Raw genomic sequence first — 268615 nt, forward strand, 5'->3', positions numbered from 1 at the left:
TTAGGGCTGCATTTCTATCCTTATCTGCAGCAGAGTGGCTTGACCTTTAAACACCTCTGTTTAGGTGCATACAAAGACTTCTGTGGATTCAATGATCATTTTTTATTTCATACAGCTTAATTCTCTGTCTCTTGGGTTTTTTTAGAAACCAACGGTAATTTACTTTGAAAGCTATTCAGCAGGTTCTGTGATTATTTTTTTTTCTACTTTTTGGGGAACAAGAACGGACAGCTGTCTTTCCTCATGAACCTTTCTGGCATTTGCAGAAGTTTTGATGATATTAAGCTTCTCATGCTGAACATATGTTACAGTAACCAGAACATTTTAGTGCAAAGGAAAGTAAAAAAACACTTAACACAATTTCCTAAGTTTTCATCCATCTCATTTATTCATCCAGTAATTTTCTGCTTAAGAATTCTCAGCCTAAGAATGGCAAAAATGGCAAAACCCAGGAGGTTCTAATCTTGAGATGCTGTACGTTGCTGTAGTTCACCTGTCTCCCTCACCTGAATGAAATGGACAGGCCTTATCACCCCAAAACTCTGAAGCAGAGATGACTCCTTTATTTCAGTCGAGCAGAAATGATCTAACAGTATAAACTGAAACAGTTCCTGAATGTCAAATTTCTTTCTCAATAAAGCTTCCCAGATAAACTTCCTTGGATAATGTCCAGTACCAGACCTGACCTGAATAAGAGAGCGAAAAAGCCGTGGTTTATAGCTGGAAAAAGTGTCTAGCTGGCACTGACTTCTAAGGAAGTCTGATTTTTTTACTAAGACCCATACAGCAACAGAGCTGGGTGCTTATGGGGATTGTAATGAAGTGGTGGTCCTGTGCTGAGACACCCAATTAAACTCAGTCTTAAATCCTTCTGAGAGCTTGTTTTTTGGAGGACTCACTCCAGTAAATCACCCCTAATCTGTCAGATTAGGTTGTTGAAACCCATTGACCAAAACCACAGTGGTATATTTTCTGCCTGAATAAATATCCAAAATGACAGACATGGGCCTGAAAACGCTTGAGTTCAGTTATCTTTGCCAGTTATATTCCAGGTTTTGCACCCTGGTAAACGTGTTATGAAAACATGTCCATAAAGTTATTTTTCAGAGTTGTTAGAAAGAATAACCACCTTCTTTTGCTAGAATTTTAAAAGAACACACATAAACTAAGGGTGTTTTGGCTTTTCCCTTCCACGTATTGAAAAAAAAGAAACCACAGGAGCTGACTGGCTATAAATATGCCATTGCATAAGCACATTAATATGATACAGTCACAGTATTTTGTTTGCTATTCCCAAGAGGCAAATTACACAAGGACAGGCTTCTAAAACTTTAGTGGCAGTAGTTGTGAAGATAAGAAACACAAATGTCAAAACAGAAATAATATAGCACACATTGTTAGATTTTTCAGTCACATTCTATTCATTTGCATTATGAAAATGTCTAACACCATAAATATCCCCAAATCAACCAAGCAACTCCAAATTTATATCGCTGTAAATGACAGCACAATTTGACCTCCAGATACTGTATTTTTTACTGAAGGCAAAAGAATAAGTATTTGTTATGAGCTGTCTGCTGCTGTTTTTATAATAAGACACAGTTTGGCATTGCTGTGAGATGAAACTACAAACTTTTCAAAGCTCAGTGCACGGCTGTGTAAGGGAACAGGAGTTTTTAAATGTTCTTTCTAGAATATGCGAAATCTGAACAATTCTGTTACAACTATCTGCTGGCTCTACAAGAATAATACCTTAAGGCAATAAGGAAAACTGAACTTTATTACAAATTTCATAAAAGAAATTAATAGTAAGCTTGGAGGAAAAAAGAGGGGCTTAAGGCACAATATGGCACTGCATTACACTTTAGACCTACAAAGATAGGAACCTGTAAAAGGTTTTGACTTCATTAACTACTGCACAGTTCAATGCAAAGTCAAATGCAGCTAAATGTCTTTGGAAGTATGATCATATTTTGTTCTTCAAAGAGCATTTTATGAAACGGATCTAAGCTTATACTTTTGTTACTGCATCCTCTTTTTTGAAATATGTGAGAAGTGGGGAGGCATGGGGGGGGAATAAAAAATGCGGCTCAAAATATTGATTACTGAATGACCTGAGATACCTTAATTGAATAGCTCAAAAGAGATTTGAAATGGGATATATTACCTTTAATGCCTTACACAACATGGAGCCTAATCCTTAGGCAAAGCAGCTGCCATTGATAATGGTTAGAAATAATCCATTACTTAATCCCCAGCTGTGAAATGAATCGGTATTTCTAGTTGAGTTATTAAGGGGTGTATCTGAACCTCACAAGGAAACTTCCATCACCAAAAGCATTCTTGCTTGTGTCAAACTAGTCCTTTGCCCAAAGGGCTTTTTGTGAAGAACGGGGATTGGCCTACACAGGTGGACAAACTTCAACTGCTGGTTTTGCCATATTCATAGTAGGCAAATAGTCCTCTTTCTCTGGAGCTGTTGATTTGGACACAAATATCCTTCATTATTTCATTAAAATCCTGTAAGCAAATCTCATTTGATACATTAACCTTTCTACTGTAGAAAACTACTCCTTATGAGAAGCTCTACCCTTCTTAGACAACATCTTTCCATTCTTCATCGGCATGTAGATTTGACTTAGAAATTGTAATGCTAATTTAGTTCTTCATAATTATGACTATTAGGTTTTAAATAATTCATCCTCCCTCTTTACTGGATTATATACTTCAAAAAGTAAGCTTTGCTAAAATTACATGCTCTTGGACCTGGTAGCTTACAGAATTTGCTCATAATGCATATGAGACTACGGTCTAGTTTCTTAAGAATCATTTAAGAATATTTCTGTAAAATGCACTGCTATGATTCAGACCCTTGAGGGAGCAATAGGCATAATTGGTTCCAGTTTCTGCTTTTCACTTGCATAATTTAACTGACTCATTTGTCCCTCAAGAAAAATGAAGGTGCTCTTCGAGCTGGACTGGTGTGTGGCTTGGCACTGGAAGCAACTGCTAGAAAACTAAGGCAGATCTGGGATACAAATGAGAACAACATGAAGGGACAGTAGCAGCTTGCACACAGCACAAAATGAGGATTGTAAGGTAGCTCAACACATCAGACTTTGATAGACTATCCTATGCCGTAACACCACTGGACTCGATAACCATCCCCAATCCATCTGTGAAGCATAGGTCCAAGATTACACTCAGAACCTCGCTTGTCTGCCTTTTCTTCTGACATCCCCTAAGTGTACTCCTTCAGGGACTAAAACAGCATGCTTTCATAACATTTCCAGGAATGCCTCATATTAGCAATTCACAGGCTCTCCATAAGTAGTTTGTGAAACACCAAGTGAAAAGAAGTGTGAGGATGGCAAAGCACCCAGACGTGTTAGTGTCACAGATTCCACTCTGCCAAATCACACTGGTAGCAGAGTACCATGGCGTCTCCTCTCTCGCACCTCAACTGATGGGCATCACCGGGCAGTCTTTCTGTCACCATTCCCAATATTTAGCTTCTCATACATTGGATCAAAAAAAGAACAAGAGCTGGTCATATGTATTATTGCTTTGGAGACTGCTGTTGCGGAGCAATAGAAACGCAGCCCAGCTCAACACACAGATTATAATTAGATTTTACAAGCATGTGGCCATTCCCAATAGGTACTCAGCAGACGACAGAGAAACGTCATATAATTTTGTTCCCTAAAGAATGGAGTCTAGATCCTCAGCTTGAGATAAAGCTGCAGATCCATTCCGGGATGTCTGCAACAGATGAGAGGGTCTCCTTTATTACCGGTACTCCACATTTGATTATTGTTAACCCTACATGGAAATCACTGCAATGAGAATGCAAAATGTATACACAGGGACAGCTAATAGCCATGCTAATTAGTATTATATATGAGCATTTAAATTAACTAGTCATCTGTGATGTGTTCTCACAAGCTCACCGTGCTCAAAATTTGCCTCATTTACTGTTTCATCCTTGTCTCGGGGCATGATGGTACTGATTATTTTGGGTTACTTCAAGTGCCTCATTCTGGATCTGCAGATCTCACACTCTCACACATCTTCAGTGCAAAGAGGGCAGCTTCTGTTTCTGCGCACAGCCATTAAATAGGTTGTCATTTGCATCTCTTTTAAAGCCTACTTCCAGTGAAAGTCTGGGAACAGTCATTATAAAAACGCAGACTGCATTTCTCTTAAATCAATTAAAATAGCAAATGTCATTATAGATTTTCTCAGGTAACTAGAATTTACGCATCAGATGGCCTCACAAGAGGCCCTTAATTTTTTTATTACTTTTTTGCAATTAACTCCTTGCATGCTCAAAGAATCCATATTTATACAGAGACCCACTTATCTTCAAACAAATACTTCCCTTTGATCTGAGCTTCTGTCATTCCTACCTTCATGGATAAAAAAACCATGATAGATCTTAGTACATAGCTCACAAGAGCTTTAGAAATCTAGCACTCAAAATGAAAAATTCAGAGAAATTCGTTTGTAGCATTCACGTGAGTGGAGCAGTGGTGTTCATAACATGGGCTGATCGTTTGCCCATGTGCAGGGGATCCTATTTGAACACCTCTGGAAGTGTCCACTTCTCTCCAGCAAAGCTCTCCCCTGGCCAGCTGGCTGCTGACCTTGTGGAATGTACTAGCTCAGCAGAGCAGGGGCTGATCTGCTCTAATTCCCTCTCTCTGGAGCTTTTCTTTCCCACCAGAGGGCATATACTGTAAGCACACAACGGCCTTCAGAGGAATTTAAAATATATATTGTGTACTAGATAAATGAACTGACTTGAACGCCAAGATTTTGTACTCAGTTCTATTCAAAGGGGCTATTAATTCATCCTGTTGCTCACTGGGTAAATTATTCCGCTTGCTACAAAAGCAGTTGGTTTAGCATACTTTTGTTTGACTTCGTAGAGCTCTGGATGTGCAGCGCTTTTGAATAAGGCCATTCATTTATTTAGCTACTGAGCTAGCTGGTGGTACTGTACTGGTATTCACCCTCATCACCGAATACCATGGAAATAGTTACTCGCCAGGTTCTAGGCTTTTAAAATCTCATGCCTAAAATTTTAATGTAAGTAGAAATCATTAAAGCTGTTACAAAAATATGTGGCTACAGTGGTAATTGAGGTGAATTCTGTGGAACTAGGTGTGGGTAGGAGGGTGGCTGTGAGGAGGGAAGGAAGCGGCAAAGCAGACTGCCAGGGTGGTGGGGGATCTCCTGAGGATAACCAAGGTCCATAAAATGGGTGGGATATGGCATGTTTTGAAATGTTCATGATCATGTAATTGTAGCTGCACAAGCAGGGAAGAGAAAGGGTAGGAAGAGGAAGGAAGCAGAGAAAAAGAAACAAGGAAAAAAATGGAAAAAACCCTCAAAACTGTTTCCTCAGTCCACACGGGAGACACTCCCCGGGATCAGCACTTCAACGGCCTCTCGGGCCCCGGGGTTGGACCCGCCATCACCCAGAGCAGCTCTGGGAGGCCCCTGCGGACAGGCGGGCCCAGGGGCTCCTCCTCGGCCTCAGCCTGGCCGCCGGGGCCAGCCGGCCGCCTCCGCGCAGCCTCGCCCTTCGCTGCCAGGGGCCTGCGGTGGCGGCGGGAGGAAGAGAAGGCGCGGAGGGGGGACGGGCGGCGGGGACACCCGTGTGGGGCCGGGCCGTGCCGCGGGGCGGCCGAACTGCATTTCCCGGCGTGCCCCTGGCGGCCTCGGGGCGGTGCGCGGGCAGGGGAAGGGCGCCGCTGCGGAGGCATAACATGGGCGCCTGAAGCCGGGCCGAAGGTAGGGGTGGGTGTTGGCTGGGCTGGGGGTGTCGCGGGCCGCGCTCGGCCTGCGGGGCCTGGCTGGTCCGAGGTGCTGGGCGGGTTGGGCCCGGCCCGGCCCGGCCCTGCCGGAGGGGGAGGGCCGGGGGATCGGGGCGGGGTCGGGCCGGGCCGGGCGCGGCAGGGGCCGAGCACCCCGCCCCGCTGCCGCCGGGGGCTGGGTTCGTATGGCCCGGCGCCGCTCAGTCCCTCTCCCGTGCAGTCGGCTGCAGGCGCCGCGACGAGGGAGGCTGAGGTGAGCCCGCCCCGCCGGACGCGGCCCGGCGGCCGATCAGCAGGCGGCGGGCGGTGAGGGGTCGGGACGGGGACATGGCGGAGACCGGCTCCGTGCACGCCACCAGGTTCGAGGCGGCCGTGAAGGTGATCCAGAGCCTGCCCAAAAATGGTAAGTGCGGCCGGGGGATGGCCGGGGGCATCGGCGCGGGGCCTGGCCGCCCGCCTGGCACCTGCGAGGCGGGCAGGGCCCGGGCGGAGGCGAGGCCCCGCTCCTGCCGGCGGCCGCTTCCTCCGGAGCAAGCGGTCCCGGGGCAGGGGCGGCGGCGCGGCCCTCCGGGTGGCTCGGGGCAGGGCAGTGGGGCCGCCCTCCCTCAGCCCGCGACGGCTGGAGAAACCGCTTGGAAACCTTGGTCTTGGTGCTGCCGTCCGCCTCGCCTGAGAGACGCCGGCTCGGGGGCTTCCTCGGGCAGGCGCCGGGAGGGGAGGCCGGTCAGCCGCCCGCGGCGCGGGAAGGGCCTCTGCCTCCCTGCAACCCTGAAGTTGGTTTGACGGCTTCGGAGCTGTTGCCATGAGTTCCCTCTGCTGAAAAAGTTAACAGAACGGAAAAGCAAAAAAATCAGAATGCATTTTTTCGATAAGAGTAACAGGAAAAAAAAAAAGTTGGTTATTACGTACATCGTTAATTCTGGTGTAAGTAAAACTGGGTTTGTGGAGGTACTAAGATAAAGGTCAGTGTAAACTTCTCCTAATGATGAGAATCGAACCTCAAAGTATTTGATTTAATGGATTGGTTATGAATCTTCCCTACCAGCTGTTACAGTTTTGTATTCACATTTCTTACCCTACAAAAGTGTGTTCCACAAAGGAAGAAGAGAAAACAAGAACAGGAAAAACAGTGAAACTTATTGAAAGTGCTGTCAAATATCCAAAGTAAACAAAAACACTGGGTTACTGGGTTTGTTGTGGGTTTTTCTTTGTTTTTTTTTTTAATTCTGGAGTCTTTCAATAAATTACTGTTTGTAACAGTAAAGTGACTTGCAAGATACGTTGTTTACTGGGAACTAAACCTGTCCCTTTAAACTGAGTGAAAGGACATTTGGTTTATGTGACTTATTATTCTTTTTTTTTTTTTTAATTCTAATTGTGGAATCTGACCTTAGAAGTAGTAAAGGTTATAGTCCCTTAAACTCAGTCTGAAACTTGCTGTTTGTAAAGTAAATATTGTCAGTGGTGCTGGTTCATGGTAGATGAAGTAAAGATGTTCTCTGTTGACTTAAATTGTACTACTGTCAATCAGGCTGTAACAAAATGCAGGCTATTTTCTCACAGAAATACTAAGTTTATGTTAATATTCTTGATTACAATTTAATTGTATTCTAAAATGCTTTCACTAGGTTCATTCCAGCCAACGAATGAAATGATGCTCAAGTTCTATAGCTTTTATAAGCAAGCAACCCAAGGACCCTGTAACGTTCCACGACCTGGATTTTGGGATCCGATTGGTAGATATAAATGGTACCTTTGCATGATCTGTTGTTTTGTTTTGGGTTTTTTTTTATGCTTGGAGTGGAGATGTTTAGAAGAGTGGCTCTTGGAGAAAGAGTTTAGTGAGTTTATTTCTCTCTCAAAAAAAGAACATTCACAACCTTTGATGTTTTAATTTGTTTTCTGTCTTGTGTTCCAACTTTCTAGCTCAGATAACTTATAACTTCTCAGAGTTGCAGGTGAAAACAAGCCCTCAGGTTCTGCAGGTGGGCAGGTTTTTCTTGGGCAAGCACCACCATGGTACCTCTGCAGTGTTTATCCCATGTTGTAGAATGAAATTGTAGGTGCTCTGCAGAATGAGTGATGTGGATGAGTGTCTGGAACTCTTCCTTCTCAAGTTTTCATGTATGATGTGAGCCTGAAGTAAACAAGTGCTCATCGACAGCCATTGATACAGCTTCAAGCTTTTGGGGAGAGGTCTGGTTTATGTATCTTTCTGGTTTGTCTGCTCAGTGGCAGGACTTCCCACTGTCTGTATTTTCATTGTGTTGGGAAGACTTCTGATTCACCAGATTGCCAAGATCTATTTGAAAAGCCATGTGAATGCTTTGTTTATTATATTTTAATAATGATTTGTCCTGAAGAACAAGTATTATTGGTGTCTTTATAGTCATGGTTGTCTTGGGATCTGTGAAATGATTCCTTTCACCACCACCACCACCCCTTCTCCAGTCTCCCCAAGTCAGGGTGAAGGGGGTGTCTTTGCAGAGGACTAGGGCAGTAAACTTTTACCCACCTGGTTGGTTGTAGCTCCCACCAGCCTTGGGGTTTTGCTGTAAGTGGGACAAACACTCTGGCAAGGGGAAGGGACAGTGTCAAATCAAATGCAAGACTGAGTAAGGAAATGTTTTATTCCAGTCTGTGTTCTGACAGATTCCTTGTGCAGTACTAATAAATTTGATTGAGTTTTTCTTTTTTTTAGGTCATAAGTAGCTGCTGTGGTAACTGGGGGCAATGATTAAACTATTTGCCTACTAGACTGATGTGTCTTTCCCCAGTTGCTGAACTCAAAAAGGACAGATTTTTCTTGTAGCCTGTTCTAACTTGCTGGCGATTGTTTGTAAGTGCTAGTTGAAGTGTCTGTGCCTGCTCTTTTTCTGCAGCAGAGGGTCTTAAAAAAATCAACCTAATCAAAAGTGAAATGAGTGTGTCTCATATCTGGTCTTGTTAACAACTTACCAGGTACAAGATCGTAGCTGGTCAGTGGGGAACTCTTCAGTCCCCAGGCTGTTTAGTTTGTTGCTTCTTTGTTGATGTACCACTATGTTGTTATCCTAGCAAATTATATATTTGTATTTAAAAAAAAAAATTGCAAAGTGTTATTGCGTTTTATTTGCATCAGAGAAACTGTGGGCATTACATAACTGACCTACTTAAGGCCAGGCTGAAAAAATCCAGTAGGCCCTGAAGAGACTGAAGATGTATGCGACTTTCTTTCCTAGGGATGCTTGGAGTGCCTTGGGAGACATGTCCAAAGAAGAAGCCATGATAGCCTATGTTGAAGAAATGAAAAAGGTAAGTTTACTAATGAGTGGAAGGGATCTTCTAGAACAAATGTTTCAGAAATAAATTAGGGAACATGAGGAGATTCTTGTTGACTACTACAGCCAAAGCTCCAAATGAGGTATTCCCTATGTGAACTGTTACATTTCAGTACGATACTGTTTGGCCTGTGGGGAGAAGAAAATTATGTAGTTCCTTCCAAAGCTATAGAATTTGGGTTGTTCTCAGAGAAACATGAGAGCTCTAGCTGATATGAAGCTTAAATGACAGAGCTAAAAAACCTGAAGTATTGAAATCATGGTGAAGGGAGCACTGGGAAAAGCAGTGGAACTTAAAGTACAATGAAAGAAAAGCTGATTTACTGCAAACTGCCTCAGTTCTCAGAGTTGAGAGAGGGAAGTGATCCTTATCTTGGAAAGGAAAAAAAGAACCCTCCAGAGGGACTTCAGGAGCAAGTCTCTCTCATGGCTGGAGACATGAATATAATCAAATATGTAAACTTAATCGTCTTTGGTTTTTCAAGAAGAACTCAGCAACCTGAATTTTCTGTACTTGTCATGAAAATATTCCTTGTATATTATAGTTGCAGTCAAACAGCTAGAAGTGAGTAATTTGGTCTGTCTTTTTTGGAATAGATGTGTAACTTGTAGACAGTCATAGTTACTATATTAAGCAGGAATTGCAGCATTAACTAAAGTAAACATTCAGAATTAAAGTTTCTTGTCTTTTTATTAACAAACCCTTTTCACTGCAGTCTTTTCACTGAAGGTCTTCTAGGTGGCCTTTCCAGTTTAAAGATTATTTACTGTCAATCTGGATAAAAGTATAACTGTAATCTATTACTATAATGAGGTTAGCATCAAGGAGATAAAATGCAAGTTCTACTCCGAATATACCCGCTTTTTCTCCTAGGCCACTACCTTCACATTGAACTCTTAACATGTTTAATGATTGATGCAACAAAAACTTACTAGGCAAGGAGCTGGATTCTGACTACTGTTCTTTTTCCTATCTGTAATTTTGGTAATTTAGTTCCTGCTGGTATTACTGTAGCTGCTTTAAAATGAAAAATAAACAACTCCAGAAAACACAGAAGGCCAAATATTATTCATTTGGTCAAAAATCCCACTAAATTTTAATAATTCCTTTTGAATGCATGCAGCAAGATTTAGTGCTTCATTTCAGATCTTGGATTCGAAATGTGTTAATACTTCAGTAGAGAACCTAGCTTTTTTTAATGCAGTAATTGGTTTGGTCAGGACAGTAAAACTAAGTGAAACTGCAATGTTTGTTCTAAAAAAAACCCTAGTAGGCTTCCTGCGAGGAAGTCTACTTACTTGACCCTAATGAAGCACAAATATTCCGCCTCTGTACAGATTATATGTAGGGATTGGAGAGCAAATGACTTCTTGCCTCACTTTGAAACTGGGGAATCTGTTTACCTTGCTTTGGTGCTGTTTCAGCTCTCACACTTGAAATACTAGCTTCAGCTTTTCCAACCCGATTGGTTCTACTTGAAATGTCAATGGAAGTGCATTTCAAATGGATCCACTGGGTTGTTCTATCAGCACATACTGCACTAATCCTTGTGGTGTTATTGTGGGCATTCTGCTGTTGCTGCATAGGTATCCCTGTCTAAGGGGGTAAAAGCACTTGTATACTGATAACGGAACTGTGTTTAAGGATGTCCAAGATTGCCATATTCCCCTCCTGCCCCTGGGGCTTGTCCCTAGCATTTGTGCTAGGGACACATTGTGTATACATGCAACAGATAACCCTGTCAAAAGGTACTTTTATTGTAAACTTGTTCGGTGTGGTTTTTCGCTTCATGTGGTAGCCTTGAAAATTGCAGCTGTTGAGGAATGTGTCTGGGTGAGGTTTTGAGGTGCTGGTGGGAGATGACAAAACATGTCTTGGTCTTAGCTAAGATGAATCTGAACTGAGCTCAGGTGCATTTTGTTTAAGGTTAATTTATCTTCCAAGTAGCACTTCTGAAATTTTACATTGCAATACTGTTTAAGCTAATTTATTTATACTTCAGATATATTGTTTTGTTATATATTAGAAATGAGTGATATCTTAGCATAAAGAAGTGTTGACACTATATGCTGTTCTAATTTAAAACAAGAGTCTTAATATATGAATTGTCTGACATCCAAAGAAAACGGTAATTCAGGATACACAATAACTTATTTTGCACTTTCAAATTTTAAGATTGCATATTCTGCCTAGTGGCTATATAAGTAATTGATTTTGTTTGTGGAAGTATTTGCTTTCTTCTTGCTCACCTAAAAGCTAGCAGTTACAAAACTCTTACTTTAACAGAAACTGTGCGGTAAGATTCTAAGAATTGCTCCAAGTTTCAGAGAGTATTTTGCGGTCTGTTTAGAATAGATGAAGAGCAGTTACGTGCAGACATCATAGAAATGCATGTATGAAACAATTTACAGTGCAGACTATAGAAGTAAATACATCGCAAATACAAGTGTTATTCTAGAATAGGTTTCTTGTTTCTATCAATGCTACTGAAGTTAAAAACGAAAAAAAAAAAAAATCACAAAACTGTCCTGTCTCTGGTTCATATCCAGCTCTGTATCTGAGCACAGCATTCCTCTCTTAACGGACATGGAATGAATTATATACACTGAATAGATCAGAGAAGTGGCAATGAAACTGCAGTTTGACAGCATCATTGTCCCTTGGTATCCTTGATTGGCTTGCAAGCGTTGACTTGTTACCCCCTAGCCTGCCTGGAGCTCCTGCTTTGTGAAGTAATGCTGTAGCTTTTGCTTGTACTGCTTAGTGATGTGCTTGGTGCTTTTGTGCAGCATGGTCTGTGGCAACTTGTACCTTCATCTGTTGCTTTCTTGGTGCTCTTCTGGAGGAGGAGGTGTGCTGTAGCTGTTAGTTTGCTTCTAACCAAGTCTTTTCCTATAGCTATTGACTGTTTTAAAAAATAATTTAAAAAGTAGAGGATGAAAGAAGAACAAAGCTATTGGCAAAAAGCTTGGTTGAAAGGACTTAAACTAGAATGGGACAATAATATCGTATGCTTTTAAAATAATAATCAATTATTGAATTTCTTCTGTTTAATCTGTTTTAGATTTAAGATTTTACATTCCTATCAGATGATCAAAGGTATTGATTTTGTAATTTAAAATGAAGAAATGTTTGTCAAAGGAAGAGCTCCAAATGACTTCAAGAGCAGAACTTGGTTCTAGTTTGCTTTTCTTTTAAGTATGTCTTTGTACTGTCCCAGTTTTGCTGTATTCTGTCCATTTTGTTGTTTGAGCTTAGATGGACCCGGTAGGGCACTTTTGATCTGTTCCTTACATTTCATTGAAGATGGAAGGGTTTGACAAATACGAAGAATCCTCTAAGAAAAAAGTCTTTCAGTTTCCTCTTCTCTGTGGGAAGACTTGTCTATAAAATAAATTGCACTAGATAGCAGCAGCCTGTTGAACTTTGAGTTGGTTGAGTTTGAAATTGCTGAAATAATGGATACCAAGGTCATCTAATAACATGCTGGGGCTGTCCTTTAGTGTTGGCAAATGCATTAGCTCTCCCATCTTCACCTACAAAAAGTTAATACAACTAGTTAAGATTCTTGTTTGGTAAATTAGTTTTATGTTGTTTTCCTTTAACTAAAAAAAGTTTAAAAAAAAATCAGAATAATGTGTTAAGTGACTTAGTGAAATGTTACTGAGTTTTACAATGACCAGCAGTTTCTAAAATCAGTTGAAATGAATGAGTCATTGAAATGCTGTTTCATAAGATGCTTCATATTTTGGACTTGTGCAGATTCTTGAGAGTATGCCAATGACGGACAAAGTTGAAGAGTTACTACAAGTAATAGGCCCGTTCTATGAAATAGTAGAAGATAAAAAGAACAGAGGATCTGACCTAACCTCAGGTTCGGACAAATAACTTCCTTTATACTACTAATAATCACAACTCCAGATTTTTTTGGGCTTGTTTTCTGTAAATGATTTTAAAGCTAAACTTTGCATCTTTCTGTTCATTCTCTTTACGCTATGGCAGTTCGAATGGAGAAAGTCTCTAAGTACTTGGAAGGTAGGAATAATAAATTATGTGTAAGTCCATCTTTTCCATTGTTTTGGTGCTGTAGTAACTTCCTGCTAACACTTGTGACTTCTGGGCTTGCCACCTCATTAGGCTGGATTTTGTTTTATTGTGCTTTTGAGGTACAAAACAAAGTTAAACCCAGGAAGCTGCATGTTTAGTCCTTGTCTACAGGCTTTTTGAGCTGCTGAAGGAACCCTCTTCCCGAAAAAAGGAGAGTATTTAAAAGAAACAAACAACCCTCCGAACCAAATCTCCTTTCTGCCTTTCCATTAATAAAGGGAAAAACTAATGTGTACTTATACATCCTAATGTAGCTGTGGACTATCGCACTGCATGCAGAGTTGGTAATCCAGCTCTGTCATCTGATCTACAATTAAAAAAAAATCCACAATTAAAACCCATGCTTTTTTAATCATGGTTTCTCTAATATATACAGAATATAAGGTGGGTTTGTGAATCTTTCAAGTTAAGTTTTCTGAGGCTCAGGTTCTTGAAGGGAATATCTATTTAAACATTTTAAGTCTCTGACAAGTGGCAAACCTAGTGGTGTCATAGCTGCATAAAAATCTGTGTGGTGATTTTTGTTTAGCAATACTATTGTGAGAATGTTTTGATAATAACAGTTATGTTACAGGTGATGTGTTCATTAGGTTGTAATAAAGGCTTACAGTTGTTTAAATCTGGCTTAAAGTTACAGTTAAAAATTGAAATGCAACAGGGCAAAACTTGAAATAGTTTTTAAAAAACAAACCATTGCACAAATTAATTGGTTTAATGTGTTTAAGAAGTAGGAATCAGCTGGTTAAGTTGCCTTTTTTTGTGTGGCGCTTTTTCCCCTACCTTAAAGGAACATAGTTTTGATTTTGGTATCAAGTCTCAGAGCAACAAAGTTGGTTTTTTTTTTTTTTTTTTTTTTTTTTTTTTTTTTTTGAGGAAGGGTAATGGTAGACGTTTTTAAATGGCCATTTTGAAAGCTGTGTGACTTTTTTCTCAACTAAAATTCTGTATGCTTCATGTCTGGGATTTAATGAGCTTGTCTGACAGCTGGATTGACGAGCAAGATTGTTAGAGTATCAGTAGATTCAGGTCAGTGATCTGTGTAATAAAGATTTACTTGGACTTGGTGTCTATTGGCACAGTGCCAAAAGGCACTTCTTAAAAAAGTGACTTATCTAGGCAAACAGAGAATCATGGAAGTTAAACCATACCTGTTTCAATAACAAATCTAGCATACTTGTTTTTTAAAGAGGCAGCTTAAACATAAGGCAGTGTAAGTAAAACACAATAGCAAATTTCAGCTTTATCTTGTTGTGTCAGTGTTGCAATAAATCTGGTGATATGTCATCATTCGTATGGTTTAAAGCTCCAACATCTAATTATGCCACGATGAATTAAGACAATTTTGACAGTGTCAGTTGTATGTTATAACTTTACAATTGCATTTAAGACTTTGAAACCCTTTCTTCAGCACTCTTACTACTTGCCTGATTAAAAGTGAAGCTGAAAATGATTGTTTACAGTACAGGTCTCAAAATATTTCACAGAAATATGGAGGCATAGTACCTTCAGTCTTCCAGATACGTGCTAAAGAATAGAACCAATCTGCCCAAGTCTGTGTTTGAGATAGTGTAGACACTGGTGACAGTACTGTTAAAAATTGATACCTGGTTATGTTTGGATTGTGTTAGTTCCTCCAGTCCTTTTTCTTCCTCTGCCCCCAAGCCCCTGCTCTCTGTAGTTTCTGTCGTGGAAGGTGTTTTTTCATGGGCAGGCAATTGGTATGTTCCAGAAACTGGGGCCCTTCTCTTGAGGCTCTTACTTCATACTGTACTCCCCCCCATCTTCTGGCCCATTCTGTTTTGAGTTTGCCTTCCATTCTTCTTCCATCAGATTTTAATCTGTATGAAGATAATTATCTAATTGTTTAAGAACTGCATGCCGCTTCCTCAAAATCAACAGTGTTCTTGAATTAGTCTGGAAGTTTAGCGTGCATCAGCTATAGTTGGTGTATCATCTCTAGCAGATTGGCCTCAACAGAAAAGTGTAGCCTTTTAAAATTGAATTTCTACTCCTTGTGGTTTCATTGAAAATGTTAAATACAAACCATTGAAATACTGTCTTCCTGAATCAATAGAGCTTGTGGCTCTCCTTAATGAAGAACACTGAAGGCTGACATGCCAGCATTAAAATGGCTTTTAACATCTACTAGACAACTAGGACAAACTTGCCGGATCCATGGGTTACAAATATCCAGACTTGGATGCATTGGTAAAGAAAGGAAAATAGAGAATTCCCTCCAATAGGCTGAGCAAATCTGAGGGGTATTTCAAAAGCATGTAACCTGGGAGTGTTTTGAAAGCTCATCCTGCAGCTGTGTGACAAGCTTAGGTTCTCTGGAAAGTTCCGTCAGCAGTCTCTTTCTGACAGTATGAAGTAGTTCTTTACAGAGAAAATTATTGACAAATTATTGTCAGGTACTTAAAATACTAGACATCAAAGAAGAGAGTGGGCTCTTAGTCATCGTAGCGCTGCAGAAGAGAATAGGTAACTTGCAGTATTACAGAAGGACCATTTTGTTTGCAGCTGCTGGAAGGGTAGGGGAAGACTGTCAGGTAAGGGGGGGGCTGCTTTAGAAGAGCAACCTTTTAACTTTTTGCACTTGCTAATAAATGCACAAGAAATCTGATGTCCAAGTCAATGCTAAAAAGACAAAGAAGCTTCAACATACTATTGCTCAGTGAATTTGAAATTTTCAGAATGGGCATTCCAGCTTTCTTCTTCTTATACCTGAAGAAGCCAAAGGTGGGCTAGAATTGGCACCCTACTGATCTGACACTGGGTGAAAAATATCAAGTGTTTCGGAGCCAACTCATCCTTCTGAATGTTTCCTTGAGAATGTTTGTGGATGTTTTCTTTTTTCTGAATGTGAGTAAATCCAAAGAGGGGCAAGAAAATCCTTACCTGACAGACCTGCACTAAGTTATCTCAACAACTAAGCAAAATACCTGGAAATTGTTTGCAAGTTCTTCAGTAGAATTTTCCTGTGTACTCTTTCTGCTTTGTGACAAGGCATTTGATCTGTTTTAAAATCCTACTAAATAAAGATGACCCTTCACCTTTATGCCGAATGATAGTACTCTTTGTAAGCCTTTGTGAAGACTAAATGTTGCCTCCAGTAATGACAAGTTATGCACTGCAGAGGCTGTGGAAAGTTTCAGCATTATGATACTCCTAAACTTAGTCATCTTAATGAGTGTTTCTCTCCTGAAAACTTTGCTGCCAGCTGTATTGCAGTTGCACCAGATGAAGCCCTGTTGAAGCAAAGTGTCTTGTGCTACTGCACATGCTGGCTTTGGGTGGTGCTGGTGGCAGCATGGCATGTTTGCACTAGGAGCCCATACAGGGCACTGCTTTGGTAGCAGCTTGTGTGAATGGCACAAGTTGGCCTGGCTCACAGGCAGACACATCTATTTAACAATTTGCTCAGTGTCTTCCTGCATTGAGTATGGGAACTAAGTTTAAAAGATGATACTCACAGGTCTGTGTGCTTTTAGAACAAGCAAATACATGTAACCACTTCTATTTCAAAGGCAGTAGTTAGTACAGGACATAGGTAAGCTTGGAGGAGAGGATTGTACTTGAAAAAAGTGAGTCTGTTCTTAGTTATTACTTTCCAGGTAGAAACACTTATTCTAATTCTTAAAATGCAATATATTTTCCAACTGTGCTTCTGTAGATTGCATATGATTAGTTTGTCTTTTCAAATATTTTTATTTTCTCAAAGAGCTTCTCGTGTTATTTTCAACATCTTTGCTTTGTAATGGAGCGTTTGGTGGCATGCTCTTCCTGCTTGTGTGTGGGCCTCTTCTGTGAAACATCCTCAGTTTGCTTCATAAGCTCACTTTTTTTCTGTTTGACTTCAGATATACTTGCTAAACTGATTTCCTTCCTTCTCCTTCCTCTCTTCCTCACTATGAGTTTTAAGGAACTCAATGGCTGTGAATCTTCTTAATGCTTTGTAATAAGGGGAAAAAGAGCTAAAATCCTTGCTACCCTGAAATTGCTGTGCTTTAGTAGGATATGTTGAATGGGTGGCAGCACCACAGCTAAGAGGTGCATTAAGGCAGGGCAAGCATGGGGCAGGAGGAGCTGGTGGGTGGGTGAGAGAGGTTTTTAAAATTCTGTCCTTTAAACTTTTTCTCTTCTTCTAATTTCCAATGGTAGGTTAACAGCTATGATCAAGGTTACTGATTATATTCAGAGAGGCTAGTGTGAAACTTAGTGTACAAATATTTTTGTTAATATCTCAGTAGTTTAATAGTTTACCTTCAGAAGCATCTAGAACATTGTTTGCTGTAGAATGGGATTATTATAGGATTAAGGGCTGGGCCAGCAAGTGCAGAAGTCAGTGGAGAGCCTCAATGAGGTGTGGATCAGTGTCTCAACAAGCTGTGGCTTGTCCTGTTGCAATATATAGCTGCTTCAGGCTTTCCAGTTCAAATCTGAGCCTACTTTGATTCTACTTCAAACTGATGGTTTTATGCCAGTGCTGCCTAACGATGTTGGAAATTAGGGCAGAGCATCAGTATAGCTCAAGCCTGAGGGTATCAACAGCTCCTCACTCATACAGAGTAGTAGAGAAAATATCACCACAGGGTGAGCAGCAGAGTATCCAAATGTGAAAATGTAAGAATAAAAATTGTTTCTTTCAAAGTGGAGGGAGCTAAGAGAAGCTTTCTTCCATGAAAAGAAAAGCCTGTCTGTATTCGGTTTCATGCTGGATTGAATCAACAGTAACAGTTTTTGTGCGTAATTGGTCATTGGACCTGTATTTTTTTTTCCTCCAGCCAGGCAACAGTTCCCTGCAAAAGGGAAAATAAGTTGTCAAAAGCTCTTTAGGTTTTGAGAATCTAGCGGATGTACCCACTTGCGATAAATTGTTGGGAATCCTTGGGAAGACAAACGCCATTGCTCCGAATGTCCCCCCTTCCCCTTCTTCCCCCAGCTTTATATGCTGAGCATGGCACCATACAGTATGGGATATCCCTTTGGTCAGTTGGGGTCAGCTGTCCCAGCCATGTCCTCTCCCAGCTTCTTGTGCACCCCCGGCCTACTCGCTGGTGGGGTGGTGTGAGAAGCAGAAAAGGCCTTGTCTCTGTGTAAGCACTGTTCAGCAATAACTAAAACATCCCTGTGTTATCAACACTGTTTCCAGCACAAATCCAAAACAGAGCCCCACACTGGCTACTATGAAGAAAATTAACTCTATCCCAGCCAAAATCAGCATGATATCTTACATTTTAGAGGTGTCACTTGTAGTTAAGATCTTGTGATGAAAAAACTGAAATATGGATTTCTTGCAGCTCTGCTATACAAAGAAGTAGTAGACAGAGGTGTATGGGAGGCTGAGGAAGAACAGGTGTAGGTAGTTGTATCTTGATTGCTCTCAGAAAAGTGCCCAGTGAGTATGGGCAGGTGTGTCATGCATGACTTTGTTACAGCAAAAATAATTACTTTAATCGTAGCCTCTAAGATGTATAGAAAAGCCATCTGTGAGGCTGTGTTTAATATGGGCATTGTAAAAGGCTGTTCAACTGGTAGGCTTGTAATAGGTGGCAGGAGAATATAATCTTAATGTTATTTCCTGTTTATTTTTTTTCTTGTACAGGGCAAAACAATTTTTGAATCAGGCTATGTTATTATAGACCAGAATTTCTGGACTATAGGTGACTCAGCGATATGGTTTTCTATTGCTTTCAAGCGTAATTCAGTTTTCTTTATGGGGTTCTGAGTTCACTGTGTTCATATCTTGCATTTTCTGGGACAAAACTCAAGAGTGTAATGCTCCTCTCTACTTGCTATGCAAAATAAAAGTTCCAAATGTTGACTCTATCTCTTCTACACACACGAGTGCTTAGCAAGTCCTGCTCATTCTCCCAGAGGGAAGTAGGACCAGACATGGGGACATCCTGGATCCTGGAATGATCTTACTATTCTTGCAAGTTGCTGTAAATATCTAACAGCAGCTATTGTTTGTGTTCCTTCTCACACATGATCATTGGCTAAGATGTTGACAGTAAGCTGGCAAAGCCTGGATCCATTGGTCTCTCTGCACATGCACCATGTAACTGAGCTGCCCGTGCTTGGTGGCCCTGTACTCTGGATGTCCGGTGGCCTTTGTGGAACTTGGTGCCAGTGCTGGGAATGCCTGTGGTGAAGCTGCTGTCTGGGCTGCCCTCTGTCAGGAAATCCCAGGCAGGTTGTCTCTACTGGCAGAAGGCCCAGGGGTGGCAGGGAATAGGGAAATGTATCTAAGTCAGTGCAAAAACTTGGTGACCTTATTTATATGGAAAGTATCCTGACAAATCAAGGGAACAGGTACTGGTGATATGGATGGAGATGAGAAACTCTGTAGATATTGGGAAGTATAAAGGTCCAGGATGGCTGGTCAGTAATCCTAAATACCATACTTACAAGTTAATATAAATGTCTAAGAAGCTGCTATGGTCTCTGTATGTTCTTATCCACAAACTATTGTTTTGATGCTTATAAATGGTGAAGACCAGACATGGATATTGTTGATTACATTGTTTTTTGAAATACAGTGGCATCTCTTGGAGTGTAACAGCTTGAAAAGCACAAGAGCAGAGAGAGGAATGCTGACAAAACAAGGCTGTAGTCTTTCGGAGTATATTAAAAGAAAAATAAAAAGGAGGAGAAGCTTCCTTTTCTCTGTTATAGTAAAGTTTGGGAAGACTAAACAACAAAAAAGGAAAACTCTATAGAGGAAGATCTGGCTGCTATGATCTGTGTGCTTAGGGAATACATTTTTCAGAGAGCTTACACATAATGCACTTAAAAGTGATGAAACAGTGGTAGTTAAAGTAAGGAATTTTATATTTTTCTGTCTCTATTTTTGACAGACCTTTCTAACATCTCTTTTTATTTGTGATGGCAGCTCATTTGAGTATTGTAGAACAGATGTTACAGAGCAGGCTGGGCCCCTGGAAATTTTCTTCGTAGTGTGCTACATTAAAAAGAATGAAAGGAAATGAGGATATAGAAACTCTTGTTCTTCTAGTTGAAGAACTTATTGCTCCCAGATGCTTGCATGTACCCCTCCTTTCTCACTGCAATCGCTCCTTCTAGTGAACTCCTTGCAGTATAGGGATACATCAGTTTCCAAAAGGAGGTGGACATTTGTGTAACTAAGTGCATTGGAAATGGCAGAATGTGGTTACATAGACTTTGAATTGAAGCAGGGAGCCTACTTGGATCAGGAACAAGCCATCACAACCTGATGTTTCATGCAAGAAAAGAATTCTAGTTACCTGATTATCAAAACAATTTTGTACAGCATATAGGTCTCTCTGAGACTTAAAAATTTTGACACAGCTTGAGCCTAAAACATAGGAGTGCAAAGAGATCCCTATATAAGGTGATAGAAGTGTAGGTCATGGAAATAATCCTTTAGTGGCTAAGGTTTTGCTGCTATTAAGCAGATAGTAAAGTTATGGTATTTTACAAAAGCGTATAACTTTTATTCAATGGTGAGGGCATACACAGCTAGTTATATGTTTTATGATGTGTTTCATCTGCTCTTGTAGACTGTTTCCTGATCACTGGTATTTGCAAAGAATGAAAGAGGCTGTGGGACTTGTGTGAGGAAACTGTGGTTGTTGTGTGGAGCTAAGCATTAGTACAGCTCCAGCAGTGCGTGTTAATTTTATGTAAGAATTATGTGCCTGTTCAGAAAACCAAAAATACAAGGCATTTGAGAAAAACCTGCTAGGCTAGGTTTTCTTTGTAAAATGAGCCTCGAGCTGGGGCAGATCCACAGAGGCATTTCATAGAATCATAGAATGGTTTGGGTTGGAAGGGACCTTAAAGATCATCTGGTTCCAACCCTCCTGCCATGGGCAGGGACACCTTCCACTAGACCAGGTTGCTCAAAGCCCCATCCAACCTAGCCTTGAACACTTCCAGGGGTGGGGCATCCACAGCTTCTCTGGGCAACCTGTTCCAGTGCCTCACCACCCTCATAGTGAAGAATTTCTTCCTTAGATCTAATCTAAATCTGCCCTCTTTCAGTAAGCCACTACCCCTTGTCCTATCACTACCTGCCCTTGTAAAAAGTCCCTCTCCTTTTTTTGTAGGCCCCCTTCAGGTACTGGAAGGCTGCTAGAAGGTCTCCCTGGAGCCTTCTCTTCTCCAGGCTGAACAACCCCAACTCTCTCAGCCTGTCTTTGTAGGAGAGGTGTTCCAGCCCGCTCATTATCTTTGTGGCCCTCCTCTTGACTCGCTCCAAGAGGTCCATGTCCTTCTTATGTTGGGGTCCCCAGAGCTGAATGCAGTACTCCAGATGGGGTCTCATGAGAGCAGAGTAGGGGGGGAGAATCACCTCCCTTGACCTGCTGCAGCCTGGGATATGGTTGACTTTCTGGGCTGCAAGCGCACATTGCCGGGTTGTGTTGATCTTCTCATCAACCAACACCCCCAAGTCCTTCTCCTCAGGGCTGCTCTCAATCCATTCTCTGCCCAGCCTGTATTTGTGCTTGGGATTGCCCTGACCCATGTGCAGGACCTTGCACTTGGCCTTGTTGATCCTCATGAGGTTTGCACAGGCCCACCTCTCCAGTCTGTCAAGGTCCCTCTGAATGGCATCCCTTCCTTCCATTGTGTCGACCACACCACACGGCTTGGTATTGTCAGCAAACTTGCTCAGGGTGCACTCAATCCCACTGTCCATGTTGCTGATGAAGATGTCAAACAGCGCTAGTCCCAATACTGACCGCTGAGGAATGCCACTAGTTTCTAGTCTCCACTTGGACATCGAGCTGTTGACTGCAACTCTTTGAGTGCAACCATCCAGCCAATTCCTTATCCACTGAGTGGTCCCTCTGTTAAATCCACATCTCCCCAATTTAGAGACAAGGATGTCATGTGGGACAGCATCAAATGCTTTGCACAAGTCCAGGTAGATGACATCAGTTGCTCTTCCCTTATCTACCAACACTGTAACCCCATTGTAGAAGCCCACCAGATTTGTCAGGCACAATTTGCCCTTAGTGAAGCCATGTTGGCTGTTACCAATCACCTCCTTATTTTCCATGTGCCTTAGCATAGTTTCCAGGAGGATCTGCTCCATGATCTTGCTGGGCACAGAGGTGAGACTGACTGGCCTGTAGTTCCTGGGGTATTCCTTTTTTTCCCTTTTAAAAAGAAGTGGGAGTTATATTTCCCCTTTTCCAGTCAGTGGGAACTTCACTGGACTGCCATGACTTCTCAAATATGACGGATGGTGGCTTAGCAACTTCATCTGCCAGTTTCCTCAGGACCTGTGGAGGCATCTCATCAGGTCCCATGGACTTGTGCACCTTCAGGTTCCTTAGATGGTCTTGAACCTGATCTTTTCCTACAGTGGGTGGTTCTTCGTTCTCCCGGTCCCTGCCTTTGCCTTCTGTGACTTCAGTGACGTGGCTAGAGCACTTGCTGGTGAAGACTGAGGCAAAAAAGTCATTGAGTACCTCAGCCTTCACCATATCCTGGGCAACGAGGTCTCCTGTTTCCTTCCAGAGAGGGCCCACATTTGACCTAGTCTTCCTTTTATTTAAGCTCCTAACTCCCATCTGGGTAACAAAAATTGCCTTGAAATATGTGGGAAGTTAGAAATCAAATACATATTTTTGAGAAACTTGGCCCTGTTATATAGGTCATTGAGAAGAATTGTAGTGCTGCCTTTAAAGAAACGTATTTAGAATTGCTCTTAGGAAATCTCTTAATAGAGCTGACAGAAGAAAATAAACATCTAGTGAAAGCTTGTAGAGAGGCTGTGTGGCTGTTCTTCACATCCTTTCCCTCTTGCCATTTTCTTTTGTTAAATTCTTCTTCCTTCTGTTTGCATGTTGTTACTGTTACACAGATCTTACTATATAGCATTAAAAAAAACCCAAACAAACCAGGCTTATACAGTAGAATACAGGCTTGGGGAGCAGTGGCTGGAGAGCTGCCTGGTGGAAAAGGACCTGGGGGTGCTGGTCGACAGCCACCTGAACACGAGCCAGCAGTGTGCTCAGGTGGCCAAGAAGGCCAATGGCATCTTGGCTTGTATCAGGAATAGTGTGGCCAGCAGGACCAGGGAAGTGATCATGCCCCTGTACTTGGCACTGGTGAGGCCACACCTCAAGTACTGTGTTCAGTTTTGGGCCCCTCACTACAAGAAGGACATCGAGGTGCTGGAGTGTGTCCAGAGGAGGGCAACGAAGCTGGTGAAGGGTCTAGAGCACAAGTCTTATGAGGAGCGGCTGAGGGAGCTGGGGTTGTTTAGTCTGGAGAAGAGGAGGCTGAGGGGAGACCTTATTGCTCTCTACAACTACCTGAAAGGAGGTTGTAGCGAGGTGGGGATCGGCCTCTTCTCCCAAGTAACAAGCGATAGGACGAGAGGAAACGGCCTCAAGCTGCGCCAGGGGAAGTTTAGGTTGAATATTAGGAAAAACTTCTTCACTGAAAGGGTAGTCAGGCATTGGAACAGACTACCCCGAGAAGTGGTTGAGTCTCCATCCCTGGAGGTATTTAAAAGACGGGTAGATGTGGTGCTTAAGGACATGGTTTAGTGATGGACTTAGCAGTGATAGGTTAACGGTTGGACTTGATGATCTTAAGGGTCTTTTCCAACCTTAACAATTCTATGATTCTATGATAATATAACTCCTTGTACAGCTACAGAGCACTACAGCTTTGATTTAGAAAAACTGTCACAAATCTCACAGTTTGGAGTGGTAGGCAGTGAGATTAAAATAATAAACCAAGAGAGATTCTATAGTATCTAAGCGAGGATAACAAAAGAAGCTGCTAACATTTTGCATGCAGTTGAAGTGGATAAACAGAAAGAATGAAGGGGTGGGTGGATGGGTGGGATTAGCATAAAGCAAATAAGGTTTTAAAAGCTTGCTTGACTCTTACTGATATTAAAAGATACATTCCTCAGCAAGTAGCCATTAACCTACCAACAGGGACTGCAGAAGTCACTACTAGTTGGGGCTCTGGTTAGCCTAACCCTATCACCCCCAGTATTAGTCATCGTTGCTGGTTTCTTAGCAGGTACTCAGAGTAACAAGGATGGCAGCAACCTGTGGTTTTACCATGTAGTAAAAGTGATTGGGCATGGACCTGATGAACATAGCAGCGTAAGGGTTCTGAGGAAAAGTACACAATTAAGTGTGGTCTTTCAAGTGGCCAAAACTCTGTACAGTGCTGTGTTCTTCGGAGTCTGCATCAAAGTGATGCCTCTTTATGGTCTTTAGGAACACTGTTGCTGAGAATTACTTTGTGGAAGAAACGCGACCCTGATGGATTTCAGTTATTCAGGTGTCCCATGGCATGGTACCATAAATCTGTTACTGTTGATACTTTCTCTCAGTTCCACCTCTTTAAATATATGTGATGTATCACTTAGAAGTTTCCCCAAATGAATAATCTCCTTACTGAAATTAAGAGAGAACATGCTTGAATATTCAAAGACCTTCCCTTCAAAAAGAAAAAAATTAAATCTTAAGAAAAAAGCTTATGGTATAGCTGGAGCTTTTTACAATATCTTTGGTAGGATGAGGAGGTTTACAGTTTTAATTCACCTTACTTCGCAGCTGGTGAAGTTAGTTAGGAGCTAAACGTTCCTCCTAGTCTTGTCTTTCCTGTTTACTCCCACGACTGGGTAGGACACATGGATGATTGTGCCCCCACCCTCTTTGTTTCAAAGGGAAGGGTGATGCCTGCCTTACCATGCCAAGGGAGCTGTGTTTGTGCTTAATGCTCATGGTGTGAGGACTTAACCTGCTACCTTATCCTCCTCACACTGCTGCTTCTTAGAAAAACATCTCGAGAACTGGGTTTCACAATAAATAAAACATGCTTATGAGAAATAAACTGGCAATATGTTGGGATTTTTCTTTTGTGAAACAAATTTCCTTGCAAATAAGAAGTGTTCTTCAGTGAGGAGAAAATAAGTATATGATTGCTTATATTCTTGTAGTCTACAGGACAGACAATAGCTTTTCCAGTTCTCTTTTTACAATAAAGAAACATTTTCTTTAATGTTCAGGTAACAATTGGATTAAATCAATCCAAAACAGTGATGCAACGTGCTCACAGAAACCTTGCCTTGCGGTAAAACTAAGGTGAACAGGATATTTAGCATATTCATTATTTCTAAATAAAAAGTTAAGTTATTTTGCCCCCCTTTTTTTTAAAGCACTATGGATAAGCTTTGAAACTAGAAGAATGTGGGAAGGCTCTTCATTGCAAGATTAAAGCAGAAAACCCTTAGCTCTAAATTACCATGCAGCAAAGAAAGTAGCAGAGCTGGTTTGGCAACTCCAGTATAATTGGATATTATTTTGCTGTTAATGTTAAGCCTAAACGTAAGAATTAATCTTTCAAGGTTCTGACAAGGGAACGTAGAAATTATGCAAATGGAATGCTGTGGTGATAATTAAAACAGACAGAATTCAGCCTTGGAGTCAACATGTAAACTGTGCAAGTGTCTCACAGAAACTGTCCCCTCTTTGTACCTTAATCACTCTGTCCTAACATAGGAGGCTTAAATGATCATAAAGATGTATTTAACCATATCTTTTTTACAGGAGGTGGTAGAATTGACCCTTAAATTCTCCGTATTTTTTGAGAATGTCTACCTTGCAATTCTTTGTACAGTCAGAGTAAATTGTTTGTGATACTTGGAGTGATCAAAGATGTGGAAAACAAGGATTTAGCAGTTACTTTGTCTATTTCAAGATTTGTTTTTTAAATATTTATGTAATTAGACATGCAAACAAATGCTCAGTGTATTTATTTCATCATCTTTTTCATGGCAGTCAGAGAATTCATTTCCATATGCCCTTTGCTAGATAAAGATCTGTATAAACTTGGGTCTTCTTACCACATTTTGCATCTGCTTAAATTGCTGCAGGAGAAGATGCACGGGATATTGTATTTACCCTCTTCAGAATCCTGTTGCTCACATAATTGAATAGAATGTTTCAAAATTTGCCTTTGAATTGAGAGCACTTTTGAGGCATTTCAGCCCAAAAGGGAATTTCTATAAAAACGCTGACTTACAGGTTTAAAAGAACATGGCCACATCTGTCCTAGATAAAACGTTACTGTAGGTATACCGTAAATACGGGTAATAGACTTGGTCTGAGACTCAGTAGTGAAAATGGCCTGCTGTCTCTTTCCAGTAGGCTTCCTCAGAATTGTTGAGAGTCTCTTCACCAGTAGTCAGCCACTCTCTGGTGAGCCACAAAAGAGAAGCATTAAACCGATTAAGGAAGAGCTTACAGAAATAAAGCTGGCATTATTTGGTACATCTTCTAATATGGAAATACTTTTGTAGAACTAAGACTAATAGTTGGGGGGGGGGGTGTATGCTGGTTTCTTTTAAAATGCATCTTTTTTTTCCCTCTCTGAATTTTTTCTTAGACCTTAGTAATGTCATGAATTCCACTCCAAATATAAAGGCTGTGAATGGAAAAGCTGAAAGTAGTGATAGCGGAGCAGAATCAGAAGAAGAAGGGCTTCGTGAAGAGGAGGAAAAAGAACTGCAGCTAAATGGAAAGGGTATGTTTTCTGCACTTGGACCATTGTCCCTTCCAAAGTTATTCTTAACTACCTAAGCAGCAGAAAATCCCAAGAGATCACGAATGCTGTACTTCTTCAGGAGAATTAGATGCAAATATATGTGGATGCATGGGTGAAGAATGGCAGTGTCTCAACCTGGGTTATAAGACTTAGAACTAGTACAAATTTGTGAGCTATGCCATACAATTTTTGACTCGGCTAGGAGGTTCTGTTGGTAGGCTAGCTAAAAGTCTATACCCTGTATTGTTTTGGTTTTTGTTGCCAGTGCTGTTTGTAAGAGCTGTGAATGGCTACATGGACTGTAACAGTAGAATTGAAAATCACTTTTTTTTCTTCAGAGAAAATAAAACAGAACTTTCAGTGATATCCGTTTATGGGGACCATAAAGAGTTTTGAGAAATATCAGGATCAAGTGAAAACCAAATGAAATTACATATTTAGAATTCTATACGCTTTCGCCTCCAAGGACATGAGGATAATTCTTTAATTTATCAGACACACCTACTTTTGATTTGCTTAGTTATGTTTTAAATATCATCTGCTCTTAATGCAAATTAAATTTTATATTTACACTTTTTACAAAAACAGAACAATCCTTGCGAATGTGAATCTAGGAGCATTTCTATATTTTGTTCTGCAGATACATTATGCTTACAGTCCATTAGAAAGTTAGCTACTTGAAGAAATATGTTTTGAGCTGTTAGGTGCATAGCTTTCTCTTTGCAAGGTTTTCTTGTTCTTTTACAGACTATAAGAATGTGAAACCAGAATCAGCAGCTGCTAGGGATTTGGAAAGTATTGTTACTAACGGCTGTTACAAGGACAACTTTGTCCCAGATATGCAGAATGGCATCCAGACTAAATCTGCCCTGAATGGCTTGAACCCAGAGGAAGAAATAAAGAAAACGGAGCCAAGCCTAGAAGTAGCTAATAACAGTGCTCACCAAGGTATTGTTCTTGCAAGACCATATTTTGATTTGCACATATTTTTCTTGGAAAATATTTCTTTTCTTGAAAGCTTAATCCTGGGATTCAGAGACTAGCAATGCTGTCTTTCAGTTGTAGAAACCTGAAGAAAGAATACTCCAAAAAAAAAATCAAATTTAATACCAGTTTAAAGTAAGGCTTTTTTTTTAGGATCTCTTACAGAGAGAGAGATTAATTCAGAGACAGAGAGGCCCAAACCCACAGAAATCCAATTGTTTTCTTTTAAAATCATTATACTACCTATGCAAATACTATTTGCCTTTGAAAGCCAATTCGTAGTGAAATGAAAATCACTAATATCTTATTTGTCTTTCTCAAAGGCTGAACATATTACAAATGCTAGTTTGTTGAAAGTGATGTCTAAATATATAATTTTAAAACTAACAGATAACTTTAGGCAAAACTGCTTTACACTGAGCTTAGGAAGGAGAGTGGAATGAATAAGGTAAAATTAAAATTATCAACTTACAATGCAGAAATGCCAGCATGAGGTATAGTTTTCCCATTAGGAAAAGTTTTATATAATTCCTATATTAATATAACCTCTTTATTCAGAATCTAACTTTAGGATGACAATGGTAGATAAAAGGGGCATGAGTTGAAGCTCACCTAGACATTTTAACTCATTGCTCTACCCTTTGCCAGGGTTGGCTTGCATTTACAAAGCATGCGTGCCTCTCTCCTTCCCATACAGGTGTAAATGAAGAGAGTACTGAGGAGGTCTCAGCAACTCAGCACTTAACCAGTGATTCAGACAGTGAAGTTTATTGTGACTCTATGGAGCAACTTGGACTAGAAGAGGTAGGGGTTTAGTATTCCTAGGTGTATTTTGAAACTGGTATGCTTATTTTTAAATAGGTTCCTATCTGTCAGGTGAACCGGGACATGCAGAGGTGAATGAAGTAACTCATGCATACCTTTCTCCTAATTGGACTATCAGTTTTTTGTTCTTTTTATTGTCAGTCTTTTACAACTTGGTTACTACTGATCTAAAAGCCTTGAAATTTTTTCCTCCAGAGAATTTATGTGAGGGGAAGGTATCAAAAACAACAGTACAAAGAAACAACTGTCAAAAACAACGGTACAAAGAAACAAGTGTCAAAACCAACGGTACAAAGAAACTAAGGGCTGTGTCCACAAATGAATTTAAGGTCTCCTACCATATGTAGGGACCAGAATCCAGCTATCTCGAAGAAGCAGGGAGTGTCTTTGTAACAATGAGCTTTTTGCGTGCTCTTTTTCTGGCCTGATGAATCCTGCATTTGTTTCTTAGAATAAATAAAGAGTAAGCCTTAGCAGGGGGCCTGTAGGCCAGTGCCTGAAAGTGGCCTAGGTCTAAAGAAGTGTGAGATGACAATGATTTCTGGCTTCTCTTATACTCTCTTCAGCCATAATGTACATCTCTGACTTTGATATAAAAGGTGGGCACCAAGTGTGCTGGCTTAGTTTTGATGCTCCTGTTGATTGTATTAACTGTAGTCTTACTTGACTTATTGGCTTGGACCTCCTTCAGAGGTCCAGTTTAAGTGTGGACTTCGTAGATTGTACTCAAACACCTAGTTTCCTGATTCTGGGGAGGAATATATGAATGATGCATGGGATCAGAAAGACCAGTAAGCACTCTAATACTGCATCATTCTCTTGTCTAGCAGTTTCCTGAGGATCTAGAGAATTCCTTTTAGCAAATCAAAATTTTACCTAGTAATGAAGCACATTGGGAAAGATGATTAGGTAGAAGTGCTGCAAGCTCTCGTTATCTACATAATTTCCCAATCACCTTGTGTATTGTTCAAGCTTGTTTGAGATTCTTTAATTGGAGTGGGTGGATAATTTGTCAGAATTTCCCAACCTGCATGAGAAGAGTTCTAGTTTTGAACAAATTAACAAATGTTCAGGTATATGTAAATAAATATGCAAGTAGAACTACAGATGGATCAATTCAAACTAGAAGAGGTTCATTTAAAGAATTAAATACAGCTTTTTATTGTATTATTATTACTCTGTCCTTACTCTGATCTTCCTACAGTACCACTGATTTTGAGTGAGAAGTTGATAGAATACCATGCCTTCCTTTTGTTTGGTGAGAGGCACAGGGTGCAGCCAAGCTGTCTTGAACAGGTTGATGATAAACAACATGATCTCTTTGCCGTGAGTGTAAACACTGCCTACTCAAGCTTGCTAATAGCATGTGACTTTTGACAGTGTGGCTCACGAAACCAAGTTAGGATACCACTTCACTGTCTAGGAAGCAAAGCCAATTTTACAAGGGAAAAATGAACGTTTTCAGATCTTAATGTTCTATTTTAGTGATTACTGAGTATTACCGTATGTTAGAAATGTCGGAAGTAATTCCAAGTGGTATCACTGTTTTGAGAATATTTGCCTCAAATGCCTTTTCAATCTGAAAAGGACGTTTAGAGAACAGCAAGCACATTCTACAGGAAAACAACTGCTCCTGTTAAAAGAAAAGTCTTAATTCTGGGCAAATTATTTTCTTAAAGTGAAAGTAGAGATGATGCTTCTTCCTTTTTACTGGTTAACTGTCGCATTTTACAGAATTTAATTACTTGCTAATGTTAATTTGTAGCCCTTGGAGATCATCACATCAGCTAAAGGATCTTTAAAGCATTCATCCCATTTCTTGGATGTAGATCACAGTCTTCTGTTAGAAAATACGGATTTTCCAAGGCACGCTTGCATGACTTATGGGAATCTCCAACCTGGAAATACTGTAGAGGGAGAAGCTCAAGAACAAGGCGAAGTCAAGTGTGGAGGAGAAGACGGCAAAGCCAGTAATGGGGGCCCTCACAAGGAGAAGAAAGGTGGAGAAAAAGCAGATTTCTATAGTGTCAGAAGAGGGAGAGGTACTGTGCGTGCTGCTTTTGTTTTCCCCACTCTCCTGACTGCCATAAATTACTGGTGCCTGAGAAGCACTTGTCAACATTGTCCAGTAAGATAGTCACACTACATAGTGCTTCTGTCCTTCACAGTAAAAACAGATAACAAAATCCTAATTACAGTGGGTAGCAATCAGTTTTGTCTTCGGAGTATTTATTTCATTCATAATAAGTATTACAAAAGGATTTTCTTGTGCTATGGAGATCTTGTATAAGCATATTGGCTTCTTCTGTTTTGGCTTACCTTAAACTCCAGCTGCTGTTTATGGCACCTGCCTTCTTAGAAATGTAATCTTCAAAACCTGTCTATGCCTGAGAAGAGTTTCTTTACAAGTTACATATTTATTTTTAAATGCATATGCATTTATACCTCTATGGTGTCTTATATGAAATCATGGAACATCTTGGAAAAGTATCAGTGATGCATTCTTTTCTGTATAATTGGAGTGTTAGCCACACCTTTGGGTGATTCTGATACTATCTATTATGATTCTTAAAACTTAATGATTCTTAAATTGAACATCTGGACTATTATGTGATTATGTTGGGCCTCTGCTCTTTTCAGTTCTGTAATACTTCTAATACTGTCACCTAGGAGAAGCACCATATTCCAGTGGTATGATCTGTAAAGTCAAGGATAAAGTTTATTTTTCTTGTACTAAAAAAAAAAAAAAGCCAGAAAGTATTTTATTTATCTATATCATGCCTTTTTGTATGGCAGCTATATGTGACCAGATGCAAAAATAAAAAAGAAAATCCAAATATAACATTTATCTTGAAAACTATTATGAAGAACATATTATAGTTTAACCACCTCCCGTTCTCTCTTTTGTTTTACTTACGTTTGCTACTTGCAGGCGGAAACATGATAGGCTAGCTGTATATAGTTTAAAGGAGTATTGTAGGTTTCAAACAATTATCTTTTCTCATCACTATTCCAGTGTTCTTTGTTTCCTGGTTGGAGACTCTGCCAAACTTAAAACGCATCTACCCTTGATAGTAAGACAGATCTTACTTTCTTTTCGCTAGGGCAGAATTTACTGCTGAACTTGACTGGATGTGAATTGATAATTTTTTGCTAAATGTTTATGCAGTTCTAAGACCTTGGATGATACTGTCACAGTGAGGCTGTAGGGAAGCATCTCAAACGATGTTGCAGTAACCTCTCAGTGCTTTTGAACTGTCATAATATAGCTTATGATTAGGATTGCCACACTCGGTTTGGGAGGGAGAAAACTGAACTGTTAAAATCAAGTATTTTCAATAGAGTTGGTAGCCCATTCTGTGTTTTATGTATCTATTTTTTCTCCCTCAACCTAGGGCATAGACTTCAGCCTCTAGGAGATGGTTCACAAGGTGGACAGATGGGTAGTGGAGGGGACGGAGAGCGCTGGGGATCAGATAGAGGACCCAGGGGTAGCCTCAATGAACAGATTGCAGTAGTGCTGATGCGGTTGCAAGAAGACATGCAGAATGTCCTTCAGAGGTTGCATATGCTGGAGGCGGTTACAGCATCACAGGTATTATTCACTGAAGTTATTTGATTACTTTCTATTACAGTTCCTTGGATATTTTTGTGCTTTTTCAGATTAAAATTTCAGATAATATTTTCTTAAACTGTAAAGACATTTCAGTTATATTCTGTAGCTTATTCCAACTTAAAATTTCTTATTGGTACCTCCTCTCAGGAAAACAATTCAGGACTCTTGTACATGTGAGCAAAAACATGCATTTTGACCTAGAAATTAACCATATATTATTTTACTGATTTCTGATCAGACTAATCTTAGCCATAGTTATTGATACACGTTACACAGTCGCTATATGGAGATTCCATAGTTAATATTAGTAATACATGATCCCAGATAATTTCTTCATCAGTAGATCTCAAAGCATTTTCAAGTGAGAAGTGGTAAACGTTTGCAGGCAGAACGTCTGATTCCATTTTTCAGTTAGCAGAAGACTGATTCTTCGTAGTGTTCTTTCCCCATGAAGTAATACAGCTTTCTTGGAATTTCATATCATGTATACAAGATAGGCAAAAGAAGTCTTAAGCAAATGTAGATATTTATTGATGTAGTGTTTCTCTTTCTTTCTGTTTCAATGGAAATACTGTATATTTGGGAGAATAGAATATGCTGTGAGTATAGTTGAACCAGCAACCTAAAAATGTTTGGTTTTGTTTGACTTGCTGGTGTATTTTGATCTACCTGAGAATGAGTGTGCTGTACAAGCAGTATCTTATGGGATGCACACACACCAAATCTAAGGCAGCCAGGGAAAAAGATTTATTAAAACCATGATTTCGCGCTGTCACAGCTGTTCAAGAATCTGATGTTTCGATACAGATTGATTTTCTTTTTTTGCTTGAGCAATATATGAAGAAATAGTAAAAGATTCTTCCCCAGCAGTTCATGCTGTTCTTGCTACCCTTACCTAAAGAGAAACAGAAGCTTCTGTTTCACACTTGCATAAATTAAGAAAGACCTAGAAAACTGACTGCTTTGTTTTTGTGGAAGCACCACAATAGTGTATGGGAATTGTCTGGAAAAGTTTCTGGTACTTCTCGTTTTCTGGATTGCCTGGAAGATTTGGAACAGAGCATGCTCTTTCCTTTATGCTGTTAGACATGCCTGTAGCTATAGCTCAGGGCAGAGTAAAACAGTGCTTTTTACCTTTGTAAAAACTACTGTTGAAACATATAATCATGCAAATTAAGCTGCTGGGATTCCTACTCTGGGTTGCGACTGCTGGGACTGGACCAGAGTTGAGGAAGTTGCGATGACAAGCTGGGCAGGGGGGCCCTGAAAAACTGTAAAGAGTTCCAGTAAGTGACACTGATTCATCTTTTAACACACAGAGATGTGATAAAAATGCTATAAAGAGTAATGGAAACATGGGAGGTAAGTTGGAAACTAAGTGGTGAAAGGGGGGTTGCATGGGGGTGGATCTGTTCCTTAAACTGTCATATATACGGATTGCAAAGCCTTCACAAGATGAAAGACTTCATATTCTTATTTTGTGAAGCAGAAGTATTTTAATTGCGGTTTCCTTTTTAATACTTACCAGCCTTTCTTTGTATTTAAAGGCAAAATCTGCAACACTACAGTCAAATTATCAGCCCGCCTCCTCTATCAAGGTAAAATACTGGTTTTTCTATTTGTAAAAAGCAGTGTGAATGGTGAAAAGAAGACAAGATTAATATTTTATATCTAGCTCTTGGTATGTGCTTTTTGTATTGTCTCTCCCTTGACTAGGAGATAAAAAATAATCTGTGTCTGAAGAAGTTATTTGATAGGTTAATCTTTTTTCCTGGCCTTAGTAGTATTTTCTACTTTGATACTGTAGCATTTGAAGTGATTGAGAAGTATACATGTGGTATGCATATGTGCACACAGATTGCTGACTAGAATTTTTTTCTGTTTTCCTTAGAAACCATCATGGTGGCCCTTTGAAATTTCTCCTGGTATTTTAGCTTTTGCTATTTTATGGCCATTTATTGCCCAGTGGTTGGTACATGTGTATCTTCAAAGAAAGCGAAGGTAAAGATGTGCATTCAATAGGGCATATATACTGCATTTCATCTCTTTAAACCAATACGTAGTATATCGTGTTATTTAGACAGGACATAAAATACTGCCTTCATGCAAAAGAAGAATGCAAGGGTATGCTCTCAATAAGGCTTTGATAGTGTATCTGAAACATCAGGTCAGTATCAAAATGGGGAGCTTGATAATAATTGCTTTGGTAAATCCTGTTTCCTTGAGTTCTCTGTTTCAAGGCATGTCTTGCTTAATGTTCCGTTGTATGTATTAGTGACTCATAGCTCTGAAGATATCAGGCTAAACAGATTGTACAGTAGAGTCCTTGGTATGGTTATGATAGGAAGGTGCATGTTTCAGTCCCAAGAACTCAAGCCAAATGCACAAGAAATTCTGGAAGCTAGTAGGAGTGCTTTCCATTAGCTGGGAATTCTAGGAAGAAACATGTATAGTTTTCTTTGCCTTGAAAGTTTCTCAGCATAAGAAAGTATTGGTTAATTCGACTTTATATGTGGTGTGCTGTATATGTGGCAATTTAGGTTAAATCCATGAAGTGTGATGCAGGATAAATAATTTCAGTGAGCATACACTAGTGGGTGAGGCTGGATAGCTTGGAGGCATCTCCATGACATTCTTTGACCCTCTCACTCCCAATATCCTCTTGAGCCATTTTCACTGCTTCTAGACTCCCTAGTCCTGTTGTGCCATGAGAAAATTTTTTCCTATCAAATCCTTTGCAGAGTCCCATCTGTCACCTATTTCTTATTTAACATTTACTAGCACCTTACTACGATATTTTTGTAACATCTGCTTTGACTTCCTTCAGCTGGACAGCTGTACTCTCATCTTACCTTTTCTCAACTCTCTAAGCATTAGAAGATCAAGTGAATGTTCTTGAGTTGCTATGTACTTACTTCAGCCTCACACCCGACTTTGGTAGTTTAGTATGCTCTTAAGTTTTTTCCTCTCTGTCAGTCTGCAGAGAGTGTGTAGATCTTACTAGAAGTAGCTTAAATTGTTCTACCTTTTTAATGTTTGATAGTTTCCATGGTATAGGTTTCTCTCACATGGTAAATCACAGAAACACAGAATGGTTGAGGTTGGAAGGCACCTTTGGAGGTCATCTGGTCCAACGCCGCTGCTCAAGCAGGGCCACCTAGAGTCGGTTGCCCAGGACCGTGTCCAGATGGCTTTTGAGTATCTCCAAGGAGGGAGACTCCACCACCTCCCTGGGCAACCTGTGCCAGCATTCAGCTCTCCTCATAGGAGAGATGCTCCAGTCCCTTAATCATCTTCATGGCCCTTTGTTGGACTCCCTCCAGTATGTCCATCTCTCTCTTGTACCCAGAACTGGACACGGCACTCCAGGTGTGGCCTTTCCAGTGCTGAATAGAGGAGAAGGATCATCTCCCTTGACCTGCAGGGAGGAGGGGTAATGGACCCTGCAATACCATTGGCTGCCTTTGCTGCAAGGGCACGTTGCTGGCTCATGTTCAACTTGGTGTCCACCAGGACCCCCAGGTCCTTTTCTGCCAAGCTGCTTCCCAGCTGGGCAGGCCCCAGCATGTCCTGCTGGCTAGAGTTCTTCCTCCCCACATGCTGGATTTGGCGTTCCCCCTTGTACTTCACGAGGTTCCTGTCAGCCCATTTTTCCACCCTGTTGAGGTCCCTCTGGATGGCAGGACCGACCTCTGGCGTATCAGCCACTCCTCCCAGTTTTGTGTCATCAGCAAACTTGCTGAGGGTGCACTCTGCCCCATCATCCAGATCATTAATAAAGACGTTAAACGGGACTGGACCCAGTACCAACCCCTGGCATACGCCGCTGATTACTGGCCTCCAACCAGACTTCAGTCACTGACCACCAGCCTCCGGGCCCAGCCCATGGTGTGGTAAACAATACAAGGCCCACGAAGGCTACAGGGCGGCCAGGGAGTTACCCCGTCTCTGAGCTGTCGGCAGCAGCAGCACTCATGTTACTTGCACTGTCTGATGAAACCAGAGGTTTCACTACCAAGGCTTTTAGGCAGTGGCACACGTTTTCCTTATTTTCTGCACGGGTACATGGAGATTTCCATTTCATCAGCAAGGACAAAGTTTTTTAAAATCAATACCATTTTTTTAGTATCTTATGTGAAGCTCCTATGAGCTTTAGTGTTGTTTAGCTAGTAGCTCTTGAATGGCCACGTTCTCTCTTTCTGAACAGAATGCTGGTCTTGTAAACCTTTTTTGGTCGTCTGTTCTGACCTCTGTAGCACCCTCAAATCAATTCACAGGTTCAGTCACAAATGGGTTTTTAGGAAAGCACCCTTTCCAGCAGTTTTTCTAATATATTGTGCTAGTGATTCAGAGCTTAAATGAATAAACGAATGGTACATTATTTTTAGTTTGGATTTGTCTAGCTTCAGCTTTCATCCATTGGATTTTCCTAGATCTTTATCTACTTGACAAAGAGCCCGCGATGTGTTTTCCATGGGCATTTTATTGCTATCACCAGGTCATCTCTTAATCTCTTCCTTAAACAAAACAGATGGAGCAACTGGAATCTCATTTTAAAATTGTTTTCCGGTCTTGGGATGATTCTGGTGGCTCTTTCCCGAATGCTCCACAGTTTACCAACATTCTTTTTGAGTTCTGGACACCAGGATTTGTACCACAGTCTACTAACGGTAATACCAGCATCTCTGTGAGCCACAGAGATAGCATAGCCCCAGACAGTCCTTGTTTTGTTTACGCATTCATGGATTGTATTAAGAAGAGATGAACTTCAAGAACAGGAACAACTAAAGAAATGCCTGTGTTCTTCAGCTTTCCTCTTTGTTTCTGAAGAAATCTACCCATAGCCAGAATTTAAGGACTATCTGCTTCTGCATCACCTTTTCCTCCAGAGTTCCATCTCCTTTAGCGATGGGTGGGAAGCTGATGAAGTACACTCAGAGAGAAAAGGGGATTGCGAAACAAAAGTCCTTCTCTGTTGTCCCATTGCCAGTTTCAGCTTGCACTCTAAGGTTAAGGTGTGTAAGCTTTTAGGCAACAGCTGTACACAGTGCATATACTGACCGTATGTACTTCTGGTTTTAAAATACATAAACTGTCCTGGAGCAGAAGCCAGGTCTGTGCTACCACATGAGGTTTTCTCATCGTGAAGCTGTGGAGCCATGACTCCTGAACTCCTGCGCAGTGGAGCAAATTCCATGGAACCGGTGGAGAGAAGGCCTTCTGTAGCCAACAGCTTTGTGTTTGGCTCACTTCCCGGGGAAGGGGCAGCTCAGCTCACTCTTGGCACCCTCCTGTACGGCGTTCTGGCTGCTTTAGCTCTTCCTCTGAGCCTCTTAACCTGTCCCCTTCCTTTGTAGGGAACTTAACGCTGAGAATCTGGGTGCTCATGTTGGAGAAAGCTTGAAAACCTGAATCCTAAGGGCTCTCAAACCAGATCACAGATAGAAATACATTTTTAATAATAACTGAGAGTTATTTAGATTCAGCTCACAATTTTAGAACGTTCTGATTGCATGTTTTCTGGAGTCACTGGAAAACCAGCTCACAAGTGTTGCTCTGCTGTGAGCCAGCAAACCACCGACTGATGTGGTCAGGGACCGTTCTGAGGGATTTCACCTGCAGGCCAGAATTGTTAGTGATGTTTTGTACTCCTCGGTGTAGGTTGTGCCAGTTCTGTAAAACTTGCAGATCGTTTTGTAACTTAAGAGGGTGAATGTACAGGTATCTTGAAGCGGTGTTGTATTTTAACGGATTGGAAATCATTCACATGTAACCTTAATTGATTTGTTTGTTTAGATAAATGAAAAATCATCTCAGAAGTGAAGGTACATTAAACTAATTTATTTGGTTCCTCTTCTAGAAAACTGAACTGAGAATTCATGACTTTGCTTAAAGACTGCTAGGAGAAGATGGCCCTGGGAAGCGAAGGAATTCAGAATTCTCATAGAATCTCAGAATCTGGGATTATGTTCCTTCTGTTATAGTAGTATTTTGTACTACCTTTGAGCTAAACATTTAAGGACTAACACTGTTGAAACTTGAATGATTCACAGCTCCTAGGTTACAAATAAATTTCATAATTCCAGCCTCAAAACCATATGAACATTAATTGTTTTGGAATGTGCTTGTGGATGGGCCTTCAGTAATTACTGGTCTTGCTGATGTCAGATGATGAAGAGAACATCATCTTTGTAAAAGAATAAGTGAAAAATACGTAAAACTGTCACTTTAATATAGAAATAATTTTACAGTCGCAACATCCCTGCCTGTTTTTCCACAGGGTTACATGTTATCAGATGTAAGCACCAATAAAGTATGAATTCAATACATTGTAAGCTGTTGGAAAAATACAATATAGCTCTGAGGAATTCAACTGGTTATTTTTGCTGCTAAACAAGTGTGGGGCAAATTTCCATGCAAATTGCTCAGAAATGAGGTTTAATCCTTCACTTATCCTTTAAGATTGTAAAGGAGATTTGGGAATTGATATATGTCTTGAAAGTTAGAGCCATTAATGACAGAGGGACTGTCAAACAGAAGTAAGTTTGGAAACAGCGTGTGGTACAAGGGATCCATCTAAAGAGGCTGCACCTTGTATGTTTAACTTTGATAATTGTATTCTTGTTGACAACAGCTTGTTTTACCTGAAATGCATAGTTTAGGCACAAGGTGTTTTAAAGTGAGATGAAAGCTAGCTCTGTAAGTATATCTCGTAAGATTTTAAAAAGCTCAGTGCACTGTAAGTTTTCTGTTGTCAGTTTATGTCAAATTAAAATAAGATTTAATCTAGCCCTAATCTATTGTGGACTTTTCCCAAGTCACGTTACGAAAAATATCAGTTCTGGTATTTCTTTCTCTCTTTTATTCTTCTACTTCCTTTCAAAACAAAACTTTTCAGCTAATTTTGGTGCTGATTCTCCCCCCCCCCCAAGTATTTATTAACGAATATATCGATAAGAGTTACAACCTTGTGAAGTTTGCTTGATTAAAGCATGCTTTACACTTAATTTTAAAATAAATTAATATATAAGTTGTCTAAATCTCTGGAAAAGGGAAATGCACTAAAATTAAGTTTGACAGAAAACTAAGACGTTGATTTGCTATAAAGAATTCCATCATAACATAACCCGTGTTTAAGATCTAAATCTTCAGAAATTTCACCCTATTATTGATGTGCTTTCATTCTCCACCTGGACTACATACTACAAATAGTTTTTGAGGAAAGTTATTTTTTGTCCTTCCTGAAAATCTTTTATAGTTCATTTTTCATACAAGCTATACTGTATAAAGATGTAATCACAGAATGTAATGTTTGTTTTACCAGAGCAATTTTAATCTTGTTTTTAGTTAAGTGTGGTTTTTTAAGAGTTACTTTTCCCCTCTTCTGATTTTTCTTATTGTAAAGCTGAATTAAAAAATAAAATAATGAGAACCTCTTTGAAGACTGCTGTAACGATCAGATGGTTTCACGTGCCAGAGATGAGTTTTGCCGTGAGAGGTACTGAAAACTCAGGTTTGAACAAAGCTTGTGCTGGAAGGGAAGCTCTGCTGGGACCTGAAGCCATTGTGCCTGTAGCTTAAAGTTCCTCGAGTGATCGACTTCTTATCATTAAAGGATAGAAATGATCATGCAGGAAGGATACTCTAGCCTGAAGGTCACTTTAAAAAAGAAAACCTCCTGCAGCAGCATGTCTTCTGCCAAGAGGAGGCACCCTGCCGTGCCTCCCCCCAGCCCATAACCCCGTCACAGGTCAGCGTCTAGCTCTCAGAGGTGGTACAGACATTCTCAAAGGTACTTAACTGCTAACTTCCCGCTGGAATAAATGTAGGCGTGCGCCATCCTTGTTATTTATTCATGTTTCAATAAACCAATCCCTTAATATTTTGTATTTTATCTTGAACTTTCTGAATGTCGATAAACGCTGTACGCTGGATGCTTTGGCTACCTTATGAAGAAGCAGTCTCATTCTTAAAGTTTCATTCAGCACATCATCACTGTTATAACCATTTACTTGTAACTCATCACTGGGCCTCAGCTGCTAGGGATATCTCAAACTCACTGTAACTTGAAGAGATTCCTAGTTAGCTGGTATTTCAGCTTAAGCAGAAATGATTTATTTGTTTATAATTTGCCCTGGTACAAGGAGACATGGCTTTAACTTGGAGAAAGGGGCATAAGCAGATGATTGGAGGTCAGAACTGGGATATGTTGTTCTAGCTGGTGCTCTCCTCAGGAGGGTTGGCAGTCAAAAACAGTCCTGCATAGCACTGGCAACATCTAGACCCAGCTCAAAATTGCACTTTTGAAGTAAATATCCAGCTAGCTTCCTGCAGCAAAATCCAACTTCATCTAAAAAAGCATAGGTTTGCTCTGGGTGAAACCAGATGGAAGCCATTCCACCTACGCCCAGGGACTCAGCTGAGGGAACCAGCACCGCACCAGGCATGTGTGTGGGCAAGCTGTTTCTTTCCTGCTCCGGGCCTGTGGAGCCACCGTCGGCCTTGACTCCTTTTAGTTACCACAGAGGAGCAGACTCCCAGCAGGAGTTACAGATGGTCTAAGGACTCTGCTCTCCTGCTACTAAACACACAAACGTAGCTTGTAATGAAGACTGCAGGAGGGCGTTAGCAAGTTATGAACTGAAGGGCATACACACCTGTATTAGGAGTTTCCCTACTTACAATCACTGTCTTTGCTGGGGCCAGGGGGAAAACAGTCAGGGTTTCTGTGTGTAAAAATCTGCCTCCCACACCCCAGCAGGGTCAAAAGTATAAGATAGTTTAAAGATTAAAAAAAAGCAGAAGCAAGCAACAGCAAGGCTACAGTATTTTATTTTATATATTTACACAAAAGTGTGCAAAGTAAATATTTTGAGAACATAGTAGAGAGGAAAAGAACACATTTTACTGTAAAAGTAACCCGTAGGTAAACCTGATCATGCTGAAACTGGACCTACTAGCTCAAGAACACGCAGCAGCATTTTAGTATCTTGGCCTCCAAACGTTGCTCAGCGTATAGGTGAGCCTAACAGCAAGTTAGTGGCAGTAATAGTTGTCCAAGACTGCTATTTCTGTGTAAGAAAGTGTGACAGTTACTAATCTCTACAGTTTTTAGCACACTTGTGTCCAGCTAATAGCAGATAAACTGTCTCCCAAGATAACCTAGAAGCTACAGAGTTTGTAGGTGAGGCACATAAAGAAAGTTTAGGCCTTCAAGAAACACCATGTAACAGCTAAAGTACTTGCCAAGTGGTATTCCACAGCTTCTAAGGACCAGAAACTTTTGCCAGCTTACACAAGTATTTGTAGTTGGTTACTCATGAGAAGAAACTTTAATCTCTTTCAGCTGCTACATCATAGCTTTTATACTTTTCCCTGGAGTATTTCAAGGCAAGCAATAAGTGGGGCAAAAACAGTGGTATTAAGGAATTCCATATTGAAGAATAAAGCTAGGATTCACCTTTTTAACAAACAAACAAAACCTCCATGCCACTACAAAAAAACCAAAATAAAACACAAACCACAAAAACCCCACGACAAACAAAACCACACCACAAACCCCAGCAATCTACTTGTTAAATTGAACTCCATGTTTGCTATGATCAGGATAAATGCAAGATACTGAAGAGAACGGGGTATTGCAAGGCTTCAGGGCTAACTGTGCAGGATTTAACAGTTCGGGGCAGCAGTGTAGTGGTAAGTGTTTAAGTTAGACATTCGATTTGTCAGTTGGCCTATTTATTGTTCTACAGAATTTATGGTTTTGTATTGCATTATAAAACTATGGTAGAAGAATCATAATTTTCTTTTAGAATAAGGTGTTTATAAGACGGTTTGAGGTTTTTATTAGAAAATAGTAAGTTAACAAGATTCTTTATGCCTAATGTTTTGGTGTACTATCACCACCAGGTCTGTGTACGCTAGCATTAGATTACCTAAAAGACTTTTTAGCAGTTCTGTAGTCCATTGTGATGGGTTAAGAAAAAGTTCAGGTAGAAGCTTACTTGACCCTTGCAGCTGATTAAGAACTATTTCAAGGGGTTAGAGGTTATCTTCAGAATGTCATACCACTGTAACTAGTTTTTTCTCCCTTGAAGGAAATGTATCATCCTGCAAAATGGGAACAGGTTGTAACCATTTGTGAAGTACTGAAGACAAAGAGCTGTTGTGGTGTTCAGTTTACATCATTTCCTAACACATTTTTAGAGTATTTTCCTCAGTATGAAACTGAGGTTCATTCTTGTAAGACTAGTTTTCTTAAACCAGATTACTAGAAATGGAAGAAAAATTGCATAAAATACCAGTGATTACTTAAATGAAGGTATTCCTCCTCCCCCAGTTTATATATTCTAACTATACACAGGAAAAATGCTGAAGAACTTCCCATCATATTCAGAGAATGTTGTCTACGGATACTGCTTCAGTAATGTATTACATCTGATTGCTTGCACCTTTTTCATGTAACATTAATTTCAGTAAGATTCAACAATTTACAAGTTTTCTGAAACGCAAGTCCTTCACAAAGGGACTGAGAGTCACTGTATGTTTTGCAACCTGCCAAGATTCTGTTCCACTGTTTGAGCTATCACACCTAGGGCTGGGATTTGTCATTCTGAGCTGTTACGAATTAGCTCTCTTTTGGTCCTAGGAAACTTCCTTTTCCTCCACCATTCCCCTTCCTTCCCCAGCCACCTGAGGGGACAGCAGGAAGCCTAGCAGATACTGTTTGCTCAGAATTCCATCAATAAATCTTGTTTTCCAGGAAGCAGGGCAATGAAGGGACAACTTGCTCCGCCTGCAAGAAGGGTCAGTTCATGAGACTCAAAAGCCACTTGGCAAAAATCACTAGCAAAATTCCTGGCTTCTGGCACACGGCCCCTGGCTGGCACCACCATCTAACACAATTGATCTTAATCTAGCAAGTACAAACCTGAAAAATAAAATCTTCAGTAAGTCAGCTGAGAAAGATACCTATGCAAGAAAAATACTGAAGATAATTTAAACAGAATTACCTGTAAACAAACCTCCAAAATGTAGCAGATGCAAGTTTTGTGTTGCATTTGAAAATAGATTTAAATATATTTCCCCCTAATTAGGATTTATAACACTGAATATACACTTGTAACTTAAGTTTAGTAAAATCTGAGATCTGTTTGTGAGTTTACAGAACAGCAGCCTGTTAATTTGCAATGCATTATAGTCTTTAATGTATAGCAGCTTCAGTATGAATAATACTTCACTTGTTAGCTAACACTCAGGTGATTTTTTGTTTTCTATCATCTGACATGAGTAAGGACAAACACATATACTCAGCGTTTTCTATTTAAAACAAGTAATTGCTAAAATCTATGCCGTTCAGTCCATCGTCCTACAGCGTAAGTGGTTACAAGGCAACAATTTAAACAGACTTGCCCCAAGTATCCTTTCCCTACCCCTTTGTCTAGGAAAGGATAATAACCAGTGGAACTACTGTCATTCTCGCACACCACACCTAGCCGAGTTAACTTTGAACAACACTGTCTTTCAACCCTTCTTGGGATAAGATAAACAGAAGTAAGACGTTTCAGTGCTGCATTAAGATTTCAATTTTCCACCTTGAATAAAAAAATACCAGTTTTGCACAGTGGATAGATATTCAAACTGGTCAGAAAGGACTACTGCTAAACAAGACTGCCACCACACTGAACCACCAATAGGTAATTATAATTAGATATAAGTAGCATGCATTTATGTCCTTTCCCTAGCATGCTTAGCTGGGAAATAACTTCACACCTCCTAACAGGAGTTACTTATTGCTATTAAAAAAGCCCCATCATTGCCAAGTGTTATTAGCTCCAAGAAATACAACACTCTGGCCTCTTAGTAAGGTGCACTAAGTGAGAAAAAGTAGCATGGAAGCACTTGATACCAGCTAAGTTTTGTACAGTAGTTTCACTTTAGAATAAAGGATACAATAATAAAAACGGGCTGATAACTTAAAACACACTCTAAATTTGGCAAGGAATCTTAGTTAAGACCAAACTAGTGTTAGAGGACAACCTGTAAGTGTGCAAAAACATGGATAAAAGTTCACTTATCTTGATGTTATAAGCTAAATCCAGACACAGTGAGGTGCTGAGCATTATTCCTAGCTTCAAAGTAAGAGGTATCAGTTTCATCATCTGGCTGAGGTATAAACGGCATAGGTTGATTCTGGAGATTATCCCAGTCCACACCATGAAAGAGGGGGTGATGTTTCAATTCTGAAACAGAAGTTCATATATGCATGAGAACCTTCCTTTTGTCCAAGCCCCATAGTCACTTTGTTCCCTTGATGCATAGCTCTCAGTAGATTTGCTCTGTTTTGCTGTTTTAGAAATTCACAAAAGTGCAAACTGCAATTGGGTTTTGATTACCCCCAACCTCAGTGGGATCAAACTATTGTCATGCCACCTAACCATCTTCCCCTAGCTGGAGAACCTATTCTACACAGCGCACATACTGGATCAGAGGTGCCCTAGGGGCATTTCTCATGATAGGGCACCACAGAAATTTTAAGCATCACTTCAAAGTCTGTTTCTAATTTTGCCAAAGTTCTGTGCTGAGTAGACACACGGGAGTCACTCCCACCCTTCTCCACTCCCAGCCACCTGCCTTTTGCTAGCTCATGGAGCGCTCCTCCTCTGCTTTGTGCAGTCCCCTTTGGCCTACCACCAGGCACCAAAGTCTGAACACCCTTATGGTGAAGTTACCACTGATCACCGGATTCCTCTTTCCCAGCCTGGCAGTGGGATAACTAACCAAGCCACAAGACTTTGACTCAAGGAGAACTCCCCTGCCCTGTCCGTTCTGACCAAAAAGCGACTCCTGGCACACAGGATCGGATGTGTTTTTTTGCATTTCCTGGAAACACCACTCCCTGATGAAAGTGATTTTGCTACTTTGACTCAGTCCAAGAAAGCACCTTTTCAGCCAAGTGGGATACAAACCCATGTTTTTACTACTTGCACCACAAAAATCAAAAGCAAATAGAAAAAATAGGACAGGTTAAAAAAAAAAAAATCAAACCACATTTAGAAGGAGGTGGAAGTTCAATCAAGACAAACACTCACTACAAATTTTAATTCTAAGCACATACCACAGGCTTTTAGCTGATAGACTGCAAGACATTAACACTTATTATTTCTACATTTCCTGATCAAATAATATAAACACAATACTAAACTTTATTTTAGACAAAAGGCAATAAATCAGAGGGTTAGTCTTCTAACTCCTTCTAATGGCTTCAGCAGGACACTGCACAGATCCACTGTTATCTCAGAAGTGTGTGTAGTTCTGCTCTTAAAGTTCTCACACACTGAAAGCTGTCTTCAGCCAAAACGGTGAGCAGACTTCATTGTCTTTTGCAAAGAAGTATTATGTATGCCATAGCCAGCGGCTCCTGCCCACGTCTTTGAAGAAGGGGGGAAAAGAAGAAAACCCAAACTTCAGATACCAGTGTTCTCTGCCAAATACTGCTCTAAAGCTTTCTTATCTGGAAAGACCGAACCCACAGAAGCACAGCACTAGGACATGACATAACTGGGATTTCTCACTAAGTTAGGCTTTACACTGGAAAAAACAGAGAGAGGAAGAGTACGTGTATTGGTGAGGGGGGAGAAGATAACAGTGATGGAATGAAAAAAAACTTAATGGTTGTCCTGAAAGCTACTCATCCAGCTTCACTTCAGAGGCCTATAAATTGGATAAAGAGATCAGATACAGTTAAAAGGTCCTGACAAAGAATGAATTTCCAGAACTTCAGATGACATAACGGTTTCTTCCAATCTAGTTTAAATTTCTATGCATGACAGGTAACTAGATTTCACCCTATTATCCAGGAATAAAGACAATAACATGTTTAACTAAAACACCTTCAAATTAAGACATTAGGGGCTTTTTAGGAGATACTAAAGAGCCACAAAATGCCCTGATGACATCATGATCTTAATTTATAACTGTGTGCCTGCTCCAGTTTGAATTGGCTTGGTTTCAGCTTCTAGCCTTTAGTCTCTTTATGGCTAAACATTTCCATAATAATTTCCTTCTCTAGTGATTTCTTGGGCAGTTTTCTCATAAGATTTCTTCCTCTTTTCCCAAAATATTTCACTCTAAGATTTCTTCATGTTACCAATTTTTTTTTTTTAATAAAATATAGTTGCTGTTACAACAGCACATATTTAGTCATCCTACAAAGGAAAAAAATTATATAGACTCTGTATAATATATACTGTGTAACTCTGTGTTCCCCTATACATTCAGTAAAGACAGGCTGATTCCTAAGAAAAAGCTCCTTTGAATTAACTTTTGTAGGAGGCTTCTCTCCCAAACTATAGGCTTTTAATGAAGGTTCATAAAATCTATTAGGTCAAAAACCCCAAATACCTGTTATTGAGTTAGATAAGAGTGAACTTTGGTACATCAGATGTCAAACATTAAACATCCATAGCAAAACAGCATTAAAGCAAAACAAAAGTTCAATAAAAAAAACCACACACCCCCCCCCAAAAATTCCCTTATTCAAAAGGGCATAATCCCACAAGTAATACAAAAAATACCACAACTTGTTAAGTGTTCTGGCACTATACATGGAACCTAAAAAGGCATTAAAGTTTATTAGTCTACGTTGCAGGAGGACATCACCACTCTGAACTTTTTAGTTAGTTGCAAAGAACACAAGAGAATTTTAATACTAACCCTTCAGTCCAGCTCTCTTAGTACTGTCAATTGTTAGAAGAATATCTATTGCATTTTGGGCATTATCAGACAGCTTTTCTTCACCCTCAGGCCAGGGAATATCTACAGACAGAGATGCAGATGAGTCGGTAACTCAAACCATAAAGCAAATGTTGGATATACATGCCTTCCCCAATTACTGAAACGGATTACCTCTTTTCAAAATATTTTGGAAGACTTGTGTTGGTGTTTCATCATTGAAAGGTGGAATTCCAGTTAGAAACTCAAACAGACAAACTCCAAGGGCCCACCAGTCTACAGCAGAACCTGATAAGAGAAATCCAGGTCATTACACTAACACAAAGGTTTAATGATATTTGCAAAGATTTGAAGATTAGCCATGGCAGAAATTGAAGAGTGTTTAAATCCTGCAAAATTTCTTGGAAATTAATTCAAACCATTGAACTTAATTTTCATTTGTCTAAATGTATGTCAAAATATTGAAGACGGCTTGCAGAATGAACCAGCACACAAGAAGCTGGAATTACTTTCCATTACACTAAAGTTGATGAGGGCAGTGAGTAGTTACTAGGTCTCTCTCCTTTATTACTAAATAATTTTGGTTTGCCATGTTCCAGGGTTTTTTTGCCAAACCCATTTTATTAACCTACTTAAAAACAAGCAGGCAAAGCAATCCCAGGCAGCACTGCATGCATTCTAAGCTTTCTGCATCTTTAAGCCATGCCCACTCCATTGTATAAAGAATAGATGCCACACTTGCTGCAAGAAAATCTTTGAAAGAGAATAAATGTAGTTTTTCTTGTCTTTTTTTGGCATATAAAAAAATTAAGACACCTCCAAGTTAAGAAAACAAATATTTTGAGCCATTTCAAAAGGACTACTGACTAAGTTTAGAAATGCTGAAAACTGAAATGTATAACTAGTAATCTAATGCACTTTTAGCAACTTTTAACAGCAGTAAGAGTGCCCCACCAAGCTAAGCATATCAAAGCAGTGAGATCACATCCACCGTTGTTAGAGGTACTTGGATGTTCAGATAAAATATTCCCAGCTTCAGTCAAAGTCTAGTAAGATCACAACTCTGAACAATGTAGTAACACATGTTTCGGCAGCAATTTTTCCCACCCAAAGTTTAACTAAAGATGAGATTAACTCCTACCATATCCCTGCTAAATCGCATCTATCAACATGTGAAGCAAGAAACAGAAATATCAGGTCTTGAGCATCTGAGCCTTCTTCACCCGTGCACAGAGTAATTCAGACAGATCACAGAGTGAAAGGAAGCAATGAGAAAAAGTTTCTCTGGTTTATTTCCCGTTACACAATGTCTTTAAGAATGCTGACTTTACTCTTGAAGTACAGGCTGAAGTGTGATTTCTGATAGGCTAGTCACAGTGATACTGATGTTTCCCGAATCGTTTGTGGAAGTATCACACATTCTCATGTGGGGTGCATGTTGGACATATCTTTCTACATAGAAACATTGTTCACCCAAACAATTTTCTTGGAAATTGTGATCTAGTTATACTTTGACTGTTCACAGTTATGGCTGAACACTCCATTTCTGCACAGTATATAGCAAACTCACCAGAGATCAGAGTCCCTGCGTATGAAAAGACAACGAAGCAAGAACATTACAATTATTGCAAAAAACCTAACAAATACAAACATCAACTATCAAGTGTGATTCTCTGAAGGCATAGGAATGCAGATCTTTTTCTTAAAGTAGTCACTCAACGATAAAGAAAGATGGCAATGTTAAATCTAATTTAGAAACAGAAAATAGTTTTGTAATGTGATTATAGCTCAGGATTACAACTATATTTACAAGCAAGTTAACTCCGCCAGAAATATTTAGCAAGGGAAAGTTGAGTTCTGAAGCCAGAAACCCCTGGCTTCACTGAAGGTAATGGGAGATTTGCAATTTCCTGACATAACACTCAGACTTTTTGCACGTTATCACTGGAGTCCTGAAAACACTCAATAATTGCATGGAAGTCGCCTCACAACCAAGTTTCACATTGTCTAAGTAGCATTGATTACATTTCCAAACTATTATCCAGTTTTAATGCCTGCCAAATAACCAGGATTTCTAAATAGAACGGCAAAACAACAGCTACCTGTGTTTAGTAGTTTTAGTCGTTACAGTTAAATTGTTAAATCTCTTCATGCAGTTAGTTAATGTATATTGGCTGCATACAGCAAAATTTTGCTGTTCCACAGATTAGTAATCACTATTGCTCAATGAAGAACTCATATCTCAGATAATTTTCCTAAGACTATTAGCTCTACAAAATAAAAGTATACTTTTGCGATGAAAATAAAATGTAACTGTAAGTACAACAAATGTATCAGGGATACATTGCATTTATTTTTTGTTAATGGTTCTTGCAAGTTAGCAGGAAAATATTTCAGAATTTTCGTTGATCTCCATGGAGCTCAGGATTTGAGCCAAAGAAAGTTATGCACTACAAAGTTGTGCTATTTGATTTTCCTGTGGTACTTTGCAAAAAAAAAAAAAAAAAAAAATTGATGGCTACTACTGTCCACTTATATGGAAGATCCTGCCAGAAATCTTAAGTGTTGAATGAGATCACACAACTCAATAACTGATTTGAATGTAACTTTATAAACTTGTCTGGATGCACACAACACTAATATCCAGAAACATGGAACACTTTCTATATTCTATTGGAGGTTATTGGAGGTTAATATTCTATATTAACCCTTTCATACTAAATTTCACCAAGTTCCCTCTCCCTAACCTGAAGAATCTTTAAGGACACTCAGAACAACAAATGTGTGATTCCTAAGCCACATATAAGTCTCAGGCTGCCTAAGTACAGCTTCCAAAACATTAGATTAGCAGGAGGCAAGACCACACTGGACAGTCAAAACCTCCAGTCATGAGAAACAAATAACTGGAAGGAGCAGCTGAAGCAAACACAGACATCCATGTTGGCAAAAGCTAAGCACTAGTTATTTTTAAAGAAGTCACTATCCTATTCCTTGAAGGCTTTAGAGCTCTAGAGCTCTTTTAGAAATGTAAATATGTCACCTTTCAAGTATTTCCAGTACTTCCATTTCAAGTATTATTGTTTGTCTTACCATGAGGCTTTGTCAAAAGCAGCTCAGGTGCCAGGTAGTCTGGGGTCCCTAGGATGCGTTCACCTTCTACTGGGGCAGCTCCTCTTCTTACGCTCTTTGGAGTCCTATATGGTGTGCCAGCATCTCCCTGATGAGGTGTCTTAAAAGATGCAACACAGATTTCAGATGTCAAACAAAACCAGCTGAGAAACTCCCATCTCCAGGTTTAGTAACGGGTGTAACAGTTGATACTTAAGTTCAAGGCAAGAACATGTCACAAAATGTACATTCCCTGAAAAAGTATGTGTGAAATGTGCTTCTATTTCTTAACTTCTTATGCTTCAAGATGGTTGAGGCAAATTGATGCCTACTCTTTAAGAAAATCTTACCTAAGTTCTTCCTCCACTGTCAAATCCATAAGTGATGTCTCAAAAAAACCCAATCTTTCAAAATCTTTCAAACATGAAACTTCTGAAAGTAATTTGGGACATTATTTGAAGATAAAACATGCAGGCTTGCAGAGAGATGAATAAATTCTCACAGCCAGTAGGCTGACTGCAGTGAAAGATTTCCTGTTATGACCTGGAAATACTACTAAATTATTTTGCAGAGACTCTCATTCTTTATTTTTTAATATACCCTTAATTCCCATATATCTAGTATAATTTTGTTTCCAACTTCATCTTCAGTGCAGCAGAGGTCAATCCATTATCACTATTGCCATAAAGGCTACAGAATCCGCTATTAAACAGAAAACAGGTAATCAGCTCACAATGATGTGATTTTAAAAAGAATCACAAAAGTATATAAAAAAAGGTATCCTCCTGTGCAAATCTAAGTTACAAAAACATATAATGCCATCAGTCATTTACTTCTCAGGAGATGCAGTGCATACTACTCTGACTCCATTTCGGCTGAATGGAAGCTAAGTTTTATAGTCAATTAAAATTTTATGCAGCTGAAACAGAAGCTAGCAATTCAAAAACATGAGAAAAAAAGGCTTCCCCAAAAATAACGTTTTGAATGTCCCCTTTTGGTACACCAAATCATTCAACACGCTGCCAGTTCTGTCAGAAAGCGTTAAATCCTACAACTATAACCTACGTAACTAGATGAACATCTTGGAAAGCTATGCCAAAATGAAAGAGGAAACACTGACTGAAAGGTATACTTTTGCTTTTCCCACATTGGGGCTCTAAATTTACTTTAGGACAAGATTTTTTTTTGCTTACTATCAGAAGGATTAAAAAGGTCAAAGCAAAAACTTCATAACCTGCAAGCAACTATTACTGTTTACATCCATCTTTGTAATAGGCTTGTAATTGGTACTTGACAGTACACATTACACAATGACTTTTACCAGGATAAAAAGAAAAAAAGAAAAAAGAAAATACCAAGCACAATAGCAGTTATAGCAAGCATTTGCAGACCATCTTGGGAGGGATGCAGGATTAAAAAAAAAAAAAAAAAAAGAAAAGAAAAATCAAAGACTACCTATTACATCAGGAAACCTATAATTACTCAAAGGAAGTACCACACTGCACTAAAAGTAGGATGAGACAAAACAGCACAGGCTTTCTTTACCAGTTCACTGTAAGAGCAAAGGATTTCTCAGAGACGTGGACAGACAATGCACATTGAACGAGAGGCAAACCAGCAGACACATAGTTATTGCCAAGCTCTTACAGAAATTCTAATTTTGGTCACACAAGTGCAGTAAGTGAAAGCCTGTCACCAAAGGTCACTTTGACAGACTACCTCAAACTACTTCAATTTTCCGTAAATTAACAACTGAAGTAATTTCAGATCTCTAATGTCTAATGCATGCACAGATTCTACGTGTCTCCTTACGTACCTGATAGACCCTATATGGTCTTCCTTTCTGTAATGGAGTAATAGCTGTTGGGTAAGAGCCACTACAAGCAGGTGAAAGATCCATTATATCTAAGGAAGCCATGCTACATGGCTCAGATACATTGGATATGTTAATTGGACTATTATAGCTTCGAAAAACAACAGCATTTTTTTTGAAGAGATTCAGTGCTTCCATCATCTTTTCTGAAGGAGAAGATACTGTGTCAAGGTAAGTTTCTTTCATGTGTTTTTGGTCATTATCCTTTTCATGATGTAATGGCTTGCAGTCCTGGACAATATGTGCTTCCTCTCCATTTTGCAAAGCATCTCGGGACTCTGGTGATGTTATTAGCATGCCTTCTGTTTTTGGTTCCTCAAAGGAGAGGTCTTTAACACTTTTGTCCAAATCTAAAAGCTGCTTTTCTAAATGGCTTTCTGTAACAGACATTTCAGGAAATGATAAATCAGAATCTGCACTGAGGATTCCTAAAGGTTTTTCATTGTCAGTGCCTAAAAAACTTGAGTTCATGTACTCCTTTTTATCATCCTTTTCATAGTCTGCATCCAGATAACACATAAGATTTTTGGCTATAATTGGAGTAAATGATTTTTCTACAGTTTGCTGGTTACCAATAAAATGCTTAACTTCCGTGCTTTTGCAGGTGTCATGTAGGCATCCATCATCACAAAGCATTAAGGACTGAATTTCTGTTGTCAAACCTGTCCTTTTTTTTGCTGGAAATTCTGAGATCTGACAGCCACGTTTATATTCTGCATTACTTTTTTTAACATAGTTAAATTCCTGACAAGGACTAGTGTCCACTAATTCAAAGCTTCTTTTTACACCTGGCTTTTCAAAAATTTCTTCCTCTTTGATAGGCTTGACAGGCTCATTCTGCCTTGAAGGTGACTGTTGTTGATTGGAAGTTTCTGCTGTTTCATTAATCATATCCCTCTTATTTACGAAGAGTTTTTCTTCCCAAATCTTATTTTCAGAAAGACATTTTCTGACTATGCCTTTCACATCCAGTGTGGTCACAGGAGTATCTGTTATATCAGAATGTTCAGTTCCCAACTTCTGCTTACTCCCAGAATCATTGCTGCTGATGGGAGAAATGGCAGACTCCAGTTCTTTTTTCTTTAAAACTTTAATACCTCTGCTATTCAGTAATTGTACATTTGAAAGAGCTGACCCACTGTTACTTGTTTTGCCTGTTGCAGAACATAGGTCATCTTCACTTTGCTGCAAATGAGCACATTAAATTTTGAGTATCAAGAAAAACAGGATTAAAGCATTATAGAAATGTGTCCTTTAAAATAACCTTATTTCCACTTCCATGAAGAACTGCAAATTGGCAAGCATTATTTATTCTTTAAAACCACTGGTAGTGACAAATGTGACATAATACATTAAAAAAATCAAAACTAAATTAGGCATAATTTGATAATTTGACTTTTTTTTAAGACCATAAAATAAGCTTGCTAGAATACAGTAGAAAATGCAGTATTTTTAAATGCCTGAGGATGAAGAAATATAGTAGTTAAAGTTGTATTTGTAATTTTATGTTAAAGTTAAGCCACGGAAGTTCTCGGTTTCCAAGAAACCCCAGATCAAAGAACCCCATCATACTACCCTGTGGCATATTATACTTCAAAGATGACGAAATGAAAGTCTGATATTACTACTATTTTGGTATCACAATACTAAAAACAAGGCCTTGGGAAATGGACAGTTAAAACAAAGAATTATAAATTGTTTTAAACATAAGTTTTTGTGTGTGATCTAAATAGGAATCACGGCAAGGGAGTAAATAGCATGGCAGCATTTTCGTTTAGGTCTGTATTTGTACAGAATGTCATTAACAGTTTAAAATAGGAGGAAGTATTTTGTATCAGCTATAATTACTGGTGTTAGGTTAGTTGATACAAAACCCTTCAGTAATACAAACATTAAACTTTACAGTTTTTAATAGCTAGTAGAAGTTTGAAATGTATTTTGTTTATTATTTTTCCCAAGTTCTGCCTTGTACAGAAATTCTTTTGTCTGCATGCTGAGCTAATAAAGCTATAGGCATAAGGTCAGCTTCCAAAGAGCCAGTGCCCTCAGCATTGCCCACTTTATGAGGAATAGGGCTAAACCAGTGCCACCCAGTAGAAGCCTTCTCTTTCACTTCTTTGCTGCAGGTTCAACGGCATTTGCTTTTCCTGTTATGTTGCACAGGACTACTTTTTTTTGAAGAAAAAATAATGCTAGTTTGATCCAAAACTCCTATTCATCAAGGATTACAATCCCAGCTCCTTCTCCTGTAGGAAGGCTTCTCTACATGTGGAAATAACTGGGGGAAGTAAGTAGAAGAGATCTGCAACAGTGCATATACAAGTACAAACTAATTTTCATTTATAGTGGGAAGATGAAACAGTCCTGACCTCTACATCTTTCTCCCACCTGGAGCTGCTGGAGCATTCTGATTCCATACTGGAAAGGTATGTGTGTGACTGACTACTGGCACTGGAGGTACCAAACCTTTTTCTTGATTGAAGAAGAGTAGGAGTTAAGCTTCTCACTGGCATCACAGGAGTTAATTGAGAAGTATCAAGATCTTAAGAGGGAAAAAAAAATTCAAATGTTGATAGAAACAAGCAACATATATTAGACAGCTTCACACTATGTCAAGCTTTCACACCAAAGGAAGTTATGGAAATCTATGCGTGACATCATAATTTCTCTTGTCATCTTTCCTGCATAGTCAATTCACTTATTTTTTTTTGAAGTAGGGACTTGCCAAGAATTTAAAAGCCACATGAACATTAACACTATAATAGCCTTCTTTCTTATTTCAGGTTAGAAATCAGAAGGTAAGACAATTTAAATGAAAGCACACATTGCTATATTAAATAGTTTTCAATGAAAGCATGCCAAGAATTGACGCTATTTCTGTAAAATCTTAAAGGGTCATTTGAATTCAGTGGTTGTGCATTTGAAAAAAGTCAAAAGATGACATAAGTAGTGTAGGTGAAAACATGTCAGACCTTAAGTACTGGGGGAATGGTAGACAGCAAGTCACTGATAGAAGCACACCTTTTATCAAGTGGGCCCAAGCTACTCTCATGAAATTAAAAGACCACAACCTTACAGCCAAGTATTACTTAGTACAAGGCTTTGTATACTCACATGTTTTGAATAATTTAGTTGAAAGAGGGGTATTTTCCTTTTGGACTATAGGTAAGGGAGAAACCACTCCATGCAGACTGTCAGATGATTGACTTGAATTGCACCCTGGCATTTTCATTCCAACAGGAGTATACTATCAAGCAGGAAGAAGCATAGTTAAAAGTTAATGGAGCCTGAACAAAACATCCAGGATTGAGAGTGTAACCTCACACATTCTTTATCACGTTTGCATTGGAGCTTAGCCATGCCCATTCACCAAATTTTTTGAAGCACAACTGATAGTCAGCAATTTGAAATATAGTCCAAGGTAATCACTTCAGAACTTCAAGGTACTGCAAACATATAAATCATTCTACCAGCTGGCAGAAGAGGTGCAAGAATAGCCTTATCACTCCTATTATTACATTTAAGATAGAATCATAGAATTATTTAGGTTGAAAAAGACCTTTAAGATCATCAAGTCCAACTGTTAACCTGGCACTGCCAGGTCCACCACTAAATAGTCAGTAAACCAGAAGAATGAAGTACTTCAAAGAGTGAAAACTACTTACAAAACCCAGAGAACTGATGAGAGACAACAATTGTCCTGGAGTACGTGAGTAGTCTTGTTTTGGCTTTGCCATTGATGGTGTAGTAAGAATATCTATCATATTTATCTCTACAAACAGACAAAAAAAAAATACAAAGCAGATCAGGTTTTCCTTCTGCTATTAAATAAGAAAAGTTACAGGCATTTACTTAAGTTTTGTCAAGAGGGAAAATTTAGTCACATACTGAACAAATATACAAAAGAAGCCACCAAACCCAAGGGAAAACATACCCATACATTCTTATTCAACACAAGCTGTTTCTTCCTGTACATCCATCACAAAATTACAGTTTACAAATACAGAAACTGTAAAAGTCCAGAGTCTTTCCCAACATACTATCTTGTAAGCGTTACATTTTCTAACTTGATACCAGCTTTGGTTTTTAGGTAGCAATTCCAGCCTACGGCCTGTGGGCTAAGATGGTAAATTTGATTCAAAGCCTGCTTTCTCTCCCAAAGATATCTCAAAAAAAAAAAACCGAACCAGACAAGTTTTTCATAGGTAAAAATTTAACCTTAGATGCCATTTTTTGCTCACTAGAGGTAAGTAGGCTTATGGCTTACATATCGCATTCAGCTAGACACAATAATCTGTCCCATTAGAACTTATCAATTAAAGCATTATATTATAGAAAACACAGCATACTCAGGATTTTCCTCTATACTCTTAAAACCATGAATCAGAAACTCCATAGACAACTCTGAATTTCTACATCCCTTTAACTATATAAAAAGGATGTACCTGCCAGCAGCTGTCTCAAAAAAACAAACTGGTGCTTTGCAGCATTATTTTGGCTGATAACAGCTAAGGGGCTGGAGGCACAAACTAGTTCAGGAACTGGCTATTCACCTTAAGACCTGCAGCCTATTGCCAGTGCCATAGAGCCATTTAACTATTCAGCTATATTTTCTGCTACCTGAAAACAGTGTGTTCATATGCTAAAGCACTGATCTATAATCTTCTGTTAGGGACTCACCACCTCCCTGTCCTTCACGTTAATGTCTGGAAGGTCCCAGTTCAGGTTGGAAATTAATATATACAAGGACAGAGAAACATGACTAAAGGACAGAAATAGCCAGAGAAACACCAAGAAAAAGCCAGAATTATTCATTCACCCATTGAATTCTCTTAGTGACTTCATAGAATACTTTGAAATCCATACCCCTCAAGAGAAATGGCTCTAGATCATACTTCATACACCTCTGTCCCAAAGAATAAATACCTTAGCTTCTGAAGTGCAATGCATAGAGCAGATCCTTTACTAGCATATACCTTATCAGTACTTACCTACTAGAAATCAGATATTAGGTGCAACATTTGGGCTTATTTAATTGAAAGCCCCCCTCTATGGGGATGGAAAGCATTCAAGAATATGGGAATGTGACACAAAAATACATTCTAATACAACCAAAAGGATACAGGCAACTCTTACCTCTGTTCAAAGTAACTCTGGAAAGCCCAAAGTCTGTCAACTTTATATGGCCTTGGTTAGAAATGAGCATGTTGTCTGGCTTCAGATCCCTGAAGAAATGGATATAGTTGAAGTCAGCAAAAAGATAACTGACCAATATTAAGAAAGTTAACTGACCAGAAATACTCAATACAAAATACGTTGATTATAGCTGTTTCTCAGTAACATCTCTCAGCCAGCAGAAGATTCCAATTGGAAGAATACACCAAAACAATTAAACATATCTAGCACTAAATATTGTACAAATGTCTCAGACCTTCTAAAACCACCACGCATATCAGAAAAGTTGCACGTTTTGTATTTCAGCAGGTTTAATAAGTGTTCTTCATGAGTACTACCATCACAACATTTACTAATGTGTAGCTCCTACACATGACAGTACACATGACAAGCAAAGCTCTAGTAAGAGTTTCCACGTGTGTTCTCTGTAGTACTACTGAATGCAGCAAAGACCTCTCGCTACAGGGGGAGCATTAGAGCAGCCAATGTCCCTTTGTCCTAGTTATATGCTTGCAGTATCCAGAGGGTTCCTGAACGAAGAGTCATTTAAAAGCCACAGGGAGAGGGGACCTAGAAGGCAGCATAGCTGCTAATACACCACTGTACTGGGGGAAGAGCAGGCAGGCAGGGGAAAGCAGTGTATATTTGTCTGCTTAACATATATAGACAGATTTTATTTTAGGTGTTGTTTCATGACATTGCTGCAGTGTACACGTGCAAAAAGAGCTTCCAGAAGCTCTAGCAAATGAGGTAGCTGTTACTATGAAATGGTGATTGGTTATGTGTTCAAGTGAAAAAGTAATAACCCAAACTACCAAATACTTATTTGTAAGAAAAAAAAACAACGTATGTTTTACCTGTGGATTATCCCATGCCTGTGAAGATAGTCAAGAGCCAATGCTGCTTCAGATATATACTTAATAGCCATTTCTTCATCAAAATATCCATAAATATGGAGAAGAGATTTGACATCTCCACCAATAAGGTACTCCATCACCTGCCATTCAAGTGTTTTAAATTGAACATTTTAAAAACACATTTCAAATTTGCAAGTAAAATATAAAATAGCTTTCACCCCTAGGAAAATATAATTTCAAAGAGCGGAAGCTGATAGAAGCTTCCTTGTGCGAACTTAATTTACCACACAATACTTTTCACTCGGATAAAATAATTAAAGCTTCAGATGACAGAGGACATGAAACATTTTCTTTTAATAGACCATTTACTTATTTTATATTATTTGCCTAGCCTACTTTCTGTAGTCAGCTCTCAAGTAACTACTATAGTCAGTTTTTTAATTAACTTCTGAAAGATTTTTATATTATAGAAAATAAATTTCAAAGCACTTATGTGGAACTCAAGGCCTGAAGGCAAAGACCACTGATATTTTCATTTGTATAGAACAGGCATCTAAATGATTTTATTTCTCAAGTGTTTATAGACAACATTAAATTCAGACCTGAGCCCTGTGAAATAAGTGCAAATTTCCAGAAATGTATACAGTGAGAGCAACTGTGCATATAAGACATGAAAAAGTGTTTAAAAAATACACACATTAAAAAAAAATTTACGTAAACCCACACATTATTATGGCCCATGTCCTATTCAAGATAAAAGAAAAGTCAGAGAGGTTTTAGAAACTCATTCTTCAATGACAAGAATGAATTGATGGGGTTTTGGTCAAGAAATCTCACCAGTACTTAGATTCCAATATACAATACTATTCCATATATATGACTCTAGCATCTCCTTTACAAATCGTTCCCCCCTGAACTCCTCTACTCCATTCAGCATTTAACAGAGATTCCAGGAAAAGAAGCCTTCATTTACACTCAAAATGTACTGTAGGAGTGCACAGCAACCTCACCTCAGAATTTAATCAAGCTGTTCACTGTGTGTGCTTACAGCAAACTAGGCAAATTACACTAGACCCTTTGTAGACAGGGGACTTAATCCATACTGCCTTTATGTGGAGGCAGTACATAAAACCATATTCAAGTCCTACTGAACTCCACAGTGCTCCATATAGACTAGCACTTTGCTTTGCCACTCAGTTATCCTCTTGTCATCTAGCCCAACTACTGTAATGAATTTTGAGTACAGGCAACAAGTAAAACAGATTTCCTCTAAGTGAGCCACAGGGTATCTTTTGGTCACTTGGATTCTGCTTGAACAGAATGGTTTCTTGCTTTGTTTTCCCCAAGATTTCTACATATTCCTAAGACAGACTAGCTATTAGAAAAGACTTCTGTAAAAAAGAAAAAAAAGAACACAGGTGGAAAGATCTCAAAGGTATGAGGGGAAGATAAATATTTCACTTGTTCAACCACTCTGAGAAAGAAGAAAGTAAAAGTGATTAAGGAATACCCACTCACTACCATAAAAATACATTTTCAGACATGAATATAGTTCTGCACTCCATTTTCAACACTATCATAAAACACCACAGTCATTTATTTACTCACTAAATAGATGTTATTAGCTGACTGAAGCGAGTAGTATAAGTGCACAATGAAAGGACTTTTACTGAGAGCCAATGCATCCCTCTCTGCCTGGACCTGGTGAACCATGTTTTTGTTGATCATGTCTGCTTTTTTCATCACCTGAAAAACAAAACAAAATCAAGTAGATAAACATTCTTTTCTTTGCTCAACCCACAGTTCTTTAGTCAATTCATTTATTGAGAAGTTGTGGATGCCCCATCCCTGGAAGTGTTCAAGGCCAGGCTGGATGGGGCTTTGAGCAACCTGGTCTAGTGGAAGGTGTCCCTGCCCATGGCAGGGGAGGTTGCAACTAGATGATCTTTAAGGTCCCTTCCAACCCAAACCATTCTATGATCTCTATACTTTAAGCTTGCATATATATATGTGTATATACACACACATATATAAAACAGAGCTATAACTTCATATACACAGGTTATTAGAGAACCTTTTTCATTGCTCTCCTTCTAATTCAGTCCTGAATGGAAATCACACTACCAATATTTACTGCAATTGTACACACTGGCAAATGAGTGTTTAGGCTGTATGTGAAGTTACACTGCCCTGAGTTAATCCTCTTATCCACAGTACACAACTCAGAACCAGGAAAAAAAGCATTCAATGTTTAGATACATGCTTGCTGACCAAGTCTTTCCATTGCTTCAGAGGCCGAGATATGTGGCCTGAGGATTGGAAATAGAGTGCAGCAGTAAGCCATCCCATCTTGGTGTCCTCAAGAGCAAGACTGCAACTATTCCAGCCCCTAATTCTTAACTTTGCAGAGAAAGCAAGTGAATTTTTTGCTTCATTTAAAATTTATAATCAAGTCACCCAACAAATATTTGTTTCCTTGGGATGAAGCCTCAAAGGCATGCAACTCACATTGAAGAAATAACAAGCTTAATTGTGAATTAAGCTCCAGTTCATTCATGTATTGACTTACTCCACCATATGTTGATGCCCACTCAATATTAATCTTGAACAGAAGATGAATAATAGCACAGCTGATAGGTATTTAGGCAAGCATTGCATATGCATTGAAAGCTTGCCCACCTTCAACGTCTTTGGTCTGGATATGTATGGTGATATTAAAGCAAGTTTAATTTATCCACTCTCTATGCAACACAACTCTAAGAAGTTGAGTCTACAGCTACTGGCACCATTCAATAGCAGAATTTGATAATATATAAAAATAGCAAGATATAAGAAGTGTAATTTGATACCTTTTATGTAAGTGTTGACCTTAACTGTAAAAGTATTTAGCATATGTTAAACTCAGTAGCTTGAATAATCCATAAATCTCACTGCAATAGGGATAAAGGATTTACATGAAAGCTTTTTGGTCACAATACTTTCCATAAACTTGTGTAAGATACTACAGTAACACAACTGAACCACTCTATATGCAGCACCTAAACTGTAGAAAACTATTTTCCACAGCTACAATCACTATTATCAAAGTTGATACAAAAAAAAAAAAATTCAAGGCATACACAAAATACATAGAACTACACTTTTAATTAGTGTTGACCATAAGTGTACAAATATTTAGCACGTTAAACGTTGTAGCTGTGAACAATCCATAAACTCCACTGCAATAGTGATAAAGGATTTACACAAAAGCTTTCACCTCAAAATGCTTATAAGTCATTAAGTAGACATATGTAGCTCTGAAGAGCAATGTCTATTTTGAATGACTTTTTACATTTTTTTTTTTTTACATTTCCTTTTCTTTGCGTGCTATGCAGCTGGTTATAATCCTTTTAATTGCAAAGTCAAGCTTGCACAAACCATCAGTAAAGTTTTTCCTACTGACAAGCCTACTTTTTAGTCCTTTGCGTACCAACATAGAAAATGCAAGGTTTTTTTTAAATGTGTACTCAGCAAAAACCCTTTTTATAATTTGCTCTCATTATACATCTTGGAGGCAGACTTTTCATTCACGAACAAATGTGAGAGCGCCCTCCCCAGGGGCACGACAGCTGAACGCATTCAGTTATAACAAATATTTACAAGCAAGAAGCAAATAGCACACTGACGCTTTGGAAGGCTTTTGGCGTAGCTCCCTCGACATTTAAGGCACTTTTAAAAGCAGTTGTTATCAGATGCCTCCCAGCCAAAGCCTCCAGGCGAAGAGGAAGGCGAGGAGAAAGCTGAGCACAGCCGTGCGGACAGCACATCTCCAGGCACCAGGCTCCTGCCACAAGAGCGGCAGCTCCCCGAAAGCCCCGGTGCCCGGAGGCTGGGGGACTCGGCCCACGGGCCTGCCGGGGCAGCCCTCCGCGGGGCGCCTCCCTGTCCCCTCGGGACGTCTCTTTCCCACGCGGGGTTAAAGGAAAGCGGAGGGCGGCAGCGGGCAGCGAGGGGGGCCCCGAGGGCCGCAGGGGGCGGGGAGGCGCCCCGCGCGGCCCCTCACCTTCACGGCGTAGAGCCTGCCCGCCTTGCGGCCCAGGTACACCTTCCCGAAGGCGCCGCGGCTGATGGGCTTCACGATGGTGAACTCCTCGATGGAGGGGGGCCGGGGAACCTCGACGCGCCTCGGGCCGGCAGTCGTGGCGGCTGCGGCAGCCCCCTCCTCCTCCTCCGACCGCGCCTCGGCCGCCGGCTCCACCGTCCCCATCGCGCGCCCAGACCCTGCCGCCCCGCGCCGATTCAAAGCGGCGCCCGCCCCGCCCCGCGGCGTCACCGGCCAACGGGCGGGCGCGGGGCCGGAGGGCCGTGCTCTCGCGAGAGCCCTCGCGCGGCGACCGTTGGGGCGGCGGGGGCGGCGCCGGCCTCCCCTGCGGCGGGCCGCCGACTCCCTCACGCCTCCGGGCGACGCCGGGGCGCTTCGTGTGCCTGCCCCGGAGCGCGCCCGCCGCTGTTAGAGGCGCCGTGGCTGCGGGGTGGCGGCGGCTGCTGTGATCTCTGCCCTCCGGCCTCGCCCGTGCGGTGCTGCTGCGGGTGGTATCTGGCGAGCGGTGTGCTCTGTCTTGCTCACAGCCAGGAGGAGTTAAATGTTGGTTATTGACACAGGCAAGTGGAATGAAGTTGGTTGCAATGGTACCTTCAAGGTTTGTGAGTGTTGCTCTGGTGCAAGTATTTCTGATAAGCTCTTGTCACTATCTCTGGCTAGAGCATATTGCCTCATTACAGCCTTCCCAGCTTAATCAGAAGGACCCCTTAAAAATTCCCTCATTCTCTTTATTGTATATAGCAATTAAAAAAAGAACCCACCACATTCATTCTGTGGTAGTTTGTTTGTTTGTTTTGTTTAGAACATTAATTATGACAAACTGGCAAAGCTGTTGATTTGACTAATAACTACTTCATTTGTCATCTAGGTTTCTAATTTAGCAGTAGGTTGTTACCTGCTCTGAGCAGGTAGACTGTCCTCTCATTTCCGTGGGATGCTTGAAGGTATAGGAATTCAACAGAACTCAGTGTGAGACATGAAGGAACTGGAAGGTAATATTTATTTAGAAAGAAACAACTGATTTTGGTCCCACAAAATAATTTTCTCATATGCTTCACTCACATTTTCTCACACTTGCATATTCGCAAGCTCCAAGAGTTGTGCGTCCAAATGGTGTAGCTGGGGTGGCTTGTGTGCAAGCGTGTGCCACCTATCCAGTCCTTGCTATCACTGTTGAGCCCGTACCGTCTCTTAGCATCCTCTGGATTGGTGACGACAAACTTCTTTCTGGGCAGGTCTTTTATGATCAGGAGTTGGAATAATGTCATCTGTTGCTTCCCTCCAACTCTTGATTACTTCAGCCTCCATTAATCTTAGGCAGGGTTGCTCCCTGTTTTCTTTGTTTCCTTATTTCTGGTATCTCCATGGCTACATTCTGCCTTCCTGTTGTGACAGCAGGGGCAGGGGTGGCGTTTACAGCGTGCTCTGACCTTGTCGCCATCCTCCTGTTCCCAGAGCACAGGCGTTCTGGGAAATCACCTGCGATAGCGCCTTATCAGAGTGCAGGCCTTCTGCTCTCCGTTTACACAGCACAGTCCTCACTGTTTACCCGTTTTACTGCTCTCAGCTATGCTCTTGGTCGCTCTTTTAACCCTTGCCTTACTGCTTTTATTATGTTGCTTTCACATATGCATTGCTGTTCATAATTCATTCATGCCACTCTTCATTGTTCCGTTGCAGTCTCTTCATCAGCACCGAGCGAGCTCTGTAGGGCTCAGCGCAGAACTATGCACTCAGCTGACGCCGCAGATCGGTCTCTTCAGGCCCTCGTTGTGCTGTAAGATACATCGCTTACGATCTGATACTGCGCAGGGAGCCCTTGCTTGTACTTGTGAGGGAGTGCTGCTATCCCACAGATCCCGGCAATAGGTGCAATTTAATGAGCAAATGTAGAAACATGTTTTCAATTAGCTTTCTATAATGGTATTAAATACAATTTATCATTGGCTGTATTTCTCATTTAACTCTGCAGCATTAGTTCAGCTGTGTCTTGTCGGCAGCGATTTCAGCAGAGAAGCCCAGCTGAGAGCAGGAGGGATCGCTCCCTTTGGTGACATCACACGCTGACATCAGGTTATGCCAGTTGCGAAGCTTTGCCGTCATCCGGCGTGTATTCCACCGCAGCCGGAGCTCATCCAAGAGAGGACCTCCCTTCCCCGGAGGCAGCGCTAGCCGTTGTGCAGCTCTGTAGGAAACTGCTTCGTGGGTGGATCCAGGCAAACGTTCATCACCTTTTGGGGTGTTTTTTTGTCGTTGGGCGAGGTTTCTGCCAAGTCGGCTACCTGAGCCTCGTGATTGTGCTCGGGAGAGCGCGAGCGGAAAGCAAGAGACGCGCAGGAAGGCGAGGGAGGCAGCGCCGTCGCTGCACTGATCCGAATCGGTGTAATTTGGTGTGGGATGGCGCTTCCCGTGAGGAAAGGAAGAACAGTGAAGAACAGTGGTCAGGTGGAAGAAACAAAATGCTAATAAGACCCCAAAATAATTGGAGAGCACATGGAAAAACAGCACAAGGCATGGAAAAAGGATGACTGTCAAAGGCCAAATTCTGCCCTACGTAGGTGCACGTGCCTGTAGAGTCTTCATTTAATTACATTTTAACTGAATGTGAATAACAGTATTTAGGTTATTGATACATAATGTAATTTATAAAAGTTTCTTTTTACACGCGGTATGCTCTGACTCCCTGCAAGATATTTTCAGTACTTCAGGAAGGCGTCCCGAGTGGCGGTTGTAAGGGCTGTGACCTCCGTGACGCGTACCCTTGCGAATTTGTTCCGTGTGCGGTGGCTACGCCGCCCGCCGGCGATCCTCCCGCGGATGCACCGCACCGCGCCCCGGCCCCGCCGCTCCGCCGCCCCGGGTGACAGCGGGCGCCCCGCGGGGCCCTCCCGGCCTGGGGGATGGTTCGCCCCTCGCCCCCCCGCCCCCGTAAGCGGTGGTGTCAGCCTGCACGCGGCGGAGCCGGGAAACGCGGGAAACGGGGGTTGCTAAGCGACCTGCGTGCCAGGCGGCGGCTGCGCGGGGGGGGGGGGGCGGAAACAGGGAGAGGCGACCCGGAAGCTCTACCATCTCCAGCCGCTTCCGGGACCGCTTCGGGGCTGGTCACTGCCGGCCGTAGGGGGCGGCCATTTTCCCGAGGAGCGGAGCCGCGGGGCCCTCCTGCTGGCGGCGGCGGCTGCCGCGGCGACTGAGCGGCCGAGGCCGACAGGCGGGCACGGTTTCTGCGTCTGGGCTGGGAGGCGGAAGAGGCGCCTGTGGTGGCCGCCGCCGCCCCCGCCGGGAGGATGTTTTCCTTCTCAACCGTGCAGCCTCAGGTGAGGGGGCTCGCGGGGCGCCCCGGCCCCTTGCGGTGCGCCCGCCTTGGGGCCCGCTCTCCGCCGGGCTGCGGTCCGGGGCTCGTTTCGCGTCCGGGTAGAGGCAGCGGGAGCGGGGGTTGCGGGCCTCGGCGGGAGGACCCGAGCTCCCGGCTGCCACGTTTCTGGGGCGCTGGAGAGCGTCGGCCGGGCCCGAGCGAAGGAGTGTTATTACAGCTAAAGTTAAACTGTGCTGTTAATTGTCACGGGTTGTTGTGAAAACCAGAAAGAAAAGACTTAGGAATTAGAAGAGTTAGTGGAGGAAAAGTCCCTCAATTACTTGTTACATAGCACAGCCTGGATGCAATCGGGAAGGCATCTTTTATTAGATAGTGAGTTGGGAGGGACTAGCAGGTTTTATGGACTTTGATCTGAACCAGTGGTTTTACTTTTGTTTTGTGTTAGGGGAATTAGTATGTGCTAGTCTTATGCCACAGTGGGATTTGATTCTTCTTTCCACATGTGGAGAATGTGTTAATTGCTTTTGTTAGTGTAGTGAAAGGACAGAACTTGTAATGATATTTTTAGGAACGTGTCATTCCACCTCTTCATAGTGGGAAATACAGGAGGAAAGCTTGATTAATGGTTTGGATGCTGGCTTTGACCTCTGGAGGCTTTATGGTTTTACTGCAAACTCCCAGAGCTTAATTATAACTTTGGACAATTAATTCTGAGGCAGTTTTCATGTCTCTCAGCATTGTCTCTTGGTCTTCCATCTAGTCACCATAGAGATGGAAGTTCTTGCGGAAGGGCATTCATAGGTAGAGGCTTAATCAGGTATTGCAGTCAGGTATCGCCCCAGCAGCCAGAGTTGCACCCCAACTCTCTTCCCTAGTGACGTGCAATGAGACTGAGGCGTTTAGGAAGCATTGGAATTATTTGTACCGTATATTCACAATAGAGACAGTCATGTGCTAGAGGAGGAGCCCTGATATGCGGTGCACCTGGGCTTCTGTACCGATTCATGAGGTGGTGTCACTGAGTTGACCGAGTGCTGCTGAACTGCAGAATTGACTGTGATATATGCTTTGTATAGGTTAGTTTGGTCCTTAGGCATGTTGTTAAAGTGGGATCCCAAGGAAGAAAACATAAATGAAACTTTTGGGAATAACTTGTATAATGCAGGAAAAAGTATAGATATTTCAAGTTATAGAAGTATTACTTTATAGATGAAAATAGGTGTTCTTTGGAGAATAATACAGGAGTCAGTAGTACTTAAGAACAGTGATTTCTGAATTAGTAAGGTGTTGATAAATCCTCATGATTCAATGCTATTCAAAAGCAGCCACTGAGCTTTCTGTTCAAGTTGGTTCAAGGGGAAGCAGCTTGATGAGATCTGTTGCTTGGATATCTGTCTAGGGATAATCTAGAATTTACTATATTACAATATTTCATGCTAAAGTCTGAAATTAAGGCCTACCACTACATAGATGGAATACCTCATTTACCATTCTTTTTCTGTTCATTTTGTTTAAAGAGCATTACTTCTCTTCTGTAACTGTGTTGTGAAGTCTTATCAGAATGGTGTTAGTTTTGTCTTGGCGACACCAGGACAGGCTCAGGATTATTTTAAGTGAACATTTCTTCCAAAGCAGAGAAAGTTCCTGAATGACAGCAACTATAAACATGTTTTAAACATTTCAAGAGGTGCCGTCAGCTTGCAGACTTTTCAGTGTAGAACTCATTTGCTATTGTTTTTCCTCTCTTTTTTTCTCCCTGTATTGATTGTGTTTCCTTTTTTGTGTCTTTCATTGCTATGTGGGGGGAAAAAACACCTACTTGGAATGTAAGTTAATTGACTGTGATGGGGGTGTGTTGACTACAAGGGAAAAACATTCAGTTCCACAAAGTTACCTAGTTTATTTGCATGAAATGATTGTTAAGTTTGTAATATTTGTCAGAAGACAGCAACAATCCTTATTGTTACGTCATCAGGTTGCAACAGCACATATCTAATACAGCAAACAAGTGATACGTAAAAAAAAAAAAGAAAAAATATTCTGAAGGAAGTATTAAGTGTAGTAGCAATTTTGTTTCCCTGCTCTTTCAGCTGAGAACAATCTATACGAAGTTGTCTATTTTTTTTTTTGTAACTAAACATTGTCTTAAGTGCAAATTGAGGGCAGTCTTTGCATCTTCTAAGTGTTGATGATCTGTACCTGCTTCTGTATTTGCAAATGTAGCGATTATTTTCTTTAAACCATGCTTATGTTTGAAAACCAGGAAGTGTAGCCTCTTTTTTTTTTCCCCTCTTCCAAACTTTGTGACCTTCTAATGTCATGCATGCTTAAACTTTCTTTTTTCTTTAAATAGAGGTATCAGCTTCAACACCACAGTGTTAGCTAAGTTCATGTGGTTTATTATGAAGTCCTCAGGCAAAAGGCAGTGTACAAGATATGCAATTATAAGTCAGGGTTTGGAATGGAGATATATTTAAATAGTTTAAACAAGCTTAAATCATTATCTGATTTTTTTTTTTTCCCCCCAGGCTACTGTTCCTCTGAGTCACCTTATCAATGCCTTTCATTCACCAAAAAGCTCCACTACTACTGCCAGTGCAGCATCCGTACAGCCTGTCCAGAGGGACACCTCCCCAGAGCATGATCCTCAGAAGAGTGAGGTACTAAAAACCCTTGGAAAGAGCGGTGGTTTGCTTTTAACTGAATTAAATCAAAATAATATCAGTTTAAGTAAATTTAATATTTGACTCACTTTATAAAACAATGTAACGTGACTAAACGAAACAGAATGTTAACACATAGAATGTAACCTTTTGACAGAACTTCAGTCACTCAGTGATTTGGCAGTAAGGATTCTGCAAAGATACAGTATTTCATTAATAAGAACAAAAGCTAGTGCTTGTTTCAGTAGTAATTTGCAAACGAGGAGGTGATTTGTTTTCACTTTCAACTTAATGTTTCTTGCTCTAAAGTAACAATAACTTTTCTGTTGATAAACCCCTTATTGCCTTGTCACTCTCTGAGTTCAAGCAAAGTTTGTTTCTTTATTGCTTGTGAGAAAACAGACTGTAACTTAAAATATGTTGAGGGATTTTGAGAGATTAGGTAGCATACTAGCATGTGCTCTTATTTATTAAAATATTTTTCATTATCATTAGGTATTTTTTTGTTCTTCACATTGAAAATCAAAATACAGAAAGTGCAAAGTATTATCAGATTTTGCCACTTCTCTTTCAACTCATTTCTTACAAGTTTTATAACTAAGAAAACATTAAAACATGTTTAAACCATGTGTAAAAGTCCAATGATGTTTAAAAATGTATTCGTACTTATTTTGAGTATAAGTGAACCAGGAGCAAGCTACCCTAGCCTTTAAAACAGAATACTTTGTTTACTTAAGAAACCTGTTTTAAACTATAAACTTTGAATATGGTGGTATTCTGAATGCATCTAGGAATCTGTTCTAAAAATGCTTTTTCTGACATTTTATTCAAGTGTTTTTCATGTATGTCTTTTTATTGGAAATCTAGTTTCACCTTGAAAGTAGATCAACATAAAGCTTACATAAAAACAAAAATATAATCCATAATGTTCTAACAATCAAAAATTAAATATCTGCGCAAATACATTTAGAATAGAATATTTACTTCTCAGTTCAGAAAATGTTACTGCAGAAGCAATATTGAGAGGCTAATAGATATTTTAAAGGGTCCAAACCAATACGTATTTTTAAAACATACTCTCCCGTAAAAAGATTTTTTCCTGTCTGAAATACCTTGATCAAAGTAATTTTAATCTTGTTACTTCTTTTGTACCTTACCTCCTTGTTTTTTTCATAGTTTCTTCGCTTTGTAGGAAATCCCAGATCCTAGTACTTACCCTTTTCACCATAGAAACTTTTGCCTTTCATTGTGTGTCTATCCAGCTTGTGGCTTTTTAAGATTTTAACTCTGGGTATTGTTTCTAAATATCCAATCTGCGCTATCTGCAAAAAGGATAGCCAAAAAAAAAAAAAGACACTGGGGGGATTTTTCTGTTTGCTCACTTGGATGAAAAATAATGGGTGGCTATTGCTGTACATCTTTCCCCCCCGCAGGCTCCATTTGCTCTATCATAAAGAGTAGAAAGAGTTGGAAAACTGCATTTTTTTCTGTGCCTGCTTCAATCTGGGAGCAGGAAGGTGTTAAAAAGACTGAATTGGGAAGAAAATATACTTCTCATAAATGTCCTGTGACAATGAAAATATCAATGTGTGCAAATGGAAAAGTTATTCCGCATTGACAGTAGCAAACGTTCTTTCTTTATTCATGTTCTTTCATTCATTTATCTTCATTTAGAATTTCTTTATTTCAGTCTGAACTGTGAAAGAGAGATGCTGTATAGAGCCAAAAAGTTAACTCAATTGTTTTTTGTTTTTTTTTTTTTCCCCCGTAAGGTAATCTTAAGTTTTGAACATTTATTTCTATTTTGCAGTCTGTACTTAATTTAAGAGACCTGGGATTGTCTGATTTGAAAGCTAACCAGGTCAGAGAATTGGTGAACAGGTTGCTTCCTGGCTACTGTGCAGAAAACAAAGTATCTTCGCAGTGGCATACATCGTACATCTCTGCTGAGTCCTTCTTTGAAAATAAGCATGGTATGTTTCAGAGTAAAGTGCGTATGAGAATTGATAAAGAGTTAAAGGTGAACACAGTTATTCTTTAGTTTAATCTCTTGTGCTGTAGATAACTCATAGTTTAAAAAAATCTTTAATAAAAAGAGTATTGATGTATTTTTTATTGTATACAGGTTGTCTCTAGAGTGGTGCTTTTGAATCTTGGGAATTTTAGAAAATTCGACCCAGATTTGGAATTGTTTCTTCAGATTCAGATTTGAAGTTAGCTGTTATTAAACTTGTCTGAACTCAGCTGTAGTACAAGTGCATTGTCTCTTAACGATGAACCTGAGCTATGAATTTTTTCAGCAGTTTGTTTCACCAAATAGAAGAAATTAGATTTTGCTGATCTACTAATGTAATGAACAGTCATGAACATCTCCAGTTTACATTAAGTTATTCCTTTTTTGCTTGAAGCAACATTACACGAGGACATTAATGAGAAAGGAATTCAGGGTAAGCAACTGTTAACAGTCCATGTAGAGTATTTCATTGCTGAAATAAACCAAGAGTGGTTCCTTACAGATAAAGATGGTTTGTTGGAATTAGTCTAAATTACAGGAAGCAAGGCCATTGTAGATGCTCAGGAATGTGTTAGAAAAAGAAGCGTATAGCTCACATTTGAGATACTACCTATATAGTATTGCAGTTGGGAGAAAGAATGTAAGAATATCTCAGGGCTACTATTAGAGAAAAAGTATTAAATTGCATTGTGATGTGAGATACAAAAAAAATGTGAAGAAAAAAGTTGCAAATGCTTCAGAGCTTTGATAGGTTAACATGGAAGCTCACCAGACTGGTGGTTTCACTCACAGTTGAAAAGGCAAGGTTATAGGTGGAAAACTGCCACAGGCAAGGGAGATGCTAAATCTTCAAGAACGTTCTTCTAGTGTAGGTGACACTGCATGCTATGGATGACTGTTACTATTGATATGTGTATGGTATGCATATACTTGTGCATAAAGCGAGGAGAGTATTTTTTTTTTAAACTAACGTGTTCATAATTATGTTGTATTAGGTTAGCCAATATGCAGTATTGTAGAAGACTGTGGAATATACAGCATTGTAGTATTAATAGCTAATCTTTTTTTCTTCTTCCTGTAGTTCCTCAGTATTTCAGTTGTCAGCTTGTAAGCTGTTATTATAATCATATAACTTAAAAAAAATTATCAGGAACTTTCAGGGTTCTTTTTTGCTGTCCTAGACGTATCTAACTGATGTAATAGCTTTCTCAGAATATGCAAAATAAGCACCACCACCCCACCCCACCCCTTTTGTGATTACATTAGCTTCTGAATTACTATGGAAGAGAGCATATGTAGGCTTGCCCTCGATTTTTTTCCCTTCCTTCCCCAGGTCTCTGATGTTTCTTAAATAATTCTTACCTGCTAAATGAGGATGAGTTCTTTGAGCTTTTGGTAACTAAACAACAGATAAATGACAGTCCTCTTGTTGTGCACTCTATAGCGTCCTTGAAATAGTATCTGCTAATAACTTTTTCACTATGATGCTTATTTATTTATTTGTTTGTTCTTGTTTCTGTATTGCATAAGGACTGTACAATTAAGTAGACTCGGTATAGTTTAAAATGTTTTCACGTGTTATACATACTCTGTTTTAAAATGCCCATGTGCAATCTGTTCTTTAAAGCCTTGGAAACGGAATGACTGGTTGAATGCTGGTCCTTCAGCTTCATGAAAGACTTTGGATTCCTGTCCAGTCTAGATAACTTTATTCAGCTCTGTACAGATATGCAGAGTTTTCAATCCCAGATACAGCTTCAAATTCAAGATTCTGGGTACCAATGTTTTTCGGAAGTTCTAATTAGAAAAAATTCTGGTATATTGCAAAGTGCCTGACATAGGTTAACGCAAAGAAGTTAACTATCTGTGTACTGGTATTGGTTAATTTGTTTAATTACAGATGCCTGAAGGACCATAGTAAAATAGAATTAATACTTAAGAAAGAAAAAACAACCTATGCAAGAAGTAATGTTTACTTGCCGTTTAATATAGGGTGTATTGACACTTTGCTGTATCTTTTTACAGGTTTTGTGGATGTTTTCAGTGCTTTACGTTCATCTTGTTTGTACAGACAGCATCCTAATCCCCTCCAAAATTTCTGTTCAGATGTTCGGTGTTGGCCAGGTATAAAACAATAAACTACACTGTTTTTAAGCTCTATAGTATCTTTCTAGTCTGGGAAAGTATTTTTACTTTTGTCTTAGAGGTGTCATGCGGGAAATACCCCTAAACTTCCAGGAGGAACTTTACATTGATATTAACACTTTAAATCACAAACTTATTTTTGCATTTGAGTAGTATGTTTCCAGAATTAAGTTAGTAAACATGGTATAACTATAGAATCTTGTTCCAAGTTGTCAGTATTTGTGGATTGTGTTCTTAAAAGATGATAGATGATCTGACTACTTCTGAATGAATAAATATGTTGACTCTGGTATTCATCCAGATGAACTTTCTAAGGTGCTTGGTGACTGATTTAAACTGCTCCTGGATGTATGATGGGTAACAGGGCTGCATTAGCAAGAACACAGTCAGGAGCTCAGGGAGTTCAGGTTTTGTTCTCTATTCAGTTCTTCTGATGCTGCATCTGGATATTGTGTCTGTTTTTGTGTCCCATGGTTGAGAGAGAGGTGCTGACAAAATGGAGATAGCCCAGTGATGGGCCACAAGGAAGGGTGCAGATTTTCAAGCATTTAATATATGGGGGAAATGGAGGGATCTGAGATTTTAAAGTTAGCAGAAGAGAAAGCAAGGAGTGATCTAATTGCTATTGGAAGTATATTTGTTACCCTCCTCTCGTACACCTCAAAGAAGAGGCAACAATTACAAAGAAAAGCAAAGGAAATTCCTGTTGGAAAATTTTCACAATGAGAATGGCTAAGTTCTGAAACAGATTGTCTGGAGAGGTTGTGTTGTCTTAATCCTTAGAGATTTTCAAAACTGAGCTGGACGAGGTCCAGAGCTACATGATCTGATGTTGAAGTTAGACCTTTTTTGAGCGGGGGTTTGACTAGACCACCTCCAGAAGTTCCTTTCGTCTGGTGCTATTCTATGAAAACGGAAGGCTTAGTTAAAACTATATAATTGACTGGTGTTGGTGATTATTTTAAAACATGGTAGTGGAAGAAGAGAAATATTCTTGGCTTTTGTGATTTATGGGATAAAATCTCCATTGCAAGGTTTCTGATGTGATAGAAGATGACATATAGTGCTATAAACTCACAGTGTTTAAATGGTCTAATTTCTTTTGTCAGTTTCTAAGTTAACAGCACACCTAAGCCATTCCAGATCTCTTCAGGGCACCTTATCAGCTCAGCTTTTAGGCAAAGCTTATCTTAGAGCAGGAACCTTCATTCCCATACTTCTGGATTAGCTTCTGAAAGTTTCATGTTTGTCAGCCTGCCTGGATTTAATTTGGCTGTATGTCTCCTGTTCCCTGAGACAGTGATAGCGTTGGCCAATTGTCTATAATTCACAACATGAACTCCTGATTATTTTAACAAAAAATTTTATAGGAAAAATATATTGTGAAACAGTAAGCAGTTTGCCTGCAAGTTTAGATTACAAACACGGTTCATGATCGCCTAACTATCCATTTACAGTACTAAAATTTATTGGTTTATTTATCCAGTTTATTACTATTAGATCGAGAAATGTCTTTCATACTGTTTTCTGTTTTTTACATTTTTGGTCAGGCATCTTAAACAGATTGCTGTTTGCAATTCTCTTCACTTTCTACTGTGGATATTTTGGGAAGATTATCTTCAGTTCAATCTTTTTGAAAAAGACTTCAATAAAGTCTTTTGCATATAATAGTTCCTGAAATCTTGTAGGCCTTTTTTTCTTTTTTTTTGTAGTGGTAGTAATGGATAGTTTTTAACTTTTTTATTTATTATTACTATTTTAAGTTTACATACAATCACGGACCTTTAAGACTTTGAGATCAAGAGCAAGACGTCTGCAGTCAACATCTGAACAATTCACAGAAACAAAAAATTCACTTTCTTCAGTTTTGAAGGTAAATATGAGTAGCATTATGAAGTTGTTTTGGGCTTGTTCAGACCATCTCTGTCTCTTGAGTGGACCTTCACAATTTACCAAGGGTGGTGTGTTTCACCAGTGTGAAAAAATGTCTTAATTCTAAAACTTGAGCTAATGACATACTGTTTTTCTTACTGATACAGGGATTTGCTTCATATATCATCAATATAAAGATTGTTTGGATGTTTTAGGATAGTAGTTTCAGACTTTTAAACTCTAGACATGAAAGTCTTCGTATTCTGTTTTTGTGGCTTTGTTAAAAATAGCTTGGAGTCGAAGTATTTGTTTAAACAGAAATACAGCTAGTTTAACATGCAAGAATGTATATTTTTTAAGCAGTTCAGCATGTGATTGATGCTTTAAGAATAGACTTAATTGTGGCTAGTATATTTTTAAGATACAAAAATTTTAAACCAAGTGTTTTTATGGGTTACAAACTCACTTACATACTTTTAATTCGGCAGATAACTATCCAGGCTTGGGGTACCCAAGCCCTTAACAAGACCAGGTTAACCTGGGTACTCTTTGCTTCTAATTGGTTGTACAGAAGTCAGGCTAATTAAAGCATTTGATCTTATGGTGTGTGTAAATTAGCTTTGAACTCTGCCCTTCTTCTAGGCATATGTGGTTTATTTCATGTGGGGGCTAGGTATACCATGGATGAAGATAAACCAGAGCTAGCTCTATGCAGTGCTGCTCTAAAATTTGGTAGGGCATATGCGATGTATTTGATCAAGCTCTATCAAAACTATACTTACAAAGATATTTCAGATTTGAAAATAATTTAAGTTGATTTTCTGAAGCAAAAAGCTTAAGCTAATAACTCCCACTGAATCCAGTGTACAGAGCTAGCTGTTTACAAATCTGGCTTGGGCTGCCTTTACTGTTTGGAACTGGGGTCCAGGAGGGCTCTGAACCTGGCCTGTCTTGCAAAAATCAGGGTGCCCCTGCTTGGAGCCATTGTCATTCCACACTCAAGCTGTGTCATCTAACTAACCCCATAGCACCTGAATTATATGCTTTTATTATTTTATTTTTTTCCCCGTCACCCATGCTAGCCAGGTAGTAAGTTAACTGTGTACCAAAACTTACTGTATACTAATGCTGCTGTGGAAAATATTTTAGGGCTTTATCCTGAGAAAGCGAAGGATTGATGTTGAAAACTTAGATACGCTAATGAAAACAAAAAACATCCCAGAGGCACACCAGGATGCTTTTAAAACTGGTTTTGCAGAAGGCTTTTTGAAAGCACAGGTATTCCTGCAAAAAACACTTGGTAAGTTGTTTTAGTTCATGTATCTTGTGTTTGCATTCAGAAAGTAGTTTATTTCAGCCCATTTTAAAACTTTCTTTTTTGTCTTTTACAGATTCCTTAAGAAGATCACGTTTGCTTTCTTTCTTTCTCTTTGTTCTTTGTTTTTACCTTGCTATATATTCGTCATTTTTACCTGGGAAAGGCTCCTTTTCTGATGCTGGTTAGTTAACTTTTTTTTTTTCCCCACCGTTTCACGTGCATTTCTTCCAGCAAGTTTAGCACAATTTAAATGTGTTTTGACATTATGATTGTTTTAGGATAACATTTCAATGTAATAATGAAAGAGAAGAGTTATTTACTGCTTTTGGCTACAGCCTTTCAGACAGTAGTGTGACAAAATGTTTATGGAGACAAAAAAATTGTCTGTTAGTATAATTATTTTAATTCTTTTGGTGAAACAGTTACATGGAACCAAGCAGAGAAGAAGTCAGACTGTTCACCAATTACGTATTTGTCTTTGAATTTAGATGATGTGTTATCTAGGTCAGCAGTAGGCAGAATGGTTTGATTTTTATTTGTAATCACAGCCTAGTTTATAGCAACTAGGTACTTGCATGGCCAAATTATCGTCTTGAGGAATCTGTTGGAAGTAGTGGAATGATCAAAGCCTGAGCTAATGTACATGGAGAATTTCAGCTTCATGCTAAGTTGTCACCTGGGTCTCAAGAAAGTTAGGGTATGTGCAGAAACACTGAGGAAGAACTTCTAGCTTTGTGTACCTGCTTTTGGATGCAGGGCTTTCTGTACTACAAATGACTAAAAAAGCACTTAAATTACTTAATTAACTGCAAATATTTTAATTTTTTTTTTTTAAATCTTATTCTTGCTGGACACTTGTAAATGGAAACATGCCCTTTTAAAAGGACAGGTATAAAGTTAGTGGCTTAATGGTATGCATTCAAGTGCAAAGTTCAGTCTTGGAATGAAATGACTTCATGTGTAAATTTGTTGTTCATCATCTGCTGTTTGCGATTAGTACGCTTTCGAACATCGAGTATCTTTGATGCAGCAGTTGATCCAATCCAGTTGAAAAATGTCACCTTCGAACATGTAAAAGGGGTAAGTTCAAAAGCAAAGTGTGTGTGAGTTCTTGCTTGACTAATCATTGTGAGCCTGAAGAATGTCTTACTCTTTTCAAGAAATGTCTTTGTATGTATATGGCCTTATATATATTGACCACTCCAAGATCAGGGAGGGTTTTAACCACCCTTGTTCTATGTTATGTCTTTGTGGCATTTAATACTTTATAAAAGGTGTATTCTCGACTTGTGGAATCACATTTTTAAAGGCTAGAATAGCAAAAGGCAGGCTATCCTTTAGCAAAAGGCTAGAAGAGCAAAAGGCATGCCAGAAGTATCCATGTTAATCTATTTTTTGCAGAAGTTGACCAATACAAGAAGATGGTAATACCATTTGATCATTTCTCTCTTTAGTACCCTCTCTTTCAAATATCTGATATTAGAACAGGAGATACAGAGATTCCCAGAAAGAAGTGGGCATGCAACTGCTGATGGGATAGTTTTATTTTTTCTGTTCAACTGTTCTTTGGCTGCCAGTGGCAAAATGAGGACCTCCCCCTCTCCTTCCCCTTGGACAAATAGATAGCCTAATTAGTTAAAAGGAGATTAATTCTAATATCTTGATGTAGAATTTTTGATTCTGTATTTATCTTGTTGGTCAGATGTGGTCTTGAACTGTTTGGTTATTCCTTTAGTATTATTAACTTTAGTGTTTACTGATTATTCCTGTGAACTGTTCTGGGAAATACATTAAATTAAACTCATGGACACTTGATGTCCACACGAATTGTGCGGTAATTGTGTAATAATTGTGACAAATAAAATTAGGCTTGTCTAAGTCTCTAATACAAAACTCACTTACTAAAAAGATGCAGTATTTTATAAATGCTTAGTTATATTTTGTGGCATGTTTTAAATGTGTAGGTTGAAGAAGCTAAACAGGAATTGCAAGAAGTTGTGGAATTCCTGAAAAACCCACATAAATTTACTGTACTAGGAGGTAAACTTCCAAAAGGTAAGAAGTATTGCTCAGCAGAAGTGAAAATCATAAGTAGCCATGGCTATCTTTGTAGCTTTGTTCTATACTGAGTGACTAATTTACAGCCTAGCTTCTGAATATTTTTTCCTTTAGTTAGGGAATCAAAAAAATATATAACCAAAATGGGCCTAAATGCTACTGTTGTATTTAGTTTGTATTTGGGAAAAATAGTGAAATAATGTTAGACATAGGTAGTGGATTTCCTTGTTTGTTTAAAATATTTGAGGAACAAATGAATCTTCCAAGAGAGCTGCGAAAGCTTCTTTATTAAAGGATACCCTTAAATGAGGTACTTGGGGATGGGGGAGTGGAGGTTAAGGTAGTTATGTTGCATGCTTCCTGTCTTACCTTCAGTTCCCCATATGTAAAAATTGGTCGTTACCACCTACCCCCGCAGAGAATTTGTGGTATCTGAGATACTTGGATAGAAGAAGCAAAGATGCTTGGATACATCTTACGTTTGGTAGAAATTCAATAATAACATTGGGGTAATAAGCTATGACAGTGCAAAGCAGCGGACTGTAGATTCCAGGCAAAAAGCCTTTCAAAAATCAAACCTATGTTTATCATTGTTAGCAGCCTTCTTTACAGGGTTAAGAATCAATATTTCTTTGAAGTACCAAGTAAAGTTTTTAGAGATGATGTACTGAACTACAAAAATTCTTCTACTTTGTCACTGAACATAACAAAGTATTAAAAAAATATTTACTGATGAAGTTATGCATAATTGGTGTTAATGGATTTTTGAGTGGAACTTTATGTAGCCTGGAGGTTTTTAGGTCTGTATTTTTTCCCCTCCTTTAACTGTCTCTATAAGGATATCTCTTTTTAGAAGTTAATAGCTTCCTGCCACCAAAATTTTTAATTCTGTTGTACCTTTTCTCATCTGAGAAAGATACATAACATAAGTTTAGTCTTAAAAACTTACCCAAGATAATGCAAAAATGTCCAAAAAAGAACCTGTGTTATGCAAATGAATATATTGGGGTTAGACAAAACTTATGGTGCTGCCTTTACTATATTAAACTAATATACAGTAGTCCTTTATCTTGAAAGGCAGGGTTTTCATGTAACTGAATTCTTAAAAGTCCTTTATGTCTTCTGTATGGCTTTCAGCACCTTTAGTGCTTTCTAACTGCTTTAGACAGTTCAGAAAGAAATGTTTTCATTTAAACAGACGATTAAGCTCGATAGTGTTAGGCCAAGTGAATCTGAAATATGTAAACCTGATAGTCTGTTTCCTGCTAGTGCTTCACACTGTTTCAAGTGAATTATTTGGAACAATTTGATTTAAAAAAGTTCCACTTTCAGAAACAGCTAGGAGAATGTTAGTTTGAAGAAGACACTATTAGGGATTCAGCTGCTAAACTCAGCAGTAACTCTCTAGAATACTTCAGGCTTCTGGTTTTATTTTATAGTCTTACAAGTCTTTGTTGTTTCCGTATGGATCAGAGTGTATCTAGATCTGTTACAGGAAGCTTCTTCATGCTGCAAGTAATGAGCAGTATTGGAAATGGGATGTTAATACTTTTTGAAGCCAAGTGTAAATTACTTCTAATGCATGGAAGAAACAGTACCTGTATAATAAGACTGTGGCTTTGGTGGTTTTGTTGTTGTTTGGTTTTTTTTGTTTGTCTTTTTAGGTATTCTGTTAGTTGGACCACCTGGTACTGGTAAAACTCTTCTCGCACGGGCTGTAGCTGGTGAAGCTGATGTTCCATTTTATTATGCATCTGGATCTGAGTTTGATGAGATGTTTGTTGGTGTAGGAGCTAGTCGCATCCGAAGCCTATTCAGTAAGTTAAATATTTGTGTTTTTGAAATCTTTTAACATGTGAGGTTAAGTATTCAGTGTTGTTTAGAAGGTTTGATTAAGTACAGTTCTGGTTACTGGAAAGTAGTAGTGTATGACTTTAATTGTGTAGGTAAATTCAGAATTCTGTTGAGCATCAGTTAACTGTAGAATCTTGTTAGTTGTCAGACGAAATTGTAACATCAGTTATAATTTTTGCTACAGCACTCCCAGAGAGAATAGAAGTAATTTAATTAGAATGTAATGTCCTATAAACTAAATGGAGTACTTCAAATTGTAATTTACTTACTGTCGTACATAAATTATTGTAAATTTGAATTAAAGTGTAAACTTAAGATAAAAAATAGTGTTAACCTTCTCAATTACTTCCCACATATTTTTATATTGTCTTTTTTTTTCTCTAAATGAGAGCTTTATGGGATCACAGTGTAGCACTAAGCTGAGATTTCCTTTCTCATGCCCATCAACAGGCCCAGAATAAAGGGCACTATAATGAAACATTTGCAATTAATATTTAGATTGATAACTTTCATAGAAGAGGCTTTCTATTTTAGGTATGCAAATAAATATTATCGGGGAGGGGGGAATCCAACTTCTCTCTTAAATGGAAGATTGATAGTGTCAGGCATATACAATGTAGAAAGCAGTTTGCATTTGCAGAAGAAACGTGACTTGCTTCACATGGAAGGGATGCAAAATGTAACATGTGTTGTACCTTAAAATGTGCATTTCTTTCTGTTGACTACAGAAGTTTAGGTGACTGACTTATACATTGATATCAATGTTACAGGTATGTCTAGCTGGCTGAGATGAGTTGCATCCTGGTATACATGTACTAGTTGGTAGTCTTAAAGTTTATTATTGCGTTTTTATTTTGTTTTTAATACCTGTAAACTTGAAGGTGAGGTCTTCACTGTTAAATAACAAACAAATTCTATTAAAATAAGTTAGCGTTTAGACCCATCATATTTCTTATTATTTTTGTTTAATAGGTCAATGTTCTCTATGCAAGCCTATGAAATAAACTGTTGTTGGGAGTTGATACAAAATACGACAAATTTCTTAATCTATTTTGCTAGTAATTTCTTGTAGCGTAATAAGAATAAGCTAACGTGGAGATGATGAACCTTGCTTCTCTTTGTATTGATTCATTTCAAAAATATATTTAATTTTTTTAGGCTAAAATCAAGACAGTTCTGGTGATATCTAATAGAATACTTTATAATCCAAGAATAATAGAAATAGTAGAATCCTAAATTACATGATACGCTGACTGTTCTTTTGTGTGGTTGAAGTGTCCTTCTGCTATTTCTCTTTTGTCAGGGGAAGCAAAAGCAAATGCACCATGTGTTATATTTATTGATGAGTTGGACTCTGTTGGTGGGAAGAGAATTGAATCTCCAATGCATCCCTATTCAAGACAGACCATTAATCAACTTCTTGCTGAAATGGATGGGTAAATATATGGATTCTGAGGGCACAGAAGGTGCCTGACTGACTGGTATTTTGAATATTTGGATGAATTTTTCCTCATTCACAGCTTTGATGTTTCTTGTAATTTTTTTTGTAATGCTTTTAAGGATATAAATTTAAGATACTCTTACGACCATTTTCAAGTACTGCCAACAGTAGCATCAATGGCTTTACTGTAAAGAATATAGAAGCTTCTGAGTTGTAGTAGCACAATAGCTGCAATTATTTTAAATAATTTATCATTTTTTTAGGCTGGCTGTATATCTAAAAGAAGTTCAACTCTAAGATCAGGGCATGATTTTAACCAGTTGCTGGGTTAAACGTGGTCATTCTTGGATCACATGCTGTGCTTTGACAGCGTGTTTTTGACTGGCCAGTTGAGATCATCCAACATAAGAAAGAAGTAGTTATTGACAAAAAAAGGTGTAAATTCTGTCCCCAAAAAAACCTCAACACTCTCACCCTTTTTTTTCCATGCAGGTTTAAACCTAATGAAGGTGTTGTTATTATTGGTGCAACAAACTTCCCTGAAGCGTTAGACAAGTGAGTATAATGTATTGATCATTTCTACAGAGCATGTATTAAAAAAACAAACAAAAAACCCCCACAAAAACAACAACAAAGTTGCTTGTGATAATCTTCAAGTATTACAGTGTTATAGCTGGGGTTTTTCCCTCTTAAAAAGGATGTGTATTGACCAGTTTTTGGCATTTAAAAGGTTGTTGAATTAAATACGGAGACATAAGTAACATGCTTCTAAGTATCTAAAATTTCTGGAAGTTTTTCTATTTAAATTGACTAGCTGTGATCGTTCGCAATGCAAAATTTTCAAATGCAAAAAAAACATTTAAAATGGGTTGGTAATAAACATCTTTCATCTGCCTTTTTTACAGATAAGAAAAACGTATTCTTTGCATTTGCACATCAGTCCTAGTCTATGTAAATGTCTTTAGAAATACCAGATGAATTTTTGTTCCTTATATATGTTAGTAACAGTTTCCTGCAGCATTTTTAAGTCAATGTGTTAAATTGTCTTTTTCCCTTAGTGCTTTAATACGTCCTGGTCGCTTTGATATGCAAGTTACTGTTCCCAAGCCTGATGTAAGAGGTCGTACAGAAATTCTGAAGTGGTACCTCAATAAAATAAAGTATGATCCATGTAAGTAAACAGTTTACTGTAATAGCTTTTTATGTAACAGTTTTTATACTGGATCAGCCCACTCATGAATTAGTCCTTTTATTCCATCAGCAATTGTGGCTTTACCATCTGTCTCAGTAAAGAACACAAAAATTGTCTAGTATGTGGTGTTATGACAGTTAGTGTTGAGACAGTGTTTCTTTCTAGTCCCAAACAGTTCATAGTGTCTTAAGAATTGGGCTTCATTTCTTCTAAAGCTGAAAATTTTTTGTTTAACGCATTATTTTGAATAGAACATGATTCTTGCTTATAATTCAACCATTTCTTGATAGTTCTTCATGATACAGGCTTTTTCAGGAGCAGCATGGACCCTAATGACAAGTTTGTTTGTTTTTCCCCACAGCTGTTGATCCAGAAATAATTGCACGAGGCACAGTAGGATTTTCTGGAGCAGAGCTTGAGAATCTTGTAAATCAAGCTGCATTAAAGGCAGCTGTTGATGGAAAAGATATGGTAACCATGAAAGAGCTAGAATTCTCCAAGGACAAAATTCTAATGGGTAGGATTTTGTACAAAAGACATACATGTATGTTACAGTACACAGGGGTTTTCTTGCATGATTAAGACTTTTACAGAGAAAGAGAGAAATTTTTATGCTGTTGGGTTTTTTTGTTGTTTGGTGTTTTGTTTTTTAAACAAATAAATCTTCTGTTAGTTTATTCTGAATAGAACCATTTGAGACCAGAGAATAGTATGTAAAATCTAGTATGGAATACATTCTTTAAGACTTAATACTTTTTTTTTTTTTTTTTTTTATCAAAAATGCTGCATATTGTACTTGAGCGTAGAGGAAGACACCGCATTGATTTCTTATCCTTCCCCTACTTATTCCTAAAGGAAAGGAGAGAATAAAGGACCAGAAACCTGGAACTTCTGTTTAACTAACTTGTTGTGTGATAACACAAAACTTAAACATCTGAGACGTACGCACTAAAAATCTGGTCTGTTCATACTGGAGAGAAGAAATGTAATTTTCTCAGATACTCAAACTGTATTTTAAATCTGTTCCTTTAAAAGAAACTTGTCTGTAGATTATATTGCGGTCCATTTTAGACATTAAAATTCTACTCATAAACATTTTCTATTTAATGAGTGTTAGTTAATTTTGCTTGCATGCTGTTCCTCAGCTACTTTGTGCTCTGAGTATATGTAATGTGTGGATTGTGGTGGTCAGCTGTACAAAAAGGTTTATTTAATGTTCCTCTGTTTAAGGACCTGAACGTAGAAGTGTAGAAATTGATGAGAAAAACAAAACCATCACCGCTTACCATGAATCCGGACATGCTATCATTGCATATTATACCAAGGATGCAATGCCGATCAACAAGGCTACAATCATGACACGAGGAACAACGCTTGGACATGTGAGTATTGCTAGAATTTTATGTTGGTTTAGTGTTGTTGAGGAATTTGCCAACAATGCTATTTTTTGTAATTATGTTAATGCATATTGTAATATGTTGAAATACTCAGTTATGAGCAATCTCTCGGAGAACTCACTGGTCATCTTTTCTGTGTGATAGAAAGCTCTCTTCCTTCATTTTGAAATAAAATAGCATGTGCTAGTATAATAGTTCACATATATAAGGGAAGAAATGTAAGTAGGTTTGATTCTGCTGCAATTAAAATGACACCCAACACTGAAACTTTGAAGATTGTCTAAAGGACTGGAAAGTAGAAGCACTGCTGAGCTGTACTTTTAACACAAACATCCTTTATCAAGCTGTTCGTTGTCCTGTGTGACTTTTTCTAAACCTAATGGGTTACCTACCTTGTTTCTAGCATAGATATCCCAAAGTTTTTCTATTCTGCCTTTAGCTGCCAAGCATTTGAACAGAAAAATATTTGTGTGTTTCTGTTGAGCTTTATCCAAGTTAATGCGTTCAGTTAAAGAAAATCATTGGCCCCCAGGCAAGTTGATTTGTGCTCAGTAGAAGTCTAGGGAATAAGGAGAAATGGAGAGAACAGATTGTTCTGTTTCTTCTGGTGGTAGGTTTAAGTTGCTTAATTTTATGTGGTGCTCATGGCCTGTAAGACGCTATCTCAGCTGGTAGACTAAGGACCTCCAAGCAAACCTGATGAGTGCGTAGACTAGGAGGAGGCCCAGAGCATTCCAATTGTTGCATAAAAGCCTTTATATCTGCTTTGGATACAAATAAGAATATTTTTCGGATTCTTTCAGTATTTCTTCCATTTATTGTTACCTGACCACAGTTCTGTATCTTACAGGTATCTTTGCTCCCAGAAAATGACAGATGGAGTGAAACTAGATCCCAGTTGCTTGCACAGATGGATGTCTGTATGGGAGGAAGAGTAGCAGAAGAGCTCATATTTGGAAGTGATCACATCACAACAGGTCAGCTGATTTGGTAGTTAGCAGAATTTTTGATCAAAGCTTGTGGAGTGGCATGTTTAACTTGGTTTCAATAATGTAATTTACATCTGTTTGCTATCTAGGTGCTTCCAGTGATTTTGACAATGCTACTAAAATTGCAAAACTGATGGTGACTAGATTTGGAATGAGTGAGAAGGTAGTATCTTTAATCCTTACATATTCATATGGTACAAAGAAGTGTTCTGTAACTAAATGCCTATTTGGCTGTCAGCGATCACAGAGACTAAGTAGTTCTGGCAAAAAAGAAAGTAAGCCTTATTACTGGCCCTACTATAGAGAACTCAACTAGAAAACCTGTATATTTGACAGTTTAAAAATCAACTTGCAAGATCTTCACCTCAGAAATTACCTTGAAAGTTACTAATGTCTGCAGAAAATGTTTATAATAAAACCAAACATTTTGGAATTTAGGATAATCTTGGGTTTGGGGGGGGAGGGGATGACAACACTGAGTTTTCTAGACTTCTAAAGAAACCTCTTTAGTCATCTTTATTACCCCTCAAGTGTTAGTAATCTGGGGATTTTGTTTTTTAAATAAGAAAATGCTTAATCAGGATCTGTACTGTGACTTGTTGAAATAAAACTCTGCAGTGACTACATAACTGATGAACAGGCTTCTTGTTTTGCTTCTGTTGCAAGCACTTCAGCAAGCATTTGATATTGATTTTATTTGTTTGCACATAGAAGCAATAGCGATGAAGCTCTTAGTGTATATGTGTATTACTGCAACAGTGGCAAGATAAAGATTGTTGTTGTTGTTGTTTAGCTTGGTGTTATGACCTATACTGATACGGGGAAAGTTAGCCCTGAAACTCAGTCTGCAATTGAACAGGAAGTAAGAACGCTTCTACGGGTAAGATTCTCTCTCCCTCCGCACCGAGTCCAAACGGTTGGACTCGATGATCCTAAGGGTCTTTTCCAACCTTAACGATTCTATGATTCTATGATAACTTTATTTTGAGATGAGTTGAGCATCAGCTTGATTATTCAGTTTGTTAATGTATACTGGTGAAAACACACAGGTGGATGGAAGTACTCCCAAGTGTTTAATGTAGCTGCAACTTTGAATCTCTGCATATCAAAACTTTTTGGTGATTGTCATGCACAAGTAGTGAGAAACAAGTTGGTGGTGTGAGGTTCTTTAATACACGCTTTAACACTTCCTCTTACATTTGGTCAGGATTTGTATTTTGCCTGTTCAATTCACAGGAAAAAAGTATGACTAGAAATTGTTGCAGAACAGATGTGCGTGTTTTGTGTTACTCCCACGTTTCATAACTTGCAGCTGAATCAGTTTGCATAGAATCGCAGGAACGGCCATCTAGGATCAGAGAGTTGCCTCTTCCAGTACCCTGTTCCTCGCAGTGATCAGTGTCAGATGCTTAGGGAAACTTGTAACATTCGATAATCGCAGAACTTCCAGATCACTGTTCTGGTAATCTGAACTAGTTTGGTACAGGCAGGAGAATTATTTATATCATAACATTGAAACAATCAACGCTTTTGCTGTAGCTGTTTTTGAACTGACTTGGTTATGGAAGAACTATCTATGTAGAACTAAAAGTTAAAGTTGAAGCTGGTAATGCTGGCAATGTGCACCTACTTGCAGCAACTGGTAACTTGTTGGGTAGCTTTCAGCTTTCTAAAAGTACATAATACTTGGAGAGTTTTATAAGCTTTTAAAAACTTCAGTGTTTGAGGAACATTCCTTGAATGCTGTAGCACTGCTCATAGTGTAAAATCAAATATATTTAATTTAATCAGCAACTTTTCAAATCTAGTAAGTCTTTTGTAAGTCATATGTAAAAATACTAAGGTTTGTCTCAGGATTTTATATTTAGTCGAACTTCTGCAAAATGCAAAGGTAGCATAGTTTGGTGGTGGGTTTTTTTATTAATTATGCCAGCTAGATTTTAAATCTTCGTGAGAGGAGCTGTGCTAGCTATGAAATGTAAGGCACAACTTTAATGTTAGTTTCAAGCTGTATTTACCTGGAAACAATTTTTAAAGTGGAATCTTGCTGTTGTTTTTGTTCTAAAGTCTTAAAATCTCCTTCCACCTTTTTTTTAATTTTAGGACTCATATGAGCGAGCAAAGAACATCCTGAAGACTCATGCAAAAGAACACAAGAATTTAGCCGAAGCTTTATTGAAATATGAGACTTTGGATGCCAAAGAAATCCAAATTGTTCTAGAGGGAAAAAAACTAGAAGTAAGATGATAACTTCTGTGATACAGCAACTGATAATTTGAAGAATGTACATCTAGCAATGCAGTAGTCTTACGCAGCATAGCCTTTTTTTCCCTTCCTGATGTGTGTATGGCATTAGTGACACTTTAATAATATTCTGTCTCTCGTGAGCGTCTGTTAGTCATCTGTTATTTGTGTCTCATCAGAGTAAGACACACAAAATAAAGCAAGTTCCTCATCCTCTGCTCCCTATACTCTTCCCGCGAGAAGTTATTCAGAAGGATAAATCTCAGGGTTGAATTCAGCGTTTTGGTTTAGTCAAACGTGCTGAAGCTGAGAAGAAAAACATGCAGATATGCTGGTGTGTTTTGGCGTAGCTTCCTGGGTCATGCTGCTACATGTGCGTTTGAAGTGATACCCCACAATATGTGCTATGGAATGTTTTACGGATAGCGACAGATTGATTTGTAAAACAGTAGTATGTAGTCTAGCTAATGCTCGTACTCTGTTTGAGGCTAGAGATCGGTTTTAAAGAAGACTTCTTTAGCAATGCAACAAAACATCTCTAAGAACGAAGCAGCTACACAGCGCATCTCTATTAAAGGGAGTTGTGGGAGCTCCATGTTAGACAAAAGCGTTAGTGACTGTGTTTTCAGTGCTCTTGGGGTTAAAATACACACATGTATGGCTGGGAGAGAAATTTTAATGCAAAATCAACAGGCTAAACATGTCTAAGCCTCTTTGGACCATGTTTTGGGCAGAACCATGGCAGGGATAAGAGAAATACCTGTGACCTCTGATGTGCTGCTGACGAGATTCTTGGATTTTTTTATTACTGCAGTAGATGGATAACAGTGCTTTGATGACAGTGCTTTTACACTGCTGAGATTCTACAGAACAGGTTTCTGCTAATACTATGTATGGGCGTTTGATAATCCAACAGGTAATTTCTTCAAAGAGGGCAATATTGCTCACTAAAGAGTAGTTCAGAAAATGTTTGAAGCATGTGTTGTTTCAAATAACATTCCCAGTTCTGTTCTACAGTAGAAGTAGGGAAATAAAACCTGTTCTTTCAACCCTTACAGAAACCTCTGGAAATTCTAAGATAAGAAGAAAAAGTTTTTTGAAAACAAAAGCAGTTTCCAATCAAGTGGAAGCGAATGCTAGCAATTATATGCCAGTATTCTTCTGATCTCATGGAACTGTTTTTTAGGAATAACACATCTTGATCATAATCGTTCTGCACAATTAATTGTAGACTCTTGGGACTATAAACTTCTGTTGCAGAGAGGGCCTTTATTAGCATATTAATGTTGAAGGTTACCATACTTGGACATTAAAATAGTTGGGCTGGTGCCAATAAATGTGAATGGAAGTTGGTAGCTACACTTAAAACTAGAAGTAACATAGTATTTTAGAATTTTCTGAGTGTAATGCTTGATTATAACCTAGTTTTTTAGTAAGAGCACATGCATTTTTTTCTTTCAAAACCAGGATAACTTTCTATTTGCCTATTTTTGTCAGCTTACTATAATGACATCCCAGTGCACTGTGGGAGAACTTCCAAATGTTATAAAACAGTATACCAAATGTCTAGGCTGACTAGTTACAGTTGTACATGTATTTTAGAAATATGCCAACAGAAACAGAAATATACTGCATATTCGGCATCTGTTTTTGGAACAATAAAGGTTAATTTTAATTATGCATATTGGTTTTCTTTTTGTTCACTGTAAATTGTTATAAAATGTAATACCAAGTTCCCTACTATGTAAATTGAGGTGTATAAAACATTTGAACTTGTGAATAAATTTAAGAACAATGGAAAAATTGCACTCTCTCTAATTAGGTTTCTAGGGAATGTTCTCCCTAGAAATTCAGACCTTTTTTCAATTGCTGCTTCAGTAGTGGGACTTGGATGGGAACTTTTCCAGCTAAATAACGTGAATCTGCACTTAGAAACAAAAGCAAAAAACTTTTCCCTTTTGAAGTCACTAAAATCTGTGTTGAATGATCTGGTTTGGGGGGTAAGTCCTTGAGGTCTAACTTACTTTTCTCTTTCAAAAGCTTGCTATGTGCAACGAAGTGAGCACAGTCTCAAAAAAGAAAAAAGTCATCTCTCTTTGGGTCATGAAAGAAGATTGTTAGAGATTAGCCATCACGTGTAAAAGGTATCTTTGGTTTTTGGCCGGCTTAACAGCAGAGGTGTTATTGAAGAGTTTACTGTCATACTTCCATGGTTGTGTGCATGCGGTATCTGTGGGGTCTAAAGAAACTTGTCTGTTCAGGCACTGGGTTTGACCTCTGGTGTTCTTGGGTGCATCTAGGAGCTGAAATTCATCCTCACGTAATCACTGGACAGAGGTAGGAGACCACAAAGGCAGCTTCCAAACATCAGTCAGATGGTGAGAATAACCCGGGTTCCCTTGAAGTGCACGGCCTCGTGTTGTTGAAGACAGCAGAGCTAGGTGCTTTGATGGGCTGTTTGCTTTTTAAATAGCCCTAAACGGGTCACGAGCCTGGTGGCACATAAAATAAGAACTTCAAACTTGGGCATGATTCTGAATTTTCTGCATTCCCAAGGCTGACTTACGCCAGAGTTCTGCCATCAGACTCAATACAAAGAAAATGCAAACTTTAGTGAAAGATGCGGCCTGCTCTTTCTGGCTGCTTCCTACTGTGCCATGACCTGACTCGGCTGCAATGTCACAACACTTTTCTAAACCGTGATCCCTTCAACTGGCTGTGCAAATAGAGCAGTCAAGCCATTGGTAGCTGTCTGCTCTCTTGATCTGCTCAGAAACCCTTCCTCGAAGCAAGCAGAGATATTTTTGCTTCTAAAACATGGCCAAAGAAGAGGGCGAGAGGTGAGAGCGCTCACTTGAAGTAGGCCACTTCCCTCAGAAGTAGATTTCCATTCTCTTTTTCCAAGGGCATGACTCCTGTTCCTTCTGTCTAGTATTTACTAAGATGCCTTCCTCTGGTGTTGGCCAGCGCGAGTGCGTCACCCGCTCCTTTGGCAGCTTCATCAGTGCAGAAACGGCTGTATCGTTTGCCGTAATAAAAGCACTAATACAGACATTGAAACGTTTAATGGGAGAAGTGAGGACTGGTGCATGGGGTTGGAGGTTTTGTTCTGGTTTTTGGTTTTGTTTTGTTTTTCCTAAGTCTAGCCGTGTGGTTAGTGCCCTGTCCTGGGAATTCAGTGCTGCTGGCTATAATACTGAGATTCAGTGATGTACCATACGGGCTGTAGTAGCACTGGGTTTTGGCTTCCACCTCAGGAGCAGACTTCTAAGATTGATACTAGTTTTCAGTCTTTGACTACTATTTCAAGAACCGCTTCTCCTTTTATGAACAAAACTAGCTCTTCAACTCTGGAGCGTTGCAAGACCTGTAACTTTTTTAATAAACATTGACCCGTTATTACAGAGCTACTTTCACAGCGGAATATTCAGCTGCCTTAGTGATGAAACAACACACATGAATTTGGTTTGAGTGTCTTTCCAGGTAGGAAGGTTCCACAGAAAAACGTGAATGCAAAGGAAACGTAGCATTATTTGGAGACAGAAATTTGCAGGAAAGTTCTGGATACCTTTCAGAAAGAATTTCATGTAAGAACTGTCAGCCTGTTGTAGGTAGAGGGGTGGGTGGTAGGGCGATTGGTGGTGTGGTGTGGTTTGGTTCGCTTTAATCTCCACAAGCAGAAAAGCCTATTGCTCTAGGACCTAGGGATAAAAGTAGGCATGGAAAGACACATCAGCTGAAGTGCACTTCTGTTTTTACACACATTAAGTACTCCTCCAAAAAACAGCTTCGTGCTTGATTTCATTTTGCTTTTACAAAGGGATATGTGACGTGTCTTAATGATGACTGTAGCTGTTACTCTTCAGAGCACCTCTCTAAAGGTTTTACTTTCATCCATCACTGTAGGACCTGAGCAATGAACAACGTAGTAGTCATATATCCATAGCAAAGTTTCAGGCAAACCCCATGCGGCTGCTGGCACGTGCCCCACCCCAGCACCTCCCCCCCCCAGTTTGAGAGGGCGTGCACAGAATCAAAATTTTTTGAGAAGTTTTGGGGTTTGATTTTTAATTTCCTTTTTTGTGGTAACTTGGTTAACAATGGCTTTTGGACAGAAAGTTGCCAGTGTTCTTTGATAAATGCTTTTGTTGCATTCCAGATTCAGCCAACATTGAGTAACTGGTCGCACAATTTCTTCCTGGCTGTCAGTGATTTATCCTGAGCTTTGTTATCTAGCTTTCATAGTGACTCTTAACTGGAAATTAATTTAATGCCTGTAGACTATGATTCACTGCTCTGAAAATTAGTATCAGTACTTTGTCCTGGAAGTGAATTAGTAATTTCTGAGTGACTTGTCTTCCAGTCTGTTGTCCCCATAAACAGAGACATCATGAAGGAAATGGAAGGATTCTGCCCCGTCTGCTGGCTCTCATGCAACTGGTCAGAAGCCCCACGGAACAGAGGCAGACCCCGGCTTCGTCACACACTGCAGCTCTCAGAAGAAACACTCCACAGCTGCAGGCAGATTTGGACCAAATGGTTTAATAACTCCTAGACCAATTTTTCCAAAATTACAAATACCAGTTACCACCACTCATTTGATTTCCAACAGGTAGCTCATTAAATTGGCAACAAATTATGTACTGTCTTTTCACCCAGTGTCTTGTCCCTGCAGGTTAAAAGACCGCCTCATATGTTCTTAGTTCTTATTCAGTGAAAGCTCCTCTGCTCCATGGGCGCATCACAGGATGGGTTGTCACTGATGAACACAACAGAATTTATGAGTTTACAGTTTTAGGACTAACGGCTTAAACCTGAGTTGCTTTTTCACTTTGTCCTGAATGAGGGCATGATTCTCTCTAGTGAATCCTTGCCCTGTCATGCCACGGCACAGCGTCTTCCATGGTGGTTACCCAGGAGGTCCGCCCAAGTTCAATCGCCTACAGCATATCCCTTCGCAGACTGCAGCCACCAGAAGCTACGCACAATCTTCTAAAAGCTACATGATGTTTAATCTTAGCGAGAAAACGGGACACCAAGAAAAGGAGGATTTGAATAGGAAATGTGAGTCCGTTTGTCTTCCCTAACGGCTTCTCGTGCTGCATTAGGAGCCTAAGCAGACTTCGTCTCCTGAAGGCTTATGAACCACTGCAGTCCGAGGCAGTTCTGACCTCTTGTAACCTTGCTGTAAAACCTCCAGCTCTGAGCCTCTGGGGGGAAAATTGTCTTCAGGCTCAGCGTTGGGCTAAGTTACAGCATCAAGGTAAACAGGCAGGAAATGCAAACCAGTGGGAGTTATTCTTCCCTCCCATCTACATTGCCTGCCAAACCTGTAACATAGTCCATTAAGCTGATGGCGTGTTCAGTGTTTATGATAATTTTAATACATTCAGTAAAAAAGTCACAAAAAAAACATTTAACAACATTAAAGTGTTAGTCAAGCACACACAAAATGAGAAATGCAAATACATTCTGTGCACTTTCATTTCTCCTATTTTTCCTGCCTGGCTTTTCTGAAGCCTTTGCTTCCCTGTTGTGTTTATTTTTCTCATTTTCATGAAATGTCCTTCATTTTCTTTGTGTCTTTTATTCCCTGAAAGTCACTGCATTTTAATCTGCATATAATAAATATATAATACATTACATTTAACTTAGTCACGGACAATCTTTATCATTTCTAAAGCAAGTCTCTAGCTTTTTAGGTTTGGTATTGTGGGGTGATCTGCCAAAGTTTCCAAAAAAGGTTAAAAACACCGGAATAAAAACAAGACCATGAAGAGCTCCAAACAAAATAACAAGGAACATGATCTTGAAAAATGTCCTAAAGATGTAGGCTTTTGCTGCAGCCAGGACAACTACTCCTAATATAGTAGAAACTGCACCTTGTAATACTGGGTAACCCAGCAGGGACAGAGCTTCGATTGTCCTTTCATTGGCTGATGACTCTCCACTCGTAACAAAGGCATAGGAAATATGAGCAGAAAAATCTACTGAAAACCCTATACAAATGACCAGGTTGATCATGGATATGGAATCTAGGTTGACGTTCCAAAACGTCATGAAACCAGCAACACCGACTATAACAGAAGCTATAGCAAAAGTCACCCACAAGCAACACAACGGGTTGGGAATAAGCAAAAGGGAGACAATGAGCATTGCCCCGGCAGCAACAACAACGTTCTGAATGGTGTTCTGCACTATTACCAGGTACTGATCGTAGTAGATGAACGCTGGGTGGTACACCATTAATGGAATACTGCACTGCTTGGCTGTCTCTCTTAACTGATTGAGAAGATTCTTCTCATCAACCGCTGAGATCACGTTCACCGTCTGGATGAAGAAACGTGAAGCTTCTATTTCATCCTGAGTCTTGTTAACGTCCCACTTAAAACTGGGAACAATGTTGAACAGTATAGGTAAGTTACTAATGAAAGTAGTCTTATCGTTTATATTTATGGAACCCCTTTTGGCAAGTTCTGAGTATGCTCTCAGCCATGACTCCGAGAGGTTCTTATCTACATAGGAAATGCTCTCTAAATTCTGTGTGCAGTTCTCAATGCCAAGACGAACAGTCTCATTCCAGTAATCTACACTTTTAGTAATGACAACCATGACCCTAGGTCCATAGGCTGAGAAGTATTTGTCATCGTCATCATAGTATGGAATAACGTAAGAGCCGTCACTCGCCAGATTTCGAAGATCAATGCCTTCCCTGATCTGAGTACATCCATAAATACTGCCACCCAAATATGTTCCGTACAGCAACACCACAAGTAGCTTGATCCATTTATTTGTAAAAAAAGGACCATAATATTTTTTAAAGAATATGCTCATTGGATGTTCACCTTCTGGCTGAGATGACTCCCTAGAGCAGGTGCCTATACAGCAAGCATTGTACAAGCAGGACTTCTGAGCCTGATCTCCTCCCACACGCATACAAGTTAGCCAGTGTCGGTTTCCTTGCTCCCTTTTATGATTTAATGCAATAATTGCCCCAAAGAAGGTCATGGTATATATATAGCAGAAGACGAAAGCAGTGCCTGCGTAGAGGCAAAATGATCTCACGGACGGAAAAGCAGTCCAGGTGCCAATGAAGAAGGCCAAAACATCTGTGAGAGTGGTGATGGTCACAGAAAGTGCTGCTTCTCCATAGGTCTCGGCCAACCGAGATTTAACATCGGATTTCTCTTTTTTTCTTGAACTTTGTTCCCAGGAAGCGATCATGATGAACATGTCATCAACACCAACTCCTGCGGGAGGAGAAAAAGTTAATGCTGCATTGCAAATGGCAGCTTCCACTAACACCCAACAAAAGTACGAAATGAATCGTCTTGAAGTCTGCATAAAATTTTGAAAAAGAAAGTTAGGCGTTTAACATTGCTTTAGTGCTGATGGAAGTTAAACAGATACAGGAAAACAGATCCTTTGTGTGTAGCTGAATTTATTACATTTCAGAAACTCCTGGTAACCTGATGGGCTGTTGATCCCTCACCCTACTCTGCTGAAGGACTGAGCCCACCTAGTCCACCTGTGACAAGTGTGTTGTATCTGCTGTCCAGGTGTCCAGTGATTACATAGATTTAAATACATTGCTGCTTCTGATGCTCAAGCTCAACTACCCTTATCACTAGAAGCGTCCCCCACTATCTCTGGAATCTCTTTCTTTGTCACTGCAGCAAATTAGACCAATGATTTCTTGCTCTGTGTTCAGCAGACAGGGAGAGCAGTTGCTACCACATGGGAGAACAGTGATCCCAGTTTTCCAGTAGCTCGCTTTTTTATGCTCTTTGTTCTCCACTTACCTTCTCTCCCGTTTATCTTTGAGCATTTATTCACGATTTATTATTCATTTATCTTCACATTTATACTGATATGCCTGCATATATTACCCACCAGAGTCCTGAGAATCCCTGCCAGGAAGACTGAGTCCTGGGCTAGAGTTTTTGCTAAGACACAAGAGTAAGCGAGCCGAAGTTCAAAAAGGAAGAGCCAATGTGCTCCTCTCAGCTCTGCTAACTCTTGAGATTTTAAATCACAGGCCTTTCAGTATCTTGCCAGTATTACTGTATCAAGGTCTCTTCTATTTGCTGCAAATTAATCACACAAAAAAAGGAAGCAAGACCACATGAACAGAGGAGCAAGCAAAAATTATATAGCTAAGCATAAAAGAATAGATGAAATCACTACCTGCTGCATGAACAATCAATTGCCAGTAAACATGCAAAGATGAATTATTTGTAAAACTGGGTAGATGTCTTGATCAAAGGCGTTCATGGAAAGCACTCGTACAGTGTTAGTCAATGTTTCAATCAAGAAAACAGAAAATACATTTAAATTCCCAGTGACGTCTGGGAAAAGTTCCAAGCACTTCAAGGGAGTACGATCAATTCACAGCAAGTTTGATAAACTGGAGAAATAAACTGGAGAAATACTAATTTAATTGCTTTCAGAATTATAGCAAGTCAATGAACAAAGCACTCCAGAAATAAATAAATGAAAAAGGACTGCACAAACAGAAAATGGAGACTAACTGGTTAAGTGGCAGAAAAAGATCTGGGTGGAGGGAAGAAGGCCAGGAAATGGAAGGCTGGATGACAAACAGATAAGGGAGCATGATGTGCAGAAGATGGTTAGAAGCTATTAGCACGAAAGATATAGGGATAGGTGCGGGTCCAACAACACAGGTAGTGGCAGGTGGCTGAAAGTACTTTCACCTTTGGCTGTCTTCTCTGAACCTCTCCCAGAAACTGCATTCTGCAGAGCAGGTACAACTGAACGTAACAGCTGACAGAGTTAGATAAACCAAACCTGGAGTTGCCCTACTATGTCTGGCTTTAACAACACAGCAAATCAGAAGCTGCTCTAAGTGAAGTTCAGCTATCCCTACTGAGCAAGATCATGTCCAGAAAAAAAGGTGGGCCGGACAGGCCCTGTATCATCTCTTTGATACTAATCTGTTTGCATGCTTGAATATTCAACACTATGGAAGACAGCATGATAACAGTCCTCTAATGAATAAAGGACTGTCGAAAAATAATAATAAAATCAACTATCTTCCATGTATGTGGAAGAACAAGGAACAATCAACTTAAAAATATCAGGGAAGCCTCAAAAGTTCTTGAGATAATTAACTACTACAAACACTTTCCTGTTTAATTCTCAGGAAGTTCTTAAAACGTTTGCCAGGAGTGGTTCAGTTAGCTCCTGCCTTGCAGCAGGGAGGGCGACCTCATGAGGCTCCCTCCAGGCCCCACTTTCTACGATTTTGATGGGAGGGTTTTCTTGAAAAAACCGCTTCTAGCATGCTGGGATTAAGTAGCAATCTCAGTGCTCAGCCCTCCCACTCATGCCTATTCCTTTTAACTATGAAAGAAAGTTTGACAACGTTACCTGAACAGACTGTAAAACAACCAAGCACGTAAACCCACAAACCAAAAAAAGAAAACACGCAGAACTGTTATTCTAGAAAAGACTCATGATTTTTAACCAGGCCTATGACTTTTGCATGCTTGGGACTGACTCTTGGATCTCAGATAAGCCAGAAACCAGGAACAAGATAAGCAGCAAGTCAAAAGGTAATACTGGATGGCGGCGAGCCAGACCGCTTCCAGAAAGCAGGCAGGCTTCAAAAGCAATTAATCTTATGGTACTAGTAATTTGTTTGCTTTAATGCAAGGAAAACAAAGGTCTGCATGTTATTTATAGAGATCTAAAGAGACTAGCTTAACCTCTTCTCCAGCTATACAAAAGGGTCTTTGTGAAATTAAGCAAATGCATGAGCATGAGCAAATGCAAACGATAGGCAAATGCAAACACAAAATGCATTTGAATTATGCAGGAAAAGAAGAAACTACACATATCCTAAGGAGAATTTGCATTAGACATCTAGTATGAAGCAGAGCCGCTATCAACCCTCAGAGCCTCTATCAACCCAGGAGTTCCATGTGCTTTCCTCAGCATGAGACCAAGACCAAAAAAAAATCACACGAATTTATCATATAGAAGACCAGATAAGGATTTTAAAAGCAGTAATTTATTTGCAGCAACATTATCTAATGGTATTTGGAAAGTTCAGCACTGGCTGTCAAGCAGTCTGTGCAACTGTGATGCAATGATACTAACTTCCTCATGTTTTTGGGGGGAGCTGGTTGCACGAATGGTGCATCACTTCAGTTGTATAGCTAAATGAGACTGTTTACTACATAGTCATTATACTGCAGAGGAAATTTCACATCTTAACAAAATGAGATGGATTTCTTATTTGAAATTACAGACAGTCCTGCTCATTGCTTAAGCCCTATTCAAGCGCAATTTTATCTGACCGAAGACTACACTCTGAAAATGGGATACAAAAACTTACAGTAACTTACTTCCCATATTCACCTCGTAATACAGGTACTGGATTAAGTCAGTGCTAGTGTAGCATGAGCTGCACACTGGACACGTGTTCCACGGTGCTGCTGTTGAGCTACCCTGAGGCTGACTAACAGTAGAGAAGTAGGGAGCTCTCACTGTACTCCAAAAAGAGGTCGTCGAGAGGTGGATGGTTTGGGGAAGATCTCTGCACCTGCTTAAATTGCTGACAAATTCAGCAGTCCCATAGAACAGTACTAACAGCAAACTGTTTTGGGATAGACAAACTTATCCAGAGCTAATGAGACATGTAAATGCTTATAGTACACCTATAGAAAACAGCAGGGGATGATACAGAGGAATACAGTGACAGAACCCTGTTGAGCCCACCTCAAGGATTAGCACTAGGTTAAGTAAATGCTTAATCAGCATGGCTAAATTATCAGGGATGCTTGAACAATGCCAGAAGTGCTAACCTTACCACCCTCTCATTTATAGTTTTCATGCCATAGCAGTGGAACGACAGCAGGTATCATTTTTTGGGAAAAGCTGCCCTTCTGCCAGAGCCCAGCTCCAGTCCCAGGGTGGGTCCGCTGAGCTGAGCAGCTCACGCGCCTGTGGGAGCTCAAGAGTGTCTCCTCCCCTCGCTGCAGGACGGAACTGCGCGTGATCTGCTGCTCGTATCATTAAAGAGCAACACCGTCAGGTTGTTTTAACTCCACTTTAGTCTTCATATCTGAATCCGACTCGCTTTTTCTACTTACCTAGAATAAGAAATGGTGCATTTGCTACAGTGACCACAAACGGTACTCCACAGAAGAGCATCAATCCAAAGCTGCTTAACACAGCTAAACCGGAAGAAACCACTCCACAGCATGCAAGCCAGACATTATTTCTTACACAGCTCTGTCTGAAAATATTTTAAGGAATATCTTAGTTACATGTCAAATATTTCACAAAGATGTTCGGCATGACAAGTAAATATTCTGCTCAGGTACCGACAGTATCCTGTCTGTGAAGAGAACTCTTGATGAAAGCTGCTATGTGCAGGAGAGCTCCCAGGTGTCAGCATTGGACAAGATTAATTTATATAGGAGGTGCTAAATACATTATCACTGCTGGCCAGTTATGTACATAAGCATAAAGATGTGTACTGATCTTTGCATCAATAACAAGAGAGCTGGCAAAATGAAGATACGTAAGCTCTACCAATGAGAGGCTAGGTGTAGGGTGACCCAAAAAATTATGAATTTTTAGAAGCCCTTTCCTTTTACACGGGTTTTTGGTGTAGCATGTTGGTGTAGTATGGAAGCACCTCCCAGGCAGTAAGTGCTGTGTACAGAAGCTTTCCCAGCAGACAGACTGGCTAGCAGCCATTTGCCAAGACGCCCCCGAGGGCTGGCTCAAGGATTCCCCATGAAACACTCCCAGTGGGAGACTTCGCACGTGATGCTATTGACAGCACCACACCCAGGGGGTAGAGAGTTGCTTCTTGCCTGATTAGCAATATTTTCCAGGCTGTAGACCACTTCTGAACATTAAGAGAACCGCTCGCTTCCAAGGCAAGAAGCGTGTGTTGGTGGAACCATCCTTGCTCTGTCTGCGCTGGCAAATGACTGGACATGAGACAGCTGATATCTAGAAACTGTATAGCCTAATGGGCATGATGCTTGATGCAAGCGCTAAACCAACAAGCCCACCCTCAGAGTAGAACTTTATTTCTCAAGCACAGCACAAAAACACTGACATACGGTTGTCAAATGTACAATGGTTCACCTTCCACCAGCACAAAGAAAGGGCAGGCTAAGTTCTTTGTGGACAGCAGGTAAGGCTCAGACTCCACTAGCAAGCAGAATACCTAAAGCCGTACCCCGTCTTGCAGTAACCTATGAAGCTAGTGCTCAGTCATCTGTACCTTACCTGAGCAGGTGGCAGAAAAAAGGTGCACACAGATCTTTACATGGCATACTTCCACCTCCCTCCCCTGCTTCCTTCCCTTTTTTAACTAATCTTTACAAAGAATTAGTTTTCTTGTGGGCAGGATGAGGATAGAAGCTATGAATGAAACAATAAACTAGTAGAATAACCTTAGCAATAGCACCGCTTATTCCTTCCCTCCCCCCAAATGACAACTTTTCTGTTTGACTTTTACACATCTTTTTGGTGAATGTCTCCACTGGGTATGCCAAGTTGAGCTGGTAGGTTTTATTCAACAGAAGTGCTTGGGCAGAATTCTGCTGCTGCCAAGCTGGCGAGATCACGGTTCTCGCCCCCTTCCCGCATGGGGTAAAGTAGAACCCTTTCAGAATTAAAAGCGTTTACTTTGCAACAGTGTTTTTCAGCACCAAAGCTGCAGCACCTCAGACCTCTTAACAAGATAAAGAGTAGGGGGTTGTTTCATTTGTTTACATAGTGCCAAACCCATGAGCTACAAAAAGGACTCTGAGGCGGGGATTACAGAAATGACTAACGGCTTCAAAGAACAGACGAATGGATACTGGCATTCAAGCTGTGCATGTCTGAACTGAACACTTGTTCAGGTATTCGTCTGATGATACTTACCATGAACCGCATTTAACCAGGTGGGAAATACACACAAGAAGGAGAGAATCAGCAAAGAAATACACGTCGCCCATTACTACATGAAGCCTGCAGCTTCAAGAATGACTTCACTTTACAAGAGCAGAAACCAATTTAGGCAAGGTAAAGAAGAGTGGAGGTCACTCCTCATCGACCCATAGCTTAGAAGACATTTTACCTTAGACAAGAGACGATTGAAAAGGTTATTGTCAAGAAATACGTTATGGAGAAGAGTGGGATCACGCTCTTGGTATTTCCTTCAAACTCCTGTTGTCTGGACAGCGAGGTAAAGTAAGTCACCTGCCGTTAAAACAAGGAAAGAAAAGATGAAGCACTTCTACACTTTTTCGTGGTCTTTATACACACGCACAGGCAACGCTAAACATCACGTTGCCACTAACGCATCTCCGTGGCCCTCGCTTGCACCAAGCAGAGGGCAAGGACGGTGCACTGCAGGAGCAATGGAGCGGGCGACACCGGAGGCGCTGCTCGGGGCGCTGCAGCCAGGCCTACCGGCAGGCCCTCCGCCTCCACCACCTCCCTTCTGCCGACGGGGCAGCCCGGGCACTTCGGCTCTCGGCGGCCCCCCGCACGGCTGCGCCCACCGCTGCGTTACCTGAATGGAGGTGAAGATCAACGCCGGGAAGTCCCGCAGGAAGCCTTCCAGCCACCGCCGGCTCTCGGCCGCCGCGGGGCCGTCCTCCCGCAGGTAATACACCAGCTTCAGGGCCCGCGCCGCCTCCACCCGCCCGCCGGCGCCCGTCTGCACGCCGCCCAGCGCGGCCCCCAGGAAGATGCCGCCGCTGACGGGGAAGGTGAGGTTCTCCAGGGCGGCCGCCGCCGGGTCGCCCAGCCAGGGCAGCAGCGGGTTGGGGCTGGCGCAGGCGCCGCCGATGCGGGCGCAGACCTCCCGGTAGCCGCGGGCGCGCACCGCCTCGTCCAGCCGCAGCACGTCGTGCCGCGCCGCCGGGGCCAGGACCGAGTGCTCCCCCGCCGCCACGGCGATGAGGGCGGCGTAGGCGCCCTCGGTGGGCAGCCGCGAGGCGGAGAAGCGCTCCGTGTCGTTGGTGGGGAAGTGCTGCCGCACGAAGTCGCGCTCGGCCTTGGCGGGCCCCGACGTCGGCGTGAACTGCCTCTCGATGTCGTTCGCCTGCCGCTGCGGGAGGAAGAGAAAGCCGGCGCCCAGCCCGCCCGACAGCAGCAGCGGCACCAGCACGAAGGGCCAGGGGCAGGCGGCCACGGCGCTCCCCAGCCCTTCGAAGAGCCGCCTGAGCGGCCGCTCCACGCAGTCGGTGTTGCGGCAGGAGCAGCCCTCGGCGGAGCGCCGCGGCTCCGCCATGGGCGCGGCGGGGGCACGGGCTGCCGGCGGCAGCTCCCCCGCCGGGCGGCGCGGCCTCTGGCTGCGCGGGAGCTCAGCCGCCTTCCCCCGCGGCCGCGCCGGGAGTGAGCGCTCCTCAGCGGCGCGGCCAGGGCCGTCCCGACGGGGCAGGCGGCCGCGCCTCCCCGCCGTGACTCACCGGTGCTGCCGCCGCGCCCCAGCCCCGCCTCCCCTCCCGGCTGCGGCCCCGGGGGGCCCGTCCCGCCGGGGCCTCGGTGCCGTTACGGCGGGCGTCCTGCCGAGCGCTGCCGGCGCGGCGGGGATGCCCTCTCTTAGCCTGCGGCCGTGGTGTTTCCAGCCACTCTCCCATCCACCACCTCCGACCCGTGCACCTCGGTTCCTGCCCCGGTCAGCTGCCGTGGCTGTCTCTGAAGGTATGCCAAAAGCCAGGATCTGGAAGACGATCTGCAGCAAAGCAAAACAAAGTGCCCTTTTGCACAGGAGAGCGTGAGGCATGGGCGCTTTCCTCTCTCCGCTACTGTCAGTGCCATGTTGTTTGACAGCTGTTGGAGCCACTTGCTCGCGCTGATGGGGAGTCCTGCCAGCCAGGTGCCTTCACTGCATCCTTTCCTCTTGCTCAGGCACTTGCCTGGCCCCTCGTCTGCCATACCACTGTAATCCTGCAAAAAGAAAGTAACTTTCTGAGGGTGTAATGAGCTGAACAAACTCACTGAGGAGTCAGGTGAGTGTCAGGCCCGTGGCGAGGGGAAAAGTGAGGTACAGCAGGAGGGAAGAGTACAGCTGGTAGCAAGACTGTGTCACACATGGCTGCCTGATGAAAGCTCGCACGTAGTGGAGAGCTGGGATGACAAGTAATTCTGGAGTTTGGGTTTGCGATCTTGTGTCTTGACTCCCTGTAGTAATCAGGATTAGTGTGATCCTTGGGTACATGGACAGAGGACGAGCCTAGGGAACAGACTTCCACGGTATACAATGGAACCAGTTAGACTGGTGCTACAATATTAAATCCAGATGTAGCTTCCATGTTGTAAGAAAGAAGCTGCAAAATTAAAAAGCGAGGGATAAGGTGTAGCGGTCCTGAGCAGGAGACCATTGCCTACCGAGGAGGTAAGAGATCACACACATCAGTGAGCCTGTGCTGTGCTGCATGCCCAGCGTGGCCCTCGGGCTCTGCTGTGCTGCACCAAGCCCTTGCCCGCAGGATAACCTCAGCCACCCCATGGTAAGAGGAGCCTGCAGGCAAGTTCCCACTTGGTACCAGCGATTAGGCAACCTAGACTTCTTTTTCTTTACTGTTTTCCCCAAATCTGCTGCAATTGTTACTTCATCACTAAGGATTATTTTTCTGCCTGGGAGCAAAACATAGGAAGTGGTGATGTACATCTTGCTGTGTTTGCTCTCTTGGTAAACAGGTTTACAAAACAGGGGAGTGAGAGCTGAAGAAGTAAAAGACTTGGAAACGAGGTTTAGTGATTGCAGTGGGCGAGCCACAAAAACCTCAGTGGTGTGGTACGCTAGAGCTTTCCGCAGTAACAATGATAGAAAGCATCTTTCCAATTCCAAAAAAATACCCTGCAGCCTGGTATTCTTGACACTGGTAAGTGACAGAGATTTGAGTGCCCTCTGGCTGAGGAGAACATTAAGCTCAGATCTGACACTTCTGGAGAGGTGTCTAGCCAATTAGCAAAATCGTCACAGACAGGCACTTCTTCTTCTTGCTCTTCTTTGAAAGAAGCAACTCTCTTCTCTCCTGCTAGTACTTGCAAAGAAAAGCTGTAGTTATTTCTTCTCTGTCATCCTAAGGAGACAGGCTTGCCACCTGTGAGCATAAAACAGCCAGCCAGACTCTGAGCAGCGCTACAGATCTCCCACTGTGCCCAGCATTTAGCGCAGGTTGGATCCTGGTGAGTCCCTTTTCTGTGCACAGGTGTTCTGAGGAGGGTACGTCAGGTCTGAATTTCTCTCTGTGAGAAAGGCACTCAGAAGCTATTTCATGTAGCTCCTAACTTGTCGAAATCTAAGTTTTTTAATGAATCTGACTCCAAACGGATAGTTTCTCACACATTCTGTTCTCAATTTCCTTGAATGGATTTACACCATGTTAGAGTAAGAGCTCTTCACATAGGAGGAATCTGCCCTCAGAAAAAAGGGGTAAGCTGTTTGATGACATGTAGACATTTGATGAATTCTTGTCAAAGAGTTACCCAGCTGGATAAGATAGCCTCTCTTATGTGGAATTAACTCCAGAGAAAAACAGAGCTGTGTCTGTGAATAAACTACAGAGATACACTTATCCTCATAGCCAGACACTAAGAAGACTTCTAGGATAACCTGGCAGTGGACCAGGTTGTGGATGATCCACTGACATTGCAGCAGACATGAGGAGAAGGTGTCCAGCTAAATGCTTTCACTGTAAAAAACAGCCGTAAAGGGTTATTGAATTTTTTAGGCTCATCAAGACAGAAGATAAAAATTGAGCACATCATGTCTCTAGGAATTTATGTGTTCCCAGCTGGCAGCCGGTCACAAGTGGTGTTCCCCAGGGCTCAGTATTGGGGCCAGTTCTGTTCAGTATCTTTATCAATGATCTGGATGAGGGGATCGAGTGCACCCTCAGTAAGTTTGCAGATGACACCAAGTTGAGCGGGAGTGTTGATCTGCTGGAGGGTAGGAAGGCCCTACAGAGGGATCTGGCCAGGCTGGATTGATGGGCCGGGGCCAATTGTATGAGGTTCAACAAGGCTCAGTGCCGGGTCCTGCACTTGGCTCACAACAACCCCATGTAACGCTACAGGCTTGGGGAGGAGTGGCTGGAGAGCTGCCTGGTGGAAAAGGACCTGGGGGTGTTGGCTGACAGCTGCCTGAACATGAGCCAGCAGTGTGCTCAGGTGGCCAAGAAGGCCAATGGCATCCTGGCTTGTATCAGGAATAGTGTGGCCAGCAGGACTAGGGAAGTGATCGTCCCCTTGTACTCAGCACTGTTGAGGCCACACCTCAAATACTGTGTTCAGTTTTGGGCCCCTCACTACAAGAAGGACATCGAGGTGTTGGAGCGTGTCCAGAGGAGGGCAACGAAGCTGGTGAAGGGTCTAGAGCACAAGTCTTATGAGGAACGGCTGAGGGAGCTGGGGTTGTTTAGTTTGGAGAAGAGGAGGCTGAGGGGAGACCTTATTGCTCTCTACAACTACCTGAAAGGAGGTTGTGGCGAGGTGGGGGACAGTCTCTTCTCCCAAGTAACAAGCAATAGGATGAGAGGAAACGGCCTCAAGTTGCACCAGGGGAGGCTGAGATTGGATATTAGGAAAAATTTCTTCACTGAAAGAGTTGTCAAGCATTGGAACAGGCTGCCTAGGGCAGTGGTCGAGTCCCCACCCCTGGAGGTATTTAAAAGAGGGGTAGATGTGGTGCTTAGGGACGTGGTTTAGTGGTGGACTTGGCAGTGCTAGGTTAACAGTTGGACTTGATGTTAAAGCTCTTTTCCAACCTAAAAGATTCTATAATTCTATGATTCTATGATTTGCTGAAGTTTCCTTCTGGCTCCTCAGGAGCTGGAGACAAGCTCTGGTAGTGATCAGGAGGTAGGAAATGGGCTGGTGACAGGAGCCACCCAATCATGGTACCCAGTACATTGGGCACAGGTAGGTGCCTTCAGGTTAATCTTTCTGGAGTCTCACTTATGGCATAGGAAGATGGCTCCACTAACTCTCAATTCAGAATAGTCTTCAAGCAGGAGGTACGTGCCAGTCTTCTCTCCAAGAATCTGGATTCTTGTCCTTGTTCCCTGGCCTATTAATGCATTTTATATTAACTTCTAATAGGTTAAAATCTGAAATATTCATTGAGGCAGGGCCAGAAACTGGACTACAGGACTCCCAGCAAGTCATGCTTTTTCTGTATTTGTGGATGAAGGCACAAACTCCCTCCTGAGAGTTACGTTGTGTTTACTGGATCTAAGACTACTCAAGATGAAGAGGAAACTGAGCACACATCTCCCTTTCAACGGACAAGTGTTTTCTGCTAGCCTAGTAGATAAAAAAACAGGTGTTACTGCCACCTTTTGCTGCCAGGCTTTGTAAAGAAAGTAACTGTTGTTCTCTTCCTTTCATAATACAGTTGGTGGTTGTTGGGTGTGTGCTGTGATTAACAGAGGCATTGCGTCTTCAAGGAGACTTCACATAGTTTATGTTTCCCACTGGCTTAGAAAGGATTTGGAGGCCAGATGCCAAGTCATGATGGTTCTCTGTGTATGTGCACAGAACCATGGGACTTGGATCCGGGTGTTTTAAAAGATTAAAGACAGAAAATGAGAGAACTCAAACTTCGTGGTTAGAACACTGTCTTTGAAGTCTGATGTTTAAACTGATTTATGATGCATGTTGGCTGTAATCTTTTTCTCAATAGTGAAAACAATCAAATCTTAGTTTTGTGTGAATTTGCGTAGCTGAAAAAAGCAAGTTGAAAGCACCTCATGAGGACCACGATAAAATGCAGATGTGATTTCATCATCTGGATGCAAGGCACTGCCAATGTCTTTGCTGTGAAATGCCCAGGGACTTTTCAAAGTGAGGTTCCAGTGAATTACAGTTTGGGAATATTGTCACATACATAAATATTCACAACGCCACATTTCTTTGTGTTTCCCAATGCTAATGAAACGGTGACAAGCAAAGCAGACATATACCTGACATGCCAAGAAGAGAGCTGAGAGGGACAGCTGGTGCTATTCCTGCCTCTCGACAAGATCTGTGGGGACCTAGAAATACAGTCAATTCATTTCTAATATCTTCAGTGGCCTCATCTCTAGATGATGTCAGAATGTGCTTAACACGGGTACACCATCCACTTCAGGCCCACATAAACCAGTCAAGAGCAGCTGTAAGAAACCAACTGATAAACAAACAAACAAAGAAGCACAGCGTATTCAGGTGACCGAGTTGCCTCCCCGTTGCACAGAACCCACAGTCACACCATTTCCCAGGAGGGCAGGAGACCTGGGTTCAACCCCATCCTCAAACCGAGGTGCCAGAACCTTCTCTCTTCCACAGCAGGGCCCACCGACCAGCACTGGGGCATTTGTACCCTGCAAGAAGCAAGGAGAAAGAAGGAGAATTCAGCCCAGATCTCCCTCAGGTACAGCCCAGGAAGGCTTGCAGATGCTGACAAGGCTTTGGTCATGGCTTGAATGTCACAATGGCTCCAGGGCTGAACCAGCTCCTAGCTGGAGATAGCAGGGCAGGGAGAGCAAATGCAGTTTCTAGCATGTGGGACGTTCTGCACAGTGCTTTGAAATTAGGAAACAACATATGCTCGGCTGGTGGGACTCCCCACTTCACAACCTTTTTTCTTTGAAAGCTCTTTCTCAGTTTGCCTCCTCAGCCTCCATTTCCCTCTACTTAGAACAGGATCCATCTCCTGCTCTAGCTGTGCTTGCCTGTCTTTTTTGCTCACAAATTCAATGTAGAATAATTATTTATTGTGACAGGTAGGCTGTCCTCAGTAATGCAAAGACAAACATGTCCTGGTCTGTCTGTGTATTCCTCTGTCTTCCAAACATTTACTGAGACGGGAAGTGATTCAAACAATTTTGTAGAATCACAGAGTAATTTGGGTTGGAAAGGCCCTCTGACACTCATCTCATCCAGGCCCTGCTCAGAGAAGGGCTGGTGTGGGTGGTAGGCCAGGTTGCTCAGGGCTTTGTCCAGCTGAGTTTGGAGTACCTCTAAGGACGGGGACTCAAGAGCCTCTGGGCAACCTGTTACAGTGTTTGACTTCCTTCATCGTGTTTTTTTCCCCCTCAGAATTGGCAAGGTTTTGGTAGCGGGGCTGCAGGTGTGGCTTCTGTGAGTAGAGGCCAGGGATTGCCCTGAGTCGGTCACAGCCGGTTCCAGCGGGCTCAAAAACAGACCCACCGCAGGGCACGGCTGAGCCCACCCTCAGGGGGAGTCTTGGCACCTCTGTGAAAACGTCTTAAAGTAAGAGTGGTAAACACTGAGCAAAAGGAGAAGCAAGGCAGAGCAGGAGGAGAAGGAGGAAGAGACCAGGCTGGAGCAGGAAGGAGGAAAGAGAGAAGACCATGACTGGGCAGGGGCTGGACCCAAGTCACTGCTTGAGCAGGAGCTGAGAGGTGCAACCCAAAAGGGGCTGCTGCTGGTGAAGGAACCACCATGCGCCTACTGGCCTCAGTCTCCTGCGCCGCCCGCTGCCTCACCACAGGCGCTGAGCAGAGTGTGTGGTGAGGCGACTGAAGAGCAAAAAGGGTGGAGGAAAAGACATGTCTGGAAGGAAGCAGGGGTGTTGTTTTTCCTAAGGATTGGTTGCTTGGTTTCCGTCTTCTTTGATGCCATAACCTGTAATATATTGTTAATTGGCAAATAAATCACATTCATGGAAATTTCCTGAATGAGTAAACAGTTTTTGCCCATGACAATGTCTTACTGGAATTTCTCTTGATACAACGTGAGACTGTTGGTCCTTGCCCTTTTGAGGACAAGGATATTTTTACTTTCAAATTCTCAGACAGAGCTGGGATGGCTTATTTCTGCCCCTCTCTTTGGAACGCCAGGACAGAGGGCCATTTCTGTATCCAGGCTGCCCATGAAAAGTGCTTTGCCAATTGTTGAGATGCACTAGACCCTGGAATAAAAAAAGTGACATCAAGAAGTCTTTTATCCCATTCCTTCCACCATAAGGCAGCATCAGGTATGCCTGTGCCATTTCTGAAGGAAATTTGACTAACCTCTTCTTTACAGTGCCCACCATAGTACCTGACAATGACAGGGAAGTTCTGTCCTGTCCTGTCCTATCCTATCCTATCCTATCCTATCCTATCCTATCCTATCCTATCCTATCCTATCCTATCCTATCCTATCCTATCCTATCCTATCCTACCTTATCCTGTTCTGTTCTGTTCTGTCCTGTCCTATCCTATCCTATCCTATCCTATCCTATCCTATCCTATCCTATCCTATTCTTTCCCTCCATCTGGATGAGGCAGGAGTGCTTTGTGGGCTGCCTAGCTACTGCCTGTTTGCATGCATGCCTGGCTGAAACAATAGGACTTCCCTACCTCTGCTAGGCAGTGACAGTCCATGGCCCCGAGGTTACATGACTGCAGATGATGTGGGAAACGCAGCACTTCAAAACCCCTGTATCCAAAGCAAGCAGTCTAGTTGTCAAGCTACGGGCTATCAGTTGGGAGGTGTGGCCCTCTGTGCCCTCACTAGCTAGTGGGCAAGAAAGAATTGCATTTCATGGGCCCTTCAGGAAGTTGCCTACAAAGGAACGATGGGCATGGCCTGGTGATGAGGGCAACCAGCTAGGAGGTGAATTCCTGGTTTCCTCCAGGGTGGCTTATCAGTTTAGAATATACAATTCCAAAGAAAACCCAGAAGTTATTCTGGCACCAGAACCTGGGACTAACAGATGCTTATTCATGTTGAAGTTCTGCTCTTCCTTGCTTTGGGAGCGCACAGTGACTCTGTGAATTTGCCATCCGCTGAGCGCTGGCACGATGAGTGGCTGCTGCTCCTCTGCTTGATGATAAGACTGGTATTTGCTGTGAATATGGTAACCTTAGGCATTATGTAGGAGGGGGCAACATCAACGGAGAGGCAGCCGTGTTGTGCAAAAAGCTGTCGCTGCCTTACATGATGTCTCCGATCTGTCAATAAGTGTTAGGCATGTTCTGAGGCCATCTTGGTGTGAGGCTCTTCAGGAGTTTCTATGTTCATTTGAGTTTTCTATTTTTAGCAAGAATGAAGTTGCGTGTTTTAACTGGCTGGGTGATATGCTGTTTCTATTGTACATTATAGCGATGGACAGAATTTCAACTTATCAATGTAGGATACCAGACAGTCAAGGTGAGCTGCCAGATTTTATTACTCTAGCTCCAGGAATATTTCTTTTCAAGCTGACATAAAGAAAAAATTCCTATCTCCACTGTGATTTCAGAATCATGGGGTTATCTGTGAGGACTGCTCTAAATTATACTTTTATAACCCTGGCGTGCTATGAGTACAATGTAATGTGAGGCTGCTGAAGAACCTGATGAATTTTTGTACTTTCACTTCCTTATAAGCGTTGCATAACATTTCACTTTCCTTAATGCATATAAATTATTTCACAACTTACTTCTATGAAAACAGTAAAAAGTTTGCCTCTTTAGTCAGTGTCTTATAGACTTAATAAGGAGTATGTTATCTTTGTAGGCTGCTTTTTTATTACATATATGTTTATAAGCTGCTTCTTAAAATGGTCAGTCAGGTCTTGAAGATCTTCAGGAACTGTAAATGCATGTCATTTATGGAGAAAAACTGCAGAGTGAAACTACAGTGCCTTTCTCTTACCCTTGCTTTGATCAGCCAATGTCCGCCTGGGCTTTGTTTGTAGTTTTTTTAGTTTTTTGAAACACTAACTTATTATTTTGAATATTTATGTATCAGAGAATACTGATCTGAGCACAAACTAAACTTTGATTCAGCAGAGCTGAGATACACAACAAAGATATCGAAGGGGCTACCGTGAGCATTTATTCTGTTATCCATATAAGGGATGGCCTTTCATAACCCTCCACATTTTATTTTCGGGAAGGTAATTTTACACTTCCCTGAGATGGAAGGTTTCTGCCCACCACACAACCAACGTAATCATTGCCCTTCTGCACCAGTGTTTCTGTGCCAACAGGATGTTAGAGAATTTATCTCCTTATGTCAATCCAGGGTCTCCTGCCGTTTATTGACTATGGGTGTGCCGATTAGAGTAGTATCTTCTGTTGCTGTTGCACACACAGAAGTCTGCTTGCATGGCTTTATCTGTGCCTATGCCTACATATTTTTATCAACGTGCGGATTTAAACTTTTTTGGGGAGCCAGGATATTTGCAGAAATCTCAGTACCCGGTTAACCTGCTTTATATACAATATACCAGAAACCCATAGAGAATTTCACCTTCTTGAATTCCTGTAACTTGGAGAGCACTTGTAAGTCCTCCTGAATTGAACCCCTGTTTGAACTTATCCTCTGGAGCATTTATTTTCAAACTTAGGTTAAGGAAGATCCCTAAGCAGTATTGGATTTCAAACCCAAAGTCTTCCTGGGTCTCTTGTGCCCACTGCTCCTTTTTAGCCTCAATAAATATGTGTAAATTTATTCTCTTGGAAATATTGTGGTGCAGCTCTGTCTCCCGTCACAGCATCTCATAGTAACTGGCTGTTGGCTACAAGGTGTAGGTGGTGTGTTTGGCATAAGCACAGGATTTTCAGCTCAGCTCAGAACATCAGCAGATAGAACGACCACATCAAGTACAAAGCCACTTTACAAATCTCAGTGTTTGATCTGTTTGTTTTTATCTCCCTTTCCCCTGTATTTTCTGCCTCCCGTCTCCTAAAACGCTTCTGGTAATTAAGTAGCAACAGAGAACTTGTGTGCTTCAAATCAAGGATTTCTGTCTGATGTTCTATGTGCTTTCTTTTCTCTTTAAGAGAGGAAGTACATTTTCTAGGTATTTTTCAGTATCAGTTTTGTTTTGTGGTACACCGAGAATGGAGAGGTTTTGTATGGTTCCTGTTTATAAAATAACTGTCTCACAGGAGCACTCTGAGTGTGAAACAGTTGATATTTTAACATTAGCTAAAGTTCCTGTTGTAAGGCAAACTTCCTGTTCCACTCTTTACCTGACATGCAGTGATAGTGAGAAAGGAGAGCTGAAGATAAGCTAACGTCAAGAAGCAACCATAAATGTCCTGCCATCACCTACTATGGGAAGTCACATGGACAACTAAATAAGAACTGACTAGGTGATTTGTACTCTGCCTGAAGCATACGTCCCAGAGACAGCAAGGCCAGGAACTTCACCAAAGCGCCTCCAGTTTGAAACCTTAGCCCTTGCGCAGATTTTGAGTGAGAGGCACAGCCACAAGGAAAGAGTCGGTGTGGGCCCTGAGCGCATCCCGCCCAGGGGTTTGGCTGCCACAGAATGCGCTGGCAGAGCTGACGCCGACCCCATTCCTCGGGGAGGAGGGGAGAGGCTCCCAGAGGGGCTGTGTGGAGGCTGTGGCCAGGGTCCACCCCCAGACTGTGGAAACTGCCTGCGCCTGGCCATGGCTCCTGACCTGGGTCTGGACCGCGCCTGTGGGCCGATGGCCTGGCCTTGGCCCGTCCCCATCCCCACGGCCATGCCTGCTGCCAGGGGCTGGGGCTGCCCCCACTGCCCCCTGGGCTGCCCTGCTCCCTGGCTGGGGCAGCGGGACAGGCCCCAGCCGCCTGCAGGGAAGGCTATTGCCATGTCACTTCTCTGGAGAAAATAAACTTGACAAAGGCCTTTACTTCTCCTCTGATGGCCAGATGAAAACTGTCAAAAAACATTTTCTATGCAACAGAAATTCCATTTCCAATCAGCTCAATTCCTGAGCATTTATTCGAGTTTTCATACTGAAGTTTTCTGGACTTGGCCATGTCACTTTGGTTTGCCCCTCCTGAGAGAAAGGAGAAGCTCTTGCCTCTGGAGAAGCATTAGCAGTGTTTGTGATGTACCAGGGTTGAAAAAAATGAAAAGCCAGAGACAAATATTATGGCCACAGTATCTTGGCTGGCTGTACTGGGTCTGGCTGTGATGGAGTTAACTTTTCTCATAGTAGCCCATATAGCGCTGTGCTTTGCGTTTGTGGCTAGAATGGTGTTGATAACTCACCAGTGTTTTGGCTATTGCTTAGCAGTGCTCACACAGCATCAAGGCTGTCTCTCCAACCCTCCCTCCAGAGGCCAGTAGGCTCGGGGTAGGCAAGAGGCTGGGAGGGGACATAGGTGGGACAGCTGACCCAAAATGACCAAAGGGATGTTCCGTACCATATGACATCATGCTTAGCAATAAAAGCTAAGAGAAAGGAGAAGGGAGGGGACATTCATTATTAAGAGATTTGTCTTCTGAAGCAACCACTACACGTACTGAGGCCCTGCTTCCCAGGAAGTGGCTGGACATTGCTTGCTGGTGGGAAATAGGGAATAGATCTTCTTTGCTATGCTTTGCTTCTGTGTGTGATGTTTGGTTTTTTTCCATTAAACTGCCTTTATCTCAACCCATGAGATTTTTTTCATCTTATTTTCTCCCCATCCTGCTGAGGAGGGGGAGTGAGAGAGTGGCTTGATGGGCATCTGGAAGCCAGCCAAGGTTAACCCACTGTACTCACTTTTACGAAAAGGAAAACCTTGGAAATGGAACCCAGAACATGAAGAGGCAGTCAAAACCCTAATACAGGAATTAAAAACATATCAGTCACTGGGGCCCGTACACCCCTGCAACCCTGTTATAGCAGAATGGTGTTTTGCAGAACATGGTACTTACTGCAATCTATTACAGACCAGACCAAGCAGGCCAAAAAGACCTTTAATGTTTAGTTCGACCACATTTAAAGAGACAGAACAGAGATATTCTGAATGGGAAAAGGGACTTTTATCTTTAGTCCGAGCAGTTAATAATTTGAGCCACTAAGGAGTAACTCGTCCAGAAAAACCCTGCTGAGACTTGTATTGTTTTCCCTTTCCAGGAATGATACCGGGAATAATACCAGCACACCTCCCCTAGAGACTGTGTCAACCATCGAAGGATTGCTTATCCTTCTCGCAGGAGTAATCATTGCCAGCATGAACTAAATTCGGTTCATAAGTCAACAAGCTTGACCCACAGCGTGGACACCCTCACTTATTTACGCTAATCAATGTTGTTACTATAGTACATTGTGCACCATACATGTTTCTCAGTTGTGGGTGTCATCTACTGTAACAGCAATTATAAGGGAAGGCGATGAGGGCACCTTGCCCACTGAAATTCGAAAGGTAATTTGGGATAATGCCACTTAATTTGAAAAGGATTTCCAATCTTGGTAGTATTTAGTTAATTTCACTTACAACCCCACCAACAGAAAAGCCACAGCTTTTGTTTTGACAATATGCAATGCTTCAGTATCCACCATATACTCAGTCATTGCGCTGGGATTAAATCACAGTGGAACTGTCCTCTATCCGTTAGAACATAGACTATGGGCCCAACAAAACGGGGGCAAATGGCAAACTGTCGATGTTGATGCATGTGTTGTACGAGAACAACAGGGATTTATTTGTGAAAGTAATACCATTAAGGCCCAAGACGTTTGTCTTGACACTGAACAAAATGTTTGTCATTTTGAAATACATCCTGATGAAACCTCTGAAACTGTCATGGACGAGTGGTTAGGTCGCTTAAAAAATCACTGTCAAAGGTATTTGCAAATAGTGATTTTAATAGAAACCTATAAAAGTGTGATTGATCAGAGTTCGACGGCCGGGTTCACTCTATTACTTATTAAATGAATGGAGTATATATATATATAAAGAGAAAGAAAGAGGGAATTGAGTTAGAAGAAAATACAAGGAGGAAAAGGAGAGCCTTCTCATTGAGTCTCGAGACTCAGAATGGACCCCCTTGCTTTTTAAACTCCTTCTCAGAGAGGAGCCTAGGTGCGGCTGGATCCAATCCTAGTCTCAGACTTGGTCAATGGTTTATGTCTAAGGATTATATATGTGTAGCAGCAGTTTAAGGTTTGTTCACAGTTAAGAGAGAATCACGGGAATTTAGCAATAACTAATCATTGGTTAATTTAGATCTACAAGGTGATTAAATAGGGTTTACTACAATATTTGTATCGATACTTACACACACAATAGGCCTAGTAATTTGTCGTGACTTTAGTGAAATACTCACAATATACGTATATAAAGGTACCTAGTAAAAATTCCCCTTGAGTTCAGTGAAATGTATCAAATGATTAACTCAACGGGCGAAGGTTGAGTCTCAAGGGGTGAAAGGCACTGGAGATCAGCCCAGGTCCCTGCTGTCAGGCGTCTGTATGCAAACTTCAGAGCTCGCAGCTGTGCGAGGCGTCCCACTCAGAGGCAGATTCTGGTGCAGCCCGCTGCAGTCCAGGAGAGCTCAAAGGGTCTCACTTGGTACTGCTGTTTGTAGGGTCACGAGATGATTGACTTTAGGCATCAGCAAATTTCCATTCTACTTTCACAGCCCATGTTGGAAATGACTAAAGTTCTCAAAAATTCCAGTGAGACTGGTAGAGATCATCCCGAGTCACAGCCCAGATAAGATAGGCCCCAAGGCTATCAGGAGGTACACTGATACAGACGAAAAATATGTTCCAAGGTTGTCAGGTCAGGGCTGCCTCTCTGGTACAGACAGTGCTCCTCCCACCTTAGCAATGTAAGAGTTTCTGGTACGGTCAAGGGACGCTTAACTGCCAACTCATTACACAAAGGCCAAGTTTTGATGGGAGTTACTGAGGTTGTAAAGCAGCTTTGCTTCCCGTGCTCTGCCCGGTGCACAAGAGAAAAAGGGCGGGGGGGAATGCACCACCACAGAAACTGTACTTACATATGTTGGAAATGGGTGTGTTTGTATGAGAACCCTGTGTGATTCTGTATTTACAGACAGCACTACTGCAGAGACACATAGTCACTCAAATATCTGCATTTGTAATTTTACCAAAGTTATGGGATGCGACTTTAACTATTCGGCTCCTGTCACAACCCACCAATTGCTACAATCTCACTCTACATTGTATCAAGATTTATTGCCTACCCCTATTGGAATGAATCTTACATTGATAAGAAAGCTATTACAGAGTGGTGATCTCTACCAACTGCTGAAACAAGTTCAAGAAAATGGACAAAGAACCCCAATTACCATTCATCATGACACAAAAGAAATATACCACGTTCTGGAAAGAGTAAAAAAGGATGGAGAACTTCATTGGTGGGATACCTTATTCGGACAGTCACCGGCAGCAACAGGAACTTTGAATTGAATGCTTCATCTGGTTGTGATTTTATTAGCTCTGGCATTATTATGCTTATTACTTATGATCCTTCTGTATGTAAAGGTTTGGTACATAATGAAGCAAATACGCTGTGTTCATCATGTGAAATCACCCGATAATATACAAAATGAAATTAATAGTAATATTTTATACCAGAAATGTTTGCTTACCGTGGATCTGCAAGAGTGCCAGCATGGTATATAACTAACATTAATTATGACACTTAAATTAGACAGCTTATCAAATAATTTGACTCTTACCACTGATCTGCAACATGCCACATATTTGTCACATAAAGGCAAGAGGTAACTGTACTACCACTCTGTGAGCTGATAAAATGGATTGACTGTGGTCACAGGGTGCAGTGTGACGGATGCGCTCAACCCCTTAGCCAAACTAGCGGTGGTTTGGTACAGGCTCCAAAGGAGGTAAAGGCCTGAGCTGTAGCCGGGCCAAGAAGGCCTGTAGTTTCGACCTGTTCTCCGAAAACTCACAAAGGAGCAGAGTGACACAGTAAACATCAATACATATGAGTTTGGAACACCGGCCATGCGATTAACGCATAAATAAAAGGTGTCTTTTCCAAGACTCATCTATCAAGGAACAAAGAAAGTTGTGGGTACAAGGAGTCTCATGCCTACTTTTCCATCGCATGTGATTTGACTATGAGCCAACCACTTTATCCTATAAATATGACAGCCTAAGTGAGCCTTCTTTGAGCTCTCCCTGCTGGGCAGTGTGGCTGCATGGCGGTGATCTCCCCTTGAACTGGGACGCCTCTCAAGGTTGCTCCTCGAGGCAGAGAGACCTTTTACCAACGGCAGATCTTTGGATGAGCCAGATTTGAGCTCCCCCTGAATCGCAGCTAGACTGCTGTCAGGTGACCCTCCCCTTGAGCAGGGATGCCTCTCAAGATTTGAGATTCCTCACCTGAGACTCAGAGATCCTTCCTTGCCTGAGGCAGAGAGATCCCTTACTCCTCGATGTTGAGATCCCTTATTCCTCAGCATTGAGAAATTTCTTGCCACAACAGATCCTTGGTAAGTGACTAATAGCTTGTTCAACTTTGTAATTTTTGCTAACTCAGTTTTCCTTTGTATGCTTCTTCCATGCAGCAATTAATAAGGTGAACCTTGCCATCAAGCTTTGAACCTTAGTAAACCACTGTCAAGCTTTGTTAAATTCCATCGAATTTACTGAACTCTGCCAAATTATTATTTTACCTCAATGAAACATATTGCTGCTTCTCACTTTTGAGTGAGGTGCATTCCACTCATCCATGACAGAAGTGTCTGTCTGGTGATGCAATATGGTTTTTTTTTCTGTTGTTAGTGATGGACACATAAATATTTAAAGTGAACATGCTTAGATAGAATCGTAGAATCATAGAATCATAGAATCGTTAAGGTTGGAAAAGACCCTTAAGATCATCGAGTCCAACCGTTAACCTATCACTGCCAAGCCCACCACTAAACCATGTCCTCGAGTACCACGTCTACCCGTCTTTTAAATACCTCCAGGGATGGGAACCCAACCACTTCCCTGGGCAGCCTGTTCCAATGCCTGACTACCCTTTCAGTGAAGAAGTTTTTCCTAATATCCAACCTAAACTTCCCCTGGCGCAGCTTGAGGCCGTTTCCTCTCGTCCTATCGTTTGTTACTCAGGAAAAGAGACTGACCCCCACCTCACTACAGCCTCCTTTCAGGTAGTTGTGGAGAGCAATAAGGTCTCCCCTCAGCCTCCTCTTCTCCAGACTAAACAACCCCAGCTCCTCAGCCGCTCCTTGTAAGACTTGTGCTCTAGACCCTTCACCAACTTCGTTGCCCTTCTTAGGACACACTCTAGTACCTCAATGTCCTTGTAGTGAGGGGCCTGTCTCTATTTATGTGTAGATTTAAACTCTACTAGAACCAGAATATATCAAGAACTTGTTTTACATATATCATAACAGAACCATGAAAAGCATTTCAAACTCTTGGATCTTCAAACATGGGGCTGCAGATGCCCATGTCATCTTTTATCATTTTGGATTGAATTCCTAACAAAATATAAACAGGCAATGAAATTAGGCAAGAAATTCTCATTAGGTGTAAGGAAAAACTTTTCCATCATCAGTGTGGCCACACACTTGAACATGTTGCCCAGAGTGGCTGAGTGATCTCCATTCTTGAAGTTATTCAAAAGTCAACATGACAGGCCCTGAACATCCTATTTAGCTAGCCCTTCTTTGATTGCTGGAGTTGGACAAGATAATGAGACATCCCTTCCAGTCTAAGTTATTCTGTGATTCTGTGATACTTCTGGCTTATTCCACAGCCGTACATGAAAAATCAAGCAGTTTGCTACCCTGTTACCCTGTCTTTTTTCCACTTAGGCAGCATAGAAGTATTTATGGGAGACGGGCTTTAATTTAAAAACATGTCTGTTTTGTTCCTTATGACCCAGTATTACTGTATGCTCCTTTCTTCAAATTTTAAGCAGGGTTAAGTGGCATCCACTCACTTGAATTGATCAGCACACCTGCTGGGTATACCTTTGTGCAAGCATGAATGGAGTCCTAGCTTCATAAGTAAGTTCTGGTAGAACAGGCTGCCTAAGGAGTGGCTGAACTCTGACAGACCTGTTTTTGCTTACATGAATGAGTATTTCTGCCTACTCTCTCACTGCAGATACTAGAGTTTCTGTTCCTCTTACAAACACAAGTAAACCTTGGATAATGTGAATTAGAACTGTTCCTGTAATTCTGACACTTCTATATTCATTTCAGATTCAGGTGTGTGTCTCTGTTTCATTGTGTACTTGGCCTCTCCCAAAGTCTAGGTACCTACAGTGCTTCAAAAGAATGGAATCTATCTATCCCACTGCTAGTCTTTGCAAAAGTAGCCAGAAGGAGAGGGGGTAGGTAATTTTCCGTATCAGTCCAGAACCTAGTGCACTTATCTCACGAGCGTGCGATTACAATTACGATCCCTTCACAAACAGCCAGAATTCATCCAGACACCTCCCAGGAGTGTGTCCCCTCTATCAGATGAGAGGATTGCTTCCTTGTGAGTGGGCACCCTCCATGCCCGCTGTTAAACATGGGAAATGCTGCAAAAAGAACAAAACATACATGGGGTCAGAAGGATGCAGGAAGAAGCTCAACTTTTGACCACTTGGATAAGGTACTTTGATATCTGCACAGATAGCTGAAACAGAATCTCTGGGTTCTGATCCTTAGTCCCAGAACTGCCCATCCTTTTATGTTAAACTATCTTTGGGTAAAAACCAAAGTTGTCTTGGGTCTAAGCATTGAAAACAAGAACACTCCTTTTCTAATTGTGTGCTGCTTTACCATGCTTTCTGGAGAATAGCCTAAGCTCTGAGATGAGAGCACCCCAATAGGAGAGGTAGCATGGAATCCCCTCATGTTCAAGAAGAAGAGAAAAATGAGCCTGCATTGCCTGCTATTGAGCATGTGCTTGAACTGCTAAGTTAATGTGTAAAGGGAAGGCAACCCCACCAGGTAATGTCACCATGCTTTAAAAAGGTAACGGGTTTAACCACTAGAGGTGGTGACACTGACCTAGTTGGTGTGGATTTGGTCACTGGTGGTTGTGAGTACATTTTTTGCCCTGTTGCTGTACTTGAAGGGAATTTAGATGGGACTTAGATATCAGCTGCTCAAACTTGAACTCTGGTGGTCATGCTTAGAAATGCAAAAGGGAAGGATCTTTCTCAGTAAAAAGAGAGGTCTCTTGTCTTAGTAGATTTTGAAACTAATAATCATCACTTATTTCATAAGAATTTTGATGGTACGTGACTACCTCTGACCTGAAACGCTGTTCACAAATCCAGGTCATGCTTTTTATACCAATCACTTATTGTTAATAAAAACAAGGTTGATCTCCTTGTTAATAAAACCAAACACAACCAATGACCTTCCCTCCACCCCGGTTCAGTGTGCTCTTTTTGAAAGTGGGTATAAGTGGTAAAGCTGAACAGTATACCAAAGAACAATTCACTAACATGGTATCTATGGAGTTGCTGGCTTTATCTATTGAGTAAGGACAGTCACACCAGTAACTGCCTTTCATTAATAGCTCAAGTTCTATTTAAAAATATAGCTTTCCTGGCCTTCTCTTCCTCTCTGGGGAACTGTCTTACTTCATTCTGGAATTAAACACCTCTTGGATCAGAAAGAAAGCTTTTTCAGCTAGGCGCTGGTTCAGCCCTGGAGCCATCATGACATTCAAGCCATGACCAAAGCCTTGTCAGCATCTGCAAGCCTTCCTGGGCTGTGCCTGAGGGAGATCTGGGCTGAATTCTCCTTCTTTCTCCTTGCTTCTTGCAGGGTACGAATGCCCCAGTGCTGGTTGGTTGTGGAAGAGAGAAGGAAGGTTTTGGCACCTTGGTTTGAGGGTGTAACCTCATTTTGGAAGGCAGAAATGTCCTTGGGCAATGATACTGACAGGGCATTCTATAGACACAATGAAATCATATCTGTGAATTCATTACATTTCTTCCTTCTTTCACTCTCTGAACAATTGTCTGCTGTTTTCCAACTTTCATACTTGCTGAAGGTGGAGTATTTCTACTAACTGTGTAACCAGTGTAATCATTGCCGTTCTGAGCCTTTATTCCTGTGACAACAGGGTGTTAAGAGAAGCAGGCTCATTCTCATCATGTCAGTCCAGGCTCTCCTGGCATTTGTCTTTATTAATTGTGGGTGACCCTGTCTATCAGAGCGGTGTATTATTTTAATGCTGATTCACACATAAATGCATGAAGTCTGCTTGCTTGGATCTATTTGTGCATCTATGTTTTTATCAACATGTGGATTTAAACTTTTCTGAAGAGCCAAAATGTTTGCAGAAATGTCAGTAGCCAGGTAACCTGCTTACATACAATATACCATAAACCTGTGGAGAATTTCAGCTTCTTGAATTCCTGTCAGCTTGGGAGCACATTCCCTAGACTGCTGACATGTCCGGCAGAGACTGCACGTCTTTGGGAAAAGACCTCTTTGGTCCCTGAGTGGTGACAGCCATGTTAGATATTACTTCTCATAAATGAACCAGAGTGCATCCTGATGCCACCTTGGTCTTCCCCTCGTACCTTCATCTTTCTTCACCCTTTTCTTTTTCCCCACTGGTCACCTACTCGAATATTGTTCAGGGAAATCACTCCTGTTCAGTTAGCAGTCGTCTCAGATTACTAATTGTAAGACACAAATGTAATCCTAGCCTTCTTCCTTTCCATTTCCCTCTCTTGGATAGGAATTATCCTCTAACTGAAAGAGTCCTTTTCCATCCTTTCCAAGGCCATTCGTCAAGTGCCCATTGCTTCCATGTGAAGAGGGAGTGCAGTGAGCACCTGCATTGGTCAAATGTCCAACTCTCTGCAACACTCCACTGCCTTTGTTGACCAGACCTCCATAGATTGTAAAGGGTGCTTAGATGCTCATCTCTGGTGTAAGTAGGTGCTTATACTGTCACCATCTAGAGTAGGTGGGCAAGAGTAGTGGTCAAGGGCTCAATGTCCAGATGGAGATCAGTGATGAGTGGTGTCAGTCAGAGTTCCGTACTGGGACCAGTACTGTTTAATATCTTCATCAACGACACAGACAGTGGGATTGAGTGCACCCTCAGCAGATTTTCAGATGATGCCAAGCTGAGTGGTGCGGTTGACATGCCTGAGGGACCTGGACAAGCTCAAGAAGTGGGCCCATGTGAACCTCATGAGGATCAACAAGGCCAAGTGCAAGGTCCTGCACCTGGATCAGGGCAACCCCAAGTATTGATAAAGGCTAGGGGATGAAGGGATTGAGAGCAGCCCTGCCAAGAAGGACTTGGGGGTACTGGTGGATGAAAAATGACATGAGCCGGCAATGTGCGCTTGCAGCCCAGAAAGACAACTGTATCCTGGGCTGCATCAAAAGAAGCACGGCCAGCAGGTCGAGGGAGGTGATTCTGCCCCTCTACTCTGCTCTGGTGAGACCCCACCTGGAGCACTGCGTCCAGCTCTGGAGTCCTCAGCACAGGAAAGACATGGACCTGTGGGAGCAGGTCCAGAGGAGGGTCACAAAAATGATCAGAGGGATGGAACACCTGTGCTATGAAGAAAGGCTGAGAGAGTTGGGGTTGTTTAGCCTGGAGAAGAGAAGGCTCCAGGGAGACCTTATTGTGGCCTTTCAACACTTAAAGGGGGCTTATAAGAAGGATGGGGACAGACTTTTTGATAGGGCCTGTAGTGATAGGACAAGGGGTAATGGTTTTAAACTAAAAGAGGGTAAATTCAGACTATCTAGTCTGAGGAAGAAATTTTTTATGATGTGGGTGGTGAGCCACTGGAACAGGTTGCCCAGAGTGGTGGTAGATGCCCCATCCCTGGAAACATTCAAGGTCAGGTTGGATGGGGCTCTGAGCAACCTGATTTAGTTGAAGATGTCCCTGCTCATTGCAGGGGGGTTGGACTAGATGACCTTTAAAGGTCTCTTCCAACCCAAACCATTCTGTGGTGATTCTATTTCAAATCCCTTTGAGGTGTCATGCATTATTGTGAATGGGCTGAGTTAAAAAAAATCAATAAACAAAAAACCAACAAACCAACCCATTCTTCCTTATTGAGGAGGACTGTATATTGATGTGGAACAGAACCTCAGCAGGCAAGCAGACCAAAGGAGTGATTAGTTCTGGCATAGCAGTACATTATTGTTCCTCTCCCAAAGTCTCCTTGAACATCTGTAATTACCTGTCTTCCTTTCTCAGCTTTGTGATTGCCCTTCTCAGAGAGTTCTTGTCATGCAAGAAACACAAGGTGGGGAGTGCCCTGCTGAAGGAAAAGCAAAGTTATCCTTTCTTAGGGGGATATTGGGTCAAGTATGCATCATATTCTTTATGCTTTCATTTGGAGCAACATCATGATATCTGTCTCTGAATGGGATCTTTTCTGTCATTTTGAAGGTTCAAAGGGGTGTTTTGATTCTCCTTCGTTTTTTCTTGGTGTTTTTTTAGGTCATGCAGGAAAACATGCAGGTGAAAAAGATTAGATTATGATTCCTTCTAGATTAATTTTCCATGACACAAGGTGTAAAGGAATGCCATTTCATTTGACACTTTGAACCTTTTCTATAGCTTTCAGAAGAAATCATACATTGTTTGAACTTTGTTCAATACTTCAGTTTAATGAGCAAAATTATCAACTCTCTTTTCGGGAAGCCATTTTATTTTATGTGACTTCAGTATTAAGTCTGTAATTATGGTCATGGGCAATTGTAAGTTTATGACATTTTGCACTTTAAAACTAGCTGTATCAACACTGAATATTATGAAGGTTTTGGAAGGGTACGCCCCATACAATTTGTAAATCAAAGTATAGTATAACTTTATTTTACCTTCAAAGAGAAACTTCTTTATGTAGGGCAGACCCAGGTCTTCAAGGCAGCATAACGTGATGTCTTTGTGTTTTATGAATGCAGCAGAGAGAGTTCTTGTCCTCAGTCCAGCCTCTGTCACATCCATAACATGGCCTTGGCCCAGAAAAAGGCCTACCGTAGACTGGGAGAGAAAATTGCCAGTGAATTTTTGACACTGTGGGAAGCCATAGGCTCTTTTCTTTTATATAGTATACTATATAGAAAAACATTGGTATCAGCTGAAGTCTGAGCCATAAGAGGATTCATGTTTACAAGCAACACCAAAAGTTGAACTTGTGGAACTGCTGCATCTTTTGCCTGAGACGCCTTGACTATCCACTTCAGGGTGACCGCTGAGCTACACATACGAACGGGGAGGCACCTAGATCTTCCCCTTTAGTATATATCTATGAAGGCTGCATGCAGCCTTTTGCTTTCCCAACTTTCTTCCACCCAAAAGTCCTTATGCTCTGTGGCAGACCCCCATGCCGTGTTGGTGCATTGTACATGTATGTGGCCGTGTTCTGGGTCTGGTTGGGATGGAGTTAATTTTCTTCATAGCAGACCGTATGGTGCTGTGGTATAGATTTGTGACCAACAGGGGTTGGTTACTGCTGAGCAGTGCTTGCACAGAATCAAGTCTTCCTGTTTCTCACTCTGCCCCTCACAGTGGTCTGGGGGTGGGCAAGAGGCTGGGAGGGGACACAGCTGGGACAGCTGACCTGAATTGACCAAAGACATATTTCATACCACACTCAGCAATAAAACTGGGGAGAGTTTCTCCAAAGTAGCAGTTGCTCAGGGACTGGCTGGGCATCAGTCTGCTTGTAGGAGGTAGCAAGTGATTGCCTTTGTATCACTTGGGTTTTTTTCTTTCCTTTTCCTTCACTTATTAAACTGTCTTTAACTTGCTGTTTCCAATTCTCTCCCCCATCCCACTGGGTGGAGAGTGAGCACGTTACTGAGTGGGGTCTTAGCTGATGGCTGGGGTCAATCTGCCACAGACTGACACATTTACCCAGTTATAAAGAAAAATGACTGTCTAGTTTTGCCATGGCAGCAAGAATTGATCTCTGCAATTTCAGATTATGAGGGGCAGAGCTGCGCTGCTTCTGCTCTGCTGCCCACTCTGGAAATCTCGCACAGAGATTTTTCTTCATTGTGGTTCACTTCTGAAAAGTGTTGAGTTTCTTCTGTGAGGTACAGAGATGTCTGTCACATTGTCATAATATCAGAAGGGAATTTGAAAGATCAGCAGTCTGTTGCTCTCCACAGGGTAGGATGAACTATGTCTATAGTATTTCTGAAGAAATCAGAAGTTACTACTACTAGCCTTTTCTAAAAAACTTCAGCGAGGAAGATGGGCACTTCTCTTTTGGGTTTTATCCTGGGTGAACTGGGAATTTTTGGAGGAATTGCTCCCTAACTGTACCTGATCAGCATCCTCTGTCCATTTGCATACAGCTTCTTTGTGTATGGGGCAGAAAAACAGAACCATGCCTTGCACTTAGGGGAGCGCTGCAGGAAGAAACAGGTGACTCAGAGGCACTATCAGTCATCTTAGCCTGGTGTGGAGTCAGTAAGGGGATAATTTGCTTTTCTAGAACCATGGTATATTCCAGGCCTCCTTTTCTAATGTTTTTTGCTTGTTTGTTTGTTTGTTGTTGTTGTTCTTTTTTCTGCTAGCACAGTAGAAATTTCCAGATACTTGCAGCACTGTCTAAATTCTGTTGGTAGACCCCCACTGATTCTACTGGGAGAAGGGAAGGGTAAATCAAAACCTTTGGGACCTGTGTCATTTTAACCTTGCTCGCTGAAGAGAACTGTGGATTTATAAGGAAGACTATAGCCAGAAAGAGGGATAAACTGTCATTTGGTGGGTAGGTCCACTTTAGGACTTGGGTGGTGGACATTCACCTAGCTGATAAGTTTACAGCCTTTAGCAGTGAATCCAGAAGCTAAAGGTAGGCGGCTATAGTCCTGCAGTGGGATGAGGAGACAGGAGCCTCAGATGGCTGAACAACAACAAATGCAGAGATGAAGGAGTGGGAAGAAGTCCTACCTACCAGTAAACAAGAGGAAACGACAGCTCTGGGTGGCACTGATTATCCATGTTTTGCAGGCTGCAAATGGGTACTTCTGTGTACCTGGAGTTAAAAAGAAGCAACCAGCAACAAGGTGAAGAGGTGCCAACATCTTCAATAACATCGTATCGGTACAGCCGCTATCCAGGAAGGGTAGAGCGTGGGTATGAGTCCATTTAGCTGGGTGGCTGCATAAGGAGAATGAAGAGGATGTCAAGAGGGCAAGCACAAAGGAGTTTGGCTTTGCAGCCTAGAGGCTAGGGTGTTCATTTGGGAGGTGGAAATGATTGATTCTGGTTCCCAATCAAGACTAAGGGTTTTATCTGAAGCAGTTACTGACTCCAATAAATAATTCAGGGCAGAAGGTCCAAACCTGCCTAGTGATTCCCTGGTGCCTAGAGGAGCACTGTAGGACAGATGACTTGGAACCTCATCATGGAGAACAATTTTTTAGCTCTGGCTAATGGCTGAAAATGGGTGTCACCATCTCCAGTGTCAACCAGAACAAAGCTAAATGTCATCAGTACTGTGTTTTGAAATGGCCTACTCATGTTGGTTGAGATAGGTGTGCTCTGGGCCTGCTAATCAGATTCAATTAATAAGGGGACACAGCGTGTAGTGTGTCTGCCTAGAATCTTATAGGCTTGTCTAGAACGCGTTGCTTGCTCTTTCAGCCCATAGCACTTTTGGGTGTGAAGAGGATGGCAACAACAAGAGTTCAGGGATTTTTGTGCTGAAGATAGAAGCATCTTGTCAGTTCACCTCTGAATTAGATGACTGCTGAGTGAGCAAGTTTTTATTTTTTTTGAATCAAGTTGTATTTTAAGTGACTAACATTCACTTAAATCCTGGTGTAGCTGTTTTAATGTCTTGGTAGACTCAGAAATATTTTGGGACTATTTGTCTTTTGACAAGGCTTTTTATGCTTATATATTGTGGTTGAGTCTCCATCCCTGGAGATATTTAAAGAACGGATAGATATGGTGCTCGAAGACATGGTATAGATGGACTTGGCAGTGATACGTTAACGGTTGGACTCGATGACCTTAAGGGTCTTTTCCAACCTTGATGATTCTATGATTCTATGATTCTATATTTAAATGCTCCTGCTCGGTAGAAGAATGCAGCTGTGGAATCAAACATGAAACTTAGGTTTTAAGTTTATAGAGACTTTGTGCTTAGTTTTCACAAATGGTGCTTCCAGCTACTTCGTGGCAAGGATATCTCCAATTTTTTGTTTTGCTAGCTGCAAGTAGTTAGATAAGTCAGTAGTTAGATAAGACAGAGATTTTACTCTTGTCATGGTGTAAAACCTGATTTCATCAAGAATTTACTACTTCAGGGAAGTAGTTTTGAACTTTAGTCAGGGCCACTGGCGAATCACATGACTCATTTGCTTTTTTTCCTTTAAAAGGCGTTAACATTGTCACCACATTTTAGCATGTGTATTTGAATAAGAAACCTCACAGAATCCTATATAAACAACTTCCACAGACTCAGCCTATTAGTACACCCTACTGGGATGATATAAGGTAAGAATTACATAGCTCACTGGACGACTCTATAGATGCCAAAGACGTATGTTATGTTAAAATCAGAAGGTCCTTATTTTTCTATTATATGCTATTTAAGTGCTAACTTAGGAACAATGCTTAAAAGTACCTTTGTGATAAGAGTATCTATGTTGGGCTTTGCAGCTTCAGGTTAGCAATGAAATTAAAATATGAAATAGAAAAAACATAGAAATCATAGACAATTTTGAAAGAACTAAAAGAAAACAATTTTTATAGCATTTTAGAATTTGTATTATTGGTAAAATAGAATTTACTCCTAGAAAGCCAGATTCTGGTCTCCTTATTTTTGCCAGGTGGCCTTTTGACTTTCTCTGTCTTATTTAATGGAACCAAGAAGTAAATTTTTCAGAGTGTGAATCTGAGCAGTCGTTTTTAATTTCATGTTTCAAAGCAAACCTCCAAGAAATGGTAACTATGAATGATGTGTGGGGCTGCAAAAAAGTCTCATCTCTGCTTCACTGCCATCAGTCAATAACTTAGAAGGGCTTTTTGGGACCTACTGTGGCATCACTGAGATGAGAATCTGTCAGTCACCACTACCAAGAATTTCCAAAAATCCCTTTCAACATGAATCTTCTCCTCTTTACGGGTTGAAGCAAGTCCAGGAGGACTGAAGGGTTCTGAGGTGGGCATCCTGGTGAGTTCTAATTAATTGAATTGAACTGATTTTTATCTCACAAGTTCCCTTCCCAGAATTAAAGAAAAAAATCAGCTTTAAATTCTATACTGAGGTATTTAATTTCATCCCAAACAATTTTTTTCTTTGCCATGTAATTTGTTGGAAAAAATCCACATTTTATTTTGAGTTGCTTCACAACAAAAAGCTTTCCCTGTGAAGCTGCAAATGAGCTGAAAGGCCAGTTATTCCTATGGCTGTAGTGGGGCTACCTGGAGACTGTGCATTGTCAGGAAGACAGAGATCTTGTAGCTGTTGGTGGCTTTGAGCATGGTCTATGGGGGTTAATCTCTGACGACAGAGGAAGCTGATTTACATAAAAGCTACGCAGCCTTGGAATCCAGCAAAGCAGAGCTCTGAATAAGGTTTTTCTTTCCAGGCACTTTTCAGGGTGTGGAAGATGCACCTTTTGTTCCTTCAGCTACTTGATCGTCTGCTGCCTGTTTAGGTGGTCTGATTTTAACTAGGAATTTGCAGAGTCTGTTTGGGAGATCTGCTTGTGAATAGGATAGAGATGATAGAGCTGAAAGTGTGCCTTGGTCAATGCACAGTTCACTTCTGTACGCAAGAAGTGAAGCAGAATTGATCTGGGGAGACGCTCAAGAGCAAATCAACTGGTGGAAGTAACAGAGGTTAAACAGTAAAAAGGAAGTGTCTGTGAATAAAGTAGTCTGGGGAATTAGTCAAGGATTTCCCTCTAAAAGTAGAGGCAACAAAGAAAATACCACGCAGCTCTGAGGAGTGTCATTTCTCATCACAAGCAACAACAGGTCATTCAAGATTAATCAAGCTTTGTACAAATATGCATGTTTGTGGGAGGGTCACTTTTTAGCCTAATATTTAGTTAAAGATTAAATAATTGTTTGAGCTGGCTGACACTTATACCTGTATTGTGCAGCCCAGGAGATGGAGATCGAGACGGCAGATGAAATTGCTATTGTGGGAATAGGATGCAACTTTCCCGGAGGTAAGTTCTGGGTAAAAGCAAAGCAGGCTGCAGATGAACATTGAAAAGCACGGTCATTTATTAATGTTGAAATGGAGGAAAACAACACGTTCCTCCCTTACGTCTGTAGAATTCATTGCTTTGCTGCTTGCAGGAGCTTTTTAAAAGGTCATGCTGTGGAGGAAACTAGTAGGCTCAAATTTGTCCGCTGACAGACAGACCTGCAGTGCTGGCTGTGGGCAGGGCATTGAGCTGCACACACGAAACTCATGTGAATGAACCGGACGGGTCTGGGATGGTTTGAGCTTTCTGCACATGCACTGGCCGGATGATCGTGCATTGTTGCAGGACTCTGCAACCATAGGGACAGGACAGATCAAGGGCCTGTCAATATCACCAGCTCTGCCTGTAATAGGTTGGGTCTTACTAAAAGAAAGCTTCCTGCTTTATTACAGTATAATAATCCAGGGAGTGGAATACAGTTCTGTCCTTGCAAGTCGATGTTCAGCCCTAAAAGTGACCATGCTAGGCTCTCCCTTTCCTTGTTTTCTTTCTTGCCCTCACTACATTTCAGTTCCTGGCTTCACTTTGTCCAAGATTCAACAGGTGTATGTGGTACAGCGATAACTATGTGGCCCTTAGCTAACTGTGAGCAAACATGAATGGTTCTGAATCTAGTAAAGTGCTGGTAAATACGTAGCCCTTCTAGTGTTAGGGACTGTCGTGGTTTAACCCCAGCCGGCAACTAAGCACCACGCAGCCGCTCGCTCACTCCCCCCTTAGTGGGATGGGGAAGAGAATCAGAAGGGTAAAAGGGAGAAAACTCGTGGGTTGAGATAAGAACAGTTTAATAATTGAAGTAAAATAAATTAGAACAGTTAAATAGGCAAAGCAAAAACCGTGCACGCAAACAAAGCAAAAGAAGGAATTCATTCCCTACTTCCCATCGGCGGGCAGGTGTTCAGCCATCCCCAGGGAAGCAGGGCTCCATCACGCGTAACGGTTACTTGGGAAGACAAACGCCACCACGCCGAATGTCCCCCCTTCCTTCTTCTTCCCCCAGCTTATATACTGAGCATGACGTCATACGGTATGGCATAGCGCTTGGGCCAGTCTGGGTCAGCACCCCCCGGGCTGTGCCCGCTCCCAGCTTCTTGTGCACCCGGCAGAGCAGGGGAAGCTGAAAAGTCCTTGACCAGTTCGAGCGCCACTTAGCACCTATTTAGCAACAGCTTAGCACTACCTAGCAAGAGCCAAAGCATCAGTGTATCATCGACATTGTTCTCTTCCTAAACCCAAAACACAGTACCGGCTACCAAGCCGAAAATTAACTCTATCCCAGCTGAAACCAGGACAGGGGCAAAGGATAATGCCTCTGGCATTTTCCTGATATTTGTAAACTCAGTCTGTCTTCAAAGAGCAAATGTCCAGAGATGACCTTTTGCTGCCAGTGGAGCTGCCTGAGGAGTGGTGCTGTACAGATACAGAAAGACCTCATCGTATCCATGTGGTCATTAAGGACATGATGCATGTATATAGAAGATGCAGTGACATGGTAGGGAAATGGGGACAGCAGAAAGTTAAGGATTTTGTGGGGTTCCCTCACTTTTAGGCACGCAGTGAAGCGATCAGTCATGCCTTTCCATTTTCCTCTCACCAAAGAATGATCATTTCTTTCTCTGGTGATTCTAGTTGAGGAACCTAGATTTATACATGGGAGTTCCTTGTAACTGAGTGTGCATTTCTGAGCCTGCATGGGGAGGGGGAGTGCATAATTTAATATACTTTAAAACCTTTGTCCAACAGGTGATGGAATTGACAATTTCTGGAAAGTCCTGGAGGAAGGCAAAAACTGCACAGTAGAAATTCCCCCCGAGAGATTTAATGCCAAAGAGTGGTATGATCCAGATGATAACAAGCCAGGAAAAATATGTACAACGCGAGCTGCTCTTCTCGATGAGTGAGTCTGTTACTATGTGGTGCCACCGATTTTTTTTGTACTTAGAATAACGCGTCCAGCCTTTCAGAAGGTGGAAGGCACAGGGATAGCTTATAAATGGGACCTAGGAACTGGCTTTCTTTTACTTCACACGATGAACATACAGTTCTCAAAGCGCAGGAATGCCTGGTGCGTGACATCGATAAGCAAATTTAGTTGCAGGCTGTATTAAGCACGATTGTACGTGGCTGGCAACACATATGACCTTTGATCACATAATCGAACACATATGTACCCCACCATGTGCTGAGATGTCACCTGTCATGTGACAGGGTTGTCTGCATTTTGGGTATACAGAAGTACGCATGCATTATGCATGAGGGGTTATATACCGGATCTGAGGTGGGCTCCTGCCTGCCAAATAATTCATACTGTCTATAGTACTACGGACTGTGGAGGAACGTGGCAGAGTATGGACTCCAAGCTGTAAGAACTGCCTGGTAAGTCTCCTCCAATTTCACCCTGAAGGTTAGCCAGCTTTGCTGGACCTCAGGACCTAACCCTGTGCTTGTGGCGACAAGTAGCCCTAATTCACGTGCAGGTGTGACAGTTTAGAGACAAAGTAAGGAAGTCTAGTTTTGCTAGATGATAGTCAAGAAGGGGATCTTATGCTTAATTTGAGTGCTATGCTTGCTTGTAAGTCTGAACTATTGATAATTTCATAATAATCTTGCTTTTCTCTGGGCTCATACTGTCATGTCTTAAAAAAATAAACTTTTTCTTTATTCTGAGTCACTCCTCCGTAACACTGAGGGATTATGTATGTATAAGTACCAGGTAAAGATACTAGTGTAAAGAGAAATCCTGGAGGAGCAATATTTGTTTAAAACTTGTTGGCTAAGACCACAATACAGCAGAGGGAGTTTCGTTCTGCAGATTTGCATAATCTGAGGAGTGCTGGTGGTACTAGTGGGATAACCATGTGAATAAAAATTTCTAGGAGTGGGCTTGTAACTCTGAAATGCAGAACTGTTGATAAAAATACATAGTTTGTGGTGGGACACAAAACACCCTTGGTCTATAAACATTTTCTTCTGAATTTCATAAATGGGAACTGTGACCACTCACTGCTTTGCTTTTCATGAAATTGCAAAAAATGTGCACTTTCAGTCTAGAAGTAAATGCCTATTGTATATATATTGTACCATTTTCTGGTCTGGGTATTTTAGATTTAATTCGTTTGACAACCACCTGTTTGGGATTAATGATCTGGAAGCTGAACGCATGGATCCACAACAGAAGTTACTGATAGAATGCACCTACAAAGCCCTGGAGGATGCAGGAGTCCCTGTAGAAGCTGTCAGTGGCACCAAAACAGGTGTTTTTGTTGGTAAGATGAAAATTTCATGGTCAAAAATGTCTGTTTGAACCTCACAAAGATTGGAGCACTTCTTCATAAACTTTACACACATATCTAGCACTGGAGAACTTAAGGCTACTGTGCTACACTGCTGGTTATTTTTGCTAAGGATTGCTAGGCTAGTCTAGAAGTTCATTATATAATTCACGTATCTATTTTGGGTGCTCGTCTTAGTGTCTTCAGGCACTGAAGCTGAAGCAGAAAACAGTTAAACTGCCTCCCCAACCCAGCCCTTCCCAGGAATGATACTCTCAAGACAGGTCTACACTGTTTTCCAGTATAACATTGGTTAAGGTGTTGCAGGAGATAAGATACTTTTAAACCAGCAGAAACCCTCATGTAGATATTAGTATGCTACCAAGGTGCACTTGTCCAACTGCTTATTTTGTCAAGGAGCTAGAATAACAGCACATTTTTGCTGGTGTAATCTGTGTCTCTTAAGAGGAGTTCTCTGGGATAGTTAGGCTGATGTAACTATAGGGGTAAACTCTTTAGATTAACTTTTAGTCTGAAACATGCTCTTCCTTCACAGGGGAGACTATTCCTTGCTCTCTGAATAGATGTACTGCATTTTCCACACATGCCTGTGGACTTGAGGATCTGCTGTATTTCAAGCATACGTGTTCTCAGAAAGAGGACACAACTCTCACAGGCCTTGTTCTTTTCTATTTCTGTCTTACTGAATCACAGTGAGCAAACCAAAGATAAATAAAAAGCATTGGATGTAGCTTATGCTGTGACCTTTAACTTGGTACATCTGAGGAACTGAAGCTAATATCTTGTACATTTATATTCCAACTATCCTCCTTATAACTTCTTAATATATATTCCCATAACTGAACCAAAACAGCCACTCTCAAACTGAGATACAAGAGTCTAACAGACCTTAACTGCATGACCTAACAGTCTACACAGACCTTAACTGCATGATACAATGAGCTAAGCCATCAGGAAAGGCCTGTCATTTACTGTGCAGGTAGAAATTTCAAGTGTTAGGTATGTTTGTGTAAGTTGGGTCCAGAGGAAATTGCTGGGAGTTTTGCCTTTGACTTGCATTGAGACAAAGTTTCACCACAGGAGCACTGATGCCATGTAGTTTACTATTAAAACAGAAAACCAAAACACGCTATCGAGTTTAGAGCTGTACATCCCTTTTGTTTGCTTGGGTTAACATGACACATATTTGATATTTTTACAGGTCTTATGAATCGAGACTATGAAGTCATAACAAGCAAAGCAGTGAGGGAAATAAATCATTATGATGGTACCGGAACTGCAATGAGCATTGCTGCTAACAGGGTCTCATTCACATTTAATCTGACTGGACCATCACTGGCTATTGACACTGCATGCTCATCTTTTCTTTTTGCTCTGCACTACGCCTTGCGAGCAATTAAGTCAGGTAATGGGACTGAAGAGATGCTGGACAAAGAAATTAGGATTGCTACTGTTTCTGTCTATCATCTCAGACATCTCAACCTGAGTATGTTTCTATTTTACTCCAGGAGACTGTGAGGCAGCAATCTGTGGTGGAGTGAACTGCATAATAGATCCCCGCACCTTTGTATCTCTCAGTAAAGCAAAAATGATCTCACCAGAGGGAATAAGCAAACCCTTCTCCAAAAAGGCAGATGGCTACGGAAGGGGAGAAGGCTGTGGTGTTGTTTTCCTCAAACCACTGAAAAAAGTAAGATTGCTTGTGAAGCAGCCTGAAATAAGACTGCTTGCTTACCTGAATTTTGTGTCTTCAGCTCTAATAATTACTTTTCCAGAAAAGATTTTCCAATTCAAGCTCAAGATTAATAAAGCATTTATTAAGCATTAAGCATTTATGCACTTCCCTTAGCATAGGAAAGGGATCGTGCATTTAAATGTTAGTATTATACTCTGTTCTTGATTTTGTTATTTTGGTTTTTTTCCTTATACAGAGAAAGCGTGAGATTATTAAAGATAATTTTACCCTTTTATGAAACAGGCAAAGGAAGACTACAGCAAAATCTGGGGTGTTATAAATATCAGTGGAGTAAATCAGAACGGTAGGTCCATAACTCCAATCACAAGACCATCTCGAATAGAGCAAGAGAAGTTACTGCGCAGCATTTATGAAACTCATGTGGATCCCTCAGTTTTGCAGTACATTGAAGCACACGGTACAGGAACTGCTGCTGGAGACCCTACTGAAGCTGAAAGCCTAGGTAGTGTCATTTGTAAAAACAGGTCTTCACAAGTTTCCATTCTGAAAATGGGTTCAGTGAAAGGAAATATTGGCCACACTGAATCAGCTGCTGGAGCAGCAGGGTTAATCAAAGTGCTTCTGATGATGCATCATGGAAAGATTGTTCCATCCTTGCATTACTCAAAGGAGATGAGCAGCATTGATACAGAGAAATTAAACCTTGCAATTCCCACAGCTGTAGAGCCCTGGGAAGAATCCAGTGAGTATGGAAGAGTAGCTGGAATCAACTGCTTTGGATTTGGAGGAACCAATGCTCACATTGTAGTCAGGCAGGTTAAGCAGCTAGAGCCTTTTCCTGCCTTTAAGAGGCCCCTTGAATTAGTTCTGGTCTCAGCAGCATCAAGTAAGTCCCTTCAGATGACAATGGCCGATACAGCTGACCAGCTGAGCATAAGAAACTCCATAACTCTCCCAAGCCTGGCCTATACATCTGCTTGCAGAAGAAGCCATGCCAACTACAGGTACCGAAAAGCATTTGTCACAAATTCTCTCCAACACTTGCAGCAAGAGGTTATGTCGGCAGCGAGCACTGAACTTGCCATGTCAAAGGTGGAACCACAGCTGGTGTTTGTGTTCTGTGGCAATGGCGTAACGCTGAAGGAGTTCAGTGGGGCGCTGCTGAGCTCAGAGCCAGTGTTCAGAGACAAGTGTAAGGAAATAGAAGCACTTTTTCAGAAACATGCTCCCATCAGCCTCCTGCCAGCAAGAGGTCATAGCCCAAAGGATTTGTTGAATCCAGAGCTTTCCCAGCCCTTGCTTTTTACCCTGCAGGTTGCCTTGGCTTCCCTTCTGAAATACTGGGGCATTAAGCCAGTCGCTGCTGTTGGCCACTCAATAGGGGAAGTTGCTGCGGCACATTTTGCTGGGTACCTTTCCCTGGCAGATGCAGTCAAAGTGATTTATCACCGGAGCAGGCTGCAGGCAAAGACTGCCAGTGGCAGAATGTTGGTGGTTGGGAATATCCCTGTTCAAGAGATTGCTGAATGTCTGCATCGCTACTCGGGAAAGGTGTGCATTGCAGCTTTTAACAGCCCAGTTTCCTGCACCTTGTCTGGGAATTCAGACTCTGTGGATGCTGTCCAGAGAGATTTAGCTCAAGCTTTCAGCCAGAGAAACATCTTTCTTCATGTTTTAAATGTCCCAGCTGCGTACCACAGCCCCAGCATGGATATGATACTTGGGGAGTTGGAAGAGAACATACAGTCTTTAGAAAAACAGAAGGGGGAAATTGAAGTTATTTCAACGCTGACTGGGGCAGCTGCTTCTGAAGAGGACTTTGCTCAGGGCAAATTCTGGGCCCGGCATACTCGTGAGCCTGTTGCTTTTGCTCAAGCCATCAAAACTGCAGCTAGAGACAGGGAAAACGTGATGTTTGTTGAAATAAGTCCTCACCGAGCATTGCAGCGAAACATAAAGGAAACTCTAGGAAAAGGCACAACGGTGTTCTCTTCTTTGCAAACTGATGCAGAGTATCAGACACTCTTCACCCTGCTAGGAAATCTGTTTGAACTGGGTTATAATCCCAACTGGCAGCACTTTTATAATGGGTATCAAAGTGTTCCAGTGGCCATTCCGCGGTATCAATTTGATCGCAAAAAACTCATGGGCCATCTGGATATCCATCAACAAGCAAACCAAAGAGGTGTCAGCTCCAGTCATCCTTTGATTTATGGCATGAACAATGACAACATGGAGTTTGGCTGCCTGCTGTCTCAGGACATGACGTCGTACTTATATGAGCACAAGAATAATGGTGTGGCTTTAGTCCCTGGTGCTTTTTATGTGGAGCTTGGTCTGGCCTCTGTGATGAGCAGCTCAAGACCTAAAGTGCCTCTGAGTGCTTGCCAGATGAGTATCACTTTTTCTGCGCCGTGTGTTCTCACACAGAGTTCCCAAGTTTTGAGTATCAAGCTGAGTCCACAAAAAGCAGTGATAGCCTTTGAGATACTCTCTTCCTCCAACGCAGTTTATGCTGCAGGCCAAGTTACAAAGGGGTATGAAGCTGTGGTGGAAGAAAGCACCATCTCCTTCCAAGACATCTATCAAAGATGCAGGTCAGTGGTTAGCAGAGAGGAGGTTTATGAAGCACTGTCTCAGGCTGGCTTTCAGTATGGCTCCATATTCAGGCAGCTCAGTGATGTGCATTATTGCCAGGAACTAAAGGAAGCTATAACAAGCATAAAGGTGAACAAGGAAACCATCAGAGAGATGTACAACTACTGTATCCATCCAGTGCTGCTCGACTGTTTTCTGCAGATGACCGCTGTCCTGACCTCAAGAACGTTCCAGTCCAGAGCAGGCTTTCCTTCAGGAATAGGCAGCCTGGTGGTGCTCCGACCGCTGGAGGAAGAAATGATGATATATATGAGAACAAGCAAATCCATTGGGAACTGCCTAGAGGTCTGTGGATGCTTTATGGACAAACGTGGCTCTGTTTTGGCTGAACTCAAGCGTGTTGCCATCACTTTCATGAAGCAAGCATCTTCCAGAGACAATGAGTTCATGTTTGAAAACAAGTGGAAAGAAGCCTCTCCTTCACAGATGATTGGACATCTGGGGACTATGCCCAGAGTCCTAGTGTTTGCTGACAAATTTGGGATAGCTGAGCAGCTCAAAAAATATTTGCATCCCGATTCCAGATCTGTTATGTATGAAGACTGGGAAGCCCTCTCGGAAGGCCATGCACAGAATAAAATGAGAGCAGAAGTTAAGGATTATGATGAAATTCTGTTCCTGTGGGGAATTCAAAAGTTAAACGAAGATTTCCCAAACAAAGTGGTAGACCAATTGGCAAAGTGTTGTGAAGCCTATCGCCAAGTTATTGTGGCATTAAGAGAGAAAACGTCCCGCTGTTCAATCAGAGTTATCACCTACAGAGCAACAGAAAGAAATGTAGACCACGTTAACTGTGGGTTTGCATTTTATGGCATGACCAGAACTTGTGTTGTTGAAGTTCCAGAAATCACATTTCAGATGATTGACCTCAGCTCTTCCAGTTCCCTGGACATCTCAGTGCTAGCAGATGTTCTTATCAAATACAAAGGTACGGACTATCCAGAAGTTTGCATCAGCCAAGGAAGAACCTATGTGGCTGAAATCAGACGCACACCTTTTGTAGATGCAGATTACAGCCAACCCGTAAGATCCCTCCAGAAGTCAGAAACATTCACTTTGTACACTTCTGATCCATACACAGCAAAAGACTTGTCTGCTGAATTATCCACCAGCACTGCTACTCAGCTTGACAAACAGAGCATTGAAATTCAAGTGGATAAAATATGTCTCCACTCAGAAGATTATTTTCCCATTAGTGTTTCTAGTTATAACTTTGGTAATACATTGTATTGGAATTCACAAGCAGTAGACAAACATGGACTTTTAGCTCTTGATTTCAGTGGCACAGTAACAGCAACAGGCATTGATGTGAAGAAAGTTAAAGTGGGAGATCATGTCGTTTCATGTTACCCAGCCGCTGCATCATCCAGAGTTCAGATTCCAGGAGCAGTTTCTTTCAATGTAAGGAAATTCCCATGCTTTCAGAATGTCCCTTGTGTGTCATACTTTATCATTGCATGGGAAATCTTCAATCAGAGGTTACCCAAGGGGAAACATGGCAGAACATTGGGTATTATTTCTACAGAGCCATCATCAGTTTTGTGCCATGTTCTTTCTGCGGCAGCAGCAGAGATGGGTTGGAAAACAGTACTTGCAAGGCCCACTCCTGATAAGTTCCAGTATATAAACTTCTGTAATGCCCTGGTTGTTCTTCCTCCAGTAAACATGCTGTCTCGGGAGGATCTGGACCACATGTACTTTCTTAAAGATGTGGTGATAGTGTGTGGCAATCGACAGTCTGAATGTATCCAGAATGTCAGTGGAATTGATCATGAAAATATCAGTTTTCATATCCTTACACTTGCCAGCATTTTCCAGAAAGCATCTCTAAAGGAATTGCAAAAGACAGTGCATGCATGGATCAGTTCCATGGACATGAAACGGTTTAGAAGCCTGTCAGGTTCTGTTTTTCAGCAGACTGAGAACTTTGAAAGAATGAGCTCTGTGATGTCCTATTTTACCTGCAAATCTGTCCCACTTGCTGTACTGAGAAGGCAGAAGGACACCACCATGCTTTCAGATATACCATTGTATGAATCCCAGAAGAAGTTGTTTAAGCAGAATGCTGTTTACATAGTAGTTGGGGGGCTCACTGGGCTTGGCTTTGAAACGGTGAAATTCATAGCCGAGAATGGAGGAGGGTGTATTGCAATACTCTCCAGGAAAATTCCAAGCAATGAGAAGCAAGAAGAGATTAAGGCTTTGCAGCAGCAGTATGAAGGGAGTAAAGTAGTGTTTGTGCAGTGTGATGTCACTTCGACCAGTGATGTTGAGAAAGCTTTCCAGTCCATTGCGAAAATCTTTGCAGGGAGTCCAGTCAAAGGTGTATTTCAAAGTGCTGTTGTTTTACATGATGGCCGTCTTGAAGTTCTGAACTTGTCTGACTTTCAGAAAGTGCTGAGCCCAAAAGTAGCAGGGACCCTAAATCTTCATTGGGCTACCAGAGGCCAGGAGCTTGACTACTTTGTGTGCTACTCCTCTATTACCTCCTTTCTGGGAAATTCCACCCAGGCAAACTATGCAGCTGCAAACTCTTTCTTGGATGTCTTCTGCATCTACAGAAGGAACTGTGGGCTTTCAGGCCAATCCATTAACTGGGGTGCTTTGAACCTTGGCATACTGTTCAATCAAAACCATATTCAAAGCATTCTGGGATCCAAGGGCATAGACATTCTGCAAGTGCATGAAATTCATGAGTATCTCAGGAAGAGCTTACTTATGAATAACCCGCAGCAAGCCGTTGCCAAATTAAATTTTCAAATTTTATTTAATCATGTTTTTTCTCGGATTCTGTCGCTGAAAAGTCGCTTCAAATCACTTATGTCAGAAGAATTCAGGAATAAGCTTGAAACCTCTGAGGAAACTCAAATACAAGCCCAGGATACTGCCTTAATCAAATCTGAAGACTATATCACCTCACTGGTGAGTGACCTCATCGGATTGAGCCCAGATGAACTAACCATGAATACATCACTTTCATCATTGGGCATAGACTCTATGTTAGCTATGACAATTCAGAACCGTGCCTTTCATGAGAGAAAGGTGGACATACCTCTTCTGAAACTGCTTGATCCTCACACAACTCTGTCAAATTTGGTAGTAGTTTTAGAAGAAACAAGCAATGGAAATGGAATAGTTGAGAAAGCAGATGCTGCAGCTGAAAGTGCAGAAAATGGGAGCTGGCTATAGGAGTCTTCTCACTCAGGAACTGTGTAACTTTGAAGATACCCAGACTCTTTGTAGTATCTCAGAATATGTCATTGCAGACAGGATAGAACATCTGGTGATGCTGAATGTACTCTTCTGTGTCGACCCAGAAAAACCCACACCAGGTTCTTCTACCACTGCAGTAGCTGTATTAATTTCGGTCAATTGTTTGACTTGTTACTTTCAATATTTTGTACCTTCATTTTTCAATTTTTTAAACTGGAAATAGGTAGGTTAATATATACACATTTTCATTTGGTAAATTTGTGTGTTCAATCCACGTTGCATTTTTTAAACTGTATTAAAGTCTTGATGAAACTGGTATGTTTTAATTTTGAAAAGATGAATGTACATGTAAAGCAGCATAGGATTATCACCATATTTGTCATTATTATAATACATTCTTAATGTATTATTCTTTTTTGAATATTATCAAATGTGTATATATACAGGCATCTTTTTGAAAGACTTCTAGATGTTGTGAATTTCAAAGGTTTCTTCTCAAAAAATTAAACTTAATTTTTTCTATGTCTGCAAAAATATTAAAATTTATCAGTTGCAAAGCATACAGTAAAGCAACTGTTTTTCTTTATTAATTAACCATCTTTTATGAAAGCCCAAATAAACAAGAATAGTAAAAAAGTTTAAAAAGCAAAACTTAAAGTGTATTTTGTCTTATTTTAATTTTTTGTCCCTCATCTGCTCTCCAAGTTTAAATTTTCCTAGTCCTAACACCTGCCCTTATTTTACTCTAGTGAGACCTACCCCACACTTTTGAAAGCAGAGCCCACGGAGGGACAAATTTAATGATACTTATGTAGTAATAATCCAATTCTGGAAATTCCAGCATACTTTAAAATGTATTATGATTAAAAAATCAGAGCATTGTATTCAGTTTCAAATCTGACTATAATAAATCATTTTCATATTTTTAAGACAACATTTTCTATTGCAAACTTAAAAGCAAATCCTATGCTTCGAAGTCAAACCCAGAACACAATTTGCATGCATGCAGTCATTACCTGTGACTTTATGTAAATACCTGAAATTCATTAAGAGATGATGGTCTTATCTACCACTTCAAACACAGACCCCCTTCAGTTAGGTTCTTCAGCTCAGACCAAATCATTCTAGATTAGTCTAGGGTAAGAACAGTACTTTGTATTACACAGAGAAGGTTATAAATGCCTTTGATCAAGAAGGAATCAGCATTTTAGATTCATCTTTTCCTACAGGACATGCTAATATTGTTTAATCCTATATTGTAAGATAAATTTACTGTTAAAACTTCTCATCAAATTAGATATAAAAGAGAGACTTCCAAACCTTCTCACCAATTTATACAAAAATAACATCTTCCCAGAGACTCACCATTAACGTCACTGGGATATATATCCAGGAGGAATGAAACAGAGCAAGAATAGTACACTAGGTGAACTGTGAAATATTTGCTCTTTATTAGTGAAACTCTTATTCTTCCTTACCCTTCCTTTCTTTGTAAGAGAGGTATTCCTTTCTTCGTAGTAGGAACACCACTTGTTACTGATCTCCATTTGGACATTGAGCCATTGACTCTTCTAATGTGTCCGTTCAGCCAATTCTTTATCCATCCAATAGTCCATCCATCAAACCCATTTCTCTCCAATTTAGTCACAAGGATGTTGTGTGGGACTGTGTCAAAGGCCTTGCAGAAGTCAAGACAAATTACATCAGTTGCTCTTCCCTTATCTACCAACACAGTCACTCCATCATAGTAGGCCACCAGCTTATTCAAGCATGATTTGCCCTTCATGAAGCCATGTTGGCTATCTCTAATCACCTCCCTGTCATCCAGATGCCTTGACATAGCTTCCAGGAGGATCTCTTCCATGATCTTACCAGGCACGGACTGGTCAGTAGTTCCCAGGGTCCTCTTTTTCACCTGTTTTAAAATGCATGTGATGTTTCCATTTTTCCAGTCACTGAGGACTTTGCCTGACTGCCATGAATTTTCAAATATGATGGAAAGTGGCTTAGTGACTACATCTGCCCGTTCCCTCAGGACCCTGGGATGCATCTGATCAGGTCCCATGGACTTGTGTATGTTCAAGTTCCTCAGATGGTCACAAACCTGATATTCTCCTATGATGGGTGGGACATCGTTTCCCCAGTCCCTGCCTTGAGATTCAGGGACTTGAGATGTGGGAAAAGCAATTGCCAGGGAAAGCTGAGGCAAAAAAAGTTGTTGAGTACCTCAGCCTTCTCCATGTCAGTTGTCACTAGATCCCGTCTCCTGTATCAGGGGTGGTACAATTTCTTTTGTCTTCCTTTTCTGACTAACATACCTGTAGAAGCCCTTATTATTCTTCACATCCCTTGCCAAATTTATCTCCAATTGTGCCTTAGCTTTCCTGATCCCATCCCTGCACTCCTGGGCTGTATCCTTATATTCTGCCCAAGATGCATGTCCCTGCTTCCACTGCCTATGCATTTCCCTCTTGTATTTCAGTTTGACCAGAAGGTCCTTACTCAGCCATACTGGTCTCCTGCCTTCCTCACCTGATTTCTTGCACATTGGAATCAATAGTTCTTGAGCTCTAAGAAAAATGTCTTTGAATAGCTGCCAGCTTTCTGCTGCTGCTTTATCCCTGAGGGTAGTTTCCCAGGGGGGCTCCATCCACCAGTTCCTTAAACAACTGAAAGTTCACTTTCCTAAGGTTTAGGGACTTGCCTATATCTTTTGCCTGGCCTATATTACTCAAGATTGTTAATTCCACCAGAGCATGATCACTGCAGCCCAGGCTACCACCAATCTTGACCTCTGCGCTGTTGAGCAACAGATGCAGTAACTCATCTCCTCTGGTTGGGCTTTCTATTACCTGGATTAGGAAGTCCAAGAATCTCCTAGACTGCTTGCAGCTAGCTGTTTCACTTTTCCAGTAGATGCCAGGCTGGTTGAAGTCCCCTAGACAGATCAGGGCCTGTGAGCGCAATGCTTCGTATAGGCTTCCTTTGTGAGCTTGGTCTCTAATTTTCACCCATAAGCTCTTGACCTGTGCATTGCTGTTTTTCAAAGACAGCTCTGTGCAATCAGTCTTTTTGTTTTTTTAACATAGAGGGCAACCCCACCACCACCCTTTTCTTCCTTGCCTGTCCCTCCTGAACAGTTTATAACCATCAATCACAGTGCTCCAATCATGTCATTCATCCCATCAAGTTTCAGTGATAGCGATCAAATTGTAGCTTTCCAGCTGCGTAGTGGCTTCCAGCTTCTCCTGTTTGTTACCCATGTTGCATGCATTGGTACAGAGACACTTCAGTTGGACTATCTCACCTTTTTGGCAGAACCTTTTTGGAGGGCTGGGGGACATTCCTCAATACTCTGGTAGGTGCGCTCATCCACCCTGTCGCTTGTGAGTACAGAAGTGTCATGGCTTTGGATCCCATCCCCCAAGTTCGTTAGTTTAAAGCACAATTCATTAAGTCAGCCCATCTGCTAGCAAAGATTCTCCTTCCTCTTCTAGACAGGTGGCTCGCATCTCTTCCCAATAATCTGTATTCGTCAAAGAACATCCTGTGATCACAGAAGCGAAAGCCCTGGCTACAACACGAGCCACAAAGCCAGGTGTTGATCTGCATGATGGGTCAACTTCTGTGTGCACCTCTCTTTCGACTGGCAATATTGAAGAGAAGATCACTTGGACCCCTGTCCCCTTCACTTGTGCCCCCAGGGCTCTGAAGTCCTGCTTGATCTTGCCCAGGCTATGTTTTTCCCTGTCATTGGTGCCCACGTGGAAAAGAAGTAGGGGATAGTAGTCTGTGCTTTTACCAGTTGTGGCAATCTCTCTGTGACATCCCGGATCCTGGCTCCTGGTAAGCAGCAAACTTCCCTTGACTGTGTGTGTATCAGTCCAGCAGATGGGTGCCTTGGTGCCTCTCAGCAGAGTCACCCACTACTTGCACTTGCTGCTTCCTTTTGCAGCTTTTAGTGTGCACAACTGGTGCAGTTTCTCCCTGTGAGTCTTGCTCATTGGCTTCATCCACTGCCAAGGCTTCGTATCTGTTGCTGGTTGGTACCTATGAGGAAATGGAGGGAAGTGATACGCTGTTGCCGTCAGTTACCAGATACCATGGCACCTCCTTGTCCACTGTGCCGTTTGCTGTTGATGCTCTTTGTCTGGTAGTCCTTGGAGGTCAGTGCCACAGGGCCCTAATATTTCTTCTTGCAACACCTCAAATAATTATTATCTCTTTCTTGTTCCGCCTCCCTAACGCAGCATAACCTGCTGCCTTCCTCCTGCAGCTCCTCCACCTGCTGCCCGAGTGACTTCCCCAGAGCACATCTTGTACAGGCGGAGCTTGCACCCTCCTCCAAGCAGGAGCGCGGGGTACAGACTTGACAGCCCTCCACCTGGACAACAGCTTTCCTGATATGGTGGCCATCTCCACTTGATCCAGGCTAGCCTGGCTATGTAGACGGTTCTCATCTGCTGCAGACCACCATGCTTCCGACGATCTCAAAGCACTGCCTAATAGGCCCTTCTTCCCTGGAGACCTCAAGCTGCGGGGCAGGTTTGCACAGCCACCCGCAGCCTAAGCCTGTGGGTGAGCAGCGCAGGCAGCAGCTCAGTGGGCAGAGCACAGCGCCCTTCCCAGCGTCCTGCTGGCTGGCGCTCCCGCCAGCCCGTTCCATGCGGCTTCCCGCAGTTTGACTAGCCGGCGCTGCCCAGCTCTCGCCCGCTCCTCGCGAGGCCTGTCACCCGCCGGCCGGTCCCTCCGCACACGCAGCCCAGGGGTGCCCAGCAGCCCCCTCAGACGCCCCTCAGGGGCCTCACAAGCCTCGCACTCCTCTCAGCAGGTGGGAACTGTCGCTGCCGCCACCACCAGCCTCGATTTCTTGCGGTTTGAACTAACATAATTAGATAGACATAAAACTCACGACTGCTCTCCTAAAAAGCTATATCCTGTTTGCAGTGTCTGTGGACAGTATCAATCTGGACAGGATAAACCAGTTCTGAACTCAGAAGACTGGCCTAAAGCCAGCTGGAATCAGCATATAAATGCGCCTTACTCAGCAGAAACTGAGTCCCTGCAGGATCTCTGGGCCTGGCGCTGCTGCTGATGTGGATGGACAATGTAGTCAGGATTTAAGCCTGGAACAAGGCTTAAGCCAGGCTTTAAGTGAAAACATTTCCTGCTCATATTGTATTGAGATGAAAGATAGCAAATACTTGCTGGCATTCAGGTTCCATGCTCAGAAAGTGTGATTAAGTGTTTACACCGCTCTTCATCTCTTTGTGTCCCCCGTGCAAGCATAAAAGGGATTTCATATATTCAATTTTGGTTATGAAATAAACCAATTACAGACAAACTACTTAAATCCCTAGCAGAGATGAGAATAGCTGACACACCTCACAGAGCAGACAGGCTGCTTTTTTCAGCTGCAATATAAGTTTTGACAATTTTGACAACAGCATGTGACTCTGGATGAAAGAGGCTGACCTGTTCCTGTATCATTTTCAAGGACGGATTTAGCAGAGGGTGACATCCTCAATGCAAAGTTAATCACCCCCCAAAAAAGAAAACCTATCCCAGAAAAAACATGAAATAAATTTGAAAAGCTGTACTGTAGAAAGTCTTTGAGGCCAGTAATCTCCCATCACATCATTTGCAGCGCACACCAGTTGTGTATTTCCCAGACATGGACTCCCCCAATTTGTTATGACAGACTGCAGTCTGGCAGACTAAATGTGGAAGAGACTGTGGATTTCAACATGCAGCCCGCTGTTGCAGGTATCCCCAAACAAGCTGTTTCAGGAAAATGAAGCCAGTATGGCTCAGAGACTGTTCAAACAGATGCATCATCTGGAACAGGTACCTTTAACCAAGGACTGTTGCCAATTCCCTGCGAGCCGAGCTTCCTGATGTAGGACAAAGTACAATGGAAGATAGATGCTGATCTGAGCATACGTAAATCAACCTGATAAAGATGTCTAAGTTGTGTTCATCATGCGTGACTGGCACGCCAAGCTCTGCAGCTGGGACATGAGTTTCATATACAGAGTGGCCTCAGGGGCTGCAGTAGTGAAAGGAACCATGCCTCACTCAAGGCAGTACAAATGTCAGAAGAGCAGACATCTCGGAGCCATGTGAGGCAGAAAGAGTCAATTTTCTGGTAAAGAAACGGTGTTGCTCATGTCAAGTCTACATGTATCAGCCCTCAGTGAAAGAGTACCTTGTCCGTGCTTGTGGCACAGATGGCAACTGATGAAACCACTTGAGCCACAGCACTGGTTTAGAAAGGCACCCTTACATTTCTCATACTGAAGTAAAGGAAGATTTCATCAGGTGGTGGGTTTCTTTTCAATACTCAGAATATGAAGAAGAGGGTCCTGTGCAGAACTGTAATTTCTTGTCATTGATGGAATTTATTACCAAACCATTAGGAAATCCAAAGAAGGCAATGTTTCATATTGACATAACGTACCTTTACTTCTGTATGTGATCTGAGGAGAAAATAGCTGGTTATTCTGCTTTTTAAGTAATTAAGCCAATAGGTGGTGGAACTGACAATTTCTGGAAGCAGACAAAATTCATATGGTGGAAATACTATTGGAAAGATTTAATATCAAAATATTATGATCCAGGTAATAACCACACAGGGAAAAAATGTGCACAATATGTGAGCTGTCTTACTGATAAGTCAGTCTGTTACTGTGATCTAAAACCTTTTAGCATGGAGACTCTAATCCTGTTCCTGTGAAGAAAATAACATTGTTCTTTAAAGATTAAAGGTGAGTGTTTGTGTGCACACCTATACATGTACATGCATTACGCTAGGTACTATACATATATGAAATCTTTTCTGTTTTTTAACTTGTTCCTAATAATTTCAGTGAATAAGGACTTGAGTGGTCTTAAATGTTATTTAGAGAAAATACCTTTTTACAGTTTGCTGCCTGAAGCTGCATTACAGCAAACAGAAGCCCTTTATTAAACAGAGTAGACCTGCTGAAGCTAACAGATTTTTACTCACAGCTAACAGTGTGAGTAAAAACTCGTGGGGAGGGCTCTTAAGGTTTCACAAGAGCTGGCCTGTGACTAGCAACAAGGTATTTTTTTTCATCAGCAGAATAGTGAATATAATAGCCCAGGTCTTCAAACACAAGGTTATGTTTTTCAGAAAGGGATTTCTGACTTAATGGCGTTAGCTGGTGTTTTGACTAGAAATGAATATGCAGCAATTCCCAGCACACTCTCTGGTGGGAAGAAGATACTGTAGAAGTCAGGTATTTTTCACACATGCATCAGCAAGACATTTGGGATTTGTGACACGGGCACCGAACATACAGATCCACATTTTTTTTTTGTCATAAAGTCAATAGTCTCAGAGTGAGAGACAGAGGTTTTTTACAACTTGAGACATGTATCCCCTCAGATACATAGAAGTAATTAAAATCTAGGGAAACACTAGAGTTGTTGAACACTAGAGTTAAAACCACCATGGTACGAACAGCTTCGATAATTCTCATTGACCTTTCTGAATGACTATTATGGCTGTATTTTATAGATTGTATGTTATAAATACTAGTGTGGTAAATCAGAACAGATGGTCCATACTCTGGTTGCAAACCCAGCTCAGCTTCAAACAAGAAAACTCCTTCTGCTCTATTTATCAAGTTGACCATTCATCAGTTGAGCAGTCTTCACAAGTGCTTACTCTGAAGATTGACTTGGTTAAAAATCAACTGGGGTCAATTAAATTTGCTTCTAAGGATGTATACATCACATCAGTGAAGAGATTGTTCAATATTTGCATTCCTTAAATATCCATGTGGCAGAGTTACGAAGAAGCGAAACCTCCTATTTTCAGCATCTCTATGCAAATAAGAAGCTGGCGAGTTGGGACAATAGGGGGTTGAGCAAGCTAGGTTTAGGAGAAAAAAGGTCTCAAATGGCTTATGCAAATATAGGCTGCTTCTCCCTGTAGAGGAGTACTGGAATTATTTCTCCTTTCTGCACTTGAAAATAATACCTCAAATTGACAATAGAAAACAGCTGAGCAGCTGAATGCAAGAAATCAACTGCTCTCTCCAGACTTGCCAAGTTACTTGCCCATAGAAATGCCAAGTTTACTAGTGCTTTTCAGAAATAATTGGTTTTAGCATTCAGCAGAAGAAATGTCTGTCTTCATCTTTTAAATGTCCCAGTTGTGTTCCACAGCTTGAATCCAGTACTAGAAACCACGGAAAAGAAAATACTGAATTTAAACCAACAGAAGTGGATTCAACACCACCTGGGATGGCTGCTTCTGCAGAGGAGGTAACAGAGAAACGCATGAAAAACTTGAGGTTTTGTTATTTTTCAGCAACCAACAGCACACAAATAGGAGAAAAAACAAGAGTTTGTAGAAACATGTCCTCAAAGAGAGATTAAGTGATATGTAAGAGACACTCGACCAAAAAGGAGGATTACTTGCACACGGACATTGAATATCACAAGTCTGTTTGACCTTGGATGTGGATCCTGACTGGCAGCCTGCCTGTGCATCATTTGCTTTTTACCTGAATCTTTTATGAGAGTGTCCCAGTGGCCACAGTACCTGTTAGATCACAAAGAACTTGTGGCCTGTCTGGACATTTCTGCTGCTGAGAAGTACTGACTCTTGAACTGTCAAAGGCTCTTTCATCGCTAGCTCTGGACTTCAAAGGCAGAGGCTGCAGCAGCAAAAATAGAAAAGCTAAATAAAAAATTGGCGTTTTGCTCAAATTCCATTACTACATTTGTCAAACAAAGAGAAAGAACAGATGCAGGACATTTGAGCACTAAAATAAAATTTGTTGAACAGTTAGGGTTGCTTTTATGGGACAGAGTGGAAACCTGAAAATAGTGGCTACTTCTAGTCAGAGCATGCTGCCTTCCAGTTTTCATGGAAGTATTCCTTTTTTTTTTGGAGGGGGGAGTGCCTTCAAGTGTCAGACAGGCTTTCTGGATGGCTGCTTCTGATGCATGGAGAGTGTTTGTGTAGCAGGAAGGTGGGGAGGGGTGGGAGAGGGAAAGGGACTTGGGACACATTGGTGAGCTCAGGGGCAAGTGTTGTGAATGGGTGATTTAGATCGCTTAAAGAATCGCTGACAAAAATATTAGCAAAAGTGGTTTTAATATGATGTTGCAAAAGTGCAACTTAACAAAGTTCGATGGCAAGGTTCACTCTATTAGTTACTGCACGGAAGAATCATTCAAAGGAAAACTGACTTACACTCGAGTTAAAATGATTCACAGAGAGACCATGAACACAAAAGGATTTGTGTCTAATGGAAGAAATACAAAGAGTAAGAAAGACCCTCCTGTTGTGTCACGAGGTTCAGAGTAGACCCACTTGCTTTCTAAACTCCTGATAGAGCTTAGGTGAGACTAGGTCCAGTCTTAGTCTCAGACTTGGTCAACGGTTTATGTCTAAGGGATAGTACATGCAAAGTTTATATAATGTTTCATTAGCATCAATTCAGCATGCAATCGAAGTTACCAAGACAAAATCAAAGTTACCACACTACAGGGTTATGCGCGGTATCGGTCGCTTACCAAAGATGTGTCATCGGTAAAAGGTCTCTCTGCCTCGAGGAGCAACCTTGAGAGGCGTCCCAGCTCAAGGGGAGATCACCGCCATTCAGCCACACTGCCCAGCAGGGAGAGCTCAAAGAAGGCTCACTTAGGCTGTCATATTTATAGGATAAAGTGGTTGGCTCATAGTCAAATCACATGCGATGGAAAGGTAGGCATGAGACTCCTTGTACCCACAACTTTCTTTGTTCCTTGATAAATGAGTCTTGGAAAAGCCACCTGCTATTCATGTGTCAATCTCATGATTGGTGTTCCAAGCTCATATGCATGGATGCTCACTGTGTCACTCTGCTCCTTTGTGGGTTTTCAGAGAACAGATTGAAACTAGAGGAGTTCTTGGCCTGGCTACAGCCCAGGCCTTTACCTCCTTTGGAGCCTGCACCAAATCACTGCCAGTCTGGTCAAGGGGTCGAGCGCATCCATCACAGCAAGTCAGTAAAAACGAGGTTAAGCTTGAGCGCATGCTAGCATGGACAAATCCCACAGGCAGCACCCTGGTCCTTGCGCCTTCCCAGGCTGCCAGCAGTTGCACGCCAAAGCTGAGCCTGTGGGTGTAGGAACACACGGAATGGTGGGAAGGTCAGTCAGTGAGGGCTGAAGGGTAAATTGAGACCAAATTAACATCACAGTGTATACCAAACCTGCTTAAGTGGTGGACACCAATCTGGATCTTACCCATGAGTAAGCTTTGCCTGGGCCTCATGGGTTCATTTGACTAAGAACATGGTGGCTGCCTCTGAACCAGGTTTCCAGATTCCCTTCATGTCAATGGAGAGATAAGAACTTCTAGGACAACTACCCACAAATGAAGTCAGAGCACACAAATAGGCAGAGGGCTTGAAACTAAAAGTCTCGTTTCTTTCCACTGAATATAAAAGGAGCATAATGTGATGTGCACACCTTTCCTTCCACCTGTGAGGATTCCCTCATTCCTCTGGGAGATCCCGTAGGTTTCTGCTGTTCTCCTGGACACCAGCTTCCCTGTGTTGCTGAAACAGGCAGCAGTGACGGTGAGATGACCCACCTGAGTGGCCTGGCAGTGCTGGGGCTGGTGAACTACTTTCTGCTGAGCTGCCCTCAGTAAAACTGCCCAGAAACCTCAAGGAAAATTACTCTGGCAGCCCTGGAATTCACATATTCCCTGTGGCACCAAAAGATTTTAATTCCTGCATGGTTCTGGACTGTCTTGCAAGGAAAGGCAAATTCTTAAAACCTGATTTGCATCTGAAGCCTTAGTATGTTGATTATCTGTCTAAAACGTATTTGGCTAACTTTCCTTTGAAAAGGACAAAAACCACAGAATGAAATGTTCAAAATGCAATAAAAGAGTAGGTCTTTGAGAGAGGGGAGAGAGACAGATGAATAGACCAGTTTGTATTGTGTGCCATGTTAAGCAAAGCTAAAGCCATCTCCGACTTCCAGCCCACTTGCCTGGAAAGATCCGTGGGCGAATGTCTCAGCTGCGCAACCATGACTCCCTGTCTTCCTTCTGCTCTTCGTGTTACTTTCACTCTTGCTTTTCATTCCCATGACACTTCTCTGTCCCTTCCCTTCCCTTCCCTTCCCTTCCCTTCCCTTCCCTTCCCTTCCCTTCCCTTCCCTTCCCTTCCCTTCCCTTCCCTTCCCTTCCCTTCCCTTCCCTTCCCTTCCCTTCCCTTCCCTTCCCTTCCCTTCCCTTCCCTTCCCTTCCCTTCCCTTCCCTTCCCTTCCCTTCCCTTCCCTTTCTTTTGATTTGTTAACAGCAAAAAGGTTGTCATCCATGATAAAACAATCAAAAGCTATGAAAGAAAAGGATTTTCTCAGTCGGCAAGGCATGTAGCTGCGGCAACGCTATGCTCTGTGGCCGAGCACTATGTAGAAGTGTACAGGGGGGTTCCTGGAGCCAGGGAAACCCGAGCAAGAGGAGAGAGCCCTGCCAGGAGCTGGCAGCTCTCATGAGAGAGGCTGACGCTGCTTGGGCATTGCCAGGAGCAACTGTGGGATATTTAAATGGCCCCAGGGAGCACTAGTGACCAGGAGTGCTGCGACCAGGTCGTGCGACCGGGGACCAAGAGGGCGCAGCGGTTTTTGTGCAAACAGGGATTGAGAGGGCGCACCAAAAGGAGAGGGCACAGCAGTTTGCGCAGCACTTCGTGCAGAAGGACGCGTGAGAAGGGCCACGCACCCTGCTTGTAGGGCCACAGCCCAGGGAAATGCTCTAGGTCTCTGCCATAATGGTAGACACCCATGAGCAAGGTCTGCAAGGAGAAATTGTACCAGCAGCACACAGTGGATACCGCAAAAAGAAACAAGGAGTGCTTGTAGTGGGTGACTGTTAAGGTGCGCTGAGGTGCCCATCTGCTGGCCTGACAGAGCGACGAGAGGTATGCTGCCTTCGGGAGCTAAGTACCAAGATGTTGCCAAGAGGGTGCCACAACTTGTCAAGAGCACAGACTATTATGCATTGCTACTCTTTCATGTAGGCATGAATAATGCTGCAAGCCGGAACCTGGGCAGAATCAAGGAATAATAAAGCCTTGGGGGTGCAAGCAAAAAGTATTGGTGCCCAAGTTATCTTTTCTCCCATTTTACCAGTTGGAGGAAAGGGTGCAGCCAGAAATAGACATATAATGCAAATCAACTTCTGGCTTCATGGCTGGTGCCATCGTGAGGGCTTTGGTTTTTAAGACAATGGGACATTCTTCGATGACTATAGCCTGTTAGGGAGGGATGGGATCCACCTGTCAAGAAGAGGCAAGGGAATCTTTGGCATCAGGCTGGGCAACTTGGTGAGGCGGGCTTTAAACTAAAGGACTCAGGGGGTGGGATCCACAGTGGTAATGCTCACACCGTTGCAACTAACTGGGGAATAAGTCAGGCCAACCAGAGCAGCAATAAATGTTCCTTAGCTGCCTCCCAAGATGAGAACCACAAGACCAACCACCTCAAGTGTATGTATACCAGTGCATGCAGCCTGGGGAACAAACAGGAGGAACTGGAGCTTCACACCCAGTCAGAAAGTTATGATATCATAGGAATAACTGAAACATGATGGGACAACTCACATGACTGGAGGATCGCGATGGATGGATATAAGCTGTTTTGTAAAGACAGGCAGGGAAGAGGAGGAGGAGTCGCACTCTATGTTAAGGAGAACCTTGAATGTATAGAATTCAACTACGGTGATTGTGGAAGCCCTATGGAATGCCTCTGGGTCAAGATCAGGGGGGTCATCTCCAAGGGGGACCTTACAGTATGCATCTGCTACCGACCTCCAAACCAAGATGATATGGCCAATGAAGCAACATTTGGGTCACTTAAGCAAGCTGGGTCAACAGAACCTGGGTTTTATGGATGATGTCAACTACCCAGACATTAGTTGAAAGAACAGTACAGCAGCTCACATGTCATCCATCAAGTTTCTGGAATGCATAAAGGACTGCTTTCTCATACAAATGTTAGATGTGCCAACCAGGAATGAGGCACTGCTGGACTTGCTACTCACAAACCAAGAAAACCTGCTTTGTAATATCTTGCTTAGTGATAGCCTTGGCTGCAGTGATCACAATATTGTGGAGTTTGGGATCCTGCCATATGAGGAAAGGCTGAGATAACTGGGTTTGTTCAGCCTTGAGTAAAGAAGGCTTAGGGGAGACCTTATCACCACGTTCCAGTATTTAAGAAGTGGCTACAAAGAAGATGGAGACTCCCTTTTTACAAGGAGTCACATGGAAAAGATGAGGGATAATGGATACAAGTTACTCCTGGGCACATTCCGACTGGACACAAGAGGAAAATTTTTCCCAATGGGAACAGTGAGCCATTGGAATAATCTCCCCAGGGAAGTGGTGGATTCCCCAACATTGGACACTTTTAAGATTCAGCTGGACAGGGTGCTGGGCCATCTTGTCTAGACTGTGCTTTTGGCAAGGAAGGTTGGATCGTTGAGGTCCCTTCCAACCTGGTATTCTATGATTCTTTGATTGATGTTAATCGGGAAGGGTGCTGCGAGACTGCAAGACCTGAGCTTCGGCTGTGGTTGGGACAGCCCATTCGGTGCGATGGAAGTGTTGAGATACTTCAGCCACATCACCTCACCAGGTACACCTTACTGTGCCCCTGTTCTGCGGAGCCCACTCAGGTCAGGGGCCAGCTTGCCCAGGGACCAGCTTGCCTGGTGACCTCCCGGTGCCTCCTGCAGTGACAGCCCCAGGGCATGGCCAGCAGAAGGCCCCATTAGCCAGGCATCAGGATGATGAGATGCTGGCTCTAGGAAACAGTTCCTGGAAACATTTTAGCTGTTGGTCGCTTGCTTGTTTTCCCCCTTTTTTTTTTGCTTCCCCATAAGGCTCATCTTCTGTTTTTAATTCACAGCCTGATGTTTATTTGCCACTGAAGCCTTGGCAGCACTTTATCTGATGGCTCAAGTTTGACGTAACTGTCACAAGCAGACAAGTCAGATGAAAAGTAAATACTGAAAACTTTGGCTAGAATCAGAAACGTCAAAACCAGGGAAGCAAAACCAAGATGGGAGGCTGACAGGGCCTAAAAAGAGAGGCAACTATAAAACCTCGAAGTAAAAGCACAGTTAGCTCTGGACAGTGCATGGGAAGGTAGGAGAGATTTGTTCCAGGATTTTTTCTTCTGTTTACCATATTGAAGAAAATCAAATAAAAGATCCTAAGAGATAATCCAAAGCAGGACGTAGTCTCCTGAAACATTTCTTGGCAGATACTTGTTTAGCATGATCCTTGAAAAATTCCAGCAATGGCAATTCCACAGCACCCTTAAGTAACCTGCTTCAGCACTTAATTACTCTTAATGTAAAGAAAGCTTTTCCTAATGCATTGCACTGCTCCTTGATACTTCCCTCTTTGCTGTAACTCTGTCTGTTTTCATGGAATGGTTTTGTTCTTATGTGGCTCTTCTGAAGCTTTGAAGCTCTATATTTGGTTTCTTAAAATATTGAGGCAACTTGTTTTGTTTCATATTTATCACTTGCTGATGACTCAGTTCCAAAATCCATTTTTTATTTCCCAAAATTATTTCACTAACGTACATTCATTATGAAACTATTTGGGTTGCATATTTTTAAAGCAGCTCATTGATATGAATATACTGCTATGAACTAGAGGCAGCTGTCTGTGAACGACGTTGATAAAATTAATACGGTAAAAATTATGCTTTAAGAATTGACCTTGGCTGTTACACAGTCTGCAGTTGCTTACATTTTCCCCTAGTGATTTTCCCGATATTAGTTATAAATTCAGGGCTGGGTAAATGGTTTGGCAAAATATTCAAAGCTTCCCGACTTGGCAGACTGGTGAGCACCAAAACCAGATGTTCATCCCGACGTTTCAAAGAAGTAGCAAATACACTTATTGCACAATGAGCAAAAGCAACAGAAATCAAATTCTTTTCACTGTACTGTGGATACAAAAAAAATAAAGTATGAGGTGGGAGAGGACATGTCTTCTTTTCCCCAATGGCAAAGTGAAATTTTTAGAATTTAATTTTTTTTCTAAAAAGCAGAGCAGCAACACTCCCTTCGGCATGACATGAGAAAAAAGAGAGAACGCTGGTTCTGTTCCCTGCAGTCGGCTCACAAAAGCAAAACAGAAGATATGCAAGGAAAGCTTCTAGATATCCTACTTTCTGACAGACATGGAAGTACCTGGAAATTGCTTATGGTGAGGATGGAAGTCCTAGTTTCGGACAGGAAGACGAGTACATCATGACCTTCGATGTACAGTAAGTGGCTTTGATGCTTCTGCTTTAAAGGAAAGGACCTAAACCACTGCCAACTCAAACAGAAATCAGAGGACAAACAAAGAATGAATATGCCGCTATCTCCTCCAGGCTGCTGCTGCTTGCAGGTCAGGCACAGAGAAGAAACATCCATTTTGTCTCATCCTCCAGGCTTTGCAATGACTTTGTAAGCAACACTTGTAACCGCTTGCTACTTAAAATTTTCAGCACATAAGCCTCTGGGCTGTGTATTCTTTCTGTTTCTTATTATTGTCAGTACTAATCCTGCCATATTGTTAAGGGACTGCATCACAGCTAAGGGCTCTGCTGTATTAAGCACTGAGCCAATACCGCTCAAAAGCTTCACAACCCTCAGCTTTCCAAACACAGTGGTAAATCTTTGAGTAATATTTTCAGTCATGCCAAAATGACTTGGGCCCCTAAGCCATCACTGACTTAGAGATGTACGTTTGTATTGACAAAAGCATTTATGCCTTGCTTTGTTCAGCCTCACTCAGTGTCTGTCTGTACTTCTACGTGCCAAAGGGCAAGAGACAAGGAGACATCCATGCAAAACTTCCAGTTCATCCTTCTTTTACTGCTGTTGAGTTACCTTGCATGCATGGTGGTACTCAAGCTGCCAGAGTAACGTTAGAAATACACACACATCTATCTCTCCCACACAGAAACATTTAATTCTTTGTGAGATTTACAGTGAGAGGAGCAAATGTTTTGGGACAATGACTTCTGGCTTTCCCCCTCTTAATTCCTGGTGCCTCAGTCATTTATTTACAGAGCAAATCTCCCAAAGCTGACAGATTCTGATTGCACTAAGCTGATGAAATATACGCACTTTCCTGCCAATAAGGAGATATTTCTCAGATAATCCAGCCGACTGGCAGCATAGTGTCTCTCAGGAAATGTTTTGCAAAGGCATCCCGTCTGATTTGGTGCAGGAGCTTGCAGGAGCTCCAGGCGGCGGCTGAGACAGGGCAAACTGGCTGCCACACCATGAGCTGATGGCTCTGCAGAGCCGGTGCCCGTGGCAGCCCCATCCAGGGCCAACGCGGAGAGGTTCAGCTGGGTGGTGGGGGATGCTGACACCAGCCCGTCTCCATGCTCCCAGCAGCCGGAGAAAGGGCTCAGCTCCACTGTCTTCAGATGTCTCCTCCCAGGCCGTGCCATGGTGCCTGAAGTCCCCCCAGTGTGCTCCACCATTAGGAAAGCAAGGCGCATGGGGATTTTTAGCAAAGATGCAAGAAGTGGGCTCCTGACACTGTCTTGAGCTATTTTCTAGGAGTAACTGAAACTGTTTTCCTTCACAGCTGCACATACTTTAGTGTAAGTTTATGTGTGAACACTCACTTAGGAGTAAGAATTTCCTATCTTGACTTAATTAAAGTTACTTAAAAAAAATAAATCTTCTTAAATTAAGTCAAGCCTCTTAATTTTGTCCTCACGTAGCTTTGTACCAGAATTGCTGGAAGCATGAATTAGACCAGATGTAGTCAATTCAGTTCCAGCATGTGTGCTGAGGAAATGCTCCTGTGAACTGATCATCTGAGGATTTTGCAATATATTTCTTGTCAGCAGTCTCAACGAAGCACTTCAAGGCCTAAGCCGCAGCAGCATGGTTGGACGACAGAATCCATAAACAGCTCACCGTGGCCTGTGATTAAAATAGAAAATGGCTTATTTAACTTCAGGCACAAATCCCATCACAGAGCTTGGCCCAAATCCAGAAGTGCTTCCTGAGGTCAGGGAGAATTCACAGTCTGAACAGAGGTCATGGCAATGCCTGGCTTCTTGCCATAACGGTTAATCAGAAAATGATTATAAAAGTAAAATTGGTGATGCCTACAAAGTGCCTGTAAGGACACATCAAGTAACGTATTGTGCTTTCTGTGCTAGCTACTTCTGTACACAGAGAGCCCACTGACTGCTCATTCTTCTACACAGAAAGAAAGACAACCCAACTCTTAGTCAAAAAGCATAGTGTCCCATACATATGCCTCCCTAAAGACAGCAAAAAATCCTGGAGCAATGCAGCAACTAATATTTACTTATCTACCAGGAGTAGTTTTTCTCTGCTGGGCTCTAAAGGAACGAGAGAGAAGGCTGAGGGGTCAGCTTCCTCAGGCCAGAATTTAAAAATCATCATACTTGTCACATATGTCTACATGTGCGTTTACACTAGCAGATATTCCTATGTTCGCTCCTGGAACACCATGTGAACAGATATGTACCTACAAATTCAGCGCTTATAAATTGCCATTATGAGTGCACACAGAAATGCAAGCCATTTTTTAGATGTCTGCTCGTTAGGGTATATCTGGTAGAAAAGAAGCAAGCAAATAAGCTGAATATTCATCTCTGATGGGGGAATCACTCTCAAGTCTATGTACTGATAAGAGTAATTAGCAGTAATATACAACGAAGGCACAGGGAAGACAGGAAAATGGAAAGGTCACCCTTCACTTTAACCCCCATGAAAATATAAATAATATATTGTCATGATTAATATGGAGGTTTCTTTGGCTGATGTCTTCAACTGCAGAGCTATAATACTTACAGAAAAACACATGCCATCTTATAAATGTTCTATAATTTAGCAAAGCACCAGGATCTGGAAGCAGAGAACTGCCCATTCCCACTTCATCTCCCTGTATCATTCTACCTCCTTTGCTGTTTGTGAATTTTTGAATTAAACTCAAAGTACCTGACCTACTTGAGGCTAAAGTCACCTTGGCAGTTATAGCAAAGAAAACCTCTCAAAACCACACAGAAATGTCCCTGTTCCAAGAGGAATGAATAAGAGGCTGAATGGTACTAGCGCTGCCCATGGTAGGTGCTTCCCTGCTCATCCCGGCTGGCTCTGCAAACGACCTCCTTCCCTTCATCCAGCAAGTCCACTGCTCCTTACCTGGCTTCACCCCCCATGGCAAAGTCTTTTTCATCTCCACTCTCCTTCAAAAAAGTCCAAAGTTATTCCAAGGTCAGGGAAGCAATGCCAGTTTGCAAGAAGAGAGGAGGCAGAGAGGATGGGTTGAGAGAAGCAACAGAAAGAAGGGAAAATTCCCAGAATTTGGGAAGGGTGTTGTTTGGGGTTGGGGAAGAGGGGAAAAGTCAAGTAGGCAATGGCCCTAACTGCTTGTTGGAAGGGCATTTCTTGGAGGGGTAAAGCTTTCTTATAATTAGAGGTGGCCACTGCTGTACATTCACACTGCGTACGGGTGAGCAGCCCCTGGGTGAGGAGTGTCTGTTCCTGGGGATCCAGCGCGGGAACTGGCAGGCCGCAGGGCTATATCAATATGGCCCATCACCACTGCAGAATTGGGCCCCATGCCGGGCCTCAATTTTGTGAGTCAGTTGCTTTTTCCAGCATTCTTTTCAGAAAAGTTTCCAGATTTCATCAGTGTCTGAGGCAATTTGTGGAGTCCGACGTCTGACACCAGACCCCTAAGTCTCTTTAGAACATCCTGCTCTTTCCTCGAGCACTTTGTGGGGCTGCCACAAGTTCATTTGTAAAACCATGTTTCAGCTGCCTGCAGAAACAACCAACAGCTTCTGCAACAAGACTAAAACCCTTTGCCATGTCCCTATGAGACGAATTTATCCCCTCTGTCCATAACACTTACTTGGTAACATTAATTTTTTATATACTTTTAAAAATTATTAAAATACACCAATCTTGGCCTCTAAATATCTGTACAGAAGCTGCAACAAAACTCACATATAAAGTATGCTCTGAAATAATGATTACAGACTATATTAAAGTGACTAAACATTAAGAAAGCATCAATGGCAAATATTCTGGGCTTCCTTTTTAGCTGTTTAAGAAAAAGTTATCCCAGTCCTCTTATAGAAGTAGCTGGTTGTCTGCTGTTTGGCAGCACTTAGAGAAAAGTCCTAGTTGAAAATCATGCATTTCTTTTCATTTTAAAACCTGTCTTTGCGGAAGATGACATTAGACGCCAGTTTCTTCTCAGATTACCTGCATGCCCTTTTTCCGTTGTAACCAATCTTCCTCGGCTCCTCCTATAATTCCTTGGCTCTCTCTTATGATCCATGACTCCTCTCAAATTCAAAAGGATTTTTCTTTCTCACCTTTCCCTACCATCCTCCAGTTAGCTAAATTGTATAGTAACCTCTTGGGATTAAACTAGTCATCAAATTTACAAGCTAGAAGGCCTAAGGTGCTTTTTCATTGTAATATTGCAGTTTTCAGGGAGCTGAAAAGGAATTCTCCGTGTCACCCAAAGGCCTGAAATTCCGAAAATAGGAACCTCCCTCTGCTTCAGACATCTCCAACACCCTGCCTTCCTAATTCACCCGTTACTGGTGCCATTACCTCACACTTGCACAGACCAGTGACAGTGGCACCTCAAACCTCTCCACTACTGCATCTTTGAGCTGAAAATCAGGCGGCAGAGCTGAGAGGGAGAGAAGAAAGAAGAAATGCATGTGAAAGCAAAATGATTTGTCCAACTATATTTCACTTCATTTCCTGGGTTGAGATTTTCGGAGGAAGCTGTGGTCCCCATTTTCATCTGCTCATAGAGAGAAAAAAAATACAAGTGCCACCGACAGTATAGTCAGTTTGATTGCCTGCAGGAACTGCTCCCTTGCAGATGTTTTTCTAAATGGTTGCAAGGCTGCAGCACTGGAGATACCACAGCCTTGGGGTTCCTTTTGAGCACTAGTTTATTCTAAAATATGACCTGAAATGCATACCAAAAATGAGCTGGGAAAGGAAAGGCTTCCCTTTACCTTTTTGCTGTGGAGGAGACTCATTCCCTTTCCAGAGTCCTCGTAGATGTTCTTCCTGCACACCGTTACCTTCTCTCCCCATGGCCGCTTTCTCTTGCTCTTCTAAGCATCTGGCCAACTCTGCAAGGCCGTCGCGTGCTTTTGGAGTGGCCATTAATGGTAGCAGCAGCAGGATCACTTGGGAGGAGATGGCAGAAATGGTGTGGAACAGGGTGGAGCGGGATCTGTTGTCTCTGATTCTGGCGCTTGAAAAGAAGGAACGGAAACAGGCAGGTGTCCTTAATAGGAGATTTCAGAAACATATATATTTTGTTCATATTTAATTCTGAAAATGGAAGGCAGTTGGAGGACATGGAAGGACAGAGCATGAGGTGGACAATGTTTTAAATCTTTATATTTCCTTAAAGCACTTAAAATATGTTCTCATTAAGCGTATGGTAGAACTTCCCAAATTTGATACTGATTTTTGAACTTGCAATTTATGTGCCTCAATATCTATATGAAACATGTAATAACTACCATTAGTTTTGGACTTCAGGTAGCCATTTTTCATGCTTTTATCACAAATATCATAATTTATCAAATATCAATATTTTTCTTAAGTTTCTTGAATTGTAAAGAATATGTGAGAATTTCGGTTTTTATAACAGTTTTCTAGTGCTTATTGCTGGAAGCTTGAAAGTCGAAACAAAGACATGAATGTCAGAAAGCAAAACTTTCTGTAACGATTTTTAATATTGTTGCTGGTGATGCTGCAACAGTAAATGGGAAACCAGGTTTCAAATCAGGCCTTTAAACGCTCCTCTGTTCCAAGACGGGTGGGTGGTTCAGTGTCATCTTGTCTGTAGTGTCCTTCAACGGCGAAAGGTGTTCCCTCGAGGGACGGAAGGCGCCTTCCGACGCGGCCGCCGAAGCCCCGCCGGGCCGGGGAACGGCGGCGCCGGGGAGCTGCAGTCCCGCCCCGGCGCAGGAGGTGGCAGCAGCCTCCCGGCAGTGGCCCGGAGGCGGCGCCAGGCTGAGGCGGCGCCAGGCTGAGGCGGCTCCGGGGTCGGTTCGCGGGCTCCTCACCCGCGGTCCCTCACAATACCGCGGCCCAGGAGGTGCTGGGGCAGCGGCGAGAGCACGGAGGAGGATGCTCACTGCAGTGAGTGCAGGCGAAGCTGAGGGAAATAACGAGCGCCAATGGTGTTGGGAACGCGCCTCGCTGCCTCTCAGGGGTCCTGCGGCCCGGAAAGCTGAAGCGGCCGTTTCAAGGGCTGTGTCACAGGCACCTACGATATTGAGGGTGGGTTTGGGAAACGACTGGACTCTGGGGAACCCCTGGCTATGGCGGGTTAGAAGGTCAGCAGTTTTTTGCTTGCCAAGGGTGGTATAAAACCTTGTGCAGATCCCGTTGTGAAGCTCTTGCTCAGGCAACGTGTAAAGTGTTTGGTTAACGTAAAACACATATTTATAGTGACTTTTTAAAGCGTACTAGAATTTAATAGTTAGTAGCCTGGTTAGTGATGACATGAGTGAATGGATGATAGCACACAAACATTAGCAAGAATATTATAATAGCTGTGGAGGAATTATGAGGACCCTGAGTTCCTATAGCATAAAATATTATTTTGAAGGAAGGGGTATTTTTTCTGTTTTTTTTTTTTTCTTTACAGAAAGTGCAGAATTCAAAATGGAAAATCTGAGATTAAATCTAAAGCTGCTAGCTTACAAGTGAGAGGTGAAAAAGTGGCAGTCTTCATAGTAATACTATTCCACATGGCAACCAGCAATATTTTCCATTCCTGTTTTTCTTTTCAGATGTTTCTTTCTGGTACTGCTGAACTTCTCGCCCTCTTGAATGCTTTGCTTTTTGATACCAGAAGCACTGCAAGCTCATCCTTCCTGAAAGGGGCTATTTATTCAGTGAAGCTTTTGTCAGGCCACTTATGTAACTTCAAAACCAATTCCCAGTGCTTTCCTTTCGCTGCCTTTTTGTGGGAAGCATCTGGATTCTTGGACTGAACAGATATTATATAAATACAACACACTGTGCTGCTATATCAACATCAGTTGCTGCAGTTGGATCACCAATGCTGTACAGCTGCAAAAAGGAAATGGCCTTGACAAATAGGATACGCAGGATTTTTCCAGTACAGTATTTAGAAAGAGCTGCCACGTGAAATCCCCGTTAGGCAGTAGCACTACTAAGATAAAGGCGAGCTACATAAAGTACCACAGCAGCAAATGTGAATCTCTCACTTTCTAACTGAATTCTTGCTTGCTGCAGTCATCACCATGCCTAAGTGAAGAACAGCAAAACGTATTGGATTATCAGGCATAGGAAAGCTGATGACTGATAGAGAAAAGCAACTTTACTCCAAGGCACAGATGGGAAGCACATACTGTCCTGAATTTGTCTGCTTTTCCTTTAGAGAATGACAAGTATTTAGCATTATACGTCCCCTGGGTTTCAGTGTTGAACCATGAATGTTAGCCGCGTGTAACATTTCAAAGCAATTGCACTGTTAGCACAATTACAAACACACTTGATTAAACCATCCTACACTATGAAAAGAAGTTACAAACAAGAGATTCAGGGCCAGTTTTTTTCCTTGGCATAGACCTGTTCAGAAGGCTTCAAGTGGGTCAATTTACGGGCAAATCTAGGAGAGAGCTGACGTGGTGATACAAACTGTGTTGTTGAGTGAGTAAATTATACTCCATCGCTAAATTATTTTTTCTTTTCCCTCTTTGTTTTCCTAGGACTAAGCAGTGGAGTTTGTGTTACTTGTGCAAACCAGCAGGGAGAGTTTGCAAGACAGAAGTCCTGACACTACTCAAACATGCAGTCATATGCTCAGATCATTCCATGCTCTTTCCAGTAAGGATGATGGCACCCAGCTCCATCAAATAAGCCACACATGGCCCATTGCTAGTAAAAATACTCTTTTTCCATTAATGGATCCTGACAGGAGGGAAGAGAAGAATCAGCCCACAACCTACTGTCTTGAGGTTGCCATTGACAAAACATTTTACCTAAATATTTTCAGGCATTTGATGAGTATCCAGTATCAGATGGATTGGAAAAGGAATAGAAATGACAGGAAGATTGTGAAGATTTTTGGGAGAGACCTGAAAAATGAAAATGTCTTTTCCAGATCTTTCCAACATTCCTCAAGTTGGCCAAGAAAGGGAAGGCATTTTGCATCTAAAGACTATTTTAGTAGAGAATCCAGAAAGTGCTACTGGGGAAAAAAACTTACCTTTGAAAACATCTTGGCTATCAAAGGAAAGAATTAGACTGTCACTTGGACTATTAAATTATTTGAAATATGAAGGATACTATTGAAAGGGGTATTGGAGATGATGGATTATACCTATTTGCTACACAGTGGCAAAATAGATGCATAGTAGCATGGTTTCTAGTGTGCCTCTTTTTTATTTCTAGTGATTTATTGGCAGAAGGCCTGTAAAAATAATGGAAAATCAAACAAAGCAACCAGTTAGTTCAAAAATGATAGCACTAATACTCTTAACCTGTTTGAAAGCTGTATTTTAATTTTAAATAACATTAGTCGCTTTTTAAATAGGGTATTGTACGCTTTGTCCGTGGTCAGAGCAGGTACATGGTGTTTGCATAACTCACAGGGTACAAAGCGCTCTCTGCTATTTCTGGATGCTCAGAACACCGCTGAACCAAGATTGCATATTTATAATGCACGTTTTCTTCTTGAAGCTCATGTATACCTCTGATTATAATTCCTACAAATTACTTGAATGCCTCCGTGCAGTTTAAAGTCATGTGTCAAAGTCAAGTCTTTTTAAAGAAGTAATTTGCAGAAAATGAAAATACACTAAGCCTTTTTATCTTAAATCTCGCCCTCTCAGCAGAAGAAAAGGATCTGAGTAGAAGAATACAAACCTGCTCTTATGAAAACCAGTGGAAAATGTATAAGAGGAAAAAAATACATCAACTGCTAGCATTGGCAATCTAAATCTTTTGGACCCTCTAAGACTGAGGATTAAGAGAATGTATGTTCTGCTGATGAGCTATCTCCGCTGATGGAGAAGGAACAGCCTGAAAATGTATGAAAATTTAGGGGGTACAGTCTAAAAATAATTTACCAGAAAAAACAAGTTTTTAAAAGCCCCATTTCAAAAGTCTGTTTTTACAATGAAGGATGTGAAGTTACTCATCAAGTGCTTAATCACAATCTTCTATAGTTTCTTGGCTGCTTGCTAATATGAGTATTACCATCCAGACTGATTTATTTGGCTCAGCTCTTCCCTTGATGGCTTGAATGATTTACTATCCATCCTTCTGAGAATACAGGCTCCAGGAACACTTGTTCCAATCTGTAGGACATGCATGCGCCTTGCCTGCTCTGAAGAAGGATTTTTTTTTTTTTTTTTGGCTTTCTTATCCTTTGGATCAAACTGCTGACAAAAAAACACGCATAGGTTGTGAGACAGATGTTGCGCGTGCCATTTGGTCCAGTTAAAATACTACAAGCATACTAAGGTTTGCTGAGGACTGCATATCCTCTTGCATCAGGGAAGTTGAGAGTAACGAGATTCAGTAAGTTTATCTACTTTTACAACAGATAGTAGGTCTGTGACAGCTGGGCTAGGGACAGCATGAATTTAGTAGGGCACACACCATATTTTGAGAGGAATAAGTGTAATGTGTATAAGATCAGAAGCAATTCCATCATCTCCTTGGTCTCTTTAGCCATCCTTTGGTAAGCATGTTTAAGATTTCAGAGTTTAAGAGACTTGAACTCAGTCTGTCAGGTTAAAGACGAAGCAGTCCCTACTCTGTGCCTGCCTTTGCCTGCCTGGAGAGGCTCCTGGTTTGCTCCAGACCACCCTGCCAACACCTATGCAGTGTGAACCAGTGGGCGGCTTGGGCTCAGGTGACCATATACTGGGGAAGGGATTCCGCTCCCTCCTGTTGGAGGGATTTCTGCTCTTCTCTCACTCTTGGCTTAGGGTGCCGTGCCTTTGCTTTCAGCCCTCTTCTTCCCCTCATTCATGCAGGAACTGTGAGGAGCAGAGGGAGCAGGCAGCTTGCTTTAATTGAAGCACTGTTTTGTATTAACAATAGCAGCATAATAACACCTAAGAGAAAAGGATTTTAAGTAGCAGAATTTGATATCATGTGTGTGTGTACCTGCCATCCTGATCTCAAGCAGACTTCAATTCCCTAAAGACTGTGGGCTGTTCCCCTGCTCCAAACTGCCCCACTCTTCTGGCGCTGTATGCCTGCCTTGCTTTTAACAGGCTCTCACCTCCTTACAGCATACGTCCTTTTAATTTGCTGTGTTCATCAGTTTGCTGATCACTTTCTGCTGTGTTCACAAGAAAGCCTATTCCAGTGAGTTCAGCAGTGGCTTCAGGGTAAAGCATCTAAGTCAATAGCCTTTCTGTCAATGGTGTTAGCAGATTTGCAGCCTTCAGCCACTGTCATATGTCCTGCTTATTCTTCCAGTGTGCTGTTAAACTAAATCAACAGATTTATACAGAAATACACCAGTAACAAGCACACAGTCAAACTCTATTCAGAAAATAACAGAGAGCAGCTGTGATATAGGAGGAGTTAGTAATGCTAACCTTGAAATTGCTGGATCATTCTCTTGTCATTCTTTAACTTGAGAAATGAAATAACAAGAAGACAACTCCTTTGAGCTGAATTTGGTGTTATTCATGGTTAAGACTTTTCTGTTAAATGGGAGTTTTGACTTAGAAGTCCACTCCCAGCTCTTTATTTTATTAGAGAGAGAGTAATTGAATGTTGAAATAGAAGCAGGCAGGTAAAACAATTGGAAGCTCTCCTGGATCTGTAAGTGTAATGTTGGATTTTCTAGTCTAGACTCTGCTTTCCTGACTAATATGTTTGTATATACTTATAGAAATAACCCTTTATTCTATACAATTTGAGTACATGCACTGTTTTGTCTGCTTTTTCTCTTCTTTTTTTCATGTATGAGGGATGCTCAAAATCATACAGTCAGAAAAGCTAACCTGTTTTACATTTTATGTGTGTAACATAGGAGTGCCAAAGGTTATAATAGTTGTTCCGTTTGCACACACAAATTTTTGCAAAACATAGCCATAATATTTTCATTGATCCCTGTAATACATTTTGCATGCACATTGTTTGATATCAGCAAGGGAATATACTTCCTTTGTAACCAAGGAACCTTACACGCAGTCTCTAAGTAGCCCTTTCAACAGGCAGAATTAATCCAAGTTACTATGGGACTGGAAAATCTCTAGAGAAGAAGCTCTTAGGAAATGGCACGGGTGATTTGATAGATTGGGGTCTACCATCAGAGCAGACTGAATGAGCATCCCAGGCCTACACTGAGAAGCCCTGTTCTGAGAAAGGCACTCACCGTATTTTAGATAAGACATAAAACTGAGACCTTTGCTGCTTGTGGTCACCAGGGAGCTTAAACTACTTTTGTAGTGTCAACACCAATACTGTGGCCAAGAGCCACGCATGTCATTACTTTCCACCTACCCAAATCCCTCAGCTCTTTCAGCGGTATATGATACCCTTCTCTACCTCCGGCTCTAAGCTCGTGTTCAAAATCCTTCACTGTTAAGCAGCTACTGTGCTCCCTCTTGGGGCGGGAGTCCCTAACTCTTGGGGCTAGTGTATAACATTTAATATTTCATCCTTCAACATCCTCTGAAGGAAGGAGACATAGAAGGCCAGAAGGTGTATGTGAATGTATGTCTATTTAAAAGCCTGCTCATAACTGCAGAACTGAACGCCTCTCATGGCTGGCAGCAGTTTAAATCTCAAGCAGAACTTTGCAGGAGACTCACAGTCGTGATATAAGCGAACTTTCTGAAACTTTGACATTTTCCCTCCCCTTCCCTCAGAGGATAAAATAGGTCAGTTCTAGGTATGAGTGTGAGTTTTGTGCTTTGGTCTCTGCAGAGAACCCAGTCCCGTGGTGTCACTGGCAACCACATCACAGTCTTGACTATAAATTGACCTTCAAAATAATTTTCCCTTTTTAGTTTGTACCTCTACAGCAAAGCCGCTCCTAACTTTAGACTGGCTTTCCAGTCTTTCTGGAGTTTATTCTTCTAAAGTCACCATCACCGCTATGGAAATGAAGAGGAAGAGTGGGACAGGAAGCTGGTAGCTGGTTGTTTTCTCTTACTGGATGTGAGAGGAATGAAAGCAATGTCCTAGTTCAGTGGCCTTTGGCAGATTGCTGCCAGCTTTCTTGGCCTTTTTTTAAATTATGGTAACTTGGTTTTTTTGAGAAGAGAAGATTGGACCCTTGTGCGTATTTTCCCATTGAGTGCATTCAGTTCTGTGTATTTCGACCATATCTTACCCAACTTTTGGACATTGTGTCCTCCAGGAAAACATAATCTCACAGGAAGCTCTTCCAAGCACCCAGCAATTAGTGACGTTTTAGCTAGCAGGTAACTGATATTCAGGGGAAAACAGTTTAATTCTGCAAGTAGATAGGGCTGCTATTTATTTCTCGTTCCCCTTTTAGTCTCCAATTCTTTTGCCCTTTCCAGTTATTTCTTTATTTCGAATGGAAATAAGCATGGAGTAGCTTTCTTTGCAAGACATCTTAGCAGCAATTACTTGGTTGGAAACTTAGATGGATACTTAGGAACCTTGCTTAAGTGGAATCCATGGTGGAAGACATCCAGGAAAATCTATTGGCGGCTCAGATTGTACCGAGTAGTGTTAGAAGATTTAAGTTTCTCCAGAGATGCTTAAATCTCAACTAGATTCGGCAGCTGCAGCATCTGCTGCAGCTCTTCTTAAAAATAAAATAAAATAAAAAAAAAGATAAAAGTCAAATAAATGTAGGATACTAATAAACCATGCTAAAGTGCAATATCAATACTCATATGAAAGGTGGAACTGACAGCATGGAGTCTAGAAAGGGAACAAGAGATGTAACTGAAACCATATCAGAAACAAATTTCACCAATGTCGGTCACTAGGCAAAGATTTTCAAACAGCAGGTCCCTGTACAGGTGCATGGAGTATGGGCAGCAGAACAAGAAATGTTCAGCTGTGACTCAATTTCACTGGGAAGGAGAGAAAGTTACTGATATAATGAACGCAATAAAAACAGTTATGTTTCAGGACTGTCATCCATGTTTTTGTGCATCTGGAACAGATTTTTCTTGGAGCACAAGTAGAGATAAATCCTCATTTGAAGCCCAAAGAAGGCAACAAAAGTCTTTAAACGGCCTTCAGTGGGTTTTTCACCAAGCATTTGACTGGCACATCATGTAAGCAGAAGTCTTAAATGAGAATCAGATTAATTCTTCTGGCTTGCAGTGTCGCAGACACCTTTCCTAGCATTTTGGATGAGGAAGCAGCAAAATTTTTATGAAAATATTTTGCTTTCTTGCAATGCCCGTGAGGCAAATGCATTGTTAAACCTTGAGAAAACCAACAATACCAGCGCCTTATAAACAGCAAGAAACAATAGAGTCCTGGAGGGATGTGACTCTACCAGAGCTAAGCCATGCATTTAATTTAAACCTGGATCATTTGCTAATGTGGAGCCAGAGTGCCCAATGCCAGGCATTAATAAACTCTCAATGCCCAGTCATCAGGAGGGTGCCACAGGGACTTCGAATACCAATTTCAGGAGCTCAGAGGTTTCATGGTATTATCCACTATAGTTTTACCTCATTCAGCAGTGCTTAAGTTTCTTTTGGGCTTTCCATGAGTAGGCACTGACCCAGTATTTGGCCTTTAATGAAGAACAGAAGCATTAAATGCTCTAAAGTTTTCCAATAAAGAAGCGAGCCATTACTGAAATTCACTCATTTTATCCTAATAACATTGCATTTCCTGCCAATAGCTTAAAATATGCCGTTATTCTCCCTGAAAAGAAAAAGGTCTTAACTCTAAAATAAGACTCTGGAAATGATATAATATAAACATGTGCTGACATTAATTACTGTAATATTTATCTATAAAACAGATGGTAGTGCTTTCAAAAATGTGTGAGCAATGATCAGAATGAATTCATTAGGCATTTATACTGCTGTCATGTACTCACATAGGTGTTGCCTTGGAGCCTGCTATATGCTAAGGGGCTCTTTCTTTTTAAGTGAGGTTTTACCAAACAGATGGAAAACATTATTAACTACTGTTTTCCTTTCTTGTCAAAGATGTTTTGTCTAATCATCGCTATAATTACACATCCACATTGTAGTAAATCATGCTGTATAAACATTTAGAACAGAGTGGATTATTAGGGTGAAATCCAAAGTATTCCAGACATTAAAACAAAACAAATATGGACTGGACTCTGCTGAATAGTAACAATTTTCAACATCAAGGACAGACAAAACATAATTTAATAGCTTTGGCTTTTCTTTCTTCCGTTTATGTCCCATTATTCTATGTACAGTGTATCCTGGGTGCTTTCAAATGCCTCCCTCCCCTTTCTTTGTGTGACTATTTTAGCGAGGAGACATTTTCCTTTATACAGCAGCTCCCTTCAACGTCTTGCTGCCACTGTTTTCTTCTTTCCATTTAATATATGATCACAAAAGCATTCAGGAACAAAGTGGACAACAATGAAATCTAACGGGGGCCCTTTTTTCCTATGATAGCCACAAAATTTCCATCCTAGCTGAAGCAAGTGTGTTTGATCAGGGTAACCAACTATTTTGGGACCAGATCCGCCGTACTCAACTTCTCCACCTGCAGCTCCGCATCTGTCAGGTTGAGAATCACAAAATATCGGCATGAGCAACTGCATTTCTGTCAGGCTTGTGACTCCACTCGAAGGCTGCCGCAGCCTCCCTTCGGATCACAACCGCAGTTTGGGAATTGCTGGCACGGGTGGTGGTTCGGCGCCGTTCACACCACGCAGCTGTGCTTGGCCCTATTTGGCCAAGCAGTGAGTGCAGTGGGGAGCCATTTGATTTAACATCTATGGTGTAGATGTCTATATTTGTGCTGGTCATCCTTTAAAGTCAGTGGAAAGAAATAGGAGCTTTTCTGGCACTGGATTAATTGAATGTACTGACAGGGTGAGTTCTGCCGGGTGCCCAGATCTTTCTGGTTCAAGGCTCTTTGAACTTCTAGGATTTAAAAGGTCCTGCTTGAAACTAATCTCTTCCTATTATCCCAAAGGCTTGTGAATATTGTCTTACAATGTCAGAAAATTGAGTTATTCTCCTTCTGTAGACATCACGAGAGACGTCTGTTCAATTGTCACAGCCAAAATTCAGATTCCGTCAGACTGCAAGAACATTTATTGCATCTTACATACGGTTCACACTTGGAAAACAACAAATACCTTAACACTGTGTACAATTTCAGGACAATTTTCACATCTTCTTTTCTAAGAGTCAGGCTGCATCAACATTTTCCCCTTCTAACTTAGTTAAAGGTTATTGCACCAGCTGTTTCTTTCAAGATCAAAGATTTATGATAGCTATAGAAGCTATGGCCAGACACTAAAATACAAAAAGGTTTCGTTGGGTTTAGACCTTTTCTGCATACTTTTGCATCCAAAATAGAATTGTGCAGTGTCCCGTTATTCCTGAAAGACACTATGGCCAACTGCAGAACTAGCAGAATATCAGCGATACTGGGCAAATAAAGTTGGTTTATAGCAGAGCTGAAATATTGAAAAAAAACCAAACAAACCCCACAAGGAGAGATATAAGTCGCTTCTATGAAAAGCAAACTAACTATATTCAATGGGAGAAAAAAATCTGTCTGTACAGAATTGATTCACCAAGCAATAATGGCTTGATCCCTTGGTCTTCTGTGGTTTAATATCAAGATCTATTTAAAGGATAAAAATGTCGGAGTCTTTTTTTTAAAAAAAAAAAAGCTCAGGAAAGCCAGATTTAACTTTCATGATACTTCCCAAAGAAATGAGTGTAATTTTCCTCCTTGTATCAATCCTGCTTTTATTCCTATTTAAAAAAAAAAAATTAAGCAGTAGAAAGCAATGTTTTACTGCTGCAGATTAATATATTTCTATCTACAAACATTTACATAGTATGTCGGAAGTTGATCATGGCTTAGATTTTATCAGCGACGTTCTCTTTGTTGTAATTCCATACGTTGCCTGAGGAAAACCAGGGGTACAGAGCTGGCTATTTCTATAAGCTGATTACAAAGTCTGCAATGAATTGTGAGAGTTAGGGCTTAATTAACGTCTGCTACAATATAAAAACTCATGCAAATTGTTACTACATCAAAAAAAGGTTGATCATCAGTAAATCTGTTGTACCTTTCCACAGATGCATTTATTTACAACTTCTACAGAGCAAACCTCAAAAGCCTGCCTTCTCGGCTTGCCTGCGTGGGTGGCAGAGGGTTTACTCAGCTTAGTTTTGCTGTGTTGAAATGACCCCGCAGTACTACGATGCTATTAGCTGGCAAGGCAGTAGGTATTTAATGTTGCTCTTTCAAAGCACATTAAGGCCTCTGCAACTTTCCTGGCTCAAGAGATGCATTTCCAGCTGCTGCTTTGCCCTGCCAGTACTGCAGAAGGACTGCCCCACGTGTGCACCCTTTGTGCCCAACACTGCCCTGAGGTGAGGCTGACCAGATGACAGCTCCCTACTTAAATGCTGGTGCACAGTTAGGGTCAGTCTGTTTGCAGTGGCGTGCTCTTAGGGTCATATCAGAGCACACTCCAACCTTTCAGTAAACACTGTTAAGGACTGCCATGCCACGTATCTCTACCAACAGCAATGCAGAGGCTGGCACATTGTGCCTTCTGGAAAAAGTGAATATGCAGGATGTCTTTGTGAAGAACCATTGAAGTTGTGAAAGGCAAAGCTAAGGAATGTCACAGCTGGTACACAAATCCATGCCACATGAAGAATATCTCATGAAGGCTCTCCCATGCTATAAGAAAGCCAAGGACAAAACCAGACCTCTGGCTGCCTGGAAGCCACCTGTTTGTATTGGAACAGGCTGGACAATTCACGGAGTCACCCTCATGCCACGTGTTAAGGATGACATCAGAGAGCTATCAAAGCTATCAAGAGCACTGGGACTGACTGATAACAGCAGGACCTCGTTCTATACCAGAATGTTTTTGATACAAAGTCTACGGCAGGAGGAAAAGAAATCAGCACTAACCCCTCACCCGGGCACCCTGATGGGGAAGCCTCCTCTGGTAAGTACTGTTCTTGACTCACACAGTGGAGCAGATGATGGTCTGTAGACCCTTTTGGAGCACACATCTATGAACAATTTTCCTGTTACTGTGGTAAAAGGATTTCTATGATGCTGCTGGACTTTTCTATTTATAAGCTCCTAAGAGGTATGATGATGATATATGATGGTAAATATTATAATATATGACTGATATTTAGGGCTAATACTCTTTTTTTTGGGTGCTAGCTAGATGTTGCTGTTTTGGGCACATAGGAAAGTGTGTAAGGGAGGTATCACTCTAAAACAGGGTTGTGAAAATGCTGTCTGGCTTTTCCTTTCCACAGACCTCTCCTCATTTCTTTCTGTCAGCTGTCAACCATAACAAACTCTTGCCACCAAAATGTAGCTGGGGAGGTGGATGAGGAGGGATTGTGGGGGAAGGAGCTGTTTAAGACACTGCTGCTCTAAGAAAGCAAAAGTTCTCAGTCATCCAGCGGTGTGTCTCTCTTGGTTTGCCTTGGATGACACAAAATGGCACATATATTCCTCTTCTCTTGAGTGCACTAACTTCAATAATATTACCTTATACTGAAAATATATTGAGGATTGTGATAATGAGACATAATTTCAGCTTGCTTGTTTAATAGTTAGACTAGTGTCCTACTTCTCAGTGGAGAAGGGCAGGGAACTGAGTGTAAAAGCCTCATCCTGTTCTCACAGCTGACCCAGCAAAGACCTTCTCTGTGGCCCAAGTGAATGTAGGAAAGAAATGGGAGATACTGAGTTAGGTCCTGGGAATCATGAGGAGACAAACAGCCTTGCCTGAAAACATGCTCTGACAGCACCTTCCTGCCTTCATGGCACTTGCTTTACAGCCTGCACAGAGTGTAGGTGCTGTGAGCAGCTCCTTCCCACCCAGATTATGGAGTTTGGAGAACAGAGACTTTTTGGAATGGACCTTCGAATTTCCAGTCCTACAAAAGGGCTTATGCCTTGGCATTTGACATTTTGAGTTACCAGAAGGATGGCAGGAAGGAAAACCTGGGGTGAAAGTCAGTGCACACACCTCAAGTTGGTTAGCTCCTTACTGTAGGAAGAAGAACCTGGCAAAGTTTCAGCTGGTAACCAGATTGACCTGAGCAGTGAGGGGGGCCCACCCCATGGGTGCTACAGAGGTGAGCTCTGCACCCACTGCTGCCACGGCTTCACTGTCATCAGGGAGTTCTGCAGCAGCAACACGGCTGCTACCAGGTCAGCAGCGGAGCCCTTTGCTGCCAGCTGGGGACCTCAAAAGCAAGACTACAGAAAACGCAAGTGACCTAAAAATTATTCCCATACTAGTTTCTAGTCAATGTGCTCTTTCCTAGTGTTATCGTTACTATTTTCCTCCTGTTACCACTATTGATGGGGTATGGGCTAGTACCACTGAAAAAACCACTACAAACCCAAAACCTGGTAGGTTTACTCTATTGCAAAGCTTTTGGCAGACTGTCAAATATATCGTTAGAAACTGCCAGCTCCAATAGTTTTTTTCTCCATGCTAGCCAGAAAGAGATCAATAGCAGTGCTAATCATGAAAGTAAGGAGACATCATAAGAGAGCAGTAAAACAAGGGAAATTGTGAGTTTCACCTGTCATTCCTGTTGATTCTGGATGGTTTCCGCTAGTAATTTCATAATGCATCATGAATTTCCATAAGGCAGAGGGCCCAGCACGTGCATAAAGAACTTTTGGAATTTTTGCCCGTAGGGTTGAATGCTTAATATAGAGAAAAATTTTGATCTATGGAAATACAGGCTGAGATTGCAGTAGGGGACAATTAGCCATCTGGACTCAGGTATTGCAGGTTGTCTGGTAGGCCCCAGTGCCGTGCAGATAACTGTAACCTCCACATGGGCAGACAGGCCCTGTGGCTGCCCTGGCGGCCTCTTTAGCTGCTGTTTAGTAACTCTTCAGGTTCAGTATAATTACTCTAGGCTTTTGCCAGTGTGAAACCAGGCACAGGTCCTGGCAGCTGAGTTCAGACGTTATCTATGCTTAAACTATGAGTATGCCTAGTCTGCAGGAGTCTAGCTTGATTTGCAGACAAAAGGGACGGAAGATGGGCTAAATTACATAGGATTAGACTCACATAGCTGCATTTCAGTATTTGCACCAGTGTGTCATGATGCACGGCAGAGCCATTGATTTTTCCCAGACGCCAGCCAGTGGGAGCACTGCAGGGACAGGGCACAATCGGGGAGAAGAAAAGGCTCCTGTTCCCCCTCAGCAGCCTCCTCCAACCTTCTGTGCTCAGCATGAAGTTGAGAGCAAAAGGTGAAAGACTCTTCAATGTTTCTCTGCTGGGAGGACACTTGTCAGGAGATGGGGCTCGTGGCAGGGCTGAGGAGGAAGCAACCAGGAAAGAAGCTTCCAGACAGCAATTATAAAACAATCCCAAAGAGCAGACTTTAGACAGATCAGTTTCGATCATAGGAAACAATTTATGAACCTATCGTGTTCTGTTTTTCACTAGACTGAACGCTGAGTACACAGACAGTACGTGGTCAGGTTTCTTCACCAACACATGTATACATACCACTTGCTGTGATGGAAGGTGATGTGCCAAGCAGCCGGATTTCAGACGTGCAAAGGTACAGGGCAGAGTAAAAAAAATGTAAGGATGATACTGTTTATACAGTGAAAAGTTTACTGAGCTAGGACTAGGCACTCAGACTTTTAAAAGATAGGGTAGAAAAAGCCACATTATAATACTTTTGATAAAAGGAAGTAGCACAGACTTTACAGAATTAGGAGGAAAAGCCCATATATTTTTACTGAAATATTTTGTATTGTATTTAATCTGTAATGAAACTAGAGGAACTATGGAAAGAAGTCCATCCAGCCCTTCATTGCTTACTTAGAGGAAGAATTATAGCATTTATATACAGACCATGTCTCATTTCAGGCCATGTACTTTTCTGCCATTCATTCAGACACACACAATTACAATATATCCAGGCCGATCAAAGATGTATTCTGTGGCATGATCAATATGCACGTTGAACCAGCTCCAGAAGGGAAGTGCAAAGTCCAAAAGCTGTAGAAACAATAAATAAAACAGCACACTACCAGAAGATGACAATTTTTATTTTACTTGTTATTCATTCCTCAATTTATCCCCCAAGAGTCCAAAAAGTTCAAGCAATTTCTATACTTTTAATACTTTTGGAGTTCTGCTGTAGCAGAAAACAATCTATGATACTTTACGGAGGCTTATTAGTTCAAAGTTTCTGAATTCTGGATGCCTGCTAAACTTGAAATGTTTAAATAGTCAATGTGAAATTCCTCTTCTGACACCTATTAGTAAAACAATAGTTAATGATCTAGTACACAGTGGTGAGAAGTATCTGTGTTCTTAGCAAGTTGTCAGATTTTATCGGTCTTTGAACAATTTTCATAAAAACTTTTCTTTATTTCCTTAAACAATCCTGTTTTTACTTGGATTGCCTCAGTCTCCACATCACCACTCAAGAAAAATTAAACTAGACAACAAGCTTGGAGTTGTATATACCCCCGAAGTAATTTAAAACCAATGGAAGATTATATTACCTGTGGATATACGATCTGCTTGTTATGAACTCCCAGGACACCGCAATGAGCCTGGTAGTGTATGTGATGTCTAGAGAAGATGTCATCCACTGCCCAAAGCTGCTGGTTCCTGTTTCACATACACACGGGTATTATTAGGCGATATAATTTTGATGATGTAATGTTTGCAATTTTGTATCCTGTTTCCATAGTTTTGGTGGGTGGAATTCCTAGGCTGAAATTACCTTTGCGTGGTTGAATTAATCTCTCCCATTAAAAGAGGTTGTTTTATCACTTGTCTGCAGAACCTAAAATCGCGGTACTCCAAGCAGATGGCTACCCTCTTTGTCACAAGACAGAGATTCTGACTTACAGATTCTATTTATGAATCAAGATAGATCTCGGTGGTAACTATTTGCTCATATAAATATTTGCACAAATTTTCCTAGAAATAAAGCTAAACTAAAAATGCAAGAAAATTGGGAGAGATAAAAAGTCCTTTTTTTCTGCTTCATTTATGTAATTAAGATGGAGAAGTGCAAGCTAGTCTAATAGCAGACTGCTATGGAAATAAAGATATTTTCCTATAGACATAAAACTTACCAATTTCCTGCTGTCTGCATAACCTGAAATCGCCTAAATTCATACTGAGTGAGGACTGCAGGAATGGCTCAAGTGGACCTAAGAGCGTGCTGCCACTGGCAGCAGGGAGACCCCCTCGCCCCCTTTGGCTGTGTGCTCCTGCCACCTCCCCTGCGCCAGCTCTGCCCACATAGCACGGCCATGGGGGAGTGAGACTGACTTGCTGATCTGACAGAAACCTTCTTTCTGCAAGGTTTGTTTTCAGTCAGGAATTGGAGCTTTCCCACTGCACATGATCAGGCGGCAGTGGGAGCATGTAGCTGTGAGTGGGAATAAAGATAAAGTCCCCCCTTTTCGCAGCAGTACAGTCCCAGAAAGGCTTGTGCAGCCTGTGGAGTGCTCCCTGGGTGCTGGTGCTGTGGAGGAGATATGAAGACTGTTTGGGCAGCTAATAAAGCTTTAGTCAAAACAAGATTGTAAGAACTGCACAAACTCTTTTCTTCATGTTGTAGCACTTGAATCATGTAACTCATTTGTTGTATTGGCAAGTATATTTCTCTCCTGAAAAAACGCTGCTGAGGAATGATGGATTAGGAAGGAGGCCTTCATTTTGAGAGGTGAGAGAATAATAACATGACATGCTTCCTAAAATATAGATGGTTATAATCTCAACTTTTGCCCTGGACCTATTCAATCTCTTGTACAAGTTAATAATTAAACAATGATTCAGTTTTCGCTTAAGAGTCTATAACCCTTTAAAGCCTGTAGTTCCCTGTAACATCTAGGCAGAGCTTACCTGCTCCTTTTGTGATACATATGAATATCTGAGTTACACAGCAGAATGAAGCTCGTTTTGTTTATACTAGTTGAATTGATAGGATATTTTTAGCAATAGCCACACGTCTTAATTTAGCACATTTTTATGCGAGGAAGAAAAACTCCTCGCATTTTTTTTCTTGAAAGGGTAAATCCTGGAAGGATCAGGGAAAAGCCTGATCACTCATCCTGGTGGAAGGGCTTTTCCATGGGAGCTGTGGGGAAAAAAGGAACCTTTTCTACGTTGCTAGTACAGTCTCAAGGGCTACGTTAGCTTGTGCACCTAATCTATTGGAACTCCATGGAGTTAGTGAGGGAACGGCTGGCAGACCTGGGCTGCCCTGTTCTCCCTAGCGGTACTAACACCTGGCAGAGCATGCGCCTGCACTGCCTGCTCCCAAGGCACAGAGACCGTGTACAATCTCCTTTTGCTCTTCTTCAGGCGTCGTGGGCAGCACAGCAGGGCCATGCCTTCAGCTTGTATTGAGGAAGAGGTAGGATCTGATGGAGTTTGACTAGAATATGATCTTAGCAGACAATGCAACTTCAGAATAAAAGGAAGCTGTGAAGACGTAGCGAGTATTACTTATGTCTGTAATATGGGAAGTGCCTTTCGCATGTCGGCTAGTAGCCATCTGCCACTGTGCCCTGCAAGCAGAAAGCTTATGGTGTCTAAAGGTCAAAAGGAAGCTTTCTAGTATCAACTTTCTTTGCTTTTTTAGTGCTGTAAGATACCATCCAGCACAGGGAGCTAAAGTTTCACACTATTTCTGCCTCACAGTATGGCTCTATAGCAATGTCCAGCTCTTTCATTACACTTTCCATCACTAGAAATCTGCTGTAAAGGAGCTTATTTTTTTGTTCCAAATTTACAGATGAAGAAAGGAAGGTCATAATAACATAAATACATAATGTCATTTTTATAGGTCATCCAGCCAACTGCCTCAAAATTGAACCCTGGCCACCAAATCCCCATGGTGTGATCTAGCCACGACGTAACAGGGCCTTCCCTGTGTGTACTCAGCCAGAGTGGTACAGCTATTGTTTGTACGGGAGGCCGTATCTCATGAAACAACCTGTAGCCATGCTCAGGGAGAGACTGTTTATTTTAAACAGAAAGGGTAAAATAATAAGAAGCTCTAACCAATTTTAAGAGCTGTTGACCTGCACATGTATTTAAGAAATCATACTATTATAGAACCTGTGCTTGCTTATTTGGCTAGAAATTAGGTTGTTGCTTAGATCTCAAGGCAGGGGGAGTTTCTGATCTGTTCAGACTTTTCTCTCTGGTTGAAGAGCCTCCTCTGGTTTCCTGACTAGCCTCCTCTGTATTATCTGCCCTCCACAAATTGTTCTCCACGGTCACACTTGTATCCTGACCTCAGGCCACAGCTCTCTCCCAGAAGATCCCTCCAGCTAGGTGAGCTCTGCCAAGACTTCCCTGAGAACAGCTCTCCCCTAATTCTTTCCTACATTCATGTTTCTTTGTACTAAGAAGCTGATGTTTTCTGATAAATTATATCATCCTTCCTAGAGAAGTACAAGGAAATACTGGAGTATTTCAAGTAGCTCAAGATGCTGACTGTTGGTTATCATTAATAAATTACTCTCCAGCTATTTTTGAAAATAAAGAAAAACCGCGGACCATTTCTGCCTATACAAGTCCATGAACACATCCTGAACAGCAAAACATTATGTAAAAATACTTCCCTATGTATAGCGTTGTGCATTCTCCATTCAACAGAACACACTGAATCAGATTAAATGAACAAAAACTTACTGAAAGTATATGCTTGCAGTTGCTTGTTCAGTGAGTCTTAAAACACTAAGCAACATAAGGTGATGCACCAAGAAACAACAGTTGAGACCAAATTTAAAAAAAAAAAAAAAGGGAAGAGACAGAACCAACAGAAGACTGTAAAAACTCCAGGAATTATATGCAAGGAATCACTGCAGAGTGTGAAGGAAACAGAGTGCATGATATATGAGATGAAACCATTATGACTTAGTTCTGCTTATACAGAAATCACTGTGAGATTTATTAGTAGTTCCTCAGGAGCAGGACCAAACCCTGTATAAGTGGGTAGTGAATGAAAGCAAGAGGTCTGGTACTGGACTGCTAACAGTTTACATCCTCTCGTGCTCAGTGTGTGCATTCAGATATTACAACATACACAGATTCGCAATAACAAAAGCTCATGATTAAATAGTTCTATGAAAAGTTGCTAGGTTTCTGGAAGACAATTTAACATTAAGGGTTTTTTCGCCTATAGAAAAATTCTAATAATTTCTTAATACCATGTGAAGAATTTCTCTAATTTCACAAACTACAGTTGCATGTAAACATTGCATTGAAACAGACTGTAAACCTCAGAAATGATCTGCAAGTAAAAAAAATTTATATGAACTTTGTTGTGCTGACATTTCAGTCAAGAAGAAATTAATTTCACTGATGTTAACAGGAGCCCAAAAAAAGCCAAAATGTGAAGTGATCGTAACTCTTTATATTCAGTAATAAAGATGAAAAAGCACCACTGTGTTGTCTACTAATAACTGAATAACACTATGGACATGAAATTCACAGAAAAACCAACAGCCAAACAAACTCAAAAGGTCACAGAAGCCCAGAACCCCCGACTGCCCATGGAAAAGCCAAATAACATGTTTGCTGAAATGCAACAGCAATAGGTATTCATGCGTTGTCAATTATTAGTCCAGACAGAGACATAGGTATTGCGCCTTGAAAAAATATTTTGTTTGAGGAAGATGCACAGATGATTAAAAGGCTGCAGAAAACAGGAAATGACTCGCATTGCAGGACTTCAAAATCTCCTGCCACTTACAGGGGTGAACATACTGTGCCTCACCAGCTCAAGTTGTAATGGAGATGATTTAAACCTGTATTATCTTGTTAAAACAACTGTGAATGCAAAGGATACATAAGATCAAAGGATCAAATATATACGAGAAGATCTGCAAAAGTGCTTCCAAAGCTCAGTGTGCTTCTAGGACCTGAGGTGGAAAGCTCAAGTGACAAATGGAAACCAAAGGCTTTAAAGTCCTTAGCAAATACTAAATATCAATTCGTAATTGAAACGCTTGTGGGGAAAAATACTTTGACACAATGGATGGCGGATGATGGAACAAAAGATCTTAGAGGTTGAATACAAGACCCTGGGGACTCTAGTAGTATATCCAAAGGCTAAATGACAGATCTAAAAACTGTAACTTCATTCAGGTTACCGGACGCACTATAAACACAGAGTTGAGCAGACGAAACCAGAGAATCAAGGGGAAGTATTACAGTGATGCAGGAAACCCAGTGGAAAAGTAATCTTTTCAAACCCATGGGAAACAAAAAACTATGTGTAACTATATATATTGTATAACAGAGGAGGATTAGGTGAAAGACAAGGAATAATCCTCTCATGCCAGGAAAATTCAGTCATCTAATTCAAACTCCTGATCCAGAAGAAAATATTTTGGTTTGTTTGCAAGTGTTTTGGCTTACATGTTGTCATGAGGAGATGACAGCAGATTATACTTAATCTTATACTTGCCATCCAGGACATAAAGCCTGAGCACTATTTGGAGACAGATACCACCAAGAAAAACTCAATATGTTATAGGGAAAATTCTTGCCTGCATAAGTAGGGCGAGTTTTCTCTTTCAACAATTTCAGAAGCCCTGTGATTTTGCAGAAATGAATACAGTTGGACCCTGTTCTAATGAAGGTCTCCAGGCATTCATGCAGTGGAAATATAGAAATAATAGGAAATCAGTACCTCAGCTCGGTATTAAGGAGGCTTGCTCATTTACTGGCACTGGTTCGTATCAAATGAGAAGTAAGGAAAAAGATTATGAACATGAGCTGTAGATTCCCATTGCAATTTTTGCAACAGTATAAGGGTACTATTAGCATCATTACATTTTGACTGTGTCCATCTATATTTTGGCCTCAGTTTCTAACAGAGATTGTATTTTGACTTGCTTTCTCTTCTAAATTGGTCCTCAAGGTTGATGCGTTACACAGTTTCTGGCTTCTACCTCAAGAAGCTGTACATCAGCAGTCGTTAAAGAGCCTCCTACAAAGTTTACAGATAACACTCAGGAGAAAGGGATTATACAAATATATTATAAAATCATTATAATTTTTTATGATAGACTTTATAGCAAGAAATACAGACTACCTACACCTCTTCTCAAAAGGGAGTTGCAACAGATTATCAGCATGCCTCAATAGAAAGTTTCACATAGTTTCACATACTCTAAGTGCAAGAGAAATGTGATGAAAGTGCAGAAGAGCTACTCAACCACACTACTGCAAATCTTTCCAAACGCCTGCTGTGGTGCAGATTTTATAAGGAAGACCTAATGATGCACAATGTTTGTTATTATGCTGCCATGGCCACCTAGTGAGGAACGTGCTTAAGTGAAAGCCGAATAAAGACGGCACAGTTACACTAACCTTGGCATAAGCCCTCTGTTGGATACAGAAACAAGGGTCCTTTGCCGACTATGTTGGTGGATAAAATAAGCTGTACTCCTGAAGGAAAGGAGGACATCATGTTCTTTGCACTGTATTTCTTGTTAATGCCTATGCATTCACAATGATGCCCAAACTTTGAAGGTACTCCATCTGCTGGACGTATTGCCAGAGACAGATGGCCCATCCTGTGCCAAATGCCCATTTCCACTGCCTCCTTTTGCCACATTCATGCTACAATAAAGGAACTGCTACATGGCTTCTCTCATAGGTTTTTACGTTCCTGTCTTATCAGCCGGCTGGTGTGTTGGGACAACCTTTGAGCCACGTGGTTATTATGACTATTAGTATTAGGCTTTTCCTGATTGGAAACTGATTACTTAACATGCAAACAACAATGTAGGACTGGGAGTGTACAACGGACTGCCGACCACGGTGACCACGGGGACAATGACATAGAATCATAGAATCATTAAGGTTGGAAAAGACCTCTGAGATCATTGAGTCCAACCGTTAACCGCTCGACGTGATGAGCCTCTCAGCTATGGTGTCTCTCAGAGAGGCTGAGAGGACAGGAAACTCAAATAATAATGAAAACTTCAGTTACCTCCAAGGTAAGTTACATAAAATACCGTGTCTAGACATGGTGCTAGGAATGAAGGTTTGGATTTCAAAAATAACTTCTCCACTAAACAGGTAGTTCAGCACAAGAGGGAGAACAACTCTTGATATTGTTCTGAATGACAGGAACAGTCTGGTTCAAAATATAACTATGAAAAAGCCTTACTGTAACAATTGTATTAAAAAACCTTGCAGAAATGACAAAAGGAGGAAAATCCAGTACCTAAAAAAAAATAAATAAAAAGATGGAGAGCACTTAAAAGAAGACAAAAGGGTAAACTAAAGGGTAGAGTGTAGGCAAAATGCAGGCTACTTAAAGACACCATACTTGAAGCTCGGTGTAACTGTAACCACATGTCAGTAGCAGCTTTTGAAAGATCCAAAAGGCCAACATGGATAAACAGCAAGATACAGGAGATTTTAGAATTAAGAAGGCATCCCTCGTGGCAATGAGGCCAACAGCTTCCTGGGTTGTATTAGGAGAAGCATTGCCAGCAGGTCGAGGGAGGTGATCCTTCTCCTCTACTCAGGTAGAGGCTACACTGGAGTGTTGGCTCCAGTTCATCAGAATGATACCGACTTAATGAAGCCAGTTCGGTGAAGGGCCATGAATATGATGAAGGGACTGGAGCATCTTTCATATGAGAAGAGATTAGGAGACCTGGGACTGTTTAACCTGGAGAAGAGAAGGCTCAGGGGGATCTTATCAATGTGTATAATACCTGATGGGAGGCAATAGAGAAGGAGTCAGGCTCTTCTCTGTGGTGCCCGGTGACAGGACAAGAGGCAATGGGCACAAACTGAAACAGATGAAATTCCATTTGAACACAAAGAAACACTTTTTTTAACTGTGAGGGTGGTCAAACACTGGAATACGTTGCCCAGAGAGGTTGTGGAGTCTCCATCACTGGAGATATTCAAAAGCTGCCTGGACATGGTCCTGGGCAACCTGGTCTGGCTGACCCGGCTCGAACAGCGGGGTTAGACTAGATGATCTCCAAAGGTCTCTTCCGATGTCATTGATTCTGTGATTCTTCAGAAAGTCAGAACCTCATTTCTGCTGCCTCCCTATGCGACATTCATGCTACAATAATGGCTTCTGTAAAGTTAATTAATTCTGCACAAACACATCAGAGTTCTTTGAGAAGTCAATGTCACATCCAGCTGATGCATTCTACTTTGCATTCAATAGCTGTTCAACAAGAGCCTTCATCAAAGATCATAAAGTAACTAAGCTGCCATGGAAAAACAGAGAAGATCTTCATGTGGACAAAAAAACGGTTAAAAGACAGAAAGCAAAGGACAGGAGTTAAATGGGGTGGGGATTCACAAGTGGCATCTGAGAAGGAAGATGTGTGCTGAGGCTTGTAATGTATCATGTACCTTTCTGAATGAGGAGGATAACAGGAGGTGACAGTTTAGTTCTGCTGCTGCAGAATCGTTCAGGAGAGTGAAGATGAGGACAGAAGAAGAGTTGTAAGTACCTTGTACTACTGAGATGCTGGGAGAGAAAATGGCAAGGCAAAATTCACCATATGTGAGTGAAAAGTAATTCATCTGGGAAGAAACTGTCATACGAAGGAAACTGAGAGAGCTGGGATTGTTTAGCTTGGAGAAGTTCAGGGTGAATCTTATCAGTGTGTATCAATACCTGATGGGAGTGAGTAGAGAAGGTGGAGCCAGACTCTTCTCGGCAGTGCCCAGTGACAGAACAAGTGGCAATGGGCACAAATTAAAATGCAAGAAATTCTGTCCTTCCAAGCTCACCCATTCTGTGATTCTGTTTAAAATATATCCTAAAAGTACATTTGTAATGAAGAGCTCTGACCTGGCTGTTACCACTCTAGAATGAATGACAGGGCAGGGTTTCAAACAGATAAATACTGGTTAAAAGGTAGGAATAAAAGGACAGGAATAAATAGGCAATGGAAAGAAGTAGAAAAAATTATAATACAAAGGTCTATGAAAGTATCAGGTCAGGGCTAACTGGTGACCAGTAGAACAAATAGACTGTTAGAAAATATTAGAAAACACCCATGGAATAAACCAGAAAGCATCCCATTCTCAGCCCTAGGGGCACTCAGTTTTTGAGTACTTCGTCTAGTTCTAGTCTTCTCATCTGAAAAAGGATACAGCAGGAAGGCAACTGTACAGCAAAGTGAAAATAGGATAATTAAAATTGTAATTGCTTGCATATGAGGAACGATTAAATAGATCAGGATTCCTCTGGCTGAAACAAACAAAACTACAGGAGGATATGCTGGAGATTTACAAAATCATGTGTGGCACAGGGTAAGCAAATAGACCGTTGCTCACTGTCTCGTCTAATCTGAGAATGGAAATCAAATGAAAGCAGCAGGCAGAAAATATAAAACTAAAAGAAGAATGTATATGTAGTTAAGGTGTGCAACTCTTTGTCACAGGAGGCCCTGGTGTAAGTCATTTTGGGTTCAGAATACATGGATGAGAAACTCTCTTCTATGAAGAGCAATACAGCTATTATTGAAGAGAAATACAGCTATTATATATGAAGACACCATCACTATGGGCTTAAAAAGCCCTGGGTCACAAACTGCTGAAGTCTGCAGTAACATTCTGGGCACGTATCATTACATGTTCATCCTGTTCGCATGCTGCTGCCTAGGCAAAGCTACTCACTGTCACCGGTGACAGATGGACTTTGCTCTGACCTGATAAAACTGGTTGCCATAGTAGGCCTTGATCTGCCCCATTTGAATTCACATTTCTGCGTGCATTTCTTCCAAGGATTGTTATAGATTGCATACAGATTGTTGCTTGGCTTACTTGGCAATCCCTGCCTTGATATTGTGTCTCCGTCCTTTGGCCGCCAGATCCTCTGATTTAGCAAGATTGCTTCACACAATGTTGTGCAAAGGGCGAGATACTGATGACAGTGGTTACTTAATCCCCTCCATCCCCTTCTAACAGCTAATCCTGCAGGCACATGCAACTTAAGGCTGGATGAGGCATGTTATCCCTTTGGAGGGGATTATGGATAAGATGGTCGCACAGTAGGGAAGGGGTTATTCCTTCCCCCCTTAACATTAACCATGGTAAGTACTGAAAGCAACTGGAGAAGGAGAAATGAATAGGTTCTTTATTAAATGCAAAGTCACTCCATTCCAGATTTTCCTCCCTTGAAATAATCATTTAAAGTACACCCTCTTCAAAAATGGGAAGAGTTCTTTCAGAACAGCTGCTTCTGAGAAGGAACCTGAGTTGCCTTGATTGTGAGAAATACAGATTTTGCTAAAGCAGAAATGCACTGCACACAGGTGCATGCCTACTGTGGCTCCTTCAGCAAGTTTACTGTATTCATAAAACACATCCTTAGCTCTCCCACCAACATAGGAAGTCCAAAGCAAATCCTAGCAAAGCTTTTGAAAAATTGAGGAACCAATGTGGAAATAGTAAGCTTTGGAAAATTATTACTACTTTTTATTTCATTAAGACCAAGAGGAAACACTTCATATCAAACTGGTCTGTCAAATATTCTGTGATTTTTTTTCCTGTCTTCTGATCTCAGTGGTAACTATATTATATCTTGTGCTGCACTGGATACAAATATACTTGCCATGAAGAAAGAACAATTCACAGCACCCACTGTTCCGTATGTTCATGAAGTGCACATGAAGTGCAACTGGGGGAGAACAATAATGTCCAAACTTTGTTGCTCTTACTGCACCCTTTGAAAACTGTCATCTCACCCTTATCATTGTTGATGTGCAGTAGATGATAGATGCACTTCAAATATCAAAGCTGTTTTCTTATTATTTAAAATGTAATTAATGTTTTGTAAGGAATCTGACATTCCTAAACAGGAATCTACTTCTGTATCATTATTGTTTATTTCAATGGTTGCTTTAGAGACATTTAAAAAGGAGTATTTAGGTTATACAGTCTTAAAAGCTGTCCTTGGTTTAAAGGACATGAGACACGATGCAAAAAGATACGCTGTCATTTTTAAGACTACTACTGCTTGCATTAGTTGGGATTAAATGATTAATCAATTTATCTGAACAAAATTCAATGTAAGTGGGAGGTGGCTAGCCTTTTTCACCGTTTTCCAGCAGAGAAGTAAGATGTGGTCTCTCTTGAGTGTTACACCTAGCAAAATAACATTTCAAAGCATGCAACTAAGTTTTTCATATTATCTTCAGCAAGCAAATTATTCTAGCACAAAATCAGGAATCTACTCATGACCATTATGCAAGACTCAGTAAATGATCTTCAAAATACACGTTGGTTTTCTCTGAAAAATACTGGTAGATCACTCTCATACACAACCACAGCTTTTTGAGTGGCTGAAATACTATTTTTCTTGTTGTTCTTCCCCAGATAGCTGACTCCTGTCTGTTACAACCCCAACACTGTGTGTAATCCACTTTTTTAAACTGCGTTGCCTATAAGCAGTGTATTTTAATTGCCCGGAGCTAATGTGCTTATAGTCTTAAATCCCCCTTACTGTTCACAGAAACCGAGCAGGCACTGAGAGGATCAACAGATGGGAGTGCCCAGCTCTGGCTGCTGTTGGAAGTGGGGGAGAGAAACATTATTATGTAGTTGCTTCATAAAAATAGGCTGGATTCTTTAGACAAGGAGTGGCCAGCCACAGCAGGATCATTTGCATTGCAGTATGGTCTCCAGAGAAATCCTGCCCAGAGTTCTGGGACTGCTGCAGCACTTTCACTCCTTGCTATTATTTGCTGAATGTGAAATCATATGGATGTGCTGACTGTGTTTAAGGATGTCACACAGAAAAGGAACCTCCCTGCATCTGACACCCATGCTGATAGTCACTTTTACAAACTTTGCAAATTACTGCATGAAGAAGAAAGGAAGAATGAGCGTGTGTATGTGTGTCATTTCTGCTAGGAGGGACTGGTGAGCTTAGCAATCATCCTTGTTTCACTGTGAATCATAACTCCTGACTCACTGCCACGACAATATATGGGTCAGCCTCGCAATCTGGAAATGGGACAGCAGGATTAGTCTGTGCAACAGGAGACTTGTAGATTGCTATCAACCTCTCCCTGAAGTGGCTGAGCATCTCAGCTTCTGCTGGACATTGTGCATAGTTGGCATAACAGAAAATCTTTGAAAGTACCAATGAATTAAGGACTTTTGACACCTGGAGACATGCATCCTCCTGAGACTTCCATGTACTTAAACAATCTAAACAGGACCTCTCCATTTCAAGGCCTGGTTTTACTTGTGATGGCACTGGTGGAGGGAGCGAGAGGAGGATAGCCATGCAGTTATGTAGCCACTCTCCCATCATGAATTTCCCAGCTCATGCTAAACTAGGCAGTGCTGGCAGGGAAAACACAACCCCTTACCTCCCTTGGCATATCAGCCCTTGCTGTTTCTGCAGTCTTCTACAGCAAATGCCATTATCCCCACGTTTAAGGTGTGGAAGCTAAGGCAGATGGTTCAAGTGAACTTACCAAAGGCTCCCAGCTGTCTTTCAGACACAGAATGAGACTGAGGGAGCCCTTTGTTGTTTATTCCAGGTTGTCTCTTACGTTACTGACTCATTACTGACACACTCATCTTTGTTGCTAAGGTGACACTGCAGCTAGTTCAGCAGGAACAAGCCGAATGGAGGCCCTTCCAGCCTTTACTTGCTCTCAGCGGCTGCCTAAGGGCACCGCGCTATGCAACTGGTCTAGGGTCCCCTGAGGACACATGAAGTGCAATGGCCCTTTCATTATAAATCCCAGCCCTAAAGGAGGGACTGTAAATAATTCCCCATCTTTTGAGAAAGGTAATCGCAGTTACTCAGTCCCAATGTCCTGTTTTCATGGTCAAGCATATAGCCAAGTCCGTAACACACTGGATAGGGAATTTTAATGCCGAAAATATGGTTACAGGGGCTATCATTGTTAAGATGTTTTCCCTTTTTTGTCACATCCCTGAAGTAATCAAAAGCTCAGGAACACTGATCGCATACATTTGCACTAGCTGAGATGAAGCTGACATTTTTCTACTTCTCTGAGCCCCGTATCAGGCCAGGAAACAGGCAGCCTTCATGCAAGACTGTAAAGGCATAAGGGGAAACTCTGAAGTGCAAATTTCATCTCTCCATATATACATCTCCATACATGGCAGGGAGCTGCCTTGGAAGCAGTTATGCTAGTTTTCTACCATCAGACTGCTTCCCTTAGCAGTGTATGAAGAATAAGGAAAGAATACACCTAGTTATTTACAAATATTATATGAGGACAAGTTGATCTGCTTGGTGCTATTCTGCCAGAAGTTCAAAGAGATCACTGAGAAGAAAGCAAGAGAAAACAGAATAGCATTAAAAAAAAACGCAGTCAAAAGATCTCCAGTGTTCTTCTAGGAAGACTAATTGTCAGGGAGGGCTAACCAAGCTCTGACAGCTTGACCCTCCCACATCTGAGGTTGGGATCAAATGGGATAGTAAATGATAAAAAGAAAAAAACCCTCCAGCCTTATTAAAGAAACAGATTGGGTTAGTTGTCACGAGTAACTGAGGTCTCCTAATGAGTAGTGAAAAGCACACAAGAAAAAAGGCAGACAGCCATGAATTACAGCAGGCTAGATGTCTCCCCCAACTCAGAGGTGGCTTCACTGAAGAAACCCTACAAAAGCTTGACAGGAAAATAAGTATGTATTTTGCCCTGATTATTGTACATCTTTCAGTGAATAAATAACACTCTTATTCTGAAGGAGCTAGGTCTGAGCTACTTTAATTATCCACTACCACTGGCTCCTGTAATAGGGATGAAAAACACACAACACAGCTTGGCTTTCCAGAGTTAACACAGATACACAGACAGCAAACAGGCTGACTGCAGCAGACAGATCCAGTCTCACAGTGAGAGGACTACATTGTTCCACCTGGAGGAGGACAACATGGAGAACCACCTAGTCTCAAAGGGCATGCTCAGGAAGGTCTAAAGCACCACATCGATAAGCATGAGCTATGGGACTGTTCATTTAGGGCAGGTTTTGCCTCCTTTCTTGCGTCTGCTTGTCATTAAGGTCAAGGATCTGAATGCCATCTTGGCCACCCCTTCATTTTGAGTGAGGTATAGAATTATAATCTGAATCAGGACTAATATCCATATCGAATGGTTTGATTCTACGGCTACAATGGAAAAAATAAAATCCCAGAATACAAATACTCTCTGACTTCAAGGGATTCAGCATCCTCAGTAGAATGCTTTGCTGTTTGGGTCCACCTTCCAAATTCAAATTCTCATCCTGTTGCGTGCTAAGACCCCACAGCTCCTATACTATCTTCAACAAAAACTACAGAGTATAGACATACTGCTCTCTTGTATGACTGCAAAGCACAATCCAAACCATGAAAACTAAGTCACACCTTCAACACATCTCAGATTATTACTAATAAACAGGCACAGTCCTGGTATAAACACAGCCAACCATTTGCACATGTTTAATTACAGAATATACCTCCATAATTTAATAGGATAATTATTGTTATTGTACTCATCGTGGGAGCTAGTTTTCTGAGGTAAAAGACACAGGACAGCAGATGCTGAAAGTGGAAGGAGCAAGGCACCAGAGATGTTTACCACACAAACACAAAAGAAGTGTTGACCACAGTCCTGACCCTGTAACTCAGTTGAAGGCAACTGCCCAGCGGAATGAGGACTCTGCTAGAACCGTGCCCTCTGCAGCCAGCATTCTGGCAGAAGCCACCACCGTCTCCCAAGCACACCTGCCTTGTGCAAACTGCTGACGTGGCTCCATCTTCCATTCGCTGTGACTACAGAAGAGCCAGAGGCCGTTGACGCGTGCTGCCCAGTCGGTCTTTGGAGAGGAACGGAGGCGGCCTGCCTGGCCCAAGGACCCCAGCACAGACCAAGGACAATTTTCAGACCCACATCAGACATGCACCCGATTAATTTTAAAAGAGTTACACTTGCTTACACACGGTCTGAGGGAGGTTTTGAGCAATAATAGCAGGTTAGCTGAATTGGTTATAAAGAGGCTTTCTCAGTGGAATTGGTTTTAGAACATTTAGGGCTTTTAATGGAGGATGGAGGATTCTGCTGGCAGGAAAAGTATACAGCGTCACACATCAACTGCCCTACACTGCTGGACACAGCGGGGTCTGCGACCAAACGAGCCCATTTCTCGGGCGGTGGGCTCCTGACTAGCGGTTCTTCGCCTCGAGAGGCGGCTGCTTGCCCTGCTTCAGCACAGGGAGCTGGCGAGCTACCACTGTGCGGCTCAGGCCTCCTCCTTCCCCTCTGCCACTTTATCCGGCTCCTTTTCTCCGCCGATCCCGACTCCTGGCGCCCACCGAGGCGCCAGGGGCAGCCTCCCCACACACCCTCCCCGCAGCGGGCGGCGGGCGGCAGCGGGACTGGGCCCTGAGGGAGGCGGTGGGCAGCCACGCGGCGCCCGCCCCGCCCGGGCCCCTCCCGGGCCCCTCCCGGGCCCGCGCCCCGCCGCGCACGCGCCCACGGACCCCGCCCCGCCCCGCCGCACATAAACAGCGGGCGGCTCCGCGCCCGCCCTCCGCGCATGCGCCAGGCGCAGGGGCGGGGCCCCTCCCCCCGCCGCGGGCGCACCTGCGGCGGCCCAGGCGCATGCGCGGGGCAGGCGGCGAGGGGGCGAGCGGACGGGGCTGGCGGGGCGCGCAGGCGCAGGCGGGGCGGCTGCAGCCTGCGCAGGGAGCGTCGGTCGTGGTCGGGCCGGGCGCGCTGACGGGATGGACGAGGACGTGCTGACTACCCTGAAGATCCTCATCATCGGCGAGAGCGGCGTCGGCAAGTCCAGGTGAGGGGGGCGCTCGCCTCCCACAGCCGCTCCTGCCACGGTGCGGGGCGCCGGTGGGGCCCGGCCTCGTCCCCCGCGGCGCCGCGTTGGACAGCCCCACCTCTGCCTCAGCGGCCTGGGCGCGGCCTGCTCTGAGGAGGGCTCGGCCCCGCGGGGGGGGGCTTCCTCGCCCCTTCTCGGCCAGCCCTCCTGCAGGCGAGGGGCTGCCCCCTCTCCGGGCTGCCTGCCCCTCCCGCAGCCCTCCCTCAGCCGCCGGCCCCGCGGCGGGGCGGGGAGAGCGGGTGTCTGCCTGACCCAGTTGGAAACCGAGACGAAGCAGCGCTCTGCCGGCCGGCCAAGGGGATCTGGGCCTCCTGCGTCCTGTGCAGCCTTGTGTCGTGTGAAGAGGGGTGCGCCTGTACACCTCCACAGCGCTTTAGGGTTAATCTGGTCCGTAGTATGTACGTGTAGAGTCACAAGTGATCCAGCGCTGGGTGTAGGTGGGGGGACAAGGGCATACAAGCTGGGCAGTGAAGTAGTTCTACCACCTGACTCTTCTGCTGACTAATTGTACTCTTTCTCAACGACTTCGAGGTTGATTCCCCCCCTGCCCCACCCCCTGCCCTTTTCATGGCTTTTGTCTAAATCACCTTTTTTGTCTTTTAGTATTTTTTTTCTTTAAACTTTTTTGTTAGTGTTTGTTAGTTTATCTTAATAAAGTTAGTTTATCTTAATAAAGGAAGTAGGATATAAATGCAGGAGGTCATCTGGGAATGTACCACGCTAATCATGTTAGATTTGATGTTTTTATGGCAGTAATCTGTACAGTCTTCTACCATGACCCTAAATAACATTTAAGTTGCTAATTGGAGAAAAACCCTTATTTGTTAAAAATCTGTCAGTCACTCCTTTGAGTTAGCTACTGAATTGATAATCCAGCACAGTAGGCGGCTGGTGACAGACATGATCAGAGCAAATTTCTTTTAGTTGAGGTCATCTCTTTTATATGTGGCCATATGGAAGAATTTTTTCTGAGACAGATAGCATGCACAATGTTTTTGTATACCTACTTATATGCTTATTTCTTCATATGAGAAAAGTTGTTAAGAGAGACATTATGTAGAGGAAATAAAATTGCTATGAAACGATAACACTACAGTTGTTCAGGTGCAGGAACTTAATATTGACCTACTCCTGAATTTGTGTCACTTACCTATTACTTGACTAGGAAAGGTCAGATGTTAAACTTGTATTAGCTTGGTGTAGTAAGTGGTTGGAGTCCTGACTTCTCAACCAGATAGTGTCTTAAGCCTGGTCCCTGTGAGTGTGTTGTACTTTGTAGAAGAGGATATCTGCATATGGAAGAAAGGTGGGGAATGTAGAAGTTGGCTTGGCTTAGCACTCAAGACTTGTAAGCTGATGTTTTTATTCTAGAGGCAGTATGAGTGTTCTGTATTTTGTCTGTTTTGAGTGAAACTAGTTGTGGTTGTAGCTAAAAATGGCTGCTCTTAAGTAGCATCCTGATACAACTGTCTGAAGGTACCAGTAAAAACCTGTATGCTATTTTTTTTGTATTTTAATTATTCTTTGGTAAATAAAGCTACCATTTGGTTTTGGGGTTCTGGAGTAAGGAAAAAAAGGTTGGTCTGTGGTTAACTTTGGATTTGTCACCCAGCCTTATTGAAGTAAAGGATTTCAGTAGCCAGTTTTCTGTCAATGCAGGACTGTCCAAATGCTAAAAAGGGCTTGGCTGTTAAATTTGCATGCAAGAAGAGAAGGGGGGGGGGGGGGAAACGGGGGGGGGAGGACACAAAAAAATAAATAGGGCTTTGTTTTGTTTCTCTAGCCTGGAAATGAATAGAAGCTGTCAAGTCATAGCAAACAGCTGTCTGCCACATGGTAATATACACTTGCCACAGATGCATAAGACTGGTGATTTTAAAAACTGTATGCTGAGAATCTTTGTCTCTTGCTAAAATATTTACATTTGGCACAAGTACAGTGACATTATGGGCATTTCTTCAAGGAACCCTACTGCAATAGTGTGATGTGCTGGTAAATCTTAGTTGTAGCTGTTCTTATATTGATAGCAAAGGATAGGGGGAAATGTTATGTGTGTGAAAGTCCTTATATGCAAAAGGATACAAAATCGTAAAACAATGGTGAGCTAATTCTACTCTTAAACTTCTGCGTCTTTATTTCTGATGGTGTACTGTTCTACTGTGTGCCCAGTTCAAGGAGTTATTTCCAGGGTGAAAAGCTGACTTGGAATTTTCTTCTCAAGCTTACAGAAATACTGTGTGAGGCAATATGAAACAAAATCTTTTGTACTGAATTCTGGGAGAACAAAAATAGAATAAGATAGAAGCAGACCATGTGACTGTTTAGGCAACTGATTTGACAACTTGTGTGGTACTTTGTTTTCAAAGAGACATACTTAGTAATAGATGCGGAGAAGAGGACTGAGCTCTTCTAGCAGAGCATGTCTACTGTGTATTTTCATGTTCCCTTTTTTTTTGTAGGAGAGAAATTATGGAAAAATGAGATGTGTTTTTATTTAGCTACATGATCTTGCTGTTACTTTCAGACTTGTAATTTATAGGCTTCTGGCAAGCTATGTTTATGCTGCAATAATAGTAACTCTTATTTTTCTTCCTTCCCTATCAGCCTTCTGCTGCGGTTCACAGATGATACATTTGACCCGGAACTTGCAGCAACAATTGGTAAGTGTGTGCTGATATTACCTTAGAAAAATTTATACCAACTTTGGTACAAAATTGTAGTTTGTTCAGACTTGCCTAACCAGTACTGAAGTTAAGACATGTCTGCTTCTCTGTAAGGAAAGAGTGATGTTGACACAGTTTTAGCATGCAGCGCTCATTGGTGTAGAGCACTGACTGTACTGGCCTGTAGTTGTTCCCTTTATGCAAAAATATATCCTTGGCTAGGAAAATAGACATAAATGTCACCCTTCACCATGAAGATGGAAATCATAGGTATTGGCAGTGAAAAGTGCTAGTGGTACAACCTGCAGTTCACTGTTTGCCAGCATTTCAGGCTAAAATGGAAATGTAAGAGCTACTATTATGTCTCCCACTGATTTATCTGTGCAAGATAGCTATCAAGTGGTTTAAATAGTAATATTGCTGTCCAGAACTTGTGTTCTGTGTAATATGATAGTTGATAGCTATCTTCAGAAGACTTAAGACCCTCTTTAGTAGGGGATGTTAGCCCTTGCAACTCATGACAATCCTAGAGTGTGGCTTCTGCTTTTCCTCTATAGGGAGAAAATTACAATGTGGCTTTTTCTCTCCTACCTAGTAATCAGTTCCTTGGCAGATAGACTCTTGAGAAAAATGGAAGAGAGCCAAGAATCTAGAGCTGCTGGGAAAAAAGCAGTGATGTGTCATTGCTATGTTGGTATCGTACCTACCAACAGTTGTGCTGGAGGAGCGTGACCCAGAATGCAGGATACACTATGTAGATGGTTGTCAAAGGAAGCAAAATGAAACTTCGAAGAATGTGATGCAGCTGTATGCCCAATTAATAACTGAAGTAATGGAAAATCAAGATGACTTTTCCACACAATGCATTTCAATTGCATTTTTTACTTTCTCTGTAGGAAGAGTTCTGGCTAAGGACTTGTATCAAATTTTTTCTTTGAGTTCAGCTGTTGGTAAACAAAGCCAGCTCTGTCTAATTGGTTAAGAAGTCAATAAATTGATCTATTTTTCATTAATGTTAATAAGATACAGGAGTACGGTTTCATGTAAAGCACTGAGCAGCTGAGGGGCGGAGCATGGCCTCATGTTTGTTTCATTGCTCGTGGAAAATGAACTGGTGCCAGTAGCCCTACTTCAGTTCATGAGGGAGGATAGGGTGGAAGGAAACAGGAATGGAACAGACCAGGTGGTGAAGATGGCCATCTTGTATTCTAATTTAAATAGTTTTGGCACTGTATAGACTTCAAATCACATTACTTTCTTGGTATGTCAACATGTGGGCCAGGTCAGTGCAGAATAGCTATTTCAGCTTTCATGATGTTTTGGATACCAGTAGACTAGTTCAGTCTCAGTGTGGGCATCTTTATTGGGTTTCTTTTTTGTTTTTAATTGTGAGGGTTTTTTTTATTCTCCTGTTCATACATAATATTCTTTACCACTGTCAAAAACTGACATCAGTGCACTATTTGAGAAACAAAGGAATTATTTCCTGAAGTAATTCTTCCTCTTTCGGATTTGTCAAATGGACAACAGCATGTGTGGTAGCTAATTGTTGGCTGTTAAATAGCAACAACTCAAGGTTTACTACTGGCAGATCCTACTCTGCCAGTAGTAGGATCTACTGGCAGGGCTACCCTGCTCTGTTTCTGATGTGGAAAAGGAGGGAGAGTACTCAATGTGAGCATTACTTCAAATAGAGTTTGAGTTCTGAGATAATACAGACTTACTAATACAGAATGAACATGGTCATTTGGTAGGAAAAGGAAGTTTCTAGAGACTGAGCAAATGCTGGCCTAGATCACCCTAGCTGTTAGGCCCCTCTAGCTGATGTTTGTAGTAGTATTGTGCAGTAGAGCTACTGTGACCCCAACTGTGAAAGTCTTATAGCATGGTGTGTGGAGCACTCATGTGGGATAGCAGATTCTTTGCTTTTAATTTTTTTTTTCCCACTTAACTGGAAGGGGAACAGAATCTGTGTTGTTCTTATTTGCTTCCTTTTTTTTAAATTACTAGGCTGTGGCATTGCCATTTTTCTGGTGAATGTATTGCTAAGAAGCAACATGTCAGCTTTAAATTCAGGGCAGGATTTGTTGTGCATACATATAAAGTACTTGGAGTGAGTTCTTAGAGATAACTATTTCCTGCTGCATGAAGGCAGATCCTAGATGCCAAATTCTGGTACTTGCAAGATGGTGAAATGCCAAAACACTTTGTGAATCTTGACCTGCATTTCTTTTTGTGCTGATTAAACACTATTTCGTTTTGAGTTTGGGGACGGAAGAGGTTTTTAAATAATTTTAAGGCTTTCCTGTTGAGACTGCAGAGTATGGTGCTTTTCCAAAATGAACGGATTGACTACAAATAATGTCATCTTTCAATGACTTCTACATACTGATTGCTGAACTGGTTAAAGTGACTATATTTTTAATTTGGATTAGAAAGTGAAGAGATAACATGCTATATGTTTAAAAAAAAACCAAAACAAGCAACAACTGCACACAAAACCACAACACTGGGGAAAGCCTTGGCTGCAGGACGGCTGGTCCCCTGCCCCTGTTGAGATGTACCTGATCTTTGTAGCTTGCACAAACCTACTGGTGCAATTTAAATGAAACCCTAAACTATTGTTTTGTGGGTTTTTTATTTCAGAATTTTGTAAAAAATCCTGTGGTATTCTCAGAAGAATAAGCTCCCTTGGGCAAATAGTTTGACTTCAGTAGCTTCAGTTGGATTAACTGTGTTTTATTCAACCTAGCAGATTGCCCGTCCTTGCATTTTGTTGAGGCTAACTTCTTCACTGGGCTTCATCACGTGAATCTCCTCAGACTGTATATACCCCTATATTTTCTGTTGTCCTTACTGCCTATGCTAGTCGTTACTTGCTTGCCTTTTGTATGAGAGATTCTAGATAAGTGTTCAGTGCAATCCCTGTTTCATTAAGTGATGTATTGCACAGATCTGATCTCTCTTAACTTTTTAGCCTTCCTTGTACTTGGAGTCCTCCAACTTTAAGCTGTCCAACTTGTCAGTTAATTACAACACAAATAATACACTCTAGCGGATTTTGCACTTCCTGTAAATACAGCGTGGCATACTGGCCTAAGCGCGAGAGCCGCATGAAGGTGACAGAGCTGTTCCTTGCAGACTGTAAGTCCATAGTATCTCAGTGTGTAGTGCTGAGGCAGTAGGTGTCAACACACAGGAGTACAGTCTAGTAGTGCTGTCTTGTTCCTGGCTGCCTTCCAAGGCATGGTGGAAAACACTGTCAGCTTTCTGTTGTGAAGGGTAGAAACATCACTCTTGCAAGCTCAGAACTGACACCTGTCACACAAACATGTCTGTATTTCACTGAAGTATTTAGGGAACATAAGTATCCAGTTTGTTCAATTTAACAAGATTTTCTTGAGCCCTGCGTTTTTTCTACTTGTCCTCTTTTATGGCAGGTTGATAATAAAAAACCTAGGTATTTAGAAGATTTCTTTTTGTTAACTGGCTTTTTGTGTGTGTTGAGCTCCTTGGTTTACTAGAATTAATTTGCCACTTCTTGGTCACTTTAAAGGATATATTTTGGTGTGCTATTAGTTCATTTTCATGCTTCTGCTCTTCGATAATCAGTCTAACACATGGGGTTTATTCACTATTTTAGTTTCTTAATTTACGTGCATTGCTCATGAAGAATTTAAAGCATTATCTTTTAATTTTAAGCCAGCAGCAAGGCTAACGTAAAGGTGTATATGCACTTTCTGTTAAATGAAAATTGCAGAACTGTGCAAGTACAAGATTCTGATTCTGTTTACTGAATAGGAGAAGGATACGGTGACTTCAAAATACACCTAATATGTTTGTCTTAAGCAAAAGTAGTTTTCCTTCTTGAAACTACTATGACATACTTCTGATTTGTTAAGTATCTGATAAACTTACAATATCTACAGTTACAGTTTTTGATGTCAGACTAATGGATAAAAGAATGCGCTGTGAGCTGTTGGACATCCTGGCTGAGCAATGGTGATTTTTACAGTTTAGGGAAAGAAATATGCAATTAGAGTGGAAGAAGAGATTCTGTTAGTCTAGAAGTTACTGCTGAGTGCTGAAAAATTGGCAGGACAGGATGTTCTTTAGGATCAATTTGAGTCAATTTGCTAGCATAGCAGTCTTCTATGAACGAGGTAAAGTTCCAAGAACTTTAAAACAAAGTTAATAGTGACTGTTTTCTCTGAACAGAACTCTAGAATAATGTACCATCCTTGCGCATGGTGTGGAGCATTATATTACTGCTAAGTCTACTAAGACTACTAAGAGTCTTAATCCCTGAAAAAACAGAGTTCTGTTCAGTTACTGCAAAAGTTAATGTTCTTTGGCAAAATTTTGCTTGAAAAGAGTATGGGCTTCTTCCAGTGCAGGATGTAGTCTGAAAATCACTTGACACTTCAGGGATCACTAGTGAGCTGAAGCTGTGAAACAGTGGAATAAAAATTGTGTGTATTTTTTTTTTAAACAAAGCTCTTTTAAACCGCAGTTGCAGTGAAGCCATAAATCTGTTTGCAGTGTGCAGTTTCTTAAGCATCTTATATACCCTGTGTGACTTTAAGTGGAACATATTTTGGCAGCTGTTTGCACTTGTTTGTAGTCTGCATGGCTGTACACTTATCATGAGGCCATACTTAAACATCTTGTGTTAGAATAGTTAAAACAGAAATTCTTATTCTTATAGCAAGTGTGATCACTACCGTTTTAACTCAAAGTGCAAAATGTTTGCTGTTACATTTGAAAGTTGTTCATATAAAGGTACCAACTTTCCACACGACTACTTCATTTCAGGGCTGCTGCCTTGTGGGGAGTGCGAGTCACTCCAAAATAATTTAACCGTACTTCCAGTTACTTGCTGTTGGTAACCTAAGGATTACATTACAGAAAAATAGATCATAATTGTACCCAGCCTCTCAATCTGATGTATGTTGCTATATCCTTTAAATTTGCACAGTCATTAACATCTTGTCCTTCTTGGCTTGAGTTTTGTGAAGCTTGTCCTTGGGCAAGTGATAGGCTGCTAGTTTCTGTGTATTTAAAAAAAAAAAGGGGGGGGGGGATTGTCAGATGTTGAGGTAGATGACTGTTATCAACAGCATACTGTTACCATGTTGTCTGTTTTTTTTTTCTTGGTCACTGAACACGGTATTGGCGAGTCCCTGATATTGCTGGAGTCTGTGTAAGAGAGATACTGCGTGCTCAAATCATCCGAAGCTTATTTAACATGTTCTAGAGGAATTACTGTCATCTAACATTATTTCTCACAGGATAGTGATCATGTAGTAGATGAGTCTCTGTCTATATCGGTTTACCTCTGCATGATCAGCTTGATGGGACTTGGTCAGATTGTTTGATAGGGAAACAGAGCAAATAGCTACCTGAATGCAGCTTCCTTCTTTATTTTGAAAGTATGTTGTTCCTCAAGACCACAGACGTACTCAAGGAGAACACATGTATGAGTAATGAATAGAAAGGTAATCCATTTGAATTATAAACTTGAATATTTGTCCTGGAATACGTGCTTTAATACAGGAAATGTAGTATTTGCCTTCCATAAAGTACTTTGAATCAATGGCTTAAAAGGCCCTTAGGCTTTTGCAAAAGCCTTTCAGCAACAAAACCTTGAGTTTTGAGCAAAGTTCACAAATAGCTAATGAAACTTACTCTTCCTGCTCCTCACAACTTGTTTTCTGATTTTTTTTCTCTTTTCTGTTTCAAAACAGCTGTAGTATGTTTGAAGAACTAAAATATTTTTCCTCCTCTAGGTGTGGACTTCAAGGTGAAAACTATTTCAGTTGATGGAAACAAAGCTAAACTGGCAATATGGGTAAGTCTCTCAAGTTCTTAATGTATTGCTTTCCTTTGGGAATGGTGATAGCTTGTATAATGTACAGTTTGTATAGAATCCTTTTCTATTTAATATGGAGGCAATTTGGGGGAGTGGGAGGCTAATACTGAACCATTCAGAAGGTGGAATGAGCTGTGGGGCAGCTGGCTAATGGGGCAATTGTGTTGCCTATGAGCTGCTTCTGCAGCAGTGATTCCAGGTCTGGTTGGGATAGGAGTAGAGAAAAAGAGGAATAAAATGGTACTAAATCAATTGCACTTTAAAACTGTGAATGTGGCTGTTCCTAGATTTTTTTTTTAAATGAGTAATTCATTGTTTAATTTCTAAAAAGTTAGCCCTCACTAATTTGAGACTTCCCTGTATATATCATTCTTGGCTTTACTTGGCAGGCTTTAAAAGGGTGCACTTCTTAACCTAAACGTTTTAGGCAAAATTTAGTAGTGTATTAATAGGTTAAGAATTACTGTTGCATGTTCAATTTGTGCTTAAATGTTACCTCTCAGAACAGTTTTTAGCCTAAAAACTTCGTAGCCCTCATACAAAGACTTTTATAGGCTTGAAGTCGGTGTTATTTGTAGCAGATGCGGCTGAAAGAGGGAGAGGCAGTGTTTGTAATCTTAGCCTTAGTGTTCAACATCTACTCTAGTTAAAAGCAGAACTTCTAAATTCATGGCAAGTGAAGAAAGAAAAAGTCCAAGCTTTTTTTTAAACGTTCTCCATTCTGCGAACCAGCCTCCACACTTGTGTCACTTGAAGCACCTTTTGAATATTCAGACCCAGTTGTGACTTCTTGTAGCAAGCAAGAATAAAACCTTGTTTCTCATATAATCAAGATACTTGACCTTTACTTCCTTGGGCAGTAGTAGTGGAATGTGGAATATACATTGCAATACTTCTGCTGCTTTGAGGGTGTTTAATATCTCAACTAACAAACAGGACTTATGTCTCAGTGTGATAATAGTAATCATCACTAAAATAAATGGGTTTGACAAGGAAAATAACTGCAACAACTTGACAGACAAATAGACATATAGGAGAAAAACCAGGCTAATAGCAGAATGATGAGTGATCATAGAATGGGAAATATTACATAGGACTAACTTAGGGTTTATCTTCTTGCATCTTGGTGAATATGAAGGAATAATTCTGAGGTAAAGTGGAAAAGAAAAGCTTGTAAATGTGCATCATGACACAAAACCAGTTTGAGATGTGTGGGATTGACTGAGTGACTTGTAGAATGTTGGAAGTCCAGTTCAGTTATTCAGGTTCTTTGGCAGGGAACCATTTTGAATCCACAGTGTTTCATGTGTTGCTTCTAACCCGGGGTAACTTGGATGAAGTTATTTAAGTCTTCTATGCATAAAGTTCACAATGAGCATGAGCTATAACTTAACCTCTGATAAGAAAATAGCATTCTAATATTTGTTTTTTTGCAGAGCTGTTGACGCTGTATTTGAGGATGTAAATTCAACTTTACTTAAAATCAGAAAAACGTCTGACTTACTTCTGCTTCTGCTCTGTCATAGCATGTTAAATGCATTTACCCTGGCACTGAATCAAATTTAATTGGACTAAGGTGATTGAAGTGAGGGAACTGGTTTTGTTGCCATGGGTTTTGATGCTTGTTACAAAATCTTAGTACTGCAGCTATGCTTCTGTCTTGCTGGTTGCTGTCGTACTAGCTGCAGAACAAATGCTTCTGTGTAAATGGCTATCTTATTGCTATATAGTCTAGTTATTTACTACACCTAACAGTTTAAAGATGTTTCCCAAGACAGACTACATAAAACCTCAAAGTTAATGTGCAATAAAACAGCAGGGGAGGGTATAAACTTCGTTAATCTGGTAGTTGAATATACTTTGAATCTTATTTTGTATGTGTATTAGGAGCAGAATACCCAAGATCTAAATAGGTTCTGCTTAAATTCTGAATAATGGAACTTTCTGAATGGCTTTTTAGGATACTGCAGGTCAGGAGCGGTTCAGAACATTAACACCCAGCTACTACAGAGGTGCACAAGGTGTTATCCTAGGTAAGTATAGCTTTGCATGCTATTTTGAATAAGTTTGTGGTTTTCTCATGCACTGGAGTTATACAAACTCGTATAACCTTTCTATAATATCTAATTGATATTAAAAATCATTATATCTGTGTTGAACAATTTGTGCATTAAAGGACCTTGAATTTGATGTCTGACCTCTTTCTCATGTAGACAATCTCACTGGCCTGAGAACCACTGATTTTTCACGTGAGATTATCCCTTCAAATAGCAGTAGCTTTTAGCTTGGAGCTGTCCCTGTGCTGCCAGGAATTTGCCTTTTATTTATTACTTTTGTTTTTTGCCTGTGCTTACTAAGCCCAGAGTAAAGAGAAAAAATTTTTTTCTCTTCTCCTCAGTGTATTCTTTCTGTATCAGTATGTGTACAGCTTTCTCTCTTTCTTTTCCCTATTCCTTTTTCTTATTGAAATTAATATAAACACTGTGGAGTCTGGCTGGGATTTTTTGCTGTTTGTATCTCCATACTGATGGGATGTTATGCAGTCAGAATCACATAGAAAAGACTAGCTGGGAGCATAAAAAGCATCACTCTGTGTGGGAGAAACCCAGGCCAAACCCCATAATTGCAGCTTCACAGTGAAGTCATGTTTGCTGCTTTTGTATATGGAAACCTGTTAACTAGGCACTGAGCTCTGAAGTTCTGCTTCACTGCTAGAATTGAGGAGCTAACTAAAATAAGAGCAGGGAAGTAAGTATAATTTTTTTTCAAGTTGTGTCTGACTTGAGAGATTCTTGGTAAGTTACTGTGTCCAGTTAAATCGTTTAACTTGGAATAACCTTGGTCATGAGACTTCCGGTAGGTTTTGTTTTGTATGTACTGTTTCCCAAGCCTGAGTTGCATTGTCTTCCTGGTATAGGAAGGTGCTGTGAAGGCATGTCTTGTCAAGTCACTTAGTTGCTGGCACTGAACCTGCCACTTACTGTTGAAAGCGATAAAAGTAAGCAAACACTGTTTGGGAGCTAGAAAGTTGTGCTGTTGAGATTTGCTCTCTCGTTTTATTAGATAATCTTCTCTTGACTATTTCTTTGTTAAACGACTTCCTAAAAATAAGGTTGTTCATGCAAGCCAAGCTATAGATTTGATTGAAACCGACTGTTTATGCCTGTCTGCACATGGGATGTGAGAATGAAGGAAAAAATGCTTTCATAACTTGAAATGGTAGCTATTAGATAGTTGCTGGGTAGTGGGTTTCAGGTTTATCAAGGTCTGCTTTTTGTCTGCCCTTTTTGTTCCTCGCATGGCTTATTATATTACTTATATTCCACACAAATGCTAAATAGTTTGAAACACTAAAATGCTGAAAATTCAGTAGTTCACTGGTACTTCTGAGGATTTGGTGATCAGTTTACTTTTTTAGTTAAATCAGTAGCATAGCAGAAGTGTTATACAAGTCTTAACTATCACTAATTAACTCAGTTTGTGTAGTGATGTTAGTAAGTATCCTACGTCAGGGGTCTGCAAGTGTAGAATTCTTTGGAGAATGATAGTGTCTAGCCTGTAAGCTAGGATGTCTCAATATAAATTAGTCTGAGAACAGTTGATGACTGCATCTTAGAGTTATTCTGCATTAGTATCATCAATGATTTGAGCTGGTGGCTATTCAACTTCTTTTACAATTGTTGTCTTGCTGTAGTAAGTAAATTGGAGTCCTTGGTCCTCCTTCAGTTTTCTAATTCAAAAAGCCATAATTTTTGCTCCTTTTGTAATGTAAGCTGTATTTCTTGGAAAAATATTGTGGAAATAATATTGGTAATATCTTTCAGTTTATGATGTCACGAGAAGAGATACTTTTCTCAAGCTGGATAACTGGTTAAATGAACTGGAAACATACTGCACAAGGAATGACATAGTAAAAATGCTAGTTGGAAACAAGATCGATAAGGTAAACTGAATTCAACTGCAGTAAGTAATCTCTTGGTGTATTTTGTTAATCGTGCATATTAATGCTCTGTCTTCTTATAGGAAAACCGTGAAGTTGACAGAAATGAAGGTCTCAAATTTGCAAGAAAACATTCCATGTTGTTCATAGGTATGTTGTAGATATTTGCAGAGATGTTACTTGTTTTTTGTTACATAATGAAAAGTACTGCTTCTGTAGGACTGATAGTCTTTTCACGTACAATCCAGTTAATGATATTTCTCAGCTGCAGTAGGTACAAAGATATAGGTATTCCCATCTTTTTTAAAGTTGTCCCTAAATATGTCCAGATATCTCTTCTAACTGTGGATGAGTATGCTGAAATGTGTAAAGATTAAGGGTGGAATACAGGCACTACTGTAGTCTGACAAAACTTGTTTTAGGTTTGTGGTTTTGTCTGATTTCTTTTCCCAGCCTACTTGCTAAGTTAATAACAGAAGCAAAATGAAAGAGGGAAAACTGGTAACGGTGGCCAGCTTTCAGTATAGCAAACGACCTGGTGCTTGACAGAAATCTGTATTAGAACTGGGATGTAAAAATAGGTAGGAATATAATTAACTTATAAATGGTGGGTGGGATTGAATAATGACATAATCATGAGTGGAGCAAATATGTTGGTCTCATCTTGCTGCAAAATGAGATGGGTCTTGTAGGCAAAGCCTTGTAATGATAAATTAAAGTGGGTGGTGAAGTGATTCTTTATGCATAAGTTTATTACATGTTTCATTTAAGGATCAGCAGGGATTACTTTATAGGATGACTCCAGGAGCAAAGCAGTTCATTGACATTTCCTGTACTTAGACTTACGTTCCTGTCTCTGGCTAATGACATACCTTTGTCTAGTACCTTGCTGTGTTTCTCTTTAGCTACAGTGTCAGATGTGGAAATAAAAGTTCAGAGTTAAGGCACAAGCTGCTAAGTGCATGGAAGATGAAAAGAAACATGAAAATTGAACTATAGCTAAATATATATATCTGCATGCTAAATATGCTAAGAATCTGCACGGCTGTGTAGAAGAACAGGGCAAGCCCTAGTTGGACTGAACAGTTTCAGATGGTATCTGTTGCTCTCACACGCTGTGAGCAAATTTCTTGGGCTTAGCCAAGTAAGGCTTCTGAGTGAAATTGCCTAGAATTCTGTTAACTGTGGAAGAAGTGAGATCCCTTATTGCTTTTTATCAGATGAGTTGTATCATGGAGGCTGACCTAGAATCCTACAGTATGGATCCTTGCTTCTTATGGTATGGTGGTTTTGACTAATATACAGAACTGAAATACAGAACAGCAGCCAGGTTTACCAGACATCTTGAGTTAGTAGAACTCTCCTTTCTTCTTACTGAAGTGCTTTCCAAAGAAAAAGAAAGCTAAGCTATAGCTGTCTCCATATATTCTATTGACATTCAACTTGGAAGCTCTTCTATTAAAGAGTTTTGAGGTGCTGCCTTATGGGGTGACAGAAATCTGCTAATTTTGGCACTGTTATGTTATTATAGAATATATTGTAGAAGTTGTGAGTCTAGGTTGTAGGTTGAGACTTAACTGAAGGAAATACTAAACAAGTTACTGGAAGCTATGCTAACACTCAACTTTTTGCATCCCTTCTCCAGAGGCAAGTGCAAAAACATGCGATGGCGTACAGTGTGCTTTTGAAGAACTTGTTGAAAAAATCATTCAGACTCCTGGACTGTGGGAGAGTGAGAGCCAAAACAGAGGTGTAAAGCTATCAAACAAGGAAGAAGGATATGGAGGAGGAGGAGGATGTGGTGGATATTGTTCTATGTTATAAACTTTGGGAAGCTTATTCTTTGCATATTTAAACAGATAGTGACATCTTTCTGTACATAAATTCATTAAATGCTATTTTTAGGGACCTTGCAGTTTGCACATACTTGTTTTGTATCATGGCAGTGAACACTTGTAGGAAAAATGTTCTGCAGCTTTCCCAGTTTGAAAATGTTATGGTAAGCATGCCCAATTTGCAATCTTCGGGTTTTTATAAGTAGCATAAATAATGTGCAAGAACAAATGCACTACAACTTTTATGACTGTATACATTCATCATGTAACTACTCTAAACAAATCCATCTAACAAACACATTACTGCATTGTCTGCTCTCTGTCTTATTTTTAAATACTCTTGAAATGATAGAACTATATAGTGTGCACAGATCTTGAAAACAGTGTGAGCTATAAATGTTACATTTCATTTCTTCCAGTAAATGCTTTTTTATGGTATAAAAAAAGGCAAGATTATACAATTCTTAGACAAATCTGCTAAATTTTTGTCTTTCAGCAGAGCTGTCTAAGGTAAAAATCGGTACAGGTCATAGTTGGTATCAGCACCTTCTTGAAGAGATGCTTTGAAAGCTTCCTTTGCAAAGCTGGGAGACACCCATTTTTATTTTTAATTATCACTTCAGTTGGTGGCTTAACTGGAGTTTTAATCCTGTGATATTTATATACTAAATTTGTGGTACTCTTGCACTCTAGGTTTTTATGATGCGGTCTGCTCTAGAATTGCTGTAGAAAGTCTTCATTTTTGGCAAGGGGTCTGAATGACATCTTTGTTCTTTCATTGTGAAGCAATTTGCCACACTTCAGTACAGATGCCTAATTTTCCTAAATGTTTGTAATATAACTTTATCTCAAACTGTAGCTCACTGTGGCTGTGAAGATCTCTTATCACATGTCTGCTTTGTGCGGCTAATTGTTCAGAAATACAACTTCCTGTTACAGACACTAAATGAGAAGCTGTAGGGCTTCTTGATCTCTGTATGGAAAAATACTATTGCAATGAGTATTCACTTGAATTTACTGTATCAAAGCCAATGGTTTGTTTCAGAAGACTTGTATAGACTAATAAATTTTTTTTTCCACAGTATTCAACTTTTCTAACCTCTTCCTATTGTAGAGTTGTATATTTTCTAGCACGTACAGTTTAAACAAGGTCACTTCTTACAGACAAATTATTTCTGATTTCTGAAGGACGAGACAAGGATTCTGTGTTGTTGTGGGTTTGGTTTTTTTTGAATAATCACTATAGTGCAATCAGTAACTGAACTATTGGGCAGTTTCTTGTAAATATAGTGATGACTACCTTTTATTACTGCAAGGTTTTGTGTAAATGTCAGCATACGTGATCTGTATTTTGCAGCAGGTCTTGGCTACTTCTGTTAAAATACACTTTATTCTTCACACGGAAACTTTTTCTATTCTGTTTTACACTTGCTAGAAAACAATACCAAAATTTGAAGACTTAGCTCTGCTAGTTTCTACCAAATATTGTATCTATAGTATTGTTAATGTAGTAGGATAATTTAAATATGTAAATGTAATTAATATTAAATATACATACATATTGTATTAAAATGTTAGATTTGTGTTACTGTTTCATGCAGAATATGTGGGCTGAGCAAATCTTGTTTGTTAGCATTCAGATCAAAGGATTTCTGGGTTTTCTAGGCTAGCACTAGAGGAAACTCGGAGCATTAAAACTCTGAATAACAATTATTTTAGTATTACTTCAGTAATATTGGGCAAGTGTCATAATGCTGGCAGATGCCTGTAATTCGTTTCCATACCTATTTTCCCCCTAGTCTGGGTGCATCTCTATGTTGAGAAGAGACTTATTTTTCAGTTTCTCACGAAAGGCCCTTTTATCACGGGGCCCAGATTTATCTTTCTTTCTGCCTTTGCCAGATCTGACAGCTCTTGTCAAAGGGAGGAACTGCAGGGGACTCTGAATAGTGAGTATTGTTCTGCAAAAGAATCAAGTCATTTGCTCCCTCTTTGCCTGCAAAATTTTTCTGGGGAGAGGAGTACTCTGAAACAGCATATTTAGTAAGACTGAGAGCAGTTAGACAGCTGTTTGTTTTCTTTTTTTTTAAAACCGGATGTTTTCTAATTGACTTGCAACTAGCTGTTCTGTCTTCTTCATCTTTTAAGCATGTTTGGTTATGTCCCTGAGGAATGGCTTTTCCTAGAGTCTCACCACCTTTCTTCATTGCTCTGTCATGAAACTATGTACTGCAGGGGTGGATTCCTGTGCTTCCAGTATTTGTTAGAGCAAATTTAGCATCAGTTACTCTTACTACATTCCCCTCCCAATCCTTTCTCTTCGCTCTCTTTTTTTTTTTATGGGAGGGAGGGCAGGATGAAGCTACCATCTTTCAAATAAGACTGTTCCCATACTTACAAAGCTTTTTTTTTTTTTCTCTTTGCTGGTTAGAATTGTATCACCGTTATCTCCAAGTGCACTTTCACTGTTGTAGCTGTAATGCAGGCATATCTGAAGCTATTGCAAGCTGTATCATAACTTCTACTTAATACTGATTAAAGCCTATGTCTTTGTGGAATACTGAGTCTTGCAGTCAGAGAAGCGTGCACAAGAGATCCTTCAGTCTACCGCTGTAGGTAGCTGAGGGATAATGGAGATAGCTATTCTTTGCTCTTCATCAGTTAATGAGAATGTGTCCATTTCCATGGCAGGTAGTTTTATAAGAAAATACTAACCCAGAATGAGATAACTGCAAAATCTTACATGATCATGAAAGACAGTTAAAACTGAAGTTGTTTCCAGTTTATTTACTCTGTAGTCAATATTCTAGCAGTTAAGTACTTGTGGCTGGCAGAGGTTTTCTGTAGTCTTTACACTAGCCTGGAAGAATATGACAGAGCAGTTGCATCTTCTTGAGCTAACACTTGAGAATACTACTAAGTGTTGTTACAGTTTTGTCTTAGATTTCTTCTTTCACTGTTTTAAAAAGGGAGGTGGGACAGGCTTCTGGTGGAGATTTCAAGATGCGTAGTTTTGGGTTTTTTTTATTGCTAGTGCGGCTTTTATCCAAACTACAGCACCACTTTTCCTGTTCTGCTGCAATAATGAGATCAACAGCTGGCTCAAAGTAAGTCTTAACAAAATGAAAACCTGAGTTCAGTGAGTCCCCAAACAATACCGATGACTCTCATCAGTCTTGGCAGAACGTCAGGAAACAGTGGTGTGCTCTCTGCCATCGCATACTGCAGTGGCAACCGCTCTGTGCGCTTCGCTTTGTTAGTTCCCTTCTTCGCCAGTAGCCTGGAGGATATACAGTGAGCTACAGTAATCCTTCTGATCTTGCCCCATAGTTTAGTGTAATAAATACATGTTTTGAGGCTGAACTGGATGCATTTTTTCAAACACTTGCAAAACTTGGGCAGCCTGTGTTGTGATCAGCACAAGTTACTGCTATTTAGCTACGGAGGATTTATATAAATGTTCAAGGTGCTGCATCCAGCCCATAAGGGCTAGCTTTTTGAAAGCTCCTGGAGTAGTTTTCAGTGTCTTGCTGCCCTTCCTGAAGGTGTCAAGAAGCAACATTAGTATGAGCTTTTTCATGTTGCCAGACAGATTGTTGCATGGTTTTCAGAGCTAGTTGAGCCTTCAAGGGCAAAATATAAGGTGTTTTTCCTGGTCACTTTCCAACAGCATTAGCTTTGGGGAAAAAAAGAGAAGCTCTCCATTAAAACTGTTTCAAGTTTTGTAAGGTTTCCACATATCTTGCTCTTGAGTACCTGTGGCACCTTTAATTAAAAATTGATGAAGGGTTATACAGGCGAAGAACTGTGAAGGTGTGTTTCCAAACTACTGCATGCTTACGTTCTGTGGCTGATTTTAATGCAAGAGTAAGGAGTTTTGTCCTTGTCCTTGTGCCAGGGTAACATCTGGTCCTTTCTGTTGGAGTTATGGTGCTAAGCTACTGAAGATTTTTTTTTTCTCATGCTACTATTTCTGTAGCATCTATGCATGTTTTACATACAATGATAGCAAAATGCCTAGTGAAGTTCTGGAACTCTTGGGCTCTAGTTCTTTATTTTAGAAGCTTTAAAAAAACCCCAAAAACAAACAAAAAACAAACAAAAAAACCACCTTAAAATAGAAGCATCAAATCATGATTGGAAGGAAACTTTTCTGCTGTTTTCTATGTATGATCAGCTCTGGATGTACATGGTTCTGGGAACAAGTCTTGTGGTTGGGTCCTTTTGACAGGAGTGCTTGGTTCACAGTTCTTAATGCTTGTCAGGCTGGACTTTCTGATCCGAGAAGTGTGGCTATCAAGATGTTCATGATAGCATGAAACTTATTCTTCAACATAGCTAGACCTGGAGCTTCTCGTTACTGCTGAGGATTAGGACCAAAGCCATAAACTGGGAAGAGCAGTAGCAGCTGCCCAAACTGTGAAGGGAGTTTTAATAATATATATAATACATTTAATGTACAATACATTATATACACAAAATATATAACTATTATATAATATGCCATGTAGTAAACACACTAATATAATAAAAACATTTTGTTATAATTAATATACTTTATTAAAATAAGGCAATATAGAAATATAATGTATGTGTATATATTAATATCTTATATTGGTTAGAGATTATGTATCATCTCTGAACTTCAGCTTCAAACATAGTGAATTATTTTAATTCAGGGTAGGTATGACAAAGGCACAAAGCCTGTGGGCAGGTGTCATCCAGAAGAACAGAAGGAAGGATGTGTATGGAAGCAAGAGTTGGACTTTATATACTGACGATGCCTGAGCTTGGTATGAAATCGAAGTTGAAGTTCTAGATTAATTGGATACTCAGAGTGCCAGGCGTCAGAGATCACATCTGCCTAGATGTGATTTGACTTAAATTTTTCTCTTGAACAGTAGCCTGAATCACAGACTGGTTGAGGTTGGAAGGGGCCTCTGGAGGTCACTTGGTCCAACCCCCCTGCTCAAGCCAGGACACCTGCAGCCGGTTGCCTGGGACTATGTCCAGGTGGCTTTTGGATGTCTTCAAGGGGGGAGACTCCACAATCTCCTTGGGAAACCTGTTCCAGTGCTTCGTCACCTGTACAGTAAAAATGTGTTGCCTCATGTTCAGAGGGAACCTCCAGTGCGTGCTCATTGTCTCTGGTCCTGTCACTGGACACCACTGAAAAGAGCCTGGCTCTGTCCCCTTTGCACCCTCCCTTCAGGCATTTATATACATTAATAAGATCCTCCCCCCTCAGCCTTCTTTTTTCCAGGCTGAACAGTTCCAGTGTTTCCTCATGGGAGAGATGCTTCTGACCCTTAATCATCTTTGTGGCCCTTCCTTGGACTCTCTCCAGTATGTCCATGTCTCTCTTGTACTGCAGAGCCCAGAACTGGACGCAACGCAACACTCCAGGTGTGGCCTCACCAGTGCTGAGGAGAGGGCAAACATCACTCACCTCCCTTGACCTGCTGGCACTGCTCCTTCTCGTGCAGCCCAGGAGCCTGTTGGCTGCCTTTGCTGCATGGGCACTTTTATGGCTTATGGTCACTTGGTGTCTACCAGGACCCCCACAGCCTTTTCTCCTAAGCTGCTTCCCATCAGGGTGGCCCCCAGCACCTAGGGGTGCCTGGGCTGGTGCCCCCTCAGGGGCAGGTCTTGTTGGGCTTCGTGAGGGTCCTGCCGGCCCTTAAAAGGATGCTCGTCCCTGGGTGGGCTCGAACCACCAACCTTTCGGTTAACAGCCGAACGCGCTAACCGATTGCGCCACAGAGACAGATGTACAGTAATTTTCTTCAGAAGAGCTGAATTTCTGATTGTGTTTGATAACTGCTGATGGTGGTGGCTGTGTGTGTTGGACAGTGACAGACCAGTACTGCTGGCACATCGCTGCAACAAAGCTGATGTGTCACTGTGTCAGAATATTGTAAGAGATGGGGGTGGGGGGAAAAAATGCTATTACCTCCTGTGGTGTGTGAAAGATGAGATTTCTTTTCATTTGAAGAAGTAGCTATTCCTCACCACTTACCTCCCTCAGGAGAGGAGGGGTTGGGGTCACGTCACGTTAGGCCATCTGCTAGTACTTCAGAGGTGGGTTAACAGCACTGTTTCTCTAGCCAAAGCTACAGAAAGGCCCTGACGTACCCATGTGCTTTTTGTGCTCGTGGCTGTAAGAAGTCTGAAAACGTGTGTGGCTGTGAACGTTAATGCAATTAAAGCAAAACACAGGTACAGTTCAGAACATGGACTGAGAGACATCCGAGATGCTGACTGCAGAATTCTCACTGCACCTGGGAACTGGGGGTTGGACATGAGATAGCTCTTGGGCAGGTCTTAACCAACAGTGAAGATTTCATAGTGAAACTTGCACTTTTAATTTTTTTAAGTTTTGTAGGTGTACTACTTCAAAGAAAGCACTGATAACTTCAGTTTGTAGTGGGCATATGTATTTTTCACTGACATTCAACAGCCAGGAAAAGATGGAGCCTTTCACTCTCTATGGCCTTGTGCGTTGATGGAAACCAAAGGGTATGAAATACTGAGAAACAGGACAGGAGCTGAGTTCTGTTCAGCTAGTGAATCTGTACCTGTTTTATGTCTAGTTTCCTGACAGAAGGAAACTGTCTGTTTTAATATCTTAGCCTTTTTTTGTTGTTCATTTGGTAAAGAAAACACAGCAAAATGTTGGCTTGAAAATGGTTGAATTGCTTTTAAAAGTTAGGAAGCTTAATCCCTGCAAGGCTGCGCCTTGGACTGCTGCTGACAACGTCATTGGTGAAGCGTTCCTGCAGCGGAGCTGTGTGCGCATAGGAAGATGTGTGGGTAAGTAAGTGTTTCAGAAGGAGTTTGAGCAATTTTCTTTTGGAGGGATAGGAACTGGTAGTTGGAGAAAAACGTACTTTCAGTAGTGGCAGCAGCAGATAGCCTCTCCTAGTAGGGAGTTTGACAGAGAGCAGCTTCCTTTCCCTTCCTCTGGTGTTTTAAGCTGTAATGTGAGGGAGTCTACACCATGCACCTCAAAGCTGTGGAGCAGGTCGGTCCCACAGCATGTCCTGGGGTCTTGCTTCACCGGCTGCTCCCTGCAGGAGCTAACGGGGATGGTACTCGGCTCCTGCCTGGCCTACACACCCTAGTGTCCCTCCGCCGGGATCCCTGGCACAAGGCAAAGCTACAGATCCAGGTTTCATCCTGAGCTGGAATTGGAGGGTAGCTGGGCTGTGTGGGCCTGGGAGCTAAAATGTCCTCACGGGTGGCTGAGTTTAAATGTAGCCATAGGGAACATAGGGAGGAGTCCAGAAAGTTGCAGTGTCAAACTTGCTCAGTACAGGACCTTATGTTTTTTAGTGAAGTGCTGATAATGGTCTCTCAGATGGTTTTCAACAGAATCTGTTGGAGCACTGACAGCATTCAAGCTTTGACAATTAAAAAAACGGGTTTTTTTCCACAATGAGGGTGGTGAAACACTGGAACGGGTTGCCCAGAGAGGTGGTAGATGCCCCATCCTTGGAAACATTCAAGGTCAGGCTGGATGGGACGGAGCAACCTGATCTAGTTGTAGATGTCCCTGCCCATTGCAGAGGGGATGGACTAGATGACCTTTAAAGGTCCCTTCCATCCCAAAGCATCCTATGATTCTATGATAATGTTTGAATTAACAAATTGTTGGTTTTCAAGACTGCTGGCATTACTCATACAGGCTTTTCTGTAACTTACAGTGTTTGAGTCAAAGCTTCTAGGAGAGGAAAGACGTACTGAACTGTTTCTTGATGTGAACCAGAAGATATTAATATGGCACAGACATGGGAGCTAGTTCAGGTACCAGTGGCAGTCTGGCTGAAGCAACGCAGAGCTCAATAGTTGAACATACCCCTCCAGAAAGCAGGGTGCTTCCTCGGTCTTCTCTGGTTTGGTGCTGCAGGGAGCGTATTTGGGAATGCATCCCACTCCGGCTGTGAGGTTCGACTGTCTGACCTTGCTCCAGGGGCAGGAGCACCTTCCTACCATGCTATTTCTTTCTCCTAGAATTGCGCACTAGTTGACAAAAGAAATGAAGGAAACTTCTGTTGTTTCACGGGCAAAAGTGATGAAATATTAGGCTGGCGAACAGATTTCTATGGACGGAGCCAGCAGGTGAGCTTAACCCTCAGAATATCCTGCCTGCTTCTCTTCTCCCTCTAAACAGTAGGAAAAAGCCATCTTTTGGTCTTGTAATTTCCTTTTGCCTAGAGAGCAGAGGTAAACTCTGTGAGGCTGGAGCAATCAAAAAGAAGTGCAACGAAGTTTCCCCTGTAAGTTGCAGATAGTCAGCGTTGATACCTGAGGTCTGCAATGATATCCTTCCTTTCTCTTACACTCCTCAAAATATGAGTAGCAGTCTTCTGAGCTTAGTGGAAATTATTTGCTATGTATTTCACAGTAGTAGTCAGAAGCAATAAAAGCATGGAAATGCATTTGCCATGCCCTCCAGAGAAGGCAAAATTATTTGACAGTATACAGATTGGAACGTTTTATTGTACTAGCCTGAAGTCTGAATATGTCCTTTGTTTGCAGACTTAGCCTGGGAAAACAGAGCAGGAAAGGACTTTAAGACACCACGGTAGTCTTTCTCTCTACCCTAAGAAAGGATCAAGTACACTCAAACCATTCACGTACTTAAAATATTCTTACAAGGAACCCAACAACGAAGATTTTATTGCCTCCTCAGACAACCTCTTCCACTGTTTTTTGGAACCTTAATAATGGAAAGCTTGTCCTGTTTAACCTTTATTTCCTTTGCTGTAATGACAGCCCCCTTTGCTGGGGCTTCTGGTGGAACCTGTGTTTGCCCGGTGATGCCTACGTGCCTAATGGAACCAAGCTGAAGATTTTCATTTACGACATGTAAAATAAAGAAGCAATTGCATTTCCTGCTGGACAGGATAGCTGCTCATTGTAAAGTGATGTCTTTTTTTTTTTTTTCTTTTTGGGTAATACAGTACAGAACTAGTAATGTAATCTCTCTCTGAGCTTGTACCTCTTTTTTTTTTTAATGCATCAGTGCCTGTGAAAATGAACCATATCAAAAAGCTTAAACCTAGTAATAGACTTAGTTCTCGGTGTGGCTCTGAGGAAAGCAGCTTAACTGCTCTGTGTCTATTTTGTATACAAGAAAACACCTCTAAGGCTTTTTTTTTTTTGTTTGGTAAACCCTGAGTTTTTAATGACCCTGTGGTAGTCCACATATTTCAGAATGTCTACTTGGAGTTTTGTCTCCTAGCCGAGTCCTGAAAAGCTGTGGTGTCATTAGTAGCCACTCCTGAGCCGAGGCACATCCTTGGGGATGAGGAGCCTCAGCTGCGCCCTGCTGCAGCGCAGCAGGAATCACGTCAACGGACTTGGAAACGCATGAAAACATCTTAAGGGAAAACAAATGCTGAAGAGCCCCTAACTTTTCTGGCAGATGGTGTTTGAGTGTTTTTTCTATCTATAAGTAAATCATATAATTGAGAATTGTTGCAGTTCAGTTATTTAAATTCATGTTTTCTCGCTTGGTCTGTGCTTATGCTTCTGCCTTGACCCAGGCCTGTGCTTGATGGCTCCGCACGCTTTCCTGCCGCTTGTAGCCTTGGCAGCGCTGTGCGGCTGAAATCTTTCAGAGTGGCTGTTATTAATATGTTAGCGACCACATGTAAGTGATTAACATTAGTGTGGTTTCTCTATACTTAGTGGAAAGTTCTAGGTCTAATGTTAATTTAGTAATAAAAGGAGATTAGATTGGAAATATTTTAGGGATGTTCAATCTTACAGGCATGGCTGAAATTAGGAAGGGAAGAAATTACATGGCGCTGAGACAGCAACATAGTTTAATGGCAGCTTATCCTAAAGAATACGATGATATTTTGTAATTACTTGCAACCACTCACTGTCTGCATTGCAAGAAGGATTACTTTGATATCTCTAATAGAGGAACTATTAAATTAAGCAGTTGCTATCTATTAGCAAGGGGTCACTTATCTTCTGAATGTTTTGCTGCTCAAATCACGCTCTAGAAATGTGCACTGTGTTGAACTGTGCTGCCTCCTCCTGCAGTGCTCAGAAATCCATCCTGCACTGTCAGAGCAATCAGTGACAGGAGAGGGGCTGGAAAAGAGCTCTGCAGCTTGACTTACACCTATAGTGTGGGCAGTCTTCTGTGTCCATCCTTGCAAGTAGCATACACTCTTTATCCCCCTTGATCCCTAGATATTTTTATGGCATAACTGATATGGGAAGTGAGGGAGCAAATTAGGAAGGGGGGGAGATGAAAAAGTAGGCCTGTGAACGTTAAAGAATAAATCTTCTCCCTTCTGCCTCTTCCAGCCCCAAAACTGCTTTCAAGACAGATTGACATAAAGGACTACGGGCATCTTTAGGAACCATGCCATTGGTCAAGTGCATGCGTGCATTGTATGAAAAATGATACCTAATCATGTGTAAAATAACTTTAAGATGTGAGAGTTTGTGTGTGTTCTCGTGCTCTGTAACCTCTGCCTCTTTTGCAGCGTCTCCTGTAGGCTTTGCAAGGGTTAGAGGAGTTTGCCATCAAGCAGAACTCTTTCCTCCAGAGCTTTTACCTTTAAAATGACCTATTGAAAAATTCCCCCTTTGCCCATGCACAACTGATTTTTATGAAGTCCTGTCAAATCTCCTAATCCCGTTTTGGTCTTTTGGTGCAATTTACTTTATCCTAAAACCCAGCTCTCCAAATTTGCCAAAGAAAACACCAGGCACTATAGAAAGACCATTTTGAATGAAGCTGTTTGGAGGAGCCTGTTAGGAAAGTAAAAAAATAAAAGAAAAGAAAAAAAAAAAAAACCAAGACAAAAGGCAATGTGTTTTTCATATCTTAAATATATGTTAAAAAAGTCTTTCTTTTATGCTCTGATTAGAGACTAAGTGGACCCTTGAAACCACAATCTCTTTCCTTACTGAAATTTTATATCTCTCAGTTAATAAGGGGCCACGAAAGTGCTGGAATTTTTATTTAAAGACCAATGTGAATGTTATAATAAGATATTTGCAGGCATAACTAAGAAATGCCGCTAACTAAGATTTTGCAAGCTGGTATGAGAGAAAGAAAATAGTATATTTGTCTTGGGCACCTGCAGCTATCTGTTACCACAGCATGTGAGCTCTCTGCAATCATTAGCCCTCTGCACTGCTTTGAGGTAGGCTTGCTGAGTCACTGCAAGATGGGTCTTGATTTCTGTAGAAGTATTCTCGTGGCAAACTCCCCTTGAGTATTTGGGCAGAAATTATTTGTGTAAAATCCCACAAGGAGACAGAAACCTACAGCTTGAACTAACGTGCCTGAGTTCCCACCTAGTGTCCTTGACCCCGAGCAGTTCTTTCTCCCTAGTACAGTAGTTGTAGCTTTCTCGTAATAATTCAGTGATGCTGTATATAAGCTTCACTTGCATGTACCGGGAGTATGGGGGAATAAGGATTATGGCCTGACTTAGGAGCCATTAGTTTGTGTACCCAAGGCTGGCTGTGCACTGTTGCTCTAGCACTGTGGCTTTGGCTAAGAGAGAGGAGGCAATTATGCTTCCTCTGGATTAGAGCAGATTTCAGTTATGGTTTTGCTTTTGGAAAGAATGATGAAAAGAGGATGTGCTGGATGTATGTGCTCTTTCAATGGACTAATCTTACCAAATGATTCTGATGTCTCCGTAGGGTTTCTCTGCCATTCTTCTCAACAGTCTGTCAAAGTTTGTTTTTTGGGTTTTTTTTTGACTGTTACTAGCAGTGACTTAACATTTTTACAAACTCTTGATGAAAATGGAGTGCCTGCAGTGTCGTGCCTGCATTACTGTCTGAGGTTCCTGGCTGACATTTACCTTTTGAGTAACGTCAGGTTAATCTATTGAACATGGAGCTTACAGATACCATGTACTGTGGGCATTTTCTTTAGAATATCTGATCGTGATGTGTCAAACTCTGAAAAAACTGTGTCATTTTCCTTACCACTTACTTTGTGTTTGCCCCAAAGAAGGGAAGCAGATTTTCCTGTTGAGGCCCATTTCCAATAAATGGTGTTTAAAAATGTTTAATTCTGCCAGCTATTCCACCCTCTGGCCAATCTCATTTAAAGACATGCTCTTGACTTATCTCATGTTGCCAATCGTCTCTTACCTAAGCCCTTAGCAATCTTTTCAGTCCCTGGTGTAGTTCTGCTCTCTGGTTGGTGCCTCCTAGCAGCACACTGATCAAAATACACTTTCATTCTTTATTAATGGCATACTGTATCATCTTTCTACTGCATTGTCTGGGATTAATGTCTGTAGATCTTCCTACTTGCCTTTTGGGATACTGATCCAGCACCGTAACTTCTCTACTTCATGGAATTTCAGTGGAATTCAGTATTTATTAGACATAGCTATCGCATGACTAGACATCTCCTCAGTTAGCTCTTGCAAGATTCTTGGATGCAAGTTACCTAAATCTAGCTAATATCACTTAAAACTCTAGGTACTAAGAGCTGTTTATTCTCCGTAAGAATTCTTTAATGTTCTCCCTAATTATCAGTTGATTGGAAGCTTTTTTATTGCAAGGAGGAAAATGAAGAGCTGAGGCCAGGTTAGAGAAAAGGAAGTAAGTGGTTGACCAGTGATCCTATATTGCCCCTTGGTTCTGGCTCCAGAAGGGCTGGGGAGCTCGGCCTTGCTGGTAGCAGGTCAGTGTTAGCTGCTGTGGGAGGTGAGGAGGACACTTGGCTTCTCTCATGCATTTATCCTGAGTCTTGTGCTGATCATACTACTTCCAAAAATATTTTTGATTTAAATGTTCAAGTTGAATATTGTGTCCTAGGTTACAACAAGAGTTGTGAAATTGCAGGAGTCCTACATTCACACAAATACAGTGTCTCAGCCTTGCTGACCACTCTCCTCTCACAGGCAGTCCTTCTCTGGAATCCTGCATTTCTATCATGCAGGAACATGGAAGTTTGTGGAGGGATTTCCCTCTCAGATCAAAGGCAAAATCTCTCAGCAAAGCCTCCTGACATTCTGCAAATGCAGGACTTTGTGCCTTACAGATGGAGAAACTGAACCCTTGTGTACATGCTGGCTTCAGGCTTAAGCTGACGTATTTTCATTTATCTTAGTAAGCATGTTAAAAATCACACTTTTAGTTAAACTGGTTCAAGCTGGCAATGTAGAGAAGGCCAGAGATGGAGCACACAGAATGACTGCCTTAAGACTGGGCAAAAAGGATGACTTTTTATCCTGGAGTGGCTGAATGGCTCCAGCTGGCTTTTGTTGTACCGTACAAGAAACCTCTGTCTGAGGCAGTGTCAGGATTAACAGCCTGGCTGGTTTGTTCCTTTTCCCAGTACACTACTCCATCTGACTTCCTGGATGCTCTGAAAAGTACCGTAAAATCCTAGGTGAGAAAGTAACTTGCACCAGGAATAACTCACCACAATAGGCAGATCTTTACAATGCAAGGAAATGATTTTTTAAAAAGTTATTAATCACAGAGTAAACCAAGTGAGATGAAGAAAAGCAGCAAGGGAGGAAGAGCAGAACTGGGTTTGAACCAAATGCTTTTCAAGGTCTCTTCCATAAGATGGCAGCAGCTTATTTTGTGAACTGGACCGGGAGACTGATGTGAAGGGGTATCTGCTGGAAGCCCTACAAAACAGGCATTCAGTCTTCATAGGCTTTATCTGTCTTTGCTTGGTACACATCCCTTATAATTGCCCCAGTATAGATCAGTCGGAAACCTTCCTTTATGTGCTAAACTATTTTCTGTTGTTTGGTACAGCGGTGATTTTATTTTATTTTTTTGAAATAGAGGCACAGATTCTAAGAGGCAAACTCCACAAGGGAGTTGTTAGTATCAAATGACACTTTTGCATTCGCAGGGGTTGAGTGTGCAGGATGCAGGCAGAATGGCAGGGTTGTTTGGCCTATTTTGGATTTTTTTTAGTGTTTCACTTTCTGTTGTTATTTTGTTAATAACTGTCTGAAGCAACTTGAGTGCTGTGAGGAGAAGAGGTAGAAAAACAGTTGGGATTTTCTCTCCTCAAAAAAAATAGATATCTTTTTCATGACACTGAACTGTTTCAGTGGAATCAAACACTCATTTTCTTTTGAAGAGGGGGATTGTGGAGAGAGAGTTTTTTTGGGTTTGTTTGTTTTGTTTTGTTTTGTGTAACGAAGCAGTGGAAGGAAAAACATTTGAGAGGAACTATTTTCTGAAGTCTTCTGACATAAGGGATTTTATATTTCAGCTATTTTCACTTTCCCTTCTAAATGTTTTCCATATTTTCAGTGACACCCACAGTGGCATGTGCAATATATTTATGCAGTTTGACTGTCTCTATTCTTTGCATTTTTCTTTGCAGATGAGTGTCAGACACTCATCAGTACCAAATATTTAGTAGTCATAAACTGCTCCAATACCCTCTAATAGCAGACTCTATTTAAGTGCAAATTATGAATCATTTTCTCAGTGTTTGTGCTTATTCTGAATAGCTGGATAACATGGGAGGAGCTAAAAGCAGCCTATTTTTGGCTTTCCCTGGTGCTTACCCTTACTGGCTAATGTTAGTCATCTGTTTTTGTTTCCTGTGGCCCATTAGTATCCAATCCATCAAGTGCACAGGAGTCACAGTAACAAAGCTGTAAACCTGAAGAGTGGTAGGAATAAAACTTTGTGGTATTTGACTACCATTCATTTTTAAATTAAACTGTTCAACTCCCGTGATTCTGATTTCTGTGAGTTGATGGACTGTTGCAGTACAGCCTAAACGGGGTCTGTCATGAGCCAGTTCTGACATTGCTCCTCTGTCCTCCAATTCAAATTCCCTCTTGATGAGGACCCCAGGGCTGGATCTTGTCTGGAAGTGAACAGGCCAAACACAGCAAGTGTGAGTGGTTTCCACAGGCGTGCTGGGAAAGAGATGCATCCAAATTATTGATGACAGAAGCCTGATAGTTTTAATCCCAGAAGAGAATTTCGGTGTTTAGAGGCTAAGAGTATCTCTCTCTCAAATGTTGGACCTGGTGTTCTACTGAAAACAGCAGCTGAGATGGGTTGCTTTAGCCCCTTTTCCTTTCTCTGAATTGTGCCCCAACTTCAACTAAGAAAAGAAGGACTTTCAGCTCTCAAATTTTGGCCAGTGGTGAAGTTTAAAGTCTTCGAAGAAGTTATGCTTGGCAAGAAATGCAGTATTTTAAGGGGTCATTTCATTGTTACTGGTGTGCAGTGTGTGTGCTGCCTGATTTATACCAAGGAGACTCCTGGAATGTGTGTCCTGGTGACTTCTTTCTTTCTTTCCAATTAACTTTAAAGAAATAAAAAGAGAGATGAAAGCAAGTTATTTGAATAACATTTAAAATGTTTTATTTATTCTAGAAAGGTTCAAATTCTTTCCAAGAGTCCCCTTTCTTTCATTTTCAGAATGGAGTCTTTTTCACCTCAAATTATTTGTGTTGTGATAGCATCCAGAGACTCCGGGCAGGATGGCTCCAGAGGGCTTGGGGAAACAAATTGGGTGAAATGAAAAGAAAAAGCAAATGAGAGCAGTTCAGAGCATATGGGGAGCACTGGGTGTGCAAAGTCGGCTTGCGGCACTGAGCGCAGGAACAGAACAACACAGAGCTGGAGCCTGGATGGGGAGCACCAAGTTCAAAGTAAAGTGCCCGGTTTATTCAGTTCAGGTGGAGTGGATGAGGCTGAGAGGGATGGTCCAACATCTAGCTGAGTGTTAGCCTAAGGATGGGGCTTTCCATGGCCACATAAAGTGCTTTTGTTTTTCTTTAGTGCCATGTTTTGTTACGGAACAAGTTATGGGCAATAATTTTGGTTAGTAACTAATTCCTTGGAGCAAATGGCTTTAAGTCAATTGTGTATCAGATGTTGCCACATATTACTTCGTTTTGGTGTTTAGCCACAAATAACTCATGACAATATTTTTGTATTATAATACACCATAATTTACTTCTAGCAAGCATGTAATTCCTAAGAGACAGAGTGGCATTCAGCCTATACGTTCTTTGGTCCGCTCTATATTGAATCCAACACAATGGGTGCAGCTGAATGATTTAATGTCATCCTGAAAGAATTCACACAGGCTGCTGAAAAAGAAAACAGGCCATGGAAATAAATTGTAACTAAATGCGTTCTTAAATATAGGGCTACAATGCGCACAGAGGTTGTATAATGCTGTCCCCCGCTGAACTTTTTCAACAGTCTTGGAGCCTTACCCGCCTGTGGGATAAGAAAAAAAAAGGCATCCTGTAGGGTAAATTCCACTAACCAGTAAATTCTGTGAAATGGTCCTTTCATGTCGGACAGGTGGAAGTTCAGGATTCCAGGACAGTTCAGGAGAAATATGAGATTCACACCAAGCATGAAGGTATTCTGTTTATTGACATACTGGTTTAAGTAAGAGTGAGAAATCCAAGAAATCTGCTAAAATCTCCATACTAGGTGGATGTAACTTGGGGAGTTTTCAAGTCTGCCGTGTATCAAAACAAACAGTTTGCTAGTTCACTGGGTGTTCATGGGCTGGGGGAAAAAAAAAAGCTGTGGAGCTCATCAATAGCTTTTGTATAGGTTGGCTTGCAGTGGTATATGCCAGAGCTGGCACTTGGTACAAACATAACTGTTCCTGTCGCAAGATCCTGAGATGACACTAGCACTAGGTGCTGGCTTGCATTACAGCAAAATCAATAGAAATTCAGTGTTTCCCTTGATAAACCCGATTATCTGCTGGGCCACATACAGTTGATGCTCATTTCATTAGGGCAGAGAAATAGCTCACACGGTCACCCCTGACTTGTACCACTTTTAGCAAACTGACTTTGTTTTGATTTTGGAGGGGCTGGATTTTAAAATTGTCAGTTTTCATCTCAGAGAAGTAATTTACCTTTTATTTACTGGAGAAACCATGTGATTCCTTGCATTAGGATGTTCATTAATTCTGCTCTGTTTTAACTGTGTCAGAAACCTACTAAAAGGGTTCAGAAAATTTCCATGCCAGATATTTCAGTGTACTTTAGACAATTTATTTTATTCTACTTTTAGCTTATTTTATTTAAACTTACATTTGAATGCTTTCCTGAACGTGGGCCTAAATAAATCATTTTTATTTCAAAAACAATGGAAGTAACTTCAACCGATACTCAAAGGATATCACTGAGCAATTGTAATGCTTGCTATATGGCTTCATATGCTGCTCTTGAAATAGTACCTATGGCAACAGTAAATCAGATTTTTTTTTTTTTTTTGGTACAATTGTCCCCAGTGCTGCAATAGGATCTGCCATTAGGAAGCTTACAGCCCCTGAATCCCACTGAACTCTGGGGCGCTTCGTGTGAGCTTGAGGATCTGTGCCGGGGTGAATTTTGTTGCAAAGTGGAGGCCACGGTGTTGAAAATGCAGTGACACGATAGAGTTCAGAAAATGCGAGTCCTCTTGCAGCACCTCCTGCCCAGGGGAATGATGCCTTTATGGCTGCAATGGTTTAAGCAGCTTGCTATTTGCTAGTCTTCTAGTATTTAGTTGAAAGGTAGTTAAAAGTGGACTAAAGAGACAAAACACAAACAGAAGTTTTCCTTACCCCAGTGCATTGGTACAGGCTGATGCTGTTTAGCTTAAAGTGCCCATTCTTGGAGAAACTGGTACCAATAAAATACGTACCGGGAAGAAGCCAATTTATGTACCAGAAATGACTACATATGTTACATAATTAGAATACCTGCCCCGACTTCTGAAACCTATCGCTGCTGGGCCTGCTTTTAATCTAGCATCGTCTCTTCAGCTTATGAGACGAAATGTAGCTGGGGAGCGTTATGAGAACCAGATGGAGAGCCTGGCTGGAGGGCTGGCAGGGATGGAGGCTACCTTGGCCCGCTCCGAGCTGAGCGTACTGTGTACCTTCGAATGATACCTTAATCCATGATAAAGACAGACAGCTCACTTTTCCAAAATCAAAACCATATTCATCAATGGTAGCCTCTTTCCAACACAGCACAGGCTACTGCTCGGAGAGATGCAGTCTGGAACAGCTTGATACAGGCAGGACTAGATGGCTACACATGGATAAGATAAAATCATTCAGCTACCTAATAAATAAATTTGAAAGATGTTCTAAGATGATACAAATTCAAGTACTAACTTGATTTATTATCCCAGAGGGATGTTTGCTCCACCTTTCAGTCGCTGAATCCTGATTTATGGGACACGTTTTTAGGCTTGATTTTTTTTAAAAAGAAAATCTTTAAAATATAGCTGGTTGACCTAGCTCTCTCTGCCCAGCTAGCTTCATGCTGCTTAAATTAATACAACTCGTTCAAAAATGCAGTTGAACGGATGGGTTTTTAAGTCAGCAAGGATTCAGTTTTGGTAACTAAATGTTATTCCTGCATGGTAAAATACCAGTAGAAGTAAAGTCAATAAACTCTAAAGGCAAATATATTAAAGAATTCTTATGCATCATGATTTTCCTCTTGCCATCGAGGGAAAAGATTGTATTTTATACAGGAACTGAGATGTTTCCCTTTCTGTAGTCCTGTGTGGATTTAACTAAAGCAGCAACTAAGAGAAACAAGAGTTTCATAAAGAAAGCCTTGTTGATAATTATAGAGTGGTTGTAAGCGTACGTTCATAGCCTTTATTTTTCTTGTTCAGAACTTTATTATGGATCTTTAAGTTTCAAATGACTCTTGATACTTTGCATGTGTGAGAGATTTTAGGTAAATAAACATAACTTATTATTTTGGGACAATACTTCAAATATATATTTTAAAGGGCGTGTTCTTTGTTTGACCACATATGACTCTCTTAAATCTATAAGCTAACTCTTCTAAACCAGATTATCAGATTGTAAATAGGATAGGATGGAGCTGGAGGGAGAAATAAATACTGTTTCTAGTTAAGAGTTCTAGTTCTAGCAAATCACCCTTACATTAGGCAGGTATAAATTATGTATTTGTTATTCAAAGTTTTCATCATGGTCGGAGTTAGAAAAATTAACCATAAAAACATAAAAATGTTGTGTTCATTTGCCAAATCACAGGCTATATTTATGCTTGCCGAAAAGTAAGAATCTTTGACACCTGCCTTTTGAACAACTTGTTGTGTTTTTTTATCATCTGCATATTCAATCAGGAGTAGAAATTGGTTGAGAAAAACGTGAAACTTAGTTTACCAAGTTCTGTCTACAAAGATAAAATATCTTTTTGGCTAGGATTTTGCCTGTTGCTTTTTTAATACCTCTTGAACTCCAATGGTGTCATTTTTATAATGCAGCACTGCACACGTGAACAATTTGGTGGTAGTAGTAACCTTCAAACGTAAGACATGCATTGATCTGGAAGAAAAACTTTAATCTATGCAACCTCTTTTCTTTCCAGGTAATGTACTCCTTGGTAAACAATTTGTATTAAACCCACAGTGTCCTCAACACCAAGAATATAACTGATGCAAGCCTGTACTGTGTTATATACCATAGTGTTTGATCCATTGTACGCATTGGTGAATTGTTTTCACAAACCATTGATTCTAAAGGCTGTGGACTTCAGAACAGCATGTTTTGAAACTTTGAAGGCTTACAAAAAGACCCTCAGTCCACCAGAAAAGTGTGGTCTTATGGGCACAGTTTGCAGTGCTGTTGCTTACAGCATTTGATGGATATCCAGATATAAGATCCATGGATTTCTCTTTGTTGTAATTTATTACATCCACTTTTTGCTGGAACTGGTAGCAAAATTAATCATACCAGTCCTTTTTTTTTTTTTTTTTTCATATTTCAAAGTTTAAAATTTCGGAGAGCCAGGCCGTAAGCTGTATTCCCTCTCTTTTGAACTGGTAGTATCTCCATATGCATACAACACCATGGACTTCTCTGATTTATTCTTTTAGTCAAGGAAGGAGAAAAACATTCAAAGCCTGTTGTAAGTTATGACAAATAAAATTACTGATTTCTTACATGCTGAAAAGCCAAGAACCCATAGTTTGGCTGGTTCAGATTTGTTCTCTCCAAAGGTGTTATGCTGCTCTTTATTCATACTTTATTTGGGATTCCAGCTGTTTAAATAATGTTATCCTACTAGTATATACAATGCATTTATTTCATTGCGCATACTTACTTTGTTATTTAATGCCACCCAGAGTTTTCAAGGTGGCTTAGAGTAGAAGTAAAAGGGCAGTGTCAACTATTAACATCTACAACTTAAACCAGACCTGAGGCAGTAAAGGGAAAAACATTAATCATGAGATGCTTGAGTGCCAGCAGTGGAACTTGCCCTTGCATGGTAAGACAAATCATACGGGCTGATACACCTTTGTTTTGGTCTGACTCCTCGGTATGCCTTGAGCAGCAGGTAGCCTTCCGGTAATGCTGCACAGAGGAAGGTGGTGGCAGAGCTCCTCTGGAAGGGTGTCCATCACCAAACCAGGTGATGGGCAGGAGGGAGGGAGGGATGGATGATGCCCTGTGACAGAAGATCTACCAACAGAGAGAAGCACAGTCTTGGGAGTAAGTTATTCTTAAACCCGAGGCAGTGCAGAAAGGGGAGCTGTGAAGGCATCGGATGCAGAGACTCGCAAGGCCAGAGCTAAAAGCAGCTTAATTTTTTTATTTGTAGCTGCACTGCCTGTACCTCAAAGGGGCATTTTGCATGGCTTAAGGCAATGCTGAAAGCAGGAGATGGTGAGGACGTGGGTGAGTTAACAGTCTCCTGTGAGTCTGAGTCAACGTTCTCTGCCTGTCATTTGCTTCATATACAATATATTTCAGTGCGAAGAGCCCAGCTAGAGTGAATTGTTCCACAAAGAAGAAAGCTAAGCTTTTCACCATCTAATCAATATTTCCTGAAGAGGTGCCAACGTCTACTGAGCAGAATTATGATCTTTCTGCCATAAATCATGTCATTTCTGACCCTAAACCTTCCCTGCCCAGATGTCCTCTCTCCTGATGAGTGACATTTAGAACAGGAATATTAGAATTTAGGACAAGGACAGTGTGTGCTACAAAACACATACTTGGGTGCCCTGCAGATAATAATCTCTGAGTTACTCATGATGATAGTTTTTGGGAAATTCAGAATGCCTCAGTACATATGCCAGATTCCTGGAGTTTGACCAAGAGGGTATTATAAATAATAAACATCAGTATCCTTGCCATCTGCTGTAACTTACTACCATCTCGAATGCAGATTAGTTTGTGCACTTGTATTGCACACAGACGTATACCAAGTCTAGATTTCTCTTGAAAAAGCTTGGTGTTTTGATAACTAACTAAATCTATAAACACATAATCTTTCAGGAGCTGGCAGAACAGCATCTATTTCTCGTTACCCTCTTTGTTTCTCTCCACCCTTTGGCTCTCGCCATAATTGAAGACAACTGCTCTGGCCACTCAGCTCAGCATCTGCAAGATGAAGTTATACATCTCAGAATTAAGGTTTCCAGACATGGCACCCAGTTGCCAGCACATTTCTTACCCTCTGGTATGCTTTGGGCCTCCACTTTGGCCTCAGAGCTGTCTACCTGTCTCCAAGACTGCTGCTGATGCTCTTTTAGCCATGGTGCATAGTACTGGATTCCTATGTTACTCTCTGTAATACTATGTGAAGGGAAAAGAATGGGGAATGCTGTGAGAGACAATTACATGGAGCTAACAGTAAGCTCATTTTACTTGCAAGCATATCCAGAGCTATCCAGTTATTTCGGAGCTTATGCCCAGTGTTTTTCTGTGACATAGATGCGAGCTGAAGAGCACTCTGCCATCATGCCATGGTTCCCAGTACCTGTGTATTTCTGTAACAGCAGCAGTTGATTTTCTATTTTATTTTAAGTAGAATGGTATTACCGGAAAATTGTTAACATTTGCATAGAGGAGGTTAACTCTTTTAAGTGGCTTCATGCCATTAAGTAGGAATGTAACCACTCCAGTATAGCAGTTTGTCCAAGGAGAGGAAAAATAACCCTTCAAAACCCTGGCACCATTTCCACATTAGAGCTAAATTACTGTAGCAGATTGAAATGACAAGACTCACATTTTTAAATGAGCATGTAAACGAGGCATGTGCCCAGATTGGCATGGGACAGGAATCCTAGTTTGCACATATGCCTTGGGATTTGTCCACACACACAAAAACAATTAAAAAAAGTAATCTGGCAAAGAATATATAATACAAGACTGAAGGGATGAGTTTAATATTCTTACACCAGTGGTGTGTGAGAAGACCTAAGCAGACTTTAAACATTCAGTGTTTTCTTTAATAGGCAGTACCAGAACAGCTGAGGACAGCTCATCACAAATGACCAAGGAAACCTGTTATGGCATGTATATATAGAGTATACAAAGTCTAGAGCATTCATATATAAATATACTCTAGACTAGAGGCCTCTTAGTTGTCTTTTGTAGCTTTCTAGATGCAATGCAAGAGAGTGGACAGCCTGCATTTATCAGGCAGGTCCTCTCCTGTCTCAGCAGGTTGAAACATGGGATGTCATTTTGTCCTGGACTGCAGCAGTGCAATACGTAATTTGAAACACTTCTTGTTCTCCATTTCAGGTGATGTGTCCAGTGGCATTGCTTTATGAACAGCTCTTTAGGGCCCTGTTAGGTGCCAGCCAGCCCCGTTGTGCTTTCCTGCATGCTCGATGAGAGAAGCTGGGTAGGCTCAGCAAGGTTGAAGGCAGCTGGGCTGAGGCAGACTGTGCCCAGATGAGGACATGGTATCCTGCTACACACTGGGAAGTTTTCTTCATGACTAGAAAATTCAGGCTTTGTAAAATTATTTTCTTTTACCAGCCATGAAAAAAACACCTGTTTGAATTGTGGAGATCTGGTTGTCCTGGAGCACCGGGTGTGTACAGTGACAGTTCAGGCTGTACGATCAAAGGAGGAGGTTGAGCCTGGCACTGGTGCCATGATGAAGAGCCACCTCTGCCACCACTGTCAGCCTCAGCTGTGATAAGTGCAGCAGATATTTGGGCTGCAAGGTCAGCGGTGAGGCTGGCTGTACTGCAGCCCCAAGTACTAATTAGTGTCTCATAGCTTGTTTCAGGACTGCAACGTCTTGTTTCCACTCTGGTTTCATGTAATTGCTTTATATACTTGAAACTTTGATAACTGGCCAAGTTGAAAACTTTCCTTAAGGTGAAATCCATATATTTCTAAATGAAAAGGTTGTGTTTTAATAGTTTGCTAACATCAGGCTGTCTGACAGCATTATGCTTTATTGTTATAGTAGCTGACTTTCAAATATGATGGCACTGTGAAATAATCCTATGTGTGATTTAGTAGAAAACTAGGAATAGAGGATTGGGGCTCTATCAGTCTGTGTGTAAGCACAGATGAAATGACTGACCCTGATCCAGAGACCCTTCAGTTGAGCAGATTCAAGAGCTGTACTCTGTTGCTGCTCAAACCTGGCTTCCGTATCATACTTTTGCTTTTTTATCTTCTATTTTGGGGAAAGCTGCACAGAAAGTCTTTGCTATTGGTTACGCTCTCAGTGCATATGCATATACTCACTTCCAGCCCAATCGCTGGCAGTGTTACAACACACCAAATAATCACTTTTTTAAAGTTGGTATTAAAGATGATATTTAAAAAAAAAACACATAAAAAGAGTCATGGGGTGGCTTTTCCAATAACATCTTGAACTTGTAATTCTGCAATGTTGTCTCTGAGCCATTAATGAAATCCATATTGCAGGGATGGCCTTGAAGTAATGGAGGAAGGAAAAAGCAGCTGTATTTGCTATCCTGCAGCTCTGTGTTTTTCATTATGTTCTCTGTCATTTTTGTTTTGGGATATATTTTCTGGAGCAAACAACCTCCCTGGGGCTGGTCTGCTGCAGAGAGCAGGTTGAGTGCCTGGTGCTGGCTCTCTGAGGGCTGTCAGCTGTGACACTGCAACCTGTTAAGCAAAGCACCGAGGTTCTCAGAAGGCAGGAGCAGCGTTTTCTGTGGGTGAAAGTCCTGGCACAAATATTTGACTGAACAACTGTGAGTATATTGCTGAAAAATCAACCCAACCAGCAAGATACCACCAGAGTTAGCCTAATGGTCCAAACATTTTACATAGCTGATGACCAGCACAGGTTTATCCTCTCTCAAAATGACACATCGGAACAATGTTAGCTAACTGTCCGTAGCCTGGTTGGGGCATCTCCTTCCAGACACTTAATTGTTACTATCACCTCTCATGCTGTATGGTATGCCAGGCTGACGTCTATGAATTTTGCCTGGATGCTTTTTAAGATCACTGGAGGCAGTCAGCCTTGAATTCTGAACAAATAGTGATGGCTCAATTAATAACAGACTGAAAAAGCACAAAATTAAAGCATGTGTTAGAGTGCACGCATTAGTTAGATGGTTTTTCAACAAGCTGTCAGACAGTATATGTAGGAAAAGTAGAGCTACCATGGTAGAGACAAAGAGATTCCACTTAGATAACTAAAGCCCAACTCATTGTTGATCAGATTTGCAAAACTGGATTCACTGTGCTTTTTCCTTACTTCATGCACTAGTGACTGTTTATAGTCACTGTGGTGGAGCAGAGGGTTGGAGCCTATATGGATGAAGAGAGACCCAGAGAAGGGTTTAATCCCATTCAGCTCTCTATAGTATGCAGACAAATCTTCCTCCTAATGAAAGCCTACAAAACTGAAACAGAATTTATTAGACACTGGCTACATTTTAAAAGGATCAAAATAATGTAGGCACATTGCTGCTTGATTTTTGGCTCTCTAGTAACTAATTTCTCCCAACCTGAATCTGCACATTTGTAACGCAAAATGTTTTACTTCACATTAAAGTAAGAGTGTTTATGCAGTTTCATTTCCAATAAAAGCTATGCTTTACAGTGCATTATACAGAATGACAGCGGTGCACTGAATTGCAAGGTCACGCTATAGATCATACTCCCTGTGCCAAACACCCAGTAAGGAATTTTGAAGTAAGCTGTACTAAGGGGCTGAGCCGTGAGCAGAGCCAGAAACAATACAGGTTAGAAAAATATTTGTTTTATTTAATGAAAGAAGAAAGAGTTTGACTTATTAGGGAGGGTTTTCCTATCGTATTCATTTTGGGTCCAGGTCCTGGAAAGAACGTTTGGGATGGAACTTCCTGTAGTTGACCCTAATCTGTCCTCAGAGCCTCATGCGTCTTCCTCTAAACCGAGGAATATTGGGTGTGTTTGAAGATCTAACTAGCAGTTTATGCTCTGCACTGTTACCTTACCAGACTCTTGCCTTTTTCCATAATGCGTGTGAGGCTACGTGTCTGGTGAAAGGTGGGGTAGTGTCATCCTCCACACATACATTAGGTGTGTGCTACTGTGCAGCTGAAAGTAGTGGGTCTAAATAGTAGGAGTGCATTATTCCAGGTGTTTGCAAGGATAATTTGTCCTCCAGAGGAAAAATTTACCCTAGGACAGAGAAAGTGACAGAGGTAACACTGCACAATGCAACCACTGCATGGGTTTGTGCATTTTCTGTGTATGGAAAACAATTTGAAGATAACTTATTGGATGTCTAGAAGGCCAAGAAGTGCCAAAGCCAGCATGGCAAATAACTTCTGTTTAGGAGGAGTGCAGTTTGCAGGCCCTATTTCAGATGTGGGATAAGAGAAGCAGCACTAATGGTGAAAGCAGAAAGCCACGAGAGGAATTATTGTCACACCCACACAAAACATGAGAGCAAAGTAAAATTTCAGTATTGAATAGGCTGTTCTCTAGATGTGGTTAGTGAGCTGCACCCAAAGCTCTGAGGTGCCTGTAGTAAACTGGCCTCCCAACAGAATCAAAGCTGAGCAACACCACCTCAACTGACACAGCTTTTACTGTGTCTACTATACTTTACTATTTTACTAATACAGATATTACTTTGGGAATATAACTTATTGGTGGGGTTGTACTGCCTGAGGGGGTCACACTTTGGACAGCACAGAGATGGTGGTGTCATTTTAGAAATCTCCGTTTCAACTTGGGCTCTACCAGGTTATTCCCTGCAGAAGAAAGAAATTGGTGATGGAGTGAGGATCATCTTTGGTGCAGTCCAATTTATTTAATTATTTATTATTTATTTTAATGCAGAGAAGCACAGGAAACTCTTTCAGGAATTGGCAGCAGAAGACATCTCCAAGTCTCTCTCACTCACTGACTTTGGCAGAACTGCCTGCTCCCCCAGACCTACTTTTTAGGGCTCTTGTAGCAATGATTCTGCCCGGAGGTTCAGTTTGCTGTTGCCTCTCTTTGTCTCTGTCAGGCAATCACATCCCTCTGGGTTGCTGTGATTGTCAGATGTCATTGCAACGTGGGATTGGTGGTCCTGGGGCCCTTGCCTCACTGTTCTCAGCACAAGTCACTACTTTGAATTCTGTTGGTGGTATCATCCATGGGACTGAGTACCTGCACTTAATGCAAGTGTTCCTGATGTGTTTTCCTGAATATTTTCATCATTTTCAGATGAATCATGGTCAATCAAGAGTGAAAGATAGAAAACTGGGGTAGGGACAACCAGAACACGGTATTAAAGGGTTGGTGATGGAAGTCCAAAACAATAAAGAAGAGATGGGGGCGGGTTTCTCTTCATGGGTCTATAAAGGAGCTAAGTGGCTTCTGTGGTTGACCCACAGGAAGGCTGGCTCTTCCACCCTGAACTTCAGTGCACCCAAGCAGTAGTGATATCAGTGGCCCAAGCTGAGGACCCTTCATAAAAATATCTTTTCCCTGACCCTTTCTTGTTATTGTAGTTCTTCACACAGGCTGCACATGATGTCTATATGCTTCTGAACATAGCGGGGTCCCCAGGGTGTTACAACAGGTCAGTCCCTCATTCTCTCCAGCCAATACATATCTCGACTCCTCTTGCAGCTGCAGTGGTTGCCTTCTGTCCAAAGTCCTTCAGTCTCATCATGCAGAAGGCTACCGTTTTCCCCCAACTTAAGTGAACTTTGCAGCGCCATGGCTTTTGTGGTGAGCATTGCTGCCAACAGTCTGGTTCAAACTTTATTGACACCTCTTCACTGAATCTGTCATGTTAGTTGTTCTCCTTGTTCCAGCCTTCCAGATACCTGAGGACCACAGTGTCAGGTCAGATAAGTCACACCTCTGCTGCTTTAGCCCAGTCATGCTCTGGTAGATCATCATTGTGCCCAGCAAGATTTTGTATGAAATAGCATTTACAACTGAACACACTGAAAACATAATCCATGCTGCCTGGCAATACAAGAAGCTCTTAAGAAAGGGCAACCGCTGTTCAGAGCTGGAGTCTTAGATCCATGCTGCAAAAATAGCTGCATTTCTCTCCTGGGCCAGATAAGCAGGCTGTGACATTGCTCACAGGCAGTGCCCAGCTACGCTGAGCACTCCAGTGCTGAGCTGTCTATTAATGTGTGACCCATACAGATTAAGGCTGGTGTTAGGAGCAGCTGGATCCTAGTCTGATTTCAAAAGCAGTTGAAAAGTTATTGTTGATGGGCTTGTCAGCATGTACCAGGCAGCGGCTGAACTTATTGCTTCACTGGGAGCTGTGCTCTTGCACAACATGTAAAGCGAAGGCGGTAACCATTAATACCTTGGGGGGCACCAGTCTGTGCGCTGGTTAGAGATGGGTGGCTCTTGCTACTAGAAGCTTCTTTTTGAGGAAGACTTTCTCCGGACAGGTCCATGTTTGTGTCAGTGGCTACTGCTGGAATTTCATGAACTCCTCAGTAAGGGAAGAAAAAGTGGATCTGACTGAAACAGAACAGATTGCTTTTATTGAATTCTTCTTTAATTAAAGCTCTTACTGGTTTCATGCTGATTTGGTGTCACAGCTTAGATTTTTACATTGAATGACAGGAGAAGGGAGAAAAAAGAGGAAATGTTTGTTTGATTCATGCCATAGAATGTAATCACAAGAGATTGTTTCCATACATACTGTTTTTGTTGACCTTTTAACATTTGGAAATGTCAGGAAATACCATTACTGTAGGTCTATCCAGCTTTAATGCTACAATAACTTTATAGCTGTTCACAAGGGAAATTATTATATGTTGCCTGAAACAGTGAAGGTGTATGCGAGCATACACACAGATCTCTTTTTCTCCCTCCCTGCCAAATAGATCTCTGTGGCTGCATGCAGCCTCTGTTAAAAACGCAACTTTTGTGTCCCTGTAATTTTGACTTTGCTTTCAAACCTGCCAGATTTACTGAGGCAGAAAAGAGTTATGTTTCTGGGAAGTTTATAGAAGCTTAAAATAGTATAGAATGCATTTTAACTTACTGTGATTAGACAATGGCCAAAATTGCATAGGTTTTTCAAACACAGATATTAACCTTTGTTTGGTTTGGGTTTTTTTTGAGGGGGCCTGCTAAGATTCAGAGAGGTTCAGAAGACAGAACTTTGATCCATGCATGTTGTCTTGCCTTTAGAACTGAGGAAGAGGTTCCCGTCATGACTTTGATGCTTAAGTCCCCAAAACACGGGAGGGTTTTGCTGAGTAAGTAAAGCTGTCCCCGGCTGCGTTAGGGGTGTAGCACACACTCGTGTCCTGCCGTGGAACAGCCCTGGGTGCGGCCGAGCGGCAGGAGGACGCCGTTACCTTGGACAGCACCAGGCGAGCCTCTGATTTATCACTGTCCACGTCCCCACAACCCAACCCAAGCCAACACAGGGACCCAAGAGTAAGTAATTAACAGCAAACACATGGCTCCAAAGATTCTGGCCTAGAAGTCGAAACTTCAGTGACTGGAGAGGGAGGGGGATTTTGTCCTTTGGTTAGGAAAAAAGAACACAGTAGGTGATGGGTATGAATCTTTCTCCTCAAAATCTCATCTGACGACTTCAAATACAAAACAAGGGAAACTGAAACCAGCAAACACATGTATATGTATTTAAAAGATATTCTAGAGGATTAAAATTAATATTGAGAATGGGCATAATTATTGCATGTTTTACAGAACCCAACCACTTAAATATTAGGGAATTGCCTCTAAGGTTATAATTAACTTTACACTGTCTGCCCAGAAATATCCTGGACCTTCCACTGGCTGGTGGAGGAAGCTCTTCAGGAGAATCACAGTCAGTTCTGGATCTGGCCAATTTTACTTATCATGCATGCAATTAAAAAACAATGATCCCCCAAGACACCCAAATAGAAATGCCGTCCACGAAAATTGTAATCTGAACTAATGGCAAGGTACTGTTGTTAGCACTTCACAAGCTTAATTGGATTTTTGAACAAAGTAATTTTGAAATACAGCAAATGAATAGTAATTGTCAGGTGTGATTTATTACTTTGCAGAAGTTTGGAAATAAGAACTGTGAAAACTGGCTACCCTAGAGTATCAACAAATGTCTTCTATTGGCTGAGATCAAGCTCACAGCTGAAGTTTGTATGGGTTGTTCCAAAGAATACATGAAAAAGATTTAGATTTTGACACACTTTATTGAGATTCATTTGTGTATAGTCTTTAATTCTATATATGTATGTGTTTTTATAAATATAATCTCATTCACATGAAGTAAACTGACTACACTAAGTCTTCCTTTGTAATTCATTTGTATGATATCAGTACTACTAAATGTTAGCTTCCAGATGTACTGAACAATAGGCTGAATTTAAGTGTTTCAGTCATAATTTGCTAAATGTTTTTTAAAACTATGGATAGTATTCAAAACACTGAAGAGTAATGAATTATCCTGATAACGATTTAAACTGCTTTATTCCTTATTCATTACATCAGTTAGAGAAAAATCTAAATCAGCTTTAGAAAGTGTCAAAAATAAAAAATATCTGTGTTGGTCTTAGGATTTATACATATGTACACATGCATGTATATCTGTATAAATATTTGTATATGTGGATACACACATAAATACACATATGGGATTCAGCTCTATGCTTGATCTCAGCCAGCAGAAGAAATTTCTGCTACTTGTGCACAGCCAGTTTTCACAGTCTTTGTTTCCAAAATTTTGCAAAGTTGTAAACTATACCTGACAATTAGGGCTGGTATAGTCATGCTGTCTCTAGGTCAGTAGCTTGCACATACTTTATTACTTAGGATCTTTATTTATAAACTCAGACACTGTTATGTGTGTGAATACTAATAGACGTGCTTCATTTAGAGGTGTAATGTGCTTCCAAATTATTACATGTGGTTGCTGGCAGTATCTATTGTCTTTCTGACACCTTTCCCATCTACATATTAAAGGGAACTTTCCATTTTTTTAATCTGGTAGATTCCTGATGAATACAATTGAGCACAAAAATGGTCTTTAATACATCTGATCATCAACCTAGTGGTGACCTAATTTGAGACAAAATTTTGTACAGATTTTTCTGGACTATTTTGCATCTCTAAAGGATAGAAGATTTATTGGCCCAGGTTGTTGCTGCTGGTGCCTAAAGCAGAAACACTGCTTCAGCACATCGGCCTGTTGAGAGTCCCCATGTGCTAGGACTGGAGTGATTCCCAGCATGGGCCACAGGCAGGAGAAACAGCCTGCTGCAAGATGACCTAAAGGGAAACTATATAAAATAATTGCTTGGTATAGATGTCTGGTATTCTTTGTGAGAGAAGCTAAAAGTTATGGTAACCCTCTGGAGCCCTCCAAATCAGACAGGCAAGATCTGAAGTTGGGTCTTTTATAACATAAGCCCGCTGAGATGACTGCTGGGCTACAGACGGGGAAGGGAGGGAAAGAGGACAAACCCACCTTCTCCTCCCTCCTGGGAGCCAGTTGATGCACATTCTCTTCCACATGTGCCCACGCTATCATGTAAATTGCCAGGAGTTGCAGTAGATGTTTAATCACAAATTGGACACTGTTTCATTTGATCCAAATCAACAGGTTTGTTTTCCCTTTGCAATCTGCTGAATTGAGCACCTGCTTAGCCAAAAGTGTGTTCGGCATTGCCAGCCATTTGCACAGCCTTGTTACTCAGTTTCTGTAAAACTGTGCCCGATTAAGAGCTTTGTAGTTACGTTGCTTTAATTGCATAGAACAAGTACATATCAAACAGCAGATATATGTGTGAAGTTATCTAAATAAGGTAGCAGTAGCCTTCAAAGGGTCACAAAAGCTAATACCTTTGAGGTACCGAGGCCTTGGTTTTGCAAAAATGTCAACAGTTTCCAGCTGGCTGCGGTGGCAGGTACTACAAGTCAGTAATCCAAAATGAGGTATCAGTCATTAAACGTGAGGCTTACTCCCTCCTCGCCTGCACTCCCTTTGCTAGTGCAAAAGGCAAATACCGCCTTTTCGGCAGAAGGTTTTGTCAAGAGCTGAACGGTCTTCAGGCACAAGTGGTAGGTGCTAAAAGGGAAAAGTGTGCATGATTTGATGCATATAGATTAGCAATGAGTGCAGTGTTGAAAATTCCTGGCCGTGGGTCAGTTTAGCATAACATTTGGACAACATTTCCCTGAACTGAAGTTTCTTAGTCTGGAAATCCAAACTGGTGATAACAATTAGTTGTTCCCTTTGCTTCTGCCCTTAATTTGGCATCTGTAGGGAGAGGTAGAGGGGAGGGGGCAGCAAATGAAAAACAATCAATCATTTTCAAGACTGTCATTAGGTGAAGGTCAACTTAAATTTAAGCTGTGGCTTATGTTTGATTCGTATTTGATCTGAGCCGCCACACACCCCTCAGACTTTAATACGTCCTGGCAACCAGACGTTCCAGGACTGCGTTTTTCCCATTACTCGCCAGACAGCAGTTGGGTGGCTCCCTGCAGAAGGCTGTAAGGAATGGAGAAAGATGGGAGGTCATCAGTGACCACTAAAGGATCAAACAGGGGGAAGCTGGGTGGTTTCATACAGTCAATCTCCTATGGTAAATGATTTTATATTGCTCAAAGTCCAGCTCTGGTGCAGTCCATTTTTACTGCTTTTCTAAATACCCTGACTTGTTCAGAAATGCAGTAAAAGGCTTTCGTCCCAGCCCATTCAACTTAAAAAATGGAAAACAAAATCCTCTTAATCCCTGCTTGGATCAGCCTGCACAATGAAGTAGCCAAACTGGTAGTCACAGTATTGCTATGGTGCTCAGGCTGCTGCAATTCCTACACCTCGTCCCTCTCGGATCACCAGTGGGATCAGTCATTCTCTATTAGGTTGGAAAAGCTCAGAAAATAAGAACAATAAAAATGTTAAACGTGCTGTGGAATTTCATTCCACTTCTATAATGAGCTTAGCAAACCCTAAAGCAGAGAATACGTAATTTTAAACAGATTTTTAAATAGCTTTTTTGTCAGCTCTCTTGGAAGAGGAGCAGAGCCAGCTGATGATACTTTTTCAGGAGCAGAAGCAGCAGCTTTCTGGGCTTGATCCCCAAGGTGCTGACTGCCCCTGGCCTCTCCTGACGTCGCCTGGAGCAGGGTGAGCTGTGCCTTGTGGGATCAGGACCTGTCAGGAAGGCAATAAGGGAGGTCCAGGGTGCTCCTACTCTCACCTATAGTGCAATGGTGGCAACACAAGAACCACTGGTAACTGGGAATGGAGGCAGCCAGCTTGGCCTTGCAAAGGAACTGGCTTCTTTTTAATGGAGAACGACATTGCACAGCAGTAATTATAGTTTCAATAAGTCCTCCACCATCTTCAGCTTCATTTAATTCCCCACTTAACAGATGTCTGCTTTGAAGGAGAAGAGAAGAAAGGAGATTTTCTATTATGGGATTTTTTTGGGGCACCTTAAACAATGGCTATAAAGTAGAGGAGGAGGATTGCAACCCAACACCATCACATCTCTCTCCAGAGTCCTTCTCTTTGTTCTTAATCTCATTTGACTGGTAACTGCTCAACAGAGCAATAAGAAAAGCATTTGAATCATCCCATCAATCCAGCACAGATTTTTAACACAGGCGAGTCCAATTAGACTATTATGGGTGGCCAAAATAAGATCCCTGTGCTCTTGATAAGTCACATGAATAAAGTACTGGATAGTCATGTTGTAGTGAGCAATTTGAAGCTGAAAGCAAGAAAGTTTCTAGTCTCGATTTCTGTCTAGAAAAGCAGACAACAAAGAAAGGATCTGCTGCTCTTGATTTAAAAAAAACAGAGCTGGAAATGAAACAGATGAAACCATTAGTTTATTTCACTTGAAAGCTTCTGCTTTGAGGAGAGCTATGCCATATTGTTCTGTACAAGGACACCAGATTAATCACCTTTTCTCTCCTTCACCTTTTATAGTGATGCTGCACAAATGGTATCAAGCTGACGGAGAAAATTATAAATATACTGTGGCTGCAGTTTAGCAGCATTAATCACATGAATTTAGTAGTTTTAGCTGGTAGTAGGTCATCCATTAGCTGAAAAGTTGACAGTTGTAGCGTAGAAGCCCGAGTTCAGGCCTCATCTTCCCCTTTCAGGTCATCTATTTCTTTCTCGGCAAAAACATCTGGTCATTTCAAAACTGTAATTTTCATACATTTTAGCTAACAGTGGAATGTTGAAAAGCTGTTCTGAAAAACATAGTTCTTTCCTGTGCCAAACCAGTTGGCCTAGAGTTAGCAAATGTTGTTATAAATCTTCCCTTTGCTTTTTCAACAACTCTAAAACTACAGAATTAAATGTTTCATAAAGACTAGCCAGTGGAGACAGGTTAGTATGCTGAAGAAGTTGAGCATGCAAAGCCACCAAGACCTCTTGAAGGCAGCCCCAGTCACCCTACGGAGCTCAAGCCTGCAGAACCCCCCAAGCTGCCTCCCAACCCCAAACCTTATACGAGGGATCCTTTTGCTTTCTTTCCCTCCTCCCAAGCCCAGTTTAATATAAGGCATTGAGTAGAGTCAGAAAGAAAATAACAAAATAGAAAGCCTGCCTTCAGTCACATGTATGCATGCTCTCCATTAATGTGTGTCAGTGGAGATGATCTTGTCCTCCAAATCTTACCCCAGCCTTGTATGTAGAGTTATCAATGGTAGGCTGAGGGATTTCCCCCCCACACTTCATTTATTTGCCAAAAAGAAGGAAAAAAAAAAGAAACAGCAACACATCAGTTTTTGTCAACCCAAAAGAATTAGCAATATGAAGTGAAAATTTTGGAAATGATGAAATAATTTTTTTACCTTTCCAAGGTAAACTTCATCCAGAGGAAACTGAGGACATCAGAGGTGTGCCAGCTGGTGTGCTGGTTTGTCCCACCAAACGACAACCCAAGAGCCTGGGAATGGCAAACCCAACTTCTTCCTTCTCCAACAGATATGTAATGATATATGTCAAATACAAGGGGGGGACACTGGAAGTGCTCTGCCCCCCTGATCCTGCGGCATGTGGCTAGGGTGAGCTGTGCACAGACCTGCCGTGGTCGGAACCCCTGTTCTGAGTTAGGCATAGGGATGGAAAATCCCACCTCCCCTCCCCATACAAGCCCCCTGGCTCCTGCTCTGGAGGCTGGTGCAGGAGAGATACCATCCCCTGTGCTGTGAAGGGTACATGGATCTGTCAGTGAATCAGTGGTGCTTTTTAAAAAAAACACATAGGGAAACAGGATGACCCATTCAAGCAGGGGCAGGGTTCCTGGTTTGCTGAAAATTCAAAAACTATTGAAACTTCGGGTCTAAGCCAAAGCAATTTTTTTAATTATCATTCCGGTTTTGTGGTCCTGATGAGGACAGCAGGAATGGAATGTTCTCTGCTACCGAGTCCTGATGTGCTAACACCGCTCATCCAGATGAGCAGTGCTGGGACAAAGCAAGAGGAAAATACTGACTGCATGGGATATCTTCTCATGACAAAATTTCTGGTCAGAGAGAGGCAGCTGTACTTCAGAAGAGGCCAGCAGGGCATAATACTTGTTTAACACATGGAGGAGGAAAGTTCAAGTTGCTCGTCTGCACAGCAAATCCCAAACAAGGACCCGGCTGCCAGAAATGCTGGGGTTCGCTCACTCACATGTTCATCATCTGTCATTAGAGCTGTTCTGCTTTGTGTAAGGACTAACCAGAGTAAAGATTAAAATCCAGCTGCTGAGCTGCAAGCTGAGTGTCTGTCCATGGATCCGTTCACTACAGTCACTAGCCAGCAAGCAGCTCTTCTCTTGCTCAGTAGAAGGAGGCAAAGACTTCAAAACCCTTCCTTTGAGAAAGAAGAGGGACTTGACCACATGTCTTCCCCAGAGTAGGTAAACAGCCTCAAAACGAGTCTTCTGGATCAGGGATCTTGCAGGCTCACTTTTTCTGATTCTACATAAAAAGGGGAAATAACCACCTTTTCATTCTGAGGAACATATTTTTAGATCTCCCCAAAGTAATACAGGCTGGGAACCTGAGCAGGAATTTTTGTGGTCACGGAAGATAGGAACCAGTCATACATTATGTTAGGAAGAAGAACCATGCAGAAAAGTTGTCTCTGGCCCCTTCTGCCTGTCCTGAAAGTGATGCCTAGAAGGCTGGTTCCTTAGCCACTGGCCTGGGATGCTCAGCACACAATGAGATCACTCTTGCAAATCAGAGTGCAGCACCAGCAACAAAGGTTGCCTGTTTCCGAACCCTGATATTATGATTTGCTTTCAGGCAGATCCTCTCGGCTCAGCCAAGGCCTTCTCCAGCCTTAGAGCTATCAAGCAGGCAGATAATACCCAGCCTTGGAGGGACCAAGGAATACTGGTACAGAAAGAAAGGTGTGAACCCCAGCTGTTGGCTGGATGAGCTTCCAAGCTCACATTTCAGTAGGGCCCATGCAGAAAAACACTTCTTTCCAAGTCCTTCAGCCAGTCATGGTAAAATCTCAGACTAGCTCCTTATGAGCCAATGCCTCCTGTCATTTGCTGTCCACGAATGTAGAAACGCATTGATTTTCTAATGGAAATGAATTGAGCAATGCTATTTGCCTGCCTCCAGTCCAAGACTCTCAACAAACTGATAGTGATATAGGAGGAGGACTTCTTATCCCTCACTTCTTCTCAGCCTAAGTCCATGAAGCCCTCATGCCTGTACAAACCAGTATAAAATGCTATTTTGCTGACAGGGAGGTGTTTTATAGCAAAACTGCACAGATAGATGGTGCCTTTGCAAGCTGTAAGTTAGGTAGGAACCAGATTTTGGTTACCTAAACAACACTTCCAGATCCTAGAAACAGACTACCACCTTGCAGATTTGACCATGTAGAACAGGGACAGGTAACTGTAAGAAATCTGTTACCCAGTCTCCCCCACGGCATGCTCCCGTCCCTCCACTCTGAAGGCAGATGTTCAAGGCAGTAGCTAAGTTATTTCAATACCGCAAAGAGATCTGGCTTTGGTTTATCTTGCCACAAGTTTAATTCCCTTCTATCTGAAATAGTTACTCTGTTCTTTCTCACTGCTGGGCTTTCTGCCTCGGCATGTTTACCTAAGGCATGCTGACGTGGTGGCTGATAGTTATTTTGTAAGAAAAAGCGTTCTCCAGCTCGTGCATCTCGCCTCTACCTTTGCCAGTGGTAGCCACCAAGGCTCCCCTTCCTCTTCCACACACTGCTCTTTTCTTATAATTAAGGTTTCTGTGGGCTCTATAACCAGAGGACCTGTATTGAATTTTAGAAGCTGTATTTGGGAAGTATGGACTTTTTTCTCCCCGCTTCTCCAGTGGCTGTAACCAGCGGCCCATTTATAGCTTTGCCTGTGTTGTAAGTGCCGTGCGCTGCGTTAGCCCCTTCTGGGTTGGGAGTGGGGTTTTCTGGCCGGCATTCAGGGCTGGCAATCACACAGGCTGCAACTGCAAGAGCCAAGGAGTGAAAATGTAGAAAGCTACTTAACAAAGAGATTGCATATGTGCTGCTCGACCTGAGGAATGAACAATTACTTTCCTGACTGGTCTAAAAGGGGGCTGCTTTATTTCAGTATCAGAAAAGAGATTCTGGCTTTCTCCCCAGTTGTGGGCAGAGCAATCCTTCATTAGTGATGCTGAATGGAGACTTGTATCAGCGTCGGAGCAAACCCAGCTCTTTCAGCTTCTTGAGCACGTCCTGGTGCATTGTCATTTTCTCCTAACACTCCCCATGAGTGTGAAATGGCTCTCGCTGTCAGTGAGGCAGAGCAGGGGAAGACGAGAGCCCTTGCTTGCATCTGAGCACTGTCAGCCAAGATGATCCAGGGAGGGTGGTCTGGTATGTTGCAAGGGAGGGGTTGTCACTCCTTTCTCCATAACTCTTCTGTTCAGCCCTCCATACAGTGCAAAACAGAAAACTATCCCTGCCCACACGGGCAGAAGGCACAAAACACAATCTGTGAAACTCAAGGCAAGGAGGGAAGTGAAATTCCTCCTTTTCATTATGTTTAAATCTGCCATTTTAAGATGTGCTGCTGCTTCTCCTCTTTCAGCTTTCTGTGCTGCTAAGGGCAGCATCTCATGTAAAGCAGGACACCCAAGTGAAAGGGGCTTCAAATCCCAGCCAGACCTTAGCATGAGCTATGGGTTCCCTTTTTGTTGGGTACATCCTTCACCTTCGAACCCCTTGCAGCAGAGAGCATCTCTTGTGTGGCTAATGCCCCATGATGGGGTGTTGTTTATGGCCAAAGCTTCAAGGGATACTACTGTAATACATGTCAATCCAAACGGGCCCATGGTGACTGGAATATTCTCTCTGCAAGGGGTATCAGAAGGAGTGGAAACAGTGCAGAAAGGACTGGAGGGTGAAGGGGAAGAAACAGATGAAGTCTCACATTCAGAAAGCACTGGAGCCCTTGCAAGAAGCTCGGATTGCTTACAGGGCATTCTGTGCAAACTGTTTACAAAGGCCCAAGGTTTAAGTTATGGTGATGTCAGCAACCATTAAAGTTTGCTGCACTGGAAGTATTTTATGCTTGTCAAAATTCACCTCGTGCTCCAATACTCTTGAAAGAATTTCAGAAATAAAGATAAAAGTTAGATGACTTTTTTCTTTTGGTTTTATCTCCCTGTCCCCCAAAAGAGGGAAAAAAATTATCAAAGATGTCCTGAAAAGAGCTTCAGTTTCATAACTATGCTTTCACTAATTAAGTGACATTTCCTGTAGTAATTAGGACAGGCTGTGCCATCCAGAGACTTTATCTCCATGCTTTCTATGGTGATCTCACCCTTTTTCCTTACAATTATTCCTAAGCATTCCCTAAATGCAGTCAGACACTGTAGAGAGACACTGCATGGGGAAAAAAAGAAAAAAAAATAGAAAACTAGGTAACTCTCTCAGTGGTTGCACCATAGCCCATACAGTTTCACACAGAAGAAAGATAAGACTAGACAAGCATTTAGGAACAAGTAGTATTTGCACTGGGATAAAAAAGGTACATAATGCACTCCCATCCCCCTCCAACCATAAAGAAATTGTTAATCATCTGTGCTGAATGGAATTAAACCAAAACTGGAACTTTGATGTTGTTTTCTTCAGGCAGGATCACCCACCAGAGGATTTAATTGATATTTCAGCCTTACTGGGGGCGACTGAAGGGCTCAGCCTGCAGCACAGCGTTTTTATTAGACCAACATAGTGGGGTCACTGTTGCTCAAGTCTTAATTTTATCCCACTCCAAACTGCTTGGGGCAGGAAACTTCAGGTCTGGTGTCACGGCAGCTTCCGAAAGGTCAAACTCGATTTGCCGTCCAGGGCTACTCCCAAACTATACAGCAGCACAGTCGGACTCGAAGCCCCTTCGTGCAGGGAACAGAGAGATGCTTTTCAATACTGGTTCTCAGGTACCTGCCCTCTCCCGCCTAACAAAAGCAATGTTGTGTTTCAGTTGACTTGTCCTCCTTTTGTAGAGCCCAATAGCAAGCCTTCATCTTAACTTGGGTTTCTCCAGGTAACAAACAAGACTCTCAGAAAACAAACATTTGTAATTATCCTCGGCCGCCACTGGATGTCAGTGATTGCTGGACTTTAGCAGTGGTTTTGGTTAAAGAAAATAAAGGGCAGAATTTTCAGACCTGCCTGAACCACAGGCAGGACCAGAACCAGGCAGTGCAAGTGCAACCAGATGGATGGGCAGCCAAGCTGAGGACCAGATGTGCTGGTTTGTCTCAGGCTGTGTACTTGCATTTGCACCCACATACACTCATATGCACTAGTTTTTGTAAAAAAAAAAAAAAAATTAAAACAGAGAAGAGGCTGGTGAAAAAGAGCTGTCCTTTTGGCTAATGGACACAGTAGAGTTTAATGGTCTCCATTTGTTCTGCTCAGCTTCAGGCTTACGAAGGCATTTCAGAAGTTGTAATCTGAAAACGTGGCATTGGCACACAGACACAAGGACCCATCGAGAAAGAAAAGGCTGCTTGTTCACGCTCAGTGACTCTCCAGAGCAGAGCGAAGGAAGGCAGGAGGCATGACAGAGCAATACAAAAACTTAGACAGGCACCCCCTGATTTTTGCAGGCATAGACAGCAAAGGTATGTGGTAGCACGTGTGCTTGGTGCAATCAGTGTTGATGACTCCAGACTAAGCAGATCTGTTCTTACACAGGAGTTGGTCACAGAAGCAATGCTCTCTGCTATACTGTGCTTTAAGGGCATACTGGATGCTTCCCCTATAGATTGCTAAGTCTGTAACTGGAGGAAAAAAGATGTAAATGGAAACACTTGAAAAGTGATCTGTTAACACACTGTAGCAGCCTTCAGGAGTGGGGAAGAAAAACTTGTACAAGCAAACTGGATGACAGGAGGGAGGGAAGGAAGGTTAACATGCCCAATTTGTTCTGCTTCCATAGTTAAAATGTGAGGAATGTACACAAGTGCATGGATGATAAAGTAAATAACGCCATTGCGCTGCAAAAGGCAGTTGCAGTGAGCAGCTACCCAGTGGTGTGGGGCACTCAGAAGAGGCTGTCCAATAGCCCAGGCATGAGAAACTGCATGGGACTCTGCAGCTGACATATCCTCTCTGTGGCATTTGTTGTCCCACAGGGAGGGAGCGGGCTGCTGGCACTGGTTGGGACACCTTGCTGGGAGGAGGGCACATGGGCTTCCCACTCTTCCCTTGTAAGGAGCTGCCAGGGGACAGGACCCGACCATCCTTCTCCCAGGGCTGTTCCCTGTATCCTGCTCCCATCCCCTCCTCCCTTTCTCCATCTATCCTTCCCAGACCACTATCCCTACCTTCCTCTCACAAGAGTTGCTGCATTTCAGCAAAAGGAGCAGAGCAACCCTCCCAGCAGGGTGACCACACAGCACTGCTAATCAATAGCCCTGCCTGCTTGCAGGGTCTAATCCCCTCCAGCCAGTGACAACATTGAAGTCAGGTCCTCTAGTCCCCAGCAAAATGCTCTAAGCACTGGGCTAGGTAGGAGCATCAGGGGTCATATCACTGGACACATTTTAAGGAAAGAACTTTCCATGATTTTCTACTAAAGCATGATCTAGGATGTACATATACTCTGAGAGCAAACTGGATCCTCTGGGGACTTAGGAAGAGAAAAACCTCAAGCCCTGGGTCCCAAGTAGTTTTAGGTATAAGGTAGGACTGCTGGCCTAAGCTGGTTCCAAATGTATGTTCCTTGGGGTACCAAAAAAAAAAAAGTAGGGGCTGAAGAGGGGACTTAGGAACTATGAGGGTCACCTCTTAATAAGGGGCTGTTTTCAAGATAATCTCTTTTAGACTTAGCTATTTAAATGTTCTTTTGCTTTAGACTTTAAAAACATAAAGTAATAAGGAATCCACCACAGCTCTAGATAAGTGTTCTGGTGGAAAAATACCCAAACACTTAAAAGGAAGTATATTTTAGTACCTTAAATACACCTTCAACAAATATCAAATGGATTTCATGGCAGCTGGGTAGAAGAAGAAGAAAATGGTTTTGTGGCAGCACCAGTAGAAGATGCTGCTGATACCAGACTGCTGTAAGCCTGCCTTTATAATTTATGGCATTTGAGTAGACCTGTGAGATAAATTAGTAAATCTACAAGGATCTAGTCACAGTATTTCACTGTCCTCTACAGAAGCTGAAGAGTGTGCACACCATTGACCATGACTAGTAGGGCACTACAGCAGGTACCAGAGGCCAGCTGCCACTAAGAAGATGATGGAGGGATCCTACCATGAGTGCCAAGTATGGTGAAGTAGCCCACATCCTAACTCAGCTGCCTCCAGGCATTTCAACACAACTAGGTACAGAAGCTTCACAGTTGTTCCTATACTACAGAGAACTACACACTTGTGGCAACTTTGAGGTGTGCTACATCTGGGACTGCAGGCAAAGAAGATGAGGCAAGAAGAGCATCTGAAGGGACTTCAGCTCTTTGCAGCTCCCCTCTGAGAAGCTGCTTTACCCTCGAGTGGTGGCTTTGCACCATATCGCAGGTACCAGCCACATCCTATAGCACATCGGAACAGTCACGGGGAAGATGAGCCTGTTCTCCTCCGTCCTCCTGCCATTGCAGCACATCTAAGACTTTGGCTGCAGAGTGTGCAGCACCCATGGGAGAGGTGGCACGGTGGGATCCTACTGGTAGGCTCAAGGAGCCCGGTACTAGGGCAGGGTGGGTGCTTGCTCTTGGCCCCATGTGCTACATGGTTGGAAAGCCAGCTCAGGCAGCGCTGCCTGGCATTGCTGTCACTTGAGGGAAGGAGGTCCCAGGACAGCCCTTACGCTCCTGCTCTCCCTACAGAGATCATGTTCGTTCTGTTAATTGTAGCTCAAGCTGAAAAGACACCTAAAAGCCCATTACAGAGGAAACCACCGGGGCTACCTAATGTGGGGTAAAAAAACCTTTCATAACTTACTAGGAAAACAGGAATAGAAGGTAAAAGTCCTTTGCTCAAAGCCTGTTGCTAAAAATAAAGACTTCTTTCACTCTGTTGTTAAGTATTGTAAGTATTGAGACAGTCCTCCCTTTCTAGAGTCTGATTTTCCCAGCCCATAGGGGCCCACAACGGGTCAGTACCAGGCTTCAACCATCCTCCCTTGACACCATGTCTTTGATGCTGTCATTGGTAAATGCTTTCATTAAATAAGAAACTGTTTGGATTATATGCCACAATCACATGCTCAAAATTGCCTGTTTTACAACTAAAAATGATTCCTTGTCCTAGCTGTCATCATCTTGCTTGTGAATCAGATTTAGCCTGACTGTCATGGGATGTGGATGAATGTTGGGCTTGACTTCAGTGCCGGCTCTGCAGAACTTTGTAACCATGAGAAAACACTTCTGCACTGATGGCCAGCCCTCTCCCACACCAGGTACTGCAAACACAGCAAAATCAGTGGGGACACGTAGATTTCCAGCCTGCCATGCACAGGGTGTGACTGCTTTGCCTTGAAAAGATAGCTGTAACAAATGAAGCAGTTCTCCTTCACGAGCGTATGCTTTCTCCTTTAATTTTTTGTGAGCAGTATTTTATATTTTCACATATATCCAGAGGCACATTTTAAAAGTCCCTTGGAAAAATGACACACATACTTTATTTCAGCTTCAGTAATTTTAGGCTGTATGTAAAATGTAAAAATCATGATACACAGAAACTTCAGTACTTTATAGCAACCGTATTTCTCTGCATGCATTTACCATCGCTATTAGTAGGCTAGGGAAATAAGAGTGAAGAAAGCTGGCAGGTGTAAGACTAAGATGAACACATTTCAGAAGGTCTTTTTCAGACTACGAAGCAAAGTTGTTATATAAATCCTAATCTTCAGGCTAAAAAAGTCAGCATGAAAAAATTTCACTCCCTTCTCCTCCAACCTCCCCTAAATAGAGCATCGTGGTAATTACTGCCTCTAACCTTATGGTCAGAGAGCTCTGACAAAGAACAGCAGATTAATTTTAGATCTATCTACTCTGTCCTGTCCAACAGCTCATAAAAAGTAAAGTTTCCTTTGAAAGCTCTTGCGCTCCCCCGTTTTAGGAGGCGATATAACAAAAAGGGCTAGGAGCACCTGTACTATTTCAGCAGTGATCACACCAGGTTCTTGGATAACCTGTTTGACTCACAAGAAACATGCCCTAAAGCAAGCCAGAGCCCCAAGGTTTAGCCTGATTCTCCATGTAGACCGATCTCACAACCACACAGCCACCCAGCATCTTCCAATCCGGGTCGCAAGACAGGTTTTCTGCTGCAGCCTGGCCCTTGCAGCAGTGCGAGAGGAGCTGGAGCAGGCAGGCCTGCAGCATTCACACAGTGGCTGATTTATTATCCTCTGGGGACACACGCATGACTTCCATTGCTAATAACAGACGCTGCTCGCACAATGAGGGAGAATAGACTCCCAAACTGCTGCTGACGTTCACTTGCGTCCTGATCACTGCATCCCATGTGCCTCTGTTGGTTTCCATGATACTCTGCTTAAGCGCTTTGCAGTCATTATGGGCTTGATTCTCCACTGCTTCTCACCTTGTGCAGTCATTTGCACCTATGTAAAGTGAGTGCAAAGTGAGTTTACATCTACTTTGCACAGGTGTAAATGATTACGCATCCACGGAAGCTAAGGCTCTATATTGAAGCTGCTCTGGCCAGAAATTGCATCTCTGTTGAAGCATAAAGAATCCGTAGAGGGCAGGTGATTGATAGAATTACTCAGTAGGGGAGAATAATGAATATGCCATGGAGAAAGAGTCCTTTTGTTTTAGTACGAGCTTGCCACATCTTATAGCACACAACCATAGTTCTCAAAGGTGCAATGACAATATGTAACTTTATATTTGATTTTTTTTTAAAGCAACCCTAACATTTGGTGTTTTGTTATAAGGGAATGGAGATGAAGCTGTGAATAAAATACAGCTAAAAAAGTCTATTGAAAGAATTTAAATGGCTTGAAAGAATTTCTGGGTAACACAGTTGCTGCTAGCACACAGGTGCATGTCACCTCATTTTGGAAAAGGACAGGTTCCTGCCTTGCCTGTTAAGTGGTACAGAAAACAGGGTTTGACAGTTCTTTTTGATGGGAAAAAAGTGAGTGGTAGTTCTATCAGTAACCAGTTGATTTTATAATGTAGATTTATTGGTTTGAGGGAATCTGGCACTGAGTTACGTAGGTGAAGAGGTAAAGACAATGTTATAAATACGTCTGCTGAATACTTACATGCAAAGTTCATGTATATTAATGATGCTTTCAAAAGTTTTAAGAAAAAAATAAACATATTGTGTTTTTGACCTGAGTGGTCACAACTCATAGTCCAGTAGGTAGGTTCTGTTAGGGGGAGAAATTGCTCATTAAATAATGTGGTTTTGAGGCTACCCTCTTTATTCACAGTGATCATCCAAAGTTTTTTCTCCTCAACACAGGAGGAACTGAACAGCAATTGGCATTCTGCTCATAGTTCCTTGTCTTTTTTGCAGGACACCTGGCCAAAGAATTCCTTTTTTTTTTTTTTTTTTTTTTTGAGCTTTTCACCCAGCTTGTTGGGTCAAGATTCTTAATTTCTTGCTCTTCTGTTCCATTCTGTCCCTATTTCAGACACCCAAGTCTCACAAAGGAAGACCAATAGAGACTTGTCTTTCCATACACGCATGTGTAGCAATGCTTATGTTTCTTATGGAGGCTGTTGATGTTGAGATGCACAAAAGGACTTCACTCCTTCCAGCTGAAAGGCAGCAGCTACATTTAATCCATAAAACCACCTTTACTTCACTGTCACCAATGTCATGAGTCTACAATGGCGGTAGTCTAAAGAGTACATTCTAGACAAAAAGAAAAATGGTATCTATTGTAATCATATATTAAGTAGTTATTGTTAAACAATAAACTATTACATAATTATGCAACATCCTCTTGTCAGAGTATTTTCATTTTGCTATTCCACAATGATTTTATTCCCATCCAAGCAGTAGTGAAGATATGTAAATAAAACTTTTACCCCAAGGTGTGCTTCAGTAATACAGTAAATCGTCTGAGAGACCTGAAACTTTTACTCCAATCGGGACACTTTAAAAACCTTTATGTTGCTGCAGCAATACTGTCTCAACTATAAGTTCAGTATCTGTTAGCATCTGTTTCGTATATGAAAGGCATTTTAAAATCCAGAAGAGCAACCTGTGAATGGTCACAAGAGCCTTTGTAACTCCACAAATGCTAAACTGTGTTCTGGTGACCATTGCAATGGTTTTCTGTCACAAGCTCACCCAAACTAGCTGGTGTTGTGCAGTGTAAACCTCTTGTTAGGAAACAAAGTCCTCCCCAGTCCTGCACACCCTGGAGGAGCAGCTGTTTCTGGACAGCTCCACTGTCATTGTGTCAGCGGAAATTCCTCCGTCACTCCCCATCTGCCCAAAGCAAACTGCTTTTTTATTAGGAAATATTCTCTTTCTTTGGAGTTTTATTGCAGCCTAGCAGACTTAAGCTTGTCTCAGACCATCTGTAAACCCACCAGGTAGGGGCCACGGCTTTTGATGTGTGCAGCAGAACTGCCCCACCAAGGAGCCAGAGGAGATGGCTCCCTCAGGGCACGTCACTGCTCCAAGGGTGAGCTGGGACATCCACAAGACAGATGCACCAGTGCCATGTGGAGATGCTTAAAAGCAGTTTGACTGTGTTTCTGCAGGGCTGTGCTTGAGGTGTAACCCCTCGTCCCATGGCAGGGGGTAAGCAGCAGCATTCAGTGGCCACTGAGGGCTTCATTCTGCCACTGTGAAGCAGATCTTTCTACCGAGGTCCACAGCTGTTTGTCAGATCTAGAGTGGAAAACTAGGCTGCAGTGGTCCTTGCAGCTTTGAAGAGGACGTGGGGCTGCCCTCCCTCCTCTGAACAACCAGTGAAGCCCAAGTTGATGCGAGAGCTCAGTCTTGCCTTCCTGAAATTCCTAGCTCCCTAGAATATCTCCTGCACCTGGCTTCAGCTAAGCAGTGAAGCGACTGCTCCGTGGCCACCTTCCTATATTTTGGTCCTGTGCTGCTTTGGCAACAGGGCGGGAGGACAACTCCAGGAACCTCAGCAGCAAAGGTTTGTAACCCATCCTCAGCACTAAATACCAAGCTCCCTGCATTTATCTCCACCCTTCTTTCCCTGATAGTTTTCTTCTGTATACTTACTACATCTATTTATTTCGTTGTGCTTTCTAGCCCTCATTCCCTTTTCCCCCCTTTTATTTGCTCCTCATCAGAAATGTCTAGCACACCAAGGGGGAACAGATTCCTGCTTCCAATACACCAACACATGAGCAGCTAAAATCCCTTTCAGCTCCTAGGTCTCAAAACAGGTTTCAGCCTCTGGGAAGTGACTTCTTTGGCTGGAAAGCTCCCATAGCATGTCATTTATATATGCCGTTCCCTGTTCTCTGCAAACCAGTTGTCTACAAATCATTTTGCTCACCTGTGCCACATATTTATAAAGAATTTTCACAAACAAGGTCTGTACGACATGGTTTCCTGGCACTTACTCAGTTATTAGGCATAATGAAATCCAAACTGTTTATTAGCTCATCCACTATCTCGGCTATCCAGAAATCTAGCTCAAATTCCAGATGTCCAATTTGCAAACCCAACTTTCCCAACTGTTAGACGAATGCACGTTTCCCTGTCACTGTCTCCATTTGAGACCAATTAGTTGGTTCACTTTTGGACAGTCTACTCCTTACTGTTTTTAGCATGTCTGCTCTATTAATGGTTATCCTTGAGGCAGTGTCCTTTTTTTCCATGCATTTCACAGATACCAGCAGATTTGTAGCCAGTCTTCTCCTTCTGTTGTTCAACTGTGAGGATCTAAACAAAAACCGAGGGCCTCATTTGTGTACCTCTGGGCTTCACTGACATAATGTGGTGTCCTTGCAACTCTCAGACTAGGAAAGAGGCTTTTTACTAGGCTCTTGTGATGTTTTGTTCTGGCCCAGCCTTCTACTATAACAAGTTGACGTTTTATAGCAAACTTTTTCACTGTACCAGCACTTAACTCAACTGCTTTCTTCAGATTTTGCATTATTGCCAACTTCTCTTGTTTTACAAACCAAATCTATCACTTTTTCTAATTGTTCAAAAATGCCACAGACCAGACTAGAGTCACCTTTTCCATTTGACATATCTGTGCTTACAGGGCTCATGGCAATTAATGTCCATCTTTCTTGCTAGCAGCTGCTTCCTTTCCTGGTTGGCTGCTGCAGAGAAAAACTCAAATGGTGGGGCAAATTCCCCAAGCCCTTGGGGTGTCTGATTTCCTTTTGCTGATCTGGCCCTGCAAGTTGAAGTCCAGCAAAATGTGTATAAATTGTTCCACTGCCCGTTTATCCTGGGAGTCCTTGTTTGCACCGGATTATGCCAAGAACAGGTCTCATCTGGTCCTCAGCCAGGTCAGAGGATTCAGCTTTCCCCTTGCTGCTAATTCTCTGATCTGGCTCTTTCTGCCTGATGGCTGCCTGCATGCCACATCTCAACAGCTCCTGCAAACTTGGAGCACTCGGTTGCCTGCTGTGGGCTGCTCTGTAGCATGGACAGAGCTGGCGTGCATGGGCTGGCTGCTGGAAACCTCTCCTATTTCTCTTCCTAGCCACTCGCTTGGGTGAGACGTTGAGCAGAGCCAAGAAGCCTGTCAGGGAGTTTTCCTCAAAGAAATCAAGTTTTGCATTATTTGAACTGGACAATCTCTCCTCTCCCTGATTGGCCTCTGAGGGTTACAAATGGAGTAGAAAATAGTTTTACTGAGGTCATTTGGCTAACCCACTTCTGCAGCCAGGTGGCTGAGTGAGGTCTGCTCTGACCTCTGCCCCTTTCATTGCTTTCTCAACACAGTTTCTGAGATCTGTCATTCCTTGCTGCTGCTCACGTCTATTAGCAGGTTTCGGGTTGTCAAGACACTTTTGAGTCTCCCTGGCTCCATGGAAATCCTCCTCCTTCAGAGCAGACAGGTCTCTGCTTCCAGCTATGGGGCTTCCCGGTCTGGCTAGACACTCTGTAGCTGTTGCTCCAAAAGCAATTTTGTCTCCATCTACAAGTCATCTCTCCACCATTATCAAGAGACTTCTGGATGCTTCTTACTTCTTTATTTGATGCTTTCTCCTTTAATGATGCCTCACGCTGCTGGCTGTAGGTCAAGGGAGACTTTTTTGCCAGGAACTGAATGAGCTCAAATGTGCTGAGGGTTGCCCCAGCCCTTTCACAGCACCACACTGGCAATGCAGGTAACACTGACAGCCACATGGCTGACATGGGACAGCTCTGTCCTTCTGCCACTTGGCACTGTAGAGTCAAGAGGAGTTGAGGGTGGAGGGGGAGAGGAGCACTAGGGAGAGGAGGAGGCAGGAGTGCCACAGAGGGTGAGATGGAGGAGGGATGAAGATAGAGCAAGGATGTTGGTTGCCCACAGGCTTTGCAGGATGCAGCTGCAGATCAGATGTAGCCCGTGAGCCCCATGATTCCCACTTGGCTTTCAGATTTGCTTCCACTATGGTTGATTTTGGTGGCATCTCCATTACCCTATGTGGCTCGAGCCTGTGCAGATACAGCTTCTCAGTTTCTCCTCCTGGAGCCTGGCTCTTGCTCCTGACATGCACAGTAATGGTTCCCACCCCAGGTCACTCGCCAAAATTCAGAGTGCTGTGGGCTGTGTTGATCAGGAGATGGAGGTGATGATAAGAGTCAGGCTTCTTTACTATGGTCCTCTGTCTACAAGGAATGTGCAACGTACAGTGTCCCCAGACACAGGAGGAATTAGGAGCTGTTTTTTCATGTTACAACTGTCTTTTAATCAGCTTAGCCAAAATCTCTCTCCTCCCCGACTCTGCCTCTGTTCTTGGAGCCATAATCCTAATGTTTGTTTAGGCCGTGTCCTTGGCTTCTCTGATCTGCTCTGCCTTCTTTCCATAATCACATGAAAACAATAACCAGTGAGATATGAGACACCTGTAAGCAGAGGTAATTTCTTTATGTTATTTATGCAGGAACATATGTCTCTGCATGGAGGCCGCTTTGTTTTTTCTGGTTCCACAGAGCATCTTGAAGGCTTTTGTTTCTTGTATTTATCCCAAAGGGATGGTGGCTGTTACAGTCCTCCTTGACTCCTCTGAGGACAATCTCAGTGCTTGCCTGGCTGTGCAATTGGCATCTCACTTCAAAGAAAAGGCAGGGTTGTGGTCTCATAGGTTATTATCAACCATTTAGCCTCAGTGTCATTAATTTGCTTTAGCACTAACTAAAAAGGCACAAAACTACTACGAAGTCAGGTATCTTCATAGTGGCCTTAGTCTAGTCCAGTTTGATGCCTGCAGACAAACCGCTGCCCTAGCTGAGAACTATCTTGGGACCATTAACAGAAAGCCACAGTAATGTGTAGGTCTGAGGGAAAGAGTACCCTTCTCTGCCCGTCTGAGACGGATTAGCACATTGCCATCAGAAAGGCAGCTCAGCAGCTCCTTGTGCCTGCTGTGGACAGCAAATGGAGTCTTCAACCTCAAGAACAGCCTATCGAGGTAATTCTGCCAATGCTAAATTCAATCATTAGGAAAAAAGTACTCACTGGGGACCTGTTCAAGTGTGATGCAAAGCAGCATGGGTGGGGAAGAGAGGTAGGGAACCAAAGAGTGGCTGGACTAAAGCTCTGACTTTGTAATTCAAATGGAATGAGCTCAAATCCTTTGAAGGTTGTCCATTTGAAAACATTTCTGTGAACTTTTTTCCTCACATCAATTTGCTTATAGATTAATTTTTATAAGCTTTCCATGGGGGGAAAATTGATAATGTGACCCAAAATATTTCTCTTCCAAAAATGGCCAAGTTACAGTGGAAAAAACCAGTTCAGCCACATAAAGATGTGATAGTTATAAAAGCAACGTGAGGGACTCGCACGGCTCTCCACCTGCAGCAGCTAATTAAGAAGCAGTGGCTGAAGCCAGGTCTTTCCCCTTCCTCGGGAAGGACTGCTTCCTGTCCGCCGGCACGGCAGGGTTCGGGCCTTGCTTCCGCGATTATCCACTGCCTCCAGCAGACAGCCAGCATGGGGGGAGAGTTAAAAGCCCTTTCCCAACAATGATTGCTCTTTCCTGGAGGGAGCAAATAATTGCAGAATTAGGCCCTAATTCTGTCTGTCTTGTAGGGTTGCAGCTAGGTGAGCGATCAAAGCAGCAGCAGTCTTAGGAAAGGATTAGGTATTTATACAGCCAAATAAACTGGTCCAGCACCCACACCAGCACTGTTGTGTTAGGTCTTCTACTTCCACGTGGAGGGACAAAGCCGGAGCAGCTTGCCCTTGGCCATGGTGCTCTGGGGCTCAGTTCCTCCATCATATCTGCATTGTCCAGGGCATCCATAGCGTACCACGTACCGCAAGACCTTTTGACATCTCCAGGCTTTGTCAATGGTCACTTCTCACTGACTCCCCTCCACCCCTTGCTGCCCCTCTGTGCCCTTCCTACCCCATTGCGCCCATACCCTGGGGCTGCCCAGGATCAGGCAAGGTGGAGAGGATGCTGAAATCTCCACTGAAGACTGGACAGCCACCAATGGTGGGGTGCCAGCCACACAGCTTGTCTCATTCCCTGGGGTACACACCAACGTAAGCCATCTCAGATGGACCCGGACCTTGACTAGCTGGGGGCCACACTCTCTTTTCGGATTTAGGTTTGTGATCTCATTTTTTTTTAATTATTGATGCATGTTCTATATTTGTTTATAGACCATGGTAATGGTCAACATTTAATGATGCACAGACAGAGAGCCAAGTGCTGGATTCAGAGTCCGCAAGCACAGAGGAGAGGAGCTATGTGCTCCCTTAACTTTCCACTTACTGTACCGCCATAGCCACATGCTGGTGCCTCATATTTGTTTCTCACATGACTTTAAGATCCAAGCCAGAACAGGTCTGCATGGCTTTCCCCCTCTCTCTCTATATAACATACCTCAAGCTATAGCCTAAAGAAAGTCTCTGGGTACAACCAATGAATATGGAGTATGATGCATCTTCTTAACTCATTTCTCAGCCAGGGTGACCTGAAATGGTGGAGCTGAAAACACTTTCTAGCTCTGAACACACCAAAACTTTGAGGAAGGTGTACTAGTCCCAGGAGGAAGGCTGACTGCTCCTTCTTGCCCTGCTCTGGGCGTTAACATTATCTCTTGCTTCTGCAGCCAGCAGTCCTCAGAGGGCTGCTCAGCACAGCCAGGCTTTTGGGGCTTGCTGACAATTTGCTGCCACAGGGTGCTGGGCATGTCCCGTCCTGGGGACAGAAGAGGTCTGGGCAGAGCAGCCAGCATGTGGCTGTGATCACAGTGGTGCTTGGAAACAGAGGTGCTGCCGCTGCTGCACTGTAGCTGTTACACATCTCTAAGGGCAGGGTTTCACCTGGGGACAGACACCTGAACGCGGGCTCCTGAAGGGAGATGTCCACAGGTGTCTGAGGTAGAGGGGAAGTGTAGGCAGCTCAGCAAGGAAATCATGCTTTAGGCAGGGCAGAATCCCTCTGCACGCTCTGCCGGCAGTTTCAATGAAATCTCTGTCATGTTGGTGAGATTTTAAGTGCCTGGCTCACATGGAAACCTGCATTTTGACTCCAAGATTTGGTGCCTCGAACTGAATCATGCCCGTGGGGGCTCAGCAGGATTTGTTCTCATGAAGACATGTTCATCCACCTCTGGGCTGGCTCACGGAGTCCTGGCAGTGCTGTAAAAGCCAGGCTGCTCCCCACATCTTGCAGTCATCCTGCCTTTGTAGCTTGGGATAGGGGTGTCTGCAGTCCCGGCTCCTTCTGGGCACACTCCTAGGAAAAGCCCAAGGCAGCATGCCTGGGTGATGCTCTAAGCACCCAGTAAAGGCCCTGTGATACCAGCTGTGGCATCCCAGGGGCACCCCTATGAGTTCCTATGGGTAAACACCATGGGAAGGCATCAGCTCTGGGCTTGACCATTCTGCACAGGCTGCTGTACGTGACAGACCAGTGCAGCTAAGACTAAAATCTGAGTCCTTTCCCTGCCTGAATCAAGCCACTCCTTTGAATCTGGCCTTCTACCTCCCAGCTGTCTCCTTCAGCCATTAAACCCTGACACCAGTTATTACCTCTGTCCTCATCCCAGTGACATTCAGTTACCTTCAGACAGAGCCTCAAGAGAAAGATGCCGAGTGGTAGGCTCAGATATTAGGCTGAACCTGAGTAATGGCCCACAGAGACTGCTTCAGCAGCTGGTCTCAGGGCTAAGCATCGGGTCTGTCGCCAGCCTCTGCCTGGTGGCAGGAGAAAGCCTAGTGACAGCTTCCTCCTTCCCCTTTCGGGGTTGAGCCTCAAGTTCACAACGTGCCCCTGAACTTAGAAAGAGAAGGTATTTCTTGAAAGTCCCAACTCAGCTGCCACAGCCATGCATGAAACCAGTTGTCCTTGCTGGTCACTGTGGTCCCAGCATGCAGCACTCGTGCCGGTTTGTTCTTCACTGTCTGCATGCGCTCTCCCGGTGCCTTCTGGTGCCTCTCACAAAACCAGGCATGACCTCTGCCCGAAGGAATTCAACTAGGCAGCGAGATGTCTAGCTGCTAGAAAATCACCTGCAATTATTCACACCCTCAAAATTGCAGGAGCAAAATGAGAGCCTGCTTTTCAAAATCAAGTCCATTATGTGTCTGCGAAGTATATAATCTCCACATAATTCATCAACACCATTAATCTAAACTCCTAGGTACTGAGCTCAATAGTGCATGTGTTTTCCATGTGTGTGTAATATCAAACAAACGTGTGTTTAACTTGTCAGAATATAATCAACTTCCATTAATTACTTCAGTATGAAGTCTCCAGTACCAATGGTCCTTCATATAATCACTCAAAAAGCTTTTATTGGGGAGCTAAACAGCTCAATAACACTAATTAATTGTGTTTCTTGGACAACTGAGATTGTATAAGTGAAAAGGTGGTTTTGATACATTTCCCACTACATTGATTTTCACATTTCTGGAACACATTTCCCCATAATAGTCATTAGTGCACAGAGAGAAGAGTTGGAAAGGTGCGGTAGAAGCACGGCATTCCTGAAATATGATTTGAGATTTGTACTGGATCTGCACTGTTTGCCAGAAATTCAAACTCTGGCAAATAACTTAGCCTTTCTAGGCTGTTTGCCCAATAGGCTGAGTGAAAAAACCAGCAAACCTAAAAATCTGCCAATATTTATGTACCAGTGTGTGATTCAATTGTTTTATTACAGAGTAAAAGTGACACAAGAGAGAGAGGAGGAGGACAGAAATTCTGCAAGTCTGGGGGAAAAATATGAAGCATTTGAATGTTAGTGTTAAAGAATTTTAAGACCTTTAATTAAACCACCTCAAAACTCACAAGCTCAACAAAACCAAAAAAGAAAGAGAATTGCTCTCCCGGGGTTTTCAGGGCTTTACTTCTACACATATTTTTCTAATTCCACGTAGAGAAACAAAGAATGTGCTTTTCCCACCTGAGAAGTGTTGCTTGGTGATTCATGAAGCTTTCTCCGTTGTCTGAAGCAGAGATTTCTCAGTTACGTACCCCAGGGCTGCGCCATTGCAGAGCGGAAGAGAGCTGGCTGGGAGGGGGATTGCCGGTGGGGAGGGTGTGAGGCCTGGGGAGCATTTCGGATCAGCAGGATATTACTTAGTGTCGTGTGTGTATGTATTTATACATTGGGAGTAAATGAATTGTTGCACTCAATGGCATGGAAAAGCAAATAAAAAGCCTCTCTCGGCTGGATCGTGAATGCTGGTTGTGGATTTGGATTTGTGTTTCAAGGCTCCATTCACTGCTGGGTTTTATGTTTTCAGGCCCTCTGTGCAGCTCCAGTGTAATCTCAAAAGCCCCATCTTTTTGTCTACACAAATACTCAGCAGCACTCAAAATACAACTCTTCTCATCCATGTGTTCATAGCTTTTTTCCTTTGAAGTTCCCCTCCCCCCCCCCATCATAAAATAAGAGATTCCACTCAATGGAAATGTATGGCACAGTAAGTGCCTTGGTAAATCAAGATCAAAGTGTGCTTAAATCCTATGAGATTATCCTAATTTAGTAGCTTAGTCTTCTTTAGTAGTAAACATTGCCACAAAGAAGTCATCAAATAGTCCTGTGCCCTATTGAGCCAGGCTCTGTGGAAGTCAATCCGTCCCTGGAAAAGCTTCCTCTACAAGGTGGCAAACATCTATTGGGAAGCGCGAGGGGGGAGGGAGAAAGTTGCAGATAAAGGTACTGCAACAGTTTAGGGCTTTACATTTTCCCTTGGTCTAAAAGGCAGAGTTAATTCAGACCCGTAATTAACTGGGGAATGAAGTCTGCACTTTAATTCAGTAGTTCTAAGAAAGTAATTAAATAATCAATAATAATAACGATAGACAGGAACTGGAACATCCACTGCTGTGTCGCTTTTGCTGGTAATTTGAAAAACAGGTGATCCAACAGTTCTAAGAAACAGAAAAAACTTGCCATTACAAATGCCCAGACTGTAATTTCTGAGAAGACTGATTATAGATTCTTGACATTTCACTGTCTTTCAGTCTGACTATGGAGTTAATACTATATTCTCCAGGCAGACCTCTGAAAAGCCATTTGATAAAAAGCTGGTGCCAAGAGACAGACAACAGTATCAGTATTATGTGTTGCTCCTGTGAGGATCTCATGAGACATTTCTGCCATTTCCGTAAGTAAGTATGTTTTCACAAGGCAGTTTTTGCAAGTCTCGTTAAAGGAGCAGAATCTTAGTACAAGAAAATGGATGCTGGCCTAAATAAAGAACTAGACTTGTAGTCTCACAGAAATATTGGCAAGTCCCAGTCAGGGTCTCTTTAATCCCTGGCACCGAGTGGAGGTAGAGGGAGAAATCCATGTTCTGTTGCTAACAGGTAATGTACCATGTTGGTCAGATCTTTCAGATCTAGGACATTTGACTGGTTTCCATCATCCAGTGGTTGGTAGTTTAGTTTAATAACCAGCTCGCATTAGCAGTATCTGTGATATTCCTCTTTCCTACCTTGAGAGCCAAAGCCTGTTTCTATCATGCTGCACTTGGATCCGTTTCAGGTTTCATCACCCTCCTGAACATTTCTGACCACTTATGCGAGTCCTTTGCATCAAGAATAGCTCGTTCGGCGCGCACAAACAGTTGGATTGTCAGTCTTTGCAGCGAACACCTTGTGAATCATGTAGCTGGCAACGGAAGGGGATTGAATTTGCTGTAGTCACTGGATCTGATACAATGGTAATAAAATTCTTGTCTCTTTTGTATCAGAAGTGATTGTGTATCTCTTTGGCTAATGGAATTGCCGGTGCTTGCAAAAAAAAATATATCTTATCGTAACGAATATATGCAAGACTCTTAAATTCTGATTTACTTTCCCCCTTTCTATTTCTGGCTCAATCTCCATCTTTGTACATAGCTTGACTTTGCTTTCCCTCCTACTCCTGCCTCCCCATTTCCCTATCCACTAGTTTCTTTCTGAAGTGAGCTGCTCATACCTAGAAACGTATTCAAAGTGTCCCTTTGAGTCAATATACCAAGTCTTTTCATACCCAGCAGAACCTTCCTTCTGAAAGATCCATCTTGTCACACAAGGAACATGCCTGATGTTTTTTTACACATCCTGCCGGCCTCTCGCAGGGCAGCTCTGGGGATTCTCCAGCAGCAATTTCCTTGGCTTTGTGGCGCAGAGTGCGATTCCGCACTCGGACGACAGGCATTTGTTTTCCTGTTAGTTAGCGGCATTGACCGCAAACCAGGCTGTCAAAAAGGGTGTCGGTTAACATGTTCAGCAACCCCTTTTGAAGCTTGAGGCAAACTGTGAAACAATTTCTTCCTCTGTTGGCATCTTTTGTGAAACTAGAATTTCTCAGCAATCACCAGAGGCTCTGGAGCAAGTGTTATTTGAAGCAGCTTATAGGATCTGTTCCCATGTTTTTCTTTGTGGTCTGCCTGCCTGTGTCAGGCTCCAGAACACAGTGAAAACGTTCAGTCTCCCATGACACTGAGTAGAGGCAACACAGCCTTCAGAAAACTCGGTGCAGGAACTCCAGATTCTGCTCAAAACAAACATACCTTCTGGAGGGTTTCTGCCTAAGTATTTTCTATGGAGGCCAAAAGCACTTAGAGAGCACAGAGATCCTTCAGGAGTCGTTCCATTGCACCTAACTGGAAATTTCCTTGTTTTCTTCTTCTGGCGACTTTAACTTTCATGTTAAATGTGCATCCCTCTCTGTTAGCTTCCACGTTTTTCGAGACTGTTGTCTTTCATCTAGGAGCCACCTTTGTCCTTTATGTTAGGCTCTGAAAGGCTGGGAAAGTTAAACAGCCTCCGATGGATGGCTGCCCGGTCTCCTCTGCTGGCTGGCTGGTGGGATCAGAACTCGCTGTCCTTTCTCTCCACTCTTACGCCTGGAATGTAAACACACCTCCCAAAAACAGAGGAATCAACCAGCTGCTATTCACTCTTTTAACCATCTATTGAGCAACAGACCTCTATGCCATGTTTATAAGGCAGACTGCTGAAATGGAAAATAAGGGTGGGAGGTGACCTTGAGAGGCCATCCTGCCCCAAAGTAGGATCAATTACACCTATTTAATTCCTGATTAATATGTCTCTAACTTGTTCTTAAAAAATCTTCAGTGATGGAAAGTCTACCACCCACACAGGCAATGTACTCCAGTGCTTCCCCATCTGATCTCTCTTCTTCTGTTGGCATGTTCTACCCAGTAACTCACTTACCATCTCCTTTGCTGCAATTAAAACGCATTTTTACTTAACTGTATTATGGTACAAAGAACAGAATATTTCCTTTGTCTATTTGCTGACCATGTATACCTGGAGACTGTTATCTTTGCTACACTTAATAACCCTGGATCAATCAGTCTTTCCTTCCAGATCATGTTTGTCCCTATCTCCTTCTAGTGCAGCCTCAACAGAGCTCAGCAGAGCAGAAGGCACTCACTTACACATCATATAGTCCAACACCTAAATATACAACCCTGTGTGTCATTGCTTTTTTCATAACAGAAGGATGTTTTTGGATCATATTCACCTTGTGATCAGCCGTCATCTTCTCCCGCACAACTCCTAGCTACCGGCCCATGCACTGTGCAGTTCATCTCTTTTGTTCACAGGTCCTTGCAATACTGTTGATTAATTCTGTTATTTTTCAGGCCATTTCTCCAATCTGTCAAGGTAATTTTGAATTCTAACCCTGGCCTCTGATGTACTTGCAAGGAGCACCAAGTTCACAACGAAAAATGTAACAAGATTCTGGATTGCAACAGCTCCACTTCTTTCTGCTCAAGACCACCACGGAGAACAGCAAAGGCAGAGGGAACATGCTCTGGCAGCAGCAGCCAGAGGCCTTTTCTGGATGATATGCCCCCTAGGAACTGGTTGTATAAAACTAATAGCACGTATCCCACAGCTGGGGAACCTCTGCTTTATTCCTTTAGCCAAGCTATTGATGAAAATACCGAAAATAAACAGCCAAGGACAGGCCTCTGTGGAAGTCCTTTATGCATACTTTCATTTTGACAATGAGTCCCTGATAGCTTCTCTGAGTATGAGTTTTCAACTTGTTTTATACACTCTCGATGGTAATTTCAGCTCCATGATATTTCCTCTGCTTATTTATGAGAACATCATGTAAGATGTTGCCAAAAGGCTAACTAGAGTCCCAGTAGCTGTCTGATCTGCTGTGAATCTTCCACCCACACAATTTGCTGTACTGTTGCAGGAGGAAATCACATTGGCTTGATGCGATTTGTTTATGAGAAGTCCATGCTGACTGTTACTTCTAGCACCTTGCTGTCCTCTAGGTGCGTAGGCACAGCTTGGCTCGCTGTTCCTGTGGTTCCCTGAGACGTCAGCCAACCATCTGGACTTCCTCAGTTTGACCCTTATGTGGATGAGTGGCACACATTTTGGAGAAGCAGTGGACACCCTTGTACAGTGCAAACAGCCAGATATGGGGCTACTTATCCTGCCCTGCTGGATCAAGAGCAGCTGCGTCTCTTACTGCCCCACTACATGCATTGCAAAGAAGGTGTGGGTAGGATCTGGGTGGAGGTGAGCCTCAAGCATTTGTTCCGGTGGTTTCCTGGTTGATCTGCAGGGACTGAAGAAGTAGGTGAAACATAGATGAAGGGGACTTGGCTGCATCTTAGGGCCTGTCATCTGCCGTCCTGTCTGGGTTGGTGCAGTGCCTCAGGCTAGAGCAATGCTGAATCACCGGCACCCGAGAGCTCGCTGCTCAGTGTGTCTCTGAACTACAGCTTCTCTAAGTGTACTTCCTACCTGAGCAATGGGAGCCACCAAAACAAACTACTGAAAGCAAAACATCGAAGTATGTTACCAGGATTCTCAGTAAGAGGTGAAAAGCTCAGTCTCTGGGATCTTTCATGCTCAAGAGGAAACCAATATCAAAGCTCCGTTGGTTTTGATGAAAGGAGAACTCAGCCCAGGGGCTGTGACATTTAAGACTTCACAGATGAAAAAGTAACGAGTCCTCATGGTTCTACATGGGACTGTTTTTCTTTTCATTTTCATAGAACAGGTTTAAAAAAATTACACTTGGCATTTGGTTTCCATGCTACCATTTTGTTGCTGTTGAGGGAATGCAGCAAGAAGTAGCTAAGTATTAGTTTACATAATAATGTTTCCACACGCCTGTATTTAATTTCCAGTTGTAAACCCAGGTTCCACCAAATCCCACTCTCATGCTGGTACATGTCCTTGTGAAACAGATACAGGGAATATTTCATGTTATAAATCGGCTATAGAGTTCCCACCTCAGATGCCCATTAGGAAATTAGAAAAAAGTTTGCAGCCCTCCTGTATTTCTGTTCCTGAAAGGAATCTGATTGATGATGCTTAGAAGATGTTTGATGTTGACTGCATTATATAGAGATGCATATATAGTTGTTTTCATAGTAAACATTTTTATTGCAAGTAGCTTTGTTTGAGACAGAAGAAATGTGTTTTTCTAGGAACTAAGACCATAAAGGAAAGCTTTTATTTAAAAGGTGAGAGAGGGTGGGTAAATATAACTTGTAACTGTATAATGCTTTACACACTTCAAAGTGACAAAAGCACCAGACTTTCCAGCCGGAGTACCCTCCAATTTGGCCCTGAGCATGGCCTGATGGGGTTACACCAGCCTGGGCAGGCTGCTCTCAAGAAGACCTTTCTGCTGCCCACCTAGAGGCACCCTTCTCAGCAGAAGTCAGCTTCAGGAGCATAGTCAGAGGTTTAAAGGACTAGAAATGACTATGATTTTCTTTGCTCTACATCTTGAAATGTGGAGAGTCACTGCTGGCTGTTTGTTTTTTTGTCGCATTAATTGCATGTGGCTTCACTGCCAATGAAGTGTTGCAGCAAATCTTGGACCAGTTTGTGTTTTCTGGTTGCTATTACACTGCTCAATGCCACCTGAGAAATGCATTTATTATTGCTATTGCAGTCTCTTTTTAAGTGATGGGGATGCCATCTTCAGTCTGACACCTCTGCTTTCTCTTGCTTTCTCTATTATTTGTAATCGACAGGCATGAAGTAGTATCACATCAGACACTGGGTGTCTGCCCTCCAAGGATGAGGAGCACTAGCAAATGCTATGCCCGCTGTCTTCATTTTCTGGCCAAATGCAAATTCTTTTCATCATCCCAGAGAGCAACAAAAGCCTCACAGTTTCCCTTAAACCTTATTCTTTTGAAGATATTGATACAAAGGTGACCTACAGCATAAGCAGCATTGTGTTTGCTGAAATGATTCAGCATAAAAACTAGTACTCTCAAAATGAAGTACTGAGATACAGACTTTTATATCCACTGATCACCATGCAAAACTGCTCTGATTTTTCAAAACACTGACACTTAAAAATTATTCCATGCAACTCTGGGGGGGGGTGTATTTTTCCATCCTGTGGAAATTTTTGAGATATTAAAACTTTCTTGTTTTAAACTGGGTTGGAAAGTGTAAATATATAAACAAATGAATATGAATAGCCAAAAGAACATTTTTTAAAAGTCAGTAAACATAATTTGGTAACCTCAATATTTTGATAAGTTTCAATGATTTCTATTTTGGCTTTCATTTCAACCTTTTTTTGCTATAATAATCTTACATTTCAAGACAAAAAAAAATTAATCTGGAAAACTAGACTTTTTCATTTAAAAAAAGAAAGAAATTTGGGGGTTTGATCATCTCCAAGCTTTCTTAAAAGAAATCCAAAGAAATTAAATGCAGTTGTCCTATTGCACAAAATGTTTCCATTTTGCTGACCTGGCATTTAATTTGCAAAGATCTAACTGAAATGCTGCTGACCACTTTTCATGACTACACTGGCTGCTGTTGAGCACTTGGAACATTTTAAAATGCGGCCACATATTTTGTGGCCATTTCACAAGAGCCCCAAAGTTAGATTCACATTTTAACTGCTGCCCAAAGAGTTTAGCCATGGATTTCAGTTATACACCCTCACTTCTCCCTGTGAATAGAAAGCTGACTTCTTTTTTCTCTATATGTGAAGACAGCAAACATGAATGGGAAATGTACCATTGTAGAGGAACCATCTGTGTAGCACAGATGTACCATCTGTGCAGTGCAGTGAAGGCACTGAGGCCCCCAGTGTGGTGTCTATGGGTCTGCTGTCCTCTTCCACCACACCAGCACACAGCAGGGATGTCTTCTGCTGCCTGACTTCTGGATTTCTTCTGAATGTGATGAGTACAATCCATGGTTTTCAGGTCTGGCTGACAATTTCTTAAAAGGATGTGAAAAAGGAGCACAAAACCACTTAGACTGAAGATTCTCAGCTTCACACCAGTTAATATGAGGAAGATCGGGCAGCTTTGTTGAACATCCCCAAGTCACAGGGATGGTCCTGAGTGAAACATTTTATCTTACACCTGAACTTATACATCTACACATTCCTGGACTGCAAGAGGTCTTTTTTTAAGCTGGAAAGAGACATTTCCCCCTTCCTAGGATGAGGTTTTTCAGGTGCTTCAGTGTGCTCCTCAGCTGATGTTGCAGAGGAAGGTAGATAGTGGTAGCCTGAGTTCACCAGGTCTCTTCATGTTGTGGGACCCAATGGTTTGTTTCTGGAGAATGTGGCTTGTCTTCCCTGACTTCAGCTGTGTCAGATTTGGGCATCTGGTCTCAGTTAGTAGCTTATTCTCCTGCTGCAGTCAGTGAAGAGATAGAAGTGCTGCAGAACGCGATGCTTGCTCTGGGACATGTGCCCGGGATGCAATTTTCAATGATGGTTGACATCAGGTACCTACAGTTCCTTAAGTGCCTCAAACTGAGTGTGCCACTTACTTACAAAACAGCACTGCTCTCTCCCACCTCCAGAGCCTCATAGCAGCAGGGTGAGCAGTGAGGGACATCTCGTAGACATGATCCTCATTCCACATTCCCCGGTTCTTAGAGCATTCCCCAGGGGAGAGAGCCAGCCTCTCTGCATTGACCAAACCCTGGATGAGGCTTGCGGGGGCTCACAGAGGAAGCCTGTTGCAGAAAAGATCCTGCACTCCAGTTCTTCACCAACCAACTATCTTTCCTATGCTCAAGATAACGTGCCTTTACCGTAAAGAAAGAAATGTCCCTAATTTGTGGTTATTTACAGCACTGTAAATCAGGCACATGCCACGAAGTACCAATAAAAATTGTTTAAAATCAGCCTTAAATAGCTAAACTCTCAACAGCAGCTCATAAAATGAGACTTGGCAGTTCTTAGGTAGTTATGGTTAAATTGACAGTCCTTTTGGGAGTTAAGATAGCCAAAAGCAGTAGTAGTTAGGAGTGAAGTGATAGATGGTGGAGCTTGTTGGTTGAAGAGCCTCTATTGCTCACTCCTGAGACTGCATGTGTTCACTGACCCTGGGCTGGGAGATGGGAGATACCAGACGTTGTCAGTGAACACCAGCTTGTTGAATCATACATCCTTCACCTATATGGCCCTAGAAACTGCAGAGCCAGAAGAATGAGCTTTAGCATGAAGGATCCCATTGCTGTCTGCGTGCAACAGGAGACTTTTCAGGCAGGAAGAAAGATAGAAGGAGAATCAAGTCCAAAACTGGCTGAAAGGAAAGCTAAGGAAGTCTGAAGAAGGGACCAACACCACGAATGAAAAAAAGCCCATCCATAAAGAAACCAGATCTCAGCTCCTTTTAAAAAGTCAGGTGCACGAGTTATATTAGCCTCGAGCCAGGTCTAACTTCCGCTGCCAATAACCACTTCCACTGCCAATAACCCAAGCTGACATAACAGCAACATTAAGGAGGCTTGGGATTTTTTTTTTTTGTTGCATTAGGCATTCATGTCTCTTTTCCACTTCTTTTTTTTCTTCTTTTTTTTCACAAGGTACTTGTATTTTAGCCAACCTCCTCCCTTCTTGTTAAACCAGAGGAGTTTCAAGATGGGGCCCAAACCTAAACACTGGCTCAGCAACCCAGCACTGTGAAAGCTGTAAGTCTGGGTCTCAATTCCGCTGCTAATGGGGATTGTGCACACCCAGATGCTGGCAAACCAGCTCGTACAACATGAACTCACATCCAGGCTGGACTCCTGTTGCCTCCCTTGCCGTGTGTCAAAACAGCGCTCTCAGGCAATTCAGCCCTTTGCATCATGCTTCACCTCACTCTCCTGCCCCGGCTAACTAGGCTAGGCAGGTATTGCACCAGAGCAGCTCCCAACTATCAGTGTCCTTCTACACACAACAGCTCAGCCATGCAGAGCAGTATTATTGTCCTATTTGAAATGCTGCACCAAAGCACAGAAAAATTTGCGGACGTTGCTGTGAACAAGTGAAGGCATAGAACAAGCAATTGTCCAAAAGCTGCACAGACGTGTTCACACCATGCTGAGTCCAGTCCATGCTCTGCTGGGGACCTCGATGTAGCAGCTCAGGCTTGATGCTGAACTTGGTTACCCAGTTTCTGAACTAGACCACATTTCTGTCCAGCTGGCTCAAAGCAGGCATGCAACTGTCTGCACTTGGCCATGGAAATATGCCTTGGCCCTTGGACCTTCAGAAATGCTTGGATTTGTTAAGTTAGGAGCCTGGATCCCTTTGAGGTTCTTTCTGATTCTCCAAGAGTCTCACAGATTGATCATAGTAACACAGGAATAAAACAGGGGTCTGTCACACTTGAAGCTGTCACTGTGACCACTGAATTGGTACCCACTGGACTTTAGAGCTGCTTGTGGAGTACTGGAGGGTCTGGTATCTTCAGCCTGTGCCGAGTCCAGGCTCCATTTTCCTGCAAGTAACAGACCAGGGCTTAAGAAAGTGTAGTCACACTAAGGACTGAGTGGAAGCACAACTTGAGTTAAAGGCTTCATAGCAGGACATGAGATTTCACAGCAAACAACATTGGTATGTGCGAGGAAGTCAGCCATGATACAAGACAGCTGCACCCTTCCCTTTGCCACATAGCAAGTGGGCATCTGAGGCAGTACCCAGCCCAAGGAGCAGTGACAAACTTTGCTGTTGTAATTGCTTTTCTCTCCTGGCAGTACTGGGATCCCGGCTCTGCCAAGGCTGCTCTGAGGTCCTCAATGCTCTTTTGAATGCAGAAATTAGGAATAAGACTTGTATAGCCCTGGTGGAGCTCAACTTATAGGAGCTTTGTTGCAGCTTTGGCAAGTTGGATGACTAGTCACGCTTATTCTCATCTTCCACCCCACACAGGGGACTTACCAGCAGATACACCCATCTCCTCCAGCCCATGGAAGCCATGCAGGGGAATATGGCCCAGGGCTTCCTCAAGACCAAAAGAAACAGAGGCATAACTGAGCCTTAAACCCTCTGGAAGGATTCCTGAAGGAGGGTCTGAGCTTGGTGGCTGCAGCCCCGCTGCTTGGCCATGCCTTGGTAGGCAGGGTGTGGTGTGCCCCACCGGCACGCTACCTGATAGCACCAGTATTCACTCACTGTGACGAAGCAGGGAGACAAGGCAGTTCCCTGGTATTCCAGAGCATCCCCAGGGCAGCCACAAATTCCTTTCCCTCGTGCAGGTCCACTTTTGATTGATGCAGAACAATTCCCACATTCTCTCCCACTGCTGGAGATGTCACAGGGGGTACAAAGGAGGACTTTCCAGGCATTAAGAGTATGGTGAGTTCCAGAAGCTCATGATTATCAGAGGTCCTACTCATTTTTATAATCAAGGCTGCTTCCTGTAATAGCATCTCACATTTGGTGTTGTGGATCTCCACTGATGGATAGTTTAGGTGGATAAAAACATCATTCATCAAAGCCAGGGCACATAATGAAAAACTCGCTGAGTAAACTGATAATGAAGAAACAGGTTTAAGCCCACATAGCCTTTCCCCTAGCCTAAGCTAAATCCATTCTTCCTTGTGATATTCTGCAGGATATGCCGGAACTTGCTCTCAGCCTCCCTGGTGGAACTGCTTCACCAGGCATACATAATTATACATTAGGTCACCAACTCAGATCATGAGGCCACAAAGTGAGAACTATAGCTCAGTGGTTGTAGCTGTTGTATGATGCTGGAAGAGGAGACTGTAGTCCTGATCCCAATGTATATTCTAACTACCGAGCAACCTGGCAAAATTGGAGCTCCCATTAACTCTCAATGGTTTATAAGAGGCTGGGAGTGCTCAGCTCTTGCAAATTATGTGACAGAGTAGGTGGGACCAGAATGATCTGGTTACTTCATGTCAGACTGGGGTACAAAGTAGATGCCAAGAAGCTCAGCATCATGAGGATGCGGGTGTTTCTACGCACTCCCAACAGCAAAAGTCAGGCTGTACATATTCCCTCAGGAACTCGCATATCAACTGAATATCCACCTCTCTGGTGACATGTTGGATAGCCACAGATGTTACTGTGGTATACATATATCACAGATAAGCAGGACATAAAACCTAAAGCGCCAAGTGCCCACCAAAACCTTAGTTATCACCCCCGCCATGCAACCGGAAGAACTTTGCTGAGGCACGAAAGTTAGGAGACGAGTTGCACTGGGCTCTCATTACTATGAGCACTGAACTTCTAGATGGGCCGACTGCATCTCCTTCTCCACCAAGGCTCCACAGCCAGAGTGTATCCATACATGGTACTGTAGACAAATGTAGCCTGTACTCACAAAAAAACCTAAA

At 41.8% G+C, this 268615-nt stretch overlaps 6 protein-coding genes, 1 long non-coding RNA gene and 1 other non-coding gene across 17 annotated transcripts; 5 read left to right on the forward strand and 3 right to left on the reverse strand.

The window, feature by feature from the left end:
* The first annotated feature begins 5687 nt into the window (after positions 1-5687).
* Positions 5688-40139, forward strand: ACBD5 (acyl-CoA binding domain containing 5). Of its 5 annotated transcripts, XM_087777308.1 has the most exons (14): positions 5688-5799; positions 6043-6225; positions 7451-7571; positions 9044-9116; positions 12906-13017; positions 13146-13178; positions 26667-26804; positions 27573-27773; positions 28507-28613; positions 30400-30676; positions 32030-32229; positions 33798-33848; positions 34142-34251; positions 38111-40139. In XM_087777308.1, exons 2-14 carry the CDS (start codon positions 6150-6152, stop codon positions 38121-38123), a joined length of 1512 nt encoding a protein of 503 aa, XP_087633434.1. In that variant the 5' UTR covers positions 5688-5799; positions 6043-6149; the 3' UTR covers positions 38124-40139. The 5 variants fall into 5 exon arrangements, with proteins under 5 accessions (XP_087633434.1, XP_087633427.1, XP_087633452.1 ...); XM_087777301.1 differs by lacking the exon at positions 5688-5799 and having other exon boundaries at positions 5947-6225; XM_087777326.1 differs by lacking the exons at positions 5688-5799; positions 38111-40139 and adding an exon at positions 37608-38093 and having other exon boundaries at positions 5947-6225.
* An 833-nt stretch (positions 40140-40972) lies between these two features.
* On the reverse strand, positions 40973-62371 carry MASTL (microtubule associated serine/threonine kinase like). Its single transcript, XM_009469069.2, has 12 exons — positions 62039-62371; positions 59605-59742; positions 57997-58136; positions 57101-57189; positions 55630-55736; positions 55079-55211; positions 54334-54506; positions 51908-53149; positions 50074-50212; positions 47158-47271; positions 46966-47067; positions 40973-44492 (listed from the first exon to the last, which is right to left on the reverse strand). Exons 1-12 carry the CDS (start codon positions 62240-62242, stop codon positions 44335-44337), a joined length of 2739 nt encoding a protein of 912 aa, XP_009467344.2. The 5' UTR covers positions 62243-62371; the 3' UTR covers positions 40973-44334.
* A 23-nt stretch (positions 62372-62394) lies between these two features.
* On the forward strand, positions 62395-88259 carry YME1L1 (YME1 like 1 ATPase). Of its 6 annotated transcripts, XM_087777378.1 has the most exons (22): positions 62395-62637; positions 62946-63069; positions 63758-63854; positions 64050-64631; positions 67919-68050; positions 69864-70026; positions 72093-72191; positions 73976-74085; positions 75234-75384; positions 75476-75583; positions 76400-76482; positions 77367-77457; positions 79125-79277; positions 80618-80750; positions 81248-81310; positions 81814-81926; positions 82309-82464; positions 83178-83329; positions 84195-84321; positions 84423-84496; positions 85127-85213; positions 86437-88259. In XM_087777378.1, exons 4-22 carry the CDS (start codon positions 64602-64604, stop codon positions 86578-86580), a joined length of 2169 nt encoding a protein of 722 aa, XP_087633504.1. In that variant the 5' UTR covers positions 62395-62637; positions 62946-63069; positions 63758-63854; positions 64050-64601; the 3' UTR covers positions 86581-88259. The 6 variants fall into 6 exon arrangements, with proteins under 6 accessions (XP_087633504.1, XP_087633479.1, XP_087633487.1 ...); XM_087777353.1 differs by lacking the exon at positions 62946-63069 and having other exon boundaries at positions 62479-62637; positions 63758-63946; XM_087777361.1 differs by lacking the exon at positions 62946-63069 and having other exon boundaries at positions 62479-62637.
* A 2361-nt stretch (positions 88260-90620) lies between these two features.
* Positions 90621-100935, reverse strand: PTCHD3 (patched domain containing 3). Its single transcript, XM_009469072.2, has 4 exons — positions 100127-100935; positions 99689-99810; positions 97695-97840; positions 90621-93827 (listed from the first exon to the last, which is right to left on the reverse strand). The coding sequence occupies exons 1-4, from the start codon at positions 100847-100849 to the stop codon at positions 92233-92235; spliced, it is 2586 nt and encodes an 861-aa protein (XP_009467347.2). The 5' UTR covers positions 100850-100935; the 3' UTR covers positions 90621-92232.
* A 157-nt stretch (positions 100936-101092) lies between these two features.
* On the forward strand, positions 101093-114854 carry LOC148057663 (uncharacterized). The gene is made up of 2 exons (XR_015705477.1): positions 101093-101570; positions 112389-114854. It is a non-coding gene; the product is annotated as an uncharacterized LOC148057663 (long non-coding RNA).
* A 12487-nt stretch (positions 114855-127341) lies between these two features.
* On the forward strand, positions 127342-138360 carry LOC104016232 (uncharacterized). The gene is made up of 6 exons (XM_009469073.2): positions 127342-127402; positions 129188-129341; positions 130550-130710; positions 131939-132142; positions 132246-132427; positions 132716-138360. The coding sequence occupies exons 1-6, from the start codon at positions 127342-127344 to the stop codon at positions 138278-138280; spliced, it is 6327 nt and encodes a 2108-aa protein (XP_009467348.2). The 3' UTR covers positions 138281-138360.
* Positions 138361-189234: 50874 nt separating this feature from the next.
* Positions 189235-204835, forward strand: RAB18 (RAB18, member RAS oncogene family). Its single transcript, XM_087777393.1, has 7 exons — positions 189235-189399; positions 192046-192101; positions 197894-197955; positions 199937-200009; positions 201801-201919; positions 202000-202066; positions 203562-204835. Exons 1-7 carry the CDS (start codon positions 189332-189334, stop codon positions 203738-203740), a joined length of 624 nt encoding a protein of 207 aa, XP_087633519.1. The 5' UTR covers positions 189235-189331; the 3' UTR covers positions 203741-204835.
* A 4609-nt stretch (positions 204836-209444) lies between these two features.
* TRNAN-GUU (transfer RNA asparagine (anticodon GUU)) lies at positions 209445-209518 on the reverse strand. Its single transcript has one exon. It is a non-coding gene; the product is annotated as a tRNA-Asn (tRNA).
* Positions 209519-268615: the final 59097 nt, after the last annotated feature.

Source organism: Nipponia nippon, unplaced genomic scaffold (assembly GCF_047370975.1).
Source record: "Nipponia nippon isolate SJK-2023a ecotype South Korea unplaced genomic scaffold, ASM4737097v1 scaffold_1, whole genome shotgun sequence".
Lineage (NCBI taxonomy): Eukaryota > Metazoa > Chordata > Aves > Pelecaniformes > Threskiornithidae > Nipponia > Nipponia nippon.

Excerpts from the sequence above, each read along its gene's own strand:
- MASTL (XM_009469069.2), bottom strand. The coding sequence starts at position 62,242 with ATGGGGACGGTGGAGCCGGCGGCCGAGGCGCGGTCGGAGGAGGAGGAG. Across the intron at positions 50,213-51,907 it reads GACCATATAGGGTCTATCAG|ACACCTCATCAGGGAGATGC; the intron begins GTACGTAAGGAG and ends GCATCTTTTAAG. Across the intron at positions 47,068-47,157 it reads CCAAAATATTTTGAAAAGAG|ATATTCCCTGGCCTGAGGGT; the intron begins GTAATCCGTTTC and ends CTCTGTCTGTAG.
- ACBD5 (XM_087777326.1), top strand. The coding sequence starts at position 6,150 with ATGGCGGAGACCGGCTCCGTGCACGCCACCAGGTTCGAGGCGGCCGTG. Across the intron at positions 30,677-32,029 it reads TAGTGTCAGAAGAGGGAGAG|GGCATAGACTTCAGCCTCTA; the intron begins GTACTGTGCGTG and ends CCCTCAACCTAG. Across the intron at positions 33,849-34,141 it reads AGCCCGCCTCCTCTATCAAG|AAACCATCATGGTGGCCCTT; the intron begins GTAAAATACTGG and ends TGTTTTCCTTAG.
- YME1L1 (XM_087777378.1), top strand. The coding sequence starts at position 64,602 with ATGACTGTCAAAGGCCAAATTCTGCCCTAC. Across the intron at positions 81,311-81,813 it reads TTCCCTGAAGCGTTAGACAA|TGCTTTAATACGTCCTGGTC; the intron begins GTGAGTATAATG and ends TTTTTCCCTTAG. Across the intron at positions 81,927-82,308 it reads TAAAATAAAGTATGATCCAT|CTGTTGATCCAGAAATAATT; the intron begins GTAAGTAAACAG and ends TTTTCCCCACAG.
- RAB18 (XM_087777393.1), top strand. The coding sequence starts at position 189,332 with ATGGACGAGGACGTGCTGACTACCCTGAAGATCCTCATCATCGGCGAG. Across the intron at positions 189,400-192,045 it reads AGCGGCGTCGGCAAGTCCAG|CCTTCTGCTGCGGTTCACAG; the intron begins GTGAGGGGGGCG and ends CTTCCCTATCAG. Across the intron at positions 202,067-203,561 it reads ACATTCCATGTTGTTCATAG|AGGCAAGTGCAAAAACATGC; the intron begins GTATGTTGTAGA and ends TCCCTTCTCCAG.
- LOC104016232 (XM_009469073.2), top strand. The coding sequence starts at position 127,342 with ATGGAGATCGAGACGGCAGATGAAATTGCTATTGTGGGAATAGGATGC. Across the intron at positions 127,403-129,187 it reads AGGATGCAACTTTCCCGGAG|GTGATGGAATTGACAATTTC; the intron begins GTAAGTTCTGGG and ends TTTGTCCAACAG. Across the intron at positions 130,711-131,938 it reads CAAAACAGGTGTTTTTGTTG|GTCTTATGAATCGAGACTAT; the intron begins GTAAGATGAAAA and ends ATATTTTTACAG.
- PTCHD3 (XM_009469072.2), bottom strand. The coding sequence starts at position 100,849 with ATGGCGGAGCCGCGGCGCTCCGCCGAGGGCTGCTCCTGCCGCAACACC. Across the intron at positions 99,811-100,126 it reads TGATCTTCACCTCCATTCAG|GTGACTTACTTTACCTCGCT; the intron begins GTAACGCAGCGG and ends TTTTAACGGCAG. Across the intron at positions 97,841-99,688 it reads TCAATCGTCTCTTGTCTAAG|ACAGAGCTGTGTAAGAAATA; the intron begins GTAAAATGTCTT and ends AAATATTTTCAG.